Source organism: Lonchura striata, chromosome 10, assembly GCF_046129695.1.
Source record: "Lonchura striata isolate bLonStr1 chromosome 10, bLonStr1.mat, whole genome shotgun sequence".
Lineage (NCBI taxonomy): Eukaryota > Metazoa > Chordata > Aves > Passeriformes > Estrildidae > Lonchura > Lonchura striata.
Window position 1 is genome coordinate 15556529 of NC_134612.1, and position 245346 is coordinate 15801874.

At 42.4% G+C, this 245346-nt stretch overlaps 6 protein-coding genes across 11 annotated transcripts; 1 reads left to right on the plus strand and 5 right to left on the minus strand.

The window, feature by feature from the left end:
* Positions 1–28298: 28298 nt before the first annotated feature.
* On the minus strand, positions 28299–78567 carry OPA1 (OPA1 mitochondrial dynamin like GTPase). 4 transcript variants are annotated; one of them, XM_021536860.3, is made up of 31 exons: positions 78432–78567; positions 75173–75491; positions 74771–74867; positions 73407–73514; positions 72141–72194; positions 71242–71309; positions 67837–67935; positions 63761–63814; positions 62601–62705; positions 61607–61693; positions 60634–60747; positions 60231–60311; positions 59754–59828; positions 59351–59422; positions 59111–59210; positions 58429–58559; positions 57836–57908; positions 57672–57744; positions 56807–56922; positions 56156–56220; positions 55487–55563; positions 55074–55239; positions 54418–54570; positions 53729–53837; positions 53023–53102; positions 51785–51925; positions 50350–50466; positions 48991–49084; positions 48563–48673; positions 30757–30834; positions 28299–30241 (listed from the first exon to the last, which is right to left on the minus strand). In XM_021536860.3, exons 1-30 carry the CDS (start codon positions 78458–78460, stop codon positions 30770–30772), a joined length of 3033 nt encoding a protein of 1010 aa, XP_021392535.1. In that variant the 5' UTR covers positions 78461–78567; the 3' UTR covers positions 28299–30241; positions 30757–30769. The 4 variants fall into 4 exon arrangements, with proteins under 4 accessions (XP_021392535.1, XP_021392537.1, XP_021392536.1 ...); XM_021536862.3 differs by lacking the exon at positions 67837–67935; XM_021536861.3 differs by lacking the exon at positions 72141–72194 and having other exon boundaries at positions 78432–78566.
* A 3930-nt stretch (positions 78568–82497) lies between these two features.
* On the plus strand, positions 82498–119380 carry ATP13A4 (ATPase 13A4). The gene is made up of 30 exons (XM_021536808.2): positions 82498–82560; positions 90000–90173; positions 92651–92785; positions 95042–95112; positions 95205–95285; positions 96122–96191; positions 97016–97150; positions 97563–97635; positions 98277–98408; positions 99619–99789; positions 100225–100382; positions 101827–102015; positions 102330–102391; positions 103112–103262; positions 103841–103927; positions 104591–104744; positions 105351–105462; positions 107366–107490; positions 108340–108503; positions 109503–109625; positions 110255–110334; positions 111087–111129; positions 111737–111846; positions 112641–112737; positions 113458–113530; positions 114793–114967; positions 115389–115597; positions 116563–116651; positions 118619–118699; positions 119159–119380. The coding sequence occupies exons 1-30, from the start codon at positions 82498–82500 to the stop codon at positions 119378–119380; spliced, it is 3609 nt and encodes a 1202-aa protein (XP_021392483.2).
* Positions 119381–134180: 14800 nt separating this feature from the next.
* Positions 134181–140233, minus strand: LOC144246805 (uncharacterized). Its single transcript, XM_077785680.1, has 8 exons — positions 140103–140233; positions 139464–139673; positions 139033–139283; positions 137843–137999; positions 137392–137648; positions 136791–136947; positions 136324–136592; positions 134181–135947 (listed from the first exon to the last, which is right to left on the minus strand). Exons 2-8 carry the CDS (start codon positions 139579–139581, stop codon positions 135693–135695), a joined length of 1464 nt encoding a protein of 487 aa, XP_077641806.1. The 5' UTR covers positions 139582–139673; positions 140103–140233; the 3' UTR covers positions 134181–135692.
* Positions 140234–144198: 3965 nt separating this feature from the next.
* On the minus strand, positions 144199–146050 carry LOC144246807 (phospholipase A and acyltransferase 1-like). Its single transcript, XM_077785684.1, has 4 exons — positions 145949–146050; positions 145316–145519; positions 144862–145130; positions 144199–144445 (listed from the first exon to the last, which is right to left on the minus strand). The coding sequence occupies exons 2-4, from the start codon at positions 145425–145427 to the stop codon at positions 144347–144349; spliced, it is 480 nt and encodes a 159-aa protein (XP_077641810.1). The 5' UTR covers positions 145428–145519; positions 145949–146050; the 3' UTR covers positions 144199–144346.
* A 1242-nt stretch (positions 146051–147292) lies between these two features.
* On the minus strand, positions 147293–150218 carry LOC144246806 (phospholipase A and acyltransferase 1-like). 3 transcript variants are annotated; one of them, XM_077785682.1, is made up of 4 exons: positions 150067–150218; positions 149457–149574; positions 148991–149259; positions 147293–147565 (listed from the first exon to the last, which is right to left on the minus strand). In XM_077785682.1, exons 2-4 carry the CDS (start codon positions 149572–149574, stop codon positions 147380–147382), a joined length of 573 nt encoding a protein of 190 aa, XP_077641808.1. In that variant the 5' UTR covers positions 150067–150218; the 3' UTR covers positions 147293–147379. The 3 variants fall into 3 exon arrangements, with proteins under 3 accessions (XP_077641808.1, XP_077641807.1, XP_077641809.1); XM_077785681.1 differs by having other exon boundaries at positions 149457–149666; XM_077785683.1 differs by lacking the exon at positions 147293–147565 and adding an exon at positions 148183–148613 and having other exon boundaries at positions 149457–149666.
* Positions 150219–159592: 9374 nt separating this feature from the next.
* Positions 159593–205549, minus strand: FCGBP (Fc gamma binding protein). The gene is given in 60 exon segments (XM_077785787.1): positions 159593–159634; positions 159729–159829; positions 160882–161011; positions 161639–161889; positions 163129–163270; positions 163734–163942; positions 165118–165386; positions 166099–166223; positions 166668–166832; positions 167451–167636; positions 168869–169071; positions 171918–172006; positions 172516–172624; positions 173127–173304; positions 173577–173824; positions 174288–174316; positions 174583–174675; positions 175269–175329; positions 175372–175643; positions 176049–176335; positions 176690–177070; positions 177174–177373; positions 177526–178090; positions 178446–179044; positions 179336–179613; positions 179728–180011; positions 180107–180348; positions 180719–180811; positions 181017–181032; positions 181406–181547; positions 182202–182415; positions 183019–183168; positions 183702–183973; positions 184379–184665; positions 185020–185400; positions 185504–185703; positions 185855–186419; positions 186775–187373; positions 187665–187942; positions 188057–188340; positions 188436–188677; positions 189048–189140; positions 189346–189361; positions 189735–189876; positions 190531–190744; positions 191348–191497; positions 191674–191757; positions 192032–192303; positions 192709–192995; positions 193350–193730; positions 193834–194033; positions 194186–194750; positions 195106–195704; positions 197592–197869; positions 198381–198431; positions 199697–199980; positions 201035–201279; positions 203016–203031; positions 204084–204140; positions 205466–205549. Coding segments are annotated over 60 exon segments (13479 nt in total).
* Positions 205550–245346: the final 39797 nt, after the last annotated feature.

Here is a 245346-nt window from a genome sequence, read left to right on the forward strand (position 1 = left end):
TCGGGGCGCAGCTGACAGGGGCGGGCCCCGGCAGGCAGGAGGAGCAGAGTGAGGATCCCCAAAGGCTGACGGTGCCCTCTGGGTGCGAGCCCGCCCCATCCCCAGCGGCGCCGGCCGCGGGGCAGCGCCTGCCCCGAACGAGGAGCTGCCCTCGCTCCGCAGGCTCCTTCCCCGCGGGTCCGGCAGGCACAGCCGCGATAGCAAGGGCTGCTGGTGCCCTCTGTTGTCGCACGAACGCATGGGAGCCGCCGGGAGCACGGGAGGACCGCGCCGCCCGGGCCCCTTCACCCACGCGGGGCAAGAGCGGCTGCAGCTCTCGCAGCTCTCTCACCTGCTGGCCGCAGCAGCCAGGGCATCTCAGCGCATCCCAGGATGCCTTCCAGAATAGTTAGGGATGAGTCTGAAACAGCCCATGGAAATCACATCCGGGTTTCCCAACTAAATAGTACACGTGCAATGGAATCTGCTTTTTCTTTTAAAAGTTTTTCACCAAAAGAGTAATAAAGTACTGGAGCTGTCTTCCCAGGGAGGTGGTAGAATCACCATCTCTGGATGTGTTTAAAAATAGACTGGACATGGCACTTGGTGCTATAGTCAAGTTGAGGTGTTAGGGCATAGGTTGGACATGATGATCTTAGAGGCGTCTCCCAACCTTATTGTCCTGTGATTCTGTGATTCTGAGTGCAGCTCTGCTGTGGCTGATGGCTCAGTACATGCAGTGGCACCAAGGCATCTGTGCTGAGAGCAGGGTCCAGCCCTCACTGCCCAGATCAGGGAAGAGCTGCTGAGGCACACATTGCTTTTCTCGACATGATTTACCAGTGTGTTCCAACACCGACTGCTCTGGTAATATTCCCAATCTGGGCACACACCAAATACTATCAGGGCTGCAAAGTACTGCTAGGAGTGGCCCAGTGACTTGTGATTTTCTTATAGTCTTGGCCCAGAGACCCCCAGTATGGCCCCAAAAGACACATCTGACAATCCAGCCTGCAGCACAACTTTCCCCCATCCTCTCGAGGGGCAGCATGCATCCCACCAGCTCCCAGGCAACAGCAGAGCCCTCTGGGCATCAGTCAAGCACAAGGTTCTGGGCTCTGTGAAGCCAGGCTGCAGTCTCCCACCTCATTCCCAGATATAGCAGGGTGCTTACATTCCCTACTCACCCACTAACAGAAGCCCAACCCTGCTGAACAGGCATCTGTGTGTCCTGCAGAGTCCTCAGGCTCAGACACATTTCAAGGCTTGCAGATGATATGATGATACAGCCATCACCTTTAAAATTAATATATGAAAACAGCTCCTTAACTGGAGCTGGCAGATTTGACCCCATTCAGAACAGAACAGACACCAGCAAGGAGTGGCTGGGTTCCATGTCCACAGCAATGGTCAGCTGTAATTTTTGTGCACATCAGAAGGCAGCACTAATTAATTATTATTTTAATACTATTTTTTAGCATCTATCATAAACAAAACCCCCTCCTTATGGTCTATACATTTTTGTGTAACCAAGTCTTAGCATTAATTGTTACTGGAGATTAAAAATTGCTATCTGGTCAACTTTTGGAAATTTTATTCTTTGTGAATTATCTCTGGCAAGATGCAATTTCTCCATAAGTGTTATTAAAAACAGCTGCAACAATTGCAGCCTCTGGTTCCTGTTAACTCCTTGTTAATGTAGCAGCTCAGAAGTTTCAGATGTAGCAATTACATGGTGTATTTCTGCTGTTTGGGAATGGTAGTAATGATGAAAAGGAAATCTCTCCTAAAAAAATTGCACTGCTTCCTTCAAATGCCACAAACACACCTGCCTCCAAAGAGCTCATTGTGAATATCTGTGGGAATTACAGGCTAAGGAGTGACAGCCACAGCTGGGGCAACTCACACAGCCCTGAGAATGAATATCAATCAAACACTGGGCAGTACTGTGCCTTCAGTGCAGCTGACCCTCTCTTGAAGTCAGAGTCTTCTCTGAGAGGCAGCAGGACTCTTTTTCACCAGAGGAAAGCTTTTCACACAGGCAGTCTCAAACTCTGCCCTGTTGCTGAAGCAGTCAGTCACAGAGCAGAAATGCAAGGCCACAGAGCGATCTGGGCTGTTGTCTGGGCTCTCTCAAGCACAGCTCAGAGCAGACCTTACCCTTGCCATGCCAGCTGCCAGAGCAGCCCCCAGCCCTGCACGGTGCTCCCCACAGTCTGAGCCTCTCTGCGTGGGCAGCTCTGCTCACAGCCGAGGCAGCGCTGCCAGACTGCACAGCCTGCCCTTAGGAACTCCCAGATCAATGCTATTTTATTTAACAATCCCATTTCCTTTTCCTGAATTTCTGGAAAGAGTGTGGCATAGATCCAGGTTTTTCTCTTTAAAGTGCAGCCTACACATGGAAATAAAAACATTCAGAAAGGTACTGGGCACGCTAATTGTCTGAACACCTCCAGCAGCCCCGAGATGCTCAAGGAGCGGAAGGAGGTGTGGAGCTTCACACCTTCTGCTGTAAGCACAGGCAGCCTGTTTGCAGTGCCAGGAGTGTTTGTTTGTGCACTCTGTCCCTCAGCTGCCTCTGTCCCTCTGTATTGATCCGCTGCAGGCAGTACTGCCAGGCCAGACCTGGCAGGGCTCCTGCACACAGAGGGATAACGAGCTTTAGGAAGGATTGATTTAATGACAAAACCCATGTAGGAGCACAAGCACACACAGGGCTCTGCAGGCTCCAGACCACACAGATATGCTGAACTCCGTGCAGTGGCCTCAATATTATTTAGACCAAGTAAATGTTAATATAATAAATAACAAGTGGCTTAACTGCATTTTGAAGATGGGTCTGATCTTGTAACAAAGCCTTTGTGGATGCCCTCATGCATCTGTATAAACCAGGTAGGATCAGGCAAGTTATAAGGATCCTGTTGTGGTGTAACAAAAACATCTTCAGGATGTTTGTGCTTCCATCTGGATCACATCCCCTGAAAGTGCATCAGAAATGTTTCCTCCAAAGGGCTCATCCATTGCAATACTTTACAGTGAGGAGATGACAGAGGAGAGCAAACCCCAGGCTAGAACAGTGCAAAGAAGCACTCAAGTTGCTCTTTCATGGCCAAGAGTGCTGTCTGGTTCATTTGAACTTATGTGGTCAGAGCCTGTTTCAGGCTGAACAGTTTGGAACTGTTCAGCCTGAAAAAGAGATTTATCAATGTGTATAAATATCTGCAGGGAGGGTGGAAAGATGCCAGAGCCAGGCTCTTCTCAGTAATGCCCAGAGAAAGGACAATAGGCAATGGCACAAACTGAAACACAGGTTCTACTTAAACAGAAGAAAATATATATTTACTGTGAGAGTGGTCATAAACAGTGACCAAAGGGAAGCCAAAAAAAATGAAGCTGGCAGTCACATCAAGCTGAGTTCCTTCACTTCTCAGACTTCTTTCTTTCTGAATAGGACAACCAGGGTAAGCTATTGCTAGAAGTATATTTTTAGGATTATAAACCTGAAAATTTTACTTTTTAATTTATTTCTTAAAATAAATTTTAGTTATTGTTTTACTTTTTTATAGATAGTGTTTGGTCATTTTCCGTTTACCCTGTATTTCTCCAGGAAAATAGGATTTATATCCAAAGGCAGCATTTTTCTGTGCTTTTAGATTCGCAAGATAAACACAGTAAAACCAGGTGTCTTGCCTCATTGCAGGTAGAGAAAAGTACAGATTTCTTGGCATCTTAATCACCCCATGAAGATCAATGGATGATTTTGTGTTTTTTTTTTTGTGGAGAAAGACAGGATAGGGGAAAAAAACCCACATATATTGATTCTTAAGCATCAGTGAAATGAATAATAGGGTGAAACATCCTACGTAAGTTCTTTGCAGGTCTTGTGAAAGCTGCCTGGCAAGGAAATGTAGCTGTGCACGTAGGTTGTGATTATGCTAAAGAGGCACTAAATTAGTACATTACATGCCCCATTTAGCACTACTGTGCAAAATCTGAAAGTGCTAATACATTTTGTTTCTAGGGTCAAGAATCATTAAAGAATGGATTCATGGTCATTCATTAGCCAGGAAATTAAAGTTTGACAGCTGCTTTTCAGTTCTGATTTCTCTTAAATGGCAGTATTATATTAGAAGCCTTTTTTTTTTTTTTTTTAACCTTTGAGGCTGTAGAATGGTGTGTATCATCCCTAAAGCACAGTATCCCCAAGACATGCAGCCAGACTTTCTTCATAAGAGTGTTGTGTGGCTTTGAGGAGTATTTACAGGAGCTGCAAATGCTGCTGTGTGCTCCTGAGAGTGGTTTCTTGCTTAGCTATGTGGTTGTGAATGATCCGGGCTTGGAGCTGTAACCCTTCTCAGTTTGCATTACAAAGGCATCCTACCCTGAGCAAGCAGAAACAGGGAGTCCTCTGTGGGCCACCAGTGCCAGGAGGGCAAATGGCAGGTGCCCATGTGTGTTTGGAGAGAATGAACCTCTTTATTAAAACAAAAGGAGCAAAACAACAACAGTCCTGTCTCCTCTCGGCCGGGCTCAGGGTAGCAGAAACCCTGCTTGGCCACTACAAGGGGCACATAACATGGGGAAAGTCCTTGGTAACCCCCACAGAACTCCTGGGATTAGGGTCTCTGTTCTGCAGCAGCCTCTGCACGTGAGCCACGTCCGTGAGCTCAGTGGCCCAGCTCACGTGGATACACAGCCCAGCTCAGACACAAGTGTCTGGTTTGCCAAAGCGCTGGCCCAGGGGACGTGCAGCCCACGGGACAGATTAGCTGACACTTGAGAGGCCTTTGTTCCCTCTCTGCATCAGCACCCACTGCAAATATACAGGCAGACATCCCCCTGCACTGTTTTTCAGCTTGCTCCTGTGAAATTTATATCAGCAATAGGAAGGGTCTTGCTTGCTCCACACACAGGCATCCTAATGAGAGCCCTGCTTTATGCCTAGTGCTGTTCTTCCTGACAGGCCTAAAAGCATCTTGTAGCATTGGCTCCAGCCAATGTCTAAGCATCCTCGCTGTCCTATGGAGTTAACCCTGATTTCCCATGTGAATGCAACTAGTTTTGTGCTCATCTTTCTGAAGGGCTAGTACCTGTCTCTGTAAAAAAGCAGCTCTGAAATGGCAGCTTTGCATGGGAGAAAAGGATGACGGAAAAAAAAAACCTTATTCTTAGAAAGCAAAACAAAACCAAACCAATCAAAAAACCCAAAACACCCCCCTCTCCAAAAAAACACCAAAACAAAAAAACCAAAACACCAAGCACTCTGGAGCCTATTGATCAGAGCCCATGGGCTGCCTTGGATTAATAATATCTGCATAAATATTGCAACTGATGTAATACTCAAATATATTGCATTAAAAATGCCAACATCCAATTTGATTGACCTGGTTATTTGTACTACAAGAGATGCTCAGTTTCAGTAAGAGGAATAGGGGTATGATCGTCTCTATGACTAAAGAGCAGAACTTAGGAAAAACAGTTATTTCACATTCCACTCACCACAAAACACTGTCCCTTCCAGGCAGACCATACAATAATGCCAAAAAAATTACAAAGTACATCTGAAAAACTAATACACTTAAATAGCAGAAACAGACTAAATTCAATAACTTACTCATTAGAAATTGTTTCCTCCCTTATAAATTGGTAGAATCGAAAGGCCATATTTTAATGATAAAGATTTGCTTAGTTCTAAAGATCCTGTGGTCTTTGATAACTTTCTGCTGAATGCATTTCCCTTTTTCTGAAATGTTGCTATCCCCAGAGAGCACAGCAGGAGCCATGGAGCACTGCCAGCCTGACTTTAGACTTAAGTGCTTTACCCAGTCCTCTCTCGGAGGTCTTCTGCACCAGAACAACTTGCCACTGTCCTTGAGGATTATTCAGATGCTCTGATGCCCCTTGCTATTACTGTGGCCCCAGCCCCAGGGTGACATGATGCTGAATCTGGGTCTTGAGCTTGGTCTGCTTGGGAGGAGCTTGGTGGAGATCCTGCCACTGCATGATGTGATCCCAGGCTACCTTCAGGGCTCACCTCAGAGCTTTCATGGTGTGCAATGTTTCCTGGATCCATGAAATTATTTACACGAAGTGCAGCTGATGGTCTGCCATAACCAAGTGATTCCAGGAGCTGGAGATCTCCTGAGTACCCAGAAAATACTCAAACAGCCAGATCCTCAAACCAAACCACTGAGAGCTCCTGGCACACAGCTTTGGTGCTTTTTCAGTCCCAGCTCAACTCCCTGTTGTATTGGCTGGTACAAAGACAACTGAGCAGGAATGGGGACCCAAACAGCCCTGTTGTGCAGGGACCAGCCTGCACAGGTCCACAGTCAGGTACAGCCATGCTGTGCCCTTTCCTGTTGCTGCTTTCTGCTGCTGGCCCCATCACAGCCATCCCACTCCAACAGCATCTTTGGGCCGTGCCTCACAATGCTGGTAATTATTCACTTGCTAGGCTGTGAAAAAACAACTCTAATTAGTGTTTTCTGGAGAAGCCCCCTCCCTGCCGCCCCAGAAAAGATGCTGCAGGAGGCAGATGTGGAAGCACAAGGCAGAGGGGCAGAGAGGAGGGCGCTTGCAAATACTCCATGAGTCTCCTGGGCCAAGTGTTATCTCCTGTTTCCTTTGAGAGCCCACAAGACACGGCCTTCCCAAAGCAACCTCTGAGGTGGCCCGTTCAGCTTTTGTCTCTCTCAGCAAAAAAATTTCTGCCCCAGCGGCTCTGAACAAGGCTTCCATTAACTCCGTCCCCGTGAGGGCAGCACGTGGGACAAAAAGCCCAACACTGCGTCCCAGCCCTCAGACAAGCCTGGAAACAAACGTTGCAGGAATTTGTCAGAATAAAATCACCCGCTCGGTGTCACTGCATAAATTTACCTACCTCAGTGCCTATTCAGGGCCCTTCCAAAGGGGCAATATTAACAGAGAGAGATCGGACACCATCTCTATAGCAACACCAACCCAGAAAAGTTATGGTTTCCCCAGCAAAGGGAATCCCTTTTTAGGCACACCACCAAGTCTAGGCGTTAGTCTTGATTTTAAAAAACAATTCCCCTTCGACTTACTTTTGTTCCTTGCAATAAAACTTACTTGAGCAACAAGAGCACAGCAACCTGAGTGGAAGGGTGCAACCAGGGGATGCCCAGCACAGAAGGGATGCAGCAGAGGGATGGTGTGAAATGCCTGTCAACGATGTAAATCACCAGCCCGCTGCTGTGGGGAGAGCTTTTCTGGTGCCACTAACAGCAAATCCCAGGGTACAAAAGTTATCTGATGTCACACCTGATGAAAAGCATAGGTCAGAGTTCCAGTTTTCATCAAATTTATAATCACCAACTTCTCATTAAAAAAAGTTCTTGAAATTAAATGAAGTGCCTTTAAACTGTAGATAAAAGAAAGGTGAGAAAGCAAAGAAAGCTGTTAGAGAGCATGACTGGCAGAGGAAAGTGGGACTCAGTGAAATGAGAGCTTGATCCTGCAGAGGATATTAAAGCCAATCTTGCCAAAGATCCTTTAACTCAAATCACACAGATAGGCCTGCTCTATGTGGGGTAGGTAGAAATGAATGAGAATTTAGTTGTGCCCCAGACTGGATGAGCACAATGCCCCAGTTTGTGCACACAGAGATTTGAGGCTGAGAGCAGAGACTGGGTGACTAATGGGAACAAGCAGGAGGAACATTTGGGGAAAATCAGCCCACGCAGGGTTATCCACTGCAGAGCCAGCAGCAGCTCCATCTGCATGCTTTTCATGCTTGTAGCATGATCCAGTCTTTAGCTTGTGGCAATGCTTTGCATGCTGCAAAGCATTCCAAATGCATGGAAGCTTGGGTCTCAGGTGGTGAATTTCTAAATTTGATATGCAAGAAGCAGTTTTGGAAAGCAGTTTGGAAGGCAGGTGATCCAGCAGCATTGCAGACACTATTACTTCATGATTCTTGACAATTTATTGCATTGATCTGCATTAAAACCGAATGAGAAAGCTTGAAATAGCCCCACAATTATGCTGCAGAGAAGCCTTAGGTGACCTTCCATTAACACCTGCTCTGCAATAAATATTGAGCATCAATTCACACCAAGATGAAAACTGGGCTTGTAGCTGGGTTTAAGAAGTTCTCAGCACCCCATGGCTACCCTGGCTGCAGATTTGTCCTCCTGCACACCAATATCTTAGTGAAGGTATCCCAAATAATGGCAAAGGCACAACAAGCTCTGCCAGTGGGGGCTTTGGGTGGACAGCTGGAGGAAAGACCCTGATGTGCCCAGCTGAGCTGTGGCTTCACACAACTTTCTCCCATTAAAGACTTGTAGATCTGGAACTATCATAACTTACTTTAGTCTAATCTGCTTGTCCAAACTCCAGCTGCAAAGTAAACTTGTTCAGCTGAAATACCACTGGAAAGATTAATGCTTAGCAAATGCATTAAGTGCTGGGAAGGCAGGAGCTAAGGCAGCTGAGATAAATAAGGGGAAGTCTACATTTGTACAGTTACATTTCAAGTATGCTTGCCAATAATATGTACTTTGATATGGCTTCAACAAGTAGAAAAGATAAATTGCAGTATATTTGCACCTGATGATTTCAACAGGAACATCATGCAGAGGTGCCTTCCCTTCTCTGTAGCTGCTTTCTCTCACAGATACACCAGATTCCTCCCTCTCCTTGCTCCTCCTTCCCAGAGCTCTGGGCTTTCCCAGTTCCACAGCAGTGGCCCAGCATCAGCAAGCTGATGTGCTCTTCAACATCTTCATAAATGACTTGGACACAGCACTGGAAGGGATATTGAACAAGCTCACAGACAATACAAAACTGGGAGGAGTTACTGACTCCCCCTCAAAGGCAGGGAACCCTGCAGAGAGACCTCAACAAACCAGAGGGCTGGGAAATCACCAACCATATGGAGTTCAGCAGGGGAAGGTGATGGGTTCTGCATGGCACAGCCTGGGTGCACAGACAGACTGGGGAATGAGAGCCTGGAGAGCAGTGCCACAGAAAGGGACCTGGCTGATGGAAAGTTGAATGTCAGGCAGCAGTGCCCTGGCAGCCAGGAGGGACAGCTGTGCCCTGGGGTGCCTCCGCCAGGCAAGGGAGGGGATTCTCCTGCTCTGCTCTGACCTACGGCAGCCTCACCTTGAGTGCTGGGGCAGTTTTGGGCACCACAATGCAAGAAAGACACTCAGCTATTAGAGAGTGTCCAAAGGAGAGCTGTGAATGGTGAAGGACCTTGAGGGGAAACCGTGTGAGCAGCAGCTGAGGGCACTTGGTCTGTTCAGCCTGGAAGAGCTGAGGGGAGACCTCTGCACTTCCAGCCTCCTCCCGAGGGGAAGAGGAGGGGCAGGCACTGATCTCCTCCCTGTGCTGACCAGGACAGCGCTGAGGGAGTGGCCTGAAGCTGTGTCAGGAGAGGTTTGGGTTGGATGTCAGGAAAAGGTTTTGCCCCCAGAGGGTGGGAAGGGGTCACAGGACCAGCCTGGCAGAGCTCCAGAAGTGTTTGGGCGATGCTCTCGGGCACATGGTGTGACTCTTGGGGAAGGTGCTGAGCAGGGACAGGAGTTGGACTTGATGATCGTTGTGGTCCCTTCCAGCTCAGCAGATTCTGTGAAGTTTCCTGCCTGGAGCCCTGGCATTCCCCAAAGAGAGATAATGGTACAGGTAAGAAAACACAGCCACTGCATGGCTCATAAAATCTCATATCCATGGCCAATACACAATCACAGTTTATGACAGGAAACAGCCCTCTCCAATACCTGCCAAAAGCTTTCAGAAACCAGTACTGTTGCAAGAGAGGCTCCCTTCTTGGTCTCTTGTTTCTGTCCTGCCAGATTTACTGAATAACCTTCTCTGCAAAGTGATTCTCTCAGTCCCAACGGTAAGAAAAATGTAGAGGCTGATGCTGCATGTGATAAACAGCACAACCCTTGGCAGCAGTAACCCAGACCCTTCTCCTCAGCTGTGACCACAGCTTCTCCTTGTTAAGCTCTTTATGCCATTAAGTGGCCCCACTGGGAACAGCAGAAAGCACAACTGGGAGCATTAATGAAGATCTACAGCATTACAAGAAAAAGCTCAATGAATCAATGCCTCGTGCCTTATTCCCGTGGCTGTGACCTGTCCCCATTAGTAACAGGAGAGGGTTTGAAATGGGAGAGGTCTCCTCTGTCTCCCTTGAGAGGTTTGTTCTGCTTGGCACTGATAGATGCTGCAGCCAGCAGAGGTGACCTGTTGCCCTCGTGCATCCCTTGTGGGGATCCTCACACGCAGCTGTGCAGACACAGCAGCGGGGAGCAGCACTGGCTCTGTCACACGCCCCTTCTGTCAGCTGGCAGCAGCTACGTTCACTGCAAACACCCACCTTCTCTAGTGACAAAAATGTGCACGAGGGCTCAGAAGTGCAGCCAGCAGGAAATACGCAGCAGAAAGGGAGGATTAGGAGATTTTTAGGCTGCTTTAGGAAAACCCAAAAAGCGTGTGTAAGACAGTGGCTTGCTCAGAGGAGAAGCAGTTCTTATGTCCCGAAATGAAGATCTGAGGCACACGTTCAAAGTGTACCAGGTGCATGGGCAGGGGATTAGGAAGGGGCTTTACACCTGCCCACATTCACTCACAGCTGGGGTCATGCTCTGATCAAATGGCTCAGGCAGCAGGGGGGACTGGGTGAAGGAAGGGGTCAGGGGGATGGAGCTTCCTGACCCTTGCAAAGTGATTAAGACAGACCCAGATCTGACACAGCCACAAGCTGCTGTGCTCTGTGAATGCCACCAGCAGCTCTTGTCCAGGTCCCCAGCCCTGCTGCACAAGCCTGTGCAATGAGGAGTGCTTTAAGGGTTCCTGTGCCCACAAGGACTTGCTGCAGGAACAGATCTATGCTGGGTCACACCATAAGAACATAGGGGTGTCTATCTGCAGGAATGAAAATTGGTGAAAACTTGGAAACTTTTGTTTGATGATTCCTGTACAACCTTGGCAAATAAACCAGTAACCCTGAATTGCTCAACTATATTGGATTCCATGCTTAGAGTAATCCAGCCACAGGATAGGGAAATAGATGCATGCGCCTATGCATGGCACAAAAGCAGCTCCAAGGCTGACTGCAGGGAATTATTCTGCTACACAGACCCTGGTCTTCCCTTGGAGTTCTTAGTACCTAGTACTGTATTTTTTGTCAAGAATACTAGCAAGGACTATATGAAATGAAATTAATTTTGCATTTCTTTGCAAAGATTTTTTTGTAGAGACAGGAGTCTTCTGTCCAGCAATGGTAAAATGAGAGTTCAGTGTTCATGCAGGACAGCACTGAGGGCACCTAGGCAGCAATAAGGCTTGTATTGAAGGTACATCAAAAGGTCTCTGGACATTTAGAGCTTTCTAGCAGGCTTGGCAGTAATCTTTACAGTGCATTCAACATAGGTTTGAGACACTGTTAATAATGTTCATTCTGGTACCAGTCAAGCCCATCAACCTTACCCTGAGACAATGGTTTCTTGCAAAAAGGATTAGCAGTAACAGTTATCTGCGGAAAGGAAGCAACAAAAATTTTGGGGTTGTCTGAGATCCCTGTGAATATGTCAGGAAGTCACAGCCATTCCCTCTTAAACCTGCCTTGCTCCTGATAGAAAAAAAAAGGGAGTTGAGTTTTGTGGCTGCTGTGTGAACCTGCTTACCCCTCCCAGTAAGGTAATAATTTATCTGTGAAAAGACTTAACACTCCCCCACCTTGCTATAGATTGCTTAGGCACAATCCACAGCTCCTGCTCTCTCCAAACCCTTCTCCACCTCAACAGCCCACCAGTGCATCTTCTTTCTGTGGATTTCTCTCCTTGGCCTCATGTGTAACCAGCACAGAGTGAGCCCGTTAAGGGCAGGATGTGTTCCTGCCACTTGACCCAGTGTTACTGACACGGTGACCAGGTTCTCCAGATCACTGCCCAGGGACTTGCACAGCCAGGATCAGGGACCTGCAGTTAGGGACTGGCTGGCACCACACACACATTTATCCAAGTGTTTGATGGTCTTGTTCTGACCTTGCCACCAGGCAACTGAACCTCAGGGATTTAGAATCTTAGAAAAGGTCAGCCAGACAGTAACTTTCCCTCAGACTGGAAAATCCTGGAACAGGACAGTGCAAAGCAACCCCTTTCAGCAGACAGCAGCTCCGAGTCCGAGAGGGCCACAAATCTCCTTAGAAAGAGAGGACATAGAAGGGACTTCATCTGTTTTGGCCTCTCTGCTGAAAAGCACAAGGAAAGAGCAGGTTAGCCATAGCTCACACTGAAATCTGCCTTTCACAGCACATCAGTGGCCAGTGGTGTTAGCAGTGGCTCCTCTGCCCTTCACAAACACCTTGAGTGCAAAGTGCAATGCCAGCTCTGGGAGCCCAGCTCCAGCTCATGCTGCCTCATTATCTTCTCAGCCTTGTGGAGTTTTTGTCTCTAGTGTAGATGGTAAACTCTCAGGGGCAGTGACCATGACTCCGTTCACTGAGTGCCAGACAACTGCTGGAGCTCAGTTAATGACAAGACAACTCCCATGGGCCCATTGTCTTAAGTGGGAGTTTTGGCTAAGTGAAGACTTCGGAGATTTGCCCAATAATAAGTCAGTAATTCAGGATGCACTTAAAGACACATTCAATGTGCTTTTGCAGCAACATCCTTGGGAAGTGAGCATTTGTACTCCAGAGCACAACTGCGAGGAAGTCTAATATTAATTAGGAAGCAAACTCAAGGGCCCTGAATAAGCCCTTATAACAAAAGATCTTTTATTGAATAACTGTAGAGGAGTGCAATGCCAAAGTTTCCGTGCCAAAGTAACAATAAATGAACTGCAATTAATGCCTTTAAGGCCAGTCTGTAAATTCAATCTTAGCTTAAACAAAACAAGGAGCTTCTAAAAACATCTTTTTAAAAGAGTAAGAGGGGAAAAAGAATGAATATAAACTTAAATAAAATACACAGGTTGATTCAACCTGTTTCAGCTGATAAACGGCATAGTACTTGTTCTGTGCCAAAGTGACACTTGACCTCTATATATCTTCTTAATGAAGTCAGCAGAGAAAGACACCCAGTGAGCCTTTGTAACACTGTAAGCAAGTTGCAAGCTGGGCTTCACTAATGGGAGCTGTCACTTGGTTTTTTCCAGGTCACAAACTAAGAAGAGCAATTAAATCAAATTGGAGGCTGTACAGATTGGAGCAGGCCTCAATAGACCAGGTACCTAAATCATTAAAGACATAGTTCTTTTCCATGATAAATTGTTCAGGAGAGTGAAACATGCTGCTGGTCATTAATCTAGGCTAATCAGCTTGAAAGCTAGGTTGTTTTATTTAGTAATTAACTGGTTATTTGAAAAAAATGATACATGGCCTATAGAGCTGCCATCCAGCAGATAATAATGCAGAGCAGTGGGGAATCTCTTGAGGGCAATTCATGCCTTTTCAATTATAGCCATTGGCAAACTCTGAAAAATGGCTCTAGGTATTTATTGACACGTAGTAAAGAAAAACACTCCAAGCAACATAGCAGGCATCTTGTGCATGCTGGTAATTGCTCTGGCCTGCCCCTTACAGACTGCATTAAAGCAAACCAAACATTTTGGAGGAATCATTCTTCCCATCTCTTGGATTCAGTGTTTGTCAGACCCTTCTGCTGGATCTGGGGGGAAAGAGCTGCTGCATGTCGATGGCCAGCTCTGCAGTAAAGGGGGCCCAGCCTTCACAGGCAGGGGCTGCATCTCCCCACACAGTGCCCAGTAACCAGTCTGGACTTCAGAAGTGTCCATGGGTCCCCACTTGGCTGAGACCAAATACAGTCTAAGCAAAGAAGCAGAAGTCAAATGTCTGCAGAACCTGCTGAGTAAGGGCACCAGCTGATCAGTGCTGCTGTCCCACCTGTTTATGGATGGGCAAAACACACAGGACTGGCTGTGCTGCCCTGAGAAAGCATCTTTGCAAGAACAAAGAACACACTGTTCCTCTGAGAGGAACCAGTCAGGCCCCCCTGCCATGGCAGTGACAGGTCAGTGTCACTCAGAGCCAGCCACAGCCATGGCAAAGCTTTTTCACACTCAGCCCTTCCACTCATTTTGCACGGGGACACCCAACACCTTTGCTCCAGCCATGGATGTATAAATAATTTTCCTTTGGTGACTGAGACAGGTCTTTTAGCATTTTCAATAATTGCATCCAGGTGTCCACAAAAAGCCACCCAAATGCAGGGATCACACACATGAACCACATGTCCCCAGAATACTTTTTGTCCTTTGTTAAGTTATATTGAATACATAGACAAGAGCTCTGGCTCAAAAGGCTCCTAACCACGAAAATCATGCACACTTGTCCTGTTTTTCACTCTGCCCTGGGCATGTGCTGCTGGCTAAAGTTGGAGACAGGAAACTGGACTACCCAGACCAGTGGTCTGATGCAGCAGGACTGCTCTTTTGTTAGGTACCTTCTCTCCCTAAGACTCAGAGGAAAAGAAATGCATGGCTGACACAGCAGCAGAAAGGATCTGGGCTGGATGGAAGGGCAGTACCCTTAGCAGGTGGGTAAGCACTGTGCAGATGGGTAAGCTTGCTGCTCAGTCACTGTATCTAACCAACTGTACTTCAAAAAATATTTCTTCTTTTGAGAGTCTTTGATGGAGATTTCAGAGGCAGGAAGAGAAAAGAATAAGCCTGATGAATGAGGCAGGAAGCAGCATCCACTGTGCAGAAGCAGCATCCACCATGCACACAATGCTTGCAAATACAGGCCATGCAGGGTTATTAAACCTGGTTGTGGGGGTCAGGAGAGCCCCCAAGCCAGTAACATCCCACAGAGCAAGCAAAGCAAGTTCCAACCAGCTTAAAAAAGCACCCGCTAATGAAAAACTTTACCAGGAAAGCAGATCACATCAAGGCCACACAGAAGCCTCAGATCCTTTAAGCTGCACTTTGAAGACCAGTGGTGACAGACTGACAGATAAAGGCAAGGTCACAGGCCATCGAGACCCCCTCCAACACACCGTGCAGCTGAGTTGAAAAAAAGAAGAAAAATCATTGTTGCTATTTGACTAAACATTATGAACTAAAAATAGCTGAATATCTCTGATTAGGAGAATTCCAAGGGCTTACAATCCTTGCCACTTGGGGTCCAATTTTCCTCTCTTTTATTATGGGCATTAGGGTTTGGACAATACCAGGGCTACAGAGGGCGTATGTTAAGTTAGTCTAAGCCGGCACCACGCGAACCTTTGCACCCCGTAGGCTACTTTGCAGAATATTTCTGTCTCCAAATGAGCTGTAAAGGTTGCAGTTTTTTCTGGCAGCAGCAAGCACAATTCCCATTAACACGTTTCATGAGTATAATTTTCAGCAATATTAATAATTGTCCTCATAAAAGTCCATGAGAGGAACTTAATAGACTAGACTGTTTTATTTCCATGAAATTCTTGCTCTTTTAAAAGCTCTCTATGCCTGGAATTAATATTTTCTACTTTCAGATCTCAACCAACTGTTTCCAGGCATAAACTTTCCTACTTCAAGTGGGCTAATGCCAAATTAAAAGCAAAGTGATCTAAAGTTCTGCCAGATCCCACAAGTTGGATTAAAAAAAGTCAAAGATGAAAGGGACAGAACTGCCAGTCACCCCCAGATGACCAGGGTGGGACTTTGGGGATCATTAGCTCCAAGGATTTTTTGACTTCACTGAAGACCTCATCAACCTTTGGGAATGCTCGCTGCAAGGCCTGTCCCACAAGGGATGGCAACCAGCCAGATAGGGCCACACAGACAGAAAACCATGATCCAGCTCCAGACCAGGGCCTTGGGCCTGGGGTCAGGTAGTGGAGGTACAGCAGCCAGGATTGCTGAGCTGGTTTTGCATGTTTGGCTCATTCAGCCACTCTTAGATTCCATCAGCAAAGCAGGGTACCAATTTCTACAGGCACAGAACACTCCGAGCACTGAAAAACATTCTGGTTGAAGCTGGGAGAATCTGCTTGGAAACCCACGTTCAATACCTTTGCTTAGGCTAGTAGGGAACAGAATAAATAACCTCCAAGTTCAGCATCCAGTCATAATTAACACTCTGTGATAACACATCCAATTCAAGACAACTCTTAATGCATCAGATAAAAGGCAGAATGAAATCTCAGTGCTTGAAACTACAGCATAAGCTTAGACAAAATAAGGTGGTGCTGTTTACCAATGACTGTAATAAGCCTAGCAAATTTATCTGGTGACAGGATTCATCACAGAGGATTGTTACTTTAGCCCTTGATGCTTCTTTATTGCAAGTCTCCCTTAGCCCAGCAGAAGTTTGGTGCAGATGATCACAGTGATCCATTCTGACCCATTTCTACCACCTAGAAATACCAAGGAGTATGAATACAAACACTTCTAAAAAGCTGCTTATAAGCAGGTAATGGATTTTTATTCACTCCCTGACATCTTCAAATTCCCCAAGACAATCTGTTATAGGAAAATAAGGAAAAAATCTCTGATGTAGAAATATTTTTCTTTATAAGATATTTACCTTGCACTGGAAAATCGCCTTGTAAAAACAAAAAATCAAGCAAGAAAAAGCACAAATGGTGGGTCTGGCTCAAATATTTCATGTCAAGGATTGCTGAACTCCTTTGATTTCCAGTGTAAGTGGAAACAAAAAGCAGGAAAAACTTCATTTAAGTCAGTGGAACCCCCACCCAAGCAATATCAAACAACTAATGTTGACAGAAGGAGACCAGATGATCACTGGTGTCCATTATACCTCAGAATCTCCTTTAAACCAAGGAAACTCACCTTACTTCTGTATCTTGGACCTAACAGGTCTGTTTTCAGCTTATTATAAATGAAATAGTGTTACCTTAAAAATATTTACCTGAAATGTTATACCTCTTACTCCTTAATCCTGTTGTCTTCATTATCACCTAAAGCCCTCAATTTTGTGTGGGGGTGTTTGGCCAGGACAAACTTTTCTGAGGTAATTCTGCCCTTGTTCCTCATTAGAGTAATTGCAAACAAAGTTCATATCATTATCCCAGCGATGACCAAGCAAAACATAACTTACAGGAATGGCATTCTGGGGGACATGAAAACTGGAATACTGGCAAAATTCCTGAAAACAAAAGGATACACATGAACTCTTGGGAATTTATGGCATAGTTCTCCCAAAAGGTTTTGACTTAGACTTTGCACAACCTATCAGTCCTCTGTCATCTAACCTGATGTGGTTTCAAGGCAATCCTTTTGTCTCTTGACTACAAATTAAGCCCTATATACAGGAAAGCTACTTCCAGAAGGACTTAGAAACGGGATTTCAGGCACAGCATATTTCAACCATGAGACATTTCTAGGGAAAAAGGCCGTAGCAAAGCACTGGTTTCAGAATTCTAACAAGAAAAAAGGCACCCTTGTACTTCTCATCAGCCACGTGGGTTTGCACAATTAAAACACAATAGTTTCTTCCAGGGCTTTGTTGAGCCTGGAATAGCCCTGTGTGAGTGTGCAGTGTGGCATACCCTGCCCATTCTCTTCTCTCTGCAGGTTTGTCTGCCCAAGGCAGCTCCCAAATGTTGGAATGGAGTTGTAGTTTGCTGAGTTTGAGTAGTGCTTCTGATAATGTTTAGGATCAGGTGTTAGTAAACTCCAGGATATAGTTCAGGTCACAGTGAAGCCTTTGTTCAAGTGAGTATTTCCTTAAACCAGAATGCAATTTTCACATTAGCATTTATTCTAAAATTATCAGGCCCAGTGAACCTGACAAATTCTGGGAAAACTCTCCTACCATACATGAATGAACATTCTGAGGGATAAAAGGTCTTATTCAGGGATTTCTAGGTCTTATTCAGGGATTATTTTCATCCTAATATCAACTGTGCAGGTAAAAATCAGTGCAGCCAAAAGTTCCAAGCTCAATGCTTACTATACACTCTGAATATGGCTTAATGCATATTTCCACTTTTTCTGAGGTGGAGTTGATGGAGGCTACTTGGGTCTTTCCCATTACAAATTCTGATTATCAGTGGTTGAAAGAACCACTACCAACATGTAAGTGTTCACAATAAAATTTCTTCTGCTGGTTGGTTGATTTCTTTGTTGCTGTTGAATATAGAGTAAAAAGGCTGAAAAACTCTGGAGCTTCTTTACTTAGGAACTGGATTTCAGATTTATTAGAAGTCTAGTTTTCAAATATGTTCTTAACTAAAAAATTTCCTTTTTGGGGTTAAGACACTGTTTTGGATAATTTTGAAGAATGCATTTGAAGACAACAGTTTCTGAAGGAGCAGAGTTAATGAACTGACACAGTCCATAGGGAACTCCCAGGTTGTCAAACACGTATATGCAGTTTTCAAGGCAGGCACAATCAAACCTGGGAAATAAACAGACAACTATTTTAAATGGAAATATAAAATGTTCTTGCCTTTGTTTAATACAGAACCAGCTGTCCATCTGTAGAGGAATGGGAGTTTGTTACCATGTCATAAGTCCAACTCCACAGTCTCAGCAGGGTGGAGAGCTGCTGCCAGCTGTATTTGGCCTGATGAGCTCCTGCTGGGAGGGAAGCTGGAAGATGCTGCCTCACACAGAATCCAACTTATTCATCAGAAGGCTGCCATTCCCCTTCCCACATGAACTCACTACTGTCTTTACTGAAGTACCTTTCCCCCTCTGCTTCCTTCACCCAAACAGCCCACAGCTCTGCCTGAGCCTTTCGGGGGGCTGCTTCCTTCAGAAGGGAAGACAGGCTCTGCAAGTTAGTTGTGTCATTCCTAGCATAGAGTGCATGTAGATGAATGCCATCTAAAAGGAAAAATCACATGAGCTGAACGTATTGTATAAAAATGAGCTTTAAACATGTGAAAACCTCAGACACCAGACCTGGGTAGCAGCTGGGAAATCAGTTTCTGCTGTATCAAGCTTTGGCTGGCTCAGCCACAACAGCAGCCACTTCTGCCATCCACACTTGCAGGTGACACAAAAATACTGCAGCTTAATGGGATGGTCAGGCTCATCTCTCTCATAAGGCTGATGGCTGCTTTCTTTGTCTACTTCACAGCTATTGCTGGGAAAAAAAAAAAAAAAAGTACTTGCTTTTGCAAAAGCAAGAAACAGGTCTGACTTCTCCCTCCTGGCTGGGATTTCAGTCAAGGCAGCACAGTGAAGGCCTTGTTCTCCCCTGAAAGTTCAAGACAGTTTTGTTTAAGGGAAATAGAGGCTTCACCAGCTGCTTTTTGGTTAAAGGAGTCTTATAGACAATAGGTGAATCATACCCAAAGCAGTCACTTGACATCAGCCACAAAAGCTTCCAGCCTCATGATCAACGAACCTCTGAACTAATATGGGAAGAATTACGATGGCATTTTCCTGAAGCGTGCAGCTTTGTCTCTCCCTTTTTGCTGGGAACACAATCACAATCCCATCTCTCATTCCCTTCAGCTCTGAGTGACCCAAGACGAGTCTGAAATGCAAAATGGTCACAGGACTTGTCCTGTCTCAGCACCTGGTATTGAAATCCATGCTGGCCTCTTTCTTTTTCTAGGGCCTTACATTTCTTTTTAACATGTGACTGTATTAACCTCAAAGGCAAAGCTGTTGGTTTTTTTCTGAGGCAGAAAGGAAAAGGAAGCACCAGTAGTTCAACCCATAAAGGAAACAAACAGCATATGCTGTCACTATCTGTGTCTCCATCAAGGATACAAAAAGCTGTGGATTAATTTTTTGATATTTCTGTGGAGGGGACCAATCCTCCAAGCTGGTGGGCACCAGTCTAGGGCAGCAGGATGCAAATGGCTGTAAATGCTCTTTCTTGCAGATTCACCTCCAGTCCCTGTTTGGACTAATGTTTCATATGTCATATTGTAACTACAGGTGTGCAGCTACACACTTTCCCAACAGATTGTGATATAGGTTACCAGTATAGCTTGCAAGCTGGTCTAAATAAAGATTCCATGCACTTTACATGCAAAGTGAAGATGTGAAGCAAAGGAAGGGAAGATCTGTTTTAATCTTAACCCTTGACCTAAATATGAAACAAATAACAAAGCTGTAGTGAAAAAAGACTAAAGATAGCAGGGAAGAAAACCATTGTGAATGACACCATTGTTATGGGGCACGTCCCACTGGATCACACAAAGCAGAAGGGACAGGACTTGGATTGATGCTGTGGATGCTGGGACACAAATGGCCCTGGACCTTCACAGTAGTCATGAGGAGGTTTAGTTTTGGAAAGGAGAAGGAAGAGGCAACGAGCAGTGCTCAGCTCAGGTAACGGGATGTTTGTGATAGAATTTTTTCAGCTGCATTTTGGCTCATTACTCTTTTGTATCTCCTAACATGCTCTCCTGGAAAAGAAAGAATTGACAGTGGACTTGCAACATAGCATTTCCTTTTCAGTGGGATTAGTCTTAACGGTACCAATCCAGAGTGATTTTTTTCTGTCAAGAATTATTTTTCAGACCCTTGAAGCCTAGTCTGGGCTCCTCAATGTAGACCTGCACATAATAAAGAAGGGTGGTACAGATAGCTTTCAAAAAGAGAAAGGAGCTCCTTCAACAGCAGTCATGCTGTCACCCTCCAGTGTTTTCAGGAAGAGAGCGGATTGTTTCAATATCAGTTTGAAGTAACCATGGCAGAGATAGATGTTTGGTTTTAGAGAGCAGGCAGTAAGTTTATATTGTCAGAGCAAACACTTGGGACTCCAGAGCACAACATCCCTTGTTGTTTACCAAGTGTGTTATGCCAGAATCAGACGTGAAGATGCACTTCATGGTAACAAAGGAGGACAATGCTTTTATCCTGCAATTGTCAACAGTGTTACAGTGCTGAAGACTTTAGTTCAATATTTGCCAAGCAGTAAAATGAGCAATGCCTGTCAGTTTGTTGACCTAGATGCATCAGTTACTAGAAAAACTATATTGAGCAGACAGCAGTTTAGTTTCAATTGTTGGGGACCAAATTCCAGAATTAAGTGCTATTAGTTACATTCAGATTAACAGAAAGAACTGTTGAAGAATTGTTTGGATGCTGTCATAGAGATACAACAAATAGCCTTATGCTAAGACACTTTGAAAGCAACTTTGTAAGAGCAGTTTTGTCAGAGCCAGGAGCTACAGCTCCTGCAGACTGAAATTCCAAGAGGAATTTAAAATGAAGTAACCATCCTTCCTGGAAAGGCTAAAAACCTTTAGAAAGATGTTACCTTTGCCTTAATGCAGAATAATCACTCTGGCTTCATGGACAGATGTCCTGCAAGCATTAGGCTACAACAAATGTTGGCATGAGGGCACATTTTTACCAAACCATAATTCTGCAATCACCTGCCTCAGCACAGCCAGAAAGGCTTGAGCTGACTACCTATCTCTGCTGGGAAGGCTGATGGGCCAGGAAAAGTGCCTGCCCTTGTCATATATCAGGGCACATATAGGGAGGATTAGTACTCCAGTTTCACCCAGTCTTGGAAAAGTGGCACAGGCCTGAGGCTGACAGCAGTCTAAATGTCCTGTTGCAATTCACTGCAACACCTCCCACTGCCAAATGACTGATCTATAGCTGTAGTCTATGTACAAGAGAGTCACAATCCAGCAGAATGGGCTGACACATTCCTGCAGAGAAAAAGCAAGCAACAACACTTAGTTGGAGCAAAGCTCTAGCATGGTCTCCTCTGTTTACTGCAGGCATTGTTTCAGGCTTCAAAGGGATGACAACACTTAGACTTCAGCTAAAGACCTGACAATCATCTCTACCCCACCAGGCTGAACACGCAACTTCATGCCTACAGGTAAAAGCTGTCAGAATCAGCACAGGATCAGCATTTGGGAGAATCCCTCTTCACCTACATCAGAGTGAGGCAATTTTACAAAACCTTGATTGATGTGATCTGCTATAGAATATGCCCTATGTGCTGCATTGGAAAAAAGCTGGCAAAATACTTTTGCCCATCTTGCCCAAGGAATCTCCCTTTCACAGAGCATCCCCTGCCCCTCACTGGCCTGGAACAGTGTCCTGCAGCAATGACACGCTGCAGCTTCTTCCAACTGCACGGACTCTGCACACAGGGTGTTGTTTACTGACTGCAAACACACCAAAACAAGCATGACAAATACCCAGTATATTAAAGGCAGAGGCCCACTGTTGGCTCCAACCCATGCTTTTCTAAGACAATGCACATATGTCACAGAGATTCCTCTCCAGCTTATCCAAGCTCTCAGAAAGGCTTTTCACTAAGTTTTAAAAGAGGCCTTGGATGCTAAGATACCATTCTGCTTTCTTAAGTAATGTCACAAGACTTCTGGTTTGGCCACACAGTTGCTTTTTAGAAATGAAAAGGAGATTCCGTGCTTCTGCTTGGGACAAGTGGCAAAACCACTGCAATCTTTTTTATAAAGAATGGAGGTGAAAAAAAAAAGGAAAAAAAAAAAAAAGGATCAGGAACTGAGTTCAGTCACTCTGGGAACTCAGCCTTTATGTACTGTTTACCAAAAGGATGAGCTGGGGAAAGGGGTGAGGGGCAATAGTGTGCATTAGGTCTCACCTGCTGATTCTCAGGAGTCATGAATATTCTCATAATCCCCATCTCTTGGCCCAACAGGCTACAGGCCTTTTCATCACAGAGCTTGATTTCAGTGAGGATCTGGGAGCTGCTCTAAGCTTCAGCAAGTGCTATAATATTCCCTTGTTTCCACATTAAAATAACCTCTTGCCATGAACCACTCTCCAGTGTTTCTTTGTTACTCATCTACTAGTGGCATTTGTCTTTCAGACTGGATTAGATAAATTCTGCTTTGGGCTAGGCAGAGATCAGTCAGCAAGTTACGATTTCTGAGGCAGTCATGAGGCAGTCAGCATGTTTTTTTCTTGCATAATTATGCATATGTAATATAAATGTTGAGATACACGTATATTTATAAAATGTGGTACATGCCTGTAGCTAAAGCCAAGACAACAAAAATAAAACTGAAAAGGGACATGAGCAGTAGTAGAGAAATTTTACCATGTATTTTCAAGACAGATTATTGCAAGCATCTGATCTGATGTTCAGCACCTCACAGGCCAGAAAATGTCACCTGGTGAGGACATAATTTTCATGCCCATAGGGCAGAGAAGGACAAGGAAGGAAGATGTGCTGTCAGGGAAAGCAAACAGGGTGTGCAAAAACATCCAACCAAGTAGAGTCCAGATATGAACCTCACCAGATAACCTATGGCTAGCTCTACTTCCATAAGCTTTATGGAATTCCAATTTTCAGACACTAGGAAGTGGAAAATTATTTTCTTTTTCTGACAAGGGATATATTATTTCCTCCAGCTGATGGGACTTTGTATAAACTGACGGGAGGGAAAAAAGGATTTTTTAAAAGGAAAGCTCTTATTCTCATTATACCAATAGTTTCCAGTGGTAACGAGTCTTGGGTCATAAAAAAAATATTTAATAGCTTAAAAAATGCTTTCTTTTAAAAAGATCTAATTGATTAGAACTTCCAGGTAAAAACTAATCTTCTGACAATTGGTGAGAGCAGAGTTACAATAAGAACAAAAGGAATAACATTGTCTTCCTAGTTATTGTTGGAAGATTTACAAAAATTCAGTTATTTGTATGTATTCTTGAAGGGCCTTATACAGATAATATTCCTGCTGGTCTTGCTTGTGAGATAGTAAGGAAGGCCTACACAAAGCTATACATCTGCAATACTGGAATCTTGTGAAAGCATGAAGTGTTTTAGCAAGAAATCCAGGAAGTGGGGCAGCAAAGCTTTTATCCATTTGGATAAAAAAATTAGTCCATAATTAGTCCCAAATTACTAAATAGTTTGCATATGCAAATAACTTTCAGTTTAGGTGGGTTTGAGATTACAACTGTTTGATGAACTCATCCCCCTGAGATATATGAACACAGCTCAGAGGAATCACAAATGAAGCATGAGCAGAGTTTGTTTTGGGGATATCACAAATCTGTGCAGGATGTGAAAGTTTGCTTTTCAAATGTAATACTACTTACTCCATAACATGTCATTATTATCAGTCTATAACTGTATGCAGAAAATACATTAATATGCATAGGCATTGATGTGATAGGTAACATCCCTTATGCTTGCACTTTCAAACTACAGTCTACCTACAGAAAATCATTAGTATCTACATTTTTTAAGGCAACATGGGTATGACCATCCTCATTCATCCCCTTTATGCCTGTGTCTTTTGTATTAACTCTGAGGCCTGATGTTCTTACAGATTTGTCTCAATGTCTGTTTTGGCTTGTGGAGCCTTTAGTAAAGGATACCTGCACGACAGTGATGGGCTCCAATGATAAACAGGCCTCTCAGCAGCTCTGTGCTGGGCTGTGCAGATGGAGACTTGAACTGGACACTTCAGGCACAGCAAACTTACCGTGTACAATGAAGACTTGGACAGAGCAGTATTTTTGCAAGGCCAGAGGTTGTACTTCAATGATCCTTGTGGGTCCCTTTGAGACCATTACTCAGGAGGTAAGAACAGTCCTCCAAACCTCATGGCACTGACAGTGCAGAGGGCAAATTTATGACTCTGGATGCAGAGCTCAGACAACTCTGGTGTAAAAAGTCTCATTGCTCCCAAGGTTCAGTCCTGGCATGCAGGAAGGCTTTTCCTTCCTTACCATCAAAGACATGTTCCAAGATCAATCCCCAAAGCAAACCTGATGCTCTTCAGGAAGTGCTGTGCCAATTTCAAACATCAGTCCAAAATACTCCTTTGAAAGCCACTGGTGCTTGGTGTGTGCTGTAGTCAGCTTTTGCCTCAGCCTCACCTCCTGCCCAGCTAAAACACATAACACTGGGCTGTTCAAAGGTCATTCTTTGTTTGCCTCTTGACTGCTCTTAAGACAGATGTTCCAAGGCATGACAGAAGATATAAACACGTGCATACTGGGGGAAAAAAAGATGTCCAGGTGTTTAAGCAATGCCAAATGTGAAAGAATTCCAATTCACTGCCTTCTCCTTTAATCTGGCAATTCCAAGGGACCAAGCGTGTCAAGACTTGTACCCAGAGCACTTTCCACTCGGGTGAGCTCAGACAAGCTCTGCATTAACTCCCCAACCTGCAAGAAAATTATTTGAAACAAAAGGTTCAGATATGTCCTTCTCCCTCCAACAAGCCTGGAAACAAATGGTACAGGAACAAGGTCAGAAAGGAATCATCCGCCTACCATACCAGTGAATTCATTTACCTACCTCAGAGCCCATTCAAGGAAAGGGGTGGGATGGGGAACAAGGAATGATATAAAGCAGAATGAAGCTCTGGGGTCGCTTGCTACATTACAAGATTTGACAGGCCTTTGCCAGCCTTCAGCTTCTTTGTGTCTTTCACATAATAGAGAAACACAAACTGAGCAGCCTGTGATCTGGGGGTTGTGCTATTAGATGGAGCAAACCCTTTGCAAATGCTAATAGTATTGTAGCATCCTGTCAGGCAGCAACACAAAAAAGGATGTTGATTTTCACATGAACCAGAACAGACTCATTGTAAAGAAGGCTGCAATGAATGTTCCATCTCTAAACATCAAAAGCTGCAGGCAATTGGCTTGTGGACATGAGGCAAACACTGCTTCCAATGTTCCTAAATATAGGGGGCATACCATTACCTTAATATTTATTTCATGAGGCTGGCAGAGAGAGGACAGTTGCTTGAAACAGAAGTGAAAATAATTTTCAGATATGATTTCTGTAGTGAAATAATATCTAGATCTAGAGAGACTTTTGTTGTGCAATTTACTGTTTTCCAGCAGTCTGGAAGAGATGATCCTTTCTGAAATATGAATGTGCATATTCAGTCCAAGGTAGAGCTTCCGTCACTTCCAAATTGTAAGGTTGGTAGTAATACAGCACAAACATGCTTGTCCTTTGCAGTTCCAAGGATGTGGCAGCTGTCAGTCCTGTCCAGTAAGTAAGCTGGCTCCTCAAAAGGTCTCTGAAATGATATTGAGGATGTAACAAACAAGCTTCTATTCTAAAACTTACTAAAAAAGACCCTTTTAATTCAAACTTCACATCTCCTATACTAGTAATGGTATAAGACAAGGTGTTATTGCACCACATTGACTGACCTTCAAAAAGTTTGTTGTTGTCCTTTGGGTGAAAAACCTGAGCAAAGCTCACTTTGCTGGTTGTCACTATCAAGGATACTTTAGAAAGCTGTATTAAGGTCATACTGGGAAACCACCACTGCTCTGGAAGTCCTCTTGGAGCTTACAGACTTCCAAGAGCAGCAAATGAACACTCTTCTATCAGTATTCTGCAACACAAACACATAAGCACTTGCAGATATGTGCAATGAACTGCTTTTCAACAAATTGGACTAGAAATATTTCTGGAATTGGCACTGGAACAGCATCTAAACCCAATCCCAAGAAACTTGAGTCAATTTCAGAAATGTTTCTAGAACTATTTGTGAGGTTGGCTCTAGGACTGTTTCATCAGTACTTTCAGAACTACTTCCTCAGTCATTATTAGTCAAAACTAAAATAATGTCTCTGACTTTCAGTACTTCTTACAGAACAGCCTGGATAATTTCACCTTCTGATGCGCTAAAGCACTGAGGTGATGGCAGATGCAAGCAAGATTTGTACACACAGAAATATGCATGGCTTTTCCATTCTAGCACCACAGTATAAACAACTATTACAATCTCTGTACCATTTCAGCTTCTTCCCTTTCTATATAGTACTTTAAACTAAAAATTCCTGGCAACAGCCATATGCTGTGCAAACTCTGTGATAACAGCCATCTAGAACTCATAGCACTTGTGAAACTACAGCTTTAGGAGTTACCTATCTTGCAAGGGTTTTATAATGCATTTAATTTATCTTACTGAATAAAAACTAGCGAGTGATTTATTATGGTCTATGAAGATTACTGCAAGGGAAGATGGATTACTGGACTAATTAAAAAATAGAACAGCTAGATTAGAACGGATAGACAATAGAACGGATTCAAGAACTTTAAACTGACATTTAAAAAGAAAAAGGTTCCTTGGATATGGTAATTCACTCAGATGGTAAGTTTTTTCAGATAGCCATTAATGTTAGGTTCTTGTAAGGGTACTCCCAGAATCTGAGTAAACTTTGCCTCTGTACATCTCATCTGTGCAAGGAAGCATTGCTGGAAGATTTCCCTAAACCACCACAGGACCCAGAAACACATTCCAAACAGTCAAAAAACATCTCAGCTGCAACTCTGCAAGAACACAGAGGTATTTACACAGAGAGTTCTTATGGCAGTATCTTCCCTGACACAAGAACATCCCACAGACCTCTCCAGTACCAAATCCCACTGAGAACAAAGAGCTCTAGCTGACTCAAAGGGTCCTGGGTCAGTTTTAGAAATTCCCGTATTTTGATATTTCAAATGATGAAATCTCTTGCATATTTTTAAATGCAATTGTTAAGAATTACTAAGCTACATTAAGATACATGAAAATCCACAAAAACCTTAGCCTTGGAACTACATCATAACTCAGCTTATGTTCAAAAATATACTCAGCAAAGAACCAGATTCATGTGGCTTTGCTGGTGAAAGAGCACACCAGTGTGTGTGAAATAACCAAGAACTTCACTGACATATTCATACTCTGTGTTTGGTTTTTACGCTTTTAAACATTTCCAAAATTTTAATTTCTCTCATAGTCTGATAACTTAGGATGAGTTTACTCATAACCACTGAGAAGGAGTAATTCCTGACATTCGAAAAGACATCATTTATATGTTTTTTATGAAAAAGTGTCAGAATACCTGTTGACCATTAGTATTTAAACCTTGGCTCATAAACAGTTCATTTTTATAAAAAGTAGAAATAACTTGGCATATCTACATGATAGCAATGAACATGCTTTGGAAATGAAATAGACATTTGTGGAACAACAATGTTTACATTTGGTGATTCTCCTCCCTAAACTTACAAAGATACAGAAATTTCAGACTAGTCTTGCTCCTTACAATAAATGGCTGTATCCAGAATCTGAAGGTAGCCTACAAAATACAGAAAGTATCGTGAACTTGTGCAAAGTAGTTTGGAATAACATACTCTTTAGTACCACATGAATTTTAGGCAGGTCAAATAATTGTGTTTTCTGTCTCAAAACTGTTGTAATATTCAGCAAATCCTTCTCATGCTGCTTGATATAAGATCTTTGTCTACATGTATTACATAAATGGTACATTAATTTATATAATAAAGATAACAGTTGGTACAGTCACTGCTGACCTGGTGCTGACCCAGCTCTTCTGAATCAGGCATTTTGCTATCATTAACATATACTGATAACATTAATGTACACTTGTTCACAACTTAACAAACAAGAAAAAGAAGGTAAAAGTGACTTCTTAGGTGCAATAGCACCGTGTTCAAAACCCACATTTTATTATTCCTTCAGTTACATTTTTATTCAATAAATACCTAGTTTCCATGGAATACATCATGCTAAATCTTAGATGAGTAGCACAGAGAAGTTGGAACTTAACCCACAGGAACATCACACTAAAAGAAATGAATGTTGGGCCACTGGATATTTTGCAACATTTACATTAAAGAGAAGTTTCAAACAGTGATCTCTAGGTAAATGCAAAAGTTTTTGTTTGTTTCTTTGTTTGGTTTGGTTTTTTTTTACAAAGTACAGACTTATTTCACTTACTATACACAAAGGTGTCTGCCTTCAAAATTGTGCAAACTTACATTTCTTAAGTTACCTTCAGAGGATGGTCATGACAAAAGCCATTTTTTTCACTTTTCGGTTCTTAAACACTCATTTTCAGGAATTAATTTTAAACAGAAAATCTCCAAACACTCAGATCACCTTGAAATATTTAACCTTTCAATATAATTTTAAGCTCCATGTTAGCTTTTTGTCCACATAGCTGAATATTTTATGTCCAAACATTTGGGGAACATCTTTCCAAACTTTGTATTGTTTCCTCTCAGAGCAAACCAAAACAGTATCTGTTGGAAAACATTCAGATTCCTCTCTTTTCATTTCTACATAAAATGTAGAATCAAAATCAATTGCCTTTTCAAAAGGGAAAATAAATCCATGTCTGTTTTCCAATGTACATAATCAGACAACTGCAACACAAACTGTTTCAGGCTGAACACCTTCTTCAACACTAGTATTCAGAAGTGAATCCAGATCATTTGTGGCAAAGCATGGGCAGAGAAATGTGGTGGTGATTACCCACCAGGCACCTATGATAGAGAGCTTTTATCATGCTTAAATTTGTCAGAAGTAACATTTCTATGGCAAAACAGCAAGGCAGTTTTCAGTGCCTTACTAATTTTACTGAATGATAGACATCAAGTGGGTGTGGAAGGACCTTGTGCATAACATTTTTATAGAATTGATTTTGGTCTTACAGTAGCTATTAGTAAAAATTGCATTAATGAAAGTTTTCCTTTGTTTTTTAGTTAGGAAGTTGGAGAAGTTGGAATTGTACATTCTTTTTACATTTCACACCTATTCCGTCAGGTTACTCTGTACCTATGGTGAAGGGAGGAGTTAACAAGGAAATCTGAGTCTGTGCAATCCCAGAAATGAAATGTAATCGGCTGACATTCAAGAGTAACAACATATATCAGGAAAGAACAGGTAAAAGGACCAGCTGCTGACATTACTTCCTGAGCCTAAACCTTTTAAGGTGTCACTGAATAGCAGTCTGTGCTTTCAGGTGAAAGAACTACAAGAATTGCTTGGCTGACATCTCTCAATAGTTTAGGAGTTTAACAAAATCCACCACTTCCTCTCAGGATGTCAATACAATGCTTTTAAATCTGTACCACAGTGATCAGCAAATGCTTCAGCACAGAGCATAACTGATACAAATGGCATTACTTAGAAGGGCATTTTAATGTACATACAAATACTAAAATGTTATGTCAAACTCCCAGCATCATCCGCAGGCAAGAAAATGACAACAGATAAAATAATTTTATGAATCTGATCCAGCTATACCATACAAGACACATATTAAAAATAACAAGCTTTTTTTCCCTTTCAGGAAAAAAGTTCCTTAAATGTACAACTTCATCAAGCTCCCAAGCTATCTCATTAATACACAAATCAGATTCTTCTGTGCATGTGGCTTCAAAAATTAAACGAGCAGGTGGATTTTAACTGAACTTCTCAATCCCATGAGACATTATTTTCTTTCTCATTCAACATTTCAGGATCCTCCCCAAAAGACAGGAAAGAGAATGGGACACAAAAGCCATTTCAATTCAGTCTTTGTGCAAGGTATCCTGGAGAAGCTGCATTCTTGTGTAAAGTTGCTGTTGAAACAGAATGACAATTAATTTAAAATATATACAAATGCATGACAGCACTTGGTCTTACAGATTTGAGAGAAATCCATAAGAGAAATTAGATTTGGAATTTATCTGCATGAAAATATTTTTGCTTTTCTTTAAGAAAAACAAAAGAACCAAAATGCTTCCATAGAAAAGTGTTCTATTAATTTTGATTCCAGCTAGTTATGCTTTCTTCTCATAATACAAATAAAAATATTGAACTGAGAGTAATCAAATAGCCTACAGTGATTCACAATACTTAAATAACTGGTCAGTAATTGTATTGTTATTAAGTTTCATGTCTGCTTGTAGTGTAAAAGCAGCAAGTATCGTTCTGCAGATTAGAAGCAAGAAGCAGAAGCAGCCAGAGAATGGAATAAAACAAATAGGAATTTTCATGAAGTCTGTATGAAAACATGCATTTAAATGAGATGGATAATTTTGTATAGAGCAATGAGATAACTGTAGCAATCTCTTTATGATCAAAACATGATTACCTGCTTGAACAATCTACTTTTCTTGATGGAGGGCTTCTATGAAGGCTTCAAGCTTCTCCTGAATTTCCCGAACTTTTTCTGGTGGAAATAAAAAGACCCCTGTTCAAATACCTATTACTATTAAGTACTCGAGGACAGGTACCAAAACAAAAAAAAAAAAACACCCACACAAAGCCATGAACAAAAACATTCAAACACAAACAAAAATTAATGCTGTCATCAGTATCATCCTAAGCATTTTGTTTTTCAGTTACAGAGGTTTACAACATTTTTCTGCATCAGAAAAAAGGAAAGCCTGTCCTGTTCAAACAACTCCTAAAGATATATTTTATTATTATCCTGCTAATTTAATAATTCAAAAATTTCCTGAAGGAATCCAGTACTAGAAATGTATTTCAAAAACCTGAAATTTCCATCAGATCATGCACAGCAGAACTACTGTACACTTGTTACATGCAGGAAACTGTTAGGTTTTAAATAATGCCAACTAGCCCCTTTCTTCTTTAACCAAATGTCCTCATTCTCCACAGCAAGTGTAACAAACACCATTAATCATTCTAAATAAAGTTGAAAGCTCATGCCCGTTCACCAAAGAGAATTTCAGGAAACTACACGTCAGTATTCAAGACACCTCCTCCAAAGGGCACACATGATGTTAAGAATGTTTAAAACTTGCATTTTATTTTCTTGCATTTCAGTAGTAACCAGATGGATGTGGGCAGAATCTAATTTTATACAAAAACTAAATCTGGGAGGTTATTTGCCGACCAAAACAAGACTTGACCACAACAACAAATAGTTAGAATGAGAAGGCAAAATAGAATCCAAAAAATCCAGGGGTTTAGGCATTTTTCCACTCTTTTCTCAATTCCATACAACACTTGTCATCATACAACCTATTTGATTAATTAAATTGCTTATGAAGCAAGATTTAGAGCGCAGTTGGAATTCAAAGCCTGTGAGATTTCCTGCTTCTCTCTCACCACATCCTCATTTGAAGGTCCTTCTGTGTGCAATAATAGGCATGAAAAACACAAACTTCAGAAATATGAAGGAATGGGGAAAGCAATAGGACAGACAAAAATAAGTTAGATGAGCATAAACACAGACAAATATTTTTTTTCCAAGCTAAAAATACAATTGGATTAAAGCCATATGTTCCCTTGTCAGAGATACAGGGTTTGAGCTTTAAAAAAAAAAAAAATGTTTTCTTCTCTTTATCAATACCATATGTTATCAACTTTGCTGAGCTGAAGTAACAGCAAAACAAAAAGACAAATAAAACAATCAGCTTTAAATGTGATATGTAAGCGTAAGCAGAAAAAATGACCTCCAAAGAGGTCAAACACTAATGTAGGTACTGGAACTGAAAGTCTGATCTAACAAAATGACAGCCCCACAAACAAAACATAAACATAAAACATTAAATCCAAACATAAACATAAAATCCATACCAGAAGAATAGTAATAATAACAACTCAACAAACCCCTGCAGTCCTGCTCTAACAGAATTAGAAAATTTTAGTGAGCATTTGAAATAAAGTATGGAAAATAGCCTGCATGAGTATGAAGAAACTCAAGCTTCTCTCTTTATCTTGCAACTCTTAGGTGACGAAGGGTAAGCCACTGACACTTTCAACACTTCAGCGTGCCCTCCCCAGTGCTGCTTATCTACAAACAGAAGTACAGTGAAGCTGAATCACACTCAAGTCCTAGAGAAAACACCAAAGAAGCTTATTGAATTTCAGCTGATTTTTTTTTCTTTTAAGTTATTAAATTATAATGATACTAAATGAAGATTAGAGTCAGTGTGAGGGCAAAAGCTGTACTTTGGAAATTAAGAAACAGCAGTAGCTGATTTTCACCAAGTTAAAAAAAAATTCTGATTCAGTTCAGCAGAATCTTTGAAAGCCATAAATGAAAAAAAAAAAGGTGGTCCCATATTCACTTCTCCTTACTGAGCACATTCAAAGTGTTTTCACAACTATCTTTTCAAACGAAAAAAAGAATTTGCATTGCATTCCAGTATATAAACCTCTAGTGTATAGAAAATATGCTTTCTATGGCATTAATTCAGGGAACTACTTAGCTCAGCTTTCAATACTGTTGCTCTATGAATGTTTACAAAATCAGCCTTTGAAATAATGTTTTACTATTTCGGATAGAAATAACATTTTTTGACCACTCTATGCTGCATGATGCTTTGACCAACCTGGAAGGTGCCCCTGACCATGGTAGGGAAATTGGAACAGATGATCTTTACTGTCTCTTCCAACCCAAATTATTCTATAATGATTCTGGGTTTAGAAATATTAATCCTGGACCCTGCTCTCCAAAATGAACAGCAGTTGCCCATGATAACTGGGAATGAGCTCTCACCACTCAGAAGATCTCTTTATGTTGTGCTTTCAGTAGTTTTCTGTGGCACATTTTTTCCCCAATTGCAACATGTTTTCCCAAGTGTGTTCTTTGTATTGATCAAGCCATTAGACCCAGTGAAAGCAGACAGATTTAACAGTATTAAATGCAAGTATTTTCCTTTCTTAACCTCTTGCTAATGAAATATTCCAGCTCTGAAAATTAATAGCATCAGCAAAAACCTGTAATTATTATTTCACCCTTAAAAAAAAGCTTTGTGCCAACAAATCTATTCTAATTTTCCGATTAAGGCATATTAAAACAACAGGATAGCAAATATGTATTCCACCAGAATATACTGAATCAGCTGTGTTTACTCAGAGAACACATATACTAAAATTGACTGCATACTATGAGCACTTTATTAGTTTTTATACTTGGACTGAATTGAAATGATTACTTAACTGTAATAATTATGAGGTCTTGAGGTAATTTAATACTTTGAAATAATATGCTGGCTATTCTTAAAAAAGAGCAGCTACAATGAGTGCCAAATAGCTGCAATTATTCATGCTATGCCCTGTATTTTTAGCCATGGTAAAGCCTTTTGCAGCAGCAGATCCCAGGGAACCTGTAACACTCTCCTGCAAGTCCTTTCTGTAGCTCAGAGAAGCAGTCTGCTGAATTGGTTCACTTTTGAAATAGGCTGAGGGCAGAGTTATGCATTTACACAACACTCATCTTACTGAACTAGTAAATGCAAGTGCTTGGATAGAATTCTAATAGAGGAGTGCACGTGCAGGCCCTGCAGTTCTGGGGTGACTGTCCACAGTTTCATCAGCACCATGTGACTTTGTATGTGGAACAGCTATTCATTCTCACAATTCAAGAACCAGATGCTACCCAACTTTAGGGAAAGTGAAATGCACAAGCTCTGTACCCACATTTGTAGGATTTTGACTGACACTGAAATTAAGCTATCAGTAGTTTCTACTTGTAAATTACAATCACTGTTTTGAGGAAAATTTATCAGCATGCCAAACACAGAAAAGCTTCTGGGTTTCAGGTAAGAATACTTATTGGAGAAGTAAATTTAGGGGTAGACAAAAAGTGACCTGTTCCTTTATGTTTTGTGATACTGTGTTTTTCCAAGGATAAGTAAACCACAGATTAAAAGCGTTCAGCTTGCTAGCAAATTACTTCTGTAACTGGTTGAACTACCCAAGCACTTTCATACAATACTCCCATGTCACAAAAGGGACTTTAACAAAAGTGCTACACTTATTACAAGGTACTGTGTAAGTTTTAATACACATATTGCTTGCACTGGATTCTAGAAAGACGATGTGCTCTTTGCTAGCTCTAATGCAGACCTGAAGTTACAAATAAGCAATTCTTCCAGCACCTGTTAAACACTGATCAAAAATCAAATTAAATCAATGAAGAATAACTGTAACTAAACCCTTGTTTCCATCTTAGAACAGTAAAATTCACAGGCCTAGAAGCAATGAATGGTTATTCTATTTCCCATTTACCCCATGTTTACCTAAAAGATAAGCTGGTTCATACATCAACTCATTATGCCTCTTGATCTGGTCATGAATATTCCCATAATCCTCCCTCCATATCCCATAAAACTTCACTGACAGAATGAGGAAATTCTTTATTCAGATGTCTTGAGATCCTCATTCATGCTCAGTCTCTCCTTATCTCCATATGAAATGATATTGCTACCCGCTCATTTTCTTTTCATTAGTCCTGTGATCCCAGATCTAAAAGGCTGAAAACCAGACTAATTGAACTGTAATGAGGATTTGGAATACACTGTGAACACAGAAAGATGCAGGCACAGATAAGAGTTTGCTTTTCCTGCTATCTTAACTTGGCCAGAAGGGAACCCCCTGTGAAATATTCAGTCTTACAAGGAAAGTTTGCTTTCTGATTACTGCCTGAGATACCCAAGCTTAACTAGCTAGCAATAAACAGTGCTAAAATGAAGCAGCTGAAGCAAGTTACCAAGCACATCTCCTGAGGTAAGGCCAATCCCAAATAATAAACACAAATTACAAAAGCAAAGTATATTACTGATTTATTTCAAACGCACTCCTAGAGGCAAGAAAAGGTTTCTTGTATTTTCCAGCTGTGTTAATTGGCTTACTAAGAGATGTGGCCTCTGTCCACAAAATCTGTCTTATGGTTCTCAAGATAAATTTATTTTGAGACATTTATATACCTATTTACCTGTAACAAACCAGTGATTTTAGCAGAGAGTTTTAAAGATGTTCATATCTGTCTGTGCCAGAGTACATGAGTACTTTCGGCAAATCAAAAAGCTTTCCCCTCCCAATTACAAATGTGCACATATGATATCAAATTTCAATTGCAGCAGCAAAACAAATTCTGAAATCTTTCTGGACACAAATCTATCTTTATTTTGTACTTTGATGAGACCTACAGTATGAAATGACCACAAAAATGTGTTAATATCTTATTATAAACCCTCCTGTTCTATATTAGAGTGACTTCTATCTCCAACTCACATTTACATGGCTTTGATATTTGAAAGCTCATGGTTGTTACTCCTTTTGCTCTGGACTGTGTTTAGACTTAAGTTCTCCCCTTCCTTTTTTTATTTTATCATCCTTCCTTCCTTAATCTCTTCCTTGCCTATAAACATTCTCACTTCTTGCTGTGCTACTTCTATGTTATGGTTAGTTAACCACAGAGGCAGATATTCAGAATTTACTGCTGTGAATGCATCATCTTTCCTCTAGTAAAAAGGAAAGGCCTGTCAGTCAGAAGTCGTCACAATGCCCAGACACACACCATTAAAACTAGAGATGTCAATCCAAAGTTTTCTACTGAAAGCTGATTTTTACCATACAGCTATCTAAGACACAAACTCCATGGTTGTATAAGCCCCTATGAACAGTCAGGTGGGGAAAAGGGGGGTGGGGGAGGTTGGGGAATCATCTCTTTGGAGTTCAGCCTTTTGTGCCACATTCCTTGATTTTCTAAGGGCCACGCAAAAGTTTTAGTTCTTGTTAAAATGGTATGAGATAGCACTCTCCCAGGCACTCCAAATAATGCCTCAGAAGGAAGATTTCCCAGCCAGTTACCTGCAGCAACACGCTTACTCATGCTTTGTGCAAACACTGCCAGAATTCCCTGATCGCTGCAAGGTTATGTCCTGCTGAATTTTAGAAAATCCTTTGAAACTACCTATCACATTTTTTGCCAGTTTCCTCTTGTTCACATACCATATTTTCCTCTGGATAAGACTGAGAGGAAAGCTAAAGTTTTAAGGAGGGGGAGAAGCCAAAAAAAGGCAAAACCACCCAGGCTGCCCTTAAAGAGACAGAACATAATTTGTCAGCTGCAAAGACAGATTTATAAGTAGAGGGCCCCCTCTATTCCTTTAAGGCTGCAAAACAGATGGGAAGTGAATGGACAGTCAAAGGGTCAAGAAAACACATGGGAGGTGCTGCTTGTATGCTGTATGTATGTTCCCAGCAAAAGAAAGAGGTCAAGATTGTAACTGCATGGCTGGGTGCTGGAAAGGTCTTTTCTTTAAGCTGTTACAAAGACAAACGCTGTTCTTCATCCTGCTGTCAAGCTGCTATAAATACTGTTTGTCAAGAGAGTTACAGCAGCTAAAAGTTTTTTTTAAAAAAAGGTTGAGCAGGAGGATGAATCATGTGAATGATTCTTAAACAATTAGCTCATTACTGTAATAAAAGCACTGCAGAATCCTGAAAAGTTTAAATGGAATTTATAATAGTTCATATAGTAAATCCATGAATCATTAAGAATATACAGCCTTTAAAATGCAAGCTTGCAGAATGTAGCTGGCATGGTCATTAGTTACTAGTAGTTAGACTGAATGAAGATGCCACTGATGCTACATTGTAGTAGCTGTCCTTTAATGTTATGTTTTTTATATGTGTTGTAATCTATCAGGACATTTGAATTAGCATCCAGTTTGATCTCCTTTTTCATGGGCATAACAGGAGAAAACATCAAGGCGCCTGTTTCCTATGAAGATACAGTTTTGTTTTCTCTGTTGTAGGCAAATCCACCTCTTAAACAGGAACAGATGACTCCAAGTTGTATATTTAGCCTGATGTAGAAACACAATAAAATTAAGAAAAAAAAAATCTTAGACAGAAAAAAAACCCAAGTCACAGCTGCCATCACTGAAGTTACTTCCTTGCAAGTATTACTATCATATGAATTATTAATCCCTTCATAGCTGCCTGTATGAAACAGTATTACCTTTATTTCACACTAAAGATAGCCAGGCAGCAGCAGAAGCAGCTTGTCTGAAAACACTTCAGCTATTTTTGCAAGCTACTGAGCACTGCAACAATATTTTAGCATTACTAACAATGATCTTCAGCCCCAGAAATGGGAACTGTGTTTTGTGCTGTTTAAATAGTAGGTTACTAATCCATGTCTTGATCTATAGCTGCTCCAGATTCACTGGTGAGAGCTCTCAGTTTAACAAAACAGTTTTGGCCACAAGTTTGCCCCCTCTATGGTGGAATAGAACAGAAGCTGGCTGAGCTTCTTGGAGCAATCCCTGGGGCTCCTCAGGCTGGTAAGCATGAAATCCTGTCTCTGACAGAGCATTTCAGAATCAAGCTATGGGGCTAAAGCAAAACTGACAATTATGTAGACTACTGACTTTATACAACAGACATTTCCATGAGCTATTCATGCTCATGGAAATCCTGCTTGTGTACAGAAGGAAACAGTATTACCAAACTGTGATGTGAGGTCACAAACTATTTCTACACTGTCATTGAGGTTAGCCTAATGTACCAGTGATTATTACCCTGTATTAAGTTGCAAGCTTATGAGAGTTACAAGGTCTGCAATATCAAGGAGGACTTGGGCATCTTTCAGTCCTCTGTCTCCATCTCAGATGTTTTAATTAAAACTGCTCTAATAACTCAGTCTTTCAACAGAACTTAGCTGTGTTCCTTACTGGGCAGCTAGAAAGAGCACAGTAGCAGAATGACAAGGCAGCCTTATAAAACGATCTCGTACTTTGTATCAGACTTACAGATACATGAAAACTGAACTTCCAAATCAAAACTGCTAAACAAGAACGAATCAGAACATGGTGATGCTCATAATTTTATGTGCAATAGTGAAAGGCATAGAGGCAAATCAGAAATACTACCCAACGATTCATCCAGTGATGTGACAAAGATAAACTTTTCCTTATGCAGAAAGGATATACACAGTGATGAAGATAAACTACTTACGTAAAGACTACTGTATCCTTAAGGCTATAAAACTGTAAAGACTTTAACATTGAAAATAACTGATATATTTTTGGGTATTTCTCCACCCAGAAGAAAGCATACTCAGTAATTAGTTTGATAACGAAGCAATATGCCATCAGGACTATTTAAGTTAAAGTGTCCCTAAATATGACAGAAAATGAAATGATTAGATGAATTTTTAGATTGTAACAATAATGTTTAACAGTCAGAAATTTATGTCACCATATCCAAATGGTTCTACTATTTTTCCTTTGCTATCATTCCTATGGGCAAAGTGGAGTCTACTACAATTGACAATGTGCAACATACATGACACTGACCTCTCCAGCTTTTGCAAATGGGAATGTTATATTCCAGAGCTTCATACTACTTTAGAACAAAAGCATATACTGGTCCATTTACAAGCCTGTAATTTATACCAATACTAAATCTCTCTGTGATAAGTAAATCTCTCCATGATAAGTACTTAAATTTTGATTAATAAGTACCCTTACAAGGAACCAGTACTAAAGAGAAAATAGCATCCAATTAGATGTTTTGATCCTTGCATTATTCAGAAAATTTTAGGAAAAAAAAATAAATTCAGCAGACAACACCACAATGACCCTCAAGTACAAGAGACATGGGTCTAGAGAAAGATTAATAGGCATTAAATATGTCATTATTCATGTAGCAGTTTATCACTATTTTTCAATGTCAACTTTAAGTGATAGACTTCTTTTAGTCAGTGACAAATGTGGTGAACTTTGTAAGGATCTGTTTTAGGACCTGGACATTGGTGCCTAACTCTTCATCAATAACTAAGAAATCACAGCAGACAGGCTTTGGTCATCTGGGATTCTTAAGTTAAGTAAACCATCACTCCATCACAGGATATCTGCAAGTGATGTATGTTCTCCCTTGAGCATTACTTCCCTCTGTGAGAAGATGCAGCTTTCTAAAGCACTTTCTGCCATGACACAAAGCAGGAACTACCTTATCTGCACTTTGACACACAGACCATCCTACACATTCTTCTGGTTTTAATTCATTAGTTTCATGCTGCTGCCTCAAAACTCAAGAGAAAAAAAAGAATTTGAACATTTAACCAGTGTCTTTCACATCAAAGTACACTTGCTTGGGTTGATTTCTTTAATTATCTACAGGGAATTAAAAACATGATAGTCATGCAAAAATTATTAATTTGCATTCTAACAAGAAGTTTGCAAGTCTACTGTGAGATAATGCTTGGGTTCAAAATTAGGGGAAATCAAAGACACGACCATACAGACTTGATTCCAAACACACTGTCCCCCAAGTTCTTGCATCATGGAGCACCAGGACCTCTACAGAGCTCAAAGGGAGCACAGGAGTCATGCTGCCACCAGCACACTGGTGACACCAGCACAAGCTTGAACTCATTAAGAAACAGACAGCCCACACTTTGTGACTGATTGAGATCAGGGCAGAAATGAATGTGCTCTAAATGACAAGCAGCCCCTGATAAGACACAGACCATACTAATGTCCTCAGGGAAGCTGCTGGCAGGGGACTGTGTAGCCAGCAGCTACCCTGCACATGCTTAGCAGAAGCTGGAGATCTGTTTGGTAATTTCCAAAGGGAAACAGCTGCTGTGCATCTCTCTGGTTAGAAGTTCACACCTTCTTCCTGGTGTAATGTTCTGCCAGCCCAGGATAAGATGAGTGTTCCTTGCTGCTATGGCCAGGTGAAAGGAGAATGAGATCAAAGCAAGACTGCTGACACCTCTGGAATTGTCTTACAACTACAAAGTAACCATATTTTACTTAAGTATCTTCTAAAACTCCAATACTTAGGCACTGTGGAAGAAATAAGAGCAAAAAAATAACCCTAATTAATCAGATTCTAATAAAATTACTCTCCATTTGCATTTCCTAAGATGCTTTCCTCTGTCTTTGGGCAACAGGTGTGACATTTGGGCACAACCTTCAAATATCTTGAAAGTGATACCTTTTTTCTGTATCTTGTAAACACTGAAAACCACACTGGTTCTGATTTAAGAACTACTAACTACTGTTTTTTGAGCTATTCTCTCTGCCACTAGTTTCTACAGGAGAATTACCTATGATCTGCTTATTTGAGAGATCTTTCCTCCTACATCTGAGTTTTGCCCCTATGAAACACTGTGACCTTTTTAAAAAAGAGTTAAAGCTCATAATAGAAGAGCAAATGGAAGTAAAGGCTTTAGAAAGCCAAGTCAAAGCCTGATTTTAAGGAGCACATGTAATCAACAATGTCATAAAGGATAGAGGTCAAATCAAAACACGACTGGCAGTCATCTAAGGAACTGAAATTTAATTAGGCTACAGTAATGACCATAGTATAGGATTACTTTCACACAACATTTTTGTTCTACAGCTAACAGCAATGAAAGAAAAAAAGAAAGAAAACCATGGAGCAAGTAATTATATGCAAAGTACTCTTCACAGACTTTACCCCCAACTTTGAATAAATGCGTAACAAAAAGGGGACTCACTTGGATTAAAACCAGTTTGTTACACAGAACAGTCACAACAGTACCCACTTAGCTTAGCCAAATCACAGGAACTTCAGGTCCTGAGTCAGCAACTTGCATATGGAAATGCCAACTGTAGCTTTCTACCTCCATTAAAATGGCAAGTTTATTATATGACTATATGATATTAAATCATTCATGCTCCAAGCTGGCAAATGGCTTACACTCAAAAGAGAAAAAGTAAATAAAAAATTTAATGCTGTGACTGAAAAGCAATGACTTTAGATATAAAACTTGAAAGTATTTCACTGTAACTCTGGTTTGCTTAGTTTTTATATGTTTTAGTCTTTACAAGAAAATAATTAAGTTCTGCAAACTATTACATTTCATAGCTTACAAACTTATGACAGAACTAAAACAAATGGCCCTAAGGTGTATTTTCTTCATGTGAGGGCTTACTCCTCAAATGTTTCAAAAAGCTTTTGTGCAGAACAAAGTCTCAGCTAGCCCATGACACCTGTACAGGTGTCAGCATTACTGACAAATGAACTTGGAGGCTGATCCATTCACATTAATTCCTAGCAATTTCAGAATCAAGTTTCCACAGGCATTCCCACCTCCTGCCAATGACTCTCCTGTGCACATGGTTTTACTTATAATTTGGTGAAGAGCTGGGTTTTCTTTTCCAGCTTGAGAGGACACAGGATATTGGATGAATGGAATGCTGACCTAGGAAAGATGCTTTGTATGTACTATGTATTGTTTATCCTGTGGCTTTGCAACATTCATAGTTTTGCTGTCCAAAAGGATTAAAAGGATGAGAAATAAATGAAGATAAGACATATGTATTTCTTTTGGGTCTGTGAGATTTCAACTCTAGTGAAGTGAATGGCAAAGTTCCTGCTGCCTGCCTGAAGCTTGGATTCACCTGAGGCATTCAACATCTATGTGCACCACCTAGCATGCTTTAGGTGCTACTGCAATAGGCAGAGATGGCACTTAGCTTTAGGATAAGACACTGGAAGATCCACTTCCTTTCTGAAATGATTATAGGATCCAATTCCTAACAGTCTTTTCTTAATAAAGCTTACTAAACTAGTACTTTCCATGCAGTTGTTAACCAGAAATGTGCAGCTGAGAAAAAAAATGAATGTCCTTTACAATCTTCATAAATTACATGTCATACAAACATACCAGAAAACGCCGCAGGGAGAGCGGAGAACAAGAGGGACAAGGAGAGGCAAGCGCATCTTCCTGCCGGCGGCGGGGAGAGCCCCGGGAGGAGCCCCGGGAGCAGCCCCGGGAGCAGCCCCGGGAGGAGCCCCGGGAGGAGCCCCGGGAGCAGCCCCGGGAGCAGCCCCGGGAGGAGCCGAGCAGCCCCGGGAGCAGCCCCGGGAGCAGCCCCGGGAGGAGCCGAGCAGCCCCGGGAGCAGCCCCGGGAGCAGCCCCGGGAGGAGCCACGGGAGCAGCCCCGGGAGCAGCCCCGGGAGCAGCCCCGGCCCCGGGAGCAGCCCCGGGAGCAGCCCCGGGAGGAGCCCCGGGAGCAGCCCCGGGAGCAGCCCCGGGAGGAGCCCCGGGAGCAGCCCCGGGAGCAGCCCCGGGAGCAGCCCCGGCCCCGGGAGCAGCCCCGGGAGCAGCCCCGGGAGGAGCCCCGGGAGCAGCCCCGGGAGCAGCCCCGGGAGCAGCCCCGGGAGCAGCCCCGGCCCCGGGAGGAGCCCCGGGAGGAGCCCCGGGAGCAGCCCCGGGAGGAGCCCCGGGAGCAGCCCCGGGAGGAGCCCCGGGAGCAGCCCCGGGAGCAGCCCCGCGCCCCCGCCGCGGCCGCGGGGCGCCACCGCGCGCTCGGCACCGGCACCGCCGGGGCTCACCCCGATGTCCGGCCCCCGTGCGGAGAAACGGCACGTCCAGAACAGAGAGCCGGCCACCAGTGAGGTATTTCTCCGAAGTGTTATACTGGGAACTCAACATTTTCAACAATTGCCATTGTGAAAAACGCATATTTTACGATTGGCTTTTCGCAAATGTTACAATGAATACCATATGCGTAAAGTTAGAAAGTTGTGCTGTACTAATTCTCTTAAGTAGCGTGTTAAATATAGTTTTAAGTTACAACATAATGTTGAAATAGAAATCTGTGATGTAGGATTATTTTACTAGCTCAAGCAAGAGATGAGATAATCAAAAAGCTCTTCACACGGAGATGACAGTAACTTGGGGCCCATGAAGAGCTACTGCCTCCTTATCAGGAAAGACAAACATTCTTCCACCTTCTCTCCATCTTGACAGAACCACCAGGATTAAGGAGAAGAAGTTGACAAAAACCAGAAAAGTTCTTAATTTGCAAGGAATTTATGCATCATGTATGAGATATATGAATATGCAATAGGCTATTGCTTTTAAGATTATTCCTTTTCGTGACTTAGTGTCCAAGAGCATCCAGATGTCCGTAATTCTTTACTTTTTATTGCCTTGTAATTGTCCTAACTCTAAATTTTATTACTCTAATCATATTACTATTTTTATAACCATTTTATTATTATTAAACTTTTAAAATTTTAAAAACCAAGTAATTAGCGTTTTTCACACCATGTTATAAATAGTCTACAGAAGGGTATGATTTATCCACATGCTATCAGGTATTTCTGCTGAAATTACTAGTCTGTCATTTGTGTTAAAAATAAAACAGCAGAAAATACATTATTCATGTATGTATTTCACTTATGTATTATTTTCCTTTAAAAAAGGTATCGCCCAATAGTGAAGAACATAACTAAAAAGATACAGTTCTAGGGAAGGTGTGACTTCAAATAATTGTCTTTCATAAACAACCAACCAAGCCGCCATTTTAAAATACATGTAGCATTTATAACCTTCAATAACTCCAGAGGCAGTCTGCACAAATGTTGGATATCATTCACTTTGGAAAGTTAAACACAATTACAGGAGAAAACAGTATGAACTTGCAAATGTTCACTGATAAAATTAAAAAATATATATTGACTCATCCATTTTCAAAGGTACTGTAGAAATAAAGGGTAATTAATATCTAAAAAAAAGAGCAAGTGAAAAAGATTTGTGTAGAGGTGCACACACTTGTGTGTAACACCTGCAGTAATTTGAAGGGACTGACTTGCCACCATTAGATTTTCCCTCCAGACGAAAGCTGTGCCTTAAAGCCTGCAATGCAAACAGGGCAGTCTTGCCAAGAGGCTTTTCTGTGAAATTCTTCTTTTAAAATATTAATGTTTACCATTGTACTTTTAGGTCCTTCTATCCCATTTTACTTCTTATGGAACACAGCATATTTAAGATACTGATATAGCTAAGCAAATACTTAGTTGTGTGAAATATAAATTTCAAATCAAAGTCTTCTGTCCCTCAGCAATGAGCACAATCAAGATGCAGGTCCCAACTGGAAAGTAAATGTAATTCCTCCTATTTCTGGTGAAGCTATCCAAATCAGGGCTGTGTTCCCCAAATGACAGACAACTTTGGTGAAGAACTTCAATAAATAGAACGCCCCAAAGCTGTGAGGGAGTTGTGAACAACTGCATTAAAACAGGCTCCCATCAACTACTGAATAAGCCTAAAGTATCCAGTTAGACATGTAAGAGACTGATAGCAAATTACTATTGTTTCTGAATCCTCATAATAAAAAATAAACATATCTCATCTGCATAAAACTGCACCTACAGTTTTAAAACATGACAAGAAAAGTATCACGGCTGTTACTTTTCACACAAGAACTTGGCAGTTGTAGCAGATAGACCACTGCACCATCACCTCACTGTTCAGTAATAGGCAAAAGAGGAAGCAGAATAAAAGGAATTACTGTAAAAAAAAACAGAGTAAAACTCAGAAAGCATCATAATACAGGTATATAAATCCATAACATAGATACATTGCAAATAATTTGTGCAAGGTTTGCTCTTTCACCTCAGAAAGGGTTTAGTGGAACTAAGAAAGAGGAAAAGAGTGGCAAGGCTGATTGAAACCAGGAAACAATGTCCACGCAAAGAGCAGCTACTCCGTAAGAACTTTTCAAGTCAGAAAAAAAGAACATCAAGTGCAGGTAGCATACATGTCTGTGAAGTCATGAATGGCAAAAAAAAGAAAAGAGAAAGATTACTGAATGTTTTTCACAGTGCAAGAACTAAGGAGAACCAAATGAAACTGGCAGGTGGCTCAGAAACAAACAAAAGGAAGTACTTTTTCTCACAATGTGTAGTTGAACCCTGGAACTAATTGCCACAGGATGTTGCAGATGCCAAAGTTTACATGAGTTCAAAAAGCAATTAGAGAAATTCACAGGAGGAAAAAAAAAAACTCCATGAATGCCTATTAATCACAAAGATATTACCTCAGGATTAGGAAATCTTGGAACCACAGATTGTGGGCTGCTGTGAGAGCACAACAAGCAAGTACTACTGTATGGTTATGCTGTTCCCACGCCTGCTCACTGCCAGGGTCAGGACTCTGGGATATATCAACCACAGGTGTATCTTTCAGTACAAGCATTCTTATAGAGTGATTGCATTTTATGACATTTTTGAACTAAATTTTCACAATTCAGCTATTCATATTGTCCTCTGCCCCTTTTTGCACCTTATGATCCTTTATTCCCAAAGGACTGTAATCCTAGGGCTTCTTTATTTCCATAAACTTAGTAACCATTCACTGGTACAATTATCATGACAATACTTAAATTAAGGAATACATCTATGTTACATTTAAAGTTATTTTTTAAGAAAAAGCAAACCTCAGTACATTAAAAAATTAATTTGTTTCAAAGATCTGTTTACACTCTTTAAAATACCTAGAATAAAACTTGCGACATGAACAGTGAGAAGTAGCAAGACTCAGGGCATAAATGTCATACAAGGAATATTCTTTTATAGGATTAAAGTACCATTCAAGGCTGTAGAACACAAACAACAAAACCTGTTCAAGTAAGTTTTGAGTCCTATGTGAGTTCTCATCATCAGACTCAGTCACCCATGTTAGTAACATCCAGTAACCAGTATCCTGAATAAACAATAAAACACTTTCAGTGCTTCACCACTAAAAGACTGATATAACAGAAGTGTGACAGTGTTCCCATATAACCAACATCAAGAGGTACCATCCCAACCTCAGGTATATAAATAATTTACATTTGCAAGTAGAGTTTCTAATCAGGAAGTGAATCCCAGCTCCATATTTACAAATTTAGACTGGAAATTAGAAGTCTATTTGTAACCACCAGAAGAATGACATCCTGGAACATGTTTTCAGTGCCAATAGTGAGCCCCAACAAATAACTGATTTCAAGACAGAGCTCAAGATATTCGAATCAGCTGGGTTATATAAACACAGCTGCATGGAATAGAGACTGGACTTCATGATTCAGGAGATCACTTCCCTTCCTAATTAAAATACCAATACTTTATGAATGTGTGTCTCAAGAGTCAGGATTTTTTCCTTTAGGAAAGTTCTGAACTTTACTAAGTGCTACAAGAAGGAAATTACAGCCATCTGAGAGTTCAATGCCCTATGCTATCAAAATCTGTCTCAGGGATATTAAAAAAAAAGTCTGTACCATAGAAAAGCATTCTATTCACCAAGGAAAAGGCAAAGAAACCCCCTTTTTCAGTCATGTTCCCATAAAAATCACTTAGCAATAAAAAGCATGCAGAAAGAACACAGCTGATCTGAGTACAGAGCTAAGCAATGGTATTTTTAATATCTTCCCACAGGTACAATAAAGCAGAACACATCATCATACATTGTTTTGTACCGAGTAACAATTATTTCTTTAGAATAATGTGTGGGGGATCTATGACCTCCTGCATTTAAAGAAATGCAGTGCAGTGACATGTTTTTGCTACACAGTAATTTATGAAATGCAAACTACACACTTCAAGAATTTATACCAGTGCACTGACACCACAGGTTATGAACACACACAGGCTGCTCCTACAGGTCTAGTCTTAGTTTACAAAATAATGACCTCAGCTGCCACTGCTTTGAAATGGGAGCTTATTACTGAGGCTGGGGAAAAGCTAAGTTGACAATACAAAAATTCTAAGTCAATTTCAGTGCAAAATAAAGACATGTTAATTTAAACATCATGGACATGTTAGGGTTTTTAAAATTTGTTTTAAAACGCAGAATACTTGAGGATAAATCAAAACCACCAAGGTTCACTCTATACCAGCGTTTGTACAGGAAAAAAGCCCAAAAAATTCAGCATCCAGCATCAAAGCAATAAAGCATGCAGCACTGCTTGAAAAAGAGAACTTCCTCAATAAAAGTCTACATCCTACTATGCAGCTACCACTCGTTTTACCTCAACATATTTAGAGAGGAGGAGAACCTCTTATGCTGTAAAACATGTTCCACCTACTCTAAAAGACTGTTTACATAAAGGTTGATACAGGATTTCAAAAGCAACACAGGGTGTTTGGAAAAAAATTATGTACCTATCATGAAAATTATGCAGTCATAGCTCCTGTTTCAGAGATCAGTCAAGAAAATCTAGGCAATTTGCCCTAGATCACCAAAACTCCTATTCACAATTCCAAAATATTAAATTTTCTAAAAGAAAACAAACACAATTCACTGGAATTTCTTGGAGGTATTGTTACCTCCAAGTAAGACAGTATTTTCAGTGTAGCCAAACCAGCACTATTAAAAATACCTAGATTTTGAGTTTATTTTACGCAAAACATTTACTTTATATTACATTTTGGATGTAAAAAATGAAAAATATGATTCATACTTAGGTAACAATAGCTATTGCAGGCTTCTCTGTCCCACTGAACTCTGGATATAAGAACTTTCCTAATGACTTTGCTAATTGAAAGAAAAAACACTGATCACAATATTAATTTATTCTGAATTAAATATTCCAAGTTACATTTTCAGACAACAATTAGTTTCTACATCAGACACATGATAGAGGTCTAAGAAGAATGGTCACCTGTGATGTGAACATGCAGGTATTTATGTAACTACAGGAACTTCATTTATCACTACGTTGTTTGTTTGTTTTTTTTTTTTTTTTCCCTTTTTCCCTTTTTTCCCTTTTTTTTTTTTCCCTTTTGTTTTTTCCCCTCCCAGACCAGGTGCTCAGCTGGGGTTTAAGTGGAAGTCTCACAGAATGGAAGAATTCTGCTAAAAACCAATGGTATGTGTGCAAGACGAGGTCTATCGCATAAAAGTCAGTCTAAACCTTACTGGATGTGCAGGCAGACAACAGGAGACAACCTCAACCTGGACTGTTACCTTAAAAATTTTCACTGTTTAAAATTTTATTATATTAATCATAAAACCCTAATGGCTTTTGAGCCCGTTTTGAGTGACCCAGAGCATTAAACTCCTGTAATCTCTCTGGAAGGGGAATCTCCCTTTACACATTACTCTGTTTTAACTCCATTTTTTCAATATATTTATGTAAGTGAAGTTACATCTAGTGTAAATTATATTATCACACTATACTACCCATTTCCACCTTAGAATCAGTAAGATCTGACCGTATTTAAGAAAAAATCTGCATGATATTAAATAAATGCCAGCGCATTGTTCATGTGCTGTTCATGTTTTCAGTCTGTGAAAATATTCACACATTCAATATTTTCAAGGACAATGGTAGAATTTGCTTCATTTCAAGCTCATTCCAAAACACTGTAGAGTGGGTACTTACTGAGATCCTCTGCAAGCTGGACTCTCTTGCCAGTTAGGAGCATCACTTTCTTTTCATTGTCTTCAGCAAAATCTTCAAGCACTTCCTTTACATTCTTCTCCAAGCGCCTTACTGTAAAAAAACAAAATATCAAAGCAAGTAAATAAAGTTGAGCGGCAACACTTTTGCAACTCCAATGACCTGAGGACAGAATTACTGGAAGGTCTGTTGTAGATACAATACACATTACCATACTTATTACTCTGATAGGAAAAAAAGCAAACTTCTGAACACAGAAGCCCCTTCTTTGGGCCATTAAAACTGGAAATTCTTTGAGAAAGGTTTTTAAATTTCAAAGGGTATATCTCCCCTGTAAGCAAAATTATTATGGGATGATTTTTTTAGGAGACAATTTTTTGTTTCATGCCCTTCCACTGACTGAGCCTTACCTTCAGTGTTAGTGAGCTGCTGCCTCAGTGTATTTGCTGTAATGGCCAGCATTCGCTGTATTCGCCAGAAGAGGACGATGTCATTACATTCAAGCTGAAATGACAGAACTTGTGCTGTCAGACCTCTGATGTCCAGAGAGAATCCTACACACACAAGAATCTCTTGACACTTTTAGCAGTAACTGTAACCTCATGTGTATATATCCAGACCTTGCACAAAAATTCCACAAAATTACTGGGGTAGGTAGCAAGCAAATACATCAAAAATACTTCACATCATAATTGCGTCAGCCTTATTTAATGCACTGCATCACTTTCACATCTGCTATTTTCAACAGAAAGAGCTGTATGATGGGAAACCATGGAAAAGCAATTTGCACATACTTTATGCAGGCTGGGGAGTGTAACCTAATGCTCACTGGAACACCACTGCTGGTAGAAAATATACTGAGAAACAACAGCTGAGCTCCAGGCTGTGCCTCCCTGCATGACAAATGCTTCTGAAGACAGACCTAAGCCAAGGGTTGTATTTGTTAACAAGAATAGAAAGTTCCTACACCTGCAAGGACGGCAGGAGGGAGCATTAAATTCATATTAGGGCACCTTAAAAAAGACAGGAACGTGATTAGGAGTTTAAGCGTCATGATGAGGCCGCTCTCCATATTGTTACCTCCTTCTCTCTTATCTCTTACAGGTAAACGTATTTCTAAAGTAACAAATATTTCTGGCTTCATGGCTCATTAAGAGAAAAAGTGAGGAGCTCTACCTTTCCAGCAATTTTTCTTTCATTTAAAATGTAATGTTAAGAAAATAGTGTATTCTTTGAGTTATTTGATGTATACAGTCATTTATTGCACAAGCTTGGGTTCACAAAACTGGAAAAGTTATTTATAAAGACATGTTTGGAAACTTCATAGCTGTCCATTTTTTTCCCACTGATCACACATGATTTGAAGCATTAACTATAAACATTTACTGACCATAGTTTTCCTGTAAATCCACAGGAATGTTTTCTAAAATTTTTTTGTATAAGTGAAGCAAACAACTATGAATGGGAAAACAGGAGAAATGGCTATCAAAAACATATCAATAGCTGCACATTACTGGTTTTCACTGCATTTGCAATACACATCTATTAGAAACAAATGTTTAGGTCATGGCTGATACCTAGTGGTCATTTTACATAATTACCACCAGGATATAATTTTATCCATTACAAGCTTCACGTAAAACATGGCTGAGAACACCAGCTATCTGGTCAGCCTGCTTTGAAGTATTTTTAGATTCTTTTTTCAACTGAAATAGAAATATTAAGGCAAAACACCAGTGTTGATGAAGAACATCTGTTCTTTAATTTACCTCTGAGTCCACAAAATGCCTCTGATAATAATAGAAGCCTCTTCGACATAGATTGCAGTGACTCAAAGCGGACTTCAGGAAGTATCTTCTATAAATTTGGTGCCATGTGTCTTTAATCTAGGAAAAGAGTATTTAAATTAGACAAAATAAATAAATACATAAACTCACTATCGTGCTTAGATTAATGATTGCATTTAATTTTAAAATGTAACTCCAAATTCCACTGTTCCTATCATGTAGCAGACATCTAAATATTTCTCAGCAATTTGTTGGCAACTGGAATGTGATTAATGTGCTAGTTACACTTGGCAAACACTACAGATGACTTGTCAATTTAAAAACCTAATCTTCAATGAACATAACTCAATGCTTAAAAATACTGTTTGTGGCCAAAATACGTTAAAATTATATACTAGCAAACATTCTTTACATTAACACTGAGAACACATTTTTGAGTTGTACCCATTAATTTACCAATTAAATCAGATTAAAGCTTAGAGAAATATTTAATGGGTCTTACATAAACAAACATTTATAACTTTTCTTGATTAGGCTTATTATGTTTTAATTCTTCAAAATTAAACATGTGTATCAAGAAGCCTCTCTGGAAAACTCATAAAATATAATTAAGAAAATCAGTTGCTTAGCTAGAAAAAACCTCAATTTGCACTCAGCCTCCTCATGCAGAGGACGTGGATCATTACTATGTCCTTTATAAAAAATGGTATGTGCTGCATAGGAAAGGAGTAGCAGATATTAAAACAACTCTTCTTCCTAGAAGAAGTGCATTTATTAATGGTGCAAAGGTAGCCAAAGTTATTGCAGAAAATAAATCACTGCTATAGAAAATCTACATCTATTACTTATTAATGTCTGAATTTCCATTTATTTAAAATCTCACATTTAATTAGATGAGAGGTCTAATTACCCTTAGAGGCCTTTCACTGCAATGAAATATAGAATTTCCCAGAACATTTCAGATGTACAATACAATCGCTTGGAAAACTCTAAAAATCCTGCCTTCTTCTAAGTATTTAAAAAAAATTTTCACTCTCTTCCTTGTACCAATGACCTGCCAACCTCACATACAACCACACTGAAAGCTTTAAGATACACAGTATGTTTTCACTGTAACATGCTCACAAAGGCCTTGATTACACCTAAACAATACTTTCTAACCAGCTTTGTTACAATGTAGGCAAGAAAATCTGCTCAGCAGATTCTGATTCCACTCTAAAGGGAGAGATTCCAAAGCATTTGTCTGCTAGCCAACAGAAGTGTGTGAATTGCGTGCAAGCAGTCACTTAGTGACTTGTTTGGAAACATCTGCATTACAAACTCAGTATTCAGATGAAGTCTTTTCTTTGGCATCTAGAAAATATTCAGGATGTTCACAGGGGGCTTCCATGTGTCCCGTTATAATTCTGCATCTCACCAGACATGGATCCACTGCTACTCCTCTTGCTTCCAGATTCTTTCTGACAGTCGTCACTTCATCATTTGCCAGATAAGCTGGATGATCTTCATTGCACTTGATTAATTTCTCAAGTTCATGTTTTGTTTCATTACGAATATTCTAGGATAGGAATGATTAGTTGGAATTTATTACTAGTGACTCAGAGATCATCAGCACCTCCTCAATAAACACTATTTGCTTAGTAAGCCAGGGCAGAAAAAACCTCTGACACTATTAACTATTACTTTTAAGTTACTTCAAAAGGAATTTATGCAAAGACACATCAAATATAGCATTTTAATGGATAATTCACTGTCAATTCAATTTTTTTCCCTTTTCATTATACACAGAAATGCAGAACAAGAACAGAAGGGTGAAAAAAAAATCACAGGTGTTACCCCCTTTCCCCTACATGAATATCTGCTAGCAGGTTTCATATTCATATACCACTTGTGACACTCATTAAAATTGTAAATTTTGACTATTAGTTAGCAGGAACTCTCCATGAGCTGATACCTTTAAGCTGCCATTCATAAAAGTCAACTAATAGAAGCCTAAGTCACTACCTTGCTCCAGTAGCTGGCTGCAGATAGGTGACTGTAAAACTTCTTTCTCTGAAACAATTACTTCCTACTCTATCCTTTTAAATTCCGCTTACTTCTTTAAAGTATGAATCAGTCTGAGAAACTGATATAAAAAGCCATCATCTCTGGGCATCGAAAAAAGGTGCAATTAAAATTCAAAGGAAATTTCCAAAAGTTATGAGGAAATGAGAGGAGATGTTATGATGAATATGGCCAATCAGAAGATACAACTGTGATTACAATGCAAGTGATAATGCTATCACATGTTAATTAAATCCAAATACAGCATGACAGAAAACTGCATCTGACTTCTGTTTAGAAGGCAGGCATGAAAAGTATAGAAGAGAATAGCCCAGTTTCCACTCCTTTCATTGATTTGTTTCTATTGCAAGAACTTCAATACACAGGTCAATGACATAACAGCAAAGATGTAATTCAGATGAAAAATGGAAAACAGTTCACAAGTTACTCTGTAGATGGAGCATGGAAAAAGTATACTAAATTCTCCATACTATTTAAAACAATGACAAGTGAGGTTTTTTTTGTAGTCATCTAGATAGTATAAAGAGAATTGGTAGTTTTGAAAATTTATTAAATAATAATTTAAATTTTTTATTATTTTTTTTCTTTTACCTGTTCTTTGGTGCGGCTTACCCAGTACAACCATCTTTTTTTCCAGCCTGGACCCACCATATCTTCAATAACAGATTCAGCTGAAAAAGGAGTTATGAAACTAACTATCAAACAAAATACATGTAATCAGCCAAATTTATACTTCCAAAATTAAGTACGTGAGCAAGAATGAACATTTTATGTTGAAGAACATAAAATATATCACACTTAGTTAAGTCAGGTATATTTTACTTCAAGCAAGGGTTGACATATTTTACTAAAATTTAAAAAGTACTTCCAACTAGTAGATACTTTAAGAAGTACATAAAAAACACAACAACCCTCTACTGAGACAACCCTCCTGGTTCCAAGTCATGCATTTAAAAAAAAATCTTACCTTGGCTGCAACTTGCATCAAAACTGATTATGTTAGAAACCATAGACCAACTATTTTCCCTGAATTTATCCTGTTCTACATGTGAATTTAGACCATTTTTTGACTCTATAGATCTCTACTGCTTCTCATTCAGTTGCCTCATTTTAAGAGCAAGAGCATGAGAGCTTTTGAGGCTGTATCTTGCTAAATTTTCTATCAGTATCAGTACCACTGCAAGCAGTCACCACTGTGTCAGTTGGGCTGATACGAAGGCTGCCCTTCAGTGAAGCGAGCTATCAAGACTGGCTCAGATTAAAAAGGAAGAAGAGTGGAATACATGACACCACTCACTGTCTTTGAGCCGACTTTGGAGCGTCTCTTCCATGAAATGAATGGCTGCATCCCACTGCTGCTTGTCAGATATTGAGCGATCTTCTAAAGCATTGTGCTGGATCACCCGCTGCAATACACAATGTCACCTTAGCACACAGTAAAGCATTTATTCAGTATTCAGTTCATAACCCATTTTTAGTATTCTTTTCATTTTTTAATGTCTGCTAAAACAGATTATATTGGGCACAAACAAGATATTCAAGAGGTATCTTTCAAAGCACTGCCAAAATTATTTTTGTGTGCCTCTCTTTTCTACAGCCTGCATAAATAATGGAAAAAATGAAGCAAAAGATATGAAATATCTCTGGATTACAGAATCTATAAAGATGGAAATGAAATTATGTTATTTTATAGGGTACGCTGAACAGAACAAATAAGCTGATGCCAAGCAACTCTCACGCTTATGCAGCCAGTGGGTTATGAAGGATGTTCATGAACCAACTAAAACAGTTTTATTAGATACTATTTAGGGCAATAACTAATAAAAGTTAATAATGAAATGAGAAACACTGAATTAAAACATAATATAGAAAATGTGAGATGGACACAACAATAATTTTATGATTACAGTGAAAGAATGCAAAAATACTGATTATTCAACTCTAATAAAAACATTTCAAAGCAAAAAAAACCCCACTACATTATACCAGGCTATCTTCTGCTCTTTCATTCCATTTATGTCGCTTAATAGTTTCTTCTTTGACAGCTTGCTTCAGTTTATCAAAGATATCATCATGCTCTTTTCCTTTTTTTTCTGTCATGAAACGGGAAAATTCTTCTTGTAAAGTCTCCCATGCCACCTGTAAAGTTAGCAAACAGTTTCTCCTGATATGGGCCATTACACAATGCACCAGCTGATAAAGGCACATTTATTAGTATGAAAATCTGAAGACTTTCCAAAAAAACCATGCAAGCATAAATCACTGACTTTTCCTTTGCTGCTTTATCCACTACTAATAAAAGCAACACTAAACTTTGTGTTGTATCAAGCAGAATTCTGTTAAACTTGCATAAATCTATTAAATGTGAATATACCTACTTGAGGGTTTTTTTTAACATTGTAAAAATAGGTTTGGGTTTTTTCTTTAATAGGCAAAATTCACCAGAAGAGCAAAATACAATGTTTTTGTTCTGAAGCTTCTGGGACATCAAGATCTTGCCAGCCTTTTCTGACATGTAGGCTCGTTAAAAGAACTACAGTCAGCCATTCAAACACCACCTTACTTCTCTGGAATTATACTTTCATTTCAAATTTTTATTAAGTTTTAATTTGATTTTTTAATTTAAATAACTCAGTTCTCACCTCTACTGCTTTATTAGGCAGTTGCTTGTCAGTCCACTGCTTCAGTTTGATGTCCACAGTGGTGTTAAACGTCCCTGAGTTTGCAGTCTGTGCTGCTGGCAGGTATATGTTCTCAATCACATGAGTAGATACCCTTTCCCATAAAGTCTTCTCAAGCATCTCCTCCCTAAAATGAGAGTTAGAACACATGCGATGATTTCCAGTACACAAGTGACTAATAGGTGTGCATTCAATTTGTTAGGAACACAGAAAACAAGACTACAGATCACAAGAACACAATACATTGTTCAAGAATAACAGTTTCTTACTTATAATTGAGAATGTTGTTTACTAGAAGTGCATTTTAAAGGCAAACTTCTCCTAGTAAATTATGCAAAAAAAAAAAAAAAAGAAATTAGAAAAAATTACTGTACCAGTGCTTTGGTGTGACCTGAGTCAAACTTATGACTTCATCAAGAATCTCATTCTTTGCTTTCTCAAACAGTTCATTCTGTGCAAAAGGAAATAATAAGATTAAGTGTAGTTTGGTCATGTCTCCATACAAAAAGGAAAAAAAATCCCAAAACTTTTCTTAAAGGCCTTTAAGCATCAAATGATACCTCCTGGTCATGTTCTGAACAATGTGTGTGCATATCACCAGCTACCCTGGTTTACCTTACATCTTCCCCTCCATCTCTTGCATGCCTTTGTCCAGGCATGGCATTTCAATATTCAGGATCTCTATAAAAGAATTACAAAATGAGATCCCAATTGTTTTGTTATTCTGTCTGGTAGACCAGGGAATGTAACTTCTCTTTGCCAGTTCTGTCATGATCACAAAGAAACACTGACCTGTCCCTGGAGGCAAGCTAGGTCAGGTAACCGTATACTAGAAGAGTGAAAGACTTAAGTGCTGAAGCATCACAATTTTGAAGAACAGTATTTCCTTCCCCTATAATAATTTACACTGTCCTAACATTTTGAAATGTCAGTACTTTAGGTTAACTTTAAGAAATCTTCATAAATGAAATTAAAAGGCATAAATTTTAATTCATAGTTTTCAACCCTTTGTAGCACACAGTAATAGCAGTAGTGTAATTTACCCTGTCAAGCTCTCGCAACCGCGGGTAATTGTTCTTCCATTCTGTCTCAAGATTGAAACGTGTGGCTGCAAAAATCAGAAACAGGGCCTTGTTTTTTTAATTGTCCATAAGCACTTCATAACTACCTTAGAAGTTCAGCAGGTCTTAAAATTGCCAAAAATGCTGGTTATGAAAAACTCTACAAGAACTTTAAGTGTGTGTGCAAATAAGCAGAATTTTTTTCTGTCTATGCCAAGATACTCTGTCTACAAATTGCAGAATTCATGCATTAAAAAAGCACAGTGGAGTCATTCAACTTCCAGCTCTGCCCTGGCTGACCAGATGGTACCTTTATATAGGAAGCCATTCTAAACATTTTAATCCAGTGGAAGAACTGTGTTTTGCCCACAAAAAACCCCCAACTTGATTTTTATTCTTCATACTTTTTTACTCCTTTGGTTTTTAGAGCAAGTAGTACTTTGCAACATAAATTACATTATTTTTAGTTTTTGTCTAGAAATTACCTGGGGCAATTAACCATTACTGGGAAATGTTGATCATATCAAACATATGAAACAATTGCCCAAGCATGGAGGCAAAACAGATACAAATGGGAGAAATAACTGTCTAATACAGGTTGCTATTTCCCTTTTTTTTTCAAAACATGTTTACCTTTAAAAGCATCTGCTTGCTGCTCCACAGACTCTCTCACCATTTTCCAAAAGCAGTCTGAGACAGCAAGACTTAAGTTCTTGGTTGTTACTTGATGTGCTTTCAGCATACTTGTCCTGCAAAGTAAGACAGTGAGAGGAAGTTCTCTGTTTACCTATGCTTTCAGGTCCCCATTTTCTCCTCTCTAGAATAAAGCTTTGCTTCTCAGAGCAGAAAATTACATGTAACTGTGTACCTAACACAAATTCCAGTCTCTTCCTCTAAAATATTTAGTGTAGATCATCACTAAAACAAGGGGAAATAGTCCCAAAACAAAACACAGGAACAAAAAAGCCACCCTAAGTAAGTTTTTATTCTACAGGTTGCAGTGCAGGTACTACAGTCCCAAAGATTATGTACTGTACTTTCCTGAGGAATACCAGCCTATGAAATCAAAACTCCACTCAGTGAGCTTCCCTCAGAATACAAACTAACCCTTTGAATACAATATGGTCACACCAAGACAACTGACGTTTAGAGGCACTAACACTCACTTTTGGGCTGGATTCACTTCTCTCAGCTCTAAGTGCTTAGACAGGCTGAAACTTAGTTCTTGTAGAGCTGATGGAGAGAGACACAAACCTGGGAAGAGTGGCCCAGAACTGCAGTGGAATCAGCTGCTGCGTGAAGATGCCCATCTGTCTCCACTGACTTACATTAGGAAACCAGGATAAATTGGTCACCTCAACATGGTACTTAATTTAAGCATATTAAATCTCAACTAGTGCTTCCACATTGCAATCCTTTTAAATTCCAAAAGAAAAACTGATGCTAGCATTTACCAACACAGGCACATTTTAATAGAAATAACAAAATAGCAACATACTTTAAAAGCTTTGAATTTTGAAAAAATTCCTCTTCATATTCTTTAATAGATTCAATGCTTTCACTGCTGTTTCCTGCAGAAAGAAACGAGTGCTGCAACAGTTCCATTTAGACAGCTTTCTGGGTTACCAAGGACAAAACAATCAGAGCTAGAGCTCTCTTTACCTTTTCCAGTAACAACTGCAAAATAACCCAAAGCTTTCATGGGGAACAGTTTGCCTTCAATGATTTGCTGGATCTATGAAAATAAAGGATTAAAAAAAATCATTAACTTTGCACAGAGACATTCTCTCCTTCAGCACAGCTTTAAGGCCAGATCTAATCATAGCTGTGCATAGACTACAGCAGGAAGCAGGTTGTCATGAGACTATATGAGTTTTACTGAGGTTGAAAACAAAAGAAATGAAAAAACTAAAGGCATAAATCTAGTAAGGCAAAACACAGCAGAACACAAAACACAACCAAAATGCCTATATTGGAATATCCTTAGCCTTTTTGGGAAATGGAACTTGCTCAGGTCACCTTCATGAAAGGAATCAGTATTATAGCAAGCTGAGACTGAAGTTCCATAGCTGATCACTAAAAGCAAGGCCTGAGAGAGATTAAAACAACCACCAAAAAATCATCATACTGAATAGAGAAATAATCACTCAAAACTATCTAGAACACGCAGGTGAGGTCCAATATCTCTGCCAGCATCTCAAGTATTTTACCATGTGTGACTTCAGCCAGCATAACATGAGAGAGTTTCAACTCACCCTGTTTGGACTAGCCACATTCTTCTCTGCAAGATCAACCTTTGTCAACACAAATATTGTCCTTTTTCCTTGGGGATCCATCTGGCTGACTAAGTCTGTGACAATACTGCGCTCTGCATCTACTGACCCATCTAAAATAAATACAAAGTTTCTTTAGGGACTATGCAATCTAAAAGTACTGAAAACACAGTAGCCATCATCAAGTAAGTTTCACATTACAAATTTAACCCAGTAAAAGTAGTTATGTCCCATTTTTGGATACACATAGTGGAAAAATTGCTTTGTTCCCAGAATCAAAACAAAGCAGTTCATTGTCGTTTGGTAAGTTTTCAACAAGTACCAGCTTAGTCAAAATATTCAACATTATATTATGCTACCTCCAAAAGCACTTCTGTGGAAAATTTGAATTTTATTAGCACCACAATTTCTCTTTAATGCTAAAAAAACTCTTAGCAAAAAGTTGCTTTTGCCACAAATTTTGCACAGATTGCCTTAATTTATAAACAGACATTTCACAGCATGCTCTTTTCTACATTACACAAATTATCACAAAAGGAAAAATACCATTAAAACATGTGGAATATATCTACCACCCTGCCATGCTACAAGTAGAACAGAGTTCAGAGTAGCATAAGAACCATGATTAAAAATATAAATTAATAATTTTTTAGACTGTTAGTACCTTGAATACAGAGGATGATGGCATTAGGATTCTGCATGTAGGCCTTGCTGATGCTAAAGATAGTTTCCTTTGTATCTGGAGCCATACCTGATGTAACAGTCTTGAATATGCATATGGAGATAAATATTTAAAGAAAAACAAAGAAAAAAAACATGTTAAAGAAACCCCAGCAGCTAATGTTCTCATCAGTAACACTACCTCATTTATGTGTGTTCATTTTTTAAATTATTGCATACTCACACTAATGACTCCAGGTAAATCAACCAGTACCATTCTCTGCAAACCAGGACCTTTCACACTTAAGGAGATGGTCTGTGAAATAAAACTGAAATTAGAAGTCTATACACCATCTACTTTGAATATAGTTACATAGGCAAACAGAATATATGAAACTATATGAACACATATTTACACACATTTTATTCAGCAACAACCTGTCATTTTATATAGGAAGTACAACTTTTAATGCAAGTATAAATGCAGTATTGTTGTATAAACTGATTTTAACAGTACATATACACTTTGTTTACTGCAAAATACAAAGTATATGCAGATTGGATTCATCACAGTCCCCCAGCTGAAGAATACTTCCAAAACATATACATATACAGATATTTACCATTAAATATTTGAAAAGTCTTACCTCAGTGCTAACAGTGCACCCTTCTTTCACACTATTTCTCATTCTGATTTCTATTTCATTTCTCAAAGCTGCAAGCTGTTACAAGAAAAGCAAAATAACAAACAAAAAACTCTTTATAACTATGATAGAAGAAAAATTACCTACACAGAAAAACACTTTTAGTTAGAGATTAAGATCTCGGTTTATAACTATTATGTCAAATGCATGTTTAGTAAGTCTGGTTAATGGGGAGGGCACTAAATAACAGATTACCTGCAGATCTCTTCGTGCTTCAAAAAGTGTCTTGGCAGAAGGAGCACTCAACATTTTATTCACTTCAGTGATGGCCAAAGAGATAATTTAATAACTAATACAATGCCTTGCCCACTAAACATCCTTCACTCTAATTAAACAGGGGCTTAGAGATCACAGAGACACAACATTATTCACAGAATTACTAGAAGTCTCATTAACTTCCAGTCACTTTATTATACTTACATCCTCCTCTTTGGTCAGATCAAACTCCCGGGAGCTGTCTTTGAACAAAGCCACATGGTGGGGACCTTCACTAAGGGTCACCTAAATGTTAAAATCTTTAATGAGAAGGTATAGCAAATCTAACACAGAGAAACATTGGAAGTACATGGCCCATGTACACTCTCCTCTGTAGAAACACAATTATATGTAATGCTGATTTAGCACAAAATTACTAAATGGTACTGCTGCTAATAAGACAGTACACACAGATCACATACAGACCTGCAGAGCTTCTGCCATTGGCTGAAACAACTGCCTTGCTCATAGGCCATTTTATAAACCTACATGCATGCTTCAACCAATGTCATAATCAGAGGGAGAACAATACAGCAAATGCTGATTCAGAGGTGAGGATGTTTCTTACCTTGACAGGGGAACGTGTCATCATCTCCCCAGACCCTCGAGGGAATATGCGGGCCTGGGCGATCATTTCTAACACGCTGGTTTTTCCTGCACTTTGGTCTCCAACCACCACCACCTTAAGTGAAAGTTTAAAAAGCCATTGGCTTTTGGAAGGATATTTTGGAAGTTTAGACAAAAGCTGACTAGGAAGACATACATCTGTATCAACACCAGCTGTATTCTGCTTGATAATAAATGCATTGGTTTACAGATGGAATCTTTGAAGAAGTACTACCTTGTAGTCAAGCAAAAAAAAAAACTGACTTGTGCAGTACAGTACAGTACAGCCCACAAAGCACCCTGCCAGGGTATCTAATGAAAAAAGAAAGGGAGGGCTTGTTGCTCTTGTGGCAGGCAGCTCTTCTTTTCTTGTAGAAAATCCTTTCAGCAGGCAAAACATGATTCATCTGGTAGATGCAGCTTCTGCCTGGAAATAACTGAATCCCGAGTTTCTTCATCTTGGTGGCTTCCTATAGAAGCTACCAATGCTACAGGTGGTTGTGAAAGCCTGGAAGCATTCCTGGCTCTCTCCTACACCAGTGAACAGGGTAACTCCTTCCCAAATTCCCCCCAACAGCAGCATGCTGTGGGGAGATGGATAGGGCACCTTACTTGCTCAGCTCCACTCACACACAGTGGGAACAAAAACCATTTTGCAAAGCTGAGGAGGATGGGGTGCAGACTGAAACCATTTAAAATAAAAAGCTGAGTACAGCAGCAGTAACTGAATCTAGACAGGGTTTATCCAAGAGCCAAAACAGGCTTAGACAGGTTAAATTGGTTATATTCAAAATTATCTTACTGCTTTTAAAATGAAGACATGTCTTAAGCAAAAAGGTGGAGTTACAAGAAAATAGCCTAGCATTAACTCTGGATTATTCTGGAATATAATACTGGTGTTTCAGTAAAAATCATTGCACTTGTTATCTACTTACTCGAGGTAGGTGATCTTGAGTGTTATAACTGGCATCATAATCAGACAGGATGTCAAGTACTTCAGAATACATATCAATCAATGACTTCTACAAAAAGAAGCACAGAGAGAAAACAGCCAAATAAGAGAACAAACATTTCAGACTACTTCTTCTGTAAATTGGTGTAAAACTGTTTTTACTTTCTCCTGATGGTCTGAAACCACAGCTATCTATACTGCAGCACAGATCTTTGTTCTATGAAATACAATACACAGTAAAGTCACTACTTGACTCCTATGGATGAAGGAGGAAAATGAGAGCTCCTATGTACAAAAGAGAACAACTGAGTGCAAACTTCGCAGCTTTCAAGTCAAGCTAAATTGAGTTTCTTCTATTAAAAATCTAGACTTAGTTTATGAACAATAAACATTAACAAGGATACAGAGTTATCAACCTTATTATGCACAAGTAAGATTCATCTTTCAGATCCCAGAGGAAAGAGTATGATCCATATTGGTTAACAAATGACACAGAGAAGCAGAAAACATATATTTTAAAAATGCTCAGGATGTTGGTAGACACAAACAAAAGCTGGTCTCACTGGATTTATACAGTCATTAAATTATGTTCCCTGACCCCATAATTTACTCCTACCAAACTCAATGAGACCCAATGCACAAAGGTATCAGACTGTGTGTGCAAAAAGAGTTGGAAGCAAGATTATCTGAAAATACAATGAAGCTACACGAAAAAAACAAGCCACATTTCCCAATCACTTAGGTAAGTTATTTAGTTAGACATGGTAATTCCTTTGTGGTTTTCAGTTGAAACCACTTCCAAAAGTTACATAGTTAAAAAATAAAGGATGTATAAAAGTCCTAATGACTCAAAAAATTAACACAGGTATCTTAAAACAAATGTTAGAAGTTTATCTATGAATTAACAAATGCAATTTAGAATAGCATAATGGAAAATATGATATAATTATATTTCAATGTGGTTTTGTAACGCATACCTTTAACTTCCTCTGATGAATTCCCTTGTCATCTCTTTGCAGTACCAATTTTCTCAATTCTTTGTTCTCCTTCTCTAATCGCTCAAGCATTCTTTGGTATTTGAGCTATAAAAAGTAGTACAAACATATTTGTGTAATTATGGACATAGGAGATTCATATGAGCAATGTTTTACCTATGAAAAACTTACAATCTTTCAGGCAGGTCTTTCAAAAATACAGAAACCTTCATGATCACTAGTTATTAAGAATACAAGGTCATCAAGAGAAGAGTGTTAGAATTACTTTTTATTTGCAATGCAACCCTTTTGCTTCAGAAGTTTTTATAAGACCACACTGTTCAAACCTCAGGACACAAATATCAATATTAAAGCATCTTAAGCATAATTTCCAAAGAAGCTACAAATATGGAACCAGACAGAAATCAGTGTCAGTGGGAACCAGCCATTCAATCAAAATGAAGCTTGAATGTAAATGTGCAAGTCTCATTTAGACCCTTTCTTCAGCATAAAACCTCAGATTGAGACAACTGTACCAGCTTAGCCCTATTTAGGAGATTTCAGTAGTACTCTGAAGAGTAAAGATGTGTATAGTTTTGATATCTACTCTGAAAATGTTTTTCTACAATGTGGAAAAGTATTTGGCCTGAGTGTACTTTAAAAAAACCAACAAATTTCAATAAGTTATTAAAAAAAGGCAAGTAATAAATGCACTCAAAATTAGCAAATATATAATGAGTTTAGGAAAGCCCTTATAAAACAATGTAGCTGAGCCAAGAGCCAATCAATTTAGAAGCCTGCAGACAAAAGATGAATTGTACCTTAATGTGAACAAGAAAACCAAAACATTAACAAATACAACTGATGTGCATCATCCCTGAAAAAATCTAGCTTACAAATAACTAGTTCTGTCTTGCTAATCAAGGCGAGATGAAAACTTGGTTGGAATGAGGTCTTGCATTCTGTAAGTCATTGTCAGAGAAGAACACACTAGACTGACCTTTGGTCTGTGCCAACAGAGGGGACTTTGCATTGATATGTTCAGAGATTGAAAAAAGCACTGCATTTTTACCAAATATACTTCAGGTTTGCTTTTGTCTAGTAAATCTGAGTCTGCTGCACATAAATCACTACTTAAGGCATCAATAACTCAGAAAAGTCACCTGAGTGCGTAGTAGCTCTTCCTGAAGTTGATCAATCTTCTCTTTGTCAGAAACCTACAAAAAAAATAATCATGGCTACCATCACTTGTTTAGTTTAAGCACTGTAAGTAACCAAATTAGAAACTGAAAGCTTCATTCCACCTAAGAAAAGTGACTAGACATGCGTTTTACAGCAAGTAAAATTCTTCAATTAGCATTTGAAATTTAAAGCTGATGGAAAGCCCCATCTGCAACAGGAGCTTTACATCAAAGAATTGTCTGAATTTCAGTACATGCAAATGTAAAAATTAACCCTTCAAGACTTAATACTGGGAAAGTGGGCTTAAGGAAAAGCAGCTTCATATGGTGCTGAGATTTCTGGCCACTGAACTAAATGTAGTTTTAGTGGTCAAACCTTCAGGATCTTGTATATCCTCTTTCTGAATTAACACCATCTTAAAGTGACAAAATCACTGAACGCCTGCTTGCTACAGAAAATACTTTCAGGTGAGTAGCCACTATTTATGAATATTCAATAACATGTTTGTTTGTCAGAATTACAAATGTGCTACACAACATCACATATTTTAGATAGGCAGGACAATCTTGAAGGGTTATTTCAAAATTATTTAAATTACATTAAAACTGGAAAAATTAGGATATTATAGTACAAGAGATTTTGAGATTCAAGGAATTAATGTAATAAGATCAAGCACTAAGAAACATTCTAAGCCAAATGTTCCTAAAATGTGTTCATCAAGATGCAGTAAACATCTTAAAAGATGTTTTAAACAATCCCCTTTTAATAACACAAAGACAAAAAGCATTAATGATGGAATACAGATTCTTATGATGTAAATATTTACAAACAATAAAATCTGATGACTGATGAAATATCCAATTTAGAAAAAAATGATCACCTAAACAATTACTGTGTCAATATTTAAATGATGTTCATGTGATAAAGTCCATGTAACATTTACAACTCAAGTTGGCTTCAAATGAGGAAGAGACTATTATCTAATATGCAGAGGACAGCTGTTATTTAGACATAAATTAATTCCATTACTAAAACTTTACAGCAGTTTCTACAGACTACAAGAATCTAATCCACAATTATTCATAGTGGTCAATACCATTTAGCTGTTAAGCCTCAAGAATTATGTCTAGACTTTACAGAAAGAAATCCAAGCTGACACTTCCATCTTATTGCCATTATTTTCTTTCATAAAGATCAAAGACAAAATGCTGTAAATTAATTTTTCATTGCTGTTAGTTCAGTGGTAGCAAAAGTACATCAGAAACAGGGTTAGTTGAACAGAGGCATGCAGCAACAAGCTGATATATGTAAATAAATATTTACATATACACACACCTCCAACAGCTCAGAGATATAAGGGGGAAAATAAAAACAGGAGGCAAAGAGAATTATGTGGAAAGCCAAAAGAAGCAAGAAAATTTAGGAAAGAAAAGGAAAACAAAGTGTTTCCATGTGCTGCAGACTTTCAAAGGAGGTAACATTTTCTTGCTCTCTGCTGTTCTCAAAGGATTTGTGGGGCCATGATGCACCTCTGAAGTGCTTCCCTACAGACACCTCCAACCATGGGCAGTGTCTGTGTGGGCTGATGCTTCTGTTCAACACAGAAAGCCAAAATATTGCACAGCCTCGCACTGCGAGATCTGAAGCAAAGAATTATCTAACACTAGATGATTAATTCTAACAAGGACTTTAGGTAAGTTATGTCAAAACCAACAAACAGCTCTAGAATGATGTCTTTGCCTCAGTGCTTGGTGCAGGTGTGATTTCAATGTTAGTACGTACAGTATTTTGTATACATGGTCCATAATATTGCTAGAAATTTTTAAGTTGCCAATAAAAGCTAAAGCTAATACATCAATTTGGAGTATTAACAGTCACATAAGACTGATTTCTATTCCCCCACAAACAAAAAAAATCAACTATTAAAGTATGTTTATATAGGCACATGGGTATTTGCTTAATCCAATTCAATATGGTTTGTAACTCAAGGTTACTCCCTCTTTCCCCATTGCCACCATAAAGAATCATAAGAAAAGAATACTGGAGACTTATTTTTAATCAAGGGCCCTTGCACACAGATATCTGTTCACTGCAAATAATTTTAAACTGATTATGTGCAGAACTACAACAATTTCCAATAATTTAAATGAAAATAAGAAGGCCTGGACAAAATGCATTCAAGCAGCCATGCACAGTGCAGTTGTAAACAATTTTACTGTTAAATACTTAACAGGCTGCCCCCCAAAAAAATCAAGAGAGGATTAAATTTTTGGTTTTAGTATCTTCTCCTGATTGTGAGATGGTTTGTACTGTTACTCAATTTACAACTGCAGTAGATTTAAACAGACTAAATAAATTAAAATGGAAAAATAAGCAAGTAAATTGGGCAACAAAACTTTCAAGAACAGAAATAAAAATATTATGTTTTCTTATAGACATGCAAGCAATCCAACTCAGTTAAAAAATAAAAAGGTTTAGTTTATGACGTCAGAAAGGCCTGCAATGACTTATTTCAATAACAGTCATAATTTGTTCTTCCAAAAGAGAATTTGGACCAATAATTGGCTTCTTTGACCCATATCTTCATATCAAGGTATTAAAGAAAATAGTTTACCATCTTTTTCAAATTAATTCAAATATAAAAGTGTGACAAACAAGACTCATTCTTTGTCTCAAGGCATGTATGCCAAACAGCACATTGAAAAAGTGAAAACTTTCTATGTGCAAAGGAAGGTAGACCTTCAATCCTCTGAAGACACAGAGTACCTGCCATGGAGGACAGGATAACATTTACAAAGACAGCCCTTGCAGTTTCCTCACAGCTTGGGAATTGTGGAATTAGTTGCAACAAAGTACTAAAAAAGTAGAATCTCAATCATAAACAATTGTAATATCAAGCTCATTTTTCTTCCTGAATGTGTTTATTAGGCTGATAAATTTTCATATATCAAATATTATGTTGTTTTTCTAGCAATTTTTACAAGTTCATACATTTTATTATTACTCCAACCTATTATTTCATACTCCAGCTCGCTCAAACTGTATATAATCTGACAAGGGAGCTTGGAACTCTAAACCATATAAAATAATATGGCAAGAAAATAAAACACTGAAGTACTACTACACTTTCAGAGAACACTGATTTTCCTCTGTTGATGGACTAAAAAGCATGACAATTACAGCTATGCAAATATGTCTAAAAGTTTAATTCATATTTAGTGCATTCCTCTTTCTGTGGGATTTATCTTCAGATGTAGAGAAGATCAAGTTCTGTATTCAGTGCTCAAATCCAAAGCTGCTGACAAATATGACTAATCAGAAAGCTTTTAAGGAGGCACAAAAGCAGCCAACACAAAGCAATGTGGTCAAGAATTACAGATTGCAACAGATCAGACAACTTAAATATCCTAATCTACGAGCGATTTCCAATCAGCCATATACTAATTAACAAAATGATCAGAGCTTAAATTAATTAAGTAAAGAGAAGTACAGACGTTCAACAAGTGCAACAATCCAGTAAAAATTCTGCTTTAAGATGGAAAACGGACAAGGGACTACCACTGATGAATACACAGTAGATACTGTTATTATCAGCAGTATTCAATTGACTGTGCAAAATTATTACCAAGGAGCTGCTGTCATTTTCAGATTGGCAACAGTATAAAGCAGGGGAGAGAAGAAGCTCCCAGAGATACATTCCCTGTAAATAACTACACTCTTACAAGACAGAGCTACCAGAAACAAGCAACAGTAAACAGGTTTAACATTAATTCATGTACTTTCCTTAAATGCATTTTTAATGTATGAACTTAAAATAACAGTTTTTATAAAGGCAGAGATAATACAATTTCAAAGCAACACAAAGTACCTCTTTTGCTTTTAACGTCATGCTTTAAATGCAACCTGGTTAAACTGAAACAGGACTACACATCTGTAGTGAAGTTGGCCAATTACTTGTGTCCACGATTTAATCAGTTAGATTTTTCTAGCTCAAATGCAGAAAGCTGAAGTATTGGATTAGAGTGAATGCAGAACATATCGTCCCTTAAGGCATCACCTTTCGCTTCTGCTGGGAAGAGAAGCCAGCGGCTCTGCGTGCTTCCTCTTCGTGCTGCTGGATTTGCTGTTGTAACAGAATGAGCTCCCCAAGCAGGCCCTGCCGTGAGTTTATAATAAAAAGGAGAGGAAAAATTTGGGGTGTAAGGAGAACAAAGTTAAACCAAAAGGCATAACAAGACAGATGAAAAACAGGTGTGAATGGGTCAGTTCAAATGCAAGTGAAATTTCATTAGCAAGATCTCTTGCTAGCTGGAGTGGATAGAGCCAGCAGAACCATGCATTTTGCTAATCCAGGTAGAAAAAAGCAACCAACATTTAACTACATCATACAGTTATAGTCAAATTTAACTAAGCATCTAAATATTTTAAAAATTCCATCTATATCTATCCCAGCTTTAAAATATTATCAAGCTGTTCAGTTCAGCTTTATCAGTAAAAGTTCTTCAGGGGTTTTTGCTTTGTTTTTATTCCTAGCAACATACATAAAAATTATTCTTGCCTGCTATTTAACTTTCTCAAACTAGCAGAAGAAAAAAGTTTCTTGAGCATAAAAAAAAGAAAAACCTCACTCTCCACTTTTGTAACACACTGCAATTTAAATTCATGCTGTCATAACCCTTCCTGATCACTCCAAAAATTCCTAACACTTGATGCTTATTCTTTCACTCATTCAGCATCTCCACAAAGCTTAGTTTTCTTCTCCCTCCACACCAAACAGTCCTACAATGGTGAGCTGTCTTTCAAAATTGGTTGAGAAATACTCTGCCAGCCTCTACTGGAAGTTTATGAACTGTTTATTTCAGAGAATGCAGAGAGGAATATTAATGAACTACTTAAATAAAGCTCTTCAAAAAAATATTATATCTTCTAATAAAATGTTCAGTGAAATTAAATGTTTCAAAAATGAACTTCAAGAATCAAAACAAGCTTTGAAACAGAACTTTGGCATAAGAATTCAAGACATCCATCATCAAGGTATACATTTGTTGCATGAAATACACACACAGGCATGTACACATAAAGGTAAACAACACGAGAATGGATAAATGGAGAGACACAATCAAATTACCAAATATAAACATTTGTTAAACAGTGATTTGTATAATTTGAAGCATAGAAAAATCTTGCATTTTACTGAACCACTTTCAGATTTAATAAATGCCTCTAATGCCAGACTAGCAAATGCACTAAAACTGAGCCAGGAACTCAGGCTAAAGATTTCATTCCTACACAGCAGCAAGGAGAGGAAGCCTCATGACTACATTTAGTATTAGAAGAACAATAATAATACATTGCAGACAAGGAAACCCTCAGTATGACCCAACACATTCCCTTTAAACACTATGCTACGGGTCCAAAAACACAAGAAAAAACACTGAACAGAATCTGCCATGAAGGCTTTTCAGCATTTAAATAGGAAATGTAACAGAAGTTTGAAGTCATCAAATGTAATTATTTAATTAGCAATTCCTTTCAAAGACATCTGGTACATGTGACTCCTATTCCACAATAAAGTATGACAAGAATGATTTTCAACTACAGTCACACCATTTAATAAAATATTCAAATAAAAAATTATGTCATTTAAAAGACTTCTCTGTAACATTATCTTCTTTGTATCTATCAATCAATAATCGCATTATTATTTCCTTTATATTTTAGTTTGTAATTCACTGTGTCAGATGAAAAAATAAACTAACATTAAAAAATAAGAACCTTAAATAGCACAGAACTATACACAACTGGTTTCTCACTCATTCTACTAGAAGCTTTTAGAGACCTGAGGATCACATCCTGTAACAATTCTTCAGAAAATTCCTCCAAACAGATCAATTTCTAGATTTATCAGTTACTAATCTCTTCACAATGAAACAAATAAAACCAGATCATCAGGCACATTTAATATCATATAGCACCCATACAATCACTTTATGAACCCACACAATCACAGTTCTTAAACTAGCATTGGTTGGCATAGAATGGTAAGCACTGAATGCAAAAAGGCCATCTTATAAATTGTCTTGAAAGTAACAATTTTGCCTGCCAACAAACTTGGTGATTATGCTCTGTTAGGTATTCTGTCTAAATATTCTGTCTAAACTGATCATATTAATCAGCAAATTAACAGTTTCTTATCAGATAAAATGATTAGACCAGACAAAAATTTTTCTTAATGATATTAATTTAAGCTGGTGAATTTTCCACACTACAGTCAAAGTTAAAATGCAGATATTACTGCATCCAAAACAGCCACAGGGTCATAACAAGTTTTAATGATATTACTAGTATTAAACAGAAGTGTCAGTTATTTCAATTATCAGAGACAATAAACTAAGATGGCCACTTTTTCACAAATCACCAGTAAGGTGTTCTTTGTTTTATACAGTGAAACCTGTGCTAAGCAATCACTCTGGAGAAAAATATAGACAGTTTACAGACAATGGGGAAATAAAAAGCTAGGTTAATTCTCATGTAAAAATCTGTCACTGTTCTCCAGGGGGGAAAATGGTTCTAGGATCTGAGCTTTGTACATGTTTCACTATGTCACCATGCAGAATTAATGTAGAATAAATGTATACATGCCTGCATATACAGAAAATATGTTTATGGAAAAGCCCCAGTTATTGTTCAGAAAGTTTCAGTTAAAAAAATAACTATATGATAACTTACAAATTCCATGATATATATTGTTTTCCTTCCATTTTTGTGAAACAATTTTTTAAAATAGCCACAAGAAAAATAAAAAGCCTTTAAAGAATGAGCAATATGACAACTTAGGAATTTAACAGAAATGTTCATGAAAACAAAAAAAAAACTTCACCTTCATGACTTCAAGGAAAAAAGTGCTAAAACTAAGTTCTCAAAATACAGTAATATTATTTTTTGGAACACAGTAACAAAAATATGATGCTTCATTTAAATAAAGCATAAAACAGACTACTTTAAGAAATGGAAATTCTTTAAGACAGAAATTCTTAAGTAAGAATAACAACTGTGAAAATGTCAACAGAAATGAGGTTGCAAGCAGAAAGGCTTAAAAATAAATATAAACACCTAAACCAACTTCAGTAACAAGTCATAAACTCAAGTGCCATGGGGACCATGCCCTGAAAAATTGCAAATGCACATACAACACCTAAAATCACATTCTTATTACGGACCAATTTTCTTAATAATGCCATAAACATTTTCATGTCTGCCTTATATTTCCTTACACCAAAATGTTTATTATCCCTGCAATACTTTTATACACAAAAAGCAGTAATGCATACTGAACTAATTTTCAACAATAAATTCTTTTCAAGCTGTTTCAAATGAACTTCTGCAATGGGCTACTGATGCACTTTCAAACAGTAAATACCTGTTTATAGAGACATTTTCAGGTTTGCAAGTGAGTAATTACCTTCTTGAACTGTTTGTCATTGTCATATCCCTGGTCAGTAGCCCGGAATGCTGTTTCTCCTGGAGAACCTACAACACAATTGCAGAAACTAATAATCAGATGCAAAAAGCACTTGAAAATTCTCAAACTACAGTTACTAGAAAATTAAAGCTTCAACCCCTATGAGTTAGTAATTCAATTATCTTTGAAGTTCCTATAAAAAAAATGATCTTAAATTGAAGAAAACCAGTTTAAAACTAATCTGAAAATTTTATTTCTAGTTTATGATTCAGATTAATTATATCACAAGGAAGCAGGGAGCTTCAGTTAGACTATTTGAAGTTCTCAAAATATTGTAGAATTAGTTTTTTGAGAAAGACAGAAGGATAATACAAAATCCGTTGATGTTACTGTAATGAGAAAAAAAATCTTTCCTATTGTAACGACAGGTTTTCAAAAGAAGCTTCTGTAAGTCTGAAATAAAAAGCATCTGCTAAGGACTGTGGCAGAGATATATCAACCATTCATCTCTTCATTCTCACAGGGGAGGACCTAGGCCAGGAAAAGGTTCTTCACCCAGAGGGTGGCTGGGCACTAGAACAGGCTCCCCAAGGAAGCACCAAGCCTGGCAGAGCTCAACAAGCTTTTGGACATCTGTCTCAGGCACATGATGGGACTTTTAGGATATCCTTGAAAAGCGCCAGGAGTTTGACTCAATTTTCCTCACGAGTCCCGTCCAACTCAGCATATTCTGTGATTCCATGAAGTATTTTTCAAATAGTTGGAAGGTATTTATAAATCCATATTAAGTTGCTGTAAATAGCTGTATTTATATTGATATTCACTCCTCTTAGTATATAGTGTTTTAAGAGTTTGCTGTAAAAAGCAGGTTAAGGGCAGGAAAAAGGGCTTTTACACACCTAACAACAGAAGTAGATCAGAAGCTCCTATGACTTCACTAACCAAATTGTAACCTGTGAAAAACCAGCAGAAGAGGGGAAATAAAAATTATAAACACAAAACAAAATGCAAAAAAAGATGAGGGATTCTTGTTTCATTTGGAGGACCACACAATCATAAATGGCCACTATGCCAGTGTGAGTATGATAATACGTAATAGGCAAGATCTCATTATCAGTCAATAACACAATTTTAAACTGTTAAAATTTTAAACAGTCAAAATACATAGGAGATTGTAATCTACTTGCCACTCTGCTGAACTTGGCCCCTACTTAGATTCTTGCTGTGTTTGTAAGATTAATAAATTAGTTCTGCTATTGACAGTATTTCAAAGAAACAAAAACATATTCTTACACACACTGGTATGAAAATATTTTCAAACACACTTAGAACAAGGATCTAACCCTTCTCAGAATCTTTCATGAGTACAGATTTATGAGGTTTGACAATTACTAAAGTATATAATACAAATAATCTTGCAGTTTATTATAAGAATGAATGAAGTTTTGAGCTGTGTTCATTACCAAGTCAGAAATGATGATCAAATCTAATTGTTCTCAATTTTAAAAAACCCAACGATAGAAATACCTCATTTAGTCTGCTAAAACCTAAAAACCATTAAGTCGGCTGCTGCCTGGATACACTGAATAGACAAACCATCCCCATGCCTTTTCTGAAGGATTCAGAATTTACCTGCTCCTTTGAAACACTGCCCCACCTAACCTAAATCTCCAAGCAAATTTTTTCCTGGGTGCATGACCAGATGGAAAATATCATTCAACCCAGAAGAATACCTTTGTTACAAATCTCCTATTTCACATGTTTGCAACATTAAGAATCTTCGCTCTTAATAATCCAACTCTTTTCTCCTGTAACAGCTGTGGTATTGTTACTGTCCAGTGACACTCTCACCAATTTCTAGCTGAACACCTCCAGCTTCTCTGACTCACTGAAGAGTTGAGCTTTCAAGTTAGTTTAGTGTTGTACAAGAATTCTAGTTTTCTATTCAATTTCACATTATAGTTCTCTGCACCTGCTACTAGAATTCTCACTTAAAAATACATTACACATACCTGTGTCCACAACTCTTTCAGAAAAGATATTCAATGCAAACACAAACACTTTCAGGATCTGCTTTGTTTTAGTGTCTAAGGACATACTTACACCCTCATCATCAAATAGGTTCAGCTTTTGAAATTAAAACTTAGCTGAAAATTTGTTCTCACCAGGAGAAAGAAATCCTTTCAGTGAAGTGAGGCTCTCTCCAATCTTGTCAAAGTCAGGCAGAAGTTTGGCAAGGTCATCTGCATCAGGGAGGGCTTTGAGAAGTTTTTCTAGGAAAACAGTGCAACAGTTAGTGAGTTGGGCTTTTTCCTATTATTTTTGTGGGAAAAAAAAGGCTTAGGCTATAAAACCTAGCAACTGTTTCAGGATATGGCTTTTAAAAATTTTTTTAAACAAGTATGAAGAAGTTTCTTTCCATGTGCACCTCCCCCCCATAACTGTTGGGAAAGACTATCAGATCTGAAAAACCACTTGCTTTTTTAGACTTTGAACCTCCTGATAAGTTCAGGCTGCCTCAGGTACTTTATAATTGCCGAAAACTCATTGCTGCATTTTACCATATTTCATTCATTATTCTTTTACATACTTTGTAGAGGATGTTTTAAAATTACATGAAACTCTAACTATGCTCATGTCTTTAATCTTTTTAAGAAAAGCTTCGTTTTCAATTTCATAAACAAGCCAATTTTGTGATCCTTAAAAGTAAAAAGCATTAGCTTTAAAGTACTATAAAAATCCAGTGTCCACTTGCAGTAAGAACAAGAAAAACTTGTATCAGTTTTCAATCTCTGCAAATATCTATGCAATTCTCACACATGGCATCAAGTCTGGAACTAAATATCTGTAAGGTCCCTCCCAATCCTAACCATTCTATGCAGTAAAATCTTCATAGAGATGATTTTTTTTTAAATAAGATCACCACATTTCTACCTGCATATAAAATATAAGTCAGTGCTTTATTTTCAGATTTCTGTCTTTCATCTAAAAATACACAAAAGCCTCTACTGCAACCTGAAGACTCAGGAAAGCAAGTGTCTAATTTTCAGTTTCTTTTCTTCTGTTATCTTCAAGATAATTTTGTGGATAGGCAGGTTCACTATTCTGCATTGTCAGCTGATATTTTGCCCACACATATTTTTTACTATCTATTTATATCTTCATTTGTAAGTTATGCATATAGAAAGTAAACACTTTCTGCATAATACTATCAAAACCTGTGTGAGTCCCCTTGATCAGACTGCAACTCTCCTTTTACTAAAGGGAACATATGGCTTTATGAAAGGACCAAGCACATTCTCAAATGAAAGGATGTATTAGGGAATATCCACATTAAACAGAGCTTAATTTCTTCTTACAAAAACACTGCTACAAGTGCTTTGGTGAAACACACATCAAACTCCAAAAATAAAAGTCCACTCAAATTACATCTGAAAAGCTACTCCTGGAGTGAGGCCCTGAGGACCTATACTCCTATGTTTAACACATGCCAGTCCTTAGACAGAGTAACATCATGGCTTTGTGATACCGAAGTCAACAAGTTCATCAAGCTCCCAAATGAAGTCAGGAACAATCCACTTATAATCCTCGAGATCTGGCATCATGTCCTTCCACTGCTCATATGTCTAACAGAGAAAGGAAAAAAATCATGGTAGACATCAAAAAAGAAATGTACATAGAGAAGTGTATGAGCAACTACTACCTACACATAAAACATACTAACCCACCATCTTTAGATATGAGTAGTACTTTGATCTTTTAAAATCTACACCCGTTTCCTAAACAATGTTTTCCATATTCACTCATCTTCATTATTATCAGTTAATCAAGCAATGGCATCCCCTATTTTTGTGACTATAACAAGAACATCTGTTCTGAAGTATGCAATAACAAAGACAAAATGCATAAAGTAGCTTCCAGAGATAAATACCTTCTTAGCTGTGTAGCCACCTCCTACTGCAGATCCTAAGATGAGATAGCGAACTTTGAGAAGCCTAGAGGCTAATCTGGCCAGCCAAAAGTTCCTGTGGGACTGGTATCCATGTGTTAGGTTTAAAAGTTTTGTTTTGTGAAGGGGAAGACGATTCAGAGAAGAGAACTGCTGAACGGATATCCTTAAAGGAGGTCTCTGGAACTTTGAACTTGGATAGTAGGGATGATGTATACTTCGGGAAACCAGATGCAGGTTTTGAAGTGGTGATTTTCTCTTTATTCCATAGCTGCTATTTGCTAGACTCCGGCAGATGACACTAAAAGAAAAAAATTAAACCTTTAACTGATTTCTTCAACACATCATTAACTCAAACACCTCTTCAGAAGCAATCCAAATTATATTTCAGCTGGTTACAGATAATCTTATTACATCACCTTGAATCCACATTTTCCAGCCACTACTGCTATGCTTATGAGGAATCTAAAAAGCTACAAACATTGTTAATGGATATAGTATTTCCAGTGATTACAGAGACAAAACCTTAACCACAAATTCTGAAGTCTGTTATTGATTACATTCACACTGCAATAAGGCAGTAAAGCAACATGTGTGGTAAAGCATTGTTTGGGCTAAGAGTCCACAGAAGACTTCCAACATAGAAGAAAACTTAACAGTTGGCCTGTCTTATTCTCTAAATGAACTTTTAGAGAACATTAAGTTAGTAGATGATTTCCAAACTCTAAAAAACCCATTCTACAGGAAAAAATTCTTTGTAGAATACATTTGTCCTATTTAGGCCAAGCATGTGCTTAATGACATCCTTCAGATCCTTTCACTTGCTATGGTTTTAGGATTACAAGACTGTGATTTTGTTTTGGGTCATGCATAGACAAGATTAGCTCTCGAGGTGGCTGCATCATGTGCATTGATTATTTCATGAAGGAATTCAGATTTAAGAGGGAAAAGTCTGGAAGATTTGACTCTGAAAGCAGAATTCAGCCATAAAAAGCACATGTTAAAACACAGGAACCTAATCAATCCTGCCTATGTTATGCAAACACATGACTGGAATAAAACCTGTGTACTTTTGATTACACTATCTGCACACTGCAACGGTTTGAGGTAATTATGTTAGTATAGGGAAAAGACAACTGCTCTAGAAAAAGTAATTTCTTCTGTAATTTTTTGGATGTACCATCATACCAGAATGGTTAATAATAAATCATTTAGTGAATACAACATGTGTGAAATTACAGGCTTGAAATTTTAAAAATTGAAATGAAACCTTGTCCTTTAATGCTTTTTTTCTGTGTTTTCAATATTATCAAGTGCATTTACTTCCAAATGGAACAAATAAAAAAAAGAAAGTGATTCATATCACTGAAATGGCAAATTACTAATCCCATAATCCTCAACCACTTAAAACGAACAGATTTTAACACAAAAAAGTGAACCATACTTAGTGAAAAATATTACAGCATTTTCTAATAACATGCTTTATGATCTATACAGTTATTTGCCTCAAGATTTTCAATGTACTAGAGACAACAGGCACATTCTTAATGTCCAAAGACGTGAAAGACTTTGTTATAAAAAGGACTTCTAATCCAGAAATTGAGCTTTTGGAAGATAAATTAAAAAGCAGAATTCAGACATTTTTCTCTCTTAAAGACCAATTTTGCCAAAATGATCGAAGTTTAGAAATTTGCTTTAGTGCAATGCAAAGCTCAGTAAAGGAACTCCAGGGACTGCTCTGCAAATCCTCGTTCCTAAGTCACTATGGCTGTGAGGGACCCCCTTTGCTGCTACACTAAACTATCTCGGTAAGGCTAGGCTTTGGCAATATGAATCTTAGAACCTAGAAAGAGATTAACAAGCAGGAACAGAACAATTCCTAAACCAGTAAAGCATTTCTCCTCTTGGACATGAAATTACAAAAGGCTCAGAAATTAGCTACAAATAGAACCAATACAAAAGTGTCTCCACACTTGAAATGTTTAATTTCCCAGTTTTGAAGCCAGATTTTTAAATCAGGGTGTGACAAGCCTGTATGAAGCATGCCATTCCCTGAGCTGTTCATTATTTTGTTTTGCAGTCATTACCATTTCATATATTTATTATTTTCAGCAGAGACCATGTGGTAGCACATACTACTGCAGTCACTCCTCATTATTCTTCTTCACCTGGCCTAAAAGCATTTTGTGTAATATTATTTAATTTTCTTCTCTGTGATTTTTCTTTTGGAACACATTGTGTTTTATAGCATTGTTTGTGTGTTTAAACTGAAGGGAAAATTGAATTCCATTAGTAGTCTGGCAAAACCTTAATTCACAACTTCCTTTTGAGTGTTATTGCATATTTCAAACTCAACTGCTTTACTTGCACATGCAAAACCTTGTGGTTTATTAAAACCCCCACTACTCCTCTATCACACCCAAACTTCCATTTTCTATTTCCTCCCTCCTCCTCCTGCTAAGTCTCCTGATAACCAAAAAACCACCTTGAGCTCTTCAATGAAAAGTACAGCCAGACTGAAAAGTATGGCAGAACAATGCTATTAAATGAAGCACTGAATGAGCTCCAAATTTCAAGTTTCTGCAAGGCTGGCTTTAACAATAAAACCATCCTTCCAGACACAAGTGGCTCTGCCTGATTCACAGGCCTGCAACCTGCAACACTGCACTGAGGTTATAACTGTCTTGCAGAACACAAAAAAGTGGCCCGCTAAGCCTGTGACTACAAAGCAAACGTAACCCAACAAACAGCACGGTGGCATTTTCTTTCTCACTCAGCACTAGACAACGCTTATTTTCCCACTGCTGCTCCCAAATACGAGCTGGAACTAGATGATCTTCACGTTCCCTTTCCAACCCACACCATTTCATGACTATGAAATTCTCCGAGGAACATCGTGCTATTATCCACCAGTCACTGCCACTGCGCCAGCCGGGAATGCCATAGTCGAACGGGTGGAAAACAAGCGGGACGCAAGGCAGATGCTGGGAGGGACAACGCCTGAACACCAAAGCGGCCTGAGCTCCCCAGAGCGAGAAAGCGGGAGAAGCAGCCCCCTCCTACATGCAGGGCCTCCCCCAGGTCCCAGGGGAGCTGGAAGGTGGGAAACTGCCCAGCCCGGAGCTGCCAGGTTGCCACCTGCAGCAGCCTCAGGCCCAGCCCTGCGCCGCTCACCGCCGCACCTCGCACCCAACCGGCTGTGCTGCTCCGCCTGCAGCCCGCCGGGGCCCGTCCCGCTTACCAAGCCGCCGCCGCCCGCGTCCGCCACATGGCGAGGGCCGGGAGGGAGCGGGAGCGGCCCGGGAGCCGCCGCAGCGACAGCCCCGAGGGCAAGGGCAGCGGCAGCGCTTCCGGCACCGCGGTCCGCGCGGCCCGCCCGCCGGAAACCGCGCACGCCGCGCGAGGGTTCCGGGCTCGGCTGCGGAGAAGCACGGAGGGTTTAGAGGGAGCACCGCGGGGGCTGGCGGGCCGGGAGTGCTGGAACGGTGCTGGGATCAGGGATCCCTCATACTTGGATCAGGGATCCCGCACACATAGAGCAGGGATCCCTCATACTTGGATCAGGGATCCCGCACACATAGAGCAGGGATCCCTCACACATAGAGCAGGGATCCCTCATACTTGGATCAGGGATCCCGCACACATAGAGCAGGGATCCCTCATACTTGGATCAGGGATCCCTCACGTGTGGGTCAGGGATCCCTCATACTTGGATCAGGGATCTCTCACACATAGAGCAGGGATCCCTTACACGTGGATCCAGGATCCCGCACACATAGATCAGGGATCCCTCACACATAAATCAGGGATCCCTCATACTTGGATCAGGGATCCCTCACACATAAATCAGGGATCCCTCACACTCCAATCATGGATCCCTCACACATGGATCAGGGATCCCTCACGCATGGGTCATGGATCCATCACACCTGGATCAGGGATCCCTCACGCATGGGTCATGGATCCATCACACCTGGATCAGGGATCCCTCATGCATGGATAATGGATCCCTCACACTTGGATCAGGGATCCCTCACTCATGGATCGTGGATCCATCACACTTGGATCATGGTTCCATCACGCTGGGGCTCTGGATCCTGTCCACATCCCCGTGATCGTCTCAGGGCCTCGCCCCTGTGCCCCGGCTCCTCTCAGCATCCCAGCCCGGATGGTGGTACCAGGGCTTCCCTGCTGTTACAGATAAAATTCTGATGAGCCCCCAGCTGTTGTTGTGCCTGAGAAGTGCATGACATGGGTGGCAGCGCTGCCTCGAAAGCTGGAAAACATGAGGCCAAGTGTTTCCCACTGGGCTTCTGTGAGTTGTTGGGGTTTTTTTCTGGCCACAGTGAAGCAGGAGGCAGAGGTGACACCAGAAGAGTTCCTCACCTCAGTCCATCTGCGCTCACACCTCTGGTTAGGTCAATTCTGAGCAGTGCATGCCACACCTGTCCCTAAAGACCACAGACATTGGAGTGTTCACCTGACAATGCCAGTGCTTGCTGACTTTAATAGGAAGTTTTCCTTTGTGCCTGATCTGAATCTTTCTTGCAACATGTCTACAGTGGACATGGATAATATTGCATTCTCCAGTTACATGTTCAAAGGCTGTTGCCATGACTCTTCTCAGTCTCCTTTTCCTTAGATAGAACAAGATTAAGCACCTCTACCATATTTTGTGACTCCTTTGTCATTCTTCTCTGTGCTCTCCTGTGGAATGTCACCCGTTGATTCACAGCTTCCTTTCTGTAATGTGGCCAGAACTGGGTGTCATATGCTGAGAAACAGAAAATGAGATTTGGGGTGCTTTAGAGGTCAGGTTTCTGTTTATACTGTGAGATTTTCCAAAGCAAAATAAATTGTATAAGGATGACATAATACATTAGTGTATTTTCAGGACTGGGATAAAAGTTGGGTTGAGGTAAGGCATGTGTTTTTGTCTCTTGCTTGCCTACTTTGTGACTATTTAATTATAAGTTTAAGGGACTATATTTTAAATCCTACATTGCTTTTATATTTTAGCTTGACCAGTTATTTTTGTAATTTATGTATGATTTTTTAAAGGCAAGTTTCAATTTAAAAATATGAATGATGACACTCCATAGGACATAATAACAAATAACTTTTTATGAATATATACTATGTAATTCTTACTCCAAACAGTAGAGAGCATCATACTCCTAAAGGTTCCAATTTGGGCTGCTTTTTCTCCAGGTGATGGTGAACATGCTTAAGAAAATTAACAAATGTCACTATTTTCTTGTCACACTATGGAAGTGATGAATGTTTTGCACCTTTAACCTGTTTTTTCTTTGTTTTCAGTTGTGAAGGTATAAATACTTCTACAAGGGTGTCCTCTAGGAGTGCAGAACACCTGTGAGCTGGAATAAAACTATGAATATTAAAAAGATTGTATGAGCCTTTATTCTTCCCTGGAGACGCTGCTTTTGGTGGGGGCTCTGCATCTCTCTTCTCTGTGCCAGAGCATCCAAGGACCCCTGCTGCACCCCAGTGTGCTACAGACACTAGTGTACTTACACACTAGAGCAAGGGTGGTGTTTGGGAAAGCAGCAAAAGCTGACCAGGCAGAAAAAGCATGTGTGACTGTCCTGTTTTTCACCCCTAGCACCTCCCAAAATAATGAGTCATTTCTCAAAATCATCAGCTTGCCTAAGAAAAGGCACCTTTGCAGTTCTTTAATGTCTGTTACAGCTTCTAGATAGCAATGCTCATTTCCCTGTGTAATCAGGTTTACCAGAAATGGAATTTAATATGTTCCTTTTTAGTTTTAGTTTATACTGTGACTCTCATATAATAATTTGAGTTCATTTTTCTTGGTCTCAGAAGAATAAAATGGCAAGATGAGAGGCTCAGAGCAAGTTGCAATGAGAGGAAGGAGAGGGTAGCACTGAAGTTGGGTCTGGAGAGAACCTTCTTCCCCCTTGATCTTGTGCAATAATTCACCCTTACACAGCTTGGTACAGATATATCCTTGTCAGGTCAGCCTCTGGTCTGGGCTCCTTTTCGGGGTGTGGTAGGTGTCAAGGCAGAACAACTTGCCTCCAGTGCTTATCACCAGCATTTTCAAACACATCTATCCCTGTACTGGGCATGGGTGCACATATTTTTGCATTAAGTGACTTAATTCCTTCATTTTCTCTTCTCTGTTTCCTGCATTTCTCCGTTTCAGTTTCTCTGAGCCTGCCCACTTGAGGATAGGCAGTGGTCTTTCCTGTCACTTGAGATATGGACTTGTACAAGTCCATGCCTTGTGGCAGCAAAATGCTGAGGAATAGGAACTAACTTGATACCTCTTGATCTGTTTCAGTCACCCTAGAAGTTTGTTTTAGTTTTCTTAACATACTTGCTGGAAGAACAAGTTTGCCTTTCCTGACCTCACTCCTAAAATATTTCTTGTGTAACTTCTTAAAAAGTAGCAAAGTACAAGGAAATGGTAGTGGAATGGAAAAGAATCACAAGACTGATCAGCAAATGCAAAAAAGAGGTGGCAAAACTCTCAGTGTTGTTTTCCTGCCAGCTTCCTTTTGGCTCTGATTTAAAGGTCAGAGACATCCAGCTTACTGACATCAGTGGGAAACTCCAGTTTTCCCCTGGAGTGCATAAATTACCTCAGTAATATCTCTCAAAGCTGTATGGTGAGGTCAGAAGACATTCTATGCGGATATTCTCAATAATGAATAAAAATCCTGGTTACAGTTCCTACCTGGCTGAATCCTGACACACAATCATTGTATAAATGCACCTGCACAAACTGGGGCCCCTTGTTACAGTGCCAATGCTTGATTTTTTCTACAGCATATGTGGAGATCTCTGCTGGACACTTAGCTCAGACTGGTTGCTAAGAATGTTGACAACAGCAGTGGCTATTGTGTTTCTTATTTGGACACACTCCTGGTCTCCAGTGATTCCATAATCTCTTGAAGAAAAATACTCCCCTCTTGCCCTCCCCTAAAAGTTTTGTGCCAATAGTGCTTGCTTGCACCTACCAGAGTTATGCTCTGGAGTCACATTGTGGAAAACACTTGTAAGATTGAACTCTTTCTTTCTTGCATTTTTGACTGAATTATGTATGAGCCCTCACAATTGCAAAACTCCAACAAAAGAATGGAGGGAGGAGGGATAAAGTGTTACCTGCTAACCCCAGAGAGGGAGGAGCTCCCTACTTCAAACATCATCAGAATGGTAAGGAAGGTGTGTACTTAGAGCACTTCCTCAATATAGAAGTTCAAGCACACTATGCTGAAGACCTGTCCTGAGGGTGCTGTAGAAAGTCTCCAGAGGGTCATTTCATGGGGGAAAATCCTGCCAAGAACCATTATGCGCAGCTTAACCAGGGAGAAGAGAATGAGATGGTGAGTTGTATCTCTGTCTAGAACTTTCTTACCTTGAAGCAGAAGATAGCACGTGTTCTACAATAAAATGCTACAGACTGAAATTGAGTTATTGCTAGTTGGAGTGTTTCCTTGGCAGAAACATAACAGAAAGGGATATAATATTTTTTTAAGCAGAAAGAAAATAAGGTTGGTGTGTCCATTGGATTTAACTGGTTATTCCCTCCAACAAGGGATGATGGCTGAACAGATTATTCATGTGATATTAGATGGAGATAGTTTAATATGAGCTTGAGGGATGAGCCAGACTGGCATCCCCAACCATTTGACAGCTGGGTCTTCAGGATCAGGTCCAGTTAGAGAACTGGAAACCTTGGCTTTCTCCAATGCATAAAAATACCTGCTACGTTTGCATAAATTACTGATAAATGCAGTCTGTTGAACTGCAAGCACTATCTCAGAAGCTGGGATTCCTAAATACTGAAATACTATATTTCTTTCCAGAGTTTCCCAGGGAGAAATGTGTTTGCATGCATTTTGTAACATCTGGAAATAAGTCCTATGTTTACACAAAATCTCTGGTCTCCTGCATGGCAATGCTCTTAAATAGTAATGCCAGTACATGAATGAAGTGAATGCAGTGCTTCTGAGCTGCTTTGGCATTACTGTGTGTTATGAGGCAGCTATTTACATGGATTCTATCCCTCTAATAGATTCTGCTGGAGATATCAGATCCACCATGCAGCTGTACAACAACAGTTCTTAGGTATATCTGGTAAATGCAGTGCTTCTCAAAATTCCTGTGCTGCAGAGCCACTGGAGAACTGCTGTGAGTGGCTGCAGGATTTCAATAGCAAAGCTATTGAAACACAGTCACAAGTTGACACAACTGTTCACGCTCAGAAATCCTGGAAATGTCTTAAAAATCTCCTCACTGAGAGATTTTCTTCCTGTTCTAGTGAAAGAGACTGTGTCATGTGCAAACGTGGATACCTGTTATCTTGCAAAGAAAAATGCAGATTTTCAGACAGCTCTCTCAGCCATCCAGGGAAGGGGAGATGCCACATTTTGCGTAATGCAAACCTGGGGAATGCAGTAGAGAGTCACCCAGCAGCATGAACTGAGCAGTGCAGGAAGCACAAGGCACTGGCTCCGCGGGTGGGGACTAATTAGCTCCGTGCAATGCAGAACCCGACTGGCTCTGCCAGCCAGTTACTAAACCTGCTGGCAGCACCCCGCTCCTGGCTCTAGCCCTGGTGCTGATGTGCCACTGCTCCCCAGCTCCAAACAGCTGCTGGGTTTGTGCCTCTGCTCCACCCTGCCCTGTCCTTCTAGGACTATAAACACTCTGTTGTGCTCTCACCACTGTTGGTGCTGTCTCTAGCAATGCCAGAATTGAGCTGGAGCTGATTAGGTTTAAGTGGATTGTCTGGTGCTGAGTACAGTCACACTATTGTACCCTGAATGTTCACTTCCAGCTGTGCACTTCCAGCTGGACACCCAAGCTGTGGTTGTATGGAGCCAGTTTTCCCAAGGATGTTTTTGTTTCTCACCAGTGTCATACTGAGCCCATGTGTTCTGAATCTGGTGCTCAGGGATCTGTGAATCTGAGGTTTTCCATGCACAGCTGCTGTGTGCGCCCAGTGTTGAGTCAGAGAGAATGTCTGTGAATCCAGAGTGTCTGGTAGTTGCCATGCTCTCCATGCCTGCAGTGAGTAGGATCAGTGCTCATTCACCCGGGGTTTCCAAATGGAATTGAAGAAAAAAGATTTGTCAAGCACTTGAGTAGAAAATGCAATTAAAACTGTAGCCAAATTATGCTAAATTAGTCAGGAATGTGTGCATGTTTGTTACAAACATGTAAGAGAGAAAAAAAGTATGAGATAGAGAAGATATCCCTGAGGATGTATGAGGTACTGTAAGAGGATGATAAAAAAATCAATGTGTATAGAAAAAAGAGAACAGCTAATGTGTGTATTTTTGTGAAAGGAAAAAATAAAGTAGTATGTAAATGAGAGTTGTGAAGAAAGAGAAGAAGGCTCTCTTTAAGTAGAGGAGTGAAGAAGAATACATGAAGTAAAGAGAATTACTTTTTAAAATTCAAAGCCATGAAAAATATTTTTTGATGTTGTTTTCAACAGTCAGTTTAATCTGCTTGAACTAAAGTATTAACAAGCAGTTCTTGACTTTCCAAACAAGATCAGATCTCTTGGTCTAATAGTATAACAGCTGATGCTGTGCAAGTGCCAGTTCTTCCAGAGTGGAATAGTTCAAGTAATTTGAAAGCATGTAAGTAATTCACTTGAACTCTGGATGTGCAATGCTTCCCTGTGTTGAACCAGCTGTCTTTTTTGCTGAGGAAAGCTGGGGAACCCTAATAAGAAGAAATGTTTTGAAGCTTTCTTCTGTATTTTCATTTCTTGGTATAGCTGTGTGCTAGATAGTCCTAGATTTAAGAGTAATCATTCTGACTCAAGAAATCTAACCTGTATATTGTTGTGCGTGTCTTTGGGATTACTTTACAATTTCTGCAGAATATTTGCTTGAATGAAAGTTCACTCTTCTGCTATGCAACTATAACTTAGCAAAGCACATTCAGAGCATGAGATAAACTCTCTCTCCATAACCATTTGTAGTACCAGAAAGATCTTAGTAGTGTGAGACAACTCTGGACACAGCAGTTTGCCTCAGAGAGGGCTAATAGTATAATTCCCTCCAGAAAAATCTGCTTGAAGATTTTGAGAAGAACTACATTTACTGTGAAATATGAAGAGGAAGGACAACCACAGTTTTATGCTCTCTGTCAATTTGATGGTTGTCTCTGCAGAGCTTGAGAATAATCATTCCCTTTGCACAAAACTTAAAGTGTGAAGTTTATGTCTTGAAATGCAGAATATTGTGATAGACTTTGACAGGCTGCTGCTTTGGGAAGGATTTGTCAGCAGCCTGTCTTAAACATGTGTTCTCCCATTGCTTGTGGCTGAAGGAATGGGAAAACTGCAGTCAGTCAGCTGGTGCACCCCAGTTTACCACTGCATCTTGGCAGCTGTTTGCCTCCTTTGACATGCCACAATTCTGAAGGGAATCTGATACAGGAATTTTATATACTTTGAATTTGAAAGATGTAACTTTAAAATTTGAAATAAAATCTAAAAGGTACAATCTTGTTGCTAATGGAACAGTAGTGAATGTTGCTATTGGTTTTGGAGAGAACAAGAACAAACCTCTGATGAAACAGGTTCTGGTTGGTAAGAATGAGATTCAGTTATTAAATAGCTTGTGAAACTTAGCCAGTCTTTCAAGTCTAATCCTATTATCTGTTGTTATAGCAACAGGTTGTTCATAATAGTGTACCTGATGTTGAGGTTGCCGGAAATATGACCATTCACAGCCACTGCTTAGATTCCCTGGTGGTAGCTACAGGCTTTGTTTTCACCAAAGAAAAAGGTGCTTGAATTTGTTTGACATTTGCATTTAAATTCTGCTGTGCAGATGACCTGGCAGTTAGAGGCAATTTTTATTCTAAACTTAAGTAAGAAAGACTTGCTGGACACTAGAGTGGTAAGTCCTTGAATGTTGGCTTTGTGTGATTGTAAAAGCAGCTAAGAACCTTGTTTGCCATCTGAGCAGGTCTGGCAGCTTTTTCTGTCCAATAATCCTGGCCCCTTCTCAGACCCTTCACTCACAAGGCAAACCATTTTGTTACAATCACTCCTCTACTGCTGTGAGTTTCAAGAGAAAAGGGATGTTAACAGATGAGGAGACAAAATTTTACTATACACTACAATTTATTTTAAAATATTCTATAGAGATGAAATGAACACTGTATACCAGCTTATTCTGTAGATGCTGTTACCTTCAATGAGGAGTCTTACAGACAGCTAATGTTCATTTTATTTTCCACCATCTTCTGGTTTGATGCACTCAAGAACCCAGAATTTTGACTGTGAACTGTTTTATAAGCCAAATGCACTCATTTAACTCTAAAAACTTGTTTATGCATTAGAAAAGTTGTCAAGGTACAAATCTGTATTCATCAGATCCTCTTCTGATGTCTGCACCAGCACAATGAAATGAAACACGGCAAAAGTTATTTTCTTAACAACATAAAACTAACCTGACAGACATGTCCTCACTGCATCCTCTCACCAGGATTTCTGCCAGCCTTGAAAGTATTGTTTGCCATAGTAGACATGCATTTGCTTAGAGATCCTTTTAGCAGAGGCCGAGTGAATCAAGAATTTCTAAAGCCCAATTACTATAAGTCGTTCATGTGGCTAAACAAACCTGCACCATGCATGTGCTTGTTCCTCCCTTCTTCATGCACATTGTGGATACCTCTGTAATGGGTCTAATATTCACCTTTCTGTGGAAGATAATAGTTTTAAGAATTCTTCTAAAGAATTCCATTTTGACTTATCTGATGAGTGAGAAGTTTCTGCTTCAACAAGGAGTTATTAATGTATTAATTTTTTTATGAATGCAGCATTCATTGCTATAATCCTTCCAGCTGAAAGCACAGGGCCAGAAAAAAAAAAAACTCCTTAGCCTAACAGAACATTCTGTACTGAAGTTAAGCTTGAAAGGTTCTGGCTCAGGGGACTTTGGCACAAGTCAAATTTGGAACTCAGTCTATTTCCCTGCCTAGCTTTACTTCTCAGTGATGTGGCCCAGGTGATCTACTCCAGACATTTCCAAAACATGGGAAATTATTTGCTTTAGCATTAGATTCCTTCATCGACATCCAGATGCATCAGTTACCATCTAATGTTTATTCTTTCCCAGCTTACTCGTTGTAGAACTCCTAAACAGCTGTATTCAGAAATGTCACACTCATCAAGACATGAACCAACAAACCTGAACCAACACCTCTGTTCGTATGGCAAATCATGGCCTTGAAGGATCAGAACAGCTCAGTGGTATCCCTCTATCTATCTGTTTCTATGTCTGTCTCAGGAAAGTCCCTTGTGAGAAGCAGCAAGATCCAGCACCCAGCATAATGGATATCTTAAAAAGCATGGTCTTTTCTTTCAAGATGAGCTCTTTTCCTTGTTTGCCTCTCTTCTGTATTTCAAGATGAGAAATACTGATGCATGCTTGGTTCTGGGGAGTGTCTTGGAGTCTGTGGATTCAAATCACTTTTTGAGTTTAAACTACTCTGGAAAAAAGGCCTTAAAACATATGCTGGCACAAGGGGACTCAGATACATACTTTCATATATTGGTGAATGGTTTCCTAGGCAAAAATACAGAGAAATACAGAGTTTTCTCTAGTTTTGTGGTTATGTTGTTGTATCAGACTTGGTAAACCATTGAACATTTCAGTGAAGAACACTGCCAACAGATGATGATCCCAAATGACTACCAATCATATGCAGAGCATCCACCCTCTCTCTTAATTCTATTAGTACAGCCTTACTGACTTCTCAGACATTGGGTGTAAGACACAAAAACTGAAAATTAAAGGAGTGATTCACAGACAGAAGCTAGATGCATATGGCAGCAATCCTGTTCTTCCCCACCCTGATATTCATTCCCATCCCAATTTAAAAATACTATTCCAGTTATTCCAGGTCCAGCCATATACTGAAGGAAGTCCAAAGGCGTGTTCTTTTAAGAGTTCTTCCCTTAGGTGTCTCTGTCTCCTTGGGAGATCCTTTGCCTTGCTGACAAGTGAAATCTGGATCCAAGCTACTAAGCAATCTGGATCCTGCTAGTAAGCATTTGCTGTGAAGAGTAAGTTCACATTGTCCTATGTATTATTCTATATGCTTGTGCTGACACTATTTCTTTAACCTTTTTGGTCATGTTACAGCTAGAGAGAGTTGAATGAAGACCTTTACCTTGTTATAGGAGCATGTTAATATTAATTGCACATGACTGCTACACCAACTATCTCCTAGCAAGTCTGCTGTCCTCCATGGGCTTCCTTCTATCTGCTGCAGAGTTGCTATCTTGGTCTGTTCAGAAATTATAGAAGCCTTTGGAAATGCTTTGTGTGCATCTCACAGGTGGTATAACCAGGTTCTGTGCAGTGCAGGCCACTCTCCTGTGTTGTTTACCATGCTTTTTCCTCACAGTTGCCAACTTCTTCCCCTTAGAAACCTCTTGGAGATTGCCTAGGATGACAGAGTCTGTCTTTTGGGGAATGCCACAAAGCAGGTGTGCCGAGGCAGCGTGTGGAACCACTGGGCAGGGCCTGCATTTCATATAACAAGCAAAGACACCAGCACAGAATCAGGAATTATGCATTAGTCATCCTTACAATTACATTGCCTTTTCTTCTCACCTTATAAATGGATCTTGCAATATCTGCAGCTACAGATATCTGATCCTCAGAAGCAGATTGCACAGTTGCTGCAAACATACTCAGAAGAAGAATTGAGGAACCTTAACCTTAATTCTCCTGGCCACCAGATGTAATTGCAGCCATGGAATCTCCCCTCTTAGCTTAGGCTGCATCTTTCTATAAATGCACTTTATAAATTTTGTTTCACATTTACTGAGTCCCTGCTAGCAGTACTGAGAGGAAATTTGGCCACGGTACCAAGACCTGCAGCTCTTAAAATGTAATGCTGACAGACATGTTTTGGAAAAGTCACCTTGCCTCACTGTAACAATTTCCCCAGCTTTAAAAATGGAATAATAATACATACTCATACAACTAAAATAAGTAGCTTCCTTTGGCCTTTATGTAAAGCATTCTGCAAATGTTTATTAGATGTTCCTCCTAACAGTTGTTATTATTATTATTACTGTTGTTGTTGTTGTTGTTGTTGTCATTAGATGTTAGGCCAATGGCATATCAGCAAGCTCCAAAATCCCGATACTGGAGCTGTCATAGAAGAGGGTAACAGTTACAAAAGCTGTGTCTGTGCCAGGTTGTGCACAGCAGCTCCAGCTGGTGCGGTCACACAGTGTCATTCAGCATCAAGCAGAGACACTGGCTGAGTCTCTGAAGTGTAGGTGCATTACTGCAGATCACTACTAGAGCAGGGGAGCAGTCCTTCTGTGGCAGCGGCTCTGCACTGATCACTCACCATCCCCTGGTGCAGATGTACTTAAGCTCTTCAGCTGTCTGACCCTTAAAAAAGCTGATGGTCAAATCTGAATTCCTGACTTGGAATAAAAGTTTGAACCTGTATATTTTATTATCATTCCTGCTCATGCACAAACAAAACAATGTTTCATGCCAAGTTTCACAACTACATAAAAATGGTGGTCAGGCTACAGCAATCTGGATTTTGTGAAGGTGGATGAAAAGTTCTCTTGAAGATGCAAATTTTTGGTAATCACGCTTAGGACACTTAAAGTAACCAAATGCAAGTTTTGTGGCTTGTTTCTCACAGTACCATACCTAACAGTAGCTATGGGAGAGCAGTGAGTGACAGGAAGGTATAGTATTCCGGGCATTTCTTTAGGAGAAATAATAATGATTTTTGTCTTCTTTTTGCTGTACAGGACATATTTGGCTACAAAACTCAAGGCTGTCGAAGGGCCTTGTGCATTGCTGGATACATCTTGTCCTGTGGGGCTCTGAGGCTGCTGTTTTACTGGAAGCCAGAGTGGCATGTGTGGATGAATTGCATCCGATGCAGCTTGGAAGAAGCGGATATTGTTCTGCTTAGAACAACGGTAGTGTCTGCGTTAATCTTTTAATTAGTCCCTAGTAAGTGGCTATTTGGAAGGTGAGCTAACTGTAAAGTATCCAGTTAGCTGAAATCTTACATTGCTGGTTTCCTTCAATAATATCTTATGTATACTGTTGTTGATCTAAAGACCTTCCAAATATCCCACAAATTATGTGGATAATGATGGGAATGGAGTGTAATAGCTGATCAGACAAGGTGAAAGACACTGGGCTGATAAAACCTGTAATATCTGTCGTTTCAAGACTGTTGTTTGTTCTCAGTCCTTCCTCCTCCCTTCTACCATCCCTGTGCTTTCTACATTGTAGCCTTGTGCTCCAGATCCCAAGGCATCTGTTTATTTGGCAGTATCCAGCAGATCCCATTTTCCTCACTTGGCTGTTCTGGTGAAGATGTCCCTTTCTGGCAAAATTTATCTACTGGGCCAAATTAAAAATTTGTCTAGCAGTGTCCCCAGCAGTGTCCAAGTGTGTCATGAGGGATCAGTAAAAAGAAGAGGCCAAGCCTACACTGCTTGTTTTCTTGGCTCTATGTTTCCATTTCCCCATGTCCAATAAGCTTGCAATCCTGCAGTAAGTTAATGCTTTCAGAGCTGGCACATTTGGCTAGTAGTTTCCTGATGCAGGTCTCTCCCTTCTCTCCCTGCTGAGGACTGTGCTGAAGCACTGCAACATGTGCAAACCCTTGGTTTTATTTCATGGAAGTTACTGCAACACTAAAGAGGTAAACTGAGACTTGGGTCTGAATCCCAGATGAGCCTGAATACTCCAGGAACTGGCAGAGTTGGTTTACTTCCAGAAATTTGATTTGTTCTGCTTCAAAGATTCCTGAACAATGGCATTTTCAATGTTTGCAATTACAAAATGGATCACTTACTGCCTCTGTGTTTGAGTTGCCTTCCTAAATGAGCAGAGCAGTATGCAGTTAAAATCCCAGGTTTTGAAAAGCACAGATCTGCCTGTTGAATACTTTATAATGAAACAATCGGCATCCTAATAGTCTGAGGGTATGTTTCTTCTTTTATTAAAAACATCATATTATGCTTAATATCCCTTCTTAATATTCAATTCAATTTGCATTTTTAATTACCTATTCTTGTGTGCAATTTTAAAAAGATGTGCCATGTCAAGCACTTTTCAAATAAATGAGTTTTTAAATGATCCTTTGTGTAATTAAACAGGAATTGAATTATATTGTATATTCTTGTTATCAAGAAGCTTTCTCGAATGGGCTCTGTTTGAAAATTTAAAATTTCCTTCATGATTCTTTGTGTTAAAATGACAGTTTTGTTTTGTTTTGTTTTGGCTACATTATGATTATATCAGTTCTCAAATGTGACGGCTACCGCTAATGAGGATACAAGTAATCTCATCAGCTTGATCCTTGGAATTATCTTTTGCTTCACATAAAACCTTAATTCTTAAGTCATCATTATCTCTGCATTTGCAATATAAGAGCCTATTAACTCACTTTTGTTATTGAATTTTGATTCAGTTTAGTTCAAATGATGAGCACCTGTGTTATTCACTGGTTCCCATCTCAATCTGCATCCCAATGTCTACTAATTCTGAAATTTAAATTAAAGATAAATATCAGAAAATAAAGTTATTCTACTCAAAAGACCAGTTTAAGAAGAAAAGCAGGCAAATAAGATATATAAACATCATTAAAGTTCTTCTTTTAATAATTAAATTATTTCAAAGGACTCATATTTGGTACAGAAATCTTTTTTACTCTTCCCTTTTCCTATTAAAGTTTCCTAACTGCAAAACTTCTCACACAGAATGTAAGTCAGTCTCATAGTTGGCTTTAATGCATGTAGTTCAGTGTTTGGGACTGAAACTTAGCATGGGGCTACTCACTACAGTAATCGCTCTAATCTCTCAGACTGTACTACCAACCCTTGTTATCAGGCAGTTCTAATGCTCAGCTTGCTTTATCAAAATTGGGAAGGTCATGAACTCTGTGGTGAAAGCTTGTCTAAGGTGCCATAAGTGTTGACACTTCTTCACTTCTTCCAATGAAGTGTTAACTCAGGAGTGAGTAAGATGCTGGCACTAAATATCCATTTTGCAGCACAGCATTGTGTTCCTTTTGATCTTCCCTTTACAGCACGGTCACTGCATCTCAGATTGTCCTGTGCTGTTTGCCTGTCTTAGATCTTGACCTGGGTGTTCACATTCCATCCTAATCAGCCAAACATCAGACCTGTGGTCACTGAAATATTTGCAGTACTCACATTTTGACAGGACAGTGGTTCTGTTCTTATTCTAATGATTTTTCTGTAAATCACAAGTGTTGGGAGGATTTTGTTGGCTAATCCTTAAAAAAAGCCAGAGTAGTCCTCTAGAAAGGCTACTGTAATAATTGTAATACTGTAATCATACTGTAATCATCCAAGTGAAAGTGAATTTGGTCTGTGTTTGGGGCAAATTGTGACATTTCTCTTCTATACCCACTTAGGATGATTTTCGGACTTATTCTCGTAAGACTGTGACATGGATCTCTGTGTCTGCATTTATCAAAAGCAGATCAGACTATCCAGCCACTGAGGAAGACTCAATCTTCAGTAAAACCATAATGAAGCCAAGTTTGCTAGTAAGTAAAGTATTCTCTGCAGCATCTGGGAGCTGATGGCAAATCTCAGCCATGCTTCATGGAGTAAAAGTGAGCTGTGAAATATATGTAGCTGAGAATCTTGAAGCTTGAGGAATACAGTTCTTTTTCTACAGCTGTAGAAAAAGAAGAGAACTGTACTCAACTGTATTTGCCTATGTAAAAATCCTCTCTTATTCTGAGGAGCGTTATGAAATGAGAATTCTCACTATTTCTGAGAGAAAACCTATGTCGTAAGTAGGAGAGCTTCAGGAGACTGGGATTGGCAGTCGAGAATCAGAGTTCCAAATAAAAAAAAAACATTCCTGGCACAGGAATCAGGGAATTTAGGGGTGACTGTGTGTCTGAAAGGAGACTGTGCAGAACTGATTGCAACTTCCCCAGTAACATGAAAACAGGGATGAATGCATCTGATAGGGAATAGAATGGAAAAGTACCTGAGCTACATCAGTATTTCCAGAAATATCAATCATCATCACATCAACACATTTTGCTTCTTTGCCTTTGTATGCACCAATTTCTACTTTAAAGAGCTTTTGCTAGAGTCAGGTTAACATGAGTCACTGTTAACTTTTCTTGCAAAAATGTATCCTGGTCTCTGCCAGTCCCATAGATTTGAGATCCCAGTGAGACACTGTGGAGAAGGTAGATGATGGATTGATCCAAGCAGATCTCAATGTCCCTCATGAGCTGAGTAAATGTAATTATTCCATGTCTAAAACATGTACCAGACAGCTCAGCTATGTGTCTTGCTTAGCATTACATATTACGTTTGTATGAGCAATAGGAATGCAAAATTATACATTTGCTAATATCTGGCTCTTGATTATAGATACTAGAGCACTGCACTGAGGAATCCAGAAGAGTTATTTTTCCTTTCAGGAAATAAATTTCTAACTTACTAAAGTTTATTTTTATATCTACAAGAATTTTTAGTAAATATTTTCAATATAAAGCTAACTTCAGCTGAGCAAAGCTGTTGTTATTTCTACTGTGGACATATATTAATGTAGATAAGAAGGTGTAGTGCCAACTATTTTAATCAACTGGCACAATATGAAGAAAGTGGAGACAGATCTGTAACATTCTTTTGAGGATCAAATTAGTAACATAAAAAAGCCAAATATAGCCTCAAATAATAGGCCCTTTGAACACCACTTTCATATCAATCAAAACATCTAGATAGAAAAGATCAGATTTCAAAGCATCAAAGAGAGAACAGTTTAATCCTTCCCTAGCAATTCAAAAGCCTCTACTTGTAAGTCAATCATAAAGTGTTTTTGCCATTTAAGCTACCTAAGTGCACAGAGTTCTGTGTAGTGCCCAAGAGCTGTCCAAGGACCTGACAGGGCACTGAGTCCCTTGCTTCCCACTCCAGTTTTTAGCATTGCAGATAAGATATTTCAGTTCCTATTGCATGAAATCCTAACTTCAGACCTCTTGTCAAGTTAATGACTGTTGTTATAGCTCCATTTTGAGACAGTGGATGAGCTGAGTCTAGATTTCATTGGCCTATAATAATGCTTATTGCACTGGGCAGGGAGAGTTCCCTAGAGCTGATTTCTTTATCACTCATGTGTACAGGTGTATAGCCCTGCCCTCTGCCAGCTGATAGGAAGTGCCATTATCTCTAATAGGCTTTGTTATTGTTGTGCAGGACAGGACAGACTCCTCTTGCAAGCTATAAATGACAGCATGTGTTCCTGATGGGTAACTGCTCTACAAGGGCTCAGCATTAGCAGTGACTCAGTATCCTGGGATGGCCTTTCTTGTCTATTGGCACATCTGTTTAGTTGAAGGACTCAGCACCATGCTTGGAAATGGCCCAAAGCCCCCTGCTTTCACCAAAGCCAGACAGAAGACAAGGGAGCTCTTGGCTGAAGACAGTCTTTTTCAGCTGCCTGTGCATTCACCATGACATCAGTGATCTCTTACATTCATTCTGTGAGATCAGAGTGAAGATTATTCCTTTTTTCAGAAAAAGCACTGCTTTGTACTTGCTTGACCTAAAGATCTGTAAAGTTTACTGGAACCCGCACCGAACTGGGGATCCCCATCTATAATTCAACTAGGGTGTCATTGTATGCAATCCTGTCTTCTTTCCCTCTTTGCCCCCACAAAACTTCCTTTATCTGTATTTGACCCCAGTGAGGATGCCTAGATGAACTCTGTGAACAAGTCTCAGAGTATTTTTGTTTGCTGTGTTGCATGCATTGTTGTCCCTGTCTTGTTTTACAGGTGAAAACTATCCAAGTACAAAAAATCCGCTATGTCTGGAATGTCTATGCAAAACAGTTCCAGAAAATTGGGTGAGTTCACTGCACTGGTTGCACAAGCCTCTGAAGAAGTCAAGTGTCTTTGTGAATAATATCCTAAGGAACACACTCCCTTTCTGTTTTAGAGTCCTAGAAGACCACTACAACTGCTCAGCTATACATGATAAATTTGGTTCTGGTCTCACCTGCAATGAACAGAATGTCAGGTACTCATTTTAAAACATGAACACTAAACATATTGATTTCAAAGAGATGTAAATTCCTTCTGTTGGTGCACTTCCCATGAGTTTTTTGTATATTTATTAATATGCACATCATTTTAGATGAAACAGCCGCACATGTAAATATTGAATGAAAAGGACTAGAGAATATTTATTCTTTGTCAATTTTTTTGAAGTGTCTCAGTATTCACCACTGTTATTGCTCTTATTCAGGAAATATGTCCTGTAACTAAGCAGTTTTTATTTGGAGTAGGAGAAAGTCTCTGTGGAAGAGTGCAGATAAGTTGTGTGTTTGCTTCTTCACTGGAGCTCCAAATTGACTCATTCTAGTCAATGAACTTATTCTCATGAACTACTGTATCATTAAGCAAGTTACAGAACATGTATTTATGAAACTCCTAGATAGAGAAGTAGTCTTCAGTTGATTGAATACTGAAAATTCAGCTTCTGACATTAGCTCATATAAAATCTTACATTCCAATAATTCTTAACTTTTTGTAAAGTTATTTGGGTTTGGATCATTTAGTTTTAGATGCAGAATTCCTTTGTTTATGGTCTCTCAAAGTAATTCTTGTATGATGGAAACATTTGCCTAATAGGTTGTGTTCCACCTCTTGTCTGCATAAGTAAATGTTGCTGGTACAGCCATCTTTTCTGACATAAGCACTGTAGGGACATTAAATTTTTTCTTGAAAAAATATCCTCCCAGCCTTTAAACTGGAATCAAAAGAAGCTCTCATGACTACTGAAATCTGTATTTTCTTGAGCAAGTGACATTGTCACTATTTTATCTGTGAGTGATGTATCTTTATCCTGTACAGGAGAGTTATATGTGGGCCAAACACTATTGCTGTTCCAGTGATCCCTATTTGGAAACTACTCATCAAAGAGGTTAAGCATTTATGTTGCTTTTATTCTAAGCTGCTTGGGAGGCCATGTGTACATATAATTGATTCTATATCTGATTTAATTTCCCACTACTCATTCTTCCAGCACATTTCTTTTTCAAATCCTGTTGAAAGCTGTTCCGTGAAATCATCAAAAATTCCTTCAGTCTCCCTTTTTCCCTATCCTCCATCTTCATACCATCTTCATCTGTGTGTCAGCTTGGTATTTCTATGTATCTCTGTCCTGGGAAATCATTCTATTTGCATTATTAGGACCATTGAAGGTTTTTGAGCTGCACTGGAGATCAAATCTTCCAGATAAGGGCTGTCTCTTAATCAACAGAGGTTAAGTGATCGGCAGTACCTGGTACATGCCTATGGCTGCAGAGTGCTCCAATGGGCTCATGATTTTGGGCACAGCACTACACAAAGCACCAATATCTCTTTCAGACAGGAACAGCCTATATGTGGCCTAAACAGAGTGTTTGTGGCAGTGTGCTTATGGTATGTGAACTACATGCTCACAGCACAATCTGCTCTTCTCTCACCTTTGTTACATTTCTTGTTAGAAGCAAACAAAACATGGATTGGGCTGAGTCATTCATATCTAAAATAATATCCTGTTGGCCCATATTATTTGTCCCATCTGTCAGATGAAGATGGTCCAATCTGATTAAAGTGACTACTAAGAAAATTACAAAGGGGGTCAGAAGTCACAATATTTAATGTCTCTTATTCCAGACCTTTTCTAACAGGTTGGACTGTCTTAAATATATTGGGGCCATTTAAATGTGGCCAGCTCTTTACTACTGCTGTCTCTCCAAACAGGTCCTAAATCCATTTTACGTGTTCCAGCTGTTCAGTGTGTGTCTGTGGTTTGCTGAAGATTACATGGAGTATGCCAGTGCCATCATATTCATGTCTCTCCTCTCAATATTTTTGACCATATATGATCTTAGAAAGGTGAGACACCTCACACTTTCCACAAGGCAGATTTACTTTTTAATGTCTGGGACAGGCCAGCATGTTACAACATGCACACAGTGCTACAAGACTTACTCAGTGGTTTAGTCCTCTGACATTATGTACTAGCAGGTGCAATGGCCTGGCCTCCTAGTCATTATAATTTCTGGTACCTTACCCACATCCTCCCTTCCCCATTCCATTGCTTCACTTGGTAACATTTTGTTATGCTCTCCGTAATTAGGGTGGGGAATTTCTTTCTCTGTGTGGCTGTATAGTTCCTGGTAGAGCCGGAGCCCAGTTTCTGAAGGCTCTCATAACCACAAATAACAAAAGGAAATAATTGTTAGTGGACAAATTGCATAATGTAAGTAAGATGCAACACTTTTGTGTGTTCTTCTTTAATTTATAGCAATCCATTAAACTGCACAGACTGGTTGAGTCTCATAACAACGTCATGGTCACTGTCTGCAGAAATAAGGAAGGTGACTCCTCTATGCTTCTTTTTTTCAATATGCTTTGGTCCTATAGCAATTTATATAAAGCATGTATACTAATAGATTTATTCTAAAGTGGTTTTCATCTTCTGTTTCTCAGCTCAGTTAACTCACTTCTGCACATAGAGTTAATTTGACTTAGAAATATGTTGTAGCATATCAAACATATTAATAATTGAGTGCAGCCTTAGTTGAAAATTGTCAGGAAAACTAAGTAATTTTTCTTAAAGCAGTGCTGACATAGCCAACAACATACCCATTATATGGCTGTGAGTCCACATAATTGCTCCATGCAAAGTCTGTTCATTGTCAAGGTATCTAGAGCACAGTCCAAAGAGATGAAGTCAAATGAAGAAATTTAGATCCAAGGTTCTTCAGTTAGGTCAATGCAATGGTATAGTAACCATTGGTTGGGATCCTGGGTAGATAAGGGGGAATTCTACAATTGGAACTGATGCCTAGGCTTTTCTTAAATATTGGAGGTTGTATACATAGGTCCTACTGTGGTCCTTTGTTTATCAACCATTATATAGAATTCTATTCAGCAATTAGCTCCTCGTATTATTTTCCCCTCTTGCTACAAAGAAATATATGAAACACAAATTTGCATTTTCACTTGTTATTTTCAGGTTTCCAAGAGCTGGAATCACACCATCTTGTTCCTGGAGATATGCTGATTTTGAAAGAGGGCAAATCCCTTTTGCCTTGTGATGCCATCCTGGTCAGTGGGCAGTGCACTGTAAATGAAAGCATGCTGACAGGTACAGCTCATCCCTCCCAGGTTTGCCACATGAACACCATCATTGCCCTATGGCTTCAGCCAGTGACACAGGACAGATGGAGATATCATGTGCATTTCTTTCTGTGAGACAGTCCAGAGCTGGCCAAGCAGGGGATAGTTTTGGTTCAATATAATAGAGATTGAATTGTTGTTAATTGTCTAAACAGATAATATGAACTTTAGGAAGGGCAATTTATCCTTTCCTACCTTCATGTGGTACAGGATTTAGGAGGAGGTGATCTGGTTAGAAGGGAAAGAGTAGACAGTGAAGCAGAGTGATCAGGACAGGAGAAGAAAATGGATATGAAGCAAAATTGTTCCTACACAGAGCCCATAGTCCACTCTGGCTGCAGGAGTTCCTGTCACTCACTGGATATCTCACCGCTGCAACATCTCCAAAGGTGGAGTGTCTGTCCAGCCCTCCAGACACTCCCAATCCTGTGATAGCAGTGGAGGACACACTGGGTGGGAGAGGTCACTGGAAAGCAGGATTTTTGGTGTCGGAGGAGGACACACTTCTATTTCTTGTCTTTAAATATGGTCTTGGACTGAATCAAACTGAAGCTGACAGTTCTGAAATTTCATATAAATGAGAAATTCCAGAAACACATTTCATTTAGAAAACTTCAGCTGTCACAAAATATTTCTTCTTCACCTTAGTGTTTGCTTTGACATAAATAGGGTATTTGTCACCTGTCAAGAATTGAGCTAAAGGCTCTCCTTTTTACTAGAGGGAGAATAGGGGATATCATGTTCCCATCTGCTTGAGGGATTGTGTAGTGACCTGCACGTGAGGTTGAAATTAGGTAAACAATTTGTGGCCATTCAAAGGCAGTCATGCAACACCAGTTCAGGCCTCTTTTCAAGTCTCTACATCTACAGTCAGGGTTTGGAGTCCTTGGACCGCTTTCAGTTCTCAGACTTACATGAAGCTGCTGGACTGATGCAAAGGAAAACTCTTTGGCAGTCTGTTTGTTTGATAGGCTTTAAGCTCTATTCACTCTGCAGGTGTCAAAATATAAAAGTAAAAATTCTGTAAACTGGTTTCTCTAGATGGTATTCTCTAATACCACCACTAATACTGGTGGTGGCATTAACTTACCACCTAGATGTCTAGGTACTTATTTGAAAGTCAGCAGGCTGTTATTAAGTGTACTGCACTTTTCCTCATCTGAGCTAATCTTCCCTAGGAGAAAGTATTCCTGTAACAAAGATCCACCTACCCCGAGCTGATAATTTCCAGCCCTGGAGAGTGTACTGTGCAGAGGATTACAGAAAACATGTCCTCTTGTGTGGAACAGAGGTCATCCAGACCAAGGCAGATGACACAGGAGTAGTGAAAGCTGTGGTGCTGCGGACTGGTCAGTCAACACTTGAGTTCACTTTTCCTTCCATGATTTTTTCAGTGGAACATTCTAACAAAGTATCAAATCACATTCAGTTAAAGGCACTAATCCATATTTACAACAGACAGATGGAGAATCATGATTCTGGGCTGGGCTAAGTTATTATGCATTGCTTCTTTTTGCTTGACAAAACTTCTACAAAAACTACCAGCATGTAATTACAAAGAGGAATTTTTCTTTGCTTCTAAGATATTGAAAAAATCGTTCACCCTAAGACAAAGAAAAACTCTTTTCTATATTCTGCAGATAAGGTCACATACACTAAAATGAAACACCTGGGCCTTCCTTCATAAGTTGCAGAAAATATGAATAATTTTGAAGCCCTCCATTCTTTGCAGAGATTTTAAAAAAATATTTTCCCCTTGGAATGCTTTTAATTTGTCTTTCCAGGTTTCAACACAGCCAAGGGAGATCTGGTGAGGTCCATTCTCTACCCTAAACCCATGAACTTCAAGCTGTACAGAGATGCCCTCCGGTTCCTGATGTGCCTCGTAGCATTTGCAGCCATTGGAATGATCTACACAGTGTGTGTATTTGCACTTAACGGGGTGAGTTACTCAATGCAGGAGAAATGGTTCACTCGAAACCCTTTTAAGACAGTTCACTCATTCTCATGCATCAAAGTCAATGTGAGAACAGTTATGCACTGTAAACAGTAGTTCTGCAAATTTTAAATCCTAATTGATTTAGAACTTTTTCAGAAGCTTTCAAGAAATCATTTCATGCCATGATAATTATCTGCCAGTGTAAAGTCCAAGTCACTAGTTGCAAGGTTGATTCTGTAATTCAGCTTTTGAATAATTTTTCCCCTGGAGAATAATCTACAATTAGCTCAGAATATTATTGCCCCTTATGATATCAAAGAAAGTGTATTTAAGAACATATTATTGTGTTTGCTTTGCAGTCTTTTCTTTTTTTTTTTTTTTAACTCCCCCATTGTAATATGTAAATACATGCTGATGCTATCTCAACTTCTGTAATTGTCTTGTCAAACTTTTAAGATTGAATCATGGAATGTACTAAATGCTTTCTCTTCTATTAGGGTTTATCTAAAGGCTAATAAGTAAAGGGTAATAAGTACTTCATTCTAACATAAAATAGATACAAAATATGATCAAACTGGTGTGTTCTGTGGTCTGAGAAAATATGAATGTAGGGAGAACCAGAACATGACAGAAATTCAGTACATTAAATCCAGGATAATTTGTGGTCAAAGTCCCAAGTTCAGAAACAGTGATAGTAGATCTCCATGAGGGTTTGCAAGTACTTCTGAAATGCAAATTTGCTTTAGTTTACAGTGTCTCAGTCCTGGGACCCCAGTTTAAAAGCATTCAATTATTTAGCATTCATATCAACTGCCCAGAATAATGGTGTCTACATTCAGCATCCTGGCAGTCAGTTTTACACTGACCTCTAAGATTCCAAATTATAGATTGCTTTTACAAAAGTAACTGTTACTCAATGTCTTTTCCTGCAAGTAAAAGCAATTCTTTCACAACTCCTAGAACATAAGGTCAGAAGAAATCATTAGCTCGTATGTTCTGCCCTCTTTTTCATCACCATTCCATATGTCTCACCTGTCACCTTAACATGGAGTTCAGAACTGTGCCTGTAGGCATTTGGATGAATGCCCATATAAACAGCAGATTCCTGTGTGCTGTGTCATGGGAAAATGGGTTTGACTGAGGTAATGATCTAACTGGCATGTCTGAACACATGTGTTTTGGAGGAGGCTGTGAACCCGGCGGGTTTGTTTGCATGGAGAATGGATGAAGGCCTGGAGGCTGCTCTGAAGCAGTGATGAGGCTTTAAAGCCTCTCGTTAAATCAAGCCTATTAATTTCTTATGGAGATGAATATGTGTTGAACCATGAGCAGAAAACAGCACAGCCTGGAGCACCTGCAGTGGAGGAGAAGAGGAATGAAGAGGGCTCTGTGTAAGCAGTGCTCCTTGCCACTCTCTTCCTGATAACTGTCCTTGTTGTTATGTCAGGAGGAGACAGGAGAAGTGGTGAAGAAGGCTTTGGATGTTATCACTATTGCTGTCCCACCAGCTCTGCCAGCTGCCTTGACAACTGGAGTCATTTATACCCAGCAGAGGTTGAAGAAAAAGGGCATCTTTTGCATCAGCCCACAGAGGATCAACATGTGTGGACAGCTGAACCTTGTCTGCTTTGACAAAGTAATGGCTCTGTGGTGGTTATGCCCTCATTGGTAATGGAGCCATGCTGGGAGTGGGAGGCAGGAGTTTGATTGAGCATTTCCATTGTATTTTAGAAACAAAATGACCAGTGGTCTGTACTTGAGTTCTTGTTGTCTGAACAGAAGCTGTGGCAATTTCTTGTTTTTCTTGGAATCTAGGAATTGTCTGGTAGTCCTTTTGCTCTGCTCTGTGCTGGTATTTTCTGGACAGTAACTTCTTAAAGTATGTATTGTTTTTTATTCCTATTGGAGCTCTCATGTGGGAAGTTAATTTAAGTGTACATTTTAACTTAGACTGGCACCTTAACAGAAGATGGCCTGGATCTTTGGGGCTTGCTGCCCTCTGAAAGAAGCTGGTAAGGCTCCTTGACACACCAATGGCATCTAAATTTGGTTAGTGATTGAATTCTTCTACTAGACAAAGGACCAAGTCTGAAGGACAGTCATTGTTGAACAGTTAAGCAGTTAAGTTTGAAGTTTCCCATGTTTAGATTTTAAGTTTTACTTCCATTTCCCCTGGAAAATTAATTGTTTGCCTTATCCCAGGGGTCCTGCTCCACATGCAAAGATACAGCCACTGTTGCCAGCATTTGGCACAGCATGTTTGGGCAGTGTTCAGTAGACAGTCTGGGTTAGATCTCAAAGCTGCAGTGTAACCCCAAACCTTTATGATAGAAAGTTGCTGTTACCCTCAAGATTGATGCTCTGCTCTTTCAGTGGCCTTGATTTTGCCCATTTACATTTCCAGAAGTGTGAATACACAGAGTTGCTCAAACTTACATCGGCTTCAGAACTCAAAGAATCTTTGCACAAGCCTCAAGGAAGATATTTTATAATAATCTGTTCCTCTCTCCATCCCATTGGATTCCCTAACTAGGCATAACATACCTGGTTTGAGCATGTGCATCCCAGCCTTTATAGGTGTATGAAAAGTAGTTCATGGGGGCAAGTCCCCATCTGTGTAGTCTGGGCTCAGGATGGAATTTTAACTGCCCCCAGTTTAGGATTTTTTTTCTGCTAGTCTTATGTTGTTTGGTGTTCTCTGAAAGTAACTTTTATGTTCTCTTTTGCTTTAGCTTTCAGGATATTTACCGTTTCCCTGCAGACCACGGCCTGCCTTGGAGCCCAGTGTTCAAAGCACTGGCAGTTTGTCACTCATTAATTGTTTGGGAGGGCAAGATCCAAGGAGACCCACTGGATGTGAAAATGTTTGAGGCCACTAACTGGGTAAAACTGTGATTTGCTGTTATGCAAACAGTGGGTAAATAACCTTGCCATCTCAGGTTTAGCCAGACACCTATCAAAGTTATGAAATCTCAGGAATTCTGTTAAATAACTTGGATTTATTTTGACACCAAAAATATTTTTGTTCCTCAAAATTATGTTGTGATGATAAAAAAATCCAGATGATTTGTGGAATACTTCAAGAGCAGAGCTTTCTACATTAATACAAATTCTTGTGTATCATTTTCTCATTGAGTCTATGTTATATCTAAAGATGTTTCTTTATTTAATTTTGCTGTAATTAATAAAGGATTTATTGTCAATGAGAGGACATAGTCTATTTGCTGTTCAAGGGTACAGCAGTTTCTTAGTGAACCTGCTGAGGCTTTCTACTCAGTTGCTAAGAGAGGCAGTGGATTTTCCATGATTGGAAGTGTTTAGTTTGACATCAGACAGACCCCTCCCAGGAATGAACAAGATACCTTGTTTAGAGGCAAGGAAAAGCTCTAAATAGATCCTTGAGGTTCCTTTCAGCTGTACTGATGTTTCAATCTGAAATATTTTTGTCTTTCAATACACAGGTGATAGATGATTCCAGCGGACACCAGAATGAAGGTCGAGGACCCACACATGCCACTGTTGTTAGACCTGGACTTAAAGCCACCACTGTAAGTTACCCTCAAGATTCACATCCACAGTCAAGTTAGACAGTTGGTGTGAGGGTTACCTTTCAGTATAGGAAAGCTTGGGTGTCCTTGTCCAGGAGAACTCTTCCCCACTTTGTCCTTCCTGTACTGCCTGCAGAGCGATTGCCTTGCTCTGTCTGATTCCAGACGCCTGGGGGAGCTTGCTGCTTGCACGAGAAACAGGGGGATGCTGGGTTAGAGATTGTCCAGCTCAGGGATGTGCCTGTCCTCATGGCTTGAGACTCAGTCTGAGCTCAGCTGAGTGGGGAGTGCGGTGGAGTCTGGTGGCTGATGTCAGACCCTTACTGGTGACATACTCTGGTAAGATGCTTTCTCACAGCCATTTTCCCTTTGCAAGACCAGTGTGAGACCTAACAGAGTCATATTAAAAGAAACAGAACTTTCAGTAAGTTACATTTTGTAGTCTGATAAAATTGTCAATGAACTTTTCCTATTGCTTAAGCTAAAGATTTCTGCACAAATTTAATCTCATCTTTATGTACCAGTATTTTTTGTCTAAGGGTAACAAATTAGCCCATTATACATGGTTAGCTTCTTACTATGGCCCAAAGGACAGACCTAAAATCCTTCAGTCTGAGTTTGAAATCCTTGCTACAGTATGTAATCCACTTGCTTTTCTCCTAGGCTCCTGTGGAAGGAATTACCATTTTACATCAGTTCCCATTTTCTTCAGCCTTGCAAAGAATGTCTGTCATTGCCCAGGAAATTGGTGGGGACCCACAGGCCTTCATAAAAGGGGCTCCTGAAACAGTAGCCATGCTGTGTAGAGCAGAAACAGGTAACAAACATTTATAAATGCATCCTAGAAACATACATGTATAAGTGACTTTGGATGGGGCAATGAGATAGAAGGCCAAAATGAGATTTATGTCTAAGACTTTATACTAAAGCCTGAGAAGTGTCTCTGTTGTATTCCAAGTCTAAGGCTAAGCTCTCACATAGCCCTTCTCAACAAAGAAGGATTTTGAGAGAGATAAGAGATAAAAGTAACTACCAACTCCTATACATGATGTACAGTCTCTGGCAGAATAGATATTTGGAAAAGTTGTCTACAGGTCCACCTCCCTCAGAAAAGTTGGGTTTCTTCCTCCAAACCTTGGGAGGGCATCTTAGAGAAGCACATATCGTTCATGACACGCTGGAAGAAGGTACATCTTTGCAATTTAGAACCAAAATTCAAAATTATAAAGGAGAGGCAAAGATTTTCTTATTGAACAAGATTTCCTTTGTTTGAACAAAAGCTCCTTTCTTTGATGTGCTTGGCCTATAAGTAGACTTCAGGTGTAAAAGTCCTCTGGGACATAAACCTTCCGTGCTCCAAGAGTTCCTTTAATTAGAAAGCAGTTAAATGCTGTGATAAACTGTGTTTTCCTCTTTTGCACAGTCCCATCCAACTTTGAAAGCAAGCTCCTGCTCTACACAGCACAGGGCTTTCGTGTCATTGGCCTGGCCTGTAAATCTCTGCAGGCAGGGAAGCTTCCTGCTGCTCTAACAAGGTAAGCCATAAAAACTCTGCTCCTGGCCATGTTCAGCCTGGGCCAAGGGTGCCTCACAAAGCACCATCACCACATCACCCCTGCCAAGAGCAGAGTCATAGTACAGAGTTTTGTTGGATTCAGGCCAGTGGGAATCTGATTTAAATCTGGATGTAGGTCTGGGACTAGATAGAGGGCAGTCCTATGGCACATGCACAGAATCCTTGCACGTTTCTTAACTTTTTCAACTCTGGATTTACAGAGGAAGCATATTCCTATTACACTTTGAAGACTAGCACATGCCCCCTGTTCATTCCATCATTTACACTACTCTCCTTGCAGATTTACCCATGCTTTCAGTTGAAGAGAAGTCTTTTCAAAATTTTTTTATTATCCACACTCTTCCATTAAGCAAAGGCAGCAGATGACTCCCATTACTGTTCTCCAGCCCAGTCAAAGGCAGCAAAAGGCATGCCAAGGGGAACACAGAACTGCCAAAAGATGGTTTCCTCCACAGCTTTCTCCTTGGAACCAGCCTTAGCCCAAGGTTGCTTTTACTGCTGTGCCTAGGGTTAGGGTTATGCCTAGGGTTAGGGTTCTGAAAACCACAAAGCCCAGAGGTCCAGGCACACTGCAGCTACCAAAGGCATGCCAACAGGAAGACAGAACTGGAAAAATATGGTTTTCTCCTCAGCTTTCTCCTTTGAAACACTCTTAGCCCAAGGTTGCTTTTACTGCACTGCCTAGGGTTAGAGTTATGCCTAGGGTTAGGATTCTGAGAACCATAAAACTCAGAGCAAACTATCTTCTGTTAGTTCAATCATTTAGCTTTCTAGCTTTAGCTCTGTTTAGTTACTAAAGAAGTCAGCAAACTCTTCTATTATGCTTGTGGTTTTAGTTTTGTAAAAACTGAGCCTCACAAAAGAGCCCTTTACACATGAATTCATATAGTTTTTTTCCTAAAACTCTTTTGCTTTTGTATGTGATACTCCAGAAACAGCATTTCTGAAATATCTGCAGTTACCGAGGATCTGCTCTCCTCTCTCTTTACTAGCTGTAGGTCCTAAATCAGGTGAGGGTCACTTGCTTTTTCACAGGGTTTTTTGCTTTGCTGGAAGGGCCAATGATGCTGAGGCGGAGTGCAAGTGGTTATTTCACTCTTGTGAGTGGTGTCATAACAAGCCTATCCAACCCAATGAGCAAATGTGTGTGAAATGGCCCAGATTTTGCAGTTGTGTATGCAGTTACAGCATGTGTGATGTTTATGCTGCCAAGAGAAAGGAGAAAGCTGCTGGTCAAACATTCAGGCACCACCTGACTCAGCTACTCTGACTGCCATGCAAGTGTTTGGCATCTCCTTGGTGTCTAAAATGAGTGTTTGAAAGCTTTTCTTATTTTCATATTCTTCAGAGAATCTGTCCCTTAGAGACCTCTAGTTCATGACTCAGGGGTAGGGTATCTACTCAGTTCTGTTCTCAACTGCATATGTTCAATTGCAAAAAAGCAATAGCACAGGTGAAAAGAAAAATGTAGGGGAAAACAGAATTGGAGGAAATGGGGGAACAATTTCCAAATTGCCACAGGCTGTTTGCTTAGGTTCAACTGTCAAGAGGAGCAGACACAATAACTAAGGTGTGTTTATTTGTTGTGCAGTGCTCAAATGAGAAGGTCTAGTGTGCAGGGACTTTCCAAATCAGACCACCACAGTTTGGGAGTCCTGCAGAAAATTCAGGGTCCTGGCACTGCTGGTATTGAAATAGCATCACAAAAGACAGACAACCTGGGACTGCAGAAAATAGACAAATTATTTTAATTCTTTTGAGTTAGGTGGGATGGTTGATAGCTATAACTGGCTATCACCAAATCCAATGGTGATAAAGGTAAAATAAATGATTAAATCTGTTCGTCTCTTTTTGACTGTTAGGGAGGAGGTGGAATCTGATCTGACATTTCTGGGTCTGCTGATAATGGAGAATCGATTAAAGAGGGAGACAAAGCCTGTTCTGGAAGAGCTCACTGCTGCCCACATCAGGAGTGTTATGGTCACAGGTATCTAAAAATGGTGGATTATTTCTTATTTTTGTGGTCACTGGCGCAGACAGGGAGTCCACCAATGTTTAAGTGAAAAGTCTGCTCTTGTCAACACCACTGGTAGGAAGGCATGGTTATTTAATCCAAGAAACATCTGTGTTTTAATAATGACATAAAGTGAACCATGTTATTCCTGGCAACTTCACCAGGCCATGTCTGATTCTAATAGAAGCTTGTAATGGAAGCTCCCTATTTTATAGGGCCTCCTGAAATGAGCAGAAATGGGGCATGCGTGCTCAGGACAAATCTCCAAACCTTTAAACATCTGTAACTCATGCCTACCAGTGCCTGTCTCTCCTTTATTTTTTATCCTTTTTTATCCTTTTCTTTTTTGAAATTTTTTCTTGAAGGGCTATTCTATCCAAATCCAAACCAGGGTTTGGATAAAATAACCCCAAGTTTTTTCATTGTCCAAAGACTTGGGCCTCACCTCTTTCTGCCTACATACACCATAGCCAATCAATGATAATCAAGGATACCAGCAGCAACTTAGCACTGAAACCCTCACTGTTTTTTGTTTGAAACAAATAACCTAGAACCATATTCCCCATATAGATTTCTTCAAGCTGAATATGAACATAATTTATGTCCAGGTCAAAATGTTTCTTTTCCAAATGAAAATATGTTTATTGATTGAGACACACCTTATCTGCAAAGTTTTAATTTTTATCAAAAACTTTCTTATGCACAGACACTGAAATTTTAATAATTCTTCTGGATATATTTGAAAACTCAGAATTCAGGCTAATGAATAAAAAATTCCTCACTGCAGAAAAGTTTAAATAACACTTCCTTTAATTTTTTTAGGGGACAACATTCAGACAGCTATAACAGTTGCCAAAAATGCTGCCATGATAGCTCCAACACACAGAGTGATTCTTGTGGAAGCAAACAAAGAACCTGGATCTTTTTCAGCATCTATAACCTGGAAATCCCTAGAAGAAAACAAAATTGAAGACTACAGAAGCCTGGTGAGCATATCAGAAGCAGGTTTTGTGCAGCAGGAAAACCAACTAAGATGGAATGCTTTAAACAAGGAGTGGGATTATGGTAGTATAACAGAGAACTGCCAATCACCGCCAGAATATGTGCTAGAAGAGTGTTTATGAAGAGGGGATCTTTATAAAAATGTGCTCCCCTAGAGCTTACTTCCTAGCATTTTATCCTGGGAACACATTTTTGCTAACTGCTTAGCTGGGTTTGAGACCAGATTTGCAGAAATCCCAGAAAGATTTGTCTCTAGCCCTCATGCTTAGCTGATGCCAGTTTAAATGCTTGCTTTTCCTACAAGATTTGATGGTGTAGATGTGGACTTAAAACCTGTGGAGCTGCATTGAATGAACCAGCCCTGTTCAAGCAGGTAGAGTGTTAGCACTTTCCCATACCTGCAGAATTAAAACACAGACCCACTGTTGAGAAATTGCATATACACAGTGAATCATAGGCAAGCCAGGCTAAGAAATTTATTTAATGAAGCTTCTCCACAGAGAAGCTGGGGAAAAAGACCAGTTAGTTTCTCCCTGAAGAATTAGTCTGAAGGTGCTGACCCTTCTCTGGGAAGCACAGAGTCAGGCAGATGGTGTGGAATATCTGCAGTGGTTCCTCAGACTGAGCAACTTGTGCCTTGTGTTTCACTGCACAAAGACTTCCTTAGATGTGGTGCACATATGCTGTCTTTAGTCCCTCTCATTTCCAGTGCAGCCCACCAGATTGGTACTGTTGTATGAATTCTACCAAATGCAACAATCCATGCAACGAACACCCAGTTAACACTTAAGTTACTGGCATTATATGCCTCAATCCCTTTACAAATCCAAGCAAAGGCAAGGGGGCTTGAATCCAAGTCTCCCAGAGCCTTCAAAACACCCTCTTCATGGTATGTCCTTTACTTTGTCTGTAGTAGTGCCTGTGCAAATGCAGAGTATCTTTCGAGGGCCTGGGCACAGCACTCATTCTGTCTCATTTTATAGGAGGATGACAATCAGACTGAGCCAGGAATCAGGCTGGCATTGGGATCAGGCCAGTATCATTTTGCCATGAATGGAAAATCTTACCAAATTGTAGCACAGCATTTCAGGCACTTACTTCCAAAGGTAAGATCTGGATTATGTAACTGGAGTAGCCTTGCCATTCAGGAGATATGAATTGTCCCAGTCCAATTAGCTGAAGAGACCTGTATCAGGACATCTTTGGGAACAATTATAACACTGAAATATTTATGGGCTGAATGAATCTCTGATATTATTATATGGGGAAGGATCTGAAAATACCTGTAATTTTCTCTGCACATTAGAGGAGCAGGCATGCCTTAAGGTATGAGGACATGATTTAAAACATTTGTGCCCATATCCCTACCCCTTGTACAGCACTGACCTGTTTTGGAGAACAGGAGAAAATGTGATATTCTACATGGTGCAATTCAGCATAGGTTGTCTGTTCCATGGACAGGATACTCTCATGGATTCTCTTCTTATAACTGCCTGGCAATCTGTGTTCATCAGGTAACTCAAATGGCATACCAGGCCTCTTGCCCTTATTGTCATTGTTACTTTTTCAAAATATTTATTAAGATCCACTTTATCTTTGATCATCAGCCTTTCCTGCTTCAGAATCTAGAATCAGTTGTTTATAAGTGTGATATTTGGTGATTAAAATTCAGATTATTACTGAAGTCACTTACTTCAAGTGTTTTAAAAACAATTTCCTATTTTTCTCCTTATAGCTCTTGCTGAATGGAACAGTTTTTGCTAGAATGTCTCCTAGTCAGAAATCCAGCCTTGTAGAAGAGTTTCAAAAGCTGGAGTAAGTTCCTAATGATTTTGAAATTGTTTGTTGAATTTCCAGGCTTGAAAAGAGTCCAGTAAGAGCTAGCTTTTGTCTAGCATAGAATTTTGTGAAACTCACAAAACCAAAACCTTCACACATCTGCAAGCTGGCAATTAAATTCCAAAAGTCTGTTAAAAAAGAGACACTCAACTCAGTTCTGGTTTGGCAACCTGACAAAGATCAAATATTTCAATGGTCCTGGCTTTTTTTTGTTCCTATCATCCTTCATCTTTACTTCTCTCTGGGCCTCAAGGATTGACATTTGTCTCCCCAAGACTTTTAAGAATCTCTCCCAGAACTGCAGCTTTTCTGAGCTTGCTGCCATTTTACAGTGCTACTGCTGGCTCTGTACATCTACAGTGTGATGGGTTATAAAATGTGGCAGGGCAGTCTGGATTGTTCACAGTCACAGTGATATAGATATAGAGATATTTCTGAGTCATAAGCATCTTGTTGCCTGTTGTTCAGCTCTTTCCCAAGCCTTTTGAAGATCCTCACCCTTATTTTAGCTAATTAGCTCCCAGGCCTTGTTCTAGAGCTAGGTGAACTTTAAACCATTTCAGATTATCAACCTGGTTGTGTGCAGTTGTGAGCACCTCAACTGCTGTCTGGCCAGACAGGCATTAACTTTCTAGAAAGGCTTTTAACAAAATCTTGTATGACTTGTATAAATTACGTGCATGGAGCAGTGTCTGATTCCTCATTTGCCTTATCACTTTATTTTTAAGTTACTTTGTGGGCATGTGTGGAGATGGAGCCAATGACTGTGGGGTAAGTGAAATGTTTTTACAGTATATTTTAAAAATGAGAAATTAATGCAATGCCAGTAGAATATTCCAAACTGAGCACATGTTGGAGATGGGAGTGTGCCACTTATTCATAGAGCAGCTGTACTATCACCAGGATTGATTTAGACCTGATCCCACTATGTGGTCCTTTCCATGAAAGAGCTGTCCTAGGCAGAGATTTTTGCAGTTTGTGATCTCAAAGACTAAAGAGCCAGTCAGTCTTTTGCAAGGTTCATTTTCCTTGCAAAAAACACCAGAAGATTCTCCTGGGGGGAGCAAGCAGAGAACCTAGACTAGCTGCATGAAGTGTGGGAACAAGCAAGTACTAAAAAAGGAGGCAGAGCCAAACCTGTCTTACACAGGTAGTGGATGGATGTGGAGTCTGTGGAAAATGAACTTTCCCATGCTCTCATCCCCATTCTTTCCCTGGACTTGGCATCTCACTGGAGGAACCCTCAGGGTGGAACACACCCAGGGAGTGAAGAGGCACTGCTGCCACAGAACACATCCTGTAATAAGGGGTCACTGCTTGGCTGACATGTAAGTCTCCGTGTCTTCTGGTGAGCACTGAGGAGGAATGTGACTTTCAGGCTTTGAAAGTGGCACATGCAGGGATATCACTGTCGGAGCAGGAGGCGTCTGTGGCTTCACCTTTCACATCCCGAACGCCCAGCATAGCCTGTGTTCCAGAGCTAATCAGGTAAGCATGGGTTTTACTTCCTATTTCATAAAGAAGAAAGTTCCCACTCCTCTCAAACATTAGGCTTGTGTGTTCCCACCGAGTCACAATATGAATATCTAGAGAAAAATAAATGTCTTTCACCTTGAAATTGCCATTTGCTTAGTCCCTATCTGAAATTTCTGTAAGAGACATTAATTATCACAAGAGGAGGGTATTTACTATTGATGTTTCTGTCATCAAAAGTATTTTAAATGCAAAAGAAAGAACAAAATGAACAATGCTCCATAAAGATGAATCAAATGTCCATCAGCCAACCTGTACACAAATTTTAGGTCCTACCTCTGATAAATTATGCTACTAAAATATGGTATCTATTATGCCAGGATCCTGATTTTGCTTACTGGAGTGTTTGAGTAGCCAGGGTGAGAGCATTATCCTGATTGGATATTGCATGTTCACTGTAGGAGGAGAGGACTTGTTAGTTCTGAGCTAAGTGATCAGATGCTTGGCTTTGCAAGTTTTTCCTCATATGGAGTGTTACCTACACTATTAATGTCAGCAGAAAAAATTGCTGAGGTAAATGGCAGTCTACAGGTGACTGGAATCAAGCCTATTTAATGGAACAAGATATCTGCAAGTGATGACTTTACTTTCATTTAGGTCAGATTTTATTTATTTCACCTCCCAGCAAGATACTGTTAGAGGCCTTTCTGCTTGTGACACATGCCTTGTTTTCAAGAGCCTTTTGAGAAAACTGGCACCAGGACAGCCCCACCACCTAATTGCTGTCCTTTATTTGTGCCTTCACACAGGGAAGGCCGTGCTGCTCTTGTCACTTCCTTCTGCATGTTCAAGTACATGGCACTGTACAGCATAATTCAGTACCTTGGTGTTCTCCTGCTTTACTGGGTATGTATTGGGAACACATTGGCTGGAACTGGATAAGCTACTATTTCCTTGTAGGAGAAATAGGACATAAAAACCACATGAAACTGGGAGATGGAGATTTACGTTTACCTGAGCTGCAAACTTCTGTGGTGTGATCATATGGTCCTCCTGTACCCTCAGCAGAAAACTGGCAAGATTCTTCCCATTAACTTCAGCCAGAGGGCTCAAGATCCAAGCCAGGCAGAAAGAAATCTGAGATACTGAATGGTGCTTTGGATGAGGGCATATGTCTGTGAAAAGGAAGAATCTGCTGTAAGCATATGCTGTTACAATTTATTCAGCATTTAAAGCATGAATTAGCTTGACAGTAAGCAAATCCCCTGGAGTGCCTTAAACCACTTTTTCATGGCTTTCTCCCAGATGGAGAGGAGGGCTTTGTGCTCAGAAATAACCCAGCAGTGAGAAAGCAGTCTATTCAAATATTCTTATTTTTGTTGCCTGGAGTGAACTAAAAGTGTAGTTAGTCTAAATAATGTGCAAAATGAGAATATTCACCACAGGCCAAATGGTGAGGAACCTATTGGCAGGGTGGTAAAGTGTGTGGTCTCCTTATCTGCAGAGCAGCATTTCAGAACAAAGACAGTAGCTCCATGGATATAATACAGCTTTCTGGAGATGATAGAAACATGTCCATGGCAAATGTCTGATTTGTGATTTTCTTCTTTGTTTTCCTCTTTTCAGCAACTAAATGCCTTTGGGAATTACCAGTTTTTGTTCCAAGATTTGGCTATTACCACTGTAATTGGTGTGACAAGTAAGCCCCTTAGTCATCCTATGTATTAATGAGAGAATGATCTCAAATATTTTTCTCCTCCTTGGAAGTACATAATTGTACATAGAGAAAGAAAGAAAATGGAGGCCAAGCTTTCTGCAGACTAAACATCCTCTATGTAGAATACAGGATGTTTGGATTAGTAGAATAGGGGTCTTGTTAGAAAAAAGCCCTAAAGATGGGAAGTACTTAGTGGTGCATTTGCTGAGCATGTAGCTTGTTGCTAACTGGGGGATGCCATCTTTAGAACCAAGGAGTAAACCCACAGCAAGTGCAGTGCAAAGTCTATTCATGCACTTTCCTGTTGATTTAGGAAGGTAGATTAAGAAGACACCTGACTCCACACCCAAAAGAAAAAGTAGAGATTAGCTTTTATGAGTCCAGCTCACATTTGAAGCTGTAAACCAGAGCTCTGAAAGAAAAGAGAGGTGAAAATAGAGAAGAAAGAAATGACAGATGTCAGACACTACAGAGCAGGGAGCTGTAAGCCAAGAGTAAGAGGGGAAACCAGTGCTGAGGCAGAAAGAGAAAGAGAATGTTATTGAGACAGAATAAGTGCAGGGAGAGTTTTAGAAGCATGAATGGCAAGGACAGGGCCAGGAAAAGCATAAAGCAAAACCACATCCTGGTATGTTCCACCCTTGCTGGAACACAGGCAACAGGGAAAGACTTTGATGAAATCAAGCCTTAAAAGCCACAACAACACTGGGTGCCAAAAGCTACATTGCTGTAAGTAGTTTATCTGGAATTGCACCAAAGCTTTGTGCATAACTCTTTTACTCAAAGTCTGGATAATTTTGTTAACCCTAAGAACAGAGGAACACCTGTTGTGTCAGGTAATGCTGTCCTTCTCCAGCTCAAATAACCTGGTTAGGTGTTTAGTTCAGGAAGATGAACAGAACACAGGCAGCAAAGAATCCCAAGACACAGCTGACAAGTGACAGAAAGAGAACAGAAGAGCATAAGTATATGTTCATAATCTTGGCCTGACAGTAGCCAAATAAAATAAAAAGCCAAGATTTTTTTTTTTCAAAAATACCTCATGATAGATGACATTAATTAACCTCTTCTGTGTCAATATGATTTTGTAAGAAAACAAGTCTGTGTTTTGTACTTGTTACAATCTTTGTATGTTTTATGAAGAATATTACAGACTGCAAAAGTGCCATTGATACAGTCAGTATTACACAGCATCACTGCTTGTATTTTGGACACACTAGTAAACACATCTGTGCATATTTCAGTGAGTTTCACACGTGCCTATCCAAAGCTGGTCCCCTACAGGCCTCCAAGCCAGCTTATCTCACCCCCATTGCTGCTCTCTGTGGTGCTTAACATCCTCTTCAGCCTCAGCATGCAGATCTTCGGCTTTGTGGTGGTCCAGGAGCAGCCTTGGTATTCCAAGACCAATATACACAGGTAGGACCCCTTTCTGGGACTCTGGATGCCACAGGGTTGACCTAGTGGGGCAGGTCTGCATGAAACTATTTGTCAGCTGAACCGCAGGTCTGATGAGCAGCTGCAGCAGATCCTGTGCTACCCACAGGGTGCAAACACTTTAACCAGTGTTGTCTGAGGTCCCTAAGCTCTCCAGCAACCTTGACACACAGTTCATGTGGTGAGAATGCTTCTGCTGAGCACAGAGAGGAGGATTTGGTTGCAGGAGAGACAAGGTTTGAGCTCAAGCTCTAACAAGTTCATCGAGCTCAACCAGTGGTGAGATCGAAGGCATTACCAATATCATGGCTGTGAGGGAGGATTTCTGATAGTTAGCAGTGGAAGCTGGGGGAAATAACCAGGACAATGGTCATTCCCTGAGCAGTGTGACACTCTTTTTCAGTGCCTGTCTGTCAGCGAACAACCATGAGAGGAATTCATCCTCCAGCCTGGGGCTCCATGGGGTGACAGATGGAGCCCATGAGCAAATAGACAATGGCTTCAAGAGCTATGAAAACACCACAGTGTGGCTGCTTAGTACCATCAATTGCCTCATTGTAGCACTAGTGTTTTCCAAGGGAAAGCCTTTCAGGCAACCCATCTACACCAACTGTAAGTATGGGGAGAGAAGGAATGATATATAAGTCAACTTATATAGGGAGGTCAGTTTAATAGGTAAAAATTAAACTTGACCAAAATTATGGCAGCCAAAAAAATCAGGAGAAAGACTGTCATGTGAAGGAAAGATGAGCACATATGTTTGTGACAGTTCCAGAAGATACAGTGAGTTGGAAGAGCTGTTCTTTTTCTGTTTGGGACAAATCCTGCAGCATGCTCTTAGACAGAACTCTCTTCAGCTCTTTTTTTCAGTTTTTTTTTTTTTTTTTTTAATTTATTGAAGAGTTACAATAATGCTGCAGGTTTCATGGCTTTGATGTTTCAGTATAGTAATAGTGAGGAGGGAACGATCCTTGTAGAGAGCAGAAAAATGGGTCATCAGTCTCCCAGAACAAGGCAAAACACAAATGAGTGGGTGGAGGATGAAGTTCAGTGCATGCCAGCTGAAGAGAAAATTAATTTACATCACTGGAACATTTACCTACAGATGGAGAAGGCAATAGGTTCTCCATTACTTTGACTCTCTACATCCTGATCAAGAGCAAAAAAAGATACTGATCACTGAAGTTGAAGGCAGCATTCCTAACCACGTTAACAAAATCAAGACTATATCCTGGCTGTTTTTCTGAGTCACAGGATATACTGTGATCAGAGAGAGAACTCACTGGAAGGCTATGAAGTTTCTCAGATGTAAAGGTCAAATCAAATGTTCAAAATACACATTTGGTGTTTTAAATCTGTGGCTACAGTTCTTGCCCCACATTCATGTATAGCCACTTGATTGAGTAAAGGTGGAGTTTTATTCTGTTCATTTTTCTTTTGCTGAAAATTCCTTTCTATCTCATGTATTCTTTTGATGACTGTGTAACAGAAAAATATTGCAGTCTTCTATAGTAAAGGCAAACATCTGAGATTGCTCGTAAAGCTGTGGGTTTCTTTCTTTGCTCTTATCCCTTCAGATGTGTTCATGTTGGTGCTCACAGTGCAGCTGGGCATTTGCCTCTTCTTGGTGTTTGCTGACATTGATGATCTCTACTCCAAGATGGATGTGAGTATTGTTCCAAAGGGGATTTTCTTCCTACTGCCAGTCCATTATAAGCACACTGGGATTGTTTTAAGAAGAGGCACAGACTTTTGCAGGGAGACATGGCGCCTCTAAAGACAAATCATATTTAAAGAGGTAGATTTTAGATGATGGGATTGTAGAAACTTCTGGAAATCTAGTGACTCCAAACTAATATCTGTGCATTCAGCGGGACAGCTACACATGTAATTTTGATTGTTTCAGCACATTGTCCAAGCAACAGAAGATAACATTACTAAACTTATGTGTGGTATGTTTGTGGCTTGTGAAGCCACGAGCAGAACAGGGCTGGGCTCTGCAAGTTTAAAATAAAGCACCATGTTCTTGTGTTTCTCAAGCTGTGCTACTCTGAACAAAATCCTCTTGTCAAAATCTGCCAGTTGGCACTCAGAGCAGCTTTTAGTTCCAGTCCCCAATATTTTGAAGCTTCCCATTTAAATTTTAGAGAGCCTGCAGTTTCCCAAAGCAGGATTTGGGTTTAGAACAATTGTAGGGAAAGACTAGTGGGGCTGCCATGGCAAGAGAGGATCTGTCTTGATCCTTGATTAATAAATACCAATAAGGCTTGACTTAGGTAGTCTGGCAGAATGCAAGCTGGGAGTTGTCTTGTGCAAATCCATCCCAAGGGAAATGTGAGGGAAGGATAGGATCTACATCAGCTGAAGGATGGGGTTGTCAATGGAGCTGACAATTACTACATTGAGGCTGGAAGATGTTAACCTCCTCTGCTGTGACACTCTCACAGTCTTGCTGTAAGAATCACAGGAACAAAACAAGAAAAGCACCTCACAGCTATTTTTTCTGTACATTTGCAAACAGGGCAGTGGCTTTGAGTCACAAGTGCTGAACACAGTGCAGCTTCCAGTCCTGTATGCTTGCATGTCAGTTAGTAAGTCGGTTTAGACATGGGATTAATGGAATTTGCAAAAAGAAAGATAGTCAAATATAGTAATTTAAAATCAAGTCCGAGTCTCGATTTTAAATGTCAAAGAGCCCACTTACCACTGCTGCCTGTAACTATCTGCAGAGCCCGGCTCAGCAGGCAGACCCAGTCAGAGAACCTGCCACGAGGTGGCACTTTAAAGCAAGTCATCGTCCTGTTGTGGACGGTGGTGGCACAGAACATTTTTCAGCACTGCAGCTGCAAGGGGATAAAATGCTTTTGGGCTGAACTGCAAAATTCCCAGCCCGAGCAGACTGGAGGGAATCTTGCAGGAATTGCCGAGAAGAGAAAAGGAAGCAATAAAATCCTCTGCAATTGCCTAGCCCTGGAGAAACTGCCAATCTGAGCTGGCATCTCCAAAAACAGTTCAGCTACAGCCAGAAAGCCAGTCCCATCTCTGGGAAGCTGGAATTGGATTTGGGGCTGAAATACTTAGCTTGAACTATTTTTTAATATTAGAAATTTAAAAGGCAGTTAGATTTCCTCTTGCAGTTCTAAAGAATGGTTTTCTCTGTTTTTTCTACTGCATCATAGATTTAATAGCATCTTTATCAGTAATTCCTCAAGACAAATAGCAGTATTAGCTCATCAGCAGGGTAAGCCCGTTTGGGGGTCTGGCTTTTTATGACATGAAGCTGCTGAAGACCTGGAGCACAAGTCATGTAAGGAGTGCCTGAGTGAGTTGTGTTTGTTTAGTCTCAGGAAAAGGAGGCTCAGGGGAGATAGTTACCTGACAGGAGGTTATAGCCACTTTTTCTCTCCCATGTAACAAGTGATAGAGAAGAAATGGTCTCAAGTTGTGCCAAGGAAAGTTTGGACTGGAGATTGAGAAAAAGTTTTAAGTGAAAGGGTTACAGACTGGAACAGACTGCTCAGGGAAGTGGTTGAGTCATCATCCCTGGAAGTATTTAAAAGAATTGTAGTGTGGCACTCAGGGACATGGTGAACTTGGCAATGTTTTGCAACGCTTCTCCTGCTTTTTCCCCAGCTTGTTTGCACCCCTACCACATGGCGAATCTCCATGGTGGGAATGCTTGCAGTCACATTGGCTGTGTCCTTCCTTGTCGAGGTATGCATCATTGGATGTGCTGGTCAGCACTAATTGGAGAGGAAAAATGGTCTAGTCTTGCTCTTTCTCCCTCCTCCTCAGCCCAATTTGGGACTATCTAGCTGCTACCTCACCCTTGCTCCCTTTTCTTAAAGTACTCCATCTGAATGATAAGGGAATGCAAGGTCTGGCTACCTTTTCTTTCCTCTGGTGAGTGGGACCTACCAGGCCCTGCCCCAGGCTAGAAAAATATGGGCTGTCTGTGGTGTTTTCTGCTCAGATCCTGAAGACTCTTAGGAGGAACTGGTCACAGTTCTCTGGTGGAGAACTCTGGAGGAGCTGCTTTGAAATGTGGTCAGTAAAAGTGTTTAAGGGACATGGATGAGCAGAGCAGATGGGAGATCTGGGTCTCCTCTTTTTACTCTGGATGAAGAGTAAAAGGCTGTCCAGGTCCTCTTAAACCCTCTTTTTGCTTTACAGGAAGCTGTCATTGAGAACAGACCCCTGTGGCTGCTTCTGAAAAAGACATTCCGGTATCGCTCAAAGAGCCACTACAAGAGGCTGCAGCAGGTGTTGGAGCAGGACTCAGCCTGGCCACCTCTGAATGAAACCTTCTTTTCAGATTCTGTGGCAGTAACAGTAGAAGGAAATATGGGAGGCCATAGCAATCCAACATTTGACAGCAGTGAGGACTCGCTCTGAAGGAAACTGCTGTGGTCACATGTGCAGGACAGTTGCATTTGATCTTAAAAGGACTCAGTGACTTAAAAAGAGGAAGGGCTGACTCTCCCATTCTAGGAGTAACCAGCTCTTGTTTGCATCTAAATTTACTGGAAGCATAAATCTGCTGCAGTGACATAAAGCCAAGATGATGTTTCCTCTGTCCCCTTGCCCTTATACAAATGGCTGCCAGCTATAAATTGAACACCTTGCTGAATATTGGTAAAGTATTTGTGGTTGAAACACACTATTGCTATTGCTGTGTCCCTCTGTTGAACTGCATTATGCGGTCCCTAAGGGTGGGAGATGCTCCAGATGAAAAGTAGCTAATTGCAATAGCAGCACTCCTCTGGGCAGATCCACTTTGAAAAAACAAGTAGAACTTCTGATAGAGGCTGCTGAATGCAGGCATTCCTGGGATTCCTTCTTGTGGAGTTTCAGATACTGCTACTCAGTGTCTTGCTTTTTATATTTTTATTTTTATTTTTTTTTATTTTTTTTTTGTTTTAACGATTCTGGCAATACTTGGCTTCCAGAGCTAAAAGGAGCTGCAAACAGCCAAACCTTTCTGAAAGTGTCCACTCCCAGCACCATTGTGCTTTTCCTATGATGGGAACAAGAAGCACTCTCTTGCTAGCTCACTGCTACCAGGAAATCAGTTTGCCCTTCTAGTTTTTAGCAAGTGATATTTGCATTTTATGGGTAAAAAAATTGTTGACCTGCAGAGCAGAATTATTTCATTATTTAATTTTTTTTTTTTTGGGGGGGGGGGGAGCAGGAGGTGTTTTTTCAGGATATCCATTAAAAATGTAGAGTAGAATGTATGAATTACAAGTTATGATCTCATCCTTCAAGGACATGCTGTCCCTTGTGGTGTGATCTTGCTTTACCAGGGCAGGTTCTGCACAATTGGGCTGCCTCCTGGCATCAGTTTTACCAGTGCCAAAAGAAGCAAACATTGAAGGGATTATTAACCTCAAGGACCTAGGGCTTGAAATAAAAGATGTGGAGCCAGCTAGGTCTCAAAATAATTTTTAAAAATTTTGTGACATGCTCTTAAGTTGAACCATCTGAGGTTTAGTCTATGGTTTTTCCATAATTGTAGATACAATTCAATCATCAGCTCAAATCCCTCATCTGTTAACCTTTGATGAGGAATTATTCACTTTGCTGTGCTGTATTTGCCATACATAAATGCAACAACATGGCACATTCTTGCAAGAGTTACCTACTTAAAAAAAAAAAGCAGCTTCTACCTTCACATACTCTCTTAGCCCTGAGATGTTAATCTCTGATGTTAATCTGCCTTTGTCCTCTCTGCATTTTGCAATTTTGGTCCCCAGCTGGATAAAACAACAAGATAGTCAATCAGAAGGGCTTTGGACCAAGAGGAACACTTCCTTCTGTGGATGAGCAGTGCCGGGGAGCTGTGCCTTCTTAGTTGACTTCATAGTTAGATTAGCCCCAGCTGTGGAAAACAATGTTTTTACTGGGTGGGGCTGAGAAGCACTTTATTACTGGAAACTGTATTTTCCCACCACTGTGTGCTAAAGCGCTCATGTGATGCCACAAAAAGCCAGGAAACAGCAAGTTGGGAATAATGGGAAAAATTTGTTTGGTTTTTAGATTTAAAAATCAGCTTGGGAAACAGCAAATCAAAGAAATCATTAAGTCAACATATCTACATCAGAGCAGAGTCTGAAAATAATCTAGCTTGAACCTAAAAATAACTAAGAAAATAAAGACATAATAGCTAAGAATAAAAAGAAAAGAAAAAAAAAAAAAACCAACAAACTTAACCAAACAAGATTTGGTTGAACTTGAAAAAAAATGTATTTGACTCAAAGCAATTTTATAATCTGTTTTTGACAAGTTTGACATAAGCAAATGGATTAAATACCTTCCTGCCTACAGTAGTTTTCCTAATGGTAAATGCCTGTCACAAAGCCACACAACTTGACACAAACTAGAAATATTTCATATTAATTCCTAGAAATGTCTCCAAAATTTTCATGGGTTCCCAGTTTACAGCAAAAGCCACTGGAAGGCGAAGGCTGGATGCTCTCTGCATTCCTTACAGCCTGGGGCACCAAAGAGCAGGTTTAGTGGAGTTACTCCTGACATGCTGTCTTTTAGGTAAAATAACATTTTTCTGAAGACAAAATTCGCTGTGCTATTATGAACTCTCTGACAAAACTAATGTGTTGCTGCATGTAATACAGTGACAGCAACAGTAGCATTGCAGACCAGGCGTGTGATTTATGTTTAGGTATCACTGACACTATAAAAATATCAAGTCTTGATAAACCTGTAGTAATTGTTGCATTGAGGAGATAAAGAACTGCTTGCCTGCTGCAGAAATACAGCCTTACCTGCAAGAGAGCAGAATTCAGATGCTAGGTAATGTTTAACCTCTGCCGCTCTAAGCACTGTAATAACCTCTGCTCCTTTTCAGAGGGCAGTGAGTCAGGCCAGCACTTGAGGGGACAATTATACAGATTTCACTGGATGCTTTGGGATGGAGTGGCTAATACTTCATAGACATAATCCATGGTGGAAAGCTGGTGAACCTTTTTGGCTATTAGCACACATGATAGGAATGATAGGAAGCTAAGGAGGTGCTGTATACTTGTAACAGCTAAATATTTCCCATATGATGACTGTGTCCCTTCTTGGAGAGCAGTACTGTAAAAGACTGATGTCCTCTTCTGCTGCTGGCCCTTATTCCTGACAGAACTTTTCCTGTGGACAGGGCCATCTTGTCTCCTGTCTGAGCAGCAACACAGACTTGGAGTGCTTGTGCTTTTTACAGCTGCTGGAACCACAGCCAAATCATAACTGCCCTTTCATGGAGGCTCTTGCTAATGATCTTTATTTTAGTCCAGCTGAGGCACACTCGCTCCTCTTTAACAGCCTTGGTTTAGTAGTCCAGAGACTACAAATCACCAGAGAAATGCTGCTGCTGGGCTTGCCTGTGGCCTCAACAGCAGAGTAAAGCACAAGTGTGTTTTAGAATAGAGGGAAATATTTGCAAAATTGCTATTTTTATTTGCTTTTTTTCACCTCATACCTTCATTTTCTCGTACGATACAGACACAGGATGTTTTTTTCCTGCATAAATAAGGACACAGAGGAGGACAGATCTTCCTCTACAAAGGACAAAACAAACACATCTTGTGGATAAGAGGGGGAACAGTTATGGATAATTACTTGCTGAGCTTGCATATAGAAATGCCAGGCATGTGTTTTTGCATACAGGATATTGTCATGCCATCTGTGTTCACTTTACTGGGCTGCAGATGCTACATGAGTGTCTTAAAATGGGAGACACCTATGAAGGCTGGGACTCTAAACTAGTATGTGCCTGAACTTTTACTGAAGTATGTTTGAAACCCTACAAAATTCATGAAAAGTTCCAGGGCTCTTGAAATTGGTTAGATTTGATGTTGCCAATCTTTCAGTGCCCACTGGAGAGAGGTTTTGAAGAGAACTCCAGTGTGGCACTCTGAAAAGTTTGTTAAATTTGAACTTTGCACTTCCATCCAAGGATGAAACGTCATGTTTGAAACACTAATGGTAGTGCCTGGAGGCAGACTGGTCCTCATAAGTTGTGGTAATTCAGTCCAGATACAACTTCAGTGTCCAAAGACTGGCACCCTGATTTAGTGTCTGACTTTTTGTTCTACTGAATGTCAAAGAATGCATTACATTTTCAATGAAGGACCAGATTTGTCAGATGATAAATTTGTCAGATGAATAATTCATTTAAGTTCCAATCTTTATGCAGAAAACACTTTCAATGGCTATTTTAGTTCCACTAGCACTACAGAATAGTTTGTCACTACTTCAGAGGATCCAAGTGGTTAGTAAATCTTCAAAAAATGTCATCTAAACCTTTTGTTGTTAGTTAGGTACCACAATAACCAAAATTATGCTCTCAGATATCTGTGGGGCTTGTGGCCTCTTTTAACATAAAACATAAAAGTGAGAGATGTTGCTATAAGGCTGACAGAATGTAGAGTAGCTAAAAGTATGGAAGCACAAGGAAATCAAACCATCATTTTAGCAGTAGTCTAAGGCTGATTACTGCTGACCTCACAGTCCATTAGATTTTGGATTTTTCCAAGTAAATTTCATATTCACAGTGACTTTCTTAAATCATAAAACATCAAAGTTTTATTTTATACTAACTCAGTTTTCTCCCTCCCCATTGTTTAAGTACTGTCTCCTGAGTAGCACTTACATGACATCAGAAATGCCACCTCTGCTAGATGGCTCTGCTGGGAAATCACATGACTTACAGTCATGACAAAGTCTGGCTTTCGGTTTCCAAAATAGTTGCTGCCAAAGAGATTTGTCTGCCAACATCTTCTAGTTACACACATGTGTAAGCTGATAAGCTGCTCCCCAGCAGCCAGGAGGAACAGCCCTGTCCTGGGGTGCCCCAGGCACAGCATCACCAGCCAGGCAAGGGGGCTCCTGACAAATGTTTTATTAATCTTTAGGAAGACATAAGGCTTAAAAGTCAGCACTGAGAATTGAAGTTCCTGAGAATGGTGAGGTGTGATTAGAGGTGGTGGAGGGAGTGAAGGAGTGGCAGCTCTGAGGTGCACTGACCTGTTTGTTAAGATCACATGCTGCTTAGAGCCAGGCACAGCTTATGTTGCCTCCAAATTCACTGTTAAAATTGTTGTTCTTGAGCTGAATTATGGGGCAAGGACAAGATTCAGCCTTGAGAAGCTGAAGTGCTGTCTGTGGAGTGCTGCCCAGAAGAAATTTTATTTCTGCCTCTCACTGATTTTGGCAAAGTCCATGTGAAAAGCTGGGGCTTTTACCAGCACAGGTGTATTGGCTACACATCACAGTTTTGCATCTTCAGTATCTGTAGGATGAGCAGCACTCCCACACTGAACAAGTGTTCAGAGGTGCCAGTGTACCTTTGTACTTAGAGTACCGGTATCCATAATTTTGCAATTGCAATTTTTAAATCAAGATAAAGCATTCTGTCTAATGGACTTGAAGTGACAACTTCATCATTATCTCAGGAGATCCAGTTGCGTGAATTAGATTGCAATAACTGGCAAAGCTCAGACACCAAACTAAATTAGAATTTCTGTATTTATTCTTGCAATGGCAGTTTTGTAATGATAATCTTGACAACTTGGCCATTCTGTTGATATTCTGCAACTATTGAGCACAAATGAACCTTCTACTAAGGGACTGCAGACAGCCAGGCTATATTTAAGGGGCCTGACTCTGGCATGAAGCAGGAACTGCCAAGGGAGATACAGGGGCATGAACTGGAATCAACCAGAAAATTGGATCCATGTCCCCACAGCATGTTCTATGTTAATGAACTAGCATCCTGTCTTTTAATCAGTGATGTGAAACCTCCCTGGGTAACTCTGAGTTCAGTTTCTGTGCTGTTAGCACAGAACTGTTACTTCCTGTTTTTTGTTGACTACTGGTGTCTTGCTGCAGTCACTTTCCCATGCACAGCATCCTCCCAAGATGCACCACCTCACTGAGGAGCAAAACAAAGTTCAGGATACCATCTGCACCAAGAGAGGAGTGAGTCACCTGCATCTTACTTTCCTCAGCAGCCTGTATAATGAACTAACATGTTGAAATGTATCTGGAATTGCACAGCAAAGGAGGAATGGGGCAGAGGGAGGTGAGGTGGGCAGGGCAGTGAGAAGTGTGGATGCAGCCTGTGTGATGCAGTAATGATGCATCTGCAGCATCTGTCATTATATAGTTGAAACCAGTAAATTGTGTTAAGAGTCTAGAACAGCTTGGAAATTTAATTTCACAAATAAACAACTAGATAACAATTCCGGCCTTCCAAGACCTGCTTCATGGCTCTGCTGATTACACAATCTTGTCAAACAGTTTGCAAGTGGTTTTTAAGAAGTCTAGACACATACCTGGCTCCCATCCAGGTATGTGCTTTCTTTCTTGGCCTCAGTTCCTCATTCATGCTCACTTGGAGAGAGAGGTTTAAAGGGCTGATCTTTGAGCTGTTGTTTTTCAGCCAATATTATTTCTAAGAAGCACTGGTTTAAAATAATACAGTGGAGAAGATTACTGATACTGCCTGTGTATGTCTTGAGACTTACTTTAACTGCCCAAAACTTGTGCACCTGTATTGGTCTACAGGAATCTTGTTACTTAGTCCCTGGAGACACATTTCTTTTAGGTGGAGAAAGGTTCTGTCTCCCCTGTGATGCTGTCCTGATTGATGGAAGCTGCACTGTGAATGAAGGGATGTTCTCAGATGCAGCACTGGAGATAGAAATGCTAAGGTTCTCTGAAAGGATGTGTCTCTATCTGTTCTGACAGCAAATTATTTACTATTTATTAGTGTAGTTTGCAGCAGGAGGGAGAAAAACTGTGGCTTGAATAATTGACAGCTGTCTTAAGCTTTTGGATACTGTCATCATGTAATATTCTTGCAGTCCAGGTGTTGAGGTGACCCCAAGAATGTAAAAGTCCTTGTTTCCCAGCCTGCATAGCCAAAGAAGAAGTTGGAATGTGTAGAGTCGGCTTCTCAAGATTGTTTATTTTCTCTTATTGATAACATTCTTTCTCTGACCTGCTGAGCTCTGTCTAGCAAGTCATCCATGGCATTCTGTCTGCACTCTAGGGTGATGTTTACATTTTATACTAAAAACTACCTGTATGTTTACAATATGTGTCAATATCTATCATTTGTTAGACAGCGTCTCTACCTTAAGCCAACAGAAAAGTGTTACCATCACAGCAAGACATGGAGGACAAGAAGAAGGAGAAGAAGGCTAAGGCATGCCTAAATCCCTCTGTCTTGTCCCCTTGAACCTCATTATAAAAACCCCAAAATTCTACTTTTTCACCCTGTGTTAATTCAACTACCCACTACTCAAATCCTTGTGGCTTGTAATTCTTCATACAAAGCTGGGAGTTTTTTCCACAGGCTAAAATCAAAGCCACAGGTGTTTTTGACTTCCAGGGTCTTGAGACAGCCAGGGCAGCCAGAGGTATGTCCTGGGTTCCAACATAATATGACTTTCTTATCCACATAAAAAAAAAAAAAAAACAGCAATTGTATACTCTTAGGAGTAGAAAGTGAAAATGTATACATAAGTAAATGGAGTTACTTGACAGAATAAGTATTTTTTAGCTTTTGGATTCTGCTGTTGCAGCAGTTCAGCTCAAGCACACAAAGCAGAGAGGCCAACATTAGCCCTAAACATCCAGACGCTGCAAAACCTAAAGTTGGTTCATGGACAAAATGTGACCCAACCTCTTCATACCTAATGTACAGAACCTATTGTACCATGGGTGGGAGGAGGCAAGAAAGGAAAGGAGCTGCTCTTCTCTCTGCCATGTCCCAGCCTGGAGTGGTTCTGGATCTCTACAGTTAACTACCTTGTCATTTTCACTCCTTCCTTGTCAACCTTTTTCTCAAGAGAGACACCCAGGTGTTTTTGGGGAGGCAGAGTGCGATTGGTGTCCCTGCTTCCTACTTGGCTCCTTCCCTCTGAGGAAGACACATGGGCACTGCTGTGGCAGGTGTAGCCACAAAGGAGGCTGCTAATTCAAGGCAAACAAAACTCAGCAGCAGCCTGAGTGCTTTTAATTACCCTGAGGGCATTAGGAGAATGTTCACAGGGCTGTTCAATTATGTCATTCTCAGCACAGTTAATAAATATTCTTAATCTAGTCAATAAACCTTTCATCTTGTAAATGTTAGGGTAATGCTCCTTCTGTTGAAATTAAGTCTTGCTGATTTTGGTGCTTGTCAAATATTACTTACCTTCTGCAAAATCCATGAGACCACAGATCAGAGCTGCAAAGGTCCCATGTCTTTAGGGACTTCCCTAAATCCTGGCAGGCTACATCTCAATTCCAAGCCTAAAGACCATTGAAATCGTAAAGGAACAACCATATAAACATGGAAGTTGATTATATTAAACATTGTATTATGTAATTAGTATTGCAAAATATAGTCACAGACTTCAGCACTCCAGTACACATGATGCCAAACTCAAAGTGTTAATCTTTTCCAGTGGCCAGGACAAATCATACACCATATATCAACTCCCAGGATCATTAGTAGTTATTAGTACACCAGATACTTCAACATCCCAGAGATAATTGTTCCATAATGAATGAAAGAAGAAATTTATTGCAAGAGGAGAATAATCACATTCCCAATACTTATTAAGAAAGCAGAGAGGAAATTACTATCTGATGTAAATTAATGAGATAAAATTAATAAGTGTCAACCAATAAAATACTCCTCCAGTGAGACCAGATTGCAGGCACATAGCACAATCTCTTCTTGGGCCTCCTCCAGTGCTCCAGGGAGGCCCCACTGAGGAGGTGCATACTGAACAGGCTCCCAGCCCACCAAAGGGCAGGCAGCCCAAGCAGTGCCAGAGTGATTTTCACCAAGGTACCCTTGCAGGCAGTGTCTCACATAAGCAGCAGAACAAAACTGGATCCATGTGTCAGAATAAATTCATGTAATTAAAACCATCCTCTGTATGGTATCACAATGTAAAGCTCTTCTTGCAGATGCATCCATCTCGGAATGTGCTGGTAACCTCTTGCCAAGAACACGAGGAGCAGCTACTGCTGTGTGCATGGATCTCATCAGTCTACTTGCATAATTATTATTTCCTAAATGCTCACACTTTTAAATGTATTCTAAGACTAGCTGTCAGCTAAGCTCCAAACTGTGAGGCAGTAAAGGAATTTAATTCTACTTACAAAATATCCTATTTTATGTTTAATAAGATATAAATATTTGTTGGTTTTATGCGATGTTTACCAGCTTCACAGTGTCTCTGAAGTATTAATTAATTAATAAGCCAATTATGATCAGGCTGAGAACAAGGTATAATGTACTGGAAACAGAAGAGGCTTTGATGGCCCAGAGGCACAACCTGTATTCATTGTGGTTTTTAATAGAGTTGATTGCTTCCAGATTCATTTCACTGTGCTTGTGCTAGCAACACGGGATGCTAGTGGTGATCAAAAATAAATATATCTATTTAAAGTTCTCCTTAACAGGCCAGTCTAAATGGTGATGGGCTGTGTTGTGGTCATACCTCGTCAGCCAGCAGCTTCTTAGGGGGGAATTAACTTCAGTAATGAAAATGACAGTGTCTTCACCCAGCCCAGCCTTGCATGTCTTCAGTCTGAACTGCATGCCCAGGAGGGAATAAACCTCAAGGCTGGGCTGAAAGAGAAAAGAAAGCAACAAAGAAATTTCTTTCACAGAAAGAGACTGAGACATGGTGTTAAAAGGGTCTAACCAACTTAGCCATTTTTAGCACCAGGGTGGGAGGCACAAGGTGCCTGTGGCTATGCAGATGTAAAATCTGCAGCTGGAAGTGAAGCCGGGGCTCCTCACGGCTTTCCAATTGCTCCCAGGATCACTGGGAGCAGGCTAACAGTGCTTGTCCAGCCTGTGAGTGAGCAGCACCAGCCCAAGCAGATGCACTCCCTTTCCACCTGCAGCCTCACAACCCTTCTCCAAGAGCACATCACCAGGATATTTTGAGATCCTTGCTGTGAGCTGTTTCCTCTCCAGCAGGGCTGTTTCTGCTCAAACAGCAATTGTTAAATCGGACTCCTATCCCAGCCCATCAGAGTGTTTTCCCATCAATCTGAACTCATGAGAATTAATCATTGAGTATTATTTGGCCCTCTTAAAAGCAGTGCCACTAGCAATATGCTTTCAATGTTCAAGTTTCAGAAAATCCCTAGTTTTCCATCGTCTGCCTGGGGAACTGTATGTGGAGGCATGGAGACCTGTCATCCACTGGTTGTTTTGGATAAGGAGATTCAGGGAAATCCCCTGGATCTGAAAGGGTTTTGAGTGACTCAGGGCTGCCTGCATTTGTTCTCTTAATTTGATTTGGAAACACTGGAGTCTAAGGCAGGAGAGGGAGAGCATGTTTGCTGCTTGCTGAAAGATGATCAGATCCCATGATGGACTTCATCTTCAAAGGCCCTAGGGAAGCTCTGTGTTCTGAAAGCTACAACTGTAGAACCAACCAGCTTCTTCCAAGCAGAAAGAGCAGGATTTCCTGTAGCAATAGCAGGAAGACAATGCCATGGCAACAATTAAATAAGTCTTTTTTCAAAGGTTGCTCTGTTCTCATGACAATGTCACTGTAACTCCTCAAATTTCAGTTTCCAGTTTTCCAGGATTGTAGATTCAGAAATATTGCACTAATGTGTGTTTATTAAGAGAAAGGCTGGGACAAATGCTGGAAAACAATTGAAATATGAAGAAAAACAACAATATACCTGAGAAGTATGCCAAGATGACAGTTGCTGAGACAATGGTTCATAAACTTGAATTCAGTGGTCTGATTACATAGCCAGAAGACAGAGGATGTGAATTTGTCAAAAACAAAACAGTTGCCTGTTATTAATAATTCACTTTATCAAGAAAGACAAAAAGTTCAGGATGGAATTGGTTTGGGTAATTAATGACCCAGGTAATATCTCACTTTCCTGACCTCTTCTAGGCTCCTGTGGAAGAAATAGCAATCCTGCCTCAATTCCCATTTTCTTCTGAGCTGTGGAGAATAGCCATTGTTTTACAGAAGATCAGGGAGGAACAGTACAACATATACATGAAAGTACCACCATAAATATTGTCCAGCCATTGCAGAAAAAACACTCATGTAGAGTTTCTTTACTCATACAAAAAGAGCAACATCATAGCATTTTTGACCTAAATCAAAACTTTAATCAAGCTTATGTTGGAGCTGAAATCCTAAAACTATTTCCATTGACCCCACTGCAACTGCATGCGAGTCCTCCTGCAAACAAGCATCAGGCTTATTAAATGCCATTAGTTAATGCTACAAACAAGTGTTCATTGCTTGTAAGTTAAAGATGCACAGAGCCCAACAACTAGAGAGATGCACAGTCTGAAGTTCAGCTGCTGTATATCTCTTTGCTGACTTGCATCTGCTGAAGATTTAATGCATAACTAATACTGATATGTCAAAATATCCAGAGCAGATATAGGATCATGGTAATTGAATATGTCACATCAAATATGTTGTGCTGCACAAGTTCTTAAATTTTTTTATAACTTATTGCCTTAAATTCAGCATTGAGTTACTGACTTGTAAAGGCTTTAAATCTTAGCAGTGCAAAGCTCATTGTGGACACGGAAATTACCGTTATTAAGGATAATTGATATTAATACTCGATCCGAGGCTTCTGTCCTCTTGCTGCAAATAAGCACAGGCTTTTCTTTTTTGTCTATCAAGAATATTATAGGCTTGTACTCAAATTTGTCTGCAAATTTGAAACTCTAGTGATTCACTGAATACCTCAAAACAATCCCAAGCAAACACAGAACCAATGATCTGTGCCTCTGTGGTCTGTTATTTTAGGTGTCACTGACCTGCAAAGAGCTCCTCAGTGCAAGAAAGACAAGGAGACACCTGAGAGTACTGCAAAGACCACAAAGATAATTTGGGGTCTGGAGCATCTCTCTTATGAGGAGAAATTGTGGGAGCTGGGCCTGCATAGTCTGGGGAAAAGTGAGAGAAAATCTCATTAATCAATATAAATATCTCACAGGCGGGTATCAGCATCAGTTGATAGTGGATGGGAGCTGTCACTGTCAGTTTATCTTTCTACTGTAAAGCTCTCATACCTTCTCTCTGAGAGTTCTCACAGGCAGCTCCTCCCAGCACTGACTCCTTGTCTCTTCCCTCCACGCAGCCAGCTGACTCCTTCCTGTCCCTTCCTGTCCCTAGCACACCCATCTAACCCTACCCTGCACAGCACAGCCAGCTCTCCTCCCAGCCCCCCATCCACTCTTTTATAGCACCCATCCTTACTGGACCATCCTTGTTGGACACAGCTGTGACCTGTGAAGGACGAGGCTGTTTCTACTCTTGGGTAATTAGTACAGATGCAACTCCTCAGGGGCAAGATCACCTTCAGCACTACCTCTACTCTCTCCCAATCCATCTTCCCACAGGTGGGTGTCAAGAGGAAGGTGCCATGCTTTTTCCAGTGGAGGAGCAGTGGCCATAAACTAAAACACAGACAGCTTCACCTCAATATGAGGGAGAGCTTCTTTCTATTGAGGGCAGCAGAGCACTGGAAGAGCTGCCCAGGGAGGTCATGGAGTTCTCCCTCTCTGGAGATGTTCACAACCCACATGGATGATTCCTGTGTGCCCTGCTCCAGGTAATGCTGCCTGGCAGGGGGGTTGGACTGGATGATCTCTAGAGTCCCTTCCAAGCATAACAATTCTGTGATTCTGTGAAAACAATTTTAACAGACAATAGAAAGATCTAGTTTAGAACCACATAAGAGCTAATGACACAAGCCTCCAAACAAGCTAACAGCAGGAAGAAATATGTCTTCAACATTATGTTCTACTTATTTAGGTTTCTAAGTATCTCCTCTTATACTGTCTAGATTGTTTCTCTATTGATTCCAGCTTAATTAATCATTAGGTACTACACCATAAAGCTGTGATTGCAGTGTGTAGTAGAAAGTATATGCAGAAAAACACTGCAGAGTTAAAAGAAACTCTTTGCTTTCAGAATCACAGGAATTATCAGAAAATTGAAAATTTAGTATTTAGAAGAATTCTTACATTAACATATAAGCATTAAAGCAATTGTTTCAGTCATGTGATTTACTACTAACAGGGAGCAAAGTCAGGCTCATTGAAGCAGGCAAACTGGAGGGTTCCATTCCAGCTTCCATTGCCTGGTGTTTGGCAGAAAAATGCAAAGCAAACAGCTGCTCCCTATGTAAGCACAGCCAGGGATGGTTGCTTTTGAGTGCCAGAGGTAACTTAATGCTTTTAATGCCTAATAACTGTCTCCTTGCTGGGGATTCAGAAGTAGCTCTGAGGAACAGAGGAAACCTAGAGGTTATTTCATATCTACCCCAGGGTATATGGAAGTGTGGTAAGGACTGTGCATCCACTGGGGAGAAATCATTAATAAATTGTTTCCTCAGAACATTATTACATTAATAACTGGCAAGGCTTTGCAGATGCATTGGCTACCTCAGTTATGCCTGACATGTGCAGAACTAATGCAGTTATACATGCTTGTCTGGGTGACAATTTGCTGGACCAAATTTCAGGGTCTGAACTAGCAGCCTGTGGCTAACAGCAGGCTGGTATGTGGGAAAATGTGTAAAGAATCAAGAATTGCCAGGTGAAAGTTTTACAAAGGGATGTTGTAGAAGGCTGCGTTCCTGGCTTCCTGGAGGGAGGCTGACAAGGTAGAAGTGAAATGGCATGTTATAACCTCAGTCTGAAACTAAATGTTGTCTTATTTCTAGTAAGTACCTGCTCATAGTGAGGTAAAGATCACCTTGGAAGAAGAAGCCTGAAACCATTTTGCAGTGAATGGAAGGTCCTCTCAGATAATTGTCAAGCACTTCTACAGCTTGCTGCCAAAGTCGGTTCAGAGAAAACAATGCACTTACTTGTCCCTCTATTTTATTTTATGTCAGTGGTGTTCTGTTGGGAGAAAGTGTTTTTCTGTCAGCAGCTGTAACATCACATTTTGACAAGTCCAGGCAAGGTCCCACTCTGCCTCAGGTTTAACCTGAACATCTTGCTTTCAGCATCCTGTAACACCTCAGATGCCAGGGGTGGCAGTGGTGCTGTGAGCAGCTGCATAACGGAGTCACTCCATGGTCACCTCCTCAATTCCAGTCTAATTAAAAACATCAACCCCATGACCATGTGCCAATTCTACAGCCAGCAATGGCCTTGCTCAGCAGGGCCATCAGAAATGTGAAATAACCACCTCTAGCAGCAGAGATCTTCAAATCCTATCACTCAGTCCATAAAACAGCTGGTGCTGGGACAGATTCTCTGATTTTAAACCCTGTAGCCAGAGTTTCAGGTAGAAGAAACCTCAGGCCTCAGTGTTATTGCTGCTGTCATCAGCCATCTGTTCTGCACTTGGGAAACCCTTACAATGCCTGGCTGCTCCAAAGGCTGCTGCAGAGCATGTGGTGATCACTGGCTTCTCAGCACCTCTGACAGAACAGCTGAGGCAGAAAACAGCAGGATAAATACTCAGAGCTAAACCCTAAGGGGAGCAAAACAGTGTCAAGGTTTGAGAATTGGGATTAGGACATTTCACAAGTGTCAGGGACCCACCATGGAGGTCTAATCCTGCCTCAGTGGAGCAGTGGAAGCACAAATACTGCCAAGGCAGCCCACTGCTTTTTCTTGCAGTTAGTGGTGAATGGGCCTACCTTTGGCAGGATGTCTCCTGGCCAGAAGTCCAGCATTGTTGAAGGGTTTCAGAACTCAAGTAATGTTCCTTTTTTTTTTAATTCTGGAACCAAATCAATGAAGTGTAATTGTCCCATCTAGTGCTGCTCCAGGCTGATCTTTCCCACCCTCTCTTTCTCCACAAGCAATCCCCCCTTGCACCCTTTGCAGCTGCTTCTCTGCCAGCTCCCTTGCAGGCACCCCTCACCCAGGCAGAGCCACTGCCCCTCTCCAGCACACACAGAAGGCAGCACCAAACGAGGCTGAGAGAAAAACGCCAAGGCAGACCCCCACATTTACAAATAGTCCCAGCTCCAGCAACTCCTGCACAGCTGCTGGTGCTGTCCAGCAACCTAACAGAGCTGAAAACAACCTGGCATAGTCTGGAGGTCTGAGCCCAAAGATACTCCTCCAGGTCCCCCAAAGGAAAGCTTTCTCCCCCAATTCTCACTAATTACAGATATTGCATTTTAAGCATAAACAAGACATGACACCTTTCTGAAAAAAACAATTTATTAATTATGAGGTGGGAAGGATATTTTTCCACCTTGTGACTGCCATGGATTTCAGGTTTTGAAAGTGGTCCATGCAGTGATATCAATGTTAGAACAGGAGGTGTCTGTTACCTCATCTTTCACCTCAAAGTCCCCAGCCTCCAGTGTCTGCTGAAGCTGATCTGGTGAGTTTGCTCACAGGGTACTGCTGCCTGCTCTGAGGTCTATGGAGTTGTGAGCAGGAGTGCACAGGTCTCAAAGGTGCTTGATAAACCAAGCTTAATTCCTCAGGAACTGTAAAACTATTTAGAAGAATGAGGGTTTGAATTGGGTTTGACCCTCAAATTTCAGTTCTGGGAGTATTTTTTGTGATGTAAGGAGAACTTTGTGCGTGGTAGCTAATATTTCTCAATCAGGTACAGAAGTGGAATCATGTGAAAGGACAAAATATAATGGTGAGCACAGAATAGATTTGCCTGCCCTTACTTAATAATCTTTAAATCCAGGTGCTGCAGACAGTCATGAAGCAGCCAGAAAAATGCCTTTTAACAAAATACATGTGAAGATAATTTCCTGCTTGTGTAGAAATGTGCTTGATTCCCAGAACTGTTGAGCAAATTAGTAATGTAAAAACAACAGCAGCTTAATCTGGGTATTAAAATTCTAGCTGCAGAATAAAACAAAAGAAACAAACTGCTGCAGATGAAGGGTAGTTAATTTGCTCTGCAATACCTTAAGGCAAAAATATTTGTCTATGGAATTTGAACTGTTTTCTAGTATTCTGAGAGACCCTAAACATAGATCCTAAACACAGAAACCATCTGCAGCACTAAACCCACAATACTGTAGCTGTAAGTAGGATTTGTGTTTTCTGTTTTGAGCAGGGAAGGTCAAGCTTCTGCTTTGCTCTGAACAACTGACCATTTAGGGCCTGATTCAGTTTGTTGGTACCATTCTGGTGTTTTGGGTCATTGTTGCATCTCCACTGTTTATCAGTACATGGTTCTCACCATAGGTTTTTATCTTTATTGGTATCCCTCAGTAGGGGAGAAAGACCATACAGGGCTCCAAGTTGAAAAGGTTCTGAAAAGCTATAATTACAGTCAGGGTGTAGATTGACTGTAGGGACCCTGAGAGCTGGGGAAAAGCCCCATAATACAGCTTCATGTCTTCCAAAAGAAGAAAGGGAGATAGAATGGTCTGAGTGCTGCCTAGCTGGCTGGTGAAGGCCCAGAAAGAGAGCTTACTGTAAAATGGGACTTTGGGAGACTTGGGGGAAAAAAAACTTGAGAAAGAAGTCAGTGTCTTAGGCAGGTGGCGAAGGATAGTTAAGGAGAAATTACTTGCACAAAAAGCTATCCTCAAACAGATAAGATATTTTTAGGCAAGATGAGTTTGGATTTTTACATTTTAATAAGTCTTTGAATTAATTATCACAGCAGTTGCTAGTAAGTCTCCATTATACTTGTGACAAAAGCTGAAGAGTGATCAGGGACTCCATGCTTTGCTTGAGCTCTTCCTAACAGCAACTCTGTTCTAGTATATCTCTCCCTGCCTTTTCAAATTTGGCAGATTTGAAGGAATGAGCAATATTGCTGGAAGCAAAACCAATACTGGCAAGAAAACCACCACCAGCAGCAGCCACAAAAGGAACACAGGCCATAAGAGGAAGACCAACGACAGGAATGCTGGCCACAGCAACAAGACTTGCACCTCCTAGCCCAGCTGACACTAAAGAAGAAATTGAATTGAAATTTTGAAGTGCTTTCTTGCCCTGTAAAGGGAAAGTAAAACACAGGTTAGAGACATTATAAGCACTCATATTTACCCCCAGACATGATAACTGAGAACAGGCAAAGATAATCAGGGTAATTGAATCCGGGTCAGATATGCGCCATGAGCAGAAGGGGCAACACCCAGGTTTGTACCCCGAGGAGGTGGCACTCACTAAGAGGGCACTGCCAGGCTGCAGACACAGCACAGTGACCCTCCAGGGGCAGGGGCTCTGGGGAGGCAGCGCTGCTTTGCAGCCCAGCCTGGCACTCGGCTGGCCCCATGCAGGCTGCAGGCTGTGTCCCAGCGCCGCGGCTCACAGCGAGCAGCAGGAGGAGCCCTGGGAGGCACCCAGGGGCTCACCCCGTGGCTCTCACCTGCTCTGAGACTCCTTCTCCATAGCGAAGCATTGTCACAAAGTGTTCACAGTTCTTGAGGAACAAACGATACGGCACCTCCGTATTGATCTGGCGCTGAGCACGCCGGATGATCTCCTCCATTGGGAAAGGAATGCGGTGACAGTCATACTTGTTATTGACACGCCATTTATCATTTTCCACCACTTTCTTCAGGAGCTGCTTCTTCACCATGGCCTTTCTAGAGAGTATTATCCTACTGCTGGCTGACAGGGGTGGGGCTTCTTCTTCTAAGGAAGGCAGGAAGAAGATAAGGGAGGCTGGCAGACCTTCTCTGCCCCCCCCCGCAAAACCTCAGATGGCTTTTGAACTGCTCCTGGAAAGCTCATCTACACACACAGGGTCCTCCAGCAGCCCATGGAGGGACATAGGGCTCCTGGAGCACCCCAGCATCCATTCTGCATCCTGCCAGGCTGCACCAGCCTTACCTGTATCAGTCACATGGATGACATATCCTTTCCCCAAGTAGAGGGCCCAGTGCTGGTACCCCGGTCTCTTGATCTCGATCAGGTCCCCAGGGTTGGGGTAATCCATGTCTTCTGTCATATTAAGAATGTATATTTCTCCATGTACAAAAGCCTTCAACTGGAAAACACATGGTAAACCCTCAGTGAGAATTTTAGTTTACTTAGTGAGAAAGTTAAGGTTAAAATCAGTTTTTCCACAGAAAGAGCCAATAGGAAACATGAGGAGCACTTATCCTCTCCCAGCATGATAATAAAGATAAGGCAGGGATACTCAGGGCAAACAAATCAGTGAGAAGCTGCTGTGCCCCATGAGCAGAAGGGGCCACAGCCAGGTTTGTACCCCGAGGAGGTGGCACTCACTAAGAGGGCACTGCCAGGCTGCAGACACAGCACAGTGACCCTCCAGGGGCAGGGGCTCTGGGGAGGCAGCGCTGCTTTGCAGCCCAGCCTGGCACTCGGCTGGCCCCATGCAGGCTGCAGGCTGTGTCCCAGCGCCGCGGCTCACAGCGAGCAGCAGGAGGAGCCCTGGGAGGCACCCAGGGGCTCACCCTGTGGCTCTCACCTGGCCACCATAGCGGAGCTGTGTCACAAAATCCTCAGAACCTCTGCTGAGCATATCACACGGCAGCTCTTTGCCAATGCAGCCCTCAGCACGCCAGATGATCTCCTCCACGGGCAGAGGAGCCCGATATCGGTCATAGTTGTTGTTGACAACCCAGTCATCGTTTACAGCCACCTTTTCCAGGAGCTCCTTTGTAACCCTGGCCTTTCCAGTGTGCATTGACTCACTGCTGGCTGACAGGGATGGGGCTTCTTCATCTGGGGAAAGCAAAGAGAAGATAAGGCAGGCAGGCAGAACTTCTCTGGCCCCCCAAAACCTCAGATGGCTTTTGGACTGCTCCTGGAAAGCTCATCTACACACACAGGGTCGTCCAGCAGCCCATGGAGGGACATAGGGCTCCTGGAGCACCCCAGCATCCATTCTGCATCCTGCCAGGCTACACCAGCCTTACCTGTATCAGTCACATGGATGACATATCCATCCCCCACATAGAGGGCCCATTGTTCGTAAAATCCCCTTTTGATCTCGATCAGATCCCCAGGGCTGGGGTACTCTTCATCTTCTGTCACATCAAGAATGTGCAATTCACTTGCTACAAAAGCCCTCAGCTGGAAAACACACAGTAAACACTCAGCAATAATTTTAGTTTACTTGGTGAGAAAGTTAAGGTTAAAATCAGTTTTTCCACAGCAAGAGCCAATAGGATGTAGCTGATAAAACAAGGATGAGGGTAAAAAGCTTGCACCAGTCCTCAGCAAAGCAGTAGATGGGAGGTAGCAGGGCAAGGAAATGAAAATTTGCTTCCAAGTGCTTGCAGACTACCACAAAAATAATCACAGACAAAAAGTAAAAGCAGATGTGACAAACAGGCCAGTGCTGCTGGGGATCACCTTGAATCGATGATATGCTTGACTTGGTATTTCTTGACTTGGCATTTCTTAAGAGGACAGCAGGGGTAAGCAAAGGCCACAATGCTGAACTTGCACACAACCCTGTATTCATATAGAAGAAGATTCTAGGCATTATGAGTCTATGTATATTTTATTAAAGCTTTCATTTAATTATTTCTGTAAGGGTAGCAAAAGCAGGGCAGAGACCCTGTGCAGCCAAGGAATCCCTGGGATTTCCCTCCAAAGCCTTTCTCTGAGCTTTTCCTGATGGCCCATCAATGCTCTCTTTCTCTCTGGATTTCAGTCCCAGCAAGCCCACCCACACATTGAAGGCGACAGCACAGACAATATTGCCAACATGCAAACAATTGCTATCTTTGCAGGTAAAGGGAAAGCAAAACACAGGCTGGAAACATGAAGAGCACTTTCATTTAGCCCCAGGTATGGTAATGGAGAATATGCAGGGATAATCAGGATAATTAAGAGACATGTGCCCCATGAGCAGAAGGGGCAACACCCAGGTTTGTACCCCGAGGAGGTGGCACTCACTAAGAGGGCACTGCCAGGCTGCAGACACAGCACAGTGACCCTCCAGGGGCAGGGGCTCTGGGGAGGCAGCGCTGCTTTGCAGCCCAGCCTGGCACTCGGCTGGCCCCATGCAGGCTGCAGGCTGTGTCCCAGCGCCGCGGCTCACAGCGAGCAGCAGGAGGAGCCCTGGGAGGCACCCAGGGGCTCACCCCGTGGCTCTCACCTGGCCACCATAGCGGAGATTTTTCACGAAGTGCTCACAGTTGCTACCAAACTCACGATATGTCAACTCCTTGTCAATATAATGCTCAGCACACTGAATGATCTTCTTCACTGAGAGAGGTGTGTGGGCCTGATCAGACTCGTTATTGACACGCCATTTATTTTTTTGCACTACTTCCTTCAGGCGCTGCTTCTTCACCTTTCTGATGAATATTGGCGCATTCTGGACTCCCAGCTTTAGGTCCTGTTTACCTGTATATGGCAGGGAGGAGATACAGCAGAAAGCAGACCCTCTCTGCCCCGTCCAAGACCTCAGAGGGGTTTCCTTTGCTCCTGGAAAGGTCATCTCCACACATAGGGTTCACCACCAGCTCATGGAGGGAGACAGGGCGCCAGGAGCACCCTGCACCTTGCAGTCTGCAATACTCTTACCTACAGGTGTTAAGTTGATGACATATCCATCCCCCAGGTAAAGCGCCCAGTGCTGATGCCGTCGCCGGTCGATCTCGATCAGGTCTCCGGGCTGGGGTTTGCAATTGTCCTGTCCCATCTGGGGATCGTGCAGTCAGGGCGTGCGGCTGCAGCCGGGCAGGCTCAGCGCAGGGCAGAGCGCAGCGGGAGGCGAGGGCCGTGCAGGGGCAGCTGCCGGGAGCGCGGGCACGGAGGTGTCAGCGGCGGCCCCGAGGGCAGCGGCTGCCGCAGCGGCGGCGAGGCAGCGCCCGGCCCCGCTCGCAGCAGCGCATCCGCCGGGCGGCCGGAGGTGCCCCGGAGCCCGGGCACGGCTCGGCCCCGCGGGCACCCCCGGGCTGCCGCCGCCGGCCCCGGCTGCCCCCGCCCGCCCACGGTGCCCGCGCTCCCCTCCCGGCCGCGCTCCGCTCGGGGCTCCGCTGGGGCCGGGCCGGGCCCGCTCCGGTGCCGGGCCGCGGCTGCCCGGGGGTGCCCGCGGGGCCGAGCCGTGCCCGGGCTCGGGGGCACCTCCGGCCGCCCGGCAGAGCCGCGCCCGCCGCCGGCAGCCTGGAGGGGCCGCATCCTGCTGCAAACGCCCGCTCGCATCCCCCGAGCTCCGCTCACCTCCGCGCCTGTCCCGCTGCTGCCGTGGGCTCTTCTGGCCCGCTGCTCCCGTTATAAAGCTCACGGCAGAGGAAATTGCGTGAATTCTGCCGGGCTCACTGCCAGCACCCCTCCGGAGCCGGCCCCTCCTATCACACTCCGCACCCACTCCGAAGAAGGCTCCGCTTCCAGTCGTGGTGCCAAGATCACCTGTTGATTGGAAAATCTCATCTTGTACCCGAGGAAGCTGAACTGCCACCTCATTGCAGTGGGCATCTGTCCCCATCTGGTCCACCTGTCCAGTGATGGGCAACACCACTAACCCTGTCATTCCACGCGACATTACCTGGCAGAAAAACACCACCCCTGGCTGCTGATTAAAACTTGCCTTGGGTGCTGTGAAAAACACCTTCACTCTCCTGTGAAAATTTAAAAAGTTTAGTAAAGGACAGTAGGACACAAGGACCATAGAGCAAAGGTTATAATGGCCGGCACTCAACCAAGACCACACTTTTACCGTCGGGGATACTCCTTAAATACCTTACATCAGGCCGTTGCATATTCATAGATCCTTATGCATATCCATAACTAGTTTACATTTTCCAGGAACTATTTTACATGGCCCCTCCTCAGGTCCGCCTTTTTATATCATGTGTTTTTCTTGACTGTGGTTTTGGCTTGTTCTCTTTATCACTTCCTGTGGTCTACACTCTCTGCAGACGGTGAGTGATGATAGTTGGCATATCTGTAGTAGCTGTCCTCATCCTGTGTTAATTGGATGTTATCCCATCCAAGCAGGCATTTTAACACACACATAGCTATTTCTCTACTATGTCTAAGCTTAATTAACAACAGAAATAAAAACTATATCTTTATAACAAAGTTACTTTAACATTACACATACAAAATCCATTTTAACATTTGTGAAAAGCCAATAGTATAATATGTCCTATAACAGGTACCAGTCAAACAGTCGGTACCACAAATGGCAGCGGATGCTGCAGAGGGATTTCAAATGGCCCTGTAGAAATGCACAGGACTATGCAGCAAAAAGCATGGGTTAGTTTTATGTTAACCCACCTGCAAACACACAAAAGAGAGTGAGGTGAGACCCTACAGTCAGGCTCGGGGCTGAACAATGCTGGGGCTTCAGCCCAAGTTTTCATCCGCTGATGTGAACCAGATTCACATGGCTGAAATCCCTACAAAAGCCCCTCCATTTAGGGAGAGGCTGTGCCCGTCCTGGCTGTGCCTCAGAGCACATACATGGATATATTTCTCAGCTTTTGGGAAAAGACCAACCTTGACTGTACTCATTGCCAACTGTAAAACCACCTAACTGGTTTAGCTGTGAAAAAAGTTTTGATTCCATTTCAAAGAATCCAAGAAGGAGTTTCAGCTTCACCTTGATTAGATCATGGTTTCCTGTATTAAAACTAAAAAGCTTTTTGGGATGAAATAACAAAGGGCAGCAGAAAACCAACAGGAATTCTTGGCTTGATCATTTAAAATATAGAAAATTTGATGTTTTAAAAAACAATTAATTAATTCTTTGTTTTTCTCTGCTAGCTTGCAAAGTTTTTGGTTTACCTAGTAAACCAACCTTTCTCAAGCCACAGGTTTTTCACTTCAACTCTTCTGATTCCCTCCCTGATGGGACTGGCAGGGAATGGGCAAGTGGCTGCCTGGTGCTTTGTTGCTGGCTGGGGTTAAACAGGGACAACCAGTTCAGACAAAACCAGCCAGCCTCTCACAGACAGCTGTTCTGCTCTCACCTGTCCCTGCAGTCCAGGCAGTTGCCTGTAACAAAAGCAGCACAGGATTCTGTGTCTCGCAGGTGGGCTGCAGGTAACCTGGTTCCAAAATCTTAAGTCTGATGCTCCAGGTAATGGACAATAAAGCACACTTAGCCTGAACAGTTTTCTTCCAAGACAATGCACACATCAGCTTTGTGACAAGGAAATGGTGAGGCTCAGTACATTGGGAGATGAAGCATTGGTACTGCACAGCTCATTCTTTACATCCCACACCCCAGCATGCAGGAACCCTGGCTTTGCCTTCCTGCTGGCTGGAGGAAGATTGATCTGGTGCTTTAGAATGCTTATGAACACTTTGGAATCAACATTTGATCATTGAAGAGAGAATGGTCACAGCTCTAAGGGTCAAAGGTTCCTGGATGCCTTTGTAATTCTTTAAACTAGTCCGTTTTTTGGCAGCTCAAAGAGCAGAATCTGAGAATGGGTTCAGAGTTGGTAGGGATCATAAGAATCACCTAGCAGTCTTGTTCAGGTTTAAGGCCAACAATCACTGCACAAACAGGGTGAAGTGGGAAATTTTGATGGCACAGTGGAAGAAAGCTAAGAGACAAAAAGACATCTGGGGTTTTCCTGTCAGACCTCCCCACGCTAGGGGTCTGCTGCTGCCAAAGAGAGCTAGAAAAGCCAGGGAAAGCAACATTTTGTCGGCAGGTAAAAACGGAGCAAAACACCATCGCACCAAAATGAGAATGACCCTGTAATACACGGAAGGATACAGCCTGTAAAACCTGCCCTTCCTTCCTAACTCCCCAGCTCCCAGGAGATGCTCACTTTAGGCAGCACAAGCTGCCGAGGGTTTCAAGACGTGGCACATTCCCTGCCTGTCCTTTTGCACACCCGGCACCCAAGGCTTTCCCACTCTTACGGGTTTAGGCTTCGAGGTGAATTTTTCCCATTGTCATGGTGAAGACGGTGGGAGTAGGAGAGGGCGACTGCGCGGAGTTGGATGGCGGGTGAATAAATCCCATAACGGAATTGGCTGATAGCTCGGAACATCAGCGGAGTGGTTTGGGGAGTGGAATGGGGTGGGGGGGGGTTTGGGCAGTTTTGTAGCTGGTGACGCTCTCCTGCGCTCGGGGGATGCGGAGCCGGAGACGTGGCAGGGCGCCGCGAGTGGTGGTGCGCCATGTGCCTGCCCCGCGGTGTGTCGGTGTCGGTGCTGTGCCTATCCCCGCGGTGTGCCGGTGTCGGTGCTGTGTTCTGGCCCCGCGGTGTGCCGGTGTCGGTGCTGTGCCTATCCCCGCGGTGTGCCGGTGTCGGTGCTGTGTTCCGGCCCCGCGGTGTGTCGGTGTCGGTGCTGTGCCTATCCCCGCGGTGTGCCGGTGTCGGTGCTGTGTTCTGGCCCCGCGGTGTGCCGGTGTCGGTGCTGTGTTCTGGCCCCGCGGTGTGCCGGTGTCGGTGCTGTGTTCCGGCCCCGCGGTGTGTCGGTGTCGGTGCTGTGCCTATCCCCGCGGTGTGCCGGTGTCGGTGCTGTGTTCTGGCCCCGCGGTGTGCCGGTGTCGGTGCTGTGTTCCGGCCCCGCGGTGTGCCGGTGTCGGTGCTGTGCCTATCCCCGCGGTGTGCCGGTGTCGGTGCTGTGCCTATCCCCGCGGTGTGCCGGTGTCGGTGCTGTGCCTATCCCCGCGGTGTGCCGGTGTCGGTGCAGCTCCGCGCTTTCCCCGCGGCTCCCCCGGCCCGGCCCCTGCAGGGCGGCACAGCGGCGCTCCGTGGATTCTGCTCTTGGCCGCTCTGGGCTGTGCATGTTCTGCTGAAGAACTCTGATTCCTTTTTCCTCAGTTCTGCCGCAAAGACCCGTACTTTCGAAGTCATAATCATTTGAAACAAGGGGTCTTATTTCTCTTCTGAGGAGGTTCCCGCCTTCCTTGGAAGCCTTCTGGCTTTTGTACCACACACACACACACACACTCACCAGGACACAGCTGGAAAACACAGCAAACTCTCAGCAGCTCTTTTTAGTTCAATGGTACACAGAAAGAGCCTCCAGGAGCTAGCTGGTTAAAACAGGCAGAAAAGCCTGCACCCGTGCTCAGCAAACCACTCCAGGGGAGGTGTGTGGGATGGGGAAGGAATGGATAACCTGCTTGCAGTTTCTCCCAGACTACCACAAAAACCACCACACACAATAAAATAAAAGCTCATGTTCCAAGCAGGCTAGAGCTGCTGGGGATCACCTTGAATGGTGACAATCTTGACTTGTTATTCCTTACTGGGATGGCAGGCAGAAACAAGGCTAAAATTTTAAACCAGCAAACAAAGCTACAGTCAAATAGATAAAAGAGAATTTCAGGGACATATGAGTGTGGATTTCAGACATTTTATTAAGGCTTCTGAATGTTTACAGCAAGGGTGGCAGAGTTGCTAGGAAGCCTTGATGGCAGGTGTAGCAAAAGCTGACTGCTGTTTCCAGGAGCTCACTCTGCCTTGCTCTGAGCTCTTCCTGAGTGACCATCATCTCCTCTCAGACAGTGCAAGGCCAATAACAGTAGCAGCACCAAGAAGGGCATTTAATAATATACCTGCTGCACCGCCAACAGCTGCATTTCTGACCTATAAAAGTGAAAGCAAAAAACAGGCTGGAAACATGAGGAGCACTTCTATTTACGCCTCGCACCCCCCCCACCCCCCACCCCCCTACCCGCAGCAAGATAATATAGAAAACGCAGAGATAATGAGAGTAAATAAATCAGTGAGAGGCGTGTGCCCCATCCCATGAGCAGAAGGGGCCACAGCCAGGTTTGTACCCCGAGGAGGTGGCACTCACTAAGAGGGCACTGCCAGGCTGCAGACACAGCACAGTGACCCTCCAGGGGCAGGGGCTCTGGGGAGGCAGCGCTGCTTTGCAGCCCAGCCTGGCACTCGGCTGGCCCCATGCAGGCTGCAGGCTGTGTCCCAGCGCCGCGGCTCACAGCGAGCAGCAGGAGGAGCCCTGGGAGGCACCCAGGGGCTCACCCCGTGGCTCTCACCTGCTCTGAGACTCCTTCTCCATAGCGAAGCATTGTCACAAAGTGTTCACAGTTCTCATAAAGCACATCATATGGCACCTCCCTGTCGATCCATTGCTCCGCACGCTGGATGATCTTCCGCACAGGGAAAGGAGTGCGGGAGCGGTCATACTTGTTGTTGACACGCCATTTATCATTTCCCACCACCTCCTTCAGGAGCTGCTTCTTCACCTTGGCCGTTGTGGCACGTATTGAAGAGCTGCTAAGCATAAGGGATGTGGCTCCTTCATCTGGGGAAACCAAGAAGGAGATAATGCAGGAAGGTAGACCCTCTCTGGCCCCTCCAGGACCTCAGATGGGTTTCTGACTCCTTCGGGAAAAGACAGCCTCACACACAGGGGCCCATGGAGGGAGACAGGGCTCCTGGGGCATCCCAACACCCACTCTGCACCGTGCCAGGCGGCACAAGCCTTACCTGTCACGTGGATGACATATCCATCCCCCAGGTAGAGCGCCCAGTGCTGGTAAAGTGGCCGGTCGATCTCGATCAGGTCTCCGGGCTGGGGTTTGCAATTGTCCTGTCCCATCTGGGGATCGTGCAGTCAGGGCGTGCGGCTGCAGCCGGGCAGGCTCAGCGCAGGGCAGAGCGCAGCGGGAGGCGAGGGCCGTGCAGGGGCAGCTGCCGGGAGCGCGGGCACGGAGGTGTCAGCGGCGGCCCCGAGGGCAGCGGCTGCCGCAGCGGCGGCGAGGCAGCGCCCGGCCCCGCTCGCAGCAGCGCATCCGCCGGGCGGCCGGAGGTGCCCCGGAGCCCGGGCACGGCTCGGCCCCGCGGGCACCCCCGGGCTGCCGCCGCCGGCCCCGGCTGCCCCCGCCCGCCCACGGTGCCCGCGCTCCCCTCCCGGCCGCGCTCCGCTCGGGGCTCCGCTGGGGCCGGGCCGGGCCCGCTCCGGTGCCGGGCCGCGGCTGCCCGGGGGTGCCCGCGGGGCCGAGCCGTGCCCGGGCTCGGGGGCACCTCCGGCCGCCCGGCAGAGCCGCGCCCGCCGCCGGCAGCCTGGAGGGGCCGCATCCTGCTGCAAACGCCCGCTCGCATCCCCCGAGCTCCGCTCACCTCCGCGCCTGTCCCGCTGCTGCCGTTGCCGGTCTCAAAGTCTTCTCTACCCGCTATAAACGGGGAGCAGGAAGCGCTGGGTGTAACCCTCCGTGCCCACTGCCGACTTTGCCCCGGAGCCAGCCCATCGAGGCACACCTACCGCCTGCTCCAGGATGGTTTTGCTCTCAAAGTTGTTGCCAAAACCACCGTTGGGTGAAAAATCCGATTCTGCCGCCGTGGAAGCTGGGCCTCCCCCTCTTTTCCAGATGCCCCTGCCCTCAAGGGGTCCTTCTGTTCCATGCAGGCAACAACGCTGACACTGCTCCTATACATATGGCAGGATATCGTGTTGCAAAACAACTCTGGGTCATGTTTATAGTCTGGCTTGCATACCAGTCAACCAGTTCTGAACCCATCAGAAGATGTAAATAGCCAGTGCAAACCGCCTCGTGTAAATGCAAAAAACTTTTCAGCAACAGCTTGATGGATTAGATTTACATTGCCCCACCTACAAACTGAGTGAAGAGGACCAGGTGAGGCCCTTGAGCCAGGCTCAGGGCTGCACAATGCTAGGGCTTCCCTGTCTTGTATTGAATCAGCCCAGGTTTTCATCATCTGATGTGAACTAGATTCAGTTTGTTTAATGTCCTGCAAATGCTATTCTTTTTAGGGACACCCTGTGCCTGTGCTGGGTGTGCCCCACTGCACAGGCATTGAGAGTTCTCTCAGCTTTGGGAAAAGAACAACCGAGACCCTCTCCATGGCAACTCAAGCAGGTCTCAGGCCTCGCCAGCATTTCCTAGAAAGGCTCAGAAGTGAAGAATGTGGCAAGCGATGGATTTGCTGCTCCTCCTCACACTCTCACTTTATGGTTTTGGGCAGTGTTCCACCAAATCCTGTCAATGCACCCACCAGGCTCCATGGACAGGCATCCCATAATGAGCAACATCACCCTGACTGGAAAATGAAGCACAGTACAAATGTAAATTTCTGCATTCTGTGAAATGTTGCAGCTTTCAAGAACAAGAAGACAATTCCCTAGATAAAATAATGCCAGCTCTCTTGTATTCCAGGATGAAGTAGAGACGTGAGAGGTCGATCTGCTGCCCTCACATGGTGATCCCTTGTCAGGGTGTGCAGAGAGAACGCCCTGAGTGCAGGAAAGTTCAGAAGTTCTGTATAACCTCAATAGCTTAGCCATAAAAGAAGTTTCAATTCCATTTCCAGGAATCCAGAAAGGAGTTTCACTTTCAGTTTGATTATGTGTTTTCCTGTGTTAAAATAAAAAACTTTCTTCATATGTAATAACAAAGGTACAAAGTACAACTGGAAACTCTGGCTTGGTTATTTCAAACATTGAAAAACTGCTGTTTAAAAAACCAGTTTGATTTCTTGTTTTGCTTTGCTTGCATGCAAAGCTTTTGGTGTACCTATTAAACCAACTTCTTCTCAAGCCACAAGTGTTTTACTCTTCCAATTCTGTCCCTGATGAGGCTGGCAGGAGAGTGATTGAGTGAGTGGCTGCCTGGTGCTTTGTTGCTGGCTGGGGTTAAACTTGGACAATCTGTTCAGAGCAGACAAAACCAACCAGCCTCTCACAGACAGCTGTTCTGTCTCTGTAGTCCAGGCAGGTGCCTGCAAGAAAAGCAGCACAGGATTCTGTGTCTCACAGGTGGGCTGCAGGTAACCTGGTTCCAAGCACTGAAGACAGATACTCCAGGTAATGGACAATAAAGCACACTTAGTCTCAACAGTTTTCTTCCAAGACAGTGCACACATCAGCTTTGTGACAAGGAAATGGTATGGCTCAGCACATTTGGAAACACTTTGTAGGCAGGGAAAAACAAGCAAAACACCATCACGCCAAAACTAGAGCATTCCTGTAAAACTCTGAAGGATACAGCTTATAAGACCTGACCTTCCCTCTGACCTCCCAACCTCCCAGGAGTTTCTCTGACTAAGCAGCACAAGTACAGACCCGAAGACAGTGCACATGCCCTGCCTGCTCCTTTGCAGACAGTGCAGCCAGGGCTTTCCCACCTACATAAAGTCTTGGCTGGAAAACCCTCAGCAGTAAATTTTTCTACTTTTTTTGGAATGTTGAGGTTAAAATCACAGAAATACAGAAACAGCCCACTGGAACCAATTGATGAAAATGGACGAAAAGCCTACACCAGTGCAAATGTGCCCAGACTACCACAAAAATCACCACGGGCAATGAAATAAAAGGAGATATGGAACCAGGCTAGTGCTGCTGGAGGTCAGTAAATGGTGCTGATCTTGACATTTTGTTTATTAATGAAATAGCAGGGAAAAGCAAGGCCGAACACTTGAACTTGAATGCAAAGTTAGATAAAAGAAGATTTTGGGGCAATTAAAATTTAGATTTCTAATATTTTATTTAAGTAAAAATTAATTCTTTACTGTTATATTATTAATGTTTATAGCAAGGGTGGCACAGTTGCTAGGAAGCCTTGATGGCAGGTGTAGCAAAAGTTGACAGTGACCACTGTGTCCAGGAGATTCCTCTGCCTTGTTCTGAGCTCTTTCTGACAGCCCATCAGTAGTGCTTTCTCTCTTTGCTGGATGAGTCCCCAGACAAGCCCTTCACAACAGCGGTGGCAAGACCAGCAAGAACGATACCTCCTACTGCTGCTATAGCACCAATAACTGCTTTTCTGACCTACAAAAGGAAAGTAAAACACAGGCTGGAAACATGAGGAGCACTTATGCTCTCCCAGCATGATAATAAAGATACGGCAGGGATACTCAGGGTAAACAAATCAGTGAGAGGCTGCTGTGCCCCATGAGCAGAAGGGGCCACAGCCAGGTTTGTACCCCGAGGAGGTGGCACTCACTAAGAGGGCACTGCCAGGCTGCAGACACAGCACAGTGACCCTCCAGGGGCAGGGGCTCTGGGGAGGCAGCGCTGCTTTGCAGCCCAGCCTGGCACTCGGCTGGCCCCATGCAGGCTGCAGGCTGTGTCCCAGCGCCACGGCTCACAGCAAGCAGCAGGAGGAGCCCTGGGAGGCACCCAGGGGCTCACCCCGTGGCTCTCACCTGCTCTGAGACTCCTTCTCCATAGCGAAGTTCTGTCACAAAGTGTTCACAGTTCTCATAAAGCACATCATATGGCACCTCCCTGTCAATCCACTGCTCAGCACACCGGATGATCTCCTCCAAGGGGCGAGGAGTGCGGGAGCGGTCGTACTTGTTGTTGACACGCCATTTATCATTTCCCACCACCTCCTTCAGGAGCTGCTTCTTCACCTTTGCCTTTCTGGTGAATATTGATGTGGTGCTCACTGACAGAGATGGGGCTCCTTCATCTGGAGAAGTCAGGGAGGACATAAGGCAGTCAGGCAGAACTTCTCTGGCCTCTCCACGACCTCCGATGGGTTTCTTCTGCTCCTGGAAAGGTCATCTACATACACAGGGTCTACTAGCAGCAGGATATGAAAGGAGACAGGGCTCCTGGGGCATCCCAACACCCACTCTGCACCTTGCCGGGCAGCACAAGTCTTACCTACAGGTGTGACGTTGATGACATATCCATCCCCTATGTACAGGGCCCAGTGCTGGTAACCTGTCCGGTGGATCTCGATCAGGTCCCCAGGCTGGGGGTGGCACTTGCCTTCTGCCATCTGGGGATCGTGCAGTCAGGGCGTGCGGCTGCAGCCGGGCAGGCTCAGCGCAGGGCAGAGCGCAGCGGGAGGCGAGGGCCGTGCAGGGGCAGCTGCCGGGAGCGCGGGCACGGAGGTGTCAGCGGCGGCCCCGAGGGCAGCGGCTGCCGCAGCGGCGGCGAGGCAGCGCCCGGCCCCGCTCGCAGCAGCGCATCCGCCGGGCGGCCGGAGGTGCCCCGGAGCCCGGGCACGGCTCGGCCCCGCGGGCACCCCCGGGCTGCCGCCGCCGGCCCCGGCTGCCCCCGCCCGCCCACGGTGCCCGCGCTCCCCTCCCGGCCGCGCTCCGCTCGGGGCTCCGCTGGGGCCGGGCCGGGCCCGCTCCGGTGCCGGGCCGCGGCTGCCCGGGGGTGCCCGCGGGGCCGAGCCGTGCCCGGGCTCGGGGGCACCTCCGGCCGCCTGGAGGGGCCGCATCCTGCTGCAAACGCCCGCTCGCACCCCCCGAGCTCCGCTCACCTCCGCGCCTCTTCCCCTGTTGCTGCGGTCGGGCTCCCGGCCCGCTGCTCCCGCTATAAATAGGATGAAGATGGCGCTTGCGTCGATCCTGTCGGGCTCCCGGTCGACGCTGACTCAGTGCCGCCCGTCCGTCTCCTCTTCCATCCCGTCCCGTCCCATCCCACCGCCCCCGCCTTCTCCCTCCCACCGCCTCTCCCAATCCGAACGCTCTGCTCCCGGGATTGTTGCCAAAACCGCGGGTTTAGTAGAAAATGCGATCCCGTTCCCGAGGGGGACCTGTAATTGCCACTTTCCCGAAAACACCCGCAGCTCCTCGAGCCCCTCCAGCCGCGAAGTGGCTCCGGTCCCGCTCGGCCGAGCGGGGAGTGAGCATCCCTCATCAGCAAAGCTTTCGAGAGAAAAATGGGGTGCTGCCGTTCTACTTCTTCGCCATTATGAGACACAAAGGAGGTGGAGCTCTGCGTGAAATAATTTTAGGGCAAAGGGATTTTTAGGATGTGTTTTTATAACGTGGCCTGGGCATTTCCTTTGGGACAGCAGAGGAATTTCATGATTGTGCCCAGCAAGGGTCCTAGTCCAAGAGATAAGCGCAGCTGAGCCCGTACAGCCTTTTCATTTACTGGTGTTGGCACAGTGTGCTAAAACTAATGAGAAAAGTGTCCTCTGGGTAAGTTGAACTAAGTGGTATTTAAAGCCTTGCATTTCAGAAGTCTAGGGAGAAAGCTGGTTGATAGAGAAGATGAGAGCAGTGGAAGATTTGCCATCTTTCTGTCTTCTAGTGACATTAATTATTAATTCAGAAGAGCACTGAACAGCAGTTCTGCTTTCTTTATCATCCCCTCCTTTAAATCTGAACTATTTGCAAAGCTTTGCAGTGGAAATTTAATCAACAAGGCAATTCTTGTGGTATGGAAAAAACCCCAAACATATACATGGAAACCCAGATATCTGCTTTACCTCGGCACAGCAGGGTCCTGTTGCTTAGGGGAGCCTGAGCTGGGATCCTGCAGGGGTGGGAGTGGCCTGTGCTCCCACCCAATGCAAAAGGAGGTGAGTGTGATCAGCACTGCTCGGCAGTCACTGAATCACGCTGGGCAGGCACGAGAGTGCAATAGAAACTGCTACTGAACAGGCAGCAGAGATGTATTATAAACACAGTGAAATTCCAGCATAAAGTTGACAGTTCATTTGTGCACGAGTAGGTCTCTCTCACTGATTCATTTTCATTGTGTAATGAGGTTGAAAGGCTCTTTCTATTCATAGCCTTTCCAAAATAGATGTAGCCTGTGTGTATGGATAGCTGGTGTGCTCTTGAATGGACCAGAATAACCTAACTCACCACAGAGACTGCAAATACTTCTCTGGCTAACAGTACACATGAGTTTATGGGAACAAGGGAAAGGAAAAAAGGTAATAAAATAATAACAAGCATTACATCAGAAAAAACAGCAAGCCCTGTTAAGAAAACCCTCCTGTTTGACCATCCAGGACCCACTCTGGCAGTCACACTTGCTGCACTTGACCTGGGACTGAAGCCCTGTCAGAGTCCCTCTGAGGTGCCTCTCTTGACTCCCTATACACCTCACACTCACACATTCAAAGGCTTCTCACCTGCGTGGTCCCATGTTTGCCATAGCAGAGTTTCAAACATCTGGATCCTTAAAATAAATTAATCATGGTGCAACAACAAAAAAAACCCAAAAAACCCAAGAGCTTGAGCTGGATGCCTCCAAGGAGGAATCCCAAACAAAAGAAACCTTGTAGATTTTGTACCTTCACAGTCTGGGGTCCTCAGCTCCTGATATCTCTGAGTGTCTGTACATGTGCTTGTGTCACAGGTCCCCCTGGCCTTTGTTACTTAAAGGGTTGGCACCAGTTCAGTCAGGCCTTACCACCCAGAGCTCAATCTGCATCTTACAGTGCAGTTGTACACTGAGCTACCTGCAGTATATGTTTTCCTCAACAATCAGAAAGTAACCCGCAACAAACTGGAAAAGCACCAGAAATATTTTCATGGTGCTTTACATGTCAAAGCTTCACTCATAGCCCTTCTAATCCGTTCTGGGCTTGGACAAGACTCAGGCAGTGCTTCAGTCCCTGAGCTTTGTGAGTGGTCTGTCATGGGGTGGGTCTCTCACACAGCATTGAAGTAGGCATTGCTGCGAATACCTTTGGTCTCCTGATGTAGGGGATTCCTCAGTAGGGTCTGGGGCTGAGTTGATGCAGAGCTCCTCTCACGTGCATCAGTGTGGCAGCTTCTGAGTTTGCAAGGACCCCTAAGGAGAGTTTATGATATGATCTCATTCTTCAGAAAGTTTTTGTTAAATTCTGCTCTTACTTAGCCCCCACAGGCTGGGGACTGATGACAAGCCTGCTTCTTGTCCCCTCCACTCTAACAGGATAAATGAGGTCATCCTTTTTATTACATCTGTCCTCAGGTGAGCTCAGTGTCTTGTTTCTTTCTCTCCCCAGCTGGACATGCCTTTCCAGAAGAGGGGTAAAAAACTGTGTCCATGTCAGTCAACTAATCCTCATGGAAGGATTTGGGTAAAATCTCATGAAGACAGATCAGGTCTCATCCTGCCTGGGATGCTGTAATTAGTTCGTAGAATCATAGAATGTTTGGGCTGGAAGGAACCTAAAAATCATCCAGTTCCAATCCTCTGCCATGGGCAGGGACACCTTTCGTTAGACCAGATTGCTTGAAGCTCCATCCAGTCTGGCCCTGAACTCTTTCAGGGACAGGGCATCCACAACTTCTCTGGATAACTTATTCCAATGCCTCACCACCCTCATAGTAAGGAATTTCTTTCTAAGATCTAACCTAAACCTACCTTCAGATATCTAACCTTAACCTACTCTCTTTCAGTTTGAATTCTGACCACATCAGTCTATGGTTTGTACGTCTCTCAAATGTGTGTATGTGATGTTGTGCAGCACACTTGTGAAAGTCTGTCTGAAATTCATGCTTTTCAAACATTCTTTGAAGACAACAAAGTCTCTTCGGTCAGTTAGAACATATTTCAGTTTGGGTCTACAGTGTGATATCTGAAAGATATTTTAAATGAACAATGACAAAGATTTTCAACAAATGCAATGATAAATTTATTATAATTTCTTCTCAAAGCATTAGAAATATGATTAAAATACAAGAGTAAAAAGTATGACAAATCAATAGGAATAATATTGTTAACTATGCATGTGTATTTGGGCATTCATTTTGATCAAATGCACTGTTCACGATGCAGCCATAATCTTGTTCACGTTCTCTAGCATCCAATTTATCCCTGGACCATTGCAAAGAAGAATCCCTCGTTATTGTAACTGTATCCATCTTTCTCTTCCTTCTGTACAATGGGGGGCGGGGGGGGGGGGGGGAGAAAAAAGAAAAGAACAACCTATTTTAATTTCAATTCTTATTTATAGTGAGAGATGAAGTGAGCATGACTGGAACTGGGTTTTGGAGAAGCTAGAGTTTTATAAAAAGTGATGCAAATGCCTTGTGTAAAAGAGATGGAATGTGTTAATTCCTGATAAAAAAAGTTAAGTTTTCCCTCACATTCCTCAGAAGAGATCCACAATGCTATGGCTCCTTTCTGCTTTTGCAGGTATGTGACTGATGAGAGTTTTGAGGTTTACAGGTGTTAAAAGAGGTGTCTTTGCTGAATGTAGCAAAGCTGGGAAAAGCCTTACCTGAACAGGTACACTGTAGAGGAGATGAGAATGACAATAACAGCTACACCTGCCACAACTCCGATGACAATGGCAACTGTGTGGTCCGAATCCTCTATGTCAGGGTCTTCAGCTGAAGAAAACACAAGAGCGCTGTCACTGAAAGCTAACCATGCTGTGAACAGAAATGTTTTTTCTCCACGCTTGTCTGTCTGTTTGGTTTTTCTGTGTTCTCTGTAGCTTTCTGGAGTGATGCCAGACCAGGTCCTGTGTGCTCTCTGCTATGCTGATTTCTGGTACCTCTCCAGGACCTCTGACCCTTCTCTCTGCTTGGATGAGCACAGGCTCTCACCCACTGGGTTGCTAACCTACATCATGAAAATGAAGAGCAAGGCCAGTCTTCTCTGTAACAACATTTTTGAAAATGATGTGTTTTTGAAAATGATGTGATGTGTTAATGCAGACAGGGAAATACAGAATACTTTTATTACCTATTTTTTCAGCCTCACAGTTTTGTCCTGTGTAGAGTTCTGAACATTCACAGAAGTAGAGGGAGGTGCTGTTGGAAGCTTCAGAGCAAATGCCATCATTCTTACAAGGATCTGGCATACATGGGCCACCTGGGAAAAAAGGAGAAACATTTGACTCTCAGATAATTCACCCCTGAATAGAACTGTGCTTGCTTAGACTACGCTGACTCCTAATGCTGCCCATCCCCTGTATTTTATCATGTTTCTTATATCTGACAACATGAATAAGGGAAAGAAACACTGTTTCTCCAGTGAAACATCAGAACAAGATCCCTTGCATGGTTTTCTTCTGTACACTCTTGCAACTATCCCTAACCCAATAATGCCCTTTAAAGTTAGTCAAGACTTCATAGCATCAAAGACAATGTGATAGTGGTTGACTCACTCCTGTAGCATCCACGACTGTAGTTTGAAATGCCACAGATTTCACCAGACCCACACACTTCATCAAAGCAGAAAACAGTGGAGCTTTCTGTGCACTGGCATTTCTGAGAGCAGTCGTCAGTGGTGAATATTTCTCCAATCTGGAAGAACAGGAGTTAGATGTTAAAAAAGGCTAATTAAAATCAGCCAGAAAAAAACATGAATGTAGCACAGGAACCCTCATTGTTCTCTCTCCAATGTTTCCTGATGAATGGCAGGAGGGCAGATTGGGTTTTTTTGAAGTAGTTTGTAAAAAAACCAAAGGAAATGGCTTATTAATGCAGCTCTTTGAAAATCGAGGATGGCCCAAAAAAAGAAAGCAAAGTAAGGGTTTGGGGCAGGAGATCCTAGCCCCGGGCAGGGTACATGTGTGACCAAAACTGGGCAACTATTGCTTGGGAGGAGTGGCAGATGAATCACATAATACCTCCAAGGCAATGTGGAAATGCTATCTGTCATTTCAGAGTTTCAGAGGGAGACCAAGAGATCTTGACCTCTCTTCCCTTTCTCCAGAAACCAGAATTTTATTAAACAATTGCTCTTTGTTTCTAATGTTTCTACTGCAAAATTACATGCTGAGAATTACGAGGAGATGGTCAAAATAACTAACAAGAGAAAATACTGTTTAGTGCTGTGGGAGCTGTCTAACCCACAGAGAGACCATACCTCATAGTATTTGTTAAGGTATGTGCAGCCACACTGTTTGTAAGGCACACAGTCAAAGCCACTAAGAACATAACCAGGGAGACATTCACAGCCTTCCACACAAGGTGATTCACACTCAGAAGGGCTGGTCAGGTCGTTGCAGGATGCTGGGCATGCAGACATGCATGAGCTGTACTTGCTGTTGGCAGGACATGATATACCTGCAAAAATAAGGAGTACAGTTATAGCAGGCTGCTGCGTGTTACTTCCTTACAGAATTCCCTTTCTGATCCATTGTGTAGGAGGCAATATAATAAATATACACACAGATGTGCATACATGTATAATAGTTCTGAAGTTGTAAGTAAAGCACTCCAAAGTCAGGAAATGCATCATCAGAGCTATTTGTATACTGTGCTCTTGTTCCTGGTATACATTGATCTCAAAACAACTTCTCACATGTTCAGGGTTGCCATCCCTTCAAGTGACAGGGCTGTTCCACAATTTTGAGAACTGTGTTTCACCAAAAATACAAAGCCATCTAACCATAGCAGACACAGGGAAAACACGGTTTGATGAATCTCCAAACTTAAAAAAAAAATGAGGAAAAATATGTTTGAGATTATTATTAGTCTTACTCCAGCATTTTTTTAGTCTGAAAAGTTTTGAGTTTTCAGTTGAATTTTTTTTAATCTTGAAATCTCACAGGCAAAAAAGATAATTAGAATATTTTGTAGATTAAAAGAGAGTTTGAAATGAAATATTTTGCCTTCAGATTTGTAGCTTGTAAAGGTCTTCAAAATTTAAACTTCTTGTCCCATTGGGAATGGGGACATTGTTTCCCTCACAAAACTTCTGATGACATGAAGTTGACAGCTCTGATTTCCTAAGTATCTCTCAAAGCTGGGGTTTAAATGGAAAAGTGAGCATAGGACACAGAAGAGAGGCCAGAAAAACAAGTGTGCTTAACTGTGAAGAGTGAATGAAGTGTGAATCAACATGTTTTTATTCCCTGAGAAGATTTGATATAGGAAAAGGCTCTGATTTCCTAAGTATCTCTCAAAGCTGGGGTTTAAATGGAAAAGTGAGCATAGGACACAGAAGAGAGGCCAGAAAAACAAGTGTGCTTAACTGTGAAGAGTGAATGAAGTGTGAATCAACATGTTTTTATTCCCTGAGAAGATTTGATATAGGAAAAGGCTTAAACTTCAGATTTTAAGAGTCCTGTAGGTAGAATCCCTATTTCCTGTTTCTTCCTGTGCTTACCACAGTCTGTCTGTTGCCTCCAGCCATCCATGCTGACTCCTAGCTGCTGACAATCCAGCACATATTCCTCCAGGCTGCGGCACAAGATCTCATCTCCTTCCACACACATATCAAACAGGCAGCTCCTGTGTGCAACATGAGAACACATTAATTCCCAGTACATTTGTTATTGGTTGTTTTCATCTGCTTTTCTGACTGACTCTGAGTTAGTTTTGTTTTCCAGCAAAACTATCTGGCTGATGGGAAACAGAGGAGTACAAGACACCCCAAGGACATGATTGGGAAGATCAGATCATTTGTTATGCAGTTGCTGCTGCTGTGTGAGGTGTCCATATAGGATCATAGCATCATTAAAGCTGGAAAAGGCCTCCAAGATCATCAAGCCCAAACTTTAACCTAACTCTACCAGGCCCACCACTAAACTATGGCCCTAAACTGAAAGTTTTCCTCATATACAATCTAAGTCTTCCTTGGACCAAGTAATAAACAGTTACCTGACTTAACACAGTAATGTCTTCTTTGCCCTCTGCTTCTGTTTGAGGATTCATCTTGCTTATGTAGCACTTTTTAGTCCTGCTAAGTCTTACAGCTTGAATTACATGTCTCTTTCAATACATGGGTACCCTCCCCATGTCCAACTGCCTTGAATGTCGACACAGAATTCTGTTTTATCCCGTGTTTGTCTGCCAGTGCTACTTCTCAGTTTTGCTCATCATTTGAGTATTCATGGCCTGATTTTCAGAGGCATTGAGATCCAAGATTAATGGAATATGCAAATATGCAGCACCTCAGAAAATTCAGGGCAACCACTAAGCAGGTAGAGCAGGCTGCCCAACCAAATTCTAGAGTGAAGAGAAAAGTAGGCTCATGTTAAGAATCAGGATAGTGGTCCACTTTATTTGGCTTAAAGTACTGTAACATTCTTCTCCCAGATAAGAGGGAATTCAGGATTGCCATTATCTGTCTTTCAATATTAGGCACAACTTGTAACTAAAGAAAACTGGCAGCTACTTGGCAAATTTGTGACTGATGATGGATGAAGCATGGAAGATGAACGTGGGGATGAATATAGCTCAGAATTAGGTATGTTGGAATTGTATATGTAGGAGGCAGAGCAACAGTGAAACCCAGAAGAGGGAACTCTCTTGCAGATAACAGTTTAGTTAATCTTCACTAATCTGGTTTTTGTACTTCTCCATGAAAAATTCAAGAAGTGTCACTGAGAGCTTCAGCCTTTGTATATGGCATGATACAAATTTTATGAAGCTAGATCTACCCAATAGACCCAGGTTCTAAAGTCTCACTGAATGTGGATGAGAACTGTATGCACACTGGAAATTCCAGGCTACAGGGATAATGCTTAACTCTGCTGCTTTATCTGTGTGGGAAAACAGGAAAGCTGCTTTGTAGAACTAGTAGAGAAGTAAAACACTGAATAGATGAAAGAAAGATAATCACAACTATTTTAAAATAAATAAAGGGATGTAAATATATCAATAATGGAATCACTGGGTCCACTTCTACAAAGACACTTACCATCTTCAGCTCCTATTAATAGCCTGGAGACTCCAGATGACTGAAGATAGTTCTTTTCAGAAACTATTGCCAAAATGATTTTGCAAATGGGGAGAACAACTGTCTGCAGTAGACACTTACGTGAAATAGAAATCTGGTTTGACTGCAGAATGACACTTGGCAAAAGGACCAGTCAAGTCAGTCAGGATTTGACATCTTGAAGTTGTGTTTTGCTGCTCCAGTTGATTTTCGTTGCAACCTTGGAAAAGCCCTGGATCTGGCTCCTCCTCAGAGTCATTTTCTGAGTTGACATCTCGTCTGTAAATGAAGTCATTATGAAATCATCAGTGTTCTGTGTACATCCAGCATTCATGGTACTATGCTCTGAGCAACACTGCGAGAATACTTCTGCCTTGTGGTGTAAATGTAAGCTTATTCATCTTTCATGTTTTATCCTTAATGGGAAGGAGATTCAGCAAATCAAAGATGTACTGGAACACTTCCTACCATCTCAGAGATTTATGGATATTTAAAATAAACAGGATATATCTGTAGTTTTCTCCTTGGAAATTCTGCAAGATACATGCCTTATACATTGCCTCCTCCATCCAATCTATTCAATAATAGTTGAATGAGGGATGCAGCTGGAATAAAGTTCTGTTTCTTGGATATATGTTCACTTTCACTGAACAACTCGCTGCATGCCTGAAATGCCAGAATATTCCGATGGACACAGACTCCAGAGCCCCTTTATTCTCAACACTGCCCTGTATATGGCTTTCTGCTATTCTGGCAGGCAAAGTTTTGCAGCCAAAATATATCCAGACAGCTAATACAGTTCCATTTACTTTCTGAAAAAGCTATGTGTTAGTGGCTAAGCAATTTCCAAAGGGCTTTCAAAGTAACAGGAAGGCAGGAAGGCAGGAAGGAAGGAAACATCAAGGAAACAAGAAAAGCCTTTTTCAATGTTGTGTATGGACTAACTAGCACAGAATTTTCCTGACCACAAATATTATGGTCATGTACAGTGAAAAGAACATTTTTACTTTTTGTGTACCATCAAAAAACAAAATAGATAGCCATGAAAGCAAAAAAATGAGACCCTTCAAGAACCTTTTATGGGAGGAACTGTGAATTTATGCTGATGGATTTCAAAGCTACCTTCATGTTCCAGAGGAAAGACTGACACTGAATCAGGATTTGCGCTCACTCAGGCCCATCTAGCACATGTATTTATCTTTGAACAATGAGCTTGGCAAAGACGTTATTCACCCCTGTGCCCTAGCAGTTGTAATGGCTGTGACTCCAAAGAGGGATACTGAACTGGAGTCATGGCACTGACAGTTCAGGCCTTTTTTGGCCAGATAGAAAGGCACGGAGAGTTCCCTTTAGTGATGAGCAGGAAAGGTCCATACACACAAGCAAAGGGAAGAAGAAAGATAAGAGAAATGAGACAGTGTAGTAATTCCCAGAGGTTAACTATGACTTAATTCACTCACTTCTAGTGGCTGTGCTTGCTGTGGATATTAAATAGAAAATCAAGTACCTGAGACGAGAGCTTCTTTTCAGAGGAACTTTCCAGCTTTCACCAAATACATTCACATTTCTCACCCAAACACCGTCTGGATTTTTGAAGTCATTTCTGTATCTCCCATCAAAGTCACCACACAAGCCTTCCACTCTGCTTCTGTAGGTGGTAGCCAGCTTTATGTCTAGGCAAAATCAGAAGGGGAAAAAAAGCTATTACACAGAAATTGTTGCCACTGAGTGTATGGAACAGGTAGAAATCAATGTCAAGTGCCACATGTCGTGATTCAGATTGCAGGTGGTAATATAACATAGGCTTAATATGTAGCATAAGAGACAGCTCTGAATATACCTGTTCATACATGTATTCACAGTTTCTGTGCTCTGGATTGTGGATTATGAAAGAAGTGATTTTTCACAAGTTTTTATATAACATGATATAACTGCCTGGGTGCTCTTAGTGCACGCTGCTTTACAATAAACAGAACCCATCACCCACTTTTTGCTCTTCACTTACAATCCACTTAATCACAGAGAAATGGAATTTCTCTTGACAGACATTTGCTTTCTGTACTTGGAATTTCAGGGTTTGGAAAGATGGCCATATAAATACATAGCCTGGCACTTTCACCATACACTCAGAAATACAACACTATATGCTGCTGTAAATCAGGAGTAGCTGTGCTTTGAGCAGAGGAGGCACCATGTGTCCAGCTGACATGAGTGACTCCTGTATACGTGACTGTCCTGACAAACACTAAAGAATGGGATTATCTGGAGTAGGCTTGAGAGGAAGCATGCAAAATGATACACTCACAGCATAGAGCTTGAGGATCTCAGTCCTACAGCTCCTGTGACTAGGTTCAGCTGGCAAAGGGGCAGATCCTCATTTTGCCCCATCATCCCAATTAACAATTTAAAGTTATTTGCTTTTATCACTCAGACCTTTCTTAATATTTAAAAAGAATATAACAGTCTGACTATATCTCATTTCTCCTAATTTCAGTGGGATCCAGATAGAGAAATGCCAGTTTTATGTTTTTTTTTTTTCTGGTTCCTGGGAAACACTTGTTTCTGGTATTTTCTGGATAATTTCTGATATTTTATATCACAAAGGACCATAAGAGCAAAGGGTGAAGATTTAAAATTTTTCTTTGGGTTTAGACCTTCTCTGGAATGAGAACATTTTTGGGGGCTGTGCAAAAATATTTCTGTAAAGTTTTATAGCATCACTTACCTGCATTTTGATTGCCATCAAAGCTCAGATATAAGCCAAAATCCGTCTCCAGGTAAATTCTTGTTGTCCTCTGATATATATGAATACCTTCATGAGGTCGAATGGGGAGCCTCACTCTCACACCATCCAACTAACAAGGAATGAAAAAAAACTTCCTTATATATAGGCTAAATTAAAATCTGGTTTCTGTACAGGTCAATGCTACAATACAATACTTTCTGGTTTTATGAAAAACACATCAGATAATTCAACAGCATTTATTTTTTTTAAGTTAACAAAATCATGTATTGAAGAAAGTGATCTGAACACAGTACTTTCATATCATCCAAATAAATTTCTATTATTGAGCTAAAAATGCAATATAACAGCTACGTATGCTCTTACACACTAATAAAGAGGAAGGAAATTAAATTATCCTAACATAAAACAAATCTTTCCTTACCATTGATAAAAATTGGTGTGGCTTTATTGTAAGCCTTGGGATATTTGGTATTTCATTGCTAAAATTATATCTATTGATTTTTTTGTTTGATGTAGGATTGTATCTTTTATAGCTATGGAGAAAAAAGACTCCACACAACTGAAAATCTCATTTGTGGTTACCTCACAGCATTGTTGTAATAATACAGTTCACTTTAATACTTTAATTTTTTAAAAAAGAAAAGTCCATTATTCAAAAGTGTTTTACTCCAAGGGAGTAAACACTTCCAAGGGAGTAAGCACCTTCCTTGTGCTCTGCAGTGTGGAAGGGACTTACCAGAACCTGCTTGTTCTGCCTGAATCGCACTGTGTGGTTGTAAACATTGATGAGCATCTCTTTCAGGTAAGTAATGCGTCGAATTCCACGTAATGGATAGTTCATGCCTTCAATGCTGAACTGTGTCAGAGTGTCAGGTAGGTCAGGGATGCTCTGAGCCAGAATATATGTGTATTTCCCTTGGAAGTGGTGCACCAACCCATCAAAGGTGATGTAATGTGGGTCGCCCATGATCTGACATTTCCCAAAACCTGCAAGGGAAAAGCTTCATTACTCTCCAGTCTAAATGTGCATCTGCCAGACACCATGCCTGGATTGGTCCAAACTGTTAGATAAAAATGATTGCTGCTAGCATGCAGGTCTGAAAGTAAAAATGGGTGCTCAGGCTTCACTCTACTGAATAGATACTCAAATGGAGAGATGGACAGAGAAACTCATTCTTCTGCTGAGGACTACTGTGAGCCAACTGAGCTAAAGCAGAACATTAGGGTTTATTATTGAGACTAAGTTGTGCACATTGGCCCTCTGCAGAGGAATGACTCTGACACAAGCACAGCTTGAACTGGCCTAATAAGAGATGTTGTTTTCATAACCTCTGCCATGTATTACAAAATTGAAAAGCAGTGTTTAAATTTGGCTGACTTAGTGCTGTCACTGATTTCTGCTGAGGTTACTAAACTGATCATTTGGTTTACCAGACCTAACAATCAGATACAGTGACTATCATCTATGTATTCTCTTTGAAGCTGAGCACAGAGTAAAGTGTTATGACAGGAGCAAGGCATAGGAAGGCCTATTACATTACATATCCTTAAAACTGCTGGGGTGCCTCTGTTCAGACATTTTTCCAAAATATATCAGGGGGACACTGAATTTGCCTTATGCTTTTGTATTGATTCTCACTACAGTGGGACTGATGCTATGCTATTCTTCAAAACTAAAGTGTAGGGACACTATGCAACAACCTCTCTCCTAGTCAACCCAACCTACCTAGAAAATATGGGATTAATTTTGCCTAACCAACACAAATGTTGAATGAAAAGCACCAAAGTCCTCTGACTGGCCTATCATATGTCTGTCCATATCTTTGTTCTAGTTTTGCTTACTGGTTTTTGATTTGATTTTTTTTTTTCTGTTCTCAAATCAACATGCAGTGGAAAAAACAGGGCCATTGTGATGGGATTCACAAGCTGAATTTTGGGTTCAGTAGATGAAGTGGAATTTTTTAAAAAGAAATTTTAGTCCAACAGGTCAGACTGAACTGTCAAATTTATAGATATAAGTAAATTATATCCAGGTATCCATTTCCCTCTAGAGATTCTCTTCATGGAATAGGAACCTTGTATTCAATAACATGTTGTCAACAAAACAGTCAGAATTTCCTTCTTTCCCAGTTAATGGAATTGCCATGAAACAAAGTATGTACACCAATATCCTCCCTCCTTCTGGAGCCCTCAAGTGAACCCAAGTGAAGACCTGCTTGCACATACCTGTTGGATTGCACTTGTGTTTTCCATCTTTGTTCACGCAGGTTTCTCTAGAATCACAGCTGTAGCTCTTGCAACTGATGACACCATTCTTCTGGCACTGGCATCTTTTGGTGCAGTGTGGAGTTATCCATGTCTCTCCAGCCTGGACACAAGTTGTGTTAATAATATGTTATCAAGGTGCTCAGCTGTGCAGTGCAATGAAAGTTCAAAAGCAATGGGTGCAACCTTGTCCAGTTGGCAATTCCACAACTCCTCAATTAATTGTAGTCTCGCCAAGAGCCTGTGACAGGGGATCTCAGTCCATTTATTTACTGTCTTCAACATAAGAATTTGAACACAAAACTGGACTAGGACAGATTGCCTGAATAATTCTGATCAACTAACTGTTTTACAATAGGGCTCAGTTTTGGCCTCAGGTGCCAAGTACCAAACAAGCTTCTGTATCTCCTAATACCCAAGGTAGCAGCTTTTGCTAATCAGATGAAAGGTATTTAAGAGGTAGATCCTGAAGTCTTTGATCTCTCTCTCTCTTTCATACAAAGATGGGCAGGAGATCAATTTTCTACAAGTTTTGAAGTCAGAGATTTGCTCCTTAATCTACTTACACTGTAGTAATTGTTGTCATCATCCCTGCAGCCACAACTGCTGAGAGGCACACAGTTGCCATTGCTGAGCACATAATTATCATCACATTCACAGCCCTCTGTGCACTCATCTGTCTTCTCACAAAGGGAAGAGGCAAAAATGTCACTGCATGTGGATGGGCAGGCAGAGACACAGTCTTTGTAGTGGCTCCGGGGTGGGCAGGGCAGTGCTGTGTGGGAGAACAGAGACAGCGTTATTAAATACATTTACAAAGTGCACTGCAAACACTGAAAGCTACACCTTGGCCTGTGGAATGGTAGTACAGAATTGTCTTTTAGTAGCTGATTTTGACCATCAGCTGGTTTCTATTTTTATATTTTATTTAAAAAAACCACCAGCAACAAAACAACAGAAAATAGAACAAAGAATGCTCTCTGGAACTGCTTATTCAGTTTTATTACAGGGTATGACTGAACCACCTGGGACTAGATTATCCAGATTCAGTATTCCAGTTCAGCTGCAAATGCCTCTTTGGGCACTGTGAGAAATGAGACTCTTAAAAGCAAATTCCTTAAAATCTTCAACCTTCCATTGACACAAACCAGATGTAAATTTGGCTTAACTACAGAGATGCAAGAGCAGCATACATGCATTGGTCAGACTGCAGATTCATCTAGCTTCAAACCTATTTCTGCCAATGACTAGACATGCATAAGGGGACAAGTCAAGAATAAGTGTAACATGAGAAAAGGTTTGTTAGTTTAGTATTTTCCTACACTCATGGCAAGGAGGTAACCAGGAATTTCTGATGGATCTATTAAACATTCATCTGACTTGCTTTTTAACTAGCTGTTTTTTCCTCCACAACATCATTTGATAATCCCACAATACTAAATTGTTAAAAAGGTCCCACAGATAAAACCCCTCTACATTATCTTTACTAGTTTTTATATAATGTGTTTGTAGCTTTATTGAATGGGTGGAGTAAAGTCTATACCCTGAAAATTAATCTGAGAACAGGGTCCATAATAAATAATTAGGCAAATTGACAGTTTTTGTTCAAATCACAGTAAGTGGCATTGAGTCCTGTGTCCTAACACAGTATCCCTCTTTTAGTCTCCTGGTTATATTATTTCTCCATTTTAAGCTCACTACAATATCTCATCTGGCTACCAATGCCATTTTAACTCCACATTAATATCCATAACTTGTCTAGTTCTGAGTTATCTCTGGGTTTATCTGAACCTGAACACAGTTCAGTGAAGCAGTGGAATCGTCATAGTAGAATTGCATTTTGTGATAATTTAGATTTCATTTTCTTTAACTTGTTCAATTAATTGTGCTAATTTTTTCATGCTATCAGTCATTCAGTTTTCATTTTTTTTCACTTGCTTGTGTACTTACGACAGAATGTGCTATTCCTCCATTTAATGGTGATTCCATGATTCTTGCAGGTGTCCACATAGACTTGAACTATGTCGCAGAGAGCTGACTTCATACCATCATACTGGCACATATCATAGATGCAGATCTCTATGAAGTCATCAGGGTTGACTAGACTATGGCACACTTTGAATTTGTCTGATTTTAGAACATTGCACTGTCTTTCAATGATTTGTTTATTCTCAGCAGTACAAGGAGGATCATCATCTTCTCTTAAGTCTGGCAAACAACTGCAAGAAAGCACAGACACAAGCTGCTCTAAGACAGACTGAAATGGAAAAGTTTCTTTCTGCTGAAAAGTAGAAGAGGCTGGAGACTATGACTTCCTTCTGTCAATGGATGAGAGAATGAGCAGAAGTAGACACAACCACCATGCTGTGTCTGACACCTGTTACTTCCATTGAACTTGACCCTGACTAAGGATTGACTTCACAGCTTGACCTTGGATCTGCCTCATCACTGCAAATTTCTGTGTGGTGACCTGAACTGAGCCAGGCTGACTTTAGCTTCCATCTGTGGGGAAGCTTCCTTCCCTGCTTGCCTTGCTCAGGTGGAGTGGGATGGACCCTGCCTCACCAGTGAACCCACAGTTTTTTCAGCTGTGTTGTCACATATGGCTCCCTGTCAGCCAGAGAGCAGCTGGCCCTCACCATTTTCTATCACCATCATCTTGCTCTGGGTGTTACCAGAGTGAAATAAAGAGGACTGAGGACTACCTCAAAGACTCATTCTCCAAGTGTGTATGTAGATTGACAAAACAGCTGTGATTTTCCTCTGGCCTGTGCAGTGGTTTCCTGTGGAGATGGCTGTTTTTTGAGCTACAAATTCAATCTGGTATATAGTGTTTATATGTTACAAAGTAGCAGACATTAAAAATAATTGAAAACAATTCACTGTGGTCCTAAAGCAAGGTGGGAGGTATGAAAATTATTTAATATTTACCCCTTATCACTGTCTATCTCCACTTCCCAGCTATTTCCAAACTCTGGGGCAGTGACAACTGTACCATTGGTCAAGGACAGATCATCTTCACGATTACCATTGAAATTGCCACACATGCCATGCACCTGCAGATGGAAAAGAATCATATTCTAAGCATGACTTCTTAGCATCAACTTCCCCAATAACTTCTTATGCATTGCCTGTGAAATAATGTGAGTAAATCACCACCACCAACCAATCCTGTACCAGACATTTTAGACATTCTGACTGCATCCATGGAGAAACAAAACAGAAATTACAGTAAATCTGTGATTCCCTAGGGCTTCAAGCTGTTTATTTCTCTAAGTTGGAAGTATTCCTCTAGACAGTTAATTTTCTTTAACTACCCCCTTGGAACACAAAGAAACTGTTGTGAATAGAAAGAAACAGAAAGGAAAAAATTTACATTTGGTACAATACAGCTACAAAGAAAGATGCAACAGCAAAGCACAGGAATAAAAAGAACTAGAAGTAAATGCACAAACCAGCAGTTTTGAAACAGCTCCAGATGTTTCTATATTAAATCTTACCTGTGAGAAATAAGAGCGTGGGAGGGTGATTTCCAGATGGTGATCGCCATCATATTTCACTATCACACCGAAGTCAGTTTCCACTACTATAAATCTGCCAACATTTCCAATGGACATGCCTTGCAGTCGGTTCTGCACTGGAGTGTAGACTCTCTCATTGTTCAACTGGAGAGATGTGTCATTTGTCAGTATGGACATTATCCTATGAAAGCTCACAGTCTATATTCCTAGCAGTGCTGAAGATTTCTCTGTGACAATTTTAGCTCTTTACATTTCCACCATTCCAACTATGGGTGGCAGGAATCAACCTTTTAGCTGAGAAGGACTGAGCAGAACTTGTATGCTGTGCCTTTAACAGGGAGCTGGAAAGATCCCTGCTTGAGAGCAAACTCTTTCTCACCCTTGGGGCAGACTCCCTGCCACGGCTCCCCATGCTTTTCTAGGCTGATACATTATGCCTTGCTCTCTATAGGTGACTGGGTTGATAAAAACTGTTGAAGTGGGGAGCTTCATATTTTAATTCAGGCAACAATTCCCCACTCTGGAGGACCTGGGTTTAAACTCTAAGATAAGGACAATGTATCAGGAAACCTAAACCAGAAGCCTTGGGAACTAGTGAAAAATTATATTTCCTCATGACATCCACTTAATGGGGGTGCCCACAAGTGTTAAGCATATTCATAAATGTTCCTTAGGAAACGTTAAGATCCTTTTTCCTACAGCTACTCTAAGTGAGCTAATTTTAAGATACTTCTTGCCAGAAAAAGGAGCACCACCACCTACCATGATCCCTTGGTTTTTCTGAAGGGTGATCCGTACACCATACACATCAATGTAGACTTCCTTCAGGTACGTGGCCCCTCTTAGTCCTCTGTCTTCATTCTTGCCAAGTATGGTTATCGGAATGACATTGGTGGCAGTGTTGACAACCTCAACCAAAGTGTAGGTGCAGGTTCCCACAAAAGTGTACTTCATTCCATCAAAAGTGAAATAATGGGGATCTCCTACCACTTGACATATTGCTTGACCTGAAGGCAAAAAAAATTATGTAAGAATTTTGTGCTGGATTTCACCATGGACTCAGTTGGCCAAAGCAGTTTGCATTAGTATAGCAATCTCATCCTGATCATTATTATATAGGCAAACTTTCAGAGAGGCATCTCAGGTTCATGCCAATATTTATTTGTAAATAAGAAGTTTCCAGAAAACATCCTCTAAATTTAATTTGCAAATTGTATACAAAAGGATGACTTGGCAGCAAATGAACTTCTGTTCACTTCTATATGCTGTTGTAGCTATGATTTATAGTATGGTGAGAGTAATACAAAGCTTTTCTACTTGTCTATATTAAAATACACAATTAACTGTATAAATATAGCTTTAAATATAAAGTAAATGAAATTGCATCTGTATACATCAATACATAATGCACATGTCATTACACAGGCCCACAGAAATACAATTTTCACAGAAATGCAACCAAATTTAAAGCTTGAAGCACTGGTGATGTGGGATTTGAATTTTCATTATCAGGACAAATAGAATCCAAGCAACCTTGCAAACTTTTGGGCAGCATCAGTTTTTGCTGATATCCACTAAAACAAGAGGCCATCTGAGCTTGCAAGACAGAACATCATTAACACTGGCAGCAGTCAGCTGGGACTTCTTTACTATCCCTTATGAAAAGATATTTATAATAAAGCTAGAAGAAGAAGAGGATCTAATGATGGAATTGACATTGGGGAGGTTTGCAGGCAGGACTCACCATTGGAATGACAGCCCAGCACACCATCCTGAATCCTGCACTCCTCTTGGACTCCACACTCCCAGGATTTGCACTCGATGGTGTTATTTGCCATGCAGGTGCAGCGCTCAGTGCAGGGGTAATGGGTGAACCAGCTTTCATTCAGCTACATGGGAAAAAAAGAGTGTCAAAGTATATATTGTAAGATAAACAGGAAGATAAAACCATAAAGGACAATCAAATGATTAGTATTTGAATGTTCATGATATATAGTCATTTGGGCAATTGTAGCCATGCATCTTATGGACCAAGAAAGCTGGCAAAGTCTATTTTGAAATTATTAATGGTGTAAATTGTGTAGTGTTATTAACATGGTTTTTCCCTTACAGTGGTAAAGAATGAGACCTCCTGTTTTTGGCTTTTTCCTTTTTTTCTTTAAATACCTGATGTAACTTACCTGGTGATACTGTTTTTTTTCATCAACACAACCACAGTTGCTTTCTGGCACACATTTGTCTCCACTCAAAACATAGCCTTCCTTACAAAAGCAACCTTCTACTGGCAAAGAACTGCAGGAATCAACTGCTGAGATGTTCAAACAGGTAGAAGGACACCTAGTACCACAGCTCTTGTAGATGCTGCCTCCAGGACAGGGCATTGCTAAATAAAGAGAAAAAAAATATCACTCAAAAGGGCAAAATCATAATAGATTCATAATGGATTTCACCATGGACTCAGTTGGCCAAAGCAGTTGCATTAGTATAGCAACCTCATCCTGATCATTATTATATAGGCAAACTTTCAGAGAGGCATCTCAGGTTCATGCCAATATTTATTTGTAAATAAGAAGTTTCCAGAAAACATCCCCTAAATTTAATTTGAAAATTATATACAAAAGGATGAAATCCAATAGATTTCAATGTTTGCTCCTGAAAATATGCAAAATGGCTGTTGGAAAGTCTGACAGGAGAGTGCTGTGTACAAACCTTTTTCTGCTGATTTAAAGGCATAAAGTGACTCAGTTATGGGAATAGAAGAATCTTTTGCCATACCAGCTGATATGTCCCCATTACTGCAGTTACTATTTGAGCATCTGATATATATTCCAAAGTAGAACTAAAAATCACATTCTGTCTTTCGCTGACACTCCTTTAGAACAATATACTTTCACACCCCTCCTGCTCATGGTACAACTGGGCTTCTATTGCTCAAAACATGCTCCCAAGGGATAACATTATATTTTACAGAAATCCTGAAGTATTTGTCCATTTCTGTTGTCTAAAAAACCACAGAAAAACATGGGTTTGGCTGGATTCTGTTATAAATCACTACACATGATTCTCATTTATTTCTGTCCCTACAACAGGATCTCTTAGTCCTGTCAGAGAATTACAGCTGATATCTCCAGTCATCTAGCCAGATTTCCTTCCCTTGGTCAGGACTTTAATTGCATTTTTATTTGAATCACTGATGAAGAGAGCACTTGAGAGTCAATCTTTATAATGTTAGTGAGTTTTCTCTATTACTATAATGAAGCCATAGATATTTAGGTCCTGGGCCACAGCTTCAGACTATGGAGTCTGAATGTTTGCAGCTTTAATCTGATTTGGAGGGTTAAACATTAATTTCTTCTTCTATCTTCTTTTTATATAAAAATTCTCTGTGCTCTGTCCTCTCAGGGCTGACTTACTGGGTGCTTTATCACAATAATTCTTTTTCCAAATTGACCAGCTCCTAGAAACTATCCATTTTTTAATGGTTTAGTTTAAATGCAGAGTTAATTGTTGATCACATCAAAAAAAGAAAAGAAGAAAAATAAAAAAGGTGCAGATCTGCAGAAGGTAATCCAGTGGTAACTGGTATAATAAAAATCAGTGTAAGACAAAAAATCATACAGAACAACTACAGTTTATTTAAGTATGGCTGACCTTTAGAGGATTTGTTTTTTTCTCTCCAGGTGTGTGGTCTGTGGACTTGAATGTCCTTTAGAAAATGCTGCCCAGAGAAGTTGGGGATGCCCCCTTCCTGGAATTATTCAAGACCAGGTTGGACGGGGCTTTGAGAAAGCTCTTTTAATGGAGGGCATCTCTGCCCATGGCAGGAGGGTTGGAACTAGGTGATATTTAATGTCCTTCCCAACCCAAACCTTTTATGATTCTATGATTGCATATTTGACAAGCAGAAAGCTGTCCAGTGTTGCTTAGAATCAGCACCAGTGGTTTCCCTGGAAAGCTTTATTCTAAGAAATAGCAGTTCATTATACTAAATTTGCCATAAGATCATTCTGAAGGGAATTAATCAAGACATGACAGTACTCAGTTTCTTTGCTTTAGAGAGAAATAAAGCACTTCCTAGAAACACCTGCTTTTCAAGGTCTCTCATTTCTTTAACCAAAGGCCATTGATAAGCATGTGTTATGGAGGACTACCAGCTCCACTTACACTGAGGATAGAAGATTTTCACTGAAGGAAAGGAACTTATTTCTCCAATGTAGAAGCTCACAAAAGACACAGTTGAATGCAATCAGACTTTTCCAAGAAATTAATAGCAAATTATAAATATTACAAAACTTTAAGAATTTAACCTGCGCATATTCTAATGTTCTCAATATTAGTGGTTTATACAAATCCTGGAATGGTTCTGAATCTGAAGTAGGCTCTAGACTCAGAACATTACATAAAAGGAAAGAACATGCATGGAGAAGATAGAGGACAGTGAAGTTAAAATTCAGAATAGATATTTATATCAAAACACTCACGGCAAAGAGTTGAATTCCTCCACTCTATGCATATCCCAGCATTGACACACGACTCAGCATAGGCCTGCAGTCCATAGCATAAGGATGTTGTCTGTCCCCCAGTGAAACACAGGTCATAAACACAGTTTTCAAAGAAATTCTGTGGAGGCACCTTGCTGTGGCAGTCCTTGAAGATTCCTGTGTAAATCAAGGAAGACATATAGAAGGATAGAAACAACCCACTGGACTATTAAGACTGACCACCATGTATTTTCTGTCACAGCAAATGCATTGTGGGTGTTCCAGGCTGTGTGAAGTAAGTTAATCTACTACTTGAAATGGATACACAATGCACAGTATGAGAATGGGCTCCCTGGATCAGGTTTTCTTCTTTTTGCGTAATTGATACAACATAACACATAAATTAAGCATTGCTGCCTAGGAAAACCACTAATTCTAGACAACTGCAAAGAGCATGTACAGAATTTCAGATAAGCTGTCTGTAATACACACACTGACAGTTCATCTGAACAACTTTTAGCAAGCAGAGTGCAAGTCACTATAACCCAAAGAGCAGCTCTGGTTCTCAGATAAAATTCATGGACACATTGGCATTGTCTGAACAGATGGTATATTCTAGCCAGGCACCTATGAGTTTTACATTGGCATTCACACCAGAGGCTTCATATGCTTCCAGCATAAGCTCAGAAAAAGAGACTATAGAGAAGGGACAAAACAAGCTAGACCATGCTCCATCACATGGCTCTACCTGTTGGGTCTGTGATCATGCCACATGCTTTCTTTGCTTCACTCTCCAACACAGGATCACATTGCTCTTCTTTCCCACCACTGGAGCATCTGGGGAAAGCAAGCAAGCCAAACACGTGTTTCACATCTCTTACTATCAGATTTTCAGTGAAAAATTAATAAATGACAACCATACACAAAAGAGTGCATTTTATTTCTGTCACAAGACTTTATCCAGCTTCTTTGAAAAGCTGATGTCAGCCCTCTCACTGAATGGGCTCATTTTTTGATCCCTTCTGTGGGATTCAAAGGCTTATTCTTAGCTGAAAAAAAAAGAGCTATGGAATCCAAACAGTTATGGTTTCCAGTCAGGGAACTGGACTGATGTACCATCCCCCCTCGCACTCAACAAACAGTTCCTGCTTTGGAAAAGGAGACTTAAAGGAACACAAGCTCTCTTATCATTCACTGGTTTATGTGAAAGTCCAGCTCCCTACTTCTAATGGGCAGCTGGAAGATGTAGAATGGTACTGGGGGAAAAGCCAGTGAGTAGATGGATATTTGATTTTAGGAGTGGAGTTTGTTCAGCAAATGCCACATGATGAAATGATTTTACATACATGGTGTTATTCTCAGGCACCAGCCAGCTTTCTCCAAGATCAGTGGAATCACTTGCAATGTTACCATTTGACTTGATATTGTCATCATTTGGATCACCATTATAATTACCTGTGAGGATAAAAAGAGATTTATGGGACACATGAAGTTCAAACCTGTAGAAATAACCTAGGTTTCAGGTTGTAAAATAAATTTAAATAAGATAGGGAGAATATATATGTAACATCAATCTGTACTGAGCAAAATAAGAGCAGAATTGTGTTTTGATTACTGATAAGAGCTGCTGCTCAGACATTTCAAGCAGGAAGTCTGTAAGTTGCTTTGTAACTAGATTACATCAAAAAAAAAAACTTCTCTAAAAAAAACCTACTCATTTTCTTGCATCCTATATATAGAACATTGGACTAAAAATTAAGCAGTGCTATTTGCACCATTATATTCTTAGGCAAGTTTCCTGAATTGAAAGTGTAAAAAACCCATGAAGAGATAATTGAACTAGAAAACTCTAGATGATCCAAACCAAAGAACAATGAGAAACTCACAAGACAAATTACTCTTGTAATTTTTACATGCTAAGAAAAAAAAATTTAACTAATCACCAGCTACCACTTACCGCAAAGGCCACAGAGCAGACCACTGTAATTAGAGGGCACGGAGACTTCTGCATAGTGATTTCCATCATATCTCACCCACAGTCCAAAGTCAGTTTCCAAGAGAACATATCCACCACTGCTTTGAATACTGATCTTCTTTTCAATAAATACAGGCAAGTTCATTCTGTGACCGTTCACCTGAACAGCAAGTTGTGAAAGTAAGTGTATGGCTGTTAGGACTCCTACAACTACCAGCAGCTAATACAGATAACTGAAAGATAGGATCTTGTGCATAGGGGAACTGGAACTGATTAAAGAACATCTGAGCAAGTTTTTTGGAGAGGTCTTTAAATGAGGTAGATATAATGAATAAAAAGATAAAGTTTTGTTATACACTCTACAGAGATGATAATTATCTACATGTCAGTTAAAATTTATATATATGTTTTTTAAATATGTATTTTTCTTACATTAACTTTCTTGTTTTTCAGCAGAGAAATCTGATTGTCATAGACTTCCACGTGCACTGACTTCACATAAGAGACTTGGGTGTTGGCTCCTCTGTGCTCATTTGTTGTGGATACATTAAAGTATGGAAGACTCTCAGAGGCATTGCACACTTTGGACAGGGTGTAAGTGCAATTTCCCATGAAATTATGGACTTTGTGATCAAAAGTGTTGTAATGTGGGTCCCCAGAGGCACTGCAGGAAGCACGACCTGAGAAGAAAGAAAAAGTCTCTCTCAGTCTTCACCAGATTTTTCAGCGGCTTGGTTCCCAGTTTGTTTGTTTTATGTTGTATTTGTTGATTAGATGTAACAGTGATGACATCAGTCAATAGACTCCAAAGGCCAACCCAGACTTCTATCTTTGGACTCACAAGGAATCTACTCTGGTGTATCAGAAATCTATGCCAGAGGTTGATGAAGAAAAGTTGGGTAAAAGGCATTATTAAGACATGGTTACATAAACTGGAGCAGTGAGTTTTTAGTGGCTATATCTGAAAGACATTTTCTGGCTAAACAGGAAAAATTAAATCAGAAAATGTACAGGGCAGATTAGCCAGAATAGACGGATGCATTATCAGCTGTCTGGAGTTTGGTACTCATGTAATTTCTGTAACTTAAATTGGGTATAGCTTTCACAAAATCTGATTCGTGAGCAGAGTCTAAATTGTGGTACCTGGCATAGCTCTCATGGTATCGATGGATCTAACACAAGAGAGAGCTAGAAGAGATGTGCACCAACAGGGGAATTTTCTTCTAGGCAATTCACCAGAAACAGCCAAAAAGCATGATCAGAAAAGGCTTAAGATGTCCAGGACAGAGACAGAACAGTGATTCCATACCAAAAACTCTTCCACAAGCACAAGTGAAATGAAGGAAGAGACAAACATGCCCCATGGTGATGGACATACAGGAAACAAAACAAAGACTTTTAAGGAGCAGTAGGAGGTAGGGATGAAACATAGCAGTACCTGGGCTTGGAGTGGGGCTTGTTGGTGAGGTGGTGATTACAGGCTGTGTTGTGGTACCTGGCAAGGGGACCGTGGGTGTTGGTGTCGATGGACCTAGCACAAGAGAGAGTTAGAGGAGATGTGCACCAACAGGGGAGTTTTGTTGCAGACAGCTGGTTCCCTTCCCCTTCTGAAGTACCCAACACAGTGACCAGGCATAGCCAGGACAGGGATTGAAGAGTGTCATCTCAGGCAGAGCTGTCCCACTGCATGGCTCTGCCACCAGCTTAGCTGGGTGGCAGCAGCAGATAAGGCACTTTGCACCTGTGGTCAATGTCTTGCCCGTGGGCCTGTAACATGTGAACTAAAACAGTGACTGCAGGCAATGCCAGTGCCCCAGTCTCCCAGAGGAGAGAAGACTCGAGCACAAGGTGCATCAGGGACAAAAGACAAGCTGTGCTCCTGCTGCTAGCACAGCCTGCATCTCAGTCAGTGACATGTCTCAAGCTGTCCTTCCCTCAGCCAAGCTTTGTACCTGCACAGGATCCCTTTGCAAGGGAGACATCATCAGAAGTGAAGGAAGGTAATGGAGATTTGTTCCTAAATAAGGAAGCTGCACAATTCCCAATACATCTCCACACAAATGCAAATGAAGTGAAGGAAGAGTCTCTTCATGAAAGGGCTGGTCTCCCAGAGTGGCTAGTTACGTGATAAATGGGGAAATCTCTGCCCCGTGTACTGCCCCCAGAACTGCCCCATTCCTTGTCTCTGAGATTCAAGGAAATCAGAGGTGGTTAATAGAAGGCTTACCACAGACAGTGCCAGCACTCCAGTCTCCCAGAGCAACGCCTGCCTCAGCACAGGCTGTAGCATAGGCCCCCAGGTCATTGCAGAGCTGCTCCGTGCTGCCACCCGTGGCACACTGGTCATAGACACAGCTCTCAAAGTATGTCTTGGGTGGCAGAACTGCATGGCATGGCTGGAAGGGGCCACTGAGGTTTGTGAGGATTGAACACTGCTGGTTAGCTGCCTCCTCTTCAGCAGGGGAGCAGGATGCAGGTGGGCTGATGGCTGGGTCACACCTACAAAGCAGACAAACAGCCCTGAGTTCCCTGCAGCCTGCTGACAGCAGCCACTGCATTTCCTGATCTCCTCCCCAGCCAGAATCTCAGCTTCTGCAGTCCAGATCCCTCACTAAGACAGGCACCATGCCTGTCACTTGAAAGGGTGCAACACATGGCCCACAGGCACCATTGCCCTGCTTGGTTTCAGGTGGGCAGAAACAACCGACTGATGCAGTTGCAATCCAAGCAGCTTAGGAAAAGCATCCTGCCCAAACTCAGCCTGCTCTCCCAGGGGCCAGGAACCTGCCTTTCCTCCCTTGCTCCATGCCTGCCATCACCAGCCCTCCCTCCTGATGTCCTGCATGGTTCTCCTCTCCAACACTCCCTTCTGTCCTTCATGTGCACTGTGGAACAGGGACTCACGGCCACTCATCATCCGGCACCATCCAGCTGCTTCCAAAGTCGTTGAAGTCGGGTACAACCACCCCATCGGGTCGCATGAAGTCATCCTGCTGGCTCCCAGTGTAGGTCCCACAGAGCCCACAGAGTTTGCCCTTGTACTTCTCAGACACCTTCACTAGGAGCTCATGGTCCCCATTGAACTGCAGCTGCAGGCCCAGCTTGGTGGAAACCTGCACGTAGGAGCCACTCAGGGAAATGGTCACTCCGGGGGCAGGAGAAGCAGGCAGGGAGACCAGGGCACCGTTGATCTGGAGAAGGGGAACAGAGGGAGACAGAAGCACTAAGAGGTGCCCTCCACTGAGAGGTCACTGCTGCTCACTGGGGTAGTGCCTGTGAGCCAGAAGCACTGCTGGCATGAAAACCTTGCCCGGGCCAACGAGGGCAGCAGCAACTGTACCAATGGCACACTGAAAGCTCAGGAAAGTAACCAAGAATCTGTGTCTGCATGAGCAGCCATATATGGCCCCACTCAGAGCTCTGCCATGCTGTTCTGTGAGCATGCAGCAGGCTCAGGGAATAGCAAGCTCTCCTGGGGCACAGAGGGGTATTTTAAGAGTGTCAGGTGTGTCTGTTGTTCCCAGGTACAAAAATGAGAGGCTTACGTAGACTGCCTTGTGCTTGCGCAGCGCAATGTGGAGGCCTTCGAGAGACAGTGCCACAGAGTCCAGAGCTGTCCAGCTCTGGCTGCCACGATGTTTGTTGCGGGTGGTGACACTGAACCCGAGGGAGGAGTTGTCACAGCCCGTCACCACAGTGTAGTTGCAGGAGCCCTGGAAGTGGTGGAGCTTCCCATCAAAGGTGCTGTAATGTGGGTCACCGTAGATGTGGCAGACGGCAGTGCTGGCTGGGTAACAGCCCCTCTGGCCATCCTGGATCTTGCAGACCTCGTCCTCGCCGCAGGACAAGGCAGAGCAAACCATCTGGCCTTGGGCTTCACACCGGCACTGGCGAGTGCAGTCCTCATTCACGGAGGATTCGCCTTCCTGCAGGCAGGGGAACAGCAAACCTCAGTGTATGAGGCAGGAAAGGACAGGCAGAGGAGTGGGCTGGCAGGGGTCTGCAAACCAGGGCGGGGTTTTCACTCACAGTATAGTAGTTGCCCTCAAAGAGGCAGCCGCAGTTGGCCTCAGGCACACAGGTGTCTCCACTCAGGAGGAAGCCAGAGTTACATGCACAGCCCTCCACACAAGGCTTGGAGCAGTTCTGTGGGGCTTGTTGGTCAACACAGGTTGCAGGACAGCCGGTCATACAGGGGTCATAGTAGCTGTTGGGAGGACACTGCAGGGCTGCAATGGGAAGGGGAAAATTAGGACCAGCAAGACTCCAGCCATGGACAGCCTTGTGGGAAGGGAAAGACCTAAGACACACTTTGGCCAGAGGTTCAGAGCACAGGGTGTGGCCCGTTTCCCCTTCTGGCAATGCCAAGGCAGGTACTCACGGCAGAAGGTAGCATTCCTCCAGGGAAGAAGAGTCACACCCGCTGCCTGGCACGCGTCAGCATAGGCCTCCAGAGCAGCACACAGGAACTCCTGGCCACCATTCAGGGCACACAGGTCATACAAGCAGGTGTCAAAGTAGTCCTGGGGGTTGATCACGCCGTGGCAGCTCTCAAAAGAGCTCGGCCTGGTGGTCAGGATGCCACAGAACTGGTCGGAGCGGTAGAGCTTCTCCTCTTCTGCACTGCAGGGTGGGGAGGGGCCGGGGACACCGCAGGAGGGGTCACTGTCTGGGACCTGCCAGCTCTCCCCCAGCGCATTGGAGTCTGCGGCTTGCTGCCCGTTGGGCATCATGTATTCGTCGTCTCTGCGGTTGTTGAAGTTGCCACACATGCCACAGGTCAGGTTGAAGTAGGTGGTGGGCACCTTCACCTCCACCGAGTGGTCAGCGTCGTAGGACACTGTGAGGCTGAAGTCTGTCTCCAGGACGATGTAGCGACCACTCTTGCTCACCGTGATGGCCCCTCCTGCTGCGCTCACCGGCAATGTCTGGCGCACGTTGTTCACCTACGGCACACACACCGCCGTGGGCCCTGGGCCTGCCCCAGCCTCCCTGGTTGCTCCTGCCCAGGGAAAGCAGCTGCCAGCCCGGGCACGGCAAACAGCTGCCTGGGTTGTGTCTTCACACCCCAACAGCCCTGGGGCTCGCAGAGCTGTGTGCTGGGTTCTGCACTGGGTTCATCATGGCTCATGTTCCCCATTTGACTCTTCCTCCTCCAGCCCCTCCCAAAAGGGAAAAAAAGCCACCTGCTGCCTTCAGGGGAACCGACCCATCCTGGAACTTTTAACACGACAGGCCCTGCCAGCAGCAGGCAGCCCTGCCTTGCAGCCTCACCCCACTTGAGCCAGCCCCACTGCCTACCAGCACGTGGCTCTTCTGCTGCTTGAGGATGACAACGCGCTCTCCATACGCCTCAACCACCACTTCGCGCACGTAGGACACTCGGGTGTTGCCACGGTGCTCGTTCTTGGCCTCCACGTTGAAGTAGGGCAGGGAGGTGGTGTTGGAGCACACTTTGGCCAGGGTGTAGGTGCAGTTGCCCATGAAGTTGTGCGTCACCTTGTCAAAGGTTTTGTAGTGGGGGTCCCCGTGCACGTGGCAGATGCCGTAGGAGTGTTCAAGGCACACGGGTTTCCCGTTCTGCACCCCGCAGTACTGGCCCGCAGGGCAGGAGGCATTGAAGCACTGCACTTGGCTTCCCCGTGCGGGACACGTGCACTTGGAGGAGCAGGTGTCGTCTGTCCAGAACTCTGAGCCCACGGGGTAGTGCTGCCCGTTGTGCCAGCAGCCGCACTGCTGGCTGGGCACGCAGCGGTCATGGTAGAGCAGGAACCCGCTGTCGCACACGCAGCCCTCCACGCACGGCAGGCTGCAGTTGTAGGGAGCTTTTGGGTCAACACAGGTGGCAGGGCAGGCTGCAGCACAGGGCTCGTAGTGGCTGTTGGCTGGACAAGTGATCGCTGCCAAGACAGAGGACCCAGCAAGTTACTTGTAGAACAGAATACACCTTTCTGCTGAATATCCCCTTTTTAGTACAATCTCTATTTCCTCTACTGTCTCTGGGTCTACTTGTATTCTCTTTCCTACTGAATCAAAATGGAAGAGAAAATGCTGCCTCTAATACTGATATCTACCTATATATCCCTACAGCCAATAGGGAGAATAGTTCCTATTCATACCCAGCTCACTCTTCCAATCCTGTCCTGTGTTTTCCTGAGAGTACTGGCCCCAGGTGCCATGTCTGGACTTACGGCAGAAGGTTGCATTCCTCCACACAGGTATCTGGACACCGAGTGACTGGCAGGCATCTGCATAGGACTGCAAGCTCTTGCACAGGGTCTCACGGTCCAGCCGCAGCTCACACAGGTCATAGAAGCAGGTGTCAAAGTAGCTGCTGGGGCTCAGCACAGCGTGGCACAGCTGAAACGGGCCACTGCTGTCAGTGAGGAGCCCACAGAAGTGGCTGCTGCCGATGAGTTGCTTGTCACTCTCATTGCAGGCTGGGGTGGGCAGAGGTCCGGCTGAGCAGCTGTGGAAACACAGGCAGGAGGGCCCCATGGTCATTTGTGGACTTCTCCTGGTGCCTCCTCCTCCTCCTTCCCTTGCCCAGTGTGTCCCTAGGGCTACTGGTGGCCATACCCACCTGCTGTTGTTGGACACTTCCCAACTGTTGCCCAGGCTGGTAGAGTCTGGCTCCATTGCTCCTTCTGGGTTCTGGAAGTCATCTGCTGCTATCCCGTTGTAGTTCCCACACATGCCACACACCTTCTGCCCAAAGGTGCTTGGAAGTGTCACCTCCACCCGATGCTTCCCATCAAACTTGACTCTCAAGCCAAAGTCTGTCATGACCATGGTGTAGAACCCGCTGGACAAGACCTGCACGCCTGCGGATGGACTGCAAGGCAGGATCTCTTCCACTCCATTGACCTGGAAGGACAGGAACCCAGACAGGATTGGAGCGGCCCATTTGGCACAGTTCTCTCCACTCACACAGCCCCACAGCATCTCCTCCTCAAGCTCACCGTCACCGCTCCACCCTGTCCCAGCCTTATCCGCTGGTCAGCCACATCGACATCCACGTATCGGACATAGGACACACGGGTGTTGCCTCCCCTGTGCTCGTTGGCCGCTTCCACATTGAAGTAGGGCAGGGAGCTGTTGCTCTCACACAGCTTGGAGAGGGTGTAGGTGCAGGTGCCCATGAAATGGTGTAACTGCTTGTCAAATGTGTGGTAGTGAGGGTCTCCTTCCACCACACAGGTGCCTGACAGTGGAAAGACCAGAGGAAACTTTCAGTTGAGCACCTCCTGCTGCCTCTTCTCCCCAGCTCACATTGTTCAAACAGTATCTAGTCCACGATTAGTCTATTGGCTTTAAGGACAAAAAATTATTATAATCTATATCACGATAGTATGACTTTTTAGAGACATACATTTCAAAGCTACCCAAACATAACTATTGCTAGAAGCACAGTTATCCCACACAAACCCTAAGAAATGGAAGAGGTTTCAGTGCATGTCTTATTATTGAGGGAGACTGAAATAAATCAAGTAACAGTCCTTAAACATAAATGCACCATGATCCTTCCCAGTATGGATTTTGAAGAGGATGCAGAAATCTAATAATAGCAGTACCTGAGGTCATCCCAGGTGCTGTTGGTGGTGGTCTTGGTGTTGCCTGAGTTGTAGTGTTCGGCAGCGGAGTAGAGGGTGTAGTAGGAAGTGGACCTATGGAGACACAGAGGAAGAAGGGGTAAGTGTCAACATGGGCCTCCATTGTAAGCAGCTAATCCAGCCTTCCTGTAAAAGCTGACACACAGACCTGAGAGACCCAGGGCAGGGATGGCTTTGTTATAGCTCTGCAAAAATGCCACTTCCAGCAGCAGAGCTGGGAGATAGGAGGAGACACATCACCCTTCAGTACGCACACTACCTCCCATGTAATGGGCCTTGGAGGACACAAATCAAAAAGTTTCAACAAGCAGAACCAGAAGGGGATGGGAGGTGGCACTACTTGAGCTGGGTGTGGATCTGGCTGGTGAGGTGGTGAGTACAGGCTGCATTGTGGTACCTGGCATAGCTCTCATGGGTGTTGGTGTCAAAGGACCTTGCACAAGAGCAAGCTAGAAGAGATGTGCACCAACAGGGGAATTTTCTTCTAGGCAACTCATCCACTCATCAGAAACCGCCAAAAAACCATGATCAGAAAAGGCTTAAGATGTCCAGGACAGAGACAGAACAGTGACTCCATACCAAAAACTCTTCCACAAGCACAGGTGAAATGAAGGAAGAGACAAACATGCCCCATGGTGATGGACATACAGGAAACAAAACGAACACTTTTAAGGAGCAGTAGTAGACATAGCAGTACCTGGGCTTGGAGTGGGGCTTGTTGGTGAGGTGGTGATTACAGGCTGTGTTGTGGTACCTGGCAAGGGGACCGTGGGTGTTGGTGTCGATGGACCTAGCACAAGAGAGAGTTAGAGGAGATGTGCACCAACAGGGGAGTTTTGTTGCAGACAGCTGGTTCCCTTCCCCTTCTGAAGTACCCAACACAGTGACCAGGCATAGCCAGGACAGGGATTGAAGAGTGTCATCTCAGGCAGAGCTGTCCCACTGCATGGCTCTGCCACCAGCTTAGCTGGGTGGCAGCAGCAGATAAGGCACTTTGCACCTGTGGTCAATGTCTTGCCCGTGGGCCTGTAACATGTGAACTAAAACAGTGACTGCAGGCAATGCCAGTGCCCCAGTCTCCCAGAGGAGAGAAGACTCGAGCACAAGGTGCATCAGGGACAAAAGACAAGCTGTGCTCCTGCTGCTAGCACAGCCTGCATCTCAGTCAGTGACATGTCTCAAGCTGTCCTTCCCTCAGCCAAGCTTTGTACCTGCACAGGATCCCTTTGCAACGGAGACATCATCCAATGCTATGTTGCTCCGCACATCTTCACCCCATTCTCCCTCCAGCAAAATCTAAGGGAAGGAATGGATCCAGCATTAGCTCCAGCTGCATGTGTGAAGAGCCACTAGAAAGCATGTTCCCTTTAAGGTTACAGTGATAGCCTGTGGCTTTACCTGTATGTTTCCAGTGGTGTGTACTGTGACCTCTCCCAAGTGCCACCTGTCTCCATGGTTCCCAACTTCTTTCCAGACCATCACTGGCTCATCATCCTTCAGCACGTACACCCGCAGGGCCATTGTTTGAGCAGTTCCATACATGTGGTACCAGAAGCGGAAGCAGAGTGTTCCTTCCCAGCTGCACACTGGACTGACCAGGTGAGCCACAAAACCAGGGAGAGTATCATTTCCCCCTTGCAGGAAGATGTAGTAGCCATCTGAAACAAAGCATGAGCCACATTGTCACAGATGCATCAGAGCTACACAAAGCAGCCAAGGACAACCCAAGCACAGGCCTGGCAGCACCCCAGGACTGCAGCTTCAGGCAGCCAAAAGGAGGGGAGAGCAAACACAGTTCCTTCACAAGCTACAACGCTCCCCAGGCCCGAGTGCCTCTATGAATGTGCTCTCAGGGCCATGGCAGATGTATGCTTTGGACTGGGACATGGCAACACCTCCATAGTACTGTCACAGTCTTCACATGGCTCTGCAAATTTGGAGAGCCCTCATCTTTGCCTTCTGGAAAAGCCAGGATCTTGTATCAGAGTCACAGAGTCATTTGTCTTCCCCAGAGACCGACAGGTCGTCAAGCTGTGCATGACATTCTCCCCTGCATGGTAGGTCCTTGCCTGCTCTGGCGGGAGCACAAAGTGATTGCCAGGGCTGGAAATCCTCCCAAAGCAATCCTCTAGCCCTCGGGGACACGGGACAAAGTGCTCTGGAGGAAGGCCAGCAAAGATGTGGTCTGCGTTCACTGTTAGAAATTTGTTGCCATCTTTGTGGGGACACCCCTCTGCCTGTGTCCTGACTGCTGTTCTTACCTCCAGTTGTGTGGTCAGAGGATGGGCCAGTATTTGGTGTGGGCGTTGGGCCTTTGTTCCTTATCCAGTCAATGCTGCTGTAATCTTCCTGGACCCAGCCACAGAAGTCCTTGTCAAATGTGCAGGCAAAATTGCAGTCTGTTGGTGGAGCTGAACATGGTGCAGAAAGGAAAGCAGAGGATGTAGGTGAGGGTGGGACCTCCTTTTCCCCATGTCCAGCAGGGCTCAGGTACATCCATGGCATGCCCATGGACAAGCAAGGGTGGCCAGCCAAGGGAAAGAGCTTAGCGCAGCCACTAAAAAACTCAGATGGGAAACAAAAGTACCTGTGCTTGTCCCAGGTGACGGTGATGTTGTTGTGTGTGGAGGCAGTGTTGTAGTGCCTGGCAAGGGGGGTGAGGTTGGGGGAGCTGGTGAATGAAAAAGAGTGAAACAGAAGGGGGGGAGGTATGTTAGAAAATGGAGATTTGTTAGCAAATGGGGATGTTGCACAATTCCCAATACATCTCCACACAATTGCAAATGAAGTGAAGGAAGAGTCTCTTCATGAAAGGGCTGGTCTCCCAGAGTGGCTAGTTACGTGATAAATGGGGAAATCTCTGCCCCGTGTACTGCCCCCAGAACTGCCCCATTCCTTGTCTCTGAGATTCAAGGAAATCAGAGGTGGTTAATAGAAGGCTTACCACAGACAGTGCCAGCACTCCAGTCTCCCAGAGCAACGCCTGCCTCAGCACAGGCTGTAGCATAGGCCCCCAGGTCATTGCAGAGCTGCTCCGTGCTGCCACCCGTGGCACACTGGTCATAGACACAGCTCTCAAAGTATGTCTTGGGTGGCAGAACTGCATGGCATGGCTGGAAGGGGCCACTGAGGTTTGTGAGGATTGAACACTGCTGGTTAGCTGCCTCCTCTTCAGCAGGGGAGCAGGATGCAGGTGGGCTGATGGCTGGGTCACACCTACAAAGCAGACAAACAGCCCTGAGTTCCCTGCAGCCTGCTGACAGCAGCCACTGCATTTCCTGACCTCCTCCCCAGCCAGAATCTCAGCTTCTGCAGTCCAGATCCCTCACTAAGACAGGCACCATGCCTGTCACTTGAAAGGGTGCAACACATGGCCCACAGGCACCATTGCCCTGCCTGGTTTCAGGTGGGCAGAAACAACCGACTGATGCAGTTGCAATCCAAGCAGCTTAGGAAAAGCATCCTGCCCAAACTCAGCCTGCTCTCCCAGGGGCCAGGAACCTGCCTTTCCTCCCTTGCTCCATGCCTGCCATCACCAGCCCTCCCTCCTGATGTCCTGCATAGTTCTCCTCTCCAACACTCCCTTCTGTCCTTCATGTGCACTGTGGAACAGGGACTCACGGCCACTCATCATCCGGCACCATCCAGCTGCTTCCAAAGTCGTTGAAGTCGGGTACAACCACCCCATCGGGTCGCATGAAGTCATCCTGCTGGCTCCCAGTGTAGGTCCCACAGAGCCCACAGAGTTTGCCCTTGTACTTCTCAGACACCTTCACTAGGAGCTCATGGTCCCCATTGAACTGCAGCTGCAGGCCCAGCTTGGTGGAAACCTGCACGTAGGAGCCGCTCAGGGAAATGGTCACTCCGGGGGCAGGAGAAGCAGGCAGGGAGACCAGGGCACCGTTGATCTGGAGAAGGGGAACAGAGGGAGACAGAAGCACTAAGAGGTGCCCTCCACTGAGAGGTCACTGCTGCTCACTGGGGTAGTGCCTGTGAGCCAGAAGCACTGCTGGCATGAAAACCTTGCCCGGGCCAACGAGGGCAGCAGCAACTGTACCAATGGCACACTGAAAGCTCAGGAAAGTAACCAAGAATCTGTGTTTGCATGAGCAGCCATATATGGCCCCACTCAGAGCTCTGCCATGCTGTTCTGTGAGCATGCAGCAGGCTCAGGGAATAGCAAGCTCTCCCGGGGCACAGAGGGGTATTTTAAGAGTGTCAGGTGTGTCTGTTGTTCCCAGGTACAAAAATGAGAGGCTTACGTAGACTGCCTTGTGCTTGCGCAGTGCAATGTGGAGGCCTTCGAGGGACAGTGCCACAGAGTCCAGAGCTGTCCAGCTCTGGCTGCCACGATGTTTGTTGCGGGTGGTGACACTGAACCCGAGGGAGGAGTTGTCACAGCCCGTCACCACAGTGTAGTTGCAGGAGCCCTGGAAGTGGTGGAGCTTCCCATCAAAGGTGCTGTAATGTGGGTCACCGTAGATGTGGCAGACGGCAGTGCTGGCTGGGTAACAGCCCCTCTGGCCATCCTGGATCTTGCAGACCTCGTCCTCGCCGCAGGACAAGGCAGAGCAAACCATCTGGCCTTTGGCTTCACACCGGCACTGGCGAGTGCAGTCCTCATTCACGGAGGATTCGCCTTCCTGCAGGCAGGGGAACAGCAAACCTCAGTGTATGAGGCAGGAAAGGACAGGCAGAGGAGTGGGCTGGCAGGGGTCTGCAAACCAGGGCGGGGTTTTCACTCACAGTATAGTAGTTGCCCTCAAAGAGGCAGCCGCAGTTGGCCTCAGGCACACAGGTGTCTCCACTCAGGAGGAAGCCAGAGTTACATGCACAGCCCTCCACACAAGGCTTGGAGCAGTTCTGTGGGGCTTGTTGGTCAACACAGGTTGCAGGACAGCCGGTCATACAGGGGTCATAGTAGCTGTTGGGAGGACACTGCAGGGCTGCAATGGGAAGGGGAAAATTAGGACCAGCAAGACTCCAGCCATGGACAGCTTGTGGGAAGGGAAAGACCTAAGACACACTTTGGCCAGAGGTTCAGAGCACAGGTTGTGGCCCGTTTCCCCTTCTGGCAATGCCAAGGCAGGTACTCACGGCAGAAGGTAGCATTCCTCCAGGGAAGAAGAGTCACACCCGCTGCCTGGCACGCGTCAGCATAGGCCTCCAGAGCAGCACACAGGAACTCCTGGCCACCATTCAGGGCACACAGGTCATACAAGCAGGTGTCAAAGTAGTCCTGGGGGTTGATCACGCCGTGGCAGCTCTCAAAAGAGCTTGGCCTGGTGGTCAGGATGCCACAGAACTGGTCGGAGCGGTAGAGCTTCTCCTCTTCTGCACTGCAGGGTGGGGAGGGGCCGGGGACACCGCAGGAGGGGTCACTGTCTGGGACCTGCCAGCTCTCCCCCAGCGCATTGGAGTCTGCGGCTTGCTGCCCATTGGGCATCATGTATTCGTCGTCTCTGCGGTTGTTGAAGTTGCCACACATGCCACAGGTCAGGTTGAAGTAGGTGGTGGGCACCTTCACCTCCACCGAGTGGTCAGCGTCGTAGGACACTGTGAGGCTGAAGTCTGTCTCCAGGACGATGTAGCGACCACTCTTGCTCACCGTGATGGCCCCTCCTGCTGCGCTCACCGGCAATGTCTGGCGCACGTTGTTCACCTACGGCACACACACCGCCGTGGGCCCTGGGCCTGCCCCAGCCTCCCTGGTTGCTCCTGCCCAGGGAAAGCAGCTGCCAGCCCGGGCACGGCAAACAGCTGCCTGGGTTGTGTCTTCACACCCCAACAGCCCTGGGGCTCGCAGAGCTGTGTGCTGGGTTCTGCACTGGGTTCATCATGGCTCATGTTCCCCATTTGACTCTTCCTCCTCCAGCCCCTCCCAAAAGGGAAAAAAAGCCACCTGCTGCCTTCAGGAGAACCGACCCATCCTGGAACTTTTAACACGACAGGCCCTGCCAGCAGCAGGCAGCCCTGCCTTGCAGCCTCACCCCACTTGAGCCAGCCCCACTGCCTACCAGCACGTGGCTCTTCTGCTGCTTGAGGATGACAACGCGCTCTCCATACGCCTCAACCACCACTTCGCGCACGTAGGACACTCGGGTGTTGCCACGGTGCTCGTTCTTGGCCTCCACGTTGAAGTAGGGCAGGGAGGTGGTGTTGGAGCACACTTTGGCCAGGGTGTAGGTGCAGTTGCCCATGAAGTTGTGCGTCACCTTGTCAAAGGTTTTGTAGTGGGGGTCCCCGTGCACGTGGCAGATGCCGTAGGAGTGTTCAAGGCACACGGGTTTCCCGTTCTGCACCCCGCAGTACTGGCCCGCAGGGCAGGAGGCATTGAAGCACTGCACTTGGCTTCCCCGTGCGGGACACGTGCACTTGGAGGAGCAGGTGTCGTCTGTCCAGAACTCTGAGCCCACGGGGTAGTGCTGCCCGTTGTGCCAGCAGCCGCACTGCTGGCTGGGCACGCAGCGGTCATGGTAGAGCAGGAACCCGCTGTCGCACACGCAGCCCTCCACGCACGGCAGGCTGCAGTTGTAGGGAGCTTTTGGGTCAACACAGGTGGCAGGGCAGGCTGCAGCACAGGGCTCGTAGTGGCTGTTGGCTGGACAAGTGATCGCTGCCAAGACAGAGGACCCAGCAAGTTACTTGTAGAACAGAATACACCTTTCTGCTGAATATCCCCTTTTTAGTACAATCTCTATTTCCTCTACTGTCTCTGGGTCTACTTGTATTCTCTTTCCTACTGAATCAAAATGGAAGAGAAAATGCTGCCTCTAATACTGATATCTACCTATATATCCCTACAGCCAATAGGGAGAATAGTTCCTATTCATACCCAGCTCACTCTTCCAATCCTGTCCTGTGTTTTCCTGAGAGTACTGGCCCCAGGTGCCATGTCTGGACTTACGGCAGAAGGTTGCATTCCTCCACACAGGTATCTGGACACCGAGTGACTGGCAGGCATCTGCATAGGACTGCAAGCTCTTGCACAGGGTCTCACGGTCCAGCCGCAGCTCACACAGGTCATAGAAGCAGGTGTCAAAGTAGCTGCTGGGGCTCAGCACAGCGTGGCACAGCTGAAACGGGCCACTGCTGTCAGTGAGGAGCCCACAGAAGTGGCTGCTGCCGATGAGTTGCTTGTCACTCTCATTGCAGGCTGGGGTGGGCAGAGGTCCGGCTGAGCAGCTGTGGAAACACAGGCAGGAGGGCCCCATGGTCATTTGTGGACTTCTCCTGGTGCCTCCTCCTCCTCCTTCCCTTGCCCAGTGTGTCCCTAGGGCTACTGGTGGCCATACCCACCTGCTGTTGTTGGACACTTCCCAGCTGTTGCCCAGGCTGGTAGAGTCTGGCTCCATTGCTCCTTCTGGGTTCTGGAAGTCATCTGCTGCTATCCCGTTGTAGTTCCCACACATGCCACACACCTTCTGCCCAAAGGTGCTTGGAAGTGTCACCTCCACCCGATGCTTCCCATCAAACTTGACTCTCAAGCCAAAGTCTGTCATGACCATGGTGTAGAACCCGCTGGACAAGACCTGCACGCCTGCGGATGGACTGCAAGGCAGGATCTCTTCCACTCCATTGACCTGGAAGGACAGGAACCCAGACAGGATTGGAGCGGCCCATTTGGCACAGTTCTCTCCACTCACACAGCCCCACAGCATCTCCCCCTCAAGCTCACCGTCACCGCTCCACCCTGTCCCAGCCTTATCCGCTGGTCAGCCACATCGACATCCACGTATCGGACATAGGACACACGGGTGTTGCCTCCCCTGTGCTCGTTGGCTGCTTCCACATTGAAGTAGGGCAGGGAGCTGTTGCTCTCACACAGCTTGGAGAGGGTGTAGGTGCAGGTGCCCATGAAATGGTGTAACTGCTTGTCAAATGTGTGGTAGTGAGGGTCTCCTTCCACCACACAGGTGCCTGACAGTGGAAAGACCAGAGGAAACTTTCAGTTGAGCACCTCCTGCTGCCTCTTCTCCCCAGCTCACATTGTTCAAACAGTATCTAGTCCACGATTAGTCTATTGGCTTTAAGGACAAAAAATTATTATAATCTATATCATGATAGTATGACTTTTTAGAGACATACATTTCAAAGCTACCCAAACATAACTATTTCTAGAAGCACAGTTATCCCACACAAACCCTAAGAAATGGAAGAGGTTTCAGTGCATGTCTTATTATTGAGGGAGACTGAAATAAATCAAGTAACAGTCCTTAAACATAAATGCACCATGATCCTTCCCAGTATGGATTTTGAAGAGGATGCAGAAATCTAATAATAGCAGTACCTGAGGTCATCCCAGGTGCTGTTGGTGGTGGTCTTGGTGTTGCCTGAGTTGTAGTGTTCGGCAGCGGAGTAGAGGGTGTAGTAGGAAGTGGACCTATGGAGACACAGAGGAAGAAGGGGTAAGTGTCAACATGGGCCTCCATTGTAAGCAGCTAATCCAGCCTTCCTGTAAAAGCTGACACACAGACCTGAGAGACCCAGGGCAGGGATGGCTTTGTTATAGCTCTGCAAAAATGCCATTACCAGCAGCAGAGCTGGGAGATAGGAGGAGACACATCACCCTTCAGTACGCACACTACCTCCCATGTAATGGGCCTTGGAGGACACAAACCAAAAAGTTTCAACAAGCAGAACCAGAAGGGGATGGGAGGTGGCACTACTTGAGCTGGGTGTGGATCTGGCTGGTGAGGTGGTGAGTACAGGCTGCATTGTGGTACCTGGCATAGCTCTCATGGGTGTTGGTGTCAAAGGACCTTGCACAAGAGCAAGCTAGAAGAGATGTGCACCAACAGGGGAATTTTCTTCTAGGCAACTCATCCACTCATCAGAAACCGCCAAAAAACCATGATCAAAAAAGGCTTAAGATGTCCAGGACAGAGACAGAACAGTGACTCCATACCAAAAACTCTTCCACAAGCACAGGTGAAATGAAGGAAGAGACAAACATGCCCCATGGTGATGGACATACAGGAAACAAAACGAACACTTTTAAGGAGCAGTAGTAGACATAGCAGTACCTGGGCTCGGAGTGGGGCTTGTTGGTGAGGTGGTGATTACAGGCTGTGTTGTGGTACCTGGCAAGGGGACCGTGGGTGTTGGTGTCGATGGACCTAGCACAAGAGAGAGTTAGAGGAGATGTGCACCAACAGGGGAGTTTTGTTGCAGACAGCTGGTTCCCTTCCCCTTCTGAAGTACCCAACACAGTGACCAGGCATAGCCAGGACAGGGATTGAAGAGTGTCATCTCAGGCAGAGCTGTCCCACTGCATGGCTCTGCCACCAGCTTAGCTGGGTGGCAGCAGCAGATAAGGCACTTTGCACCTGTGGTCAATGTCTTGCCCGTGGGCCTGTAACATGTGAACTAAAACAGTGACTGCAGGCAATGCCAGTGCCCCAGTCTCCCAGAGGAGAGAAGACTCGAGCACAAGGTGCATCAGGGACAAAAGACAAGCTGTGCTCCTGCTGCTAGCACAGCCTGCATCTCAGTCAGTGACATGTCTCAAGCTGTCCTTCCCTAAGCCAAGCTTTGTACCTGCACAGGATCCCTTTGCAACGGAGACATCATCCAATGCTATGTTGCTCCGCACATCTTCACCCCATTCTCCCTCCAGCAAAATCTAAGGGAAGGAATGGATCCAGCATTAGCTCCAGCTGCATGTGTGAAGAGCCACTAGAAAGCATGTTCCCTTTAAGGTTACAGTGATAGCCTGTGGCTTTACCTGTATGTTTCCAGTGGTGTGTATTGTGACCTCTCCCAAGTGCCACCTGTCTCCATGGTTCCCAACTTCTTTCCAGACCATCACTGGCTCATCATCCTTCAGCACGTACACCCGCAGGGCCATTGTTTGAGCAGTTCCATACATGTGGTACCAGAAGCGGAAGCAGAGTGTTCCTTCCCAGCTGCACACTGGACTGACCAGGTGAGCCACAAAACCAGGGAGAGTATCATTTCCCCCTTGCAGGAAGATGTAGTAGCCATCTGAAACAAAGCATGAGCCACATTGTCACAGATGCATCAGAGCTACCCAAAGCAGCCAAGGACAACCCAAGCACAGGCCTGGCAGCACCCCAGGACTGCAGCTTCAGGCAGCCAAAAGGAGGGGAGAGCAAACACAGTTCCTTCACAAGTTACAACCCTCCCCAGGCCCAAGTGCCTCTCTGAATGTGCTCTCAGGGCCATGGCAGATGTATGCTTTGGACTGGGACATGGCAACACCTCCATAGTACTGTCACAGTCTTCACATGGCTCTGCAAATTTGGAGAGCCCTCATCTTTGCCTTCTGGAAAAGCCAGGATCTTGTATCAGAGTCACAGAGTCATTTGTCTTCCCCAGAGACCGACAGGTCGTCAAGCTGTGCATTACATTCTCCCCTGCATGGTAGGTCCTTGCCTGCTCTGGCGGGAGCACAAAGTGATTGCCAGGGCTGGAAATCCTCCCAAAGCAATCCTCTAGCCCTCGGGGACACGGGACAAAGTGCTCTGGAGGAAGGCCAGCAAAGATGTGGTCTGCGTTCACTGTTAGAAATTTGTTGCCATCTTTGTGGGGACACCCCTCTGCCTGTGTCCTGACTGCTGTTCTTACCTCCAGTTGTGTGGTCAGAGGATGGGCCAGTATTTGGTGTGGGCGTTGGGCCTTTGTTCCTTATCCAGTCAATGCTGCTGTAATCTTCCTGGACCCAGCCACAGAAGTCCTTGTCAAATGTGCAGGCAAAATTGCAGTCTGTTGGTGGAGCTGAACATGGTGCAGAAAGGAAAGCAGAGGTTGTAGGTGAGGGTGGGACCTCCTTTTCCCCATGTCCAGTAGGGCTCAGGTACATCCATGGCATGCCCATGGACAAGCAAGGGTGGCCAGCCAAGGGAAAGAGCTTAGCGCAGCCACTAAAAAACTCAGATGGGAAACAAAAGTACCTGTGCTTGTCCCAGGTGACGGTGATGTTGTTGTGTGTGGAGGCAGTGTTGTAGTGCCTGGCAAGGGGGGCGAGGTTGGGGGAGCTGGTGAATGAAAAAGAGTGAAACAGAAGGGGGGGGAGGTATGTTAGAAAATGGAGATTTGTTAGCAAATGGGGATGTTGCACAATTCCCAATACATCTCCACACAATTGCAAATGAAGTGAAGGAAGAGTGTCTATATGAAAGGGCTGGTCTCCCAGAGTGGCTAGTTACGTGATAAATGGGGAAATCTCTGCCCCGTGTACTGCCCCCAGAACTGCCCCATTCCTTGTCTCTGAGATTCAAGGAAATCAAAGGTGGTTAATAGAAGGCTTACCACAGACAGTGCCAGCACTCCAGTCTCCCAGAGCAACGCCTGCCTCAGCACAGGCTGTAGCATAGGCCCCCAGGTCATTGCAGAGCTGCTCCGTGCTGCCACCCGTGGCACACTGGTCATAGACACAGCTCTCAAAGTATGTCTTGGGTGGCAGAACTGCATGGCATGGCTGGAAGGGACCACTGAGGTTTGTGAGGATTGAACACTGCTGGTTAGCTGCCTCCTCTTCAGCAGGGGAGCAGGATGCAGGTGGGCTGATGGCTGGGTCACACCTACAAAGCAGACAAACAGCCCTGAGTTCCCTGCAGCCTGCTGAGAGCAGCCACTGCATTTCCTGACCTCCTCCCCAGACAGAATCTCAGCTTCTGCAGTCCAGATCCCTCACTAAGACAGGCACCATGCCTGTCACTTGAAAGGGTGCAACACATGGCCCACAGGCACCATTGCCCTGCCTGGTTTCAGGTGGGCAGAAACAACCGACTGATGCAGTTGCAATCCAAGCAGCTTAGGAAAAGCATCCTGCCCAAACTCAGCCTGCTCTCCCAGGGGCCAGGAACCTGCCTTTCCTCCCTTGCTCCATGCCTGCCATCACCAGCCCTCCCTCCTGATGTCCTGCATAGTTCTCCTCTCCAACACTCCCTTCTGTCCTTCATGTGCACTGTGGAACAGGGACTCACGGCCACTCATCATCCGGCACCATCCAGCTGCTTCCAAAGTCGTTGAAGTCGGGTACAACCACCCCATCGGGTCGCATGAAGTCATCCTGCTGGCTCCCAGTGTAGGTCCCACAGAGCCCACAGAGTTTGCCCTTGTATTTCTCAGACACCTTCACTAGGAGCTCATGGTCCCCATTGAACTGCAGCTGCAGGCCCAGCTTGGTGGAAACCTGCACGTAGGAGCCGCTCAGGGAAATGGTCACTCCGGGGGCAGGAGAAGCAGGCAGGGAGACCAGGGCACCGTTGATCTGGAGAAGGGGAACAGAGGGAGACAGAAGCACTAAGAGGTGCCCTCCACTGAGAGGTCACTGCTGCTCACTGGGGTAGTGCCTGTGAGCCAGAAGCACTGCTGGCATGAAAACCTTGCCCGGGCCAACGAGGGCAGCAGCAACTATACCAATGGCACACTGAAAGCTCAGGAAAGTAACCAAGAATCCGTGTCTGCATGAGCAGCCATATATGGCCCCACTCAGAGCTCTGCCATGCTGTTCTCTGGGCATGCAGCAGGCTCAGGGAATAGCAAGCTCTCCCGGGGCACAGAGGGGTATTTTAAGAGTGTCAGGTGTGTCTGTTGTTCCCAGGTACAAAAATGAGAGGCTTACATAGACTGCCTTGTGCTTGCGCAGCGCAATGTGGAGGCCTTCGAGGGACAGTGCCACAGAGTCCAGAGCTGTCCAGCTCTGGCTGCCACGATGTTTGTTGCGGGTGGTGACACTGAACCCGAGGGAGGAGTTGTCACAGCCTGTCACCACAGTGTAGTTGCAGGAGCCCTGGAAGTGGTGGAGCTTCCCATCAAAGGTGCTGTAATGTGGGTCACCGTAGATGTGGCAGACGGCAGTGCTGGCTGGGTAACAGCCCCTCTGGCCATCCTGGATCTTGCAGACCTCGTCCTCGCCGCAGGACAAGGCAGAGCAAACCATCTGGCCTTTGGCTTCACACCGGCACTGGCGAGTGCAGTCCTCATTCACGGAGGATTCGCCTTCCTGCAGGCAGGGGAACAGCAAACCTCAGTGTATGAGGCAGGAAAGGACAGGCAGAGGAGTGGGCTGGCAGGGGTCTGCAAACCAGGGCGGGGTTTTCACTCACAGTATAGTAGTTGCCCTCAAAGAGGCAGCCGCAGTTGGCCTCAGGCACACAGGTGTCTCCACTCAGGAGGAAGCCAGAGTTACATGCACAGCCCTCCACACAAGGCTTGGAGCAGTTCTGTGGGGCTTGTTGGTCAACACAGGTTGCAGGACAGCCGGTCATACAGGGGTCATAGTAGCTGTTGGGAGGACACTGCAGGGCTGCAATGGGAAGGGGAAAATTAGGACCAGCAAGACTCCAGCCATGGACAGCCTTGTGGGAAGGGAAAGACCTAAGACACACTTTGGCCAGAGGTTCAGAGCACAGGGTGTGGCCCGTTTCCCCTTCTGGCAATGCCAAGGCAGGTACTCACGGCAGAAGGTAGCATTCCTCCAGGGAAGAAGAGTCACACCCGCTGCCTGGCACGCGTCAGCATAGGCCTCCAGAGCAGCACACAGGAACTCCTGGCCACCATTCAGGGCACACAGGTCATACAAGCAGGTGTCAAAGTAGTCCTGGGGGTTGATCACGCCGTGGCAGCTCTCAAAAGAGCTCGGCCTGGTGGTCAGGATGCCACAGAACTGGTCGGAGCGGTAGAGCTTCTCCTCTTCTGCACTGCAGGGTGGGGAGGGGCCGGGGACACCGCAGGAGGGGTCACTGTCTGGGACCTGCCAGCTCTCCCCCAGCGCATTGGAGTCTGCGGCTTGCTGCCCATTGGGCATCATGTATTCGTCGTCTCTGCGGTTGTTGAAGTTGCCACACATGCCACAGGTCAGGTTGAAGTAGGTGGTGGGCACCTTCACCTCCACCGAGTGGTCAGCGTCGTAGGACACTGTGAGGCTGAAGTCTGTCTCCAGGACGATGTAGCGACCACTCTTGCTCACCGTGATGGCCCCTCCTGCTGCGCTCACCGGCAATGTCTGGCGCACGTTGTTCACCTACGGCACACACACCGCCGTGGGCCCTGGGCCTGCCCCAGCCTCCCTGGCTGCTCCTGCCCAGGGAAAGCAGCTGCCAGCCCGAGCACGGCAAACAGCTGCCTGGGTTGTGTCTTCACACCCCAACAGCTCTGGGGCTCGCAGAGCTGTGTGCTGGGTTCTGCACTGGGTTCATCATGGCTCATGTTCCCCATTTGACTCTTCCTCCTCCAGCCCCTCCCAAAAGGGAAAAAAAGCCACCTGCTGCCTTCAGGGGAACCGACCCATCCTGGAACTTTTAACACGACAGGCCCTGCCAGCAGCAGGCAGCCCTGCCTTGCAGCCTCACCCCACTTGAGCCAGCCCCACTGCCTACCAGCACGTGGCTCTTCTGCTGCTTGAGGATGACAACGCGCTCTCCATACGCCTCAACCACCACTTCGCGCACATAGGACACTCGGGTGTTGCCACGGTGCTCGTTCTTGGCCTCCACGTTGAAGTAGGGCAGGGAGGTGGTGTTGGAGCACACTTTGGCCAGGGTGTAGGTGCAGTTGCCCATGAAGTTGTGCGTCACCTTGTCAAAGGTTTTGTAGTGGGGGTCCCCGTGCACGTGGCAGATGCCGTAGGAGTGTTCAAGGCACACGGGTTTCCCGTTCTGCACCCCGCAGTACTGGCCCGCAGGGCAGGAGGCATTGAAGCACTGCACTTGGCTTCCCCGTGCGGGACACGTGCACTTGGAGGAGCAGGTGTCGTCTGTCCAGAACTCTGAGCCCACGGGGTAGTGCTGCCCGTTGTGCCAGCAGCCGCACTGCTGGCTGGGCACGCAGCGGTCATGGTAGAGCAGGAACCCGCTGTCGCACACGCAGCCCTCCACGCACGGCAGGCTGCAGTTGTAGGGAGCTTTTGGGTCAACACAGGTGGCAGGGCAGGCTGCAGCACAGGGCTCATAGTGGCTGTTGGCTGCACAGGCCAGTGCTGTGTAAGAAAAGATACAGATATATATTAATATTTTTAAATTACTCAAGTATTGCGGTTTGTTTAATGTCATATTCTGGTTTCTTTTGAAATGATTGTGAACATCTTGGATTTAGCAGCATTTCATGCATGCCTTTGTTTTCTTACTGCTCTTGAATTTATTTTGAGGTTTGTCTGTCTAAACTTTCACTCAGGGAAAGAATTTCCTAGGACACGAGGATGATTTCTTGAATTCTTGCATTGGACAGAGGATATCAATGTCATGTTAGGTATTTGTACTAGACATGCTATATTTAGTCTGTAGTTCTGATATGTAATTCCAGACATGTTTTAATGTCTTAATCCTTATTTTCTCTCTTTCCTGAGGTCTTTAATGTTTGATAGATAATCAGGATGTAGACACACTGTGTTCTATTTTTATATTTTCTTATATGCATGACATATCACTACCCTTTGCAATTAGATGGTTTAAATACTGTCATATACTAATAAGAAGATCTGAGAACCGGAACTTCCTCAGCAATCTTCTTTCAGCTTCCAGATGTTTATGTGATATAGGAAAATTTTTAATGGCATATTTTCTCACTCTAGCCTACTTTTCTAAGGAGACAGAAATAATACAATGACCCTGTACATTTCTCTGCCCATCCTCCCACTTAATTTGACCCAGATGCTCTACAGGAAATAAGTTGGTGAGGTTGGCAGAGGACAAAAATATATACAGGTTCATTGAAGGAAATAGGCACAAGGCAAGGAGGAGGGATCCTGTGAGGTTTTTCAGCAGATGCAGAGACAGCTCACTCCTGCTTAGAAACCCTATAACCTCTAGGAACCTCTAAGAGAGAAAGCCTCAGTAATGTCCCCAGCCTAGAAAATGTGTCAGATGCAGATTGAAGTTAAATGAGAAACAAAAGTCAGAAAATAAATTAGGTTTCAGTAATTCCAATATTTTCAGACAAGCTTTTTAGTCTCCCCATCTCCTTCAGTGGAGAAGGCACATGGGTCACTGAATTACTATTTCTCGTGCCTTTTATTGTTTCTAGTGGGAACAGATCTGTTCAGGCATTTCAAACATTAAATTTCTATTTAAATTCTGTGCTAAAAAGAATATGGATTTTATTTCCAATAATATATACCTGAATGCTTGAGAAATGTTCTTTATTTACTCTTTGCCAATACTCAAAGAAGAAAAATCATTATTCCTATTTACTCCCTAGCACAGACATCTATCTATTACTTCAATACTTGACACATTTTGTCTTGTACCTCTGTGTGTTTCTGTCTCTTCCATCTCTTCCCTACTCTCCCTGTGTTCTCCGCATTCAGTAGCATTGTTAAAATATACATTTCACAGACATTTGACTTCAGTCCTAGCCTTTAATTCCAGGCTGCCTGACAGTGTTGGCTTCTCTCCTATCTGAAACCATGAATGACTATGCCTGTACAGGACATGCGATGATTTCCTCCACATCCAATTGGGAAGAATGGTCAGCACTCCCTATTCTCTTATACATATAGGAGTCTGTGCCACTGACCGTGTTTACAACACTGTCCTCCCTTTATCCCAGATCTCCTGCTCAGATAGTCAGAAGAATTCCTCCTTCATCTTGCTCTCTTTGCAGAGAGGAATTCAAAGGAAAGGTCTCCAATTCAATTTTAAGATGGATTAGATGGAATTTTTCCTTTCATTCAAAGTGACTGAACTATTTTCACTAGTATCTTCCCAAAGGAATCAAACTACATATAACCTTGAAATCTTTAGCCTGATCACTCAAGATTCTCAGTGTTACATGAATTCAAAAGAGGGTTGTAAGGCTATGTCATCAGGAAATCCTCATTAAACCCTCCTTGCAAGTGGTAATTTCTTGAATAATCTTTGGTACATACGGCAAAAGGTTGCATTTCTCCATGGTGCCAGCTGGACTCCGGCAGTTTGGCACACATCTGCATAAGCCTGCAGGTTTTCACAGAGGGCTGCATTGCTCAAGTGAAGTTCACAGAGATCATACTGGCAATCTTCAAAATAGCTCCGTGGATCGACCACTGCATGGCAGTTCTGGAATGGACCACTTGGATCTGTGATCAGACCACAGTATGCATTGCTTTGGATCATGTGTTTTTCACCATCAGTGCAGTTTGGAGTATGGCCATCATCTGGTGAGCACCTAATGAAGAAAAAAAAAGTAAAAAGATGTGGAAAAATTAATGGATCAACTTTGGATTCACTAGCACCTGAGATGCTTTTGAAATCACATCTGCCAAAACTACCAGTCTCTTCCCAGACTAAACATGATGTATTTCCAATCCCTCTTAGGATAGGAATTCAGATTTTAATAGGATCTCAACCTCATTCTTAAAAATTATCATCCTGAGGCCTGGATGAAACCCAGGTATTTATTTTTTGCTTTCTGGTAAATCAGGCTGTTTACATGGAAGGGGAATTAGAAAGTGAAAGCATTCAAAGTTCAAATCCTACTGTCATTAAATAAAATACTGTGAAATAATTAATAACAAGTCAAGTATCTCAGAAGAGTTGAAACAATGTCTTCAAGTATTAGCATTCATATACTAAAATAATAATTGAAATCTTAGTGGGCATCTTCAGTTTTATTCAAATACTAAAATGTACATTTAAATCTACAAAAGGAATTTAGCCAAGTCAATGCTAAAACTCACAGATCATTCTCCCTGTCTGGCCTGTGCTTGTATTTAACATACTCTTTGTGTCTGGTTAAACAGCACCAGGGGACAAAAAAAGCCCCATGGCCTTTCTCTCCTATCAGCAAGGCAAAGCAAACAAGAAAGGCAGTGTCTATTTTATGGGACTGTTGTTTGTTTGCAGCTTTGTGCCCTGGGTTGCATCAGGGTCCCTGAAGAGACCATTTATGGAGACATTACAAAATAGACATTTTTCTTATTTAATTGGCTGCTATTCCTGAAAACCTCATAAGGTTTTTTAGGGTGTAAGTAACCCTAAAACTCAGGCCCAGGGGTCCCTCTAGGGGTACGTGATGTGAAGATATTCGTGCTGTGTGAGCAGTGCCCAGCACCTGGCAGGATACAGCCCTGAACAATAGGGACAAAGACCTTCCTCATGGTGAGGCTACATGGCTGCCTGAGCCCAGCAAAAGCCTGAGCTTTTCCTGAGGAATCATCATGATGTGAGGGAAGAAAAACACTCCTCTGCTCCCCACCCCAGCTGGAATCTCTTTGGGCACAAACCATATGTGGAGTAAGATTTGAATGGGGAAGAAGGAGGGATCACTCCCCTGTCCTTGGCACTGTTGAGGCCACACCTTGATTCCTGCAATCCTTTCTGGGCCTCTCACTAACAGAAAGACCTTGAGGTGCTGGGCTGTATCCAGAGAAGGGCAGTGGAGCTGGTGAAGGGTTTGGAGCACGAGTTTTATGAGGAGTGGCTGAGGAAATTGAGGTTGTTAGGCCTTGGGAGAGGAAAGACTCAGGGGACACCTCATCACTCTGCAGCTCCCTGAAAGGAGGTTATAGTGAAATGGGGGACAATCTCTTTTCCAGGTGACAGGGTGAGAGGAAGTGGCCTCAAGCTGCACCAGGGGAGGTTTAGATTCAGTATTAGGAAAAATTTCTTCTCCAAAAGGGTTGTTGAGCATTGGAACAGGCTGCCCAGGGAAATGGTGAAGTCACCATCCCAGGAGGAACTGAGAAGATGCCTAAGTGTGGCATCTGGGGACATGGTTTTTTGATGGATACAGCAGTGCTGGGTAGCCTTTGGACTCAATGACATTATAGGTCTTTTCCAGCCTAAACAGTTCTAAGAGTCTTAGAAATTTTCTCTTTTTAAGCACAGTCAAATTTTCTGTGAAGCCTTACCCAGATGCATAAAGTAAGAACACTGACAAGGACAGATTTTATCCCACATGTGAGACATTTTTGGTCTCCAAAGAAGAGTTGCTTAAAACACTGGTCATTGCATAGCCAACAGGTAAGACCTGATATCCTGGCAGGAGTCCTACCTGGAGTCGTTGTAAACCTGCCAGCTGTTGCCAAGGCTGGTTGAGTTTGCTTCCATCTCTCCATCTGGGTTGAGAAAGTCATCTGCTTTTTGCCCGTTATAATTTCCACATATTCCACAGACTTTAGACATATAGGTGCTGGGAAGAGTGATTTCTGCTCTGTGGTTTCCATCAAACTTGACTTGCAGCCCGAAGTCAGTAGTAACCACAACATACTGCCCACTGAGGGAAATACTGACACCTGGGTCCAAAGTGACAGGGACCACCTGGCTGACTCCATTGACCTGCAGGCACAGAGGAGGGCAAGTATTGTAAGCACTTGACCATTTTTAATGATGACCCTCTTAGATCCCTATACTGACACAGTGAGCAGTAAGATCTCACCCTGTGCTGATACATGTGTGTATATGGCAGCATAATCTAAGGCTTGAGGGCATAACAGCATGGCTACAACATAATTTACTAGTGTGGTCTTGGTGAGCCAGATATAGCTGGCAAAAGTCCAAGACTAAGTGTGATCTGTCTGCAGCAACTGCCTACAGACCTATTCTTTTTTATAATAAAACCAGTAAATAGAGGGATAAGGTAAAGAGAGAGGCTGTTGGATAAATGAGGACATATAACTTCTCTATGTCTCTAAGGTCACATGGGAAAGGTTTCAGTGTACATTTAATCCTTTGCTTCCTTTAAACCTCTGTTGTATTTTCTTATCAGAGTAATCATGAAGCATTGTGACCTGCTGATATGCAGGGGATTTGGCTCAACCGTTTCTACTATCTTGGCCCTTTATGGAAAGGATCCAGAAAGAAGTCCTAGGATGCAATAGCAGGCCAAGTGTACAATTGGTGTAAGGAAAGTCATGAGATTGTCACTCTAGGACTGCCACCTGACCCTGCTTTATGGCAAAAGCCAGATGTTAAGTCAAGTTAATAGTGAAGTGGAATAAGTAGAAATCAGGGAGAAGTGTTCAGCATTATAAACTACCACACAGGACTGGGAAATGACTACCAGCATGAATTTAGGTAATTCAGAGCCTCTTTGCTCCCTGTTACATGACAAACTTGAGCATGGGGGGAGGCAGGTTAGAAAGGTAGTCTAGCCCACCAACCCCACCTGGATTGCCAGCTCTTAGCTCACCTTTCAACAACACAGCACAGAATTCTAGCCTATGCTTTCAGTTTTGAAATTCCCAAGTTTAGGAATTCCACAGTACTCCTGCTCCTAAATATATGACTGCCCTCTAAAAATTATTGTATAGATGCTGGAAATTTGTAGTCACTGTACAACATCTTCATTCATGCTATGGGTTATGAAGGATAGACTGGGCTCCAACCTTACCTTAACAGCTCTTTTTTGACCAAGGTTGATCCTGTAGCCATAGACATCAATATCCACGTACTGGACATAGGACACACGGGTGTTGCCTCCCCTGTGCTCGTTGGCTGCTTCCACATTGAAGTAGGGCAGGGAGCTGTTGCTCTCACACAGCTTGGAGAGGGTGTAGGTGCAGGTGCCCATGAAGTCATGACGCTGCTTGTCAAAGGTGTTGTAGTGGGGATCCCCATGTATACTGCAAATAGCTTCTGGAGACAGGAAAAAGGAATATGCTGTCATTAACATACAGACCCATCCCAAAAGCCCATCTTCTTGTATCCTCCCATTGCACAATCACCCTCATTTTGTAGATTACACCTGGAATAACTGAAACAGAAAAGGCTGATTTGTATGGCATAAAGCAACCATTAATTAACTAAAGCAAAGAAGCAGTACTGCTAGTAAAAAATCTAAGTGTCCTACAACTAATTCAGAAGTATACGTGATTGGCTAAAATTACCTGTCACTGGAAGTGGTGTAGGTTCTGTTGGTGTAGGTGTTGGTGGTACAGGTGTAGGGACAGCCTCTGTTAGTGGAAAAGAGAAAGCAATACAATGAGTTTGACATTACAGGGTGAACACTGTTTACACACCATCATGCAGGAATTTTCACTTACACCTCACCAGCATGAAGTTAGAATTTCTCCAGTGGAGCAAACAGAATGGCCTGTGTTTAAAATTGGGGATGTGTGGGGGGTTGGGGGTGGCTTTAGCTCTTAGGAAAGCTTATCTGATTGTTAGATCACAGTAACTGATCTCGGATTCCTCTCGGGAGCTGGAAGTGTAATTACAATTGGGTGTGTGACTCCCTCTGGTGTGTACTAAGACACATGAAGGACCTACTGTCAGCGAGTGCTGGCACGTGTACGAGTGAGATGAACAGAGAAGTTCTTGTACCTTTGTGCACCATCCAGTGGCTGAATTACGTGCTAATACAACTGGGAAAATGAAGAACTGGCTCTCCCTAGCCCTCAAACAAAAAAGGCCCCAAGTATTTTTCATGGAATTTTAAATAAAATCATATGATCAGAGAATGTGGACCTGAAAGGAAATCTTTGTCACAGGTATTGTAAATTTGAAACACGTTAGGTCATTACCTTAGTAGTATTTCACAGAGAACAACACCTATTGAGACCTAATGAAACTTTCTGTAAGTTTTTCAGCAAATTTCTTGGTCAATTCACATTCTGTAGGTATTTCATGCTTGTCAGTAAAAATGGATCCTAGCCATGCACAGCTTGTACTAGTCTTGGCTGATCTGTTACAGGGTCAGAGATCTAGCTCAAACTGCTGATTCATAGTCAAAGCTGGTAGTGCCACTCAGTGTTATTGACTCGTTGTTATTTCTTTTTGTGACATATGGTTGTACTGTGTATTTAATGAGCTTGCATGAACTGATATTTGCTATAAAATGCCAATTAGACCATTTAATCTGGGAGCCAAGATCAATGTGCAAAGCCTTGTCTAGGTTTAGAGATGCACTTCAGCCTTAGAAGTGAAGGTAAATTTTGCTGGACCTGGTGAAAAAGGTCACATTTGCAGAGAAAAGGATAGCTTGTCTTTAATGTTGGTGGTGATGAGGGAAGATTTAGGAAGAAATTACAGCAAAGCACATAACATTGAAATGAAGTGAGCTGTAAAGTTTTTGCCATTTCTCTTTTGTGTTTTGAAGTTCTGAGGGGTTGCTATATTGTATATGGAGTAGAGTAATGGAAATTTTTGTTCAGCTCTAAACAGAGAGGAGGAAATAGCACAGACTTGGATGCAAACACAGACTTACCACAGGGTCCATCCCTTACTCTCACATTGTCCAGTGCTGTATCCCCATACTCTGTCAGTCCTCGGACAGCCTCAAAAATTACCTAGGCAGGACACAAAGTGATCTCTGCATCAGAGACATTTTGGCAAACACAAAATCATTTCTCTTAGCATGTTTCCAAACTAACCTGTCTGCTTTTTTTGCTAAAAATTGCAACCAGCAAAATGAGGTTACAACAGCTAAAGGAATATATACCCTGTAATAAGGTGAGGACTGCAAGAAACCTTGTCCTCTATTTCACCGACTTATAAATTATTAATGAGAATTAGTGGTCTGGATTCTACAGAGGAGTCCAACACAGGTGGCATCCCAAAGTTCAAACCTTGAAATTCACAGCAGACAAACCTTAATTTAATTACGATATCTAAAGTCCTTCACTTCATGATAAAATTAAGGAGGAAGGAAGGAAAAAGAGAGAAAAGTAAACTGAATTTTACCCCGTAATTAACAGCACTGGTGAAACTAGGAGACTGGTGGTTTCTTCTCTTACAGAAGAAACCTCTTATTTCTGGTTGACAGAAATCATGAGGCCATTCTATTTACAAAATATAATCTAAGCAAATCTTGGTTATATTTTCTAGCTTACGTGCACAATATTTTGCAGCCTGCAAGGTGAGAACAAATGCTGACACTGTACAAAGAAATATATTTTGCAAATCTATTACCTTTATCTTCCTCTGTGTTGGAAAACTGTGAGTGATGGCACCATATTTCCACAAGGAACTCTGGTTTCCCTTCCGATGCCACACCACAGACTCCCCTGTGCCATCTTGGACAATCACTCTCAGCTCATTCATCTCTTCTGATCCAAACATGTAGTACCAGAAGTCTATGCATATTTTTCCAGAAACAACAGTATCTGGGCTCTCCAGCCTGTTAGTGTCGAAGGGGATCAGGTTACTCGCTTCTTGGTAGATGAAATAACCTTCTTCAGAGTGAAACAAAAATGAAAATATAGTTAAGCTTCTGATAACTTATTAGGTATGATTTAAAACTGAAGTACAATCCAAATCTTCTTAATTTTTTCCAAATCTGGAAGAAATTAAGTCATCATTATCAGTGTAAAAAAGCAAAGCAAAGGGTGTTTGGACTTCACATTGCAATGGTTAACTCGTGCAGTTATACAAAGTAGAGTGTGAGCCTGAGAGCAAAGCAAATATATTTCATCTCACAAGAACAGTTATTCTGGGATCACAGTTAAAGATGTGGGACTCTTTCAAGAGACAGCACTTCCAGACACTGCTACGCTGATCTGTATTCAGTTTCTACTTTCCCCAAAGGAAAATAAGGCAATCTTCTACACATGTTCTTTTGTGGGATACATTTTTTTAATAAATATTTTGGTCTTGAGATGAGTAAATCCTTGCCACAAGGAAAATTCTAAACTATCAGCATTTTGGTTTGTCTCTAAATAGAAGAAATAGAAAGCAATGCTGATATTTCCTTCAAAATATTTAAATTTGACATTGTGAAAAGGAAGGAAATTTTTCAAAATTCAGGAACTTGAAGTGTTTCTTTAGGATTTGAAATACTCTAGTCTGATTGGTTCAATATGAAATCAGATCTTGCTTTATGAGGGCTGAAATCTTTTGCTTCACATGGGCTAAGATCAAAGTTACCTTTCCCCAGTGCAGCTAAATTCTAGTCTCTCCAATTTGACTATGGAAAAGAATCAAGAATAAATTAATGACCATTTCTGTCTGGTAAAGTATGGCTTCACACAATGCATCTAACATTCAGTCATAGATTTAAGTTGGCAAGAAAATCTAAATCACATTTAAAGTGATATGGTCTATGTCAATTCAAAAAGCAAAACATTATTATTTATGTTAATACAAATTAAAAAGGCTTCATTTTTTCTTCCAACAGGCAATTTTAATTGTTATCAAAATAGAAAATTGCAGAAAATTATTTAGCAACAATCCCAACTAATACTGTTCTAATCTGCTTACTGACTCTGACAGTAGCTGACCTTTCAGTCTTGGGGTAATTACAGAAAGCTGTATGACTGCAGACTGATCTCTCTAAATGGATCTGCTGGGGCAAGGATAGCGGTTCAAACACACAGAGACGGAATTGTGGAGTATTTTTTTGATACTGTGACCATGTTAGACTCCAGTTTTTAAATCACAGATATCAGAGGATAAGGTTTTGAAAAATATTCTTCAATTTCAGACTTGATTTTGTAACTAGCTGGTGGGAACTTTATCCTGTGCCAGTGCAGTAATTATTACATTTGTTGCCATAAACTGGTATCAGTGGAATTTGCCGAGAAGCCCTCTCTTGAAAAATTATCTGTTCCATGTTACTATATTCTCCGTGAGGCCTTAAGCGTGATACAATTTGCTTTCCTTTACTTCTGTGCACTGATAAAGATATCCAATCTATGATGTGCAAGTCAGTTTAATAAATTCCTGTCTGATCTGATGAAAAGTCGAAGACAGGTGTCAGTATGAAAGGAACAAGACACATTTCTAAGGGCTTCATGAATCTCTTCTCTTTCAAGAAAAGAAGAATAAAGGTAGTCAAGCTGTCTTCAGAAAAGGAGAATCAACAAGGCCACAAATGAGCACTTACTTCCATCAGGATAGTCTCCCTCAGGACCTGTTCCTTCAGTTGGAGTGTCATGCTTGGTTCGTATCCACATTCCCTGGTTGACATTGCACGGCTGAGTCCAGTCACAGAATGGCCTTGAGTTATTGTTAAAATCACATCTGGTGAGGTAAGCTGAAATACAGTACATAAAAATGAGGAAGAGGAGCCAGCATGTCCAAAGTGTACCTTGGATGCTTATCAGCACCAATGCCATGCAGTTACCTGTTTCAGGATCCCATATCCTCAAGCCACCTCTTGGTCTTTGCTTGATCCTGTCAAGAAAAAAACGGAGTGAAGCTCCTGTGGAATTGGTGACTCAAAAACTGTTTAAGTAAGAATATTGGGGCCTCAACTTACACCTCTGAGCATTTCACTGAATAACTGAATAGACCCAGTGTTTCACCCATGTCTGAATTTCTCTTCCCATATTGGAAGTTACTTGTTACTTGTTCATGGCAAAGCTCTGAGAATGAGTCAAAGGTAAAAAGGATCCTTTGCTCTGTATCCCACTGAACTAAGATGAAGAGAGTTCTCCTGGGCACAGAGAGCTGCAGGGGGGTGCATGGATATATCTCAGCTTGGACAGCACCAGGATAATAGCAAAGACTTTCTAGAAACTTGTTCATGGCATTATTGTCCCCACTGTTGCTAAGAAAAGCATGTCAATGCCAGTAAGCCAGTGCTCTGTGTAACTTGGTTACTTGCTGAAAGGCTACATATTTCCTTTAGCCCCTGCAAATCTCTCATGACACAAAGGTTTTATTTCATGCAGTTCTTCTAATCTGCCCTGAAAATGCTGCAAAACAAAAGCAGTTACCAATGTACAGTCCTTGTGTGCTACGAAGTCTTGCAGAGATGAGTTGATGCAAGACCAAAATCCCACCGCAGATCAGAACATAAATGGCTCTGCTCTTTGGGTGTTTTGCGTAGGGAAGGGATGATCCCCAATTTTTTGAGGCAGGGTTCTGTTCCAAACTCTGTGGTGCTCCCTCCTTAATTATCCTTATTGTACTTGACACAGTATAGAGAATCTGTCCTTAAGTGAATGCAGCACAAGGAATGTCTGCACTGCTCAAAATCCAAGCAATGACATTCAGAAAATTAGGGAGATTAGGAGCAAATATCATAATTAATTTGTTGTGAAATGATGCAATGAAATGCAGCAAACAACTGGAAAACAGATATTGATCTTAGGCTAAGGAGGAAAAAGAATATGTAAAGACAGACAAAGTAAGAAAGTTTTCTTCATTGTTCTTCTTGGACTTCTTCTTCCATGAGAAAGGGAAAGCCATGAAAGGGAAGCCACTCAGTCTCTATTCAGTGCTGTCTTAAAACTGTTACACATCAGGAAAATCCTAAAGCAAAGGTTACTGTAGGTGTATTCAGAGTCAAGAGAGTTTTGTAAGTATTGTGGCTATTTGTCCAGATCTCTTCTTTTCAGATGTTCCATTAGAAATCCAGGTGTTAAAGGTTTCTCTCTCAGGCAGAAGCCAGAGCAGAATTAGGTAACCACAAATTAATATGATTTCTTTTTAAAAATGACAAGGTTCAATTGTATATTCATAATTTAAAAAGAGAAGAAACATTCCACATTTTAAAAGTGAAGAAAAGATATTAATCATTAACAGCTGATCTTCCTGAATTAAGCTACATTCAGTATTGTGCTACTTACCCTGTGGTATTCAGCACTGAAATACAGAGTAAAATTAAAATGTATTTTAAGTGCCAGGGGGTTCCCATGCTAGAAGACAAAGTTAAATCTTCTGTGTAGTTCAGTTTTCATAGTAATCCACCAGCTGTACTGAGCTAGGAGAAAAATGGGATGACCTATGGTGAATCATGTGAATATATTGACAAGAGGGTGGAGGCGATTATAAAAATCTGTCCAACCACGTAGCGTGTTCCCTGGGCTGTCTGCCTTGTGAAAAGCACCTATGAACTGAAGACTCATTCTCTGTGTCACTTTCTTTGACACCCTTTGCTGTTTGCTAGATAAACTGATGTGATTTTGGAATTTTTTCTTGCTGCTCTTTTATATTAATTAAATCTGGAAATTTAAAGGGATTTTTTTTCTGACCTAGATAGCAAGACAACTTTTTCCATTTTAAAACTCCTGCCCAGCTTTTACTGCTAATCTATGTGAGATTTCTCACTCTGACTGAATTTTCTCTCTTTCTGAAACTAGCAGTCAGCAGAACAGATAACATTTCAATTTACTCACAACAGTCAAGTTGTCATGGGCATAATTCAGGAACTTGCTGAAATATTACTGATACCATATTGGTCTTGCTTAATCCTCTTTTTTGATAAAACATCCTCCTTTTAGATTAAAAAAAAAAAAAGAGCCATGGTGTGAGCTTTCCTGGCAGTGCAAGGAAGCACTGTACACTTTATGATACTCCTTTGACTCTCATCACTCACAAAACCCAAGTGGAGTAGGAATTTCTCTGCCTTTGAGCTATTTGTTGCAGACCCCAGTGCAAGAAATGCTGCAAAAGAACAGAACGGTAAAGGTCCAAGTGTCAGTGGGAATGATCCCCCTGCTTTTTCTGGACTGGCAGCAACTAACAGAGACTTCATGGAAGCCTAGAAAATTATCCCTTATTTTTAAGCAGGGGGCCCTCCATGTACTCACATGCTTTCCTTCTGCAGACAAGGGGTTTGCTCTGAATCTGGTGCTTCTCTGTATAATTCTGACAAAATGTGAGTCTGTCTTGGAAAGAAAGCAGCCCTCTGATAAAACCATCCATTCATTCATACATTCTTTGACCTCTCCTTACCCACAGCAAGTGTGAGGCCCTGCAGCACCATGAACATCCTCTCAGCCTTGCTATGTGACTTTTCTATAACTTCAACATACTGCCATCTCAGGTACTCTGTGAAAGGTGAAATGAAGTATGGATTAAGGCTTTTCAGTGAGGGACAAATATTAATAACCTCTTCTCCATATGGAAAGGATGACAAGGAAATTACTTGTCATTTTATTCCAGTGGGATGTGACAGTATCCCATATTCCTGAGAGTCAAACTGATCACTTTGCAAGCCCACTATTTCTCTCCTCTAATTGCATGCTTTGTATCTCTGAAAAGTGCCTGGTAGACACTGCCCTTTGTATAAAAATACTGGGCTGGACTGCCTGAGGAAGAAAAGCAACATCTGTTCTTAATTGCTAATACAGGGAAGCCAAAATTCTTTCTAAGGGCATTTGCAGGCAATCTCACCAATAGTTTGTTTTACTTCTGCCTTAAATTCAGGGTACGAGTGATGCACACCTGGTTGGTACTGCCTGTGACTGGCTTGTTAGTGCTCTGTGCTACTGTGTTTCATTCTGAGAGCAGATTTCACTCCATCTGCAGACAGTATTAAATACCTCACCTGCTGCCTGTTGACAAGGCACACTGGGGCTGATCATAGGGACTATTTATATATTTATATTCATACATTTCCCACATTAAATCTGCAGCAGAAGATGCCAATAATAGGGCTTGTCGATGATCGGTGTGACATGCAACACCCTCAAAATGACAGATAATACTGCATACAACTTTATTTCTGGCTGGTGGTCAGAAAGGGTCTCTTCAAGACACTCTCTTAATTTTTGCAGGATGAATTTATGCTTCCCAAGAGACAGAAACAGCTTGATATGCACGCAGGGGACAGTGCAGTGAAGAAAACAACAACAACAAAACCCCAAACAACCAAATAAAAAAAGCCCAAAACACCCCCCAAAAAAGCCCAAGCAGGATAAATCAAATAATAAAAGAAGCAAACTCAGCAGTTCAACCATTCTAGTGAGTGCTGTCTAGAGCAGATTTTGCTGCACAGTTACTCCAATAGATGTAATTGTCCTCAAGTACCTAAATCTGGTTCCTCCCACTTTCCTGAATGCAAGAGTTCTCTGATGAATAGCAATTGCAATTCACTGAATACCTAATGCTCAGTCTGAGGTGTTGTAATCAGTTGAAAGATAGGCAGCTTGAAAAGCTTAAAGAATGGGGAAAATTATGGAAAACCTCTTTCTCCTAAGGCATCACTTTGAGGCCAGTTGAGCCTCACAGTGACCCTACAGGAAGCTGCTTACACTGCTACCCAGCACAAAGCAGAGAGGTGACTGCCTGATATGAAATGCTATTGTCTTGTTGGGATGCATTTGAAGCATGTCTATCTCAAGGCTTATTCTGTCTGAGCCTATATCTAGAAAAAATTTAAATTAATTAATGAAATGGCTGCTCTCAAATAGCAGAATTCTGTGCAGATTCCCTTAATTTAAAATACATTAAGTTCTGTAAATTTACACATAGAAACTAAAGATCTTTATCTGGTTTTCAGACAGTGTAATTGTATCTCATTGGGCTTTGCGCAGATTTAACTGCACTGGGTTTTTTTGCATCAATTTCAGTTTAATTGATACAATTTGTGTAAGTAAAAGGATCCTTCTGTTGTTTCTGTTCAGCTAATAATTTCTTCCCTGTCCTCAAAATGACTGAGCCAGTTCTTGGAGCCTGTATTACCTCTGTCACTGTTTCTGGAATTCTCACTGACCTATGGCTCCATTCTGCCTTTCCTGACGTTGTGGGTGGAAGGCACTGATAGAAGTCCCATTCCTTCAGAGATCTCTCTCCTCCTGTTTGAGCTACACTCAAGATACTGCTCTGAGAAACATTCACCAAGAAGTTATAAATCAAGCAATCAGCACCCATAAAGCTATAAACAGATAAATTCATATTATACAGGAGTGTAATTAATATCGCTTTTGTACTGTTGAGTAATATATGGTGATAGGCTGATAGGTCACAGAAAATGTTATAACTGAATGTTTGCTTGATGAGTAAAGTGTTTGCGTTCTGTTGAGCACAAACGGAGGTTTTTTTTAACTACTGGCTCTCCAAACTGAAACTTTGGTTTGAAATTCAAGCTATCTCTTTCCTAGTCTGAAATATATAATAATTTTGGAAATGAAATGTACCATTCTTACTAGAATACAGGTGCCAGATTCAAATTTCATTGTCTTTTTTTTGGTTTGAACAATGCAGAGATAATTGAAATAAAAAGATAGCAGCTTTTTGGCCAGTATTTTCTGTAGTCAATTGCCTAGGGCCAAAATTCCTGAGAGAATTTTGTTCTAATACTGTGATCTAAAATAAATGCATTTTCAAGGTAACATTCATGAGTTTATTCAGTGCTTACAAATGTGTACTATATGGATAATGTATAATTAAACGTGTAACTGGTATGGCCTTCCTTATCTTTCAGCTGAAATGCATAGATATTATTTATAATTTATATTTAATTATTTTATATTGATATTTATTTATTGGGTTTTATATATTATATATTTTACATTTATTTATATATACATATATTATTTGTATTTTATATTTTATAAATATATATAATTTATATTTTAGAAATACAATATATTTTATTTCTAGCATACTGAGGTAAAGACCATAAAATTCCTCCCAATTAATACAAAAAAGAGGATTTGCTGGTATTCCAGTGGATATTTGAAGAAAGGAAAGACTGTAATAGGTAAAACTCTTCTGAATTTTGGGGGGGCTACACTTACAATCATAAGATTACTAAATCAGTTCATAAAAGCCCAGAAATTTTCCTATTCTGTCTCTTAATAATAGGTAAGATATAAAAGACAACTTTGAATGTGTGTTTTGGGAGTAGATCTCTGGCAGGAGGAAATAGATGATATTTATCTCTTTAACTACCTTCTTTATATAGGATTGGGGATTTTTTGGTTCAATGATAATCTAAGCAACTGTCTCTGGTTCACTGAAGTTCAGTAATTTTATGTCTGCACCTTTATACATTTTACATTTATTATTGCATCTACAGTGCACAACAAACCTGTGGTAAGCAGGGACCATACCCTAATAACACTTTCTTTCAGAGGCAGAGTGTTTCTCTTTATTTCTGTCCATGGGTTTGTAAATCCAAGTTACCTACAGAGATGGAGGTCTGATTCCACTATTGCACTTTCATTTCCAGTATTCTACTTTTAAAGCTGGTGGTGCTGGTCATAGTTCATTGTGATCTAAACAAATGGGGCTCCTGGCTTATTCTTTAAATATAAGGTGTATTACAGCAGCAGCTGTGTCTAAAATCAGCAATCTCAGCCTTGGCTTAATGAATGCTGAGGTCTGGATTTTCAGCTCACCACTGCAGACTCCTTTGGTGCTGATGAAGGAGCATTGTCTCTCCTGCCATCAGCACTCTGGCTTCAGCAAGCTTTCACTTACTTGAACATAATTCTAAACAGCTCTCTGTGTCTATTCGATTATTTTTGCTACAGAGCCCAGATGAATTGGGACCTTTGCCTTCCAACCCAGCTCCTCATGAACTGACTAATCCTGCAAGCCTCTTAACTCTTTTTTGTCATTTCACAAAGGGTGACTTCTCCCATCCCCTGTCTTCTGGATAAATCTGCTGCCTCTCAAGTTACAGTCCTGAGGTATGGTTACTTCTTACAGCCCCTTCTGTAAGACTGCCCTCTGAATAGAAAATAGTTTGTGCAATTAAGCTATTATAACTTGTTACTACAGTTGCTTCACAAAAAAAAGTCTAATACAATTTTGATTTTATGTAAATATTTAGAGATGTAAAATTATAATTTACTTAAACATTAAGAAACTTATCAAAATCTATTCATATGGCCTTTTCTTATCTAAATCCTATACTTCCTATGACTACTGGAGTTATGCAGTACTCTCCATTACCTAGACCACAGATCCCTGTCCACTCTACAGAAAAACACACTGAGAGGTGACTGAGTTCAGCTAAGAAAAGTTTAAATCCAGCAGCTCCTTCCACTTCTACAATCAGAGAAAAAGGAAAGTTAACCTGTTGCACAGTCCGTCCACAGATCATAAATCAAATCCACTCTGGACCCTAGCAAAGTATGAAGGTTGTGGAATGCATTGCGACTTGTACTTTGTTCTGCACTTGAAATGAAATGAACATTTGAAATGAACAAAACTGAAATGGAACTCACTTGTGTCATTAATAGGTTCAGAGCAGAGTGGTTCTGTTGTTTGCTTTGGAGTGTATTTACACTAGAGTACTTGAGTTTTGAGCTATGCAGGAAAACAAAGCTTGTGTCTCTTGAGGTACACAGGTTCCTTATCAGCAAGGCATTTAGTACTCCAGGTGACACCTGGGTGTGTTTGCAGACTCATATACACATAAAAACCTGTGTGAACAAAGTTTAGGACATATAGTTGACCTCAGAAAATGATTTTTTTTTTTAAGTGAATGACTGTGATTTCTATTTTCAGAAACCAAAGACAGTTGGATAGCATTTCCTAACATATTGAGTCCACTTCAAGTGTGACATTTGAGATAATGTAACTGTATTTTGATCAAGAGAAAATGTTTCAATTTGTGTTCTGCTGGTCAAAATTCAAATTTTACACATTTCTTCTAAGCATCTGTTTGCCATTGAATCTTAATATCAAAGACATATAGATAAATGATGAAGAATATCAACTACCATGATCCTGTAAATTGAATTGTTAATTATCAAAAAGAACACATGCATATAAATTACTTTTAAAATCTAGATTAAGAAATTATCTTTCAACTTTTAAATGTTCTGTGGAGAAAGAGTGTCTACAGCAGTGGATATGGACCCAAGAGAAAAGCCACTAGATATGTTTTTTCAGCATTAGTAGATAGAAGGCGTCGGCAAAATAGATCTCACTGCTGAAAGAAAGCCTGAATGGAGGACGTGAACTGGGAAATGAACATCAAACCAAGGAAACAAATAGTTATGGGAATTCAAGGATGCCAAAGCCATGGCAATCAAGTCAGTGATTTATTACATACCTATTTATTTAAAAGCATCACTATGATAATAACAAAGACATAAGTAGCTATTAACATGATTCAGGAAGATAAAATAAATTGTCCTTACAACAAAATCATATATGATCTCAGCAATCTAGAAGCTTCTATGGAAGTAAGCAAATTCTACATGCTTTAAAATGCAGAGCTGGACAACTCTTTATGAGACACCTGCAGAAATGCCTCATTGAGAGCAGGTATATCTACCACACACAATATTCCTTCTTTCTTTTGTTGTACATAACAAAATTGAATACAACAGTTTACAAACCAGATCAATAGTATCAGAATAGTCTATCCTTATTTCAGGATAGTATGCCCATGTGTGTAATTGTATGAGTAAAATTACGGCAATGTCTTGATTCATCTGGAATTATATCAGTCAAGGTTCCCTAGTTGGGAAGGCTAATGGAAATGCATACAAATTGCAGAATTATCAAAAGTAGAAGGAAGCTCTGAAAGTTACCTGGTTCACACCCTGCTTAAAGTATAAGTAACTCCAGGATTATAATAGGTTGGTCTGGCCCTTGCCCAGTCAAGAAGGAGAGACCACAACATATCTGGGTTGTTTTGTGATTCCTGTATTTGACCATTCCCATTATGAAGATTTAAAAATATAATTAGGAGTAGATACCCATCTTGAAATGAGCTTCTCTTCACATTTGCATTCAGCAGTGCATGCAGAAGTATCTATAAATGCGCTCTAGTCAGGAATAACAAATTACAGAGCAGACAAGCCTTTCTCTGGTAGCTGAACCAGACAAGAGAGGACATAAGATTTACCTGGATAGCACATAGTGCTAAAACTGTAAGCGCCCAGATTTTGTAGTGGGCTTCAGAAGTAATTGTGTGATGGCTTAATAATCACAAAGCTCACAACTATGCTTTTTCTTCAGTGCCCTATTCTCTGAGTTTCCAAGTCACCATTGGGTTATATTATCAGATTTTCAAAGTAGAATTATTCTCTCCCCCGCCTTTTTTTTTGTTTGAGTTTTTTTTGTTTGTTTGTTTTTAAGCAAAACACTGCCTGTAAAAAAAAAAAAATACTTCATTCCATGATTTTCACTTTATGAAAATAATTTCGTAAGCCTAGGATTAAATGGGAGAATTAGTTTAGAGAAATATCCAAGTAAAGCACGGAAACAGAAGCAGAGGTAATTCCCCGCTTACTGGTAATGTTGGTAATACACTGCTTCAAAGAAAAGCAAACCCATAAATCTTCCTTGTAGTTTTTAATAAGCCTTTTAGAGATGGAGTGCATGACACCCCCAAGTCCTGGCAAGTTATTTTTATTTCAGGCCTGCTATTGAAGCATAGCAGAGGATAATCTGTGAGAAAAGCTTTATTAAAAAACAACAACAACAACAACAACAACAACAACAAAATTATGCATACAAATCAGTTAAGATTTTACTATGGAAAATAGCTTTCATTTTATCCCACAGTGCATGCTAATGTACAAAAATAGGTCTCTAAACCACTGTACTTAAGGGACTAGGTGCAATAAATTACTGCAGTTAGTTTCACTCAGTGAAACCACACAGAATTTCCCCTTATTTCTGATTTTTCTTTTTCCTCAAGCTGAGATTTCAGAGCTGCTGCTTTGTTCCTGGTTTTCAGGGTGGAACAGTAAGAGATTAGGGCTTGTCAGATGTCACAGACTGGAAAGGAAACCTGACCTTTCTTTTATCTCAAATGTCTGTTCTGCAGGGTGAGTTCTTGTACCTTGGTCTCCTGCATCCCATGTGAGTCAGCCTAGATTTTGGGACTGGGGATATTTAGCTCTCCACAGAAAATGAGAAAGTCTGTAGAGGAAAAATGTGAGTGAAATTACCTGGTTAGCTCGGGGATTGGAGCATTCACACAATTTGTAAAGCATCTAGGTTTTACCAAAGTGAAACATCAGCAGTGATGGGGCCTGTGGGCACACGAGCAGATTACAGCCCTTAAGGCATCAAGGTGACCAAATTGCATTGTGGTAGCCATGGGGGAAATGAAAACCTGTGCATTAGAAAGTGTGGTGAAGGCTGAGGCTTCTCTCCTTAAGCCCAGTGGCTGAGGCACTTCCAGGCTTCCCTGGTTCTGGTAGGAGATGATGTGCTTTGGGAGACAGGATGGTCAATCACTCTGAGAGCCACCACTGTAAGCCCTGGGGACAACTGGCCTTGCTCAGGACATTCCCTCTGCCTGCCAGAGGGCTGAGGCATGTGCCAGAGATGCAGAAAGAGAAGCTGGTGTTTACAGGTGGTAACAGAAGCAAGGACTTGGTTTTGGGACTCCAAACATGAACTGAAAGCAGCCCAGCCTGGGACCACTCTCTGGCCTTGCAGCAGCCGAGCCCTGCCTGGCTGTAGGCTGGGTCCTGGCTGCCCACAGAGCCTCTGCTGCGCCCAGGCCAGGCTCCCCTCTCTGGGCCCGGGCTGGGCTCCTGTCCTGGGCTGGGCTCCTGTCCTGGGCTGGGGTCCTGTCCTGGGCTGGGGTCCTGTCCTGGGCTGGGCTCCTGTCCTGGGCTGGGCTCCTGTCCTGGGCCTGGCTCCCCTCTCTGGGCCCGGCTCCTGAACCTGGGCTGGGCTCCTGTCCTGGGCTGGGCTCCTGTCCTGGGCCCGGCTCCTGAACCTGGGCTGGGCTCCTGTCCTGGGCCTGGCTCCTGAACCTGGGCCCGGCTCTGTTGAAACAGAGGTTTTTAGAATTCACTTAAGTTAACAAAATGAATTAAACATTTATATTTTAGCTTGTAAAATTATGTGTTGAATTTTAACCTTTTAAGTAAGAAATCTCTACCATGGATCCAAGGCTAAAGGAAATGTAAATTTCTGAAGCTTCTTACATAAATAAACAGTACCCAGGGATGCAGGAAATCCAGAAAATAACACTGGTATGTCTCCCCAGCTGTCAGTGATACACAAATAAGCACCAAGAGACTGAAAGCACATGCACAGAGAGGAAGAGTTCAAAAGTTCAGCCATGAGGAAGACTATGAGATTCAGCCCAAGACCACCGAGAGACCCCTGCATGACTACCACAGCAAAACCATGCATGCCCAGAGGGGCGTGGACCTAACTAGCACAGGAGGTGAGGGCAGGCAGGGCTGGGGTTGAATACACATAGAAAAGTTGTGCAATGTATTGAATATAGAACACCTTTGTAAATAAAGATGTAGCTCAGATCAGAGCTCGGGGCACAAGTCTTAGAGAGCTATCTCACTTGTGCCGGGTGCTGACAATACATACCCACTTCATAACTACCCCGAGTTATAAAGTCTGTTTATTTATTCCACATAGGGCTTCACTGTCCCTGGCCTGGCTCCTGTCCCCGTGCCTGGGGGTCAGAGCTGCTGCATGAGGGGCCAGTGCTGCAGCCAGCTGGTGCTGTGGTGTGGTGCCCCCACTGACAGGGAAAAGGAAGAGGCTGGTACATGGGTGGAAGCCATGGTGGGCAAGTGTCCAGCGTGTTACACCTCTGTCTCCTCACAGGGAGAGATTCTCTAGGTTTTACCTTTTACACAGTCACAGGGACTTCTACACAGTCCCCTGTGGGGATTACACATTCGGCGCATCCTGCAGTAATGCCATAGCAATTTTCTGTTTGTGCCAGAGTCACTCTAGTTTTGTTTCTCCTGTCAGGTGATAAGTGGAAAATTCAGTTGTTGAGTAAGCTGATGGCATTGATTTCTTCCTTGAGTCCAAACTTCATTTTCAGAATACCAGGTGTTAAAAGAACAAGCTTTGATGGGCACTGTGGCAGCAAGGCCTGGCACGTAACTGGCTGGGGTCCAACAAATGTTGCTGTTTGTGAACCTGTGGAATTACTTCTTCATTGCAAGCCCTTTCTTGATGCCTGTACAAAGCTGTCAACTGATTTATTATCTTCAGACAAAATGAGAAAAATGAGAAAATAATTCTTTCAGTTATCCCTCTAGATTATAATGTTGGTATTTAGATTTGCACAGGCCTGAAAATCTTGGGCTTTTTTGTTAAGTCAAATATCCAGCTACCATAGCCTTTGGCTTTGGATTCCTTTCCTGAAATTGGATAAGATCATATTCATCTTTCAGACCAGTTTAGTAAGAGTTTTAAGAACATCTTCTGGCAGGTGTGTGTTTTGCCCTGTTGATCTTAGTAAGCCTAGCCAAGGCCACAGATACTTTTGAGCTTTCTTGAACATTTTGCAGACTCCAGACTTGGAATTCTATGAAACTCAGGATAAACCTCCTCAATGTTTGGAAAACAAATTTTTTCTGCACTTGCATGTATCTTTAGGCATAATCCTTTCTTCATATTCCTCCAAACTTTAGGGCTGAATTTCACAAATAATTCTCTCTCTGCACTAGATTGAAGCAAAACTCATGGAGTTAAACACCCTGGCACCAAAATTGTGGGCAATAACAGAAGACAGTAATTTCTCTAATCTTGTTTGATGCTATTCCTGCTAATTTTTGTCAACTCTACTAACTCCAGAGACCATCAGACACTGAGAAGGCTGCCTAAAATGAAGCAAGGTTAAAAGCGTGAGGAGGGGCAACCATTAGGGCCGTCCACAATAATGCTTGAATAATCCCAGTGCTGCACATGATGGCTGTGGTTGAATTGTGCTGTGGTGTTTTAATTAAAGACTTGCTGATGCCTTAGTCTGTAGCGATGTCTGAGGATGTTTTCAAAGAGATGCTCTGGTTCTGTAGAATTGACATCTTAGATACTTGTGTGTGGCCATTCACATGCTTTGAATACCTGAGTAAACCTTGTAAGTAAAAATATTTTTATGTGGTCTCTACCTGGCAGCTCATACAGTTGGAAGTCAATGCAATTCTCTATAAACGCCACATTCCATGCACTTTGCTAAATGGTTTTGTGAGAATGTTTTAATTCTTGAGGAGTTCCTTTCCCAGCTGCATTATTTGCTAAACCCCAGTGGGTAGCTATAAACAAGGGATTATCGCAGTCTGGGTGTGGATTTCAGGCTGATTTCCTGGGTGTATGCTGTTTCATAGTCTGAGCAATGATGTGGAAGAAACCATAAAATCATGACTGATGGGGTGTTCAGATGAGACATTTATGGATATGTTAGATAAGGCAACCTAGAGAATGGTGGTACAGAGATTTGTAGTGCTTGTAATATGCATGGATGATCATTTAAGGGAAACACACAGTTCTACTCGTGTTACCAACATACAGTCTGTAATTCAAGGAAGGTGACAGGGCTAAAGAAGATTTCCAACAGACTGGATGTTCACAATGTAAAATCAGCAGAATTCAATATCATAAACAGAAGGGCTGATTTGATTTGGGGCTGGGAATACTGAGTCACCTGTGGCAGCTATAATTAACTAAACATTTTTGCTCATTTGAAGCATGCTATTTTAGTCTGGAGTAAAGGTTCAAGAAACCTGCTGAAAACATTGAAATAATTTGGAAGAGAGCAGGTAGAAGAAGGTAAGAATATTGAAAAACATATTGTTGGATAAATAATATTCAAAAATATTCTTAAATGTCACACAGAGAATGACAGTACAGTGAAGGAAGCAACCTGGGTACTTTAAATTATGTCACTATGAAATTACTTAATCTTGGATTCTATAAGCTGTATAAAGGCATGAGGTTTCCTTGCTTTGACTTTTTTTAACCCTGTTTTGCTTGTGGTAAAATGATTTTCTTGTGTGTAGTAAGTTCCTTTCTTGTTAAAACATGCTAAGAAGAGAAGTATTTCCTCAGCTTTGTAATTATACATTGAAGTTACCAACAATGTGAGACTCACTGACTCTGCTGCCTCATGGCATTACCAGTAGCTTTTATTAATCTCTCACAGTTCAGCTGTCTCAGTACATGCAGATGATTTATTTGATCTGCCACTGTTTTGGCCTCTGCTTTCTAGGAGCAGAGCATAGAATTTTGTTCCACCTTCCACATGCCTGAGCTGCCCTGCTGTTCCTGTCACTTTGCCCAGGCTGTGGGTATTCTCCTATGTGTCTGTGTCCAGTGGAATTGAGGCAGCAGCTTGACAGTGAAGAGGAAGCAGGATACTAGATCTGGTTCCTAATAATTTACCTGTTTAATCCTTAGCAGCACTTTGGTGCTGGGTAAATGAGGCTTTACTCACATAGAGTTGGTCCAGAGCTTGCTAAATGCACTAAATGCAGCCAGAAGAGGAAATTAAATTGCAGAAATCTGAATAAACTGTAGTGAAGTTGAACAGATGTGGTGTTAAAAAAGCACAGTTCTGGTTAAATGCACTTCTCTACCCACAAATTAGTATTACTTTTTAAAGAGAGAAGATACTAGCCTTTAACAAGGGAAGAGTCACTAGAATTTTAAAACACAAGCCAAGTAGAATTTTTGACTGATTTTGGGAGAGGTACTTTTAAATGACAGGTGTTCTGCTTGGAGTGCCCCAGAAAAGCCAGACCTGAGGCTTAGATTCTCCCAAACTGTTCAGTTTGGCTATATCATTCATAAATAAAGACAGCAGAAGTGTTCTACTTTTAATGGTTCAAATTCTTAGAAGTAAGTGTTTGTTCTGACTGCCTCCATTTCAAGACATTTAGCTGCTGAATTGCTGATGGTCTCTGGAAACCAAGTTTCCTCAGAGTATTTCTAAGATAGTCAGGAGAAGTGAAGTATCCTGAAGACTCAACACAGTGAAATGGAAGATTGTCAACTTCTGCCAGTTATATGTAGGTATTTTAGGCTGCCTTTTACTAGGAGCTACAAATGCATGTAATTGAAATGTTTGCCCATACATAAAAATATTTTAACTTCACAGCTAACTAACATAGTTTCTGGGACTTTGAAGACACTGAAAGAGCTGAAGTCCTGTAACAGAAATTTAATCTCTGGAAGTGTACATAATCTTATAGTTTTTAATGACTTCTGTGAGTCAGAGGAACTTCCACTATGGGATGAATCAGTGGTAGCTGAAAATCTCTGCATTGCACTGCACTGTGTAGACAGATCTTGAGTCATGCTCTTTAATTGCCTCAGACTGTAGCTGTAGAAAGTACAAAGATAAGTGGAATACTCCAACTGGTGCCCTTTGACATTGCAGAACTGAAAGCATCGTCATGTAAATGAAATCTTAATTTTTTCTGATGAACTCTTAATCAATTAAGAGTTGTCTGGTTTTCAGGTTAATGGTGCTGAGTAGAAGCTGAACAGGGGCCTTGTGGTCATTCTCATCTGCAAGTGATGGATAGTGCATCTTAGACAGCTTAATATTTTCAATGTTTCCAGGTACAGCAAGGTGGGATCCTCAAATAGGAACACCACAAATCACAAACCCTTCCTGAAACCTGTGTGTAAAAACTAGTCTCAATACAGAAGAGACATACTCTGAGGTACATATGGACAAAAGATGGTACCTAAAACACTCTTTAGGAATATAAAAGGAATTTATAAAAGGCTAATTAGGAAATTCCCTCAAATTTCTGAAAGGATTTTAAGCTTCACAGAAAATTAACTTTTTCTTCAAGGTTGTTTCATCATCTGTTTCATCATCTCTCTATGTCAGGATTCTTTGATTGAGTTATGGAGTGGTGAACGACACTGAACAATAAAATCTATTTATCTATTCTCACTGCAGTGATTACTAAAGAAATACCACAGTTTCATTGTCCAGCTATTGCCCACAGGTACCCTGAATCTTCCTCAGACTGAAACAAATAGATGGTGAAATGGGTGAAATGTGTGCAACTAAGTGCCCTCTGCCAGCTCTTCAACTTTGAAATACATGAAGGTAAAGGCCCTTTACTGAAGGCCAACATGAAAGTTTCTTTTCATTTAGGTACTGCAGATAGGTACAGGACAGAAGACCCATGGTTAAATCCTGGTCCTTGCAGCCTGTTCGCACAGAGAAGGGTGGATGTTCCAGTGTGCTTCCAGATGTTGACTTGGCCATACTAAATCTAGTACCAAGAAATAACAAAACCTGGAGGTCAGAGAGCCAGAGTGGCTGTGCAATCACCAATCTAGTCTGTAAACAATCGAAATGTGCTCACAGAGTACAGATCTAGTAAGTCTGCTTCATGTGGAAAAGAGAAGGCTTAGAGGTGACCTAATTGTGACATTCCAGTACCTGAAGGGAATCTACAACAAAGATGTAGAGAGACTTTTTACAAGAGCATGTAGTGACACAACAAGGGGGAATGGATTCAAACTGACAGAGAGTTAACTGAGATTAGATATTAGGAAGAAACTCTTTACTGTGAAGGTGGTAAGGCTCAGAGAAGTTGGGGACTCCCCATTCCTGGAAGTGTTCAAGGCCAATCTGTATGGGGCTTTGAGCAACCTGGTCTAGTGAAAGATGTCCCTGCCCATGGCAGGAGGGTTGGAACTAGATAACCTTTAAGGTCCTTTCCAATCCAGACTGTTCCATGATTCTGTGAAGGAGGGATGAAAGGTGTGCCAGCTCAAGGTAATGTCAAAGGGTGCTGCCTCTGCCTGTTCAAATGATGATTTTTAGTAACACCAAGTGTTATCATCTGGTTCAGGGCCCTGAGTAGCAAGATACACTTTGGAGATCCTCCATTGTCTGTTTATAGCATAGAGACAAAAACCCTTTCTTCTCTCATCTGCATCTGTCAGGCCTCAAGGTCTTTCAGGCCCTGCCTGTCTATCAATGCACTTTTGCACTACTCCTTTTCTGACATGAAGCCTGACCTTAGCAGGTACATACAATCTGTGGGTGGCAATCTGTGGTCTAATTAATGTAATTTTCCTGTATCCTGTCATGACTCAGTAAAATGCACCAGCAATTTACCCACTGATTTTGATCTCAGAAACATTTAGGTCCAGACCCATTGTGCCTTACAGAGCACCTATCTGCCAGTGTGTCATCATAACAGAGATCAAGCAGAGTGTCTCCCCTAGACCCGCCCATTTGGAAGCCAAAGAATTTTACTGAGGGCCCTGCCTTTGACTGTCAAATTCTCTCTTGATCGAACAAGACTGTCTACACTGACAGTGAAGGACAATGAACATGAATTATATTTTGGGTGAGGCTTCTGTCTGTGGGTGGGATAGCGCACAGGTCATTGGGTGTGGCGAGCTTATTTTTGCAGCCAAATAAATGTTAATATTTAAATCAGGTTTAGCTTGTTTCATAAACAGGAAAATGTTCTATCCACAAGATGACTGAAATTCTCACTATCCAGAAATGATGACAACAGGAAAGGAGGAGATGACAAAATTCATTGCCTAAAGATGAGGAAGGTACTCAGTGATTACAGCTGAAGGTGCTGCCAACTTCCACAAATTCCTCTTTGCCCTGGAGCCAAGCCAAACCAGAGAGATGGAATGTACAGCAGAAAGAGCAGTTGCTTCCTGAAGAAAGCAATGCCAGATGTGGCAGGCAGGAGTTGATTGCTACTGTGGGACAGAGAGCTGTAGCTCTGTTATGGTTGTATTTCCATTCTGACAGCAACATGTGTGGTGGGATGGCTCATGGCCACCTGTCTCTTTTGTAAGGATTCCTTAGGGATTTCTTGTGTGGCAACTTCTGAAAGAATTCTGCTGTCTATTCAGAAACAAAAAACTTTGCCATATGGCTGCTTTACAATAAATCAAGACATATCAATGTTTCTATTGTCTGATGCTCACCGCTCCACAGTCCTTCCTTCATCCACAATATAATGAAAATATCTAAAAGCCATCTTTGGGCTTCATTAAGTTGGTCATTTTTCAGATGGACTGGACAGAAGATGCATGTTAAACAAATCAGAAGTAATGTCTGATGCACACAACTAAAACAGATTTGTTTTCCACATATCTTTTTTTTTTTTTATTACTGCTAGCACATACATTTCCAAAGTGTTATAATGTAGGAATTCTTATTCTAAGCCTTCTTTGTAGCAGTAGTTGAAGGATTAAGACCTGCTTCTTAGAATATATTTTTCTCTAAAAGAAATTTATAACCATAAGACGGTGTTGGCTGTATAAGCCTTTGACAGAGATTTTTGCTGTCAGGAAACCTTCTCTCTCTTGAGTCCCTGGTGGGAGACATCAGATCTCTCAAATAACCTCTGTTCTACAACCTTCCAGTTAATGACTGTTATCTAATAACAAGGCAACAACAGCACACCACTATATAAAAAAGGCATATGACTATCCCAGCCTCAGCTGCACCTGCTGATGCTGCAGTAAAGTTGTATGATGTTGGATAGCACTCCCCCTATCACTCTGTAGAGGGTAGGTCAGTGGATTCATTCACTCACAGAGAAATGGGGATGGACTGAAGCAGCAATCTTCTCTGCATTGAATAGAGATGTATGCAGAGATGAATGTAGAGATGAATAGTCTCAGAGTAGGAGAAGAAGAAAGATGAAGCCTCATCATAATAATGATGTGAAAGGGATTCAGCCCGCTTCCAACTAGGCTCTGTTCTCCCCATATCCTGAAGTGCCCCAGTGGGAATCTCTCCTGAAAATGCTGATGGAGGCATGGTGAAAAAAAGGAGTACAAACTGTTGCCAGACTGTAGCAGGCCAGCATACCTTCAGCAGATAGATTGCTCATAGGTTTCAGAGTGAGGCTGGGGAGTCTCACTTTTCAGAGATATTAAAAAACTCTTAAGACATAGCCCTGAGTAACATGATCCAGAAGGCCCTACTTGAGAGGGAGGAAGGACTAGATGATCTCCCGTGGTCCCTCCAACCTCAACCATTCTGAGATTCTGATTGTGACAGATGTAATCATCATTTTCATTTATCTCGGGCTGCAACAAAGCACATTGATTATCCTAGAAAACCTGTTGCCATATTGCCTTCTGATTTTAATTTTAGACAAATAAAAGATCTTTCCTTTTCACTGTAGGGCATTTAGCCAAGATGATTTTAATGTTCTGGTACATACTTGTTTGCCTCCACTATCTATGATTTTAATTTAAGATGGACTGAAGTCTTTCCCCCAGACTCCCAAGAGCAATCAAATCATGGCCCCTGCTCAGCTGCACTGGGAGGTGACAGTGTGCAATCCCTGCTCACTGCGCTGGGACTGGCAACCAGGGACCATGGGGCTGCCATAAGAAATAGCAGTCCTGCAGTTCATATCCCCTGCAAGGCCACTCCTACAACAACAGACCCACAAACAGTCCTTTGTTATAGGAACTTCCAAGCTTCACAGTCTTGTAAATCACAATTGCATTTATCTAGGAGATAAGATTATTACTAAGCTACTATATAGCTTCACCTTTGCACCTGCAATACTGAAGAGTGACATTATCACCAGCTATAAAGTCAGTCTATTCAGCCACAGCTAAATTTAATTTTAAATAATACATAAAAATGAAAATGCTCAAAAAATTATGGACTTTTTATAGAGAAAAAAGGATTCTGAGCTCAGCTCAGTGAAAAAATAAATAATAATTTCACTGGCTTTTTTTTAAGTCACAGGCTCCAAGATACAGCTTCCAGTACACCACCCTGGGATACACACAGACTACTCTGATGTAGTCATAAGAAACAAACAGAGAAAAAAAAAAAAAAACAAAACTGAATGCAAATCAGACATAGCAGAGCAGATTGAGAATCACAGTCAAGACTTGTGATTCACACAAGATAGAGTATTTGCAGAATGTTGCCAAGAGTGCAGGAGTAGGTTTTGGATACCCACTGATACAATCATGAAAGTTTAGGTTCAGTTTTCCAAATGTCTTTTTTTTTTTTTTTTTCCCTCAGCAACAGAAAAAGAAACACTGGCTGGCATGGAGGGAGCCTGAAACGGATCAAACCCAGTGTCTCTGCAATCACAGCAACTAAGCAACCATTGAAATACTAGTGTCTGTGTCCTTCTATGCTAAGAAACAGAGAAGAAAAGGAATCACTATTTCATCAAAGAGAAATCTCACTCAACTGAAGTCAGCCTCCTCTGATGTGGGCACCAGTCAGGCTGTTAAGAGAATGCCATGGTAGATTGTTGTTCAGTTTTGTGGTTTGAGCTAACTGGGACAAGGGAGGGAGAAACACAGGGGAAGGCTTTTTCCTTGGCCAGAGGAAGCCAAAACCTCCCACAAATATTTTTGGTGTATGGAAGTACTTATGAAAAATAGTCCTTTTATTTTCATTGAAATCCACAAGTGAAATCCATAATTTAGTACTTTGGCAATGGCAAACTTCTCTTTCTTAAGGGCAAGGAGAGAGCTGGTCACAATTTGTCGGAGGAAAGGAAGAACCTTATTAATGGGAAATTCTGAAAAGAATTTCTGTGTGAAGGGAAATGCTCTTATTCCTCAGCTCCTACAAATCACAATGAGGTGATTTCTTCCAGCATTTTAAAGGAAATAGAGTAGTTCATACTAGGCCTACAGTAAACTTGTGCCTACCTATTCCAAACAGTTTGTACATAAAATTTCCTGTCACAGGGCATAACACAGTATGCATTTATTTCTTCCCAACAATATCCTACCAGAATTTGAGGTACAAACGGTTAACGATTCTACTCATTCTAGCATTCTAGTCCCATGCTCTGAGAAATAAGCATGCTCATCCCAGAAGAGCTTAGATTTATTTTTCTTCTTCATGCTGCTGTTTTCTGGTGAAGTAATTGACTTTGCATATCATACTCAGCATCTCCTTGGCAACCTGGAATAGATTTGTCTTGTGTTCCTTTTACTAAGGTAGGCACTGTCACACTCAGTAGCAGCAGTGAGGAGAGCAAGAGTGTCTGTAGAGGAGAGCGAGAGTGCCTCCCAAAGCCAGAGGTGCAAGCAGCACCTGGAGAGGAGCCAGCACAAACTCCTTCACAGCGGCCCTGGTGCTGCTCGTGACCACAGCAAACACTGCAGGAAACTGGATGCTGAACTCCATGGATGGTGGTCTGGCTACTTAATCAGAAGTCACCCTGAGCTGTGAACACTGATGAGCCACAAAGAATACAAATTGTAGGGCTTGAGCACCTCTCCTATGAAAACAAGCTAAGAGAGCTGGGGTAGTTCTGCTTGGAGAAGTAAAGGCTCTAGGGAGACCTTACGACAGCCTCCCAGTACCTAAAGAGGGCTTTTAAAAAGAGGAAGAGTGTATTTTCACACAGGCAGATAGAGAGGGGAAATGATTTCAGGATAAAAGATAAGAGATCTAGATTAGGTGTTAGAGCCAAGTTCTTTAGTTCTTTACTCATAGGGCAGTCAGGTGCTGGCACAGGCTGCCCAGAGAAGCTGTAGATACCCCAATGCTGGCAGTGCTCAAGGCTCAAGGTTTGATGGGGCCCTAAACAGCTGAGGGGCTGACTTCCCTGCCCATGGCAGGGGGATTGGAATTAGATGATTTTTAAGGTCCCTTCCAACCCAAGTCTTTCTACTACTGTGTTAAAATACATTTGCAAGCATCAGTATAACTAAACAATAGGGAAGAGCACAGTTCTGTAGGAGATGGTTTTGGCACATTGCCTCTCTCTTTGCTCCAAACCCCTGACAGCAGGCTGCCTGGGTTACTTGAAATGGAATTTGATTATGGCCTGCCAGCCAGAGCCACTTCTACTTTGCTAGACTGAACAATGTGAGTGTGTCAGAACAAGTTCACTGCAAGGGAAACTCCACTGAAGTCAAGAGAGTTGTACTAAGAAAAAATTCAGCCCATCACTAGGCTTTTTTTCCTGAGTGAATCAAGTGCTGATGCAAGCAGGCACTGGTCCCACTGGAATTGGCACCAGCCTTTTGAGAGACTCAGGCCTGTTTATTTAGTGCTGCCCTGCTCTAGGACCAGCAAAATCCTTCGGTGTTTCTTGCCACATGACATTCCTCTGCAGGGAGAGATACAGTTAAGCATAAGTATCACAAGTGCTTATGGCTGTGGGCAAAGCTTCAGGAATATGTCACTGATAAAATACAACTTTCCTGATATGACAAACTGTTTGGGAAACCAGCTTTGAGGCATCCACATGCATTTATCACAACCAAGTTACTACGGTTACTACCAGTGCAGTCCATTTTGCTGCTGATCACATTGCAGAACCTTCCAGCTTATTTATTATGTCATCTCAAATTGCCAAATTCTGTGGCAGCCTGGCTAGCACCCATTGTCTTTCCCTTCCCACTGTTTCCACTGTCTCCAACTGGAACAGTTTCTGCAGTCCCATGCTGAGCTCCCAGCATGGAGTTTAGAGCAAATTAAGCTGAATATATGGGATAGTGTCCAGTGAAATTTGATTTTAAATAAATATTCTTCAGTGAAGAAATTCTTCTGGATGTCCAGCCTGAACCTGAACCTCTCCTGGTGTGATGTGAGGCCTTTTCCTCTTGTCCTGTCAAAGGACTTTTCCAAACATCCTTTGTGGTGATATACATTATAGAGGAGAAACCTCCAGTTTCCAAAGATATTTGCTACTAAGTTTTCAGGCTGGTACATTGATAAGATGTAGAAATCAGAGCGACTGGGCAAAATAGATGTTCAAAGTACTCTATGAGCTCCTCAGCAACTCCCCATGTTTTTGGAAATTGTCTTCCAAAACTATTTTTTAAGATTTTTTCCTGGTTTTCTTCTCTTTTGCAGAACACTCAGTGCAGGATCTCTGTTAGCTGATGTCCACCAGCCCAACTGCATTGCCTCTCCTGGGGCAGTGAAAACCAGTGTCAGGCAAATGTCTGGACAGGCATGGTAGAGATGAGGATACCACCAGAATGGCATTTTTCCAGATTCCAGTGATAAATTTGGTTTTTGTATCTTCAGTGGTGATGGCCATGACATTTTCCTGAAGATCAGTAATGCAAGGAGAGGTTTCTGTCCTTTGGTAATTATAAACCTGAAATATGGCTCACAAAACATGGAAAAAAGCTCTTCCACTATCTGCTTTACAAAATCTATGGGACTTCTAATGCAAATATAAGCTAGAAACTATACCTATGGGCTGCATGAGCTTCTTCTTTACAGGCTAGCTCACCCCTTGGCAGCAGTATCTCTAGAACAGGACCTCTGCAGTTATGTAGGGCTGTCACTGCAGTCACACTACTACAGTTTTTTTAAAGGTAAGAAATAGATATGTAAGTATTATCTTTGTAAACAGCATTGATATGTCAGAGATGGGAAAAATCACTGATGTGTGCATGTGATGTACAGGCTGATGCACAGTCTTTGGAATTTCTGAGAAAATGTTGTTAAAAAGGGAACCTATAATTCAAACTAACTGTTCCTGCAGAGAGCAGGTTAGAGGGGGTAGGAATGTTCTCTGAATGCTGGGAAATTTAGATAGTGTGATGGAGAGACTTCAAGGGAAACCCAGCCAGGTTTTGATTATTCCAGTTCAGATCAAGACAAAAGAATCAGCGACCTGCTAGATTTAAATAGTCAGTTTCAGTGGCCTGATTCTACCTTTTATGTTAAATCCCATCAATGCTTCTTTTACACCATTTTACAAGCCGTTTGCCTCATTGAAGCCATGGAGTGAGCCAAGCACGCACTGTGACTCAGATACAACACGGATGATGCAAGGGAAACCCTGTCCACTCCTCCCAGTGCTGGTTTTGGCCCCAGATGTCCAGATCTGTTTTGGGAAATGGCAGCTTTCAAATATGTGCTAATTCATGTGTAAGCATCTCTCTTATCTGTCTGCAGCCCTGTCAGCTGTTATACTAAGGGGCAGGTGGAGGTGGGAAGCAAAGCAAATAGCCAACAGAAACACATTTTCTTATACATCTGAGTACACAGTACCCAGCACAGGAGGAGTCTGTGCAGCTCCAGTGGCAGGGACTGATAGGACAAGGCCTGTGGGACTCTGGGACCTGCTCTGCATGGTCACAGACATGTTGTATGGCCACAGACAGATTGCTTTGCTTTGCTTTTTCATATTTTTGCCCTCCTGTAAATGGGGTGTGTGTGCTCCAGCTGTGGAAAATGAAGGCTAAGAGCATGCCCTGAGTCACTGGGTACAGCTCCCCATAGTGCAGGCAGCATTAGCTTCACACCAGCTTGAGTAAGGACTTCAGCTTCCAGGAATTGCCCTGGGCTCTGCATGGATAGGGGTTTGGAGTTCACATTATACCCTGGGCTCTCTTTTATTTTATTAACTTACATGAGACTTTATTCCATGTTTGTACATGTGATGTAAATAAAACATAAGAAATCTAGTAGCATAGAATAGCAATTTCAAAGGACTAATACTTTAAATAAAGACAAGACAGCTGGTCTCAGAGACAGAAAATAAGATTGCAACTCAAGAGGCTTAGGCTGAATTCTAATTCTGATGAGCTCTATATAGAGGCTGTGTTTTTATCAATTTTTCTCTTATTGTCTGGCCTTGAAGAAATCAGCATTTCCAAGGCTGCCTTTATAAAATCTATTAATAAATATATTAATTCACCTACTTTAAAAGCCTAGGTGACTGATCTAGTCTAGATTAATTCCCAATGAGATAGAGGAAACAACTTAGGTGTAAGATGTTTTGCTGCTAAGAGGCTTAGAGAGGCATGAATTTACTTGTAGATTTCTATAGATGCATAAATACACATATATACAACTTCTGCTCACAATACAGGAGGGAAGGGTGTGGCATATGTATATTTTAATGAAAAAGGATGAAGAATTTTGTTTAAGCTTTCCATAAATAACACCTGGAAGCAAAGAAAAAAAAAATCAGAATTTCATTATTAAAAGGATTCTAAATCTCTGAGAAAAAAAAAAGGAATTGTTCTAGACCTGGAAATAATTTTTTTACTATTATACTTTCTATATTGGATCAATATGATAGTCTGGCTTGTAAATATATACAGTTCTTGACAGTGCTTTTTTACATTTAGTTATTTCGTGCTTTGTCATGTTTTGAATGCAGATATATGGCCACGTATGCAGCTAATGGTGTTTATTTGTTGGTTTCAAAGGCAAGAGGAAGTATCTCCCTTGTATTTGAGTTATGGCTGAGTAGGTTAGAAGGATCCCCAGCTTATGAATGTCCCCTACATCTAGGGGATATCCCAGCAGCCTTTCTGTTCATAAAATCCATCTTTGTCACAAACAGCAAATCTGGGGCTATGGAATATCACAATCTCATTATGGGATGTCATCCCACAGCACAAATACATTATTCTCAGTGGATTTACACACAGCATAGCCAACATTACCACCTGGATGTGACAGATGTACTGGGTGTATTTACACTGAGACATGATTTACACTTGTCAGGACAGTGGAAAGAATAGGCTGCAGAGAAGACTAGAAGTACTGTTGAGAGAGTTTCTCCTTCATGGTTCCTTAGACACCATAATCCCTATCCTGAAGCACAGGGTGGGGGAGGGAGCAGCTCTCCCTTGCTCTTTAAGTTACAGCTGGATGTGGGGAATAATATTCAGCTCAGTATTTCTGCCTGCAGGGCCTGAGCTGTGCCTTCCAACTGTGGGAGCAGTGTTACCCCTTACCAATAAAAAGAACTTGTAGCATCCTTTTCAGCCCAGGTCATGGATCCTCCAGATGTATCTCAGCGAGTCAGGGATGTCTGTGTCTGACCAAGTTGCAGGAGAGCTCAAATTGTACAATGTGGAGTGTTCCTCAGTTCTACTCTTTACTCCCAGGGGAACAGCCCCCAGGGACACTCTGGGCACTCCTTCTATACCAAGACAAACAGCCCTTGGCCACACTGCCTGCTTCCTACCTGAAGGCTGAACTGTTGGCTGTGTTGATGCTTGAAACCCATCCTCCAGCTTTAGCTTTGTAGGAGCCTAGAATCCAGATCTGAGCTACACAGGGAACTCTCCTCACAGCACAGGTGTCTGCACAGTTTGGGTACCTTTCCAGCCACTTGTAGGTTACTGATGGAGACAGGGTGTCCAGCTTCCCAGGTGTAAGGAGCAAAATGCTGATTACAAAAATACTACCAGTAAGAACATGTCAGAACATACCAGTAAGTACTGGTCTCTCTAAGAAGGAGAAATATAAATGTCTGTGAATGAAGGTAAATCAAACTGAAATGGGCAAATCTGTTCCACCAGGGCCAAAAATAAATGTGAGCAAACCTCCAGGGTTCTATGAGATGAGACAAATGAGAGAGGAAATGACCCACTTAGAGCTGGAGAAGTCCAGATAACATATTAACATGGAGAGCACAGCCTGAGGGAATGTCTGCAGAGCTCTGTCACCCGCAGAATCCAAGACTGATGGCATTCAGTGTCCTGGCAGTCTGTAGGGCCAGCAGGGACTCACTGTTTCAAGGGCACAGAGAGGAGACTTTCACTCCTTCTTAATGAAGGAGGCAGTCAGAACATCCTTGCACAGGCATTTGGGGCAGCAGTGTGGGGTGCTGCTGTAAAAAGGACGTCCTCTGCTTTCTGAAGACAGGAGAAGCAGCAAGTGCTGCTCTGGGGGAGTAGGGAACAAGAGAGCTTGGCTGAGATAGAAGCAGAATATGGAGAGGAGTGTGAGTTGTGGAGCTCCCCCTGTCATCTCAAATGGGATCTGGTCCCTAAAAAGTGGATTATTCTCAACCTTTGCATGGGCTGTGGACTACTACACATACCTAAAATGTGCTCTTTCACATGAACAGCAGGACACAGTGAAGTGCTGAAGAGAGTTCTCAATCCAAATTCAAGGCCACACTGGGTCAATGATCCTCTAGCCAAGCAGAAGGGAAGCAAAGCAGAACAAAGTTGGCATATTTCCAAACAGCAACTTACAATCTAATTTCCATTTCTCAACTATGGGCATTTTAAGCCCAAAGCCTTTCTGAGTAAAGTGTCTGTGAAAATTAGGGCCTTTACAATCCAGAGGGTTTGTTTATGGCTCAAGTCTGCATGAGTCTAGTGCTTGAATTTCTCATCTGTGAAATTTTAATGGGGGAGCTGTAGAAAGAAGACAGTTACGCATGGTTTTACAGTAAAATAACAGACTTATGTTTCAAATATGAGATATCCACAGTACAAAATTACAGTCAAGTACAAAGTGAGTAAATGAAGAAATGAAAAGAAAATGAAAATTAATTGAAAAAAAACCCAAACAACCAAAACCTGCATAAAAGTGAAAATCTGTTGACAGATTATGGTTGTGCTCCTGTGGCCAACAGTGCAACTGGTCTGACTCCTTGAACAGAAGTTAGGAAGATAGATGATCACCCATCTATTCATTTTCTACTGGGGATGTCTTTATTCTGTTTTTTTTTTTTTTTTTTTTTTTTAATTTGTGCTACGATTAATTCTGGACTTTAAATATAAATGAAAGTGACTCTTGATATGTTGAAATAAAAATTCACTCAGAAGAGAAATCAATACTGTTTCCTGTGCAATGGCAATGTGACTTCCATTCAAAAATATGCATATCAGACCCTGCTTCTCTCTAAAGCAGAGCAGATTTAAATTCAGAGTATAATTATGTTATTTTTCTAACCCCAGGAAATGGGAAATCACATGCCCACCTAGGAAACGAGCACCTCTAATGACAAAACAGCTGCAGAATCTGCACACAGACACTTCTACATCTCATTAGGTCAGACTTGTATGGTAAATTCTCAAAATTAAATCTTCTGCAGCCACTGTTGAAGCATGACTGTTACAGATCTTGGTGCAGGGAAAAAGTGGGGCTCCCACCCAGCCAGTCCCCAGTTCACAACTCCCCATTTGCCATCTGCTTATGCCAGCACAAGGCTGCTGTGCTGGGGCCTTGTTGCTGTGAGTTTCATGGCTGCATCCTCCCACACAACTTGGAAATTTATCTTGACCTGTTTCTCTTGACAGATGAATAAAATTGCTTCTGAATGCAAAGACACACAAGATATAGCTGTGAATAACAGCTACCCTTGATATCAGCATTTCACCTTATTGCCTGATCAGTCAGAAAGAGAAGCAGGGGCTGTCTTGATGGATAAGGGACTGAATTATCGATTCAGTGCTGAATTCATACTTCTCCATAGTCTGTATCTGATTCTAGGCCATTCTGCTCACCCAAAGTGTACTGACATTTACCTTCTCAAATCCATAAATCTTTGACTGTCCATGGGAGCTCCATCTCTAGAAATTCCAGTGATTTAAGTAGATATCCAAGTATGAACATATTTTCATTTGGTTTCATAATAAGGTTCAGGGTTGCTCAGAAGGAAATATTCAGCTTTTGGGTTACTAGCACTTCCTCCTTGAGTGAATCAAGAATGACTTTTCCATTTTCACTCTGCAACTTACTGTGTTGCAGGCTGCCTTTCAAAAGTCCACTGATCAGCAAGCCCTGCAGTTTCACGCTACATCACTGGCATAATATGGCAAAGATCCAGTGCAGGGAAGGAGTCCTGTGAAAATGTTTGCCACAAAGCTGAAGGGAATGGCTGCTCCATTGCTCAAGGTTATCCTGCCTGCAGTGATTTCCAGGAGTCCTATGCATCCCCTTCTCTTAATCATAACACTCAGTTACTCCATCTTGGTCTTTTCATCATGAGAATCCATCCATGGCAGAGGGCAGTCAATAAATGAATTTACCTTGAAGTCTTCAGTGTGTGTTGGATCAGCTCCAAAATGTACGGGTGGCTCTTCCTAAATTATGTGTCTTAACTTTGACAGGCGGTTTTTCCAAGTGCCTCCGGTTAGTCTTCGAAACCCTTCTTTAGGCATGTGGCTGAAGCACCAGAGCTTTCTGAGAGCTTTAGCTGATTGACATTAGTGACATTGCAGCCATGTTTCCAAGATGTCAAAATACACATTTTGGTTGGAGCAGGAAGCTGTCCATCTGAATTTGTTTGCTGTAGGAACAGAAGTTTGTCTATGAGGTTCGTTGTCCATAATATAAGGAAATGTTGTATTTATTTAAGGGTCATAGACCTGTAAATAAATACATAATTAATGCCCATAATCTCAACAGTTATTTCTGCTCTGCAATCTAAGTGAAGCATTTAATGACTGAAATATGGCAAGGTGAATATTAGCCTTTGTGTCTCTGGAAAACTTCCTAGGGCTTTCACTCTGTGCATATGTTGTGTGTATTTTCACTGTCTGTGGACAAAGCCTGGCTCTGTTTCTGTACTTTTCAGTACTTGCCAGTAAGAAGAGATGAGAAAAATATCTGCAAAGTTACCCAGCTTGGTCAAGGGTAATCAGGCTCAAATATGGTGAGGCTGCATGACAATTTCTAAGATGTCCCTGATGAATTGAGTTTCACAACAAAATGTTAAGAAACATTTTGAAGATCACTGAAACCATGCCAATGAGCCTGGATGGATGATACAAATGTCATATTCCTATATGCCTTCCACATGAAAGTGGAAAAATAAAATAAAACTCTGATTTTCACTTTTTTGAAAGTCCCCTTTCCAGCAACACCAGGAATGTGATGCTGGGTGAATGTGGTTGCAGAACTCTCCATCTGTCATTTTCTGTGTTTCTTCACAGACTCATGCCTGTGTGAGAGCTCTCTGAAGCAGAGATGCTACTTTTTTTTTTTTTTTTTTTTTTTTTTTTTTTTTTTTGTCACAGCATCTGACATGGTTAAGTTTGAATTTATAACCAGCTCATGTGAACTAGAACTAAACATTTCTGACATGAGCAATATTTAAGAACAAATCAGACTTTTAAAACTGCATGTTGCTCTTGTGCTAAGTTTCTGTGTATAGGTGAATTTTACCCTTTGAGATTTCATCATGGGGCAGGGTTTTATGTTCCAAAGGTGTGGCAAAGTTAGAGATCTAGGGAATACTCATGCCCTGCATCTCATCCCACCTACCCTCTTAATTATAGCAGTGCAAATGTTTCTGAGGCCCATGCTAAGAGCAAGAACAGGGAACTGATCTGGCTTTTGGAAGAAGAAAATGGCTAAAGAATGCAACTGTGTATTTACTACTGGCCCAGTAAGCAAAGTCTCAAACCCTTGTACAGCCAAGGGAGTTCATTGCAGCAAGTGAATGGGAATGAGCAGTAGTACTGGTGGAGTATGGGAACCAGTATGGCTGTTAATATGCTGAAACAGGGTCTGGAAGTGATGCTCTACACTCTTGTCTTCCTTCCAGCTTCTCTTTCACTCCATCAAAGTAATAAAATCTCCTGCCTGCTTATTAAGAGCAAGCTGTGTTTGTTGCTAGTGAAGATGTTGGTTAGGAGAGAGTAGAAACTCTGAACTGATGTTCATTACCTGAATGGGCAGAGGTGTAAGAGGGTCAAGAGGGAGTGGTCAGGTCAGGCGAGGCCAGGGGTGTTGCAAGGCTGTTTCAGTGCTCACTTAGCTGCTCTTCTTCACAAGCACTGATCTACTTGCTTTTTATTTCATCTCATGCAGAGCACAGAGTGCAAGGGGACAGGTGCTCTGATTCCTGTGATGTGCTGAAGTTGATGACTCCTAGTTTGCTCGTCAGTGAAGCAAAGAAAATCAGTCAGTTGAGGTAACACGCTAACATGCATTTTGGCCCAAAGCCTCTCCAGCTAGAGCTGTGAGAATGGCTTTTGTTCTGCCACAATGGAGAGGTGAATTCTCATGTATATTTTAAACAGCATGCTGAAAGTAAGGCCTGATCTTCCTTGCTAATACCAGAGAAATTTTATTGAACTCAAGAAAAATTGCATCTGAAATCCCTCACTGATAAAAGGATCAGGTCTTGCAAGTTCTCTGTTATGCCTATAGAGTTAATTTCCATTAACAAATTAAATTTCTTTTGCTTTTGTCTAAATGAACCATGAGAATCCAGCCATCATTACAAATAAGCATATTAACACATTGTCCTTTTCTGTCTATTGCTTCTCTCCTGTCCTGAGTTGGTTTGGACATGAGTGAGATCAGTCACATCTGGAGAGATTGCAACCAGGGCAAGTGGATGTGGCAGAGGAAGGAAATTGCAGTGAAGCAGGGAGGTACTGCCATGAGCCAGTCCAGGAGAGAATTGTGCCCATCTGTAAATCTAGTGGAAGAAGGGATGTGATTTTATGGATTTTCTGTAATACAAGAGGCTGTAAATTCATCTATAATCCAAAATGGACTAAAAATTTCAGCAGACTGTTAATGGAGGATATGTTCACTTATCCCATGCTCACACATCACGTATAACTACAGAATATCTGATGGCTCCTGGGTATGAATAAGACTGGCATGTGCTCTTGTGTTGTCATTGTCTACTTCATTATTATAGCTACAGTTCATCCTATTCCTAATTTTGGTAACTAGGCAGGTAAAAATTCTTGCATCTGCAAGGGTTTGTACACACAAAATTGTATTTTAAATTTGGAAGCCTCTTTTCACCCTTCACTTTCTCTGGAGAATGCATCATTGCTGACTGTTCCCTTCTGTGATGGAGGACCCTCCAGTAGACAGATAAACAACTTGAAAACTTTACTCTTGCAGGCTCACATAGATCTGCTTGAGGAAGCCCCACTGCATGGAATGCCCCAACATATTGTAGGCTGGTTAGAAAAGGCAAACTGGTGTAGTTAGGGAAATCTGCCAGCAAGAAAATGAAATTTCTCTTACCCATGACATTTTCATTGTAGGGATCTATATGGGGAGGACTGTTGACAACTCTCCAAATTTTACAGTAAAATGTGCTGGTGTTATGGATATGGACAGAAGCTGACTGATGACCAGCCTTTTAACTTTAATACACAGTCTATGGTGTCAGGTTCCTGGCATGCTGCAGGCACAGCTTCTATTACACCTTTCCTGCTGGAAGCTGAGTAAATATACTTAAAAAGCAAACTAAAAAGTCACTGTTCATTGACAGTAACTGAACAGAACTGAGAAAGGATAGCTTGAGGAATCAGGAGCTAAATTATCTGCAGACAGCATGGATAGGTAGAGATACCAGCCACTGTGCATTGCAGCCAGAACATGGTCAGCCAGCTGTCTATCAGTTCCATAACAACTCTGAATTATGGATCTGCCCACCTCTGCTTGTCTCTTAGAAACAATGCAGTGGGTGGCAACTCAGTACCTGGGCTGGGTTGGCTCCAGGATGATTTGTTGTAGTTTCACCCATAATATTATGCTGGTTTTTATGTCTATTTTATTTATTCTTGAGCAGCTGTTAGAGCCTTTTTAATTCATATTTAAAGTCTTTATTTTCTTTTCCTCTAGCAGCATGTTGTTTACATGCCCTGATCAGAGTAATCCAAGGATGTTGTGAGATGCCCAATTCATGCAGTTTGACTTTCTGCCTAAAGGCAAGCATTTCTTCAAGGCTTGAAGTAATTTATACAGGCTTCCTCCAATCTCCTTTTTTCCCATAAAAAGAAGCCAGTTTTACCTAGCTCAAAATGCTGTTTGAACTCAGATTGTAGCTGTCTATACATCAGTGGTAAACAAACCTCTGCATGAATTGATTGCACTGGGCTCACAACCAGTTTCTGGTGTCATCCACCTGCTTCACCTACTTCAGCTTAGAGCTCTGGGGATACGAAATAAGTCTTTGGAAAAACCTTCTGCATGGACACTTCCACCCCTCCCCATCTGCAACATAAACAGCAACCTCGACTCCTCGGCTCTAGAGCTGATCACAAAGGGCATACAGAAGTATTTTTAGACACCTCGTTTTCCCTCCACACTCCTGGCTTGAATACTGGCTAAAGCAACAGAGAACCAGGTTATGAAAGCCACAAAATCACACTAGAGAGGAGTTGTGGACAAGGTATTGGCCTCGCATGAATGGGATAGGAAATTTCCTTCTTAGCTTCCAACTTCTCCCCTACCCTTACTGGTAGTCTTGCCTGTTGCTTTACAGTGCTTCACCATCACCAAAGGACAGACATGAGCCAACCCACTGCAGACCCACTTGGGGTCTGTGCCAGACACTGGGAGGCTTTCATGTGCTGATACCTCACATCTTCAAATCAGGACTTACTCCAACAAGGAATTCTTATGTTCTAATTCTTATGTTCTGTACTCTAATGCTATGGAAATAGAGTATAAAAACACTATTATAATTAATACTTCTCTGAGATATGTTGTGCAAGCCAACCTGGAGAGGACAACACTGTAATATTTTTGATGTTATTGTAACCTCGTGCCCATAAGGAAAAGCAAATATCAACTTCAAATTAACTGTGATACATACAGTGAAAGCTAAGTGGAGTGAATGAGGAGATCCAGAGATAAAACAGGCTTCTCTCCAGATATTATTCTGAAAATTAAAGTGAGTGGATGGAAGATATGCATCACGAAAATATTCTATTATGCTCAGTGTACTAGAGCAGAACTTTCACCCCCTTTAAACTCTCATTAGAATGCAGCCATTTTTGTTTCAAAGGATTAACATGTTGGCTCCAAAGAGAGAAGAAAAATGTGATTCATGGTGTGCTTGGAATTAGATATTGTTAATTGAAAATAACCCTAGGCACCTACACAGTGCTTTTCAGCTCAGAATCTTGAAACTATTTTGTTTGTATAAAATTCATTCATGTGAAGGGGCTGCTAAAAGACATGTGCAGCAAAAATCTCATCAGAGTAGTGAGAGAGCCCTTGGATGCTTCCCCTGCACACTAAGGCAAACATCACTTATGGGCAGAAGGCTTTTGAAAATGAGGGAACTCAGTGTCACATAGGAACAAAACACCTGTCTGGAAAAATAGCAGGAAATAATTTATTATTGTTTGGCTACAGCTGAATGGTATGTGTAGCTGTACAGCTAGATAAAACAAGTCCCCTGAAAACTCTGGAAAAAAGACACTGGTGCAATTTGACTTCTGTCACTCTGAATATGGAAAAATATTCCTTGTGAAATGATGGAGGTCAGTGACTCTTAACACAGCTTCCTTGCAAATGCTCCTGCTTGGAAAGTGTGGAATCAGGCCCCCACAGTGTAGGGGCTTGCTTAAGGCCAGAGAACCACATAGTCTAGAGGAAATGAAAATCCCTTCAGTCATGTCCTTTTCCCCACTCTAATGGTGTCAAATGAAGAAGAAGCACCATTCATTAATTACAGCAATTTTATAAAATATCAAGCAAAAGCCATTAAATTTATCAAAAGCAGAATCAGCTAATTCAGAGAGTCTCTTTCCTTTGGTCCCTTTGGAGTAGTACAGTGACATTCAGTAATGGTGCTCTGAAGATTTATGGTTTACTTGCTTGTGCAGTGCTGGCACTGATCACAGAATTGCAGAATGACCAGGTTGGAAGAGACCTTCAAGATCATCAAGTCCAACCCTGCCCCAACACCTCAACTAAACCATGGCACTGGGTGCCACATCCAATATTTTTTTAAACACACCCAGGGATGGTGACTCTACCACCTCCCTGGGCAGACCATTGCAGTACTTTATCTCTCCTTCTGTAAAAAACTTTTTCCTAATATCCAACCTATATTTCCCTTGTCACAGCTTGAGACTGTGATATCTTTTTCTGTCAGTTGCTGCCTGGAGGAAGAAATCAACCCCACCCTTTCAGGAACCACCTTTCAGGAAGGTGTAGAGTGATAAGGTCACCTCTGAGTCTCCTTTTCTCCAGACTAAATACCCCCAGCCCCCTCAGCCGTTCCTCACAGGGTTTGTGTTCCCAGCCCCTCACCAGCCTCGGTGCCTCCTCTGGACATGTTCCAGTGTCTCAACATCCTTCCCAAACTGAGGGGTCAGAGCTGGGCACAGCACTTGAGGTGTGCCCTCTCTAGGGCCGAGTACAGGGGAAGGATGATCTCCCTGCTCCTGCTGGCCACAGGAGGAGCATTCCTGGTCCAGGCAGGAGCCATTGGCCTTCCTGGCCACCAGGGCACACTGCTGGCTCATGTTCAGCCGACTGTCCATAAGTACAGAGGTCCCTCTCTGCCTGGACACTGTCCAGCCATGCTGTCCCCTGCCTATAATGATGCAGGGGGTTATTGTGGCCAAAATGCAGCATTCAGCACTTGGACTTAATAAACTTCATCCTATTGGACCCTGCCCATCCATCCAACAGTTCCAAGTCTCTCTGCAGAGCCCTCCTACCTTCCAACAGATGGACACACAGATGGAGCCTAGCTTAGTGTCATCTAAAAACTTATTAATGAAAGACAATCCCCTCATTCTTGTCATCAATAAAAATATTGAACAGAACTGAGCTTCCCAGCACAGACCCTGTGGCATGCACATTCTTCTCTCTCTCAGGATTTTTTCATAGAGGAGCACAGAGGAAAGAAAGAAAAAACAATTTCTATTTCTGCTCTTTGTTTTTCATATGTAGAATGTGTTTAAAGAATTTTTTGCCTAGGGTAATTGCTTGATTAGATTCTAGCGAGGATTGTTTGAGCCTGATGGCCAATCCAATCTACCTGTGTCTAGACTCTTGAGACATGGTCACGTGTTGTGAGGTAGTTAGATATGGTAGCTAGAAAAAGTAGGTATGTAGTTTTAGTATCTCCTTTAAATAGTATATTAATCTATTATAGTATAGTTAAAATAAAGAAATAATTCAGCTTTCTGAACTGGAGTCAGATATAATTGCTTCCCAACAGGTTTGCCTGCATTTGCAATAGACCCCTGAGGAGCACCAGCAGTAACAGGCTGCCAGCTGGGTGCAGCACCATTCAGCAGCACTCTGGGCCTGGCCATCCAGCCAGTTCTGAATCCAGCATCCGAGGGGCCTCTGGTCCCCTCAGATGGGAGTTACCCACTACAACAATCCTACTTTTCTTTTTAATGTTAGAGGTGGTGATCTCTGACAGTTGAAGACTTATCTTTTAAGTTTCTGAACCTCTTGTGACTTACTTTAAGTTTACTGATAAGTGGCTAGGATTTAGAGTGATTGGGACAGTGATATTATCAAAGTCACACTTTGGTACAGGGAGGCAAAATAAGTATCGAGGTCAGGAATTTTGCAAAGTGCCACCAGATGAAATAAGTAACTCTGGAATAAAGATGAAGAGAGCATCACATACTGAAAGGAAAGATCTGTTTGAAGTGGAGAGAGCAGGATGAAAATTGTCATGTGGCTAATGGATGCAGCAATTCCAGCAGGAAGTCTTGTAACTGATGAGTGTATACAACACCTCCAAATGCCCACTAGGAAGCAGAGGTGATGAACATCTTTGATAAGCCATTTTCTGCAGGCTTTCATTCTTTGCTAAGGTAAGGGATGATTTCTCACAGACCTACTAGTCCCTAATGACCTTTTTGGATTATCATCTGGGGCCTGCCATTGCTCCTGGAAACAGGAATAACTTCTTTTCACACTGTGTCTGGGAGGCAGGTAATGAGAAAGGGAAAGATACAGGCACAAGACTTAGGGAAGACAACTAAATCCAAAGTGCTATATTCTGTACCCAGCTTTGGCTTTGGCTTCTCCAAGGAAGAACTAGCTATAAGCTGCATGTAAAAGGCCAGTGATATTAAAGCATTTGGCTCTGAAAGGATCTGGGAATGCAAAATGCCACAGTAGAAGCTATAACTGTTGTCATTTTACTGTGGGCAGTTCACTGTCAGCCTCAAAGAGTGGTGGAGGAAAAGGGTGGAGTGAAGGAGGCTGGAGGAAAAGCCATTAGGATGGGCAGAGAGGGAAATTCCTGGAGTACACTTATGATAGATCTATGGACAAATCTCTCACACCAGAAACACAGAAACGTCAGTGAAAAGGCTCTTATAGTTGTCATCAAGGTCAGGATTTCATAGAGGTCTGACCTCAGCTATATGTAGTCGAAAGTATAGGTCACAGCCTCACAAAGGGAGCTCCAACAAAGCATGGCAGTGGAGTGATATTTGCCTTTAAGCTCTACAATATGTCACCATGGCTTTTATGTCTCATTCTTCTCTTCTATATGTGACCTCTTCCTAAGGCTCTTCATTGAGCTCCCTGCAGAGGTAATTAGTGCATCTCCTGGGGCAGCAAATGTGGAGACAAGGGCTAAAAAACCACATGGGTTTCACAGGAACTCAGTCCTACATTCTAGATACACTGTCTCTGTCCTCAGATAGCTTTCCAAGCACGCGAGGGAGAAAACACGAGTGGTGTTTCAATTAGCACTCCGCAGCTCCCCAGATGTGCCAGGGGTCTCTGAGCCCTGAGTTCACTGCTACACTAAGCCTCCCTGTGTTATTGGAATGGCACCTGCTGCTGTGTGCAATGCCTCCACAGAGCACCCCTTCCCTGCCAGCCCAAATGGAAAATGTGGCAAAGTCACTGAAACTCTTTGACTCTAGCAGAAAGTCGAGTTTGATGTTCTGTTATAAAATCACATACAGGGAGCCTAATGCTTGGCCCTCAGTTTCTCCTGAAATTAAGTGAATTTCCCACAGAAATACAAGGAAATTTTATCTTAATAAACCTTCATTATTTACTGGTTTTACTTTGCTTAAATAACCAGGGGGAATTTAAACTGATCATTTGTTTTCCTGTGGAAAAATCCCATGCACTGTAATAGAGGAGACCCTGAAATGCTTTTATCTTAATTACTGCAGAAAATTACAGAGAATTAGATCCTTTGTAATGGTTTTCTGAATCATCCTTTGGGATTTGATAGCAAGAATATAATTCGCTATTGAATTGTATAGACTAGTGGAATAACAATGCCTCTAGAAAATGTTCACTATCCGCTAATGTCTATGGGGCTTCCCTATGAAAGTTTTCTAAAAGCCTTTTATTTACAAGTATTTCCAGAGGGTTCTATTATGCTGTTCACCTTTGTTTATAATGCACACTCATTAGACTAAGAAGAGCAAAAATAGACAGTAGAGACCAGTGATCTAGTTTCTGGGAAAAAGGACTGCATGAAATTACAAGACATCATCTTTGTAACCCTGTGAAAATGCATCACATAGCCAAGGAAGGCAGAAAAAAGCTTTCATCCTGCATGGAGTTACTGCTGGCAGACCCTTTCCCATCTAAACTCTGCAGCTTTAGGGAGATGCAGAGATCTTTACTTTGGATTAGCTCCATAAACTAACACAGTAAGTTGACTGTAGAATTTGATCATATCCTGGAAGCTTGCATGCAAGGATCCATGTTTGCGTGTGTAATATGTCAATAATTGTTCAGTTCCTTGTTTGCTTCCTTCAGCTGAGCAGCAACCATGTCTTTCAGCTGCAATCACAGCTCCCTCCTGAGTAGACTGCTGCACATAGCCTGTTTCTTCCTCCCCTAGTACTTGTTACACTGACAGAAACAGACTCCCTGAACCCTGCCCGGCACCCTCACTTCCACCTCACAGACATCAGTACTGGAACCTGGGGAAAACTGGGTCTTAGTTGTGCAGTGGTTTGCTACACAGATCTGGTCTCACTGTTAACACGCTCAAGCATCCGAGGAATCCTCGCAATGGCAGTGTGGTGGAGCACTGGCGGGTGCTTTGTGTATTTGGGAGTGCTACCAAGCTCCTCTTCCATTCCCCTGGTCAGCAGTAAGGGCTACACAGTATCTGCTTTGGGGATTACCATTTCTGATGGGCATTTCTGTTCCTTTATTGGTTTATGCTAACTGCTTTTGCTCTCTCCTTATAGGACCTTGAAGGAAAAGACCTTGCTGAGTGTAGTTGTGTGCTTTTAACAGATTTGTCATTCCAACACCTGATGGGGAACATGCTGAACAGTGCCTGACTCCAAAGTGTGCTGCCAGAGTTACCCTGGGTTTAAGCAGTACAGCTAAAGCTGCCACATGCAAGGGTTTGCAGATCTGGGAACAAGAGAAGTCACAGAAAAGTCTAGGCATCTATCCTCAATCACCCCTTAAAAGTGCCCAGTAGGGAAAATAGAAGAAAGATGTCAACAGCAACTTCAGAATTTTCTTGTTTCTGCAAAAGAGGTGAGGATAGAAGAGGAAACATGGTGACTTTAGGTGACTTTCCAGGTGACAACATGCCAAGCTTTCACACAGGAGTCACAGAGGGATTCTAGCACTAAAGGATACTGAGGATTTTTTTTTTTGAGAGAGAAATTAAATTAGGAAAATGTTATAAGGGTGTCCCAACATTGCATACCTGTGCATAGCCCAACACTGCATACCCATGCATTTAAAGTCCACATGACAAAAGGTGTTTGATAATCTCAAACTAAAAGGTGCTTTTTGTTTTCCAGGAATCAATCTCTATTGCAGATATTCATGCGCCAGCTGCTAATACAAAATGCTTAAGGGTAAATACAGGCCATTGCAGAAAACAGAAAACAGCATGCTCAGTACTGGAAGTGGAAAACAGATTATGTTAGTTATTGGATTTATAAGTTGAACTAAAGCTAGAAAAATCATTCATGTGTGTTGCAGTTCTGACCAAGTCCTGTCTCACTACTATCTTTCATGAAAAGCACAATTACCTTGATTTTCCTTATTTTCCTTCCTTTCCTCCCCCCCACCCATTCTTCCATTATTTTTCTTTTGTGATTGTCTGTCTTGGCAGACAGACAAGTCCTGTGTTCAGGACACAAACTCCTACTCATTATTATAGATCTCTAAAATGTTTTATCTAACACATTTTCAGGCCGTCACAAGTATTACAGTAGAATATTTTTTTTTGTTATTATAGATTGTTCCTGCTTTTTGTTTATCCACCTCAGATTTTCCCTTTCTGAGATATGAACCCATGCATCAGCCCAAGCTGTGCTGAAAGCTGCTTCTAAACAGTACAAAAACCGAGCTCTTAAAAATCTGTCAGTAGTGGCCAGATGCAGAGAGATTTTTTAGCGAAGCAGGGCAGTTAAATACAGTACAGAGCTCAAGCCTCCTGGATTTTATTTTATGTTCATGCATTTTTATGAAAGACATGAAGAAATCTATTAGATCCTCATGCTAATGAAAAGGAAATTGATATATAAGTCAGTTTGACAATCATTTACAGATTGGGGTATCTAACAGGAAGCATAATGCTGGAAAAGGAGAAGAAAGGGACTTTTGGCTTTGACCATATGACCAAGGGATGGTTTCCTCTTTGTGTAGATGCTGCCACAGGGAATTGCATTTCCTGCAAACCTCTATTTTCCCATACATTTATGACAGCTAGTATAGGAAAGGGTCTGGGTGTTGGAGTGTTTCTTGTTTTCAAACTTGGAGAAGTATCCATCTTTCACAGCTACAGCCATTTTACAGCTGTGGCCATTACACAATGGCCTGGAGAACTGAGCCCCCTGTGAACTCAATGTGGGACTTGAAAAGACTGGTACATAAGGAGGCTCCAAAGAAGAAAGAAGTAGCAGGTATGTCTATGTCACAGTTGCTATTTTATTGAGTTTGCATGTAAAGTGCTGTGTTGAAATCTGCTCAAGAGG

Excerpts from the sequence above, each read along its gene's own strand:
- LOC144246807 (XM_077785684.1), bottom strand. The coding sequence starts at position 145,427 with ATGGGACAGGACAATTGCAAACCCCAGCCCGGAGACCTGATCGAGATC. Across the intron at positions 145,131-145,315 it reads ATATGTCATCCACGTGACAG|ATGAAGGAGCCACATCCCTT; the intron begins GTAAGGCTTGTG and ends TGGTTTCCCCAG. Across the intron at positions 144,446-144,861 it reads GAGAAGGAGTCTCAGAGCAG|GTCAGAAATGCAGCTGTTGG; the intron begins GTGAGAGCCACG and ends TCACTTTTATAG.
- ATP13A4 (XM_021536808.2), top strand. The coding sequence starts at position 82,498 with ATGGGGGAAAATCCTGCCAAGAACCATTATGCGCAGCTTAACCAGGGA. Across the intron at positions 97,636-98,276 it reads TGTCTGCAGAAATAAGGAAG|GTTTCCAAGAGCTGGAATCA; the intron begins GTGACTCCTCTA and ends TGTTATTTTCAG. Across the intron at positions 109,626-110,254 it reads TCAGGCACTTACTTCCAAAG|CTCTTGCTGAATGGAACAGT; the intron begins GTAAGATCTGGA and ends TTCTCCTTATAG.
- OPA1 (XM_021536860.3), bottom strand. The coding sequence starts at position 78,460 with ATGTGGCGGACGCGGGCGGCGGCGGCTTG. Across the intron at positions 72,195-73,406 it reads GAAAGGATTTCTTTCTCCTG|GTTACAATTTGGTTAGTGAA; the intron begins GTGAGAACAAAT and ends GGTTTTTCACAG. Across the intron at positions 63,815-67,836 it reads CTTCCCAGCAGAAGCGAAAG|GTTTCTGACAAAGAGAAGAT; the intron begins GTGATGCCTTAA and ends TTTTTTTTGTAG.
- LOC144246805 (XM_077785680.1), bottom strand. The coding sequence starts at position 139,581 with ATGGGACAGGACAATTGCAAACCCCAGCCCGGAGACCTGATCGAGATC. Across the intron at positions 136,593-136,790 it reads CATCCATGTGACTGATACAG|AAGAAGAAGCCCCACCCCTG; the intron begins GTAAGGCTGGTG and ends TGCCTTCCTTAG. Across the intron at positions 135,948-136,323 it reads GAGAAGGAGTCTCAGAGCAG|GGCAAGAAAGCACTTCAAAA; the intron begins GTGAGAGCCACG and ends TTCCCTTTACAG.
- LOC144246806 (XM_077785682.1), bottom strand. The coding sequence starts at position 149,574 with ATGGCAGAAGGCAAGTGCCACCCCCAGCCTGGGGACCTGATCGAGATC. Across the intron at positions 149,260-149,456 it reads CATCAACGTCACACCTGTAG|ATGAAGGAGCCCCATCTCTG; the intron begins GTAAGACTTGTG and ends TGACTTCTCCAG. Across the intron at positions 147,566-148,990 it reads GAGAAGGAGTCTCAGAGCAG|GCACCTGCCTGGACTACAGA; the intron begins GTGAGAGCCACG and ends CTTTTCTTGCAG.